Raw genomic sequence first — 288,358 nt, forward strand, 5'->3', positions numbered from 1 at the left:
TTTATCACAGGATATTGAATATAGTTCCCTGTGCTTTACAGTAGGACCTTGATGTTTATCCGTTCTATAGGTAATAGTCTGCATCTGCTGATCCCGAGCTCCCAATCCATCCCTCCCCCTCCCCTTTTCCGCTTGGTAATCACAAGTCTGTTTCTGTGTCTCTGAGTCCGTTTCTGTTTCGTAGACAAGGTCATTTGTGTCACAGTTTAGATTCCGCATATAAGTGATATCATATGGTACTTGTCTTTCTCCATAAAGAGCAGTGGATGAAGGTGTGTGTGGTCTCTGCACTTGAGAAGATGTAACAGGGCACGGAGCTGTGTGCTGCAAATATGCCCCCAGTGACACGAGTGACGAATGTCAGCCAGAGGAATTCGCAGCATGTTGGTGACAGAAGTCTCAGTGAAGACGACCTTTGAAAGGGAGATGTGATGCTAATAGATGGACATTGGAGGAAAAGGTGGGAATTGCAGGCAAAGGGAGCTGTGTCGGGGAAGCCCTTGGATGAAAGGTTTGGAGGTGAGCAAATCTCCTGTTTTGTGGTGCGTAGGGCTTCCTTGATAGCTCAGTTGGTAAAGAATCTATGCACTCCATTATTCCTGGGCTTCCCTTATGGTTCAGCTGGTAAAGATCTGTCTGCAATGCTGGAGACCTGGGTTCAATCCCTGGGTTGGGAAGATCCCCTGGAGAAGGGAAAGGCTACCCACTCCAGTATTCTGGCCTGGATGGAGAACTCCATGGACTGTATATAGTCCATGCATGGGGTCACAAAGAGTAGGACACAACTGAGTGACTTTCACTTTGTGGTGTGTGGGTCACCTGGAGATCAGGCTGAAGGTAGTGCATTGACTACTGTGAAATCACTCTTGGCTGGATCTTCTCTAGGAAGAGAGTGGAGACTCTGGAGCAGGGAATAACTGCTTCAGAGTGGCACCTGGGCGCTGCGTTCAGCCATGGTGTGAGGGTGATGGATTCAGAAACGGTAGCCAAGACATCCTCTAGAAAATACTGCTAGCGTTCTGGGGAATGAATGAATGTGATGACAGTGGGAATGGAGAGGAAGTGGAATCCAGATCAGTTGGTATGTTCCCAGAAATACTTACCACGTTCACTCTTAGCTGAGACCAAGCATTTGGTGGTGTGTGTGTGTGTGTGTGTGTGTGTAAATTCACTACCGAAGTCATGCGGTACACGTTTAACAAAACCAAATCAGCTCTATCCGGGGTCCGACCCCATGTCATCTTCACTCATAGCAAATGCTGCTCTGTCTTCAACTGATAGGTTTATCTGGTTAGCTTAGACCTCTACTTTACTTAAACAAAATTACGCGACGTGTAAAACAAGTGATTTTCTTTGTTCTACCAAGGTTACTTATATTCCTTGCTGAAAATATTTTTAACTGATTTGGAATCCATTTTCTTTGCTCTTTAAATTGTTTTTTAAATGTTTAATTGTGAAATATTACAGAGAAAAATTTAAAATATACTTGTTTAATGGAAGCAAGCCAGGCGTTCATGGCAGGATAAATGGATAAAGAAAATGTGATATATACATACAGTAGATGATTATTTTCAGCCTTTTTTTATGTGGAGCATTTATTTTTGAAGTCTTTATTGAATTCGTTACAATATTGCTTCTATTTGATATTTTGGCTTTTTTTGGCTCTTAGCTCCCTGACCGGGATCGAATTCGCATTGGAAAGTGAAGTCTTAACCACTGGACTGCCAGGGAAGTCTCTCAACCTTAAATAAAGAAGGAAATCCTGACATAGATGACAATATGAATAAACCTGGAGGACATTATGCTAAGTTAAATAAGCCAGTCACAAAAGGACAAATACTGGATGATTCCACTTACACGAGGTATATAAAGTAATCATACTCACAGAAAAAACAAGTAGAATGGTGGTTACCAGGAGCTGGCGGGAGGCAGAATGGGGAATTATTGTTTACTGGGGACAGGGTTTTAGTTTTGCTAGATGAACAGTTTCTAGAGAGAGGCACTTCACAACAATGTACGATGTAGTTAATAATCTTAGATTTAATTCTCTTCTTTCTTTTATTATTATTTGCTATGACATCTGTTTTAACCCAATACCATCTTTGTAACCCCCATTTTCAAGTACTTGGAAAAAATAAGATAGATTTTAATGCAGTCTCAACTTTCAGTCTGCTTTTACCCCTTGGAGATAAAGTGTAATTCTTAGAGACAGCATACAGTTAAACATTAAAAAAAAAAAATCAGTAACCCTTCATAACTTTGCAGATAAATTTAATCCATTTGCATTTATAGTACATCTGAAGCAACGCTTCCAGTTATTTTGGGCATGTGCTTGTATTTAACAAATTTGTAGTTTTTTAAAGATCATCTTGCATTATTTTAATGTCAATTTATCTTCTTCAGCACGGTTTTTGATTTTCTCTTTCCACTTGCCTTGTTTTTGAAATAAACTTTAAGCCATGTCCCTTTAAAGCAAATCAGAAGACAATCTCAGAAAAGCGATCTGTTTGTCCTGGGTTCACTGTGGTCCACACGGTGAGTGTCAGGTCCGTGGAAGCCAGCCAAGTCTGGTCGGTACCGATCTAGTGGAAACAGCCCTACATCACAGGTCACACAGGTCATCACAGACTTCCTGTTTTCGTGTGGGTGCAAGTTCCCTTGTGTGAGCAAACTTTTAGAGAGTAGAAGTTATTTCAGCAGCAGCTCCCTGATCAGGTGCTGGATCAAACAATTTTAGACAGAAAGGCGGTGGTTCCATCCTGGTGAGAGAAACTGCCAGAAAAGCCTTGGGAGCTGGCCAGGCTGGGGTCCACAGCCTAGCTGTGTGCAAGCAGGTGTCTGGAGTAGAGGCTCAAGAAAAAGTTTCATCAAATAGACTGGTCACCCAGCTTGGGGGCCACAGGTAAACTTTAGTCTGAATTCACACCCGGAACCCCGATCCCAGGGAGGGAACCCAGGGCGCCTCTCCTGGCACCTACTGAATCTTCAATCTCGACCTTGAATCAAGTCCCCACTTGCTGACTGTGAGATGGGGAATCAATTACCTTCTTTTCCTCCTTTGCGAATGGAGATAAATGTAGTACACACCTGATATGGCTCTTTCATAGTTGAAAAGTAAAGGGCTAAATTTAATGCAAGTAAAAGAGATTGATTCCACAGGGAAGTTCACGAATCCTAGTTATCATTGTTAGTAGGATTCCTGACCGTGAGCAGGAAGGGATTCCAGGCTGGACTGTCCCTGGTTCTGGGACTAGGGGGAGCTGATTCTCCACTGACTTGAGTGAGACTGGCCGGAAGCAGTGGGAACAGACTCTGTTCTCTTCGTCAAAGATGTTCCCAAAGCTTCCTCCCTGAAGGGCGTGCCTCCCACACCGCTTCTCACCCAGTTCTTTCGTGAAATAGGTTCTCGCTTATCAAAGGGAGAGGGAAAAAAGCACTGCTCATGAATGCTTTGCTCAGAAACTCTGGGGTTTCTTCTCCTTTTCCTAAATTCCTCCTGCTTTCATTTAAACCAAAGGATGTTTCCAGAAACTTATTAACTTTAGGTTTTTCCCATCTGACTCAATTTCTTGGGAAAGTGCCTCACCTGGTCTTTCAAAGAGGATGACACTGACCTTTAGATCTCTTTGATTTTAAGATGAACACAAATCAGCAGAAGCGGGGAAAAAATACCGCACGTCCATCTGACCCTGACGTACTCTCACAGCCCAGGGACTGCCTCTGGCTTGGCTGTTTGAATAACCTCTGGGCATCCGATCCACCCCCAGAGCTTAAGTTTGAACTCCAGAACAAATATTTGTCCTATTTGGAGCAAAGTTTGAGAGCTCTCTTCTCTTTTCTTCTTTTTAAAAGCCCAACCGTACTGCCCTGCTGTCCCTCTGATCGTGGTTCAGGGGACACTGGGCTCCTCCCCAGACCCCCCGCCTGACAGCTGGGCAGAGGCACCCGGCATGATGAAGGGGCTCATGTGCTTTTTCCTCTGCTTCTTCCTTTCTGAATCGAGAGGCTTTGAAATCCCCACCAATGGACTTTCAGAAGTAAGTACTTCCAGAAAACTCTTTGCTGTAGGCCCCCTGTATGTTTGGTAAATAGAGTGTTGTGTTAGCCGCTTAGTCATGTCAGACTCTCAGCGACCCCATGGACCGTGGCCCACCAGTCTCCTCTGTCCATGGGGTTCTCCAGGCAAGAATCCTGGAGTGGGTAGCCATTCCCTTCTCCAGGGGATTTTCCCGACCCAGGGATTGAACCCGGGTCTCCTGCATTGCAGGTGAATTCTTTACCATCTGAGCCACCAGGGAAGCCTGTTACCTGTTGCTATTCAAGGACTGTATCCTGTGAGGGTTGAAAATCTATTATAAAGTTCATCTGAGTAGAAGTGTTCAGTGTTAAAATTACTTGGATGTGTATTTACCCTTTAAAGCATTAATGGGCTTTTCATGAGAATTGAGTTCATGGGCTGGCCCCATAGTGTAGCGTTTATGGAGCAGAGCCGCCCCTGCTTATCTCAGAAACTGGGGATGTTAATTGATCTGATCCAAAAGATGGTTATAAGGTTTAAGTGACATTCCTAAACTACCCAGCACAGTGTGAACCTGAGTAAGAACTTGATAATTATTAGCTCTCATAACTATTATTACGAAATACCATTATTACACTTTTACATAGAGTATAAGAAAAGTCATTTTCAAAGCACTCTGGTTGAGGGACTTCCCCGACTCACTGGAAAAGACCCTGATGCTGGGAAAGATTGAAGGCAAAAGGAGAAAGGGGCAGCAGAGGATGAGATGGTTGAATGGCACCACTGACTCAATGGACATAAATTTCAGCAAACTCTGGGAGATAGTGAAAGACAGGGAAGCCTGGCATGCTGCAGTCCATGTGGTCGCAGAGTCGGACATGACTTAGTGACTGAACAACAAACAGCTGATGATCCAGTGGCTAAGATTCCGAGCTCCCAATGCATGGGCCCTGGGTTCAACCCCTGGTCAAGGAACTAGATCTTTCATGCCGCAACTAAGACCCAGAACAGCCAAAAAATTAAAACGGACAGTTGTTTGTCATACCGAAGTGAACAATGATTTCCAAGTTAAGGGCATTTAATGTTCCTGTTAAAGGGGAAGATGGATGAGGCAGCGGGCAGAGTATAGGAGTTATTCCCAAGGAGCTCAAGGTCTTCCCTTCAGACCCTTGATCACCCTCAGCGTGATGAAAGTCTTGGACTGAAAGTCATAGAAGAGCTATTCTGATACTAGAAAAGCCACATGTATTCTGGGAATATCCTGGAAGATGCAGTGGCTTGTGATACTTACAGGGTGGATTATGTACACAAATGCCAAAGAACAAGATGGCATATTTGCAAGAAAAAAAAAAAATCACTCTGCCTGCCTAGAAATTATCATATTTTCCAACACTTTGGAAACCACCAGAGTGTGTTGGAAGCCTCACTGATGGAGCCAGGAATTGGAGGCAAGATTTCCAAAGGTGCTTGTGCTTTTTCAGCCACTTACTGGTACTCCTTTCATTTTGACATTTCTAACATCTTATTAGACACTTCTGATGCTGCCAAGATCTACGCAATACTTCCCCCAGGTACCTCACTGTCATCTTCAGGCAAAGTGAAAATCGAATTCCCGCATCCACCAAGTTTGAAGATACTAACTCCTAGTTACTCATCTCCGAGATATAACCGGCAAACAAATAGATGAAAGAAATCATTGCAACAGTCAGAGAAAACAACTTTGGCTACCAAAGGGAAAAGAGAAGAGGGATAAATTAGGGGTTTGGGATTAACAGATACACAGCACTATGTATCAAATACACAACAAGGACCTACTGTATAGCATAGGAACTATATTCAATATATTGTAATATTCAACCTATAATGGAAAAGAATCTGAAAAAGAGTAGATATATGTGTGTGTATATAACTGAATCACTTTGGTGCACACCTGAAACATTGTAAATCAGCTATCAATTTTTTTTAAAAAAGACATTATATGAAAAAATGAGATTGCACAGAAATATAGAAAACAAGACAAAATAAAATACTAAATACTTTTTGCCTGTCACCAGCGGCCTTTTTTTCATTGATGGAAATAAACATCCTGATTTGTTTTAAGTTTGCAGACTATGGAGACCATGTGGAGTTGGCTCCAGGCAAATTCCAGTTTGTGCCAGAGAATCGGAGGTATCAGGTACAGTAAACCTCAGTTCCAAAAGGGAAAAGAAGTGAAAGAGATCATGAATGAAAAAATAAGAAAAGGACTGAGATGCTTTTTGCTACATTTTCTCAAGAGCTTGTTTTTCTTAGAAGTAAAGAGCCCAGTAGTAGTGTACTCGGGAGAAACACGGTTCAGCTGAAATGGAGGGAAACCTCCACATGATTGTCCATCTCCAGATGCAGTGGTCATGTTGTTCGCTTAAACAATACGTGGCTGCGTGTTGTCTTCAAAGCTTAAGCTTATGGGATGGTTTCACTGTCATATATGGAAGAATTTCCTCCTAGGGGGACATTTTTGGTGGCTTCCTCGTGGGGCCACACATGCTCCCCCACTGGTCAAGGTCACTACTGTCTTGGGGAGCCGCTCAGAGAGCACAGGGAACCTAGCCACGCTGGAGGCCGTCTCCAGTTGTTAAGATTTCACCTTCCAGTGCAGGGCGTGTGGGTTCAATCCCTGGTCTGGGAGCTAAGACCCCACATGCCTTGTGGCCAAAAAACCTAAATATAATACAGAGGAATATTATAACAAATTCAATAAAGGCTTTAAAAGTGGTCCATATCAAAAAGATTTAAGAGAAAAAAAAGAAACCCCATAGGTAGACCCTCATGTCAGGGTCTTCATCTAGAAGACAAAACTTAAAGAGCTGTTGAGAATTGCATTCAAAGATCTGAAAAAGACCCACAGACATAGAAAACAAACTCATAGTCACCAAAGAGAAAAGGGGGAGAGGGATAAGTTAGGAGGTTGGGATTAACAGATACACACCACTGTATATAAAATAGATAACCAGGAATTCCCTGACTGTCTACTGGTTAGGACGCTCTTCTTCCACTGCAAGGGGCACGGGTTCAATCCCTTGTTGGGGAACTAAGATCCTGAAAGCCGTGCAGCATGGCCAAAAAAGAAAATAGATAACCAAGAACTTATATAGCACAGAGAAACATGCTCAGTGTTTTGTAATAACCTATAATGGAAAATAATCTGACAAAAGATAGATAATGTAGAAATAACTGAATCACTTTACTGTACATCCGAAACTAACACAACACTGTAAATCAACCATGCTTCCATTAGAAAAAAAAAAAGTCCAAAAGAGGGCAGCCGTTGGCCTTACTATGTCATATAACACCCCCTAAAATTTCAGCTCATTCCAAAGCAGGCAAGCTAAGCTCTACTAACCCACATCTCAGTTATTACTTTAAAATCCATCTGACATTAAATGCTCACCCATCGCTCTAAAGCCAGCCCACTTTCCATGCCACAGGACAGTCATTCATGTGGATAAATCTCTAAGCATGGCAGTTAGAATACAGAATTTTCCATCTGCCAATTACCATGTTTAACTCAGGGGCTACGCCAAGGAGAAGATGCACGCATTTCAGCTCCCGTGTGGCTGCGTCTAATGGAAGAGACAGACATGCTTTCCCACTGTCTGGGTTTGAAGGAAGGAATTCTGCTGCTATGAAAAGACTCAGACAAACATGTTTTTATTTGAATTAATGAGGTGGTTTTTACAGGATAAAGGTGATCTGTGCTACTCAGCATGAGCTCAATTGAATATTTTCATTTAAAAACATTGGTTTTAACATTGTATCAGAGAATGATGGGCATGCCACCAAAAGACAGCTGAGACACTTACTCACAGAAGCACACCAAGGGGAAACTAGCATTCAGGAATATTTGATAGTTATGTCTTGGTTCCAGTGAATGAATCAGAGCTCAGTATGGAAGGAGAAAATATTTCTTGACTGAGAGAAAACAGTTTTTGCCCTCAAGGTAATAAGCAACACGCTTCTGAAGAATGATTTTATCCAACTTCCTTTCACAGAGAAGTATTTCTGGACAATCTGGAGAAGGGATGGTAAGTGTACTTTGATTTTGTTAAAAATTGATGCCTGAATGACTTTTCTGTTACCTATTATCAAGAAATCAATACGGCTGCCTCCTTTGTCTTCGCACCAAGAGCGTTTACCTGACTTTCGAAATACCTGTTTGCCCAATTCTGTTTGGGAAGTGTGTCTAAAATTCAGCATGAGAGGGTGGAGTGTGTAAGCAACCAGGAGAGATGTCCCCAGGAGATGAAAATGTTCCTTTTCTTTACTTTGGCAAGTTTTGCCAACAGCACAGGTTTGTTTTTGGTTGTTTTTTTTTTTTTTTTTTGGAATAAAAGCTATATTTTGATTCCAACATAATGGTCTTGATTTAAAATAGGACACCTAACAGCTTTAGTGAGTGTGGAAAAGGCACTCTTGAACATGAAGTGGCCCAATTCCCTGAGCGGTTTGGTGTACTGTAAGTCCCCTACATACAAACAAGCCCCATTCCAAGAGTGAGTTTGTACGTCCAACAAAGTTAACCTAAGTACACAACCAACACAATCAGCTACATGTGGCTGTACTGTAATAGGTTTAGAATACTTTTCACACAAATAATACATTAAAAAAAACTGACACAAAAAATTAAGAACCTTTTTAATCGGACAGTACAGTACCTTGAGAAGTACAGTAGTACGGGACAACGGCTGGCATGCAGGGACTGGCATGGCGTGAGCAGGACAGAGGGGTTACTGATGGAGGAGGGAGAGGAGGTGGGAGATGGTACGGCTGGAGGGTCATCAGCCACAGTAGACAGAGGGAAGCTGCAGTTTCACTCATGTCTGGTATTGATGGCACACGTTCCGGTTCCTTGCTGGAACCAGATGCTCGTTCGCATCTTTGAAAGTTTGTAGCTGCACCTTGAAGGTCCGTATGTATGTAGGGGACTTACTGTAGTTCCTCCTGTGGCGGGAAGACATCAAAAGGAAAGTTGTTTCCTTGGCTTTGTGGTCTGAACAGTCAGCAGCTGTGAGAAGCTCTGGGTTAAGGGGGAGGACGGACAAACAGCTGAGCCTGGGTTTTAGCTTAGCTTGAGGTGAGCTGGATGTTAACAAGTTGGAAGATTTCATCTTGGATGATGAAGTTTGGGGAAGATGACACCTAGTATTGAAATAAGTAAAACGCTTCACTGCCACAATCCTGGCAGTTTAGAGCCACCTCCTAAAAGATGCGTGTTTTCAGTGCTTTGTCTTTGAGCATATGGATACTGGAACTGCCTTAAATCAGTAGAGAAGGGTTGGGAGCCGGGTCCAGAGTGCTGGACCAGTCACCGCATCAAAATGCCCTCTGCAAGATGTTCTGTTCTTTACTCACATCCATCAGCATTCTCATGGGTGCGTGCTAAGTCGCTTCAGTTGTGTCCAACTCTTTGCGACCCCATGGACTGTAGCCCATCAGGCTCCTCTGTCCACAGGTTTCTCCAGGCAAGAGTACTGGAGTGGGTAGCCATTCTCTTCTCCAGGAGATCTTCCCGACCCAGATGGAACCTGGGTCTCCCGAATTGCAGGCAGGTTCTTTACCATCTGAGCCACCAGGGAAGCCTAGCACTCCTGTTCAAACTATATGTCATGGTTTGTTTTAATTTGGGAAACAACAGGACGACTGGGAAAAGGTGAAATTGCAGTAGATGAGGTTCAAGAAGGTAGGTAGCAGCATGGGGCTTTGGGGACCACCTGTGTGTTCCGCCCCACTGTACCCCTGGAAATGCCTGGGTCCCCCTTCTACACTGCACACCGGCATCCTTTCCTGCCCTCTGGCCCTGTATTCAGAGTTATTTCCTGCACTTTCATAATCCAGTCTTGCTTCCCCACAACCATTTCCTCCTCATATTCTAACTTGCAGAATCATTGTTAATAGACTCACAGCACTAGAGAGGCATCTCAAGATTTCTTAAAATAAGAGCAAGCTTCTGCCTGCAGGATATCCCAAGAACTTAGGAGAATGCCTAGTAAAAGCTGAGTTATATACTTAATGATGCCTTAGAATTTTTTGTACTGTTATCATCAAATATGCAATGAAGTTCTATCATTTTTCTCCAAGTACAGTTGTCTTTTCTTGCCGATTTCAGGAAGATGTTGATCAAGTGACTCTTTATAGTTATAAAGTCCAGTCTACTATTACTTCTCGAGTGGCCAATACTGTTATCCAGACCAAAGTGGTGAACCACTCTCCACAGCCTCAAAATGTCGTGTTTGATGTGCAGATTCCCAAAGGAGCCTTCATCTCCAACTTCTCCATGTGAGTAACTCCCACTCAGAACCAGAAACTGGATATGCTCTGCTCACAGAATCAAACCCCTCCCATAGTGGACCTTTAGTGCCTCAATGCCTCGTGGCTCCATACCCAGCATCTTTATTGTTTAATTGCTAAGTTTTATCTGACTCTCTGCTACCCTATAGACTGTAGCCCACCAGGCTCATTTGTCCATGGGATTTCCCAGGCAAGAATACTGGAGCAGGTTGCCATTTCCTCCTCCAGGGGATCTTCCTGAACTAAGGACTGAACCCAAGTTTCCTGCATTGGCAAGCGAATTCTTTACCACGTAAATCACCAGGGAAGCCCAGAGAGGACCCTGGTGGTCAGCAATTCCAGGGGTTCTCGCTTTCAGAGCTGTGGACCCACTGGACATTGAGTCATCTTGGGTGGGACCCAATAATTTGCTTCTGTTCAGAGTAACAGAATATGCAAAGGATTTTCTTTTCTTTTCTTTTTTTTTTTCAATTATTTTTATTAGTTGGAGGCTAATTACTTCGCAACATTGCAGTGGGTTTTGTCATACATTGACATCAATCAGCCATGGAGTTACATGTATTCCCCATCCCGATCCCCCCTCCCACCTCCCCCCCCCACCCGATTCCCCTGGGTCCTCCCAGTGCACCTGGCCCGAGCACCTGTCTCATGCATCCCACCCTCGCCTTCTCCCACAGAGTCCAAAAGTCTGTTCTGTACATCTGTGTCTCTTTTTCTGTTTTGCATATAGGGTTATCATTACCATCTTTCTAAATTCCATATATATGTGTTAGTATGCTGTAATGATCTTTATCTTTCTGGCTTACTTCACTCTGTATAATGGGCTCCAGTTTCATCCATCTCATTAGAACTGATTCAAATGAATTCTTTTTAACGGCTGAGTAATATTCCATGGTGTATATGTACCACAGCTTCCTTATCCATTCATCTGCTGATGGGCATCTAGGTTGCTTCCATGTCTTGGCTATTATAAATAGTGCTTCGATGAACATTGGGGTGCACATGTCTCTTTCAGATCTGGTTTCCTCAGTGTGTATGCCCAAGAGTGGGATTGCTGGGTCATATGGCAGTTCTGTTTCCAGTTTTTTAAGAAATCTCCACACTGTTCTCCATAGTGGCTGTACTAGTTTGCATTCCCACCAACAGGGTAAGAGGGTTCCCTTTTCTCCACACCCTCTCCAGCATTTATTGCTTGTAGACTTTTGGATAGCAGCCATCCTGACTGGCGTGTAATGGTACCTCATTGTGGTTTTGATTTGCATTTCTCTGATAATGAGTGATGTGGAGCATCTTTTCATGTGTTTGTTAGCCATCTGTATGTCTTCTTTGGAGAAATGTCTGTTTAGTTCTTTGGCCCATTTTTTGATTGGGTCATTTATTTTTCTGGAATTGAGCTTCAAGAGTTGCTTGTATATTTTTGAGATTAATCCTTTGTCTGTTGCTTCATTTGCTATTATTTTCTCCCAATCTGAGGGGTGTCTTTTCACCTTACTTATAGTTTCCTTTGTTGTGCAAATTGCTTTTCTTTTCTAATGAGTGAAAGCATTCTTGAGCCTGTCTCTATGGCAGTAATCTCCCACTTCCTTAGGGAGAGGCCATATGTTCTATTTTGCTTCAAAAACTCTAATCAGACTGCTCTGACTAATCATTGTTGGGACAGATTAGGTGACAGCAAGCGAAGAGTAAGGTAGTAGAGACAGAGATGACAAGAGAGGACAGAGGTCCCCCGGGGAGATGTTAGAAAGAGAAACACAAACTTGGCATGGGTCGATCAGCACTTTTCTCTTTCTTTCTTGGCTCTTTTCCACCCTCAAAGGATCCTTAATACATGGAAGAATGGTCTTACAAACCATGTCAGCCAGAGAGCTAGTGGTTTATCAATCATAGCCCCAGGCGCATTTGTCATTCCAAAGGGCTGCACCGAACAACCCTTAATCCAAAGAATAAACCTGGAAAATGAAAAAACATTTTTAAACATTTTGCCTTGGTGTATAGTTGACCTACAATGTTGTGTTAGTTTCAGGTGTATAGCAAAGTGATCCAGTTACACGGCTACATATGTCCATGCTTTTGCAGATCCTTTCCCCATGTAGGTTATTAAAGAATATTGAGTAGAGTTCCCTGTGCTATACAGTAGGTCCTTGTTGCTTATTTTATATATAGTGGTGTGTGTGTGTGTGTGTTAATCCCAAACTCCTAATGTATCACTTCCCCTTCACATTTCCCCTTTGGTTAACCATATGTTTGTTTTCGAAGTCCCGTTTCTATTTTGTAAATAAGTTCATTTGTATCAATTTGGGGGGGATTCCACATATTATGTGATGTTTGTCTTTCTCTGACTTACTTCACTTAGTTTGCTAATTTCTGAGTCCATCCAAATTGCTGCACATGGCATTGTTTCATTCTTTTTTATGGCTGAGTAGTATTCCAGTGTGTGTATGCACCACATCATCTTTATCCATTCCTCTGTTGGTGGACACTTAGGTTGCTTCCGTGTCTTGGCTGTTGTAAATAGCGCTACTGTGAACACTGGGGAAGAAGCATCTTAAACACAAGTAACAATATGGGAGAGAAAGCTTCTAGTACAGGAGCCTACCTCATCTATCTTAAATCACACTGTCAGATAAAGGAACTCCGTTTATGAAACATGCAAATGTCTCTCTACTTGAAGGTTCTTTCCAGGTGCAAAATGATAAATAATTCATTATGTCCACCAGGTTGGGCTGTTGGCTCGTTTGTTTGTTGTGCTTTTATTCAGACCATCTGTGGCCCCTGTGTCATTTTTTAGGACTGTGGATGGCACCACTTTTACTAGTTCTATTAAGGAGAAAACCGTGGGCCGAGCCCTCTACGCTCAGGCAAGAGCGAAAGGCAAGACAGCAGGACTGGTGAGGTAAGGGCAGGGTCCCCATCCATTGCTGCCTGTGCTCAAGCCCATTCCCTCCATGGCAGGCCAGCCCCCAGGAAGGCAGAGAAGCTCATCCTTCTCTGCTAGGTCACTTCTTTGCGGTACTTCCCTGATCCCACACGATCCAATTACCCACAATCTCACCTTGCTTGTTTACCATTTAAATTTTTTAAAAATCACTGACTGTTTCTCCTAAGGCTCAAATCACCCTCATTTGACAGCCCTGCTGTTTTCTCTTTAAAACCATAAACACTTCAAGTTGAATGATCACATTGGACTTGGTGCATACGGGAATAAATAAGGTATTAGTGCTGGAAATACATATTCAATTTGAAATAATAGATGTCTTCTTTATGAAGACTTTTAAAAATGTAAAGAATCCCTAGAATGAGTCTTACCAGCAGTAGGGGAAAGGTGTGCTGTCCTTTGGATCATCTAAACTGGGATTGAGTTCTGACCGTACAGCTGACTCGCATGTGATCTCAAGTGGGTTCCTTACCCTTTATGAACCTCATTTGTCATCACTTGCTAAATGAAGGTCTTGGTGTCAAGTTGACACACAATGATATGTGTCAAGTTCCTGGCATGTAATAGAGGATCAATAACCAGTAGCTCTTTGCAGATGATACTCAGATCTGTAAGAAGCTCTGCAGGAAAAAAGATCAGGTAGGAGAGGGGAGGGGAATTCCAGGCTACTGGAAGGAAATTGACCTAGAAGTTGCTGTTATCTCTACTGGACCTACCGTTCGTTCTCCTAAGCAATGAGCAGGTGGCTAGCCCAGGGCATCCTGGACACCCTCTGCGTAGATTCTACATGTGCTGACTTACGTGGGCGGGCTCGCATCTTTAGGAGCAGAGCTCTCGACATGGAGGACTTCAAGACTGAAGTAAGCGTCGCCCCCGGAGCAAAGGTGCAGTTTGAACTTCATTACCAGGAAGTAAAGTGGAGGAAGCTGGGGTCGTACGAGCACAGACTCCACCTGCAGCCAGGACGACTGGCCAAGCATCTGGAGGTGAGCTGGGTCCCCATCTGTGCTTTCTGTTTGTCTTCTCTTCGTGGTGTTCCATGCCACTTGACACTGCAGGACAGGGCGGTGTACGGAAATTGACTCTGGGTTTGGAGTAAGGAAGTGCCGCTTCCTTACACGTTTCAAGGCTAGCTCATCTCCTTATTTGCTGAGTCAATTTCCTGTAGCTGCTGTAGCAGATGATTGCACACAGGGGCCTTATGACAACAGAGATGTCTTCTTACACAGTTCTTGGGGCGGGGACTGCAGTCAAGGTGTTGGCCGGGCTCTTGGGGAGGGTCTGTCCCTTGCAGCTTCTGTGGTCTGGAAGCTGCTGGCATTCCTTGGCTTGTGGCCTCGTGGCCCGTCATTCTGACCTGTGCCTCCCTGGTCACATCGCCTTCCCCTCTGAGTGTCTCAAATCTCCCTCTGCTCCTATAAGAACATTTGTCATTGGATTTCGGGCCCACCGGGTGGTTCAGGATGATCACATCTCAAGATCCTTTACTGTATCCGCAAAGATTCTTTTCCCAAATCAGGTAGCAGTTTCAGCTTCCAAAGATTTAATGCAGACATGCCTCTGTTGGGGGTTGGGGGTGGGGGACCATTCAACCCTCTACACTGACCTTCCAACTAATGCCTATCCTCAATTTTCTCATCTGTGAAAAGAGTCCCATAACATTTCTTAGATTCCTTGGTTCCAAGTGTGATGAGCTTTTGGAAATAGGTGGCCAATAATAGGAGGTCAGCGAAGGTTGAGTTCACTGTCTTTGTCTGCTCCACAGTCCCCCCATTGCATCCCAACTGTCATCACCTGGAGAGCAGGGCCTGTGTAGGGCAGCTTGAACTCACTTCTGCTGTAGTCTTCACCTCTTGCCTTGAGAACTGAGCTGCTCTTTTCTTGGCTCGAAATTTGTTAACATCATGTGAACGTTTGTGTAAGAGGCAGAGGAGGGCTGGCTGGAAGAAACCCAGGGAAGAACACAATTCACCTGGTCTCTGTTTGACACAGACGAGGGTGAAGCAGACACGTTGTAGATTGTCCATAGACGAAGAAGATTCAAGGGGATGAATGGATCATGTAAAATTTTCTTATAAATAAGAGTGGAACAGCATGGGATGGAGTAGAAGAAGGAGAATTAAATTCCAGAGAAATAAAGCAATAGAAAGGGAGCCCTGACTTACCCAGAGGGTCTTTAAGCCTCCCTGGTGAGATGCATCATATCACACAGGATTTAAACAACTTGCTGAAGGGATGGTGGAGCCATGCTAGATCATCTTTGGGAGATCCTGGAGATGAAAAGAGCAGAGGACTTAGAATTGATAATCGTACTTCTTGCTCAAAGTCTTGAAAGATGTTTTAATGCTTTAGGTAACTTTTCCACTTCTAGGTAGATGTGTGGATTATTGAACCTCAAGGACTAAGATCTCTTCATGTTCTGGACACATTTGATGGGCATTTTGACGGCGTTCCCATTGTATCTAAAGGACACCAGAAGGTACCACAAGCAGTGATGTGATGGAGTCTGAGTGGCCACTGGTTCACGGGTTTTCCTCCCCTTCTCGGCTCTAGCGGATGGAAAAGTTGTCAGGTGTTGAGCTCAAGGAACTGTGATCCCTGAGCAAAGTCTAGGGCCCCCCACAGGACATACAGAACAAAACCAATTGTTTAATTGCATTGTCACCAGTGTCTGTCCATTTTGAAGCCCATTTCCCCCAAGTCATCCACTGAACCGGTAGCTAAAAGACAGTTTTCACATAATATATAGAGAATTTTCCTTTATCACTGCAAGAGATACTCAGCTTAATTTTCTCTGCCTTAATGGCCAATAGTAACCACCTTTGGAGGAGTCAAAGTCCTTTAAGAACTTTTTGCCAACTCTTTCTAGAGCTGATGGCCATTTCTTCCATGGGGTGGGGGTGAGGGGGAGGGAGGAATTCTTCGAATCTCTTGTAAAGGACTGAAGCCTGGCCCACAGCACTGAAGGCTGCTAGATGCCCCTCTGATAGGACCACTGATGCTGCTTGGGTGCAGAGTGGCCCTGGACCTTCACCTGTGTGTGTGGGAAGGTGTTCCCCCCGGACAGGGAGCGGGCAGAGACCGGGCTCTGACACCATTGCTCTTTCCAGGCACACGTTGCCTTCAGGCCCACAGTAGCACAACAGAGAAAATGCCTCAACTGCTCAGAGACGATGGTCGATGGTGACCTGGTGGTGATGTATGATGTGAACAGAGAGGAGAAGGTTGGGGAGCTTCAGGTGGGTGCAAACAACTCTCAGGGGCCAGCCCTGCCTGAGCCAAAGATCTGTTTCTTGTTGAATAAACCCCAAAGGAAATGCCATGGGAGGTAAACTGTGGAAAGGCTGGGCCCTTTCAGAAAAGGACGGAGCGGGCACAGGAAGAAAGGAGAGATGGACGTAGCCAAGCTTCTGTTCTTTACGGCCGTCCTGCCTCCTGCTCGCCGTGGTCTCCGCTCCCCTCTCAGTCCCCAGACCCCCATCCTCCTCCATGCCAAACACTGGTAATGGTTCGGCTCACACATATGTCCTGTTTTTCAGGTATTTAATGGATATTTTGTCCACTTCTTTGCTCCTGAGAACATGGACCCAATTCCCAAAAACATCCTGTTTGTCATCGACGTTAGTGGCTCAATGTGGGGGATTAAAATGAAACAAGTGAGTAGCCCTGGGTTGCACTGGTACCCAGGACACCCTGCCTTCTCTGATCTCCTCATGATGGTGCAGTTGTTTGAGGCCCCTTCCCCCTAGAGCTAGTCTTAGTTCAGGCTGCTCAGAAAGTAACACAGGCTGGGTGACCTCTAAACAGGAGAAATTTATCTCAAAACCCGCCTTTTTGCAAAATTTCGCTGCCGTATAACCTCTTCTCACTCTGCTTAGGCTTCTGCTTCATATTCCTTTGGTTCTCCTGCATGACATTTTAGACTAATATCTTGCCATTGTGCATGAATAACTTTGAAAACGTTTAATGCACAGTTTTTCTAATTATGTTGTAATTCCTTGAGGGAGATCATTCCATCTCACGTCTTCCAGTTTGGAGTTCCGCATAGGCTCCTTCAGTGTTAATGGTGTAGGTGCAATTGTGATCAAGGACATCCTTTATTTTCCTCATCAGTCCACCCATTCAACCAGTTTGAACCAACCAATGACTCTCCATTCATTCAACAATCATTTATGACCACCCAAGTGTTCACTACTGTTCTAGGATCCTAAAGACGGAAAAGACTTGGCCCTGCCTACCTATCACCAGGTTCTCAGCAGTGGCACTTGTGACATTCAGGGCTGATGAATCCTGTGTCGTGGGGACCACACTGAAGATTGTAGGATGTTTAGCAACATCTATTCACTAGATGCCATGGAACTCACCCTCCTGGTCATGACAATCAAAGATGTCTACAGAGGGCTTCACTGGTGGTCCAGTGGCTAAGAATGGCTAAGAATCGGAGATGTACCAATAGAGTGAAGTGTATGATGCAGGAGAGGCAGGGGACAGACGCCAGAGCCACGCCTTTCAGTAGATAAGAGAGAGCCCAACCTAGCTCACCAGCAGATGGATTTGCATTAGGCAGAAATGCTTCTCCTAGTTCTTCTGCATTACCAGACATCAGGGAAAAGTGTATGGGCACAGATCCTGGCAGGGGGTGAGGTTTATGGTGACAGGGGTTGTAGAAATCTTCTGATGACTTCCATTTCTCAGTGAAATAAGATTCCAGGTCATCAGCTGAGACAGGAAGAGGGAGGTGGTGGTGGTTTGAAGAGGAAGCAGATGAGAAGCAGGAATTAATGCGTGAGAAGCCTGAGTAGAGGGATTTGAGAAATACATTTGATTTTCAGGCACCACAAAGGGGACATCTGAGGCTCAGGATTCTCAGTATAAAGTCAGGCGGGTGAGACTGGTCACACATGACAAAACAAGACGGTAAAACTTTCAGTATCAAAATGCAGACAATACATTTTCGGACGGACTAGAAGACTGTTAGATCTGTGTTGACAGAGGCGGATTTATGAGGTTTGTGGGAGAACCATAGCTCGAGCCAGTGCTTAAAATGATGAATGATTGGGCTTCCTCATTTCTTCTTAGGTTTAGAGAGTATGTAGTAAGACCCTTCTCCATTCTCTCTCGAAATAGACGGTGGAAGCAATGAAGACCATTTTGGATGACCTGCGAACTGAAGACCATTTCTCCGTGGTTGATTTCAACCACAATGTTCGAACCTGGAGAAACGATTTAGTCTCAGCTACTAAAACACAGGTTGCAGATGCCAAGAATTACATTGAGAAAATCCAGCCCAGTGGAGGTGAGTGGGTTTAGCCTAAAGCCCAGTGAGAAACTCCCACAGGATTCAGTGGAGTCCTGAGAAATATGAGAATCAGTTGAGAAATATGATTCCTTACCCCAGTGGCCTTTGCCTTAATAATACATTTATTATTAAACAATGCATACTAAGTGCATGGTGAAAGCATAATGCATACCCCATCCCCCACACATTTTTAACCATTCTGTCCTCAGAAAACGGTGTCAATAAGTGACACTAGCTTTCCTATGACTCACACAGTAAGAGAAAGACAAATACTATGTGATATCACTAAAATATGACATAAATGAACTTATCTAAGAAACGGACTCAGACATACAGAAGAGACTTGTGATTGCCAACGGGAAGCAGGGTGGGGCAGGGATGGATTGCGAGTTTGGCATTAACAGATGCTAACTGTTATCTATAGAATGAATAAACAACAAGGCCTACTACTGTATGGCACAGGGAACTATCTTCAACATCCTGTGATAAGCCATAATGGAAAAGAACACAAAAAGAATGTATATTATATATATATGTATAACTGAATTACTTTGCTGTACAGCAGAAATTAACACAACATTGTATGTCAGCTAAACTTCAATTTAAAAAAGGGGGAAAAACACATAGAATAACACATAATTGTCTGCAGAACAGTATCCAAATATGTCAAGGGCTGAATAAGTAACTTCACATTGGTGGTTAACAAAATGACTGGTGCTTTGAAAACGTTACTTCATCTCTAAAGGAACTGTTCACTATTAATACAAAGTGAATATTTTACTCCACTGGGGGATCTGGACCAGTCTGGGCAAAATTTGGAAAGCAGTTGAATGATTTGGATACTGAATGAACTACATGTAAGTCATCACCAGACAGATGAACCTGGGCTCAAGGCAAGAGGTGGTTGTTTCTGTGGAAACTCAGAGTATATAACAGACCAGCACATTCTCTGGCTTTCCCAGGCACAAATATCAACGAAGCCCTGTTGCGGGCCATCTTTATTTTGAATGAAGCCAATAACTTGGGAATGTTGGACCCCAACTCTGTCTCGCTGATCATCTTGGTATCTGATGGGGATCCAACAGTAGGTAAGTACCCCTTCCATTTTAGTGATACATATTTTTCCTGTTGTTTCTTGGGAACGTGATTGGCTTAAAATGGGAACTCGAATGGCATTTGCCTGAGTGTCTACACCAGCTTGGGCTTCCCAAATGGCATAGTGGTATAGAATCCGCCTGTCAATTCAGGAGATGCAAGAGACACAAGTTCAATGTCTGGGTCGGGAAGATCCCCTGGACCAGGAAATGGCAAACCCACTCTAGTATTCTTGCCTGGGAAATCACATGGACAGAGGAGGCTGGCGGGCTGCAGTCCGGGGGTTTGCAAAGAGTCGGACGCAACTTAACAACTGAGCATACAGACAGCACTAAACCAGTTTAAACCCATGCTTCCTAAAAGAAGAGTTCGTTTGACCCTGAAACACTCACCCCACTTAAAACAGCCTCTAGATGTTTGGGAGGGGGATGCTGAATGCCTCAGCTTCACCTCCACAATCTGGGAAAACTTGAATTTGAATTTGAGGCTATGCTAGGAGGATTGCTGATAGATACATACTAGTGCAGTGTCTTATCTCCTCAATGTAGCTACGTCGAAGCGTAAGTGCATTTTTAATTTGGACGAATTTTGCCAAACTGCCTTCCATGGATGTTCCCAAAATTTTGTGCCATTGCCTCCTCATTCCTTTCCTTCCTGTCCACATCAACTTTAGGTGAACTGAAACTGTCAAAAATCCAGAAGAATGTGAAGCAGAACATACAAGACAACATCTCCTTGTTCAGTTTGGGGATAGGATTTGATGTGGACTATGACTTTTTGAAGAGACTCTCCAATGACAACCGTGGGATCGCACAAAGGATTTACGGAAACCAGGACACTTCTGTCCAACTCAAGGTGACTTTGTTTTCTGTTCCTTTTTTGGTCATTGTTCACTCGAAATCATTCAGCTAGCAATATCTGATGCCTAAAAGAAGATGGCTGAATTCAAGTAAAAATTGTCATTATTTCAGCTGTGTTAGTTCCTTTCTCATGCACCCCACCCCGACTTGTATATCTGCTGTAACAGTGAGATGAGAGGCAGTTGATGGGTACCAAGGTCCCTAGTCCCTGAACACGTCTTGGGAAGCACCATCAAAGTTTCTTGAATCTCTCCAGTCCTGCTACTTGTCAAGAGAACTGTTCTTCCTTGAAAGTACATTGGCATTGGGACTTCCCTGGTAGTCCAGGGGTTAAGACTGTACTTTCAATGAAAGGGGTGCAAGTTCAATCCCTAGGTTGGGCAACTAACCTACATGCCAAGAAAATTTTTTTTAAAAAAAGGAAAAGTATATTGGCATCTTGGAAATCAACGTTTTATAATGCAACACAAAGCCAACTATAGCCTGTTTGTTTCCTTAAATATAAAGGATATGTATGCATCACTTGTTTATTTTGACTAAATGGACCAAAAAAAGATTAAGGAGAGGAGGAATGTATTTTACTCTACCCTCTGTTGGTACCAAGTACCATGTATCAATAGAAGGTACTGTATATAAACCTGGGGACAGGTAAGAGACAGGTTCTAATTTAGGGATGTCCACCCAGATGACTTATCTTATTATGAGTGTCCATGAGCTTTTCATGCTCGTCATAACAGAAAGAAAAAGTGCTGGGCCCTTGAACCAAGAGTAATCTTCTTCACAAGCCCTGGTCGTCTCTATTTCAGATCATGTAATAACTATGAGAATTTTCCATAGCTTTCCACAGAGATCTTGGAAGAATACTAAGCACTTGAAGAATCTCAGAGAAAAATGCTTCAGATTTGTAATGTGGTGTGAAAATAATGATTTCTCTGTCTTTTTTCTTTTTTTTTTTTTAATGAATTGTAGAAATTCTACAACCAGGTCTCAACTCCCTTGCTCCGGAATGTTCAGTTTAACTATCCCCAAACGTCAGTCACAGACGTCACTCAGAACAGTTTCCATAACTATTTTGGAGGCTCAGAGATTGTGGTGGCTGGAAAAGTGGACCCTAAGAAATTGGGGCAGTTACAGAGCATTATCACGGCAACTTCGGTACTTTTGCTTGTCTGCTAATTCTAAAAATATTAATTATCTCCTGGGTACATCTTGTATATTAACAGGCTGATAGCAGAATTCCAAGAATCACTTAGGTAGAATAAAAGCAAAAAGTGAAAAGGAACTTCCTGAGAACACCTGTGCCATCTTCCCAACTATGGTGTAAATCCTTACCTTTTTCTTCTGAAACCCAAGCCCAGACCCCAGAGGTTGGCACTTACTTCCTCTTGTGTGTTCTTTTGGATCATTTTGCATCCCCCTGCAAGTTGCCTGCTACCCTGACTCACTCACAGTATGTCCTTTAGGAAATGTGAATTGTTTAACTACAGTTCCATTCCCCTGGTGTCCTTCCATCGTCTAGGCCAACGCAGAGTTAGTCTTGGAAACCCTGGCTGAGATGGATGGCTTGGAGGATTTTCTATCCAAGGACAAGCATGCAGATCCTGATTTCACCAGGAAATTGTGGGCCTATCTGACCATCAACCAACTTTTAGCTGAACGGTAAGAAGACCATATGCCACAGGGATTTGCAAAAGGTTAGCCGAGGTTACTTGACGTCACAGACAAAAAAGAGTTTGGAACCAAGAAAGGCAGCAAATTATTTCAGGGTTTGGAGTATTCATTTCCACTGGTTTCAAGCACTTTTGGGGCTTCCCGGATGGCACTAGTTGTAGGGAACTCACGTGCAAATGCAGGAGACATAAGAGACGTGGGTTTGATCTCTGGGTTGGCAACCCACTCCAGTATTTTTGCCTGGAGAGTCCCACGGACAGAGGAGCCTGGCAGGCTACAGTCCGTAGAGTCACAAAGAATCAGACATGACTGAAGTAATTTGGCATGCATGCATGCAAGCACTTTTAACTAAAGCGGGGTTCACTCTCTTTTTTCTTGATGGATGTGATGTGCATTCATTTTAAATGTACAGTTTAATGAATTTTAACTATGTCACCCATGTCATCAGTACTGGATCCAGTTTCAGAGCACTTCTTTCATCTCTGAATCTCCTTCATTCTTCTTCACACTCAACACGTACCTCTTGCCTTGAGTAGGAGTCACTCTTCTGACATCTGTCACTATTAGTTGTCTATGACAAAATTTCTTACAGTGATACAAACTGTATTCTTTTGTTTCTGGCTTCTTGCACTCCATATGATGTCTGTGAGGTTCATCCATCTCATTGCAGTGGGTATCATGAATTCATTTGCATTCACTCCTGAAAATAGTTAAATGTCCAAAGAGAAATTTAAGGTTATTGCAATTCTGATATCACCTAAGGACTTCCTATAGATACTGTTTCATCTCTGGCTTCTCAGCTGACTGGTGTTTAAATGCTCCAATACAAAAACTATGTTTCTAGAGCAATGTATGTTTCTTTGACCACCATCAGGATTATGGGGTGGGGTTGGGGTCGGTCTTTGGTGAGGGAAGTGACTGCTCCTCAGCCCCTCCACCTATTTGATCAGATTCTTGGGGAGGGGGAGCAGACTGGTCTGAATGAATTTGGGAAAAATGAAATATAGAGGTATAACTATACTCAAAAAATCCGTGATGTCAATAAGATTATAAAACAGACACAAGATTGTAAACTGTGGCTTTAGAGTGAGTGAGCAATGTCTCCTCCCCTTTAGAAAGGCAACTGGGTAATTTAAAGGGATATAGCAAATTGGTGCTGAAGTTAAACATTGATTTAAAAAAAAAAAAAAACAATCCCTTAAACAAATCAGTGGTTGCCAGCACTTGGGGAGCAGGAAGGATGCATGGGGGGTGGGGGTTAGGACCGTGAAACTACTCTGCTTGACACTGTAATGATGGATACCTGTTGTGATACATTGGTCCAAGCCCACTGAATGTACAGCACAAGCATGACCCCTGATGTCGGCTGTGGACTTTGGGTGATGATGACGTGTAGATGTAGATGTATTGATTTGACACGTGTACCACTTCTCATGGGAGACGCTGAGAAGGGGGAGGCTATCACGTGGGGGAGGGGCAGGGAGTAGATATAAAATCTCTACGTTCTGCTCAGTTTCACTGTGAGTATGAAACTGCTCTGAAAAATAGTCTGGATGTGTGGTCACCAAGGGGGATTGAGTGGGGTGGGGAACGGAGGAGGAGTTTGGGAGGTGGGGGCTAGCAAATGTAACCTGTTCCATGTAGAATGTATAAACAACAAGGGCCTACTGTCTGGCACAGAGAACTATATTCAGTATCCTATAATAAACCATCATGGAAAAGAATACTTTAAAAAAGAATGTAAATGTATATATATGTGTGTATATATGTATGTGTAACTGAGTCACTTTCCTGTACAGCAGAAATTAACACAACATTGTAAAGCAATTATACTCCAGTTAAAAAGTACATTAAAAAAGAGTAAAAATGACTAATTTCCAGAAAACTCAAAAAAAAAAAAAAAAGACTCTCCTAAGGACAACAAAAAACATATATTTTTGTTGTTATTGCTAATTTAATGAGGAACATTCATAAAAATAAATTTCAGATCCATCAAAAAAAAGAAAATAACAATGTAAATCAACTGTACTTCATTAAAAAGAAAATAATAATCATAATCTGTTTAAAAAGTTCCAAGAGAGAGGCTCAAAAGGGAGGGGATATATATATATTAATATCATTATGACTGATTCTCATTGCTGTACGCAGTAACAAACACAGCATAGTAAAGCAATTTTTCACCAATTAAAAAATAAAAGAAGAAATAAAAAAAATTCCTTCCTTCAGGGTACATAACCAGGTAAAGCACTAAGCTTCACGAAGCCAGCTCGTTCTGTTTTCCCTCGTGGCCCCCAGAGTCCTGGTTGACCCCAGAAGTATCGGAATTCGGTCTTGTGATGCTATCCAATGTCTCTGTTTCCCGAACATAGGAGCCTGGCTCCTACAGCTGCTGTGAAAAGGGAAATTACAAAGATGATCCTGCAGATGTCTCTGGATCACCACATAGTGACCCCCCTCACGGCGATGGTGATTGAGAATGAGGCCGGGGATGAACGCATGCTAGCAGACTCCCCTCCGCAGGACCATTCCTGCTGTTCAGGTGAGTCTCCCTACCTGGAGAAGAAGTATTTCGGTCGGTTTTCTTATCCTGCAACAAAGTCCTCCATCCCCTCCTCTCTCCATCGCTAGCCCGTCTCCTCGTCCCAATCCTGTGTCCTTCAATTGGGTGTCCTCCACCCAATCCAGGTGACCCTCCTGCCAGTTGACTTCGGTGACAGTTCATCGCTGCCATCTTCGAACATGTTTGCTCACTTGTCCTCCAAAGAAATTCTGAAAATCTGTGTACTCCCCTCACACATTATTTAAATCAACATTAAAAAATCCTCACCTTCTTTAAATAGTTACAACAAATTTCATTCATGATGACACATGGAGCTGAAAGAGAGAGGACCCAGAAATAAAAATAATTCTAGAAAAATCTAGCTGAGAACCGCTGGCGTTGGTCTGCATAAATCCAGTTCTTAAAATTATAAGCAGCTTCTATGGAAAAGTAACCCCAGAAATGAATGGATACAGTTTTCTCCACGCAGGTGCCCTGTATCATGGCAGCAAAGTGACCCCAAATTCAGTCCCATCGTGGGTCAACCCTTCGCCAGCGCCAAAGGTCCCAATGCCTGCTGTCAGTGCTCAGGTGCTTGAGTCAACCCCTCCACCACATGTGATGAGAGGTAAGAGGATAAACGCTCTGGGATGGAAGAGATGCACCTCTCATGTGGGGAGGGCCAACGGGTATCCGTGGAAAGGACATTCTCTTTGGAGATTGTTCACGACACTCACGTGAACTTGCATTACTTAACAGTCAACACTTCATGTCCTTTATTGTGAAAACAGGCATCATGATTCTATACATGACTGGGTTGTTGATGAAATGTGAAACCATCTTTAAAGAGCTAGCATGTAATAGTCACTCAATAAACAGGTGAAGCTATCCATCTTAGGATCAAAAATATTTGAATGTTATTTCCTGTAGAATTGCACTGTTGTTATTGTTTAGTGGCTAAATCGTGTCCCACTGTTTGCAACCCCATGTAGTATAACCCACCAGGCTCCTCTGTCTATGGGATTTCCCAGGCAAGAATACTGGAGTGGGTTGCTATTTCCCTCTCCAGGGGATCTTCTTGACTGTGGGATGGAACCTGCATCTCCTGCCTCTCCTCCATTGGCAGGCACATTCTTTACCACTGAGCCACCTGTTCAGTTCAGTTGCTCAGTCATGTCCAACTCTTTGTGACCACATGGACCACAGCATGCCAGGCCTCCCTGTCCATCACCAACTCCCGGAGTCCACCCAAACTCATGTCCATTGAGTCGGTGATGCCATCCAACCATCTCATCCTCTGTCGTCCCCTTCTCCTCCTGCCCTCAATCTTTCCCAGCATCAGGGTCCTTTCAAATGAGTCAACTCTTTGCATGAGGTGGCCAAAGTACTGGAGTTTCAGCTTCAGCATCAGTTCTTTCAATGAACACTCAGGACTGATCTCCTTTAGGATGGATTGGTTGGATCTCCTTGCAGTCCAAGGGACTCTCAAGAGTCTTCTCCAACACCACAGTTCAAAAGCATCAATTCTTCGGCACTCAGCTTTCTTTATAGTCCAACTCTCACACTCATACATGACCACTGGAAGCCACCTGAGGAGCCTGTAAAACTGCATTATCATCACATTATTTGCAGGACTATTTGTTAATTTGCTTGCTTGGTTTTAACAGTGTATTTGAAAATCCTAGTTTTGCTCAGTGTTTAAAAATCTAGAGCTAGAGACCTTGGTTCTGTGTTTTAATGAGGCCCTCTTGTGCCCAGCTCCTACACAAAATCAATTAACCAAGTATTTACTGATGACAGAGCATGGGCTTGATGGTGTGAGGAGTGCAGAGCAGGCCAAGACTCTGTTTGTGCTCTGCTTGAGTTGACCCTGCATGTCTTGCTCCCACACACACTTGAAGGAGCACATCAGGATGGTTGGGAGAATCAGTTTGTAATCAGACAGTGCGACTTTAAGTCATGGCTGTGCCACTTACTAACTCTGTGATGTGACCTTGGGCAAGTCACTGGTCCTCTGCAGAACTGCAGTGAGACTTAGTTAATGTTTGCAGAGAGCTTAGTGACAGTATCTGGAAAACAGCAACCTTGCACTGGACGGTACCCTGCTCTTTTGATTTTATTCTGGAGAACACAACCACTGCAGCTCCTAATTCAGGTCTTTCTCTTCAGTCCCTCCAGTTCTGAGGCTCAAAGCCTGACAGTGTGAAATTACTCCTCTCGACCCGGTCACCAGATACTGTGGCTTCCACCAGATGTCTCTTGAATTTCTCTCCCCATCCCTCCCCAAACCAAGTCACCATGCTAGTTCCTGCATTTAACATTTCTTGCTCTAATGACTGCTCTCTTAGCTACTAAATGGTCTTCCTGTGTGTACTTTCTGATACTTAATTCATACTGAGACCAGTAATTGTAACATTGGGTCGGCCAAAAAGTTCGTTTGGGTTTTCCTGTAATGTCGTACAAAAAACCTAAATGAACTTTTGGGCCAACCCACTAAAATGGGGTCAAATCATATTACATTTATTCTCTAAAACCTTTAAAAGTTCCCCGACAGAATAAAGGTCTGTTCTGTAGCAGGGTGGTCCATGTTCTCTAAGACCTACATTCTTGGTCTTATCAAAAACCCATTCTCCAGGTACCTTGAGTTACTATCCAGACAAATCTTCAACTTCTCTCCCTCCCTCCATACCTTTACCCATTCTGTCCACTCAAGGATAGAATCTCTCTCTCTCTCGTGTCTTTTACCTACCAGTCTTCTCCTACCTTCAAGGCTTCATTCAAAAGCCAACTCTTTCAATTGTTTTCTCTTTTTGGCCACACCATGGTATGCAGGATCTTAGTATCCCTTGCCCCCTGCCACCAACCAGGGATCAAACCCATGCCCGCTGCAGTGGAAGTGCAGACTCTCAACCACTCACCCACCAGGGAAGTCTCCGCTCACCCTTTCATAAGGTCCTTCTCCACTTGCCTGAGTGGAATTGATCCTCCTTTCATCTTCATTCCCAGAGCGTTGTGCTTTGGTCATTTGTCTATCGTTTACTTTATTCCATCTCATATGAGTGCTTGGGTCTGCCTTCATGAAAGAAAAAAGGATATTCTGTTAAAGGAAAAAGATTAGTCATGACATCTGTGAAGGCACAGTAAGGAAGATTTTATTCAAGGGGATGTAGGTACGACTACATTGGGGTATTGCAGTGGGGTACAGAGATTGGACTCATTCTGAACACACCATGGGAAACTGGGCGTTTATAGACAAAAACAGGGTCAGTGGATGGAAGATTACTAAGAGGAAGCATCAGTGGGTAAAGGGGGTCCGGTTAAACTGACCTAACAGGGCTTCCCTGATAGCTCAGTTGGTAAAGAATCTGCCTGCAATGCAGGAGACCCCGGTTCAATTTCCTGGGTCAGGAAGATCTGCTAGAGAAGGGATAGGCTACCCACTCCAGTATTCTTGGGCTTCCCTTGTGGCTCAGCTGGTAAAGAATCTGCCTGCAATGCGGGAGACCTTGGTTCGATCCCTGGGTTGAGAAGATAACCTGGAGAAGGGAAAGGCTACCCACTCTAGTATTCTGGCCTAGAGAATTCTATGGACTGTATAGTCCACGGGGTTGCAAAGAGTCAGACACGACTGAGCAACTTTCACTTCACTTCAACAGGATTCTTGCTGAAGGTAGGCTGAGGGATCAGACCTCACCTAGTGGGGGGCCGGGGCGGGGGAGGAACCTGATTAAGATACAAAGGTGATCAGATATGGAGGGTGGAGGATTCTAGCTAAACCTCCTGAGTAGGATTTTTGCTAAAATTGGACAATGCAGAGATGAACACAGAGGTCCTGAATTTTAGGTTGAACTTGAAGAGTTCAGGGAAAGCTGAGTTTATTCAAAGACAGAATCTTTGTCATGCCATTAAATTGCTCCTATCTTGAAGGTAGGGACCATGACTTTTATAGCTACACCAAACACTGCCTAATTCAAAGCTTTGCACATAATTTGTTTTTTTCTCACTAAATATTTGTTGAATGGTTAAACAAACAAACAAAAAAGATCAGCCAAAATAATGGTGTCTAGTAACAAAAGAGTACTTTCTTGGGAACAGTTTGATCCTTGATTGCTCTTGGAATTGATCGATACTAATTTGTAAGCCAACAGGTAATATGTCTTTTTTATTTTTATGCAGCGTGTTAGATACAGGTACTTTGTCTATATAAACATTCACTGTATACACATATATGTTGTTGTTCAGTTGCTAAATCATGTCCAACTCTTTGTGACCCTATGGACTATAGCCTGCCAGGATCCTCTGTCCTTCACTCTCTCCTGGAGTTTGCTCAAATTCATGTCTGTTGAGTCGGTGATGCTATCTAACCATCTCGTCCTCTGCCACCTCCTTCTGCTATGCATATGTATATGTAGTGCATATGTAGTATGTGTATAGTGTGTGTGTGTGTGCGCTTGTGTTTCTTCTTCCTTATGTCTTTCTTTTTTAAATATTTTATTTATTATTTATTTATTTGGCTGTACAGGGTCTTAGCTGCAGCAAGTGGAATCTAGTTTCCTGACCAAGGATAAAACCCAGGTCCCCTGCATTGGGAGGGCAGAGTCTTAGTCACTGGATCACCAGGAAAGTCCCCCTTATTCATTTTTCTCTCTAGCCAAGAACATATGGCGTGGCTACAGAATGAGTATCCACTCTGTACAATAACCTAGAACTTGATGGCAGCTCCATGAAGAGGGGACAGTGCTTGGACCCTGGGTCCCTGGTGCCTAGAAGAGTACCTGGCATATAATAGGAGCCCAATAAACATTTGTTCTTGTGAAATTGAAGATGTTCGGCAATAAAATACTGTTCAAAATAATCTTCTTTTCTATGATTTTGCTTAGTTTCATTTTCTTTGTATATTTTCCAGTTGAAAATGACCCACACTTCATCATCTACCTACCAAAGAGCCAAAAGAATATTTGTTTCAATATTGACTCAGAACCTGGAAAAATCCTCAACCTTGTTTCTGATCCAGAATTAGGTAAGATAAAAATATACTATATTTGAATTCGACTACTAGGTCACAGTCATTCTTTGCTATTGTTTTTATCTGGATTTCTTTCTTTCCCACCTTAATAAAAGTGTTTTATATATTATATATAGGACTTCCTAGGGGGTGCAGTGGTAAAGAACCCGCCTGCCAATGCAGGAGACTTGGGTTTGATCCCTGGGTCAGGGAGATCCCCTGGAGGAGGAAATGGCAACCCACTCCAGTATTCTTGCCTGGAGAATTCCACGGACAGAGGATCCTGGAGTGCTATAGTCCATAGGGTTGCAGAGAGTTGGACATGACTGAGTACAGCACAGCATATTTTTCAAGCTATATTCTTCAAGCTCTAATAGTAAGAAATTAATTATAAATATATTCTTGTTTGAACTATTATAGATACAGTACTCTGAGTATAAACTAGCAGAACTTGTGATATAATTCATTTAAACCATAAAAAATTATAAAATGAAAATTACAAAGGAAAAAATGATGTGTAAATCCTGAAGCAAAATAAAACAATAATTTCCCATATTGTCGTGTTTTATAAGTTTGAGTTATCGTGCCCACATGTGCCAAAAAAAAAAAAAAAAATAGCACATGGGACAAAAAAAAACTTGTTTCTTTCCCTGCAGGGATTTTGGTCAATGGACAGCTCGTTGGTGCCAAGAAGCCCAAGAATAAAAAACTCAGCACCTATTTTGGGAAACTGGGATTTTATTTCCAGCGTGAAGATGTGAAGGTAGAAATCAGCACGGAGACCATCTCCCTTACCGGGGGGTCCCGGACATCCGTCTTGTCCTGGTCTGACACGGCCCACGTGCTCAATCAGAGGCAAGTACTGTTACATCCGGACTCAGATGCGACCTCGACCCATGATCCCATCAACCAACCCAGACGTCCGTGACACAGAGAACTCAAAATCCTCATTTTAAATGTGAGGAAGTCGAGGTTCAGAAAAGATTGTGTTCCTTCCTTGCCCTGCTCTTGGCAGTAGAGTTTGTGTGTTTTGGTCACGGTGCGTCTCAGCATATCCTAGCACCCGGCGTACAGTAGGGACTCAGTAAGGACGCGTTGGACAAGTGAATGAAGCCGTCAGCTGAAAGCCAGGCAGCTGTGTCAGGGCGTGCTCAGAAACCCTGGGACGTTGTCTTATGAATAATATCTTCTCATGAGTATCTGTTCATTGTTGATACAGAAATGTATACACTGACAGAATTCCAGTGCTAGGAGATACATCAACATTCTGTGATGAAAACATTTTAAAGCTCTTAGAAAACTGGGGTAGGGTGGGGAGGTTTGTACTGGGCAGGGTGAAGTCATGTTCGGGGTGGGAGAGGAATGATTTGCTAAGTGAGTCAGTTCTAGGGACTTCACACTTCCAGTGCAGGGGCCGTGAGTTCGATCCCTGGTCGGGGAGCTAGAGGCTACATGCTGCAACTAAGAGATTCCATATACTGCAATGGAGATCTCAGATCCTGCAAGCTGTAACTAAGACCCAGTGCAGCCAAATATATATTAAATTAGTGTTTAAAAAAAAAAACAATAAAAAATAAAGCAAGTCAGTTCTAGAAACATTCATTCCTCTTTTATAATTTTTGAGTGAGGTGAAAGTAGCTCAGTTGCGTCTGACTCTTTACCTCTAGCTGGCAATCTAGCTCACGCAGGAGCTTCAGTAGACCTATTTTTTCTCTACACCTGGCAGGTGTCTCATTCAGGCGACTGCATGGACTATAGCCCACAAGGGTCCTCTGTCCATGGAATTCTCCAGGCAAGAATACTGGAGTGGGTGGCCATTTCCTTTTCCAGGGATCTTCCCGACCCAGGATGGAACCAGGAATTGGAGGATAATTGTTTTACAATGTTGTGTCATTAATTCCTTTCTGCCTTCCCACTAGGGTGCTTGTTTCTGTGAAGAAAGAGAAAACTGTGACTATCACCCTGGATAAAGAGATATTCTTCTCTGTTTTACTTCATCGCGTTTGGAAGAAGCACCCAATCAATGTCGACTTTTTGGGAATCTACATCCCGCCTACAAACAAGTTTTCTCCTAATGTGCATGGGCTGATAGGTAAAGTGTCCCTGGACCATCTGGCTGGTGTGGGACTGGCCACCCAGTCTTGAGCAACTTTGCCTCAAGGTTAGAATGTTTGGTTAGAATGTGGAAAAGTGACAGGATGGAGTGGAGGCTTCAGGAGGACCCACACTCTGCACCTGGGTCTTAATTTATGAAAGTGCCTGAGTGACACAGAGAGTTCAGTGTCATTGACAGAGTGTAATATTTGTCACTGTTCACAGTTTCCATAGAAACATGAAGTGCATCTTGCCATGCAGGGCCATGGGGAGAAAGCCAGATTTGGGTCAGGAACCAGAAGCAGAAACAAGGTCTAGGCTAGAACCTTTACTCTGTGGCAGAGACAAGACAGAGCAGGTGGTGTGGGGTTGGTTGGCTTGGTAATTGCAGCAGGCGTTAGGTTACAGGATGTCTTTCCTTGCATGGTAGCCGGCTCAGGAATGATGCCTCTGGGTCTCACAGGCCAGAGAGAAGAGGCCTGGCTCTGGCTTGGTTCATTTGAAGATTCCAGCTGGGCTCCTGGCTGAGTCCTTTGCTATCTTTCATATTTGGCTTTCCCAGGGAGGGGTAGATGGAGTGTTTAAGATATCAAACATCATAAGATACAGAGAATAAAACACAAGATTCCTCTAACAAAGCAGTGCAGGGTGACTCAGTCATGCTAGAGCCAGGACTGTTTGCTGCTCCAGACAAGGTTTTCCCAGGGCTGGGCTTTCATCACCAACTGGGCAGATAAAGAGACCGGATGAACACACTTTAAATTTTATGCTGAAGATTTTTTTTTTCACTGAAGAGAAGTGAACTGGCTTAGGAAGTCTGTGATAATGAACAGGGTGTCCACGTAAACCTTCCCTACTTTGTAAAGATCTATGGCAATTTAAGTGTACACTAGCATCAATACTTTGGCCACCTGATGTGAGCTGACTTATTGGAAAAGACCCTGATGCTGGGAAGGACTGAGGGCAAGAGGAGAAGGGGGCGACAGAGGAGATGGTTGGAGGACATCAGCGGCTCCATGGACATGAGCAAACTCCAGGAGATGATGAGGGACAGGGAGGCCTGGCGTGCTGCAGTCCATGGGGTCACAAAGAGTCAGACACGACTGAGCAACTGAACAACAAATAGCATCATGAACCAACTTTGGTTTTTCGGTTTGAGCAGTGCTGTCAGGTGCTGACCTTCAGGGCATTCGCATTTACGTAGGGTCCAGCTGATCAGCCTCATTGTCTAATGACCGCAAGGTTTGCAGCATGGCTCTGCCCTCAGGAAGGACCCACACCTTTCCATCTGAATCTTTTTCCTCTCAACACATCTTTCTATCCCAGAAAGTCTGAGAGGGACCCAAATGCAGCTCGGATCACGTGACCAGCTTGCCCTTTTGTCACCCCTTGAGTTGCATTAAACAAACATCTCGACCTTGTCTCATAGGCCAGTTCATGAATGAGCCAAAGATCCATGTCTTCAACGAGCGACCGGGAAAGGACCCTGAGAAGCCAGAGGCAAGCATGGAGGTGAAGGGACAAAAGCTGGTTGTCACCAGGTAGGTCTCAGATGGGTAAGACGGGAACAGAAGGGGCTCCTGTGAGGATTGGACTCACAGGGCAAAATAGAAGAAGTAAGCCCACTAGTTGTGTTTATCTGAAGTTCAAATTTAACTGGCATCCTGTTTTTATTTATCCCCCTTTTTTTTTCTTTTGGCCATGCCCCACAGCACGTGGGGTCTTAATTCCCTCACCAGGGACAGAAACTGTGCCCCCTGTGTTAGGGTGCGAGGGAAGTCCCGACATCCTCTGTTCTTATTTGCTGAATCTGGCAGCTTCTTCCTTGCTGTGAGCTAATCTGGAGACTATACCAGCCCTAGCTGACCTTGAGAACACAGCCGCCAGCCAGTTCTCGCTGCTTCCTTGCCCTTTGCGTGCCCCATGACCAGAAAGAGGACTGGCCCTGAATCCTTGGGCCTCCCCTCTGCCAAAGTAGAAGGTGAAAAACAAGAAAAAAAGAAAGTGAATTTGCACTCCTTACCTTCCTGGGACTATATTGGTCAATCTCTATACAGGTTATTTGAATTTCTAAGGACACCCTGCTTATTCTCTGTCCTTCTAAACCAAGTCTCAGACTGTTATTTCCTATGACTCAGGGAAATGGAGAGGGGAGGGGTGTTAGCAGATACAGTGTTGCATGTGCACTCAGGCGTGTGTGACTCCTTGGACCTCATGGATGTAGCCAGACAGGCTCCTCTGTCCATGGAATTTTCCAGGCAGGGATATTGGAGTGGGTTACCATTTCCTTGGGATCTTGCCGACTGAGGGATGGAACCTGAGTCTCAGGTATCGCCTGCATTGGCAGGTGGATTCTTTACACCAAGCCAACTGGGAAGCCTAGAGATGGTGCTAGAAGGGGGCAGAATAGAGAGAGGGAGAGCGTGTGTGTCTTTTCCGGACACGCAGGCTGGCCCCGCCCTGGTCTGTTTCCTAACCTTGCTCACGCTCTCTTGCAGGGGTCTGCAGAAGGATTACCGGACGGACAGAGTGTTTGGAACGGATGTTCCCTGCTGGTTTGTGCACAACAGCGGGAAAGGCTTCATCGACGGGCACTACAAGGATTACTTTGTGCCTCAGCTCTATAGCTTCCTCAGACGGCCTTAAAAGTTTATAGCTGGGGAAATTCTCAGTAAAAAATATAGTTTTTTTTCCCCTGCCACCTTTGTAGTCATTCTTGAGTTTCAATAATCAAAACCTAACCAGACATCAAGGTGGTTGATAAAACCTATTAACACAGCTGAAGAAAATACTTTGCCAAGAAGTTTTAGGATGTTGTTGTTTGCAGATGCGAAGTTGTGTTAATTGAGGTGCAGAGGAAAGCCGCTTTGGCGAGTCAAGCCATCATCTGGACAGAGTCCTGGGTTTGGCATTTACTGGGAGGACTTCACTATGGTTGAGTGTCAGGTCCTCGGCTTTACAACTGAATATATTTTTAGGTTGTCAGTTACACAGGAAGTTAAATTATGAGGTTATCTGGTGAACTTTGAATAAGAATAGGGGAAGTCACTTATATATATATATATAAATCTGTCACCCAACCTTGCTAAGACACCTATGATGGTCCATCATGCTTAATCAAAATTCCCTCCTTGGAACTGGCCTCAAAGACCCTTTTTAGTCCAGGAAGACTGTATTAGTTAGGGTTCTCCTAAGAGAACTAGTGGGATGGCTGTATCATATATACATATATACACACACTACACACACGCATACATATACAGTTGGCCCTTGAACAATGTGGGGCTTGGGGCTGCCAAAATCCCACAAAACCCTACAGACTTTTATCTCTGTCTCAAAAACAAAGGAATTGACATCCTATGACTCACCCAAGGGCAGGAGATGGACACAGTTTGGAAAGAACCAGGACTCAAACACTAGTTCTTTTGATTCCATGTAGTGTGATCTCTAATCTGACACAAACTTCTCCCCACACTTAGTTCATTTAAAGATCTGTAAATTGAAAATATAAGTACTATATTTGGTTTTTAAAAAATCCATGCAGTTCATACCCGAGATGCTCAAGGCTCAGCTTGAAGAGCTGTTATAAGGAATTGGCTCATGTGATTATGGAGGCTGGTCCAAGTCTGATTTATTGTCATTCTGTACTTTCCTTTGCTTATAATCTTCCTTTAAATCTATTCTGAAAATGGGTATGTGTTCAAAGGCCAAAGCAATAAAATTGCACTTTAGAAAAAAATTTAAATCTACATTTTTATGAAGCTTTCTCTGCATAATTTGGCAAAAACCAGTTTTCATTTTAGAAAGTAGACAAAGCTACCTTTTTGGAGATACTCAACCAGTATTTGAGAAAGCAGGTGATTATCTTTGGACATAATTGCAAAATATGAAATGTATGTGATTATTTCTGTAACCTAAAGATAACCTCAGTGCTGAAGAGGTAAACAGTATTGCCTTTTAGTTTCATTCATCTATAAAAACTGGTCACCTATGCCACCTATGATTTTTTTTAAAAAATCTACTACATATTTTCCATTCCATTTCAAAAATATGAATCTTAAAATGCTAATATTCAACACAGACTTCAAAAGTGGGTTCTTATCATGGCTACTTTGTAAAAAATTTTTGCTCTAAAACCACTACTTTAGCTATATAAGGTTACTTCTAGCCCTAGTATTTTACATGTGCTCAGTAGTTTTAAAAATAATTATGAAAATCTTGGGGTGTAAATTTACATGCAGTGTATTTAGCAACAGAGTCCTAGCAAGAGAAAATAGATTTAAAATTGAACCCGTCATAAAAACTTTTAAAACTTATCAAAACTTCTATTAATAGCTGGTATTTTAAAATTAATTGCCTATAAAAATAATATTATTAATACTATTCATGTGACCCTCTTGAGACTAGAAAAATGCCTTCTCTATATAATTAATTTTGAATAATCAATTTTTTATTTCAAATGAAGAAACCAAATAAATGAGAATCTTTGGAAAGAAAGGAATTATGCCACTACCTCTTGACTAGTGTCTGAAAGTATATTGTGTATATTTATGAAGAAAAGCAACTTGGTAATTATCTATGTTTGTTTATTCGCTGAAGCACCTTGGAACCCATTGGTAACTGGTCAATATTTAATTTTGTATGAGGCTTGGTGGTAAAGAATCTTCCTGCCAATGCAGGTGATCCAGGAGATGCAGGTTTGATCCCTGGGTCAGGAAGATCCCCTGGAGAAGGAAATGGCAACCCGTTTCAGAACTCTTGCCTGGGAAATCCCATGGACAGAGGAGCCTGGCGGGCTACAGCCTATGGGTTCACAAATGTTGGACACAACTTAGCAACTAAACAACCACAACAGAGCTGGGGGATGACAGGGCTGTGTGTGTGCACGCTAATTTGCTTCAGTCATTCCACCTCTTTGTGACCTCATGAACTGCAGCCCACCAGGCTCCTCTGTCCATGAGATTCTCCAGGCAAGAATACTGGAGTGGGTTGCCATGCTCTCCTCCAGGGGATCTTCCCAACCCAGGGATTGAACCTGTGTCTCTTGCATCTCCTGCATCGGCAGGCAGGTTTGTTACCACTAGTGCCGCCTGAAAAGCCCAGTACAGGGCTAGTATTTGTCAGATGTATTCATCTTTCAGACAAGGTAGCCTGTCTTCAATGCTTTTCCTAAGTATCAACCTAGTTACCATTAAACCAATTAGATACCTATGTCTTATTGTCAGAACTGGAACCCTCTGAGAAAAAGCGGACACTGGGTTCAGATTATACCTGTCAAAAGTTTGTGTTGTTTAATTATTGAAAATTAAACAAGGTTTCTTAGGGTTGGAATATCAGTAATCCAAAGAAACAACTTTTTTAAAGGGGGGGAGGGGAATGAAAGTGTCTCAGTATGTAGTAAAAATGAACAATGAATCAGTAAGTTATTTTAGTACCTAAGGATATGAGGTCTTATGCAAATCCTTCTATTTCCTTTAAAGGATCACTTAATACCATAAGGGGCATCTTCTTTCCAGCCTTATCCCAACTGAAAGACATATAAATGACCCCAAAGGCCCCGTAAGAGCAAAGTAGAAGTTTACCTGGCTGCCTAGATACATAAAAATGCCTATATGCTGTAATAGTATTTTTTACTCTTTCCCTAACACTTTTTCAGGGAATTCCCTGGCGGTCCAGTAGTTTAGACTTGGCTCCTGGGGCCTGGGTTTGATTCCTGGTCAGACAAACAAAAAAACACCAAAAAAACCCACATTTTTTCACACTGACAAAATCTACATGGGTGACTTTTCCTGAAATAACCACTGTAAGAGGAAGGAAAATCAAGGATGCTTCCTTTTAATGGCATAATGATTCGATTACTCAGTTAACATTTCAGGGGCACTTCAGTCTACCTAATGGAGACCTTACAGTGAAAGCTGCCCCACATTTGAATCCTGGAACCCCATTTTACCAGAGTAGGAACCGAGGTGTATCCTGTTCTCACTGAGGGACAGCAAAGTCAGGGTGGGTTTTTAAGGAGCTATTCCAGATTAGCTCATTTCTATCAGCCAATCATTTCATTTGAGTATCAATTCATTGAACATGGTCAGTTCCTATGCTACACCCACTTTGGGCCTAATACCTGCTTCTCACCCTTTTATCTCCAGCACTCATTGCAATGGTTTACTTCTATAGGCACTTAGTAAATGTTTGTTGAATAAATGTACTCAAAGATGTCAGCAAAAACTGACAGGCAGTTAGAAGCGCATAAGGGGAGGAAACTCCCTCAGCGGCCCGGTGGTTAGGACTCAGCTCTTCCAATGCAGCAGGTTCCATCTCTGGTTGGGGAACTGAGATCCCACAAGCCACGGGGCACAGCCAAAAAAGCAAAATAAAGAAGTAATAAAATAAAAGAGGTACATAAGGGGAAATGAGCAAATAGAGCAGTGGGACCCAATGGCATTCCTAATGAAGAAACTTCAAGGAATTAAGTTTCCTAAGATACCAATAATTTGATATGACCTCAAGTTAGATTGTGAAAAAGAGTAACTTTCCAAAAACTGAGAAGCCACAAACTGAGAGAAAAATACTTTCAAAAGACCTATTTGGAATAAGACTATCATCCAAAATATATAAAAAAAACTCTTGAAACTCAACAGTAAGGAAGTGAATGATCCAACTTAAAAATGGCAGAAGACTTCACTAGACAACTCACCAAAGGAGACATACAGATGGCAAATAAACATATAGAAAAATGCTCAACATCGTACGTCATTAGGGATTGCAAATTAAAACAATGAACTACTACTACACACCTATTAGAATGGCCAAAATCATGACAATACCAAATGCACGTGAGGCTGTGGAGCAACACAGGAGCTCTCATTCATTGCCTGCAGGAATGCAGAACGGAACAGCGACTTTGGAAGTCACTCTTACCATTCAACCCAGTAACCACGCTCCTTGGTATTTATCCAAATGAGCTGAAAAGTTAACACAAAAATCTACACATGGAGGTTTACAGCATCTTTATTCAGAGTTGAGAAAAATGGAAGCAACCTAGATGTCCTTCAGTAGGTGAACAGCTAAGTAAACTGTGGTGTATCCGGATATTGTGATATTATTCAGCACTAAACAGAAATGAGCCATCATGTCGTGAGAGGATGCACAGAGGACACTTAAACGCATGTTACTAAGTAAAAGCAGCCAGTCTGCAAAGGCTTACATACTGTATGAGTCCAACTATGACATTTTGGAGAGATCAAAACTATGTAGACAGTAACATCAGTGGCTAACGGAGGTGGGGAGGGAGGGAAATGAGGTGGATTTTTAGACAACGAAACTATTTTGAACGATACCATAATGGTGGATACACGCCATCATACGTTTGTCTAAGCCCACAGAATGTACACCAAGAGGGAACAACAATGTAAACCATGGACTTTGATGATGACAGGTCAGTGGAGGTTCATCAATTCTGCTTAGTTTTGTGCAAACCTGAAACTGCTCTAAAGAATAAAGTCTATTTTTTAAAAAGAATAATAACTTAGAATGTTTTAAAAAGAAAAGTCAGGGAATTCCCTGGTGGTCCAGTGGTCAGGACTCTACTTCTACTGCAGGGGGGCTGGGGTTCAATTTCTGGTCGGGGAACTAAGATTTTGCAAGCTGTCTGGTGCAGCCAAAAAAAAAAGAAAGAAAAAAGGTCAATATAAGACTTGATTTTAGGTGTCTGCGGTTACTCTGCTTAATATAACCATATTGGCCTCTAAAACCTTATAGGGAAAACAATTCTACAGTATAGAATCATATTTTTATGCTTGATTTTTAAAAAATTAAACAACCTCAATAACTACTTTGTGATAATTTCAGGAAGATGTTGGAGAAAAGAATGTGAGATGTAGGGATAAAACTTTCTTCTGTGAAGAAAACTACAGAGTTGATTCCAAACTTACAGATTTGGGGGAGGCCTGTGAAAAGCATCATGTTTTATTTCTGCACCATAATCAGGGCAAGCCATTCCTTATGGAAATGGCTCTTCAAATGTTAGACACGGCATAACATGAGTGAGTTACAGTGTGACAGTGACTCCAATCCCAGGATCTGAAAATGTATGACCACAAAAAGTCTTGTACACGCATGTTCACAGCAGTGTTATTCCTAACAGCCTCAAAGCGGAAGCAATCCAATTCCAATTGATGAATAGTTTTTAAAAAATGTGGTATATATCCATACAAAAGACTACCGTTGAATGAAAATGAGGTAGTGACCCATGCTACAACATGGATAACCCTTGAAAACACTACACTTTGTGTAAGAAGCTGGTTATAAAAGACCATATACTGTATGATTCCACTTCTATGAAATGTCCAAGACAGGCAAATTCACAGAGATGGAAAGCAGATTAGTGGCTGCCAGTAGTCTGGAGTGACTATAGATCCAGGGTTACTTTTGGGGAGATGAAAATTCCCAAATTAGACAATGGTGATTTTCAAACAACTTTGTAAATATTCTAAAAACCACTGAAATGTCCACTTTTCAGTTCAGTTCAGTTCAGTTGCTCAGTCGTGTCCGACTCTTTGCGATCCCATGAATCGCAGCACACCAGGCCTCCCTGTCCATCACCAACTCCCGGAGTTTACTCAAACTCATGTCCATCGAGTCGGTGATGCCATCCAGCCATCTCATCCTCTGTCATCCCCTTCTCTTCCTGCCCCCAATCCCTCCCAGCATCAGGGTCTTTTCCAATGAGTCAACTCTTCACATGAGGTGGCCAAAGTATTGGAGTTTCAGCTTCAGCATCAGTCCTGCCAATGAACACCCAGGACTGAAATGGGTGAAACTGTACAGTGTGTGAATTACATCTCAATAAAGCTATTCTATTTATAGTTTGACTCTTAAAAATGTAATTATATTACATCCAACTTTACTACTTTACTGATGAAAATATAAATTTAGAGTATATGAAAGATTTGCTCTACAATAGTTCTACATTATCCTATTTACAACACTTTACAATAATATTCTTTTAATGTAGATTAAAAAATCAAGGAAATACTACAAAGGCAACAAAAACAACAAGGACAAAATTACATAATTTTGATACTTCACAAGACATAATTAGATTTTTCTATAAGTTAGGCTAAACAACTACAGTAATATTTAAATAAATCCATTTGTTTTATAAAAAGAAACACCCTAACACAGTAGAGTCTTGTAATGTCTTGGTGAACACCAATTTGATGCTTTAAGATTTTAATGTGATGTTAATAAATTTTCAAACTCAGGCAAGTTTAGAAATGTCTTCGTATTGAATTCCTTCAACTCTGCGTCCTTTTAAAGGGCCCTACAAATTAAAATAATTGAAGAAGTAGTTAAAAACACACATGCACTTACAAGACAAGAAAAGGACATATGCTTCTGGATGCCAATGTGCCTTTTTCACACCCCTAAGACACCATTAAGGTAGCTAACAGATCTTCATGACTCTGAATTTTTAAAAAATACCCTATGGTGTCCTTGTCAGGAACTGGTCGTGTTTTCTTCATGCTGGGTGGGATGCGTTACCACTAGATACTGTGGCGGAGACCTGCTGGCTAGTCAGTACCTCCTGTCCCCCTTCCTGGCCCCCCCTGGTCAGGCGTGGTGTGAGACGGCGCTCCGGCCCACGGAACGGACCAGGAGTGACATGGGGCTCACCCAGGCCACGCACCCTCCACACGCAGGCCGTGGACCAGAAGTGACATGGGGCTCGCCCAGGCCACGCACCCCCCACACGCAGCCCACGGAATGGACAGGGGTGACACGGGGCTCGCCCAGGCCACGCACCACCCACACGCAGCCCGTCACGCTCCCCGTGATGGAGATGACACAGTGCAGCAATGCAGGGCTCTAAAACCCCCGTCTCAGATCCTTCCTTTGAAGACAGGTCAGGTCTCACTCTTGTGAGCAGAGCTCTCAGTGGGGCAATTCTAAATGAACCAGCAATTCTACTTAAATGTCAGATTCCTGTGAGTGAATTACTTTATCGATCTCGCCTACCTTAAATCCCTTATGAAAGAAGGAAGAACACTGAAAAATTACTGATCTCTGTGGCTTTCCTCCATTAATCATGATTATACATTCCTCACTAATTACACTCTGGCAGATAAAGTTTATATTAGATATGAGGGGGAAAAAACTGGGATACAAAACTATACATATTATACACAATTTTATAAAATACAAAGATGGGGGAAAAACAGGCTAAAATATTAATGGAGGTTATCATTTGCCTGGAGGCGTATGGGCAATTTTTTTAAAGTATTTATATTAAATTGTAATTTTCAGCTTTTATACAAGAGTATTGCTGCAGACTGAAGTTTGTGTCCCGCCCAAAACTGATTCAATACATTAAAATGTGATGGTGTTAGGCGGTGGTGAGGTCATAAGGGCAGAGCCCGTGAAGATGGGATTAGTGGCCCTGCAAAGGGACCCCAGAGATTCCCACCCCCCAGCAGTGAGAGAACATGAACCAGGATACGGACCCTCAGCAGACACCCAGCACTGCCTGCGCCTTGGTGTGACACTTCAGCCTCCAGAATGTTTCTAAAGTCATCCTGGTCTACGGTAGTTTGTTATAGGAGTGTGAACAGATTAAGACAAGCAAGTATGGTATTTCTTTTGTAATCGGAAGATAAATTGCTTCAGCAATGTCAGTTATTAAAGAAACCAGGCTTATACAGGGACTTCCCTGGTGGCCCAGTGGTTTAGAAACCCTCTTCCAAGGCAGGGGTGGTGGGTTCAATCCCTGGTTGGGGAGCTTAGACCCCACATGAAGTGAAATTCATTCAGTCACGTCTGACTCTCTGAGACCCCATGGACTAGTCCATGGAATTCTCCAGGCCAGAATACTGGAATGGCTAGCCTTTCCCTTCTCCAGGGGATCTTCTCAACTCAGGGATCAAACTCAGGTCTCCGACACTGCAGGCGGATTCTTTACCAGCTGAGCCACAAGGGAAGCGCAAGAATAATGGAGTGGGTAGCCTATCCCTTCTCTAGGGGATCTTTCCAACCCAGGAATTGAGCTGGGGTCTCCTGCATTGCAGGTGGATTCTTTACCAACTGAGATATCAGGGAAGCCCAGATCCCACAGGCCTTGTAGCCAAAAAAACCAAAACATAAACATAACCAAAAAAACCAAAACATAAGTAAAGACTTTTAAAAATGTTCCATGTCAAAAAAACTCTTAAAAATAAGGGGTGGGGTGGCAGGGTCGGGGCGGGGGAACCTTACAGATTTCCAAACAGGAGAGAATACAAACAGAACACCCAAACTCACAAATCACCAATTCAATGACAAAAACCATGGCACATTTTAAAAGCACTTTGAAATTTGTCTTTCTGTAAATATACTTACAGTTTCAATGACTATAGTAGCAGAAAAAGTCTTCTCATTGATGGATTCTAGGGTGCCTTCATTTCCTCTGTAGCCTCCATTTAAAACAAGGATTCTTTTTCCTGCAACAGAAAAAGTTAACACTTAATACAAAGAAGAGCCACTTTCTTCTACTTTCTTACAGCCAAATATAATTGCACTGCATCAACACAATGCAAGTTCTTAATCATTTATTATCTGTATGATTCTAAAGTACAGTTTGTAGATACTTCGATCACCATCACATTATAACACTCCTCATTTTTTCCACTTATTTGTTAAGGGATGTTTTAATTTAAGACCAAAGAGCATAAGGTTCTTGGAGGGGATGCCCAGAGCCCATAAATAACCAGAAAAAATTCAGCTTACTTTGCCTATTTTTAAAATCACAGGATGCTTGTTAGTTTCATAAAAATGTAAACATATGCCTACTGAACCATTCTATCTCTAAAATTGTCTCAGAAAAGATATATCTGTATAAAGATCTGTACATGAATGTTCATATAGCAGTTTTATTTGTAATGGCCAAGAACTTTAAACAATCCCAATGTCCATCAGTAGGTGACTGGATAGAGATTGGTATGTCCACATAATGAAATACTCAGCAGTAAAAAGGGATAGGGTACAGAGGCACACAACATTATTCTAGATTCATCCAGAATAATGGATGAATGTGCTTACTGAGAGAAGCCAGACACACACAGGACACGTGGTATGATTTTATTTCTATAAAATTCTAGAAAAGTAGGAGCTAATGGTGGAATGCAGACTAGTGGCTGCCTGAGGGAGAGGGGAGGCAGAGTGGGGAGCAAAGGGCTATAAAGGAAATGGGGAACTTTGCGGGGGGTGATGGTACATTCACTAACGTGATGGTAGCGAGGGTTTTCACGGGAGCAGGTATGTGCTATAACTTATCAAATTATGTACCTTATACACAGATGCAGTTTATGTCAGTTACACTTCACTAAAGTTTTTGAAAAAAAAAGTCCACAATTCCTAATCCATAAAATGAATTTTGTTTTAGGGAGAAAGAATAACGGGATCTGATCTGATAAACCAAGTCTGAGAGACTAACATCACTGTGCCAGCAATGATAATACCATGAAGGGTTCTGGGTCAGAGGCAGACAACCTAACCACAGTGGCATTTACACTAGAAATGTATAAGATGATTAAGGAACAGAAAAAGCAAAATAATACTAACTTTTACTTTACTATCTCAAATGGCTAAACAAATGCATTAAGAATCATCCTAACATGACTGATTTTATCCAGACATGTCTATGATTTGCTTCTGGGGGGAAAAAAAAAAAACAGATTCTAGGAAGGGAAAATTTATTCATGCCACAGAATAGCTTCCTTAGAGGACGGGTAAACAACCGCATCACCAAGTCAAACAGGCTGGTTACAACAGGCGATTACATGTTTCTCAAGAGGAAACTCACATCTGGAGCTATTGAATAATATCCAGTAGGAATGGACTCACTTCTTCCCATGGTATATGTACTAAAGGGTCTGCAGAGTGATTTACCTGGTGCTGGAATGACTGTCTCTAAATGAGTCTGGTCAAGTTTCAGCTTGTCTCCAGAGTCAATCATCTTTACGACAGCTGTGTATTTGTCAATTACTTCCTGTCATGTAAAACCAACACTTTTATAACAGAAGAGAGATGCCAATATGAAGTCCAAGGATAGAAATAAATAAATGAAAACAAATGAAATTCTAATCAAAGGGTAAGACCAACTTGTTTTAAGAGTAACTCCTTCTATTAATATCAATGGAGTTTATTTTCTAGAAGCCATATATGATCAGGCTATGGTCCTTAAAGAATTCAATTCAAAGTTTAGTTGAGGTTTTCACTTGGAAGGAAAAGGCTGGAGATCTTAGAATAAGTCTTTAAGACATATAGGGAGAGGAACAATTCTGCCTTGTTTAAATACATTAGGAGGGCAATTTATGCAGGCACAAGGGCTGGCTGCTAGCATGAAACTATACTTAGGAAAAGCAGAAGAAAGAAAAAGACTAGAGAGCTGATTTTTAAATTTTAAAATCCTAGGGCAATCAAGATAAGCCTCTCAGGTTAAACACAAGGAAGTCCTCCTTAGAACTCTGGGGCATCATTACATTGCCTGTCAACAACGATGGGAATGCATAAGGTGTACTCGCTGAATTTTTTTAAGACATGGCCATGGGCACCTATACTATTTGCTCCAGTAAGAAAGCAAACCACAGTTTATACTATGGCTGGAAACAGAATATTTCTCCAACCATTGTGCAGTCAGCCATCAAAAACCTTAGACACACTGCTTTTGCTACTAGGACTTGGTTTTTGAGGAGTATCACGAAGGCTTTACCCAGCCCCCCACCAGCTCCTTTCCCAAATTCCATCCATAACTTCACAGTCTTACCTTTACGATACCCTTCTTCTTATGATACTTCTCTCCAAGTTTTTTGGTTATAATTTTCACTATGATTTCCTAGGGGGAAAAAAAAAAGATGGAAGGAACAATTTAAATTACCTTTTCTCTCTTGATCCTACATTTTAAACCATTTCACCAAAAAATCATAGTAAAATGTTAACTGTTGTTTAAATAAGACCCTTTGGAGTTGGAAGCCTTCCTGGCACAATGGCAAGACATTTTCTTAGTAATCTTTCATTTCTTCTTTCTCTTTTTAACTCAACACAGTTGGTTACCAAGAGGAAAAAATGCATATTTCATGGCTGATTTCCACAGTGAAGGTTCCCTGAAATCTAGCCCTTCTACCTAGCAATCTCAACTAGTCTAGGTCTTTCACAGATAGCAAAACCAGAAAATAATTCTAGGCTTAAATTCAAGGGGCCCTTACAAAAATTTGGCATTAAACTCAAGGAACATTACTGGTTCAAGAACAGGAAGCCACCCTCCAACAAAGGTACAACCAGGACTTTACAGAGCAGATGCACAGATGAGTCATTAAATGTATCTCCAGAAGTGACGGATATTTAAGAAATTTAGCCATTTATATCAAAGACCATTTAAATCATCCACTTAAGAGCACTAGGCCCTGCGGTAAAGAATCCACCCGCAATTCAGGAGACACAGGAGACGTGGGTTTGACCCCTGGGTTGGGAAGATCCCCTGGAGGAGGGCATGGCAACCCACTCCAGTATTCTTGCCTGGAGAATCCCATGGGCAGAGAAGCCTGGCAGGCTGCCATCCATGGGGTCACAAAGAGTTGGACACAACTGTATCAACTTAGCACACACATAAAAGCACACTTAGATATAAGAAGGCCCAGTGGGATACGTACAGGCTGCAGCCAGTAATCTGTCCGTGCAGTTCTTTTCTTCTCCTCTTCAATCTGAAGGACACGCGAGACATTCAAACAGTTACCTCTTTAAAATATTCAGTTTATTTCTAATAACATTCTATTTAGCAAAAGAACTCCATAAAACACACTTCACAGAAGATTGATATAATGTGCAAGCTCTGATAAACATTTTATGCAATTTATTTTTGAATGAAAAAAAGCAACTCTAAAAAAATAAGCAACAGGCAAATCAACTGACCAAGAAGATAAAACACAAACAGCCTCTATCAAGTCAATTGCGAGGCTGCCTGCCAGCATCACACAGTCCCACACCTCCTTCCTTCCCCAGACAGCAAACAGGTGATGTTTTCAGGGGTAAAAATGTAACTCTTATGGACCAACCTAGCACAGTGCGCTTGGGTATAGTTTGATGGCAAAAAGGAGCTTCCCTGTTTGACAAGAATGATAAAGATGTCGAGTGAAGGAGAAGGAAACACAACCAGGAGACACGTACACAGAAGGGTGACCGAAAGGAAACATGCTGACCACAGCAGAACTGCACCTCACACCCTTTCCTTTCTCAGCTGCTCAGTTAGACCCAAGTACCAACTTTCAAAGGGAATGAACAGTGCCATTCTTTGGTTGATCTGAAATTTCATTTTAATTCCACCAACTTCCCAATATGAACAAAGAATACTCTATAAACTTGGCATGTTATATTCTAAGCAGGTAGATCTAGCTTTCTGCTTCACTTAATTAAATTCAAAATGGGCTCTAAGACTTCTGCAGGGCTGCCCCTGCTCTCTCTAACGTTAGATGCCGCCACTCCAGTGCTCACTGGGCTCCAGCCACGTGGATCTTCCCTTCAGAGGTTGAAGTAGCGATCTACCCCGCCTCATCCAAGGAACAATCTCCCCACTCCCTGCCTTCAGACCTCCTTAGGGCTTCCCATTTTGTAATTATTCATCTACTGATTCACTTGGTCTGGGATGTCTCCTTCGCTAGAGCAAAAGCTCCATGACACGCAGGGTCCATGTTTTTCTCCCTACTCCACACACGCAGGCCCTCGCATGATGCCCGGCACATAATAGCAACTCCATGTGGGCTGAACGCTAGAATGAACACATGTCACAGTGTACATGCAATATGTTATACTTTAAGCTGTTCTGACTGCCCTGCATTTTCTGTTTTTCTAACAATAGGGAAGACCAAACAGTTTCCTCCTATCCCTTTCTAAATGAAGGAAAGGGTGAGGAGCCCAGAGGAAAAGATGTTAAGAGGGAAAAAAGTCAGTCTCTTGTACCCATTTATTCTTTCTCTTCATAAATTATGTGAAAATTTCATAAATTTATTGATCAGGGAAGGTGGTGGGGTGAAACGGAGAAACGTGATATTTAGGGATATATTAAGAACCTTCTGCAGAATGACTCCAGAATTTCAAGTAAATTTAAAGCAGAAGTATAGCTTTAAGTCAGATAATCACAGTCACATAAACTGACTATCTGGTTTAATCAAATTAAAAATATGTCTGAACATTCTCTTCCCAGCTAGGAGGTGTTAAGTGGAAGTTAAGAGGCAGCAGAAGAGATCCCTGGAGGATGCCAATTTTCTGAGCCACCAAAAAGGTGTGCAGAGCTTTCATTTCTGGCGTCAATCACCACGATGGTCCTTCTAAACGAAATCTACTGACCACAATCTCAGGAAGAGTTCTGCAGACAGCAGTTGAGGCACCTGTCTAGGGAGGTTCTGGCTCCACTCAGATGGAACTGCATCTGGGCTCTTCACCCCCAATTTGGCCTCAGCACATTTTCCTCTTTGTATTAATCTCATAATTGGTTAAATTGTTTAACTCTCCTTGGCTGGAATCACATGGCTCACCGAATAGCTAGAGTGGACATGCAGTTCATAAAGCTCACCTCCATGATTTCATCGAGGGCAGACTTCTTCTTCTTCTTCTCTTTTGACGGAGCCGAGCTCTGGGAGGACTCCTTCCGCTTCACTGATGCCGTGGTTCCAATCGTGTTCAGGGCACTTGGTCCCAAAGAACTGAGGGGAAGAGGAGTGTGCTGTTAACAAAAACCGTGCAAAGGTACAGGCTTTATAATGGGTGAAGGGAGCAACGCAGAAGCAGCCTGTTAAACACGGTTAACTACAGATCAGTCAAAACAATGACGGGCACATCCCTCACTTACAGGACTGGGAGCACCCTGAGAACACGGGGCCATTCCTATCCCCACCCCCAAGCCAGCGCCACCTTACCCGCGTGCCCGAGCCACGGACAACAGCATCAGCCTTAAGGCCGGGGCCACAAGGGTTTCTTTCTACTTCTGCTAGGACCCTGAGCAATTTTCCCTACGTCCCAGTTCCCCAGCTATAAACAGGGATTATAATGTGGCCCAACTCTAGTTGGACCGCATGGATCAACCAGGTGAGAGGTTTGTAAAACGGCCAGCAGAAGTCCAGCACATTGCTGTTGGTTCCACTTCTTTAAAACAAAGATTTCAACATTCAGCATGAAAGTTTTTATTACTCCTGACTGCCTGAAGTCTGAAGTCTTCCCAGCGCACATTCTCAACTTTTGAGTGCTACTATACAACCGTCACCACTGGCCCCAGGATGCTACCCCCGATTTACTCTGTACACTTGTCATTCTGAACAGTCTGCTACTGACTGAGCCTTGCCTGTGCTTCAAGCCTCTGTAATTCTGCACAGGCCTCTTTGTGCCCAAAACAGTCTTTCCATTTTCTCCACTTGTTGAAATTCTTTAAGATCCATTCTTCATGAGATTTCTTGGAGTGTATCCTTTTTTGAACTGCCAGAGCACTCTGGGGCAGGCACCCCACTCCACCTCACATAAAGCCCTTTGTATATGACTCTTCTCTCACAGGAGGGCAGAAACTACATATATCCATATATATATGTATGTATGTATGTATGTATGTATATATACGTATGTATTTTTTTCTTTTCCCCCTGTAAAGTAGCAGTAACCATCTTGTGACCCAAATATATGCTCTATTAATATTTGCTGACTCACTGAACCTTACCAGTCTAATTGTCAAATTTACAAAATACGAAACTGAGTTGTACTAAAGATGTTACTTTTTCTTAAAATTAAGCTGAATAATAAATAAACCTGGTTAAAAAATGGGCAATAAGTGATTCTCCAGAGATTATAAATGGCCAAAAAGCACATGGAAAGATCCTTACCATCACTAATCATTAGGGAAATGCAAATCAAAACCAAAATGAAACACCCTCATTAGGCTGCTACTATTAAAAAAAAAACACACAAAAATAACAAATGTTTGCAAGAATATGGAGAAACTGGAGCCTTCTGTGCAAATGTTGGAATGTAAAATGGTACAGCTGTTGTGGAAAACCTTTTAAAAATTAAATACAGAATGACCATATAATCCAGCAAGTCCACTTCTGGATAAACACCCAAAGGAACTGAAAGCAGGAATGTGAACAGATATTTGTAAACCGATGTTCATAAGAGCATGAATCACAAGAGCCAAAAGGTGAAAACAACTCAAACGCTCACAATAGATGACTGGATAAACAAAACGTGGTCTACATGTACAAGGGGACATTACCATCGAGACTAAAGAAAGAAATGCTGATCCATGCCTAGACACAGATACACCTTGAAGACGCTGTGCTAAGTGAAAGAAGCCAGACACAAACAGACAAATACTATGTGATTCTGCTCAGATTCATAGAGACAGACGAGCAGAACAGAGGCAACCAGGGGCTGAGGGGAGGGGCAGTGGGGAGTTATCTTTGAGAGTGCAGAGTTTGCTTGGGGGGATGAAAAGTCATGCAGATGATGGTTGTACCACAGTGTGAATCTACTTAATGCCACTGAATTATATACCACTGTGATTAACTAAACAACAATAACAACAACAAACCCTCCCCCGAAACAAAAAATTGAGTTAGGTTAAATAAGCATTGGGCTTCCCTGGTGCTTAGCTGGGAAAGAATCTGCCTGCAATGTGGGAAACCTGGGTTCGACCCCTGGGTTGGGAAAATCCCCTGGAGAAGGAAATGGCAACCCACTGCAGTATTCTTGTCTGGAGAATCCCCATGGACAGAGGAGCCTGGGGACAACAGTCGATTGGGTCACAAAGAGTCAGACACAATTGACTGACTAAGCACAGAAATAAGCATCATGTAGAATATGAAGGAAAATAGCAAATATGACCCAGCTCAAAAGATAAATTCCACCAGATACTGGTGTCCCCCTGAATACCCTCTCCATCTTTAAACCTCCATGACTAAAACCGAGTGCACCGCACATGACAAGTAGCACGTGCATCTGGTGGAAGAACACGAGGCCCTCGAGAAAAGAGAACACCAAGGGTGGATACAAATACCTGACCGTGGGCCATCCCGGGGCTTGACACACTACAGCCTGAGGGCCAGACCCAGTCTACTGCCTGCCTTCATAAATGAGATCGAACTGGAACACAGCCGGGCTCATTCGCTTACGTATTGTCTGTGGCTGCTTCCTCAGTCCGACAGCACAGTTAAGCGAAGTGGTGACAGACACATGGCCCACAAAGCCTAAAATACTCACTATGTGGCCCTTTATAGAAAAGGCTGGTCAGCTCCTGCTCGGTACCACAGCCTTTAGAAGGGAAGGCGATTGCTACTGAGTGTCTACTGACACATTTACACTTTACCAGATGCTAAGGAGATAGGTGGAGAAGGCAATGGCACCCCACTCCAGTACTCTTGCCTGGAAAGTCCCACGGACGGAGGAGCCTGGTAGGCTACAGTCCATGGGGTCGCAAAGAATCAGACACGACTGAGTGACTTCACCTCACTCACTTCATACTTTGTCGCTGAAGAAGGAAGTGGCAACCCACTCCAGTGTTTTTGCCTGGAGAATCCCATGGACAGAGGAGCCTGGCGGGCCATGGTCCACAGGGTCGCAGAGAGACGGACATGACTGAAGTGACTGAGCACGCACACAGCAAGGAGGCAGCTGAATAAGTCTCATCTCTATTCTCAGAAAATCATAATACAGCAGGTAAGACAAAAAGTATATAACCCAGTGAACACAGTGGGCTATGATAGAAAAACAAACACTACTGCCATAGCACATAAAGAACCACTGAGTGGAGAAGGAGTCAGGGAGAAGTTAATGTTTATCATGTGAAGCATTTCAGTAAAAAATCAGCCTTTCCTCAAAAAACAGAATCAGCTCATCACAGGCAAATAAGAAAAAAAGTTTCTAAGAAAAAAATCAACCATTAAACAAAAAAAAGAGATGAAAATGACAACTAGAAAAAATAACTCACAATCCTGCACCTTTTAAGATAGTCATCGACATTCCACCCAAACTCTCAAGTTCTAAGATACCTGTCCACGTGGCTCACCTTGATTTGGAAGATGCTGCTCCTGAACTACAGGCTCCTTTATTCAGATTAAACGTAACTGGAAGAAAAGAACTGGTATTCGATATATATTTGGGGAAAATTCTAGTAAAACATCAGGTAAATACCACAAAGAAGTCACACAGAAATTCATGGACATTTTGAATAAATGAGACCTGGAATGCTCCTACCCAGAGATCATAAACGCCTGTAAAATATAATGAAGTGGTGCTTACAGAGCAGGGAGAGACCTTCACTGGATGCAGCATGTGGCCTTGGCCCCTTCCCCACTCCGCCTCCCCTCTCCCCTTGATAACAGGAATCCCATTTTGTTTCCGTGTCTGTAGGCCTCACACATAGCTTGGGGGATGCTATGGTCTGAAGGGGTGTGTCCCCTCCCAAATCCAAAGGTTAAAAACCTAACACCCAAGGGGATGGGACTAAGAGGTGGGACCTGTGGGAGGGGATAAATACAGTTCTTTGGTCTAAACCAATCAAAATCATTCCATTTCCTTTCCCAGTGACTGATTTTGAGGTGGACACGAGATACAGTCTGGCCAATGACATTCAAAACGAAGTCTGCTGCTAAGAAGAAGGTCTTCTAGGAAAAGCTTACTTGCTCATAGGGGACTCCAGAAGAGAAACAGGCGCTCTGTTCTCCTCTGGACACGCTGGGTCTGCATATGATGGCTGGAGTGCTGGCAGCCACCTTGTGTCCAGCTGCTGAGAGTGTGACATCCGGAACCACCCTATCTCTGGGAGTCGGAGTCTTGGTATGGCAAAGGATTTCCTTACTGTTTAGGCTACTTTTACTCAGTCTGGTTATTTGCTGCTGAAGGCATTCCATCTAATTCACTGTTATCACCTTTTCATTTTACTAATGAGAATAAAGCAGTCCAGGTAGACAATATGTCCTGTTCCCAAACATGTTGCTAGTTTTTGGCAGGGCCAGGATAAAAGCATCTATTTTCAAACAGGAAGAAAAGTACCTTTTTCTTCGTCATTTTCTCTGCTTAATTCCGTAAAAACAGGGACTTCCTTAAAAAAAAAAAAAGAATTTGAAGGTTCGGTTCACAGTGCATTTACTAACACTATTCAATAGCCGTAAATTATAACTTGCTACCTAAAACAGTTAAGGTACTAAATAAGAGATTACATGTATTGTAAACATCTTCCAATAAAGACACTGTATGGGGGATGGGCGAGGAGCTGGAAACAAGCCACATGCTTCTCAACAGGAGAATGGATAAACAGACTTATATTCATAAAATGAAATGTTATACATCAGTCAAGAAGAGGAAAGGACACTAACAGGAAAGGACACGGTGGACGACACACACAGAACGTTATGCTGAGCTAGGAAAGCCAGACACAAAGAGAACATGCCATCAATAAAAATAAATGAATGCATGAATACATAGATAAAAGACAACACACTCATGATTCCATCCTTCCAGAGTTCAAAGACAGGTTAAACCAACCAACAATTAATAACAGTGTGTTGGAACAGTGCTTCCTTCTCTGGGGACAAGGGGTGCTGGTTAGGAATGGGCATGAGGGATCCTTCTAGGATACTGGAAATGCTTAATATTTCATCTGGGTGGCACATGGACTATCTACTTATCTATAGGTCGATCAACCCATCCATTCATCTAAAGACACATACATAAGTAAAAGTTGATGGAAGTGTAACCTTAAGATTCACGCATGCCATACACTTTATGTATGCTACATCACAATAAGAAGCTTTTAACAATACTCAATGGCTAGTGGTTTCACATACACACTAGGCTATATTTTCCTGCTCTCACACATGTCTAGTATACAAGCTCCTTGAAGGCAGGGATTTTCATCTTCTCTCCACTACTGTATCCCCAGTGCCTGTAAGAATGCCTGGCACACAGAGGTGACCAATAACTATCTGCTAAAATAAACGCCTTGATCTAGTTACTCTAACACCTGAAACAATTTTACAATGCCTTCCCTCCCCTGTTCACCTGGGTTTGACCCAGTGACTCCTCAAGACTCCTCAGCCTGGGGGCTGTATCTACCTTTAAATATTCTTGTGTCGCCCCAGGCTGGAACAAGTGCCGGCCCTCTGTGTTCCCACACACTGTGGTCTTCCCCAGCACTGCAATGGCTATAATTGGTTGCACTGACCTGTTCATGTCTTCACCTTTAGGTGCTGACTCTATTTTAGGGGTGAGGAAACAGGTTTAGAAGATTACACTATTACATAAGCATGTGAAGGCAGGAAGTCCGCAAGTGACCCAGGTTTGTTTCTACTTCACAATCTGGGCTTTTATACCAGGCCACGCGCTTTATCCTACAAAATGCGGTTCAAGGCCTAAACAAATAAGTGACTGTGCTTCTTCAGACCTTTGTCTGTTGCATCTCTGGATGATGCCCACCTGCTCTTTCCCTTCCAGACCTCTTCTCACTTGTTCTTGAATAAATCTGGCTGTTTTTTCTTCATCATCGAGGTCCTGCTTCTTCTTTTTCTCTAGTTCCAGCTGCCGGCGGATTGTTTCAGGGTCCCTATCTATATACTGAATATACCAGCCTTTTGGTGTCTCATCCACTTTGCACAAACCTTAAAAAAAGTAATGGATACTCTTAATTTTGTACACAATCAAAGCTGAAAGAAAATATAAATGTGATCTGTCTGCAGTAATTACTCATTCATTCAAGTACACTCATTCAAACATGTTCAAATACACAAATTCATACAGTATGTGAATTTTCCATATTTACAGTTACGACATTTAGATTTTAATTGGAATACTTTTAATATTTTTAAATAGAAAAAATATTATTTTGGTTTCTGATTAGGTTGTGCCAACACATTTAAACAAGGGAAACATTAAAAAACGATTATCCTGCTTAGTATTTATTCAACTGTGTCTAAGCATTTAATATCCACTGAGTACATGATATTCCTCCTGACTTCACTAGCAGAAAACTTCCCCAGAAAATGGAATAAAGAAACACACTGAATAAGTAATACAATGACAAAAAAAATTTCTTCTTCTTTTCTTTTCCCGAATGTTCTATCCTATTAGAAATGGGAAAAGAGGCAGCAAATTTAAAATTTGCCTCAACAAGAGTTTGTGAAAGTGAAATGAATGTGGGGGAAAAAACTGGAAGAGGACAGGTACTGATATTCAACCTAGCGAGTGGATGCTTCAGTGATAAATCTTGGCATGATCAAGGGAACAGCTCCAGACGCCCTTACACACCCGCAGCGCACAAAAGCAACCCTGGAGGAGGCACTCCTCTCCACTAGCTTCTAACTGCCCTACTCAACCTCTTTTCCGTAAATTTACACAGAAAGTGGACAGAGAGGTCTGGCGGGCTACCATCCACAGGGTCACAAACAGTCAGACACAACTGAGCGCCTGGCACATAGAATACAGGACCATCTTCTCCCTGCCCACAATGCAGCCATGTAACAACCGCTCACATCACCTCTTGTTCTCACCTTCTCTGCCCAGCCACTTGGTAAAATCCGTCAGTGTCTCCCACTGCGTGGCATTCATGTGGATGTGCTCCCGGTGGCTGATGTACTCATTGTAAACAATGTTGTTGTGAACCCTCTTGGTGCCTGAGAACAAAATACAACAGGGCAGACCCTGAGCAGATTATAAGACTACAAAGTCACTGTGTGCACAAGACTTAAGGTGCTTACCAAAGCGTCTCCTGAGAAGTTCTAGGAAGTCATTTCGGAATTCCCTAATAAAGCAAGAAGGGAAAGCATTAAGGTAATTTCTACAAATATACAGCATCATCTTCCTGAAATTTAAGCCACCATACAGTTTGCATGAGCAAATGATATATGGAATATCTACGTGAACATCTGTTATGAACCTTTAAACACTGAACAAGGGAAGAATCCTGAAAGATTATAGCTTTCAAGAATTCAAGTTAAAAGCTGGTTTGGAGCTGAAACTTTGTCTTGGTGAAGCAAGCACAAAGTGACCATGGGTCTCTGGAGAGGGTTCTTCATGAAGTTTCACTGCTTCATGAAGTCTCAGTGAATGTGTGTAGTAACCCCATTCTATCAATAACAAAACTGCCCTTTCCATGTGAAGTTGCCACTTAACGTGCCCCTCTGAGCTAAGCACAATGTTAGGTGCCAGACAAACAAGGTGAGTAAGATACAAATCCTCACTGAGGTCACAACCTAGCAGAACCATCATAACCACAACAGAAGTGAAACTGTTGCTTGGCTAAGCTAACCTGAAAAAGAGATGTAATAAGATATCACAGGAAGCCATGAGGGAGATGCCAGGAGGCAGAGGCAATCTTTAATCTGGGTGGTGAAGGACAAACAGAATTTTTACAGATGAAAAGGAAAAGAAGGCTGTTCCCAACCCCTACCAGCACAAAAACATGAAAGCATCACTTGGTATTAGAGAAATGACAGACAGGTAGACAACAGTTATTTCAAATGAAGTATTCAGTATATATTCTTCTCAAAAATAAACAAAATGAGCCTGTTACATCAAGGAAAACAAGTGACAATATTTGTTGCCAATATAAAATCTGAGCTTCCAAGCAAAAAGGGAAACTTGGTAAGTTAGTATCCACCACCATGAATTTGACACATTTCCTAATACTTAAAGGTGTTTCTGACAGCACTGACTGGCATTAATGAGTATGATGTTATGACATTGCATAGTAGAACGTATCACTGTTCAGAATATCAGAATACCTGTGTACTGAAATAATAATAATAACTAACAGCTAATATTAATCAAGTAATGGGCACTCTTTTAAACACTTTAAAAATATTAATTCATTTAATCTTCACATATGTGAGAATTGGACCATAAAGGAAGCTGAGCACTGAAGAATTAATTCTTTTGAAAAAGACTCTGATGCTGGGAAAGACTGAAGGCAGGAGGAGAAGGTGACGCCAGAGGATGAGATGGTTGGATGCCATCACCGACTCGATGGACATGAGTTTGAGCAAGCTTAGGGAGTTGGTGAAGGACAGGGAAGCTTGGCATGCTGCAGTCCATGGGGTCGCAAAGAGTTGGACATGACTAAGCAACTGAACTGAACTGAATCTTCACATAAACCCTATGAAGGAAAGACAATACTTGAGAAGATACAATATCTATAGACAAACTCCAGAAGTTCAGCCAAAGTCACTCAGCTCCTGAGTGGAGAGGCCAGGTCTGAAGGACTGAAAAGTCAGGCAGTCTGATTCCAGAGCTATGCTCTCAGCCACAGCTGTTTTAGAATAAAAGACAGTTTTTCATTATGTTTGATGTGGAAGGAAGGAAAGACTGAATAATGAGAAATACTTTTTTTTTTTTTTAACAATTCCACACAATGATAAGTTGTCAAAAGAAGACAAAAATGGAGCATAAAGTTAATGCAGCTATCACATTAATTTGTAAGGAATAATCAGAGCCTCCAATATATACAATATTAAGCATCTCCTTAATGTCCAACTGAATAAAGCTTATGAGATAAGGATGGTGTTGAGTTACTTACTCTGAAAAATAATCCATAAATTGCTGTGGATTTTCTGAAGCCAGTAACAGCTGTCTCTGATGAGATTCAGACATACAGTGACACTTAAAGCCATTCTATAAAAATGCAAAGGCAGTAGTTAAATTCTGATTTAGGTCATTAAAAGTATTTAATTAAATTAATAATAAATAACAATAATTTAATAGAAAATAACAATTTAATAAGTAACATTAATAACACTTATTAATAAATTAATAAGCAATTAAACCATAAATAACTGCTCTTTGATGATAAATTATAAAAAATAATTAAGTCACTGGCTGTAGCACCCTGTTGTTTAAAAAAAAAAAACTTTATAAAGCTGAGTTTTGCAACCTTGCTAATCAAAGAAGAATCCCAGAAGATTAAACAGACAGAAAAATGGCGCTTTAGAAAACAGACATTAGTAAGAAATATTACAGGGCACAGAAACAAAGAGTGATTTCATGTTTTGACTCTAACAAATTGCTACTGGGCACCTACTTCATACAAAGTGTTAAGCAAGCATTTCGAGGCATATAATGAAGTAAAATGGGTCAGTAGTGAATTTCCATTAGGAAAAGTATTACATTGTCACTCACGTTCCTATACTTTACTCCTATACTTTAGCTCATTACCCAAAAGACACTATTTCCTAATATATATAATCTTTATCACACTAAATCTATATATTCTTCAGATGATTAAAAAAAAATACAAGTTTTGACTTTGCATCTATGCTGCTTAACATCTGAACCTAATTCTTCACTAGTAAGAGACATGAGAAAGTGCCTCTCCTCTGCCTCCCCACCATGGGAACAGCGCCGTCCCGACCTGCACCCAGTCCAGGACGCAGGACGGCCGCACCCCAGAGGCCTCCACCTCCACAGCGCTGTGTCTGCTCAGCCCTCCTAACGACTCACCGGGTCCCTCTGCTCAACCCCCTTCCCACTGTCCTGAGTCCAACCTCAACCTTGCTCAGAGCAGCTTCCTAATCTTTTGTCATCCACACAAGCCTACACAATTTTTGCCAGGACCCAGTTTATAGAAACTACAAGGGTTAGAGAAAGAAGACAAAAGACAACCGCAAGAAAACGTAATGGTTAAAACGGAATCCTCCAGGATCACTACTGGCCTAGTCTCTTCAAGTCAATGTCAAGAAAAACAAACAGGGGGAAGGAAAGGTGCTATGTCTCAAATTTAAAACTGAGAGAGAATTAAAACTCCTAATATACCACACCACTGAGACTTTTAGGGCAGTGAAACTATTCTGTATGACAGTATAATGGTGGATATTAGTCACTACACATTTGTCCAAACCCACAGAATGCTCAACACCAAGAGTGAACTCTAATACAAAATATGCACTTTGGTGCTAATGATGCACGAATCGCCTCACTGACTGTCACAGAAGTACCATTCTGTTGCACCACGCTGACGATCTGCAAGGCTATACATATTGAGGGCAGGGTGGGTAAGAGAGATCTTTGTACCTTTCAAAAAATGTACTTCATTTTTGCTGTGAACCTGAAAAATTAGTCTACTTTTTAAAAAAGTTCTAATAACTAAATCCAATGTATTGCTTTTGACTGGATCTTGGTTTGAAAAATAACTGGGTTTTGTTTTTTTTTTTTGCTTTTACTTTTATTTTATTTTGGTATAGTTGATTTACAATGTGTTAATTTCCACTGTGTAGCAAAGTAATTCAGTTATACACCCACTTACATTCTTTTCCATTATGGTTTATCACAGTACACTGAATGCAGTTCCTTATGCCAAAAAAAAAAGTTTTACACAGCATTCATGGGAATAATTGAGAAAGTGTGACTATGTAGTATATACCAGGTGATACGAAGAAATTATTTATTTGACTGCATTGGGTCTTAGAGTTGCGGCATAAGGGATCTATTTTTCCATGTGGCTCATGGAGTCTCTAATCACAGGCACGTGGACTCCAGGGCTTGGGGGCTCAGTGATTGTGCTTCATGGGTTTAGCTGCTCCGTGGCACGTGGGATCTTAGTCCCCCAACCAGGGACTGAACCTGCGTCCCCTGCATTGAAAGGAGGATCCCCTACCACTGGGCTACCAGAGAAGTCTTGAAGAAATTTTTATTAATTTGGTTATGTGTCATGACATATATTGTGACTATGTAGAAAAATCTCCTAATATTTTAGAGGAGCATATTTAAACATTTCTGGAGTTTAAATGAATGAAGCACAAACTGGAATCAAGACTGTCGGGAGAAATATCAAAACCTCAGATATGCAGATGACACCAGCCTTATGCAGATGACATCACCCTTCACAGAAATCGAAGAACTAAAGAGCCCCTTGATGAAAGTGAAAGAGGAGAGTGAAAAAGCTGACTTAAAAACTCAACATTCAAAAAAACAAAGATCATGGCATCTGGTCCCATCATGTCATGGCACATAGATGGGCAAACAGTGGAAAGAGTGGCTGACTTTATTTTTCTGGGCTCTAAAATCACTGCAGATGGTGACTGCAGCCATGAAATTAAAAGATGCTTACTCCTTGGAAGAAAAGTTATGACCAACCTAGGCAGCATATTAAAAAGCAGAGACATTACTTTGCCAACAAAGGTCTGTCTAGTCAAAGCTATTCTTTTTCCAGTAGTCGTGTATGGATGTGAGAGTTGGACTATAAAGAAAGCTGAGCGCCGAAGAATTGATGCTTTTGAACTGTGGTGTTGGAGAAGACTCTTGAGAGTCCCTTGGACTGCAAGGAGATCCAACCAGTCCATCCTAAGGGAAATCAGTTCGGAATATTCATTGGAAGGACTGATGCTGAAGCTGAAACTCCAATACTCTGGCCACCTAATGCGAAGATCTGACTCACTGGAAAAGACCCTGATGCTGGGAAAGATTGAAGGCGGGAGAAGGAGACAACAGAGGATGAGATGGTTGGATGGTATCACCGACTCAATGGACATGAGTTCAAGTAAACTCTGGGAGTTGGCGATGGACAGGGAGGCCTGGCATGCTGCAGTCCATGGGGCCGCAAAGAGTTGGACATGACTTAGCAACTGAACTGAACTGATTTAAACATTTAGAAGTGAAATATCCTGATGTCTGTAATTTACTTTAAAATATTTCAAAGAAAAGGACACAGCAAAATACTTAAAATGTTAAATCTGGGTAAAGGGTATATGGATTTCCCTGTACTAGTTTTCTGTGTGAGAATTTTACCATGAGTAGTAGTAAAGAGAACTAAAGAGAAATGAAAGAGAAAAACTGTTATCAGTGTCATTCAATGTGAGTGCCACCTAAAGTATTTCATCCCTCACTTGCAGAAACACTGGATTACATTATTCCAAGTGTCCAGTGTTCTTCCTTTCTTACCCAATTCAACATTCAGAGAAAAATAGGATCCCGTCACTAGCCTGCTGTCAATTTTTCCAGGTGCTTTTATCATCCACCTAAATAATGGGAAAAAAGTGCTCCACAGCACAGTCTACAAAGCTTCTCAATATCTGCCCCTCAGCCACTTTGCAGATAATTCACTCATTTAAAACTCAAACAGTCTCACAAGAACGGACAATTACTAGTCCGTTTTCAAATATGTTTTCAAATATGTAAACAGGTGGAGAGAAAGCAAGTAACTTGTAAGGGAACATAGCTCCGCCTCCTGGTTCTGACTCCAGAGTCTACATCTCACCCGCAGAAAACATCCCAGACCTGGCACGTCGCAGGCGCTCGACAAAGGCTTGTTAGGTGACTAGCTTGCAAGGGCTTAGTTCTGGTCTGTACCCTGATTATGTCTAAAAGCCAAGCCAAGTCTGAGACGGGTGTTGTTATTCCAGGGCGTCCAGCGCCGCAAGGCTCATCCCGTGTTTCATGACAGCCTGACTGACGTCCTTTCTCAGGGAGGGCTGGAAAACCTTTTCATTCTTTATTCCTTTTGGGGTTATAACCTTTTTATTCTTTATTCCTTTTGGGGTTATAACCTTTTCATTCTTTACTCCTTTTGGGGTGATTGGACTGGGGAGGAAGGAGGTGTCCAAAGCCGGCTTCCCCGCCAGGACGGGGGATTGAAGGGAAGGATAGCCCTATTGAGTGGAGTCCCCGGCTCGCCCTGCGCAGCCCTCACGCCTGGGGTCGGGAGACCCAGGCCGTCGCCGCGGCGTCGGGCACCTCAGCCTGCATCCCCAGTGGGGTCCCGCCGGAGAGGCGCGGGGGTGCGCGCGGGGCCAACCCGCGCCCGCTTACCTCGTCCCGGCACTGCTTCTGGCACATCTGGCAATACCAGCGCAGCTTCTGAAGCCCCTTGGACTTGATCCTGTTGGCGATAGCCTTCGGGGTGAGAAAATCTGACTTTCCCATCGCGACCACCACGACAACAACCTTCCGGGGCCAGCGCCCAGACGACCGGAAGCGGAACAGGGCGGGCGGGAGTGGGCGGGACAAATACCACCCGCCAGTCGGAAGGAGGTGGGGCCTCGGGAAGCCGGCCCTGGACGCTCGCGAGGCTTTCCTCAGTCCGGCGGGAAGAAGCGAGACTCAGGGAGACCGCAGGGTGGGCGGGGCGCGTAACGCAGCTTCCGCGCACGCGCGGCGAGGCCTGTCTGACCGACCTTCAGCAGGGCCGGCGCCACCATGTTCTCTCGGGCGGGCGTCGCTGGCCTCTCGGCCTGGACTGTGCAGCCACAATGGTAATGGCAGGTCGCAGCGGGAACGAGAGGGTTGCGAGGGATGGGAGAGCGCGGGTAGGGCAAGCGAGCGGGGAGGCGAGTGGGATGGAACCAGGGTCTCAGGCCTGGACAGGCCCCGGTCCCGCGGAGACCCGGGCAGCCCGGCTGCAAGAATCGCTCGGAACCGAGAAGGGCGCGCGAGGGGCAGCGGAGACTGCGAGGTGGCGCCTCGTCTCCTGAGACGGGCCGGGGTGGGGTGAGGGCCGAGAGGACTGGTCGTCAGGCACCTCGGGAGTGGACCTTGGGCCCAGTCAATTGCAGAGCGGCCTTGGATCCCCTCAGCGACTAATTAGCTTATTAGGAAGACTCTGCTGCTCGCCAGGCGACGGGCCTCGGGCTGGGGAGGGCCCCAGGGAAGGTCCCGCGGAAGGTTAAGGTGTGCTTTTGTCCTTGACGCCGTTTGAAATCCTGCGGTGCAGAGGGCAGTGACTCCCAACCCGTGTTGAGCACCGATTCTGCAGCAGGCGCTTTGCTGCGCACTGGTGAATGAAATAAGTGCCCTCCTCGCCTTAAAAATATTAAGGCGAGGAAGGGAAAGATACCTTCACGATCTCGAAACCGTTGTGCCGAAACAGTAGCCCTGCAAGGTCATGACATCATCGTAAGGTCCCCACTAGGAGGATAGACGGATTTGTAAGCGTCATCTGTTCATTGCTATGCAAGTTTGGGGGATTTTAATAAACGTTGATTTCTCCTCCACCCCCAGAAAAAGGCATGTTAGAAGGCCTGGCAATAGGCAGATAAACGTTGGTTTGTGGTGGTGCTCTGGAGTAGGATGAAATGTTTTGAAGCTAGGCAGTCTGGAAGGATTGCATATAGGGTGCTAAGGGGATTGTTAGCTGTCGGCTGTGTGTTTTAGCAATTACTTGGTTTTACAGTATAGAATTATAAGAAGCCACAGCACTAGATATTTATCCTAATTTATGAGAAGGGACTCTAATGCATTAATTAAAATAGGTATGTTTTCATTAAGCGAATAATTGATAAAAGATTTTCAGGGTAATGAAGTAATTAAATTTGATATGAAAAACCTACACACAGATGTTAGTGCGTTTGCCGTGGAAGTCAAATTTTCTTTCCCCTAGTGTTGAAGAGTATTCATGGGGATTAAGGAGTCACCTTAGTTGGAGTCTCGCTCATAGGTTGTCCCATTTCTTCATCACTCAGCACACATTTGTTGGGTGCTTGCCCAGCACCAAGTTGACACTGGGCAAAGTGCTAAGATGTGGTGAAGAACAAACAGACATGGCCCTGATGAAGCTTGTAGGACCGTGTGTCTGACATGCAGCAGTGGTCCGCAAATGTCAACTCTACTTCCTTCCTTCCTTCCTTCCCATCTTGCTGTGCAGGAATGTAACCTGTAAATATTTTTAGAACTTTAAGTCAGCAAAGTTGATCTTTTAAAAATGGACAGTTTCTGAAATGAGTACAAAATATCTTACCTTTAACTGTACAAAATCAGAAGAGAAAGCAATGGCAACCCACTCCAGTACTCTTGCCTGGAGAATCCCAGGGACAGTGGAGCCTGGTGGGCTGCCGTCTATGGGGTCACACAGAGTCAGACATGACTGAAGCAACTTAGCAGCAGCAGCAGTACAAAATCACTTTTTAAAAACCTATAAGGTCATTTGAGGATCCTTTAGTAAAGGATCATTTGAGTGTGCTCTCTGAGATGGAGAAGGAAATGGCAACCCACTCCAGTACTCTTGCCTGGAACACCCCATGGACCTAGGGGTCGAAGAGTCAGATAGGACTGAGTGACTTCACTTTCACTTTCTGTCTAAGGTAACTACTGTGGGGGGCAGGGAGCTTAATCTGGAACCTCAATCAGCAAATACATGTGCAAGTCCTGACCTTCATCAAGTTGGTAGGTTGTGAATATTCATCAGATATCAGTGTTCCACCTTGGAGAGCAGACTCTGTCCTCTTCCTTTTTTTGGTTGGACATATTCCATCACTCTGGGTGCCTGGTGTCTGTTTTGCTCCTGCCATTTCTTAGTCACTGTAACCACCTTTTGAATTCAGCAATTAAAGCCATTTTAATGTTTCACACTCCACAGAATTAATCTGAAAAGGAAGTACACCTTTGCCTTTATAGAATCAGGAAGAGGCATGTCCTTGGTTCTGTTTTGGTTAATGTGCAGTTTATCATTGTTCCAGAGATGTTAGCATGAATATCACAAAGGAAATGGCAACCCACTCCAATGTTCTTGCTGGGAGAATCCCAGGGACGGGGGAGCCTGGTGGGCTGCCGTCTATGGGGTTGCACAGAGTCAGACACGACTGAAGCGACTTAGCAGCAGCAGCAAGTTAAAAATTATTTTTAATTGCTTAGGGTGTCAGTAAAATACCAACTAAATTTTTGAAAATTAAACCTTTTTTCAGAAGCTCATTTAAGAAAATGGAAATAGAAATTTGGTGGGGAGGGAGTTTCTGATTTTTCCGTGTCAGAGGGAAAATACGTTTCTATTTCTCAGTGTTCCACATTCTCTAAGATGGAACTATTTTATAATAAGAAACCAGTGGCCATAAGTGGAAATGTAGATGTTGAAAAGGAAGGGAGAAGGCGTTTCAGGGGAGAGAAGAAGGCAGGCCTTCATCTGAAACTGAGATAGCAGATATTTACTTTTAAATGTAAAAAGCATGAGGCAGCAGTGTGTAGTATACCAGATGGAGTGGTGCCAAACTGCCCGGGTTTGAATCTTGACTACCCTCAGGTTTGAATCCTGACTACCTCGCTGTGTGGCCTTGTGCAGGTTACTCAATGTCTCTACCATTTCCTCATCTGTTAAATGGGGGTAATGTAGTGCCCCATTAATTGGATTGGTGTGAGGATTAAACGAGTCAGTATTTGTAAAGAAGTGAGGGGAGAGGGAGAAATGCTTCTGGGGATCCAGATGTATCCACTGAAAAATGAAAATGAATTTATACATACATTTTCTATCTATATAAACTAATGTGAGAAGGTAGAAGCCTAACGAGGATGGATCGTGGATGGTGGTAAAGTTCTGGAAGTCATTTGGTGGAGAGCCAAGGGTTGGACTTTAACCCTGGTATTCAGTATTCAAATTGCAGATACTTCATAATTTGTTAGTCAGCATTATACGCTCCTTAAAATTCTTCCAAGCTGTCTGCAGTGAATCTCGCAGACCCCATCCTGTACTGACTGGCTCCTTCAGTTTTTCTCACACTGCTGTGTGATCATAGGAGATCATGGCAGTTCCCTGTCTGCCTGTGCAATTTGCCCTCCATTGTACTGGATAAGTTTCTGGTCTCTTGGTTAATCTCCCGACGATTTCTCAAGACATGAGACAATTTTCTGGGACACACAGCTGATTCAGAACTTCCTTTATCTTTTCATTTGCAAAAACTATATTCAGTGGAGCAAGCTCTCCCTAAAGAGAGCTCAGATCAGCTCTTTTTATTTTGTTTCTCTAATTTTTTTTTTCGGGGGGGGGGCATCAACCATCATGTCTGTGGATAGTTCCAAATCTGTCTCTAATCTCAAAATATCTCATATTTTCCCCAGATCTGGAGCACATTTCCAGCTGGTCCCGTAGTATTTTGTGCAATATCGCATTCAAAACTCATTATCACAAATGAGAATCCCCTCTACCTAGCTTTTCTGTTTTGGTTAAAAGACAACACTGTCCACTCAGGTCATTAAATTAGAAACCTTTGGGTCAGCTTGCTCTCAGATCTAGTCTCCCATTGCTTTGCCAACCTCTCGGTCCAGGTTCTTGCCTTCTTGTGTCTGGAAACTGCAAGCAGCTGCCTCTGTGGCCTCTGTGTCATCAAGATTCAATATCATTTTGTGCATTTCATTGCCATCTGAGGTACTTGACTGAACAACTAAAGTTTCATCATTTCCCCACTACCTATAAAATAGTATTTAAACGTACTAACCCAAGCCGTGTCTCCAGTTTCAAAACTGGAGTTCCTTGGAATGCCCTAAGGCCTTCCTTTATGCACAATGTATAGATTCCTCAGTTCTCCCTTGGTGCTTTCCAGGCCAACAGGTGCTTGATGGATTTAAGAGCTGAAAGATGATGTATGTTCGATAACATGTTGTCTTCACCAGTAAGGGGAAGATCCTCTCATATTCATATTTAACTGTTACTATTTTTGACTTTTATGTGTTAGTGCTTTAAAGACTAGAAAAATATTTAATGTAAATTTTATATCAGTCTTAAAGTTTGCATGAATCTTGTTTATGAGATAATAGTATGCTTCTTGTGATCAGAGACCAAGTTGGGGAGCAGAGTATCTGCTCCATAAAAGCTCACTGGATTGAGTTGGAACAGTTAAGAATTGGTTTAAATTCTACTTTGACATATGTGGTCATGTTAGAATGTATGATTCACCCTAAAGTGTTTTGTTATTTATTGGTGAAATGAGGAAGTCAGGAACTTGCTTGGGAACTGAGCAGTGCTTTTTAGAAGTGGTTCACCTTGAGTTTAAGAATAACTGGATAGCCTGACAAGGGGAAGGCCTTGTCTGTCATGGAAACAATATAGACTAAGACATAGAGTCGGAAATAGAGCCTGTGTGAATGCCATGTGACCTCAGTGGAAGCTTTATGTTAGGGCAACTAGAATGAGACCTTTGAAACAGGCTTGGTATCCTTATTAGGGGGTTTATATATATCCATATATATTCAGAATCTTATATTTGATAGATTGTTTCTTTATGGGCCACTCTGTAAGTCCTTATATTAACTTTGGAAGTTTCTGGAGCTTTTTTCCCAAAAAATGGAGCTTTTTCCCAAAAAACTAAAAAAAATTTTTTTGCCATCTTTATTTTCAGGATCCAAGTTCGAAACATGGCAACTTTGAAAGACAGTAAGTACTTTATCTCAATATGTGAATTAAGAAAAGCTAAATTTTGCCAAATAAAAATACTTTTGAAAGTGTGCTGCTTTAGTCCATTTACATATTTGGTTAAAATGGGCAGTGAATCTATGTGTCTGTGTCTTTGTCTTGTGTCTGTGGCTTTGAAAAAAACCACTGTGAGGTGACACATGGTGGTTGTGCTTCTGTTGTCTGTAGAATGATGATAATTAGAAAACAATGTACTCTGTGTGGTGTGTAAAATGTTACGGAACTTGTTTTTGGTGAAAGCCATTTTCAATACCATTTAATGTTTTACATGCATAATTTACTGTTACATTGCTGTTTTTGCTTGCTGTCCAGATAGCGCAAGGTGTGACTTTCTGGTACTCTATTGTTAATTCTAATATTAAGCCTAGTTTGGCAGATGGTCTAACTGCTAGTTATTCTGCCTTGCAGTTTAGGAAAATATTTCCATAAATTCACAAGTGAAATTATAACTCCTTTATCTTAACACAGCACTTCTGATTTTCAGTTACCAGGCGACTAAAATCAATCAAAAACATCCAGAAGATTACCAAGTCTATGAAAATGGTAGCAGCAGCGAAATATGCCCGAGCTGAGAGGGAGCTGAAACCAGCCCGAGTGTATGGAGTGGGGTCCTTGGGTAAGAGGGGCGTGCAGTCAGATTACAAAACCTTTTAAGCTAGAGATCGCTGTCCTGAGTACTTACAGCACTCATCTGTCATGGCAGCCCTGTGCAGGCGGGCACTGTTGGAGTCCCCGCTTTGCAGAGGAGAAAACCCCAGTCCAGTACAGTCGTAACTACCTGCGTGGCTTGGCATCCGAGCCTGTCTCTGTGTTCATCACCGTATGTGTTCATCTCCCTTTTAAAGTACTCTGAGAGAGTGTTCCTAGATTATTAAATATGCCGTCAGAAGAACGCGCGGTTTAGTGCATCAGACTCATGCTTGATTTTATCCTGTTACAGTGTGATGTGATCTTTTAGGACTGCAGGGTAGAGTGGGGGTACCCTGCAGTGGAATTTGACTGAGCAGTCATAGGTATGACTGAGTACATGGACAGAGTGTTGAAAGATCAGCTATAAAGGAGGAAAAAAGATATATCTGTATTATCTGTGTATTACACAGATCATTAATAATACACAGATTAATTAATTAATCTATGTTAGATAGAAATTACTTTCTGCAGTAGTTTTCTTGTGTTCATATTTCTTGAGCATGCATTCATACTGCTAATGAAAATTTTGTATGAGAAAATGATAGCGCACCATGCTTCAGTTGAAAAAAGACTCGTTGGTTTGAAAATGCCATATTGGGACCTCCCTGGCAGTCCAGTGGTTAAGACTTCACCTTCTGTGCAAGGGGTGCATGTTCAACCCCTGGTTAGGGAGCTTAGATCCCACATGCCCCATGGCCAAGAAACCAAAACACTGGACAGAAACAATATTGTAACAAAATCAATAAAGACTTGTTAAAAAATAAAAATACTGTATTTAGTTTCACTTAGCATGTAAAGCAGAGACTTGTTCCGTTAGGTTTTAGCCATCTTTAACAACGCCAGCTGTTTCTCTTCCGGGTTTAATGAAGAAATTGACTTGGATATCTGATTAGAATACTTGTAGTAAAATATTAAAAATTCAAGTCATGGCTGCCAGCTAACTTCTAAGTCCTTCAAACTGAAAAAATACTAACTGCTGGATATTAAATGGCTAATCTTTAAAATACTTAAGAACTTTAAATAGGAATTTTATTTTTGTGTTTTACAATATAAAACATAAAAAGAGACTTAAAAGGAATATTCTCTTCACTTCCCTGAACTTTGGAGTTGAGTATGTACCTCTCTCCGCCTTTCATGGAGGGTTCTCAGGTATTGAAATTTGAGAGTCCCTGCTCTGACTGAAGAAGGTTAATAGGAATTTCGTTGAGGTGGGGGAATGTGGCAGCCACGAGGATGCAGTTTGCAACTAGAGAGCACAGCTGCTGAAACCATGCTGTGTTTGCACGTGAGACATGCTTCCCACGAGCTCCTCCTGACAGGTGGGGTGCTCGGGCTGCGTGTTCTGTGGAGACCTGGGGCTCCCTGGCAGCCTCGCTGGGCTTCCCCTCAACTGCTCTGTAGGCCAGGAAGCTGCCGCCTCACCTTTTTTCCCACTGGTCAGACAGACATCATGGTGTGATGGCTCTCCTGACCTGCTTCCTGTGTCTTCTCTCAGGCATTTTCCCAGTAAAATCCATGTGTATTAAACCCTACTTGAATCCCTCTTGGCTTCTGCTGCTTTGAAGACCAGACCGACAGAGTGAGACTGTTAAAAGTAACACCCAGAATAAAATGGCCTCCATTATTTTAATGTCAGTAGTTTTCATAAAAGCTTGCTGTGCAGGTTATAGGAACAGTTCAGTAAATATTTACTTTCTGCTTTCTTGGTTGTACTCTGAAGATTTTAATTATTTAAAAATTTGGTAAGTTGTCACTTCTCTAAGTCTGGCCTCTTTACAAGCTCTTTGATTGTACTAGTGATTTCTTTTAGTCAGTCCTTAAGATAATTTGGTGTTTAGGGACCTCTTAACAGAGATTTAGACCTTTATGGTTTTCAGCCTCTTTGTAAATAAGTGCAAAGATACTTGATAAGTTAAGGCATCATTTTGTAAATGAGGGGTTATTACTGTATTTAGTGTAATTACACCTTTTTTTTTTTTTAAGCTCTTTATGAAAAGGCTGATATTAAGACTCCTGAAGACAAGAAGAAGCACCTCATTATCGGTGTGTCCTCAGACCGAGGGCTCTGTGGTGCTATTCACTCCTCGGTTGCTAAACAGATAAAAAGTGAGGCGGCCAACCTTGCAGCAGCTGGGAAAGAAGTTAAGATTATTGGAGTTGGTGATAAAATCAGGAGTATACTTCACAGGTAGTATAAATATATACTGTTTATGTAGAAGGCTGCAGGCGTTGAGTAAAGGGCAGTTTCTTTGATAGTTTATTTAAGTAAGGTGTCTTTTTGGTTGCCATTTTATACACACGGAGAAGCTTTGTTTTGTTTGGAGTTTTGTTCCAAGATATCTTAGAATGTGTAGACTTCCCTTGTTTTTTACTTGTCATTTGCTTCTTCCAAACCATAAATGGAATACAATAGGAGTGTCAGAAGCTAAGGGCTTTTTTTTTTTTTTTTTAATGAGGACTCTGAGGAGTTGTCACGGCCTGGAAATGCCAGAAATGAAAAGCAGTTAATTAGAATTGGCAGGAGAGGAATAAAGGGCAGAGAGAGATGTAAGGTGAGAAAGGGTGATTGTGAGTCCTCAGTTCTAGGCAGGCACTGAAGAAGGGGTGATCATAATAAGGTAGGGGGCACCTTAGTTCAGTGAACACCGTGTTCTCCACTCAAAAAGCACTTGATTCATAGAGTATTTTTGCCTTGTTCCCTGTGCAGAAGTATTCCGCTCAGCCATTACATGTGATTTCTTCGTTTCCTCATAGGACTCATTCTGACCAGTTTCTGGTGACATTCAAAGAAGTGGGGAGGAGACCCCCTACCTTTGCGGATGCATCGGTCATTGCCCTTGAGCTGTTAAATTCTGGATATGAGTTTGATGAAGGGTCTATCATCTTTAACCGATTCAGGCAAGAAAACTGTTGAAATACAAGCTTTTTTATGTTCAGATTTTTTTCAATTGAGTAAATGTCTCCTTAATAGTGTGAAATTATAATCTTGGAATTTACATTCGTTTTTGCCATTTCTAGGTCTGTCATCTCCTACAAGACAGAAGAAAAGCCCATCTTTTCCCTTGACACCATTTCAAGTGCTGGTAAGTATATTTTGTATGATGAGTATTTTTCCTATGAAACAAGAGATTTACACATTGAGGAACAGTATTTGTCAGGGTGGCTTTTTTTCAGCAGTAGCAAAAATGTTGAGCTGTTTCTATCACCATTTATTAGCAGCTTCCATGAAACCATAAAACATTCATTGTATAAATAAATACCCATTGGGGGCCAACCTTATATATGAAAGTCATCATTGCTCGGTGAAGCATTCTGGAAATAATACTCAGGAACCAATTTCATTTTCTCCTCCTACATATATTTCTTCTGTTCTAAGAGGTACACTTTTTTTAATGTCTCTAAAATTGAGGTGCTTCTACCAGTCGGTAGCACGTCATTTTTAATTGGCTGTGTTACTTTATTTGTTCATGGTATATAAAATAGGAGTTATGCAATCCTCTGCATTTTAAGTCAGTGAAATGCAGCCCTGTCTCACTTTATACCCTAGTGAAGACTTTTTGAATGTGCTGCTAAATTTCTGCTAATTGCTGAAATGCAAAGCAGCCTCTGACTCTTTGACTCGTATTCTCAGTAAAACTTGCCCTCCCTCATTGTCCTGACACTTTCAGATTTCTCCAACAACCACATGGTTGAGTTGGGATTTTTATATCACACTATACAAGTCTCATTTCTTTCCTTAATTTCTTTATTGAAAAACACGGTCCCTGACTGTCCGATGACTTAGTCCAGGGCACTCTGCTAGATGCTCTCCAGAGGCCTTATACCCGTGAAATGTAGAGCTTTTACTTTAAATGTCAGCCTCTTGGGTTTTATGAAGTTAAGCATTTGAAGTAGAATACCAAGTGCTTTGTTTACACATCATGTTTTACTGAAAATCTGCTATAATCTATAGTATGGAAATAGATGAAGCTTTTAGAACTGTGTCTTTTAACCAGTCTCACATTGACTTCTCTGTGATTATAAAGGAGTTTTGCACCAGGAAGCTTCTTGATTAAATCAGTCTTTGCATTTCAGAGAGCATGAGTATCTACGATGACATTGATGCTGATGTGTTGCGGAATTACCAGGAATACAGCCTGGCCAACATCATCTACTACTCCCTGAAGGAGTCCACCACCAGTGAGCAGAGCGCCAGGATGACGGCCATGGACAACGCCAGCAAGAACGCGTGTAAGCGCCAGCACAGCCCTCAGGCCGTTCCCTTGCTGAGGCTGCACGGAGGCCCTCGCTCATGTCAGGGTGGTAGCAATTCTGGAGGAGGAGCAGGAGAGCTGGGGTCTGGTCCTGGGCTCTGCCACTGATCCTGTGAGGATATATCTCCATAGCATTTTTCAAGAGGCCAGTTATAGTACCTCAGAGGAGACAGAATCTTATTTTTGAATTAAACAGCTTACATCTCATGAATGACTTAGTGAGCAAGGTATTCTTTTCTGGTTTTAGATCTTGTTGTCTAATCTTCTGTTTTTTGTTTGTAGCCGAAATGATTGACAAATTGACTTTGACATTCAATCGCACCCGCCAAGCTGTCATCACCAAGGAGCTGATAGAAATCATCTCTGGTGCTGCGGCTCTGTAAGTAACTGAGCGTTGCCTTCAGCATTCCTGTCTCATAGTGCCTGCTCGTTTAACCTTGGCATGTTTATGTCCCCTTCTCCCCTCCAATTTTTTGGTCTGTTACAGGAAAAAAAAATGATCCATTGCTTAATCTTGTTTCCTTAATCTTAGAATATAAAGATTTGATGAAGATGAGATCTCTAGAGTATTTTTGATTGTTTTAGTTGAAACATTCAGGCTTAGTTTATGAGTTACTGGTTTTCGGTTTGATTTTATATAAATCTGTAAATTATTGAAGGGTGGTAGGGTCAGGAAGTTTTTAACTAAGTTTTCTGTATCAGTACTGTCCTTTGATAGTTCTTAAAATACCGCTTTCCTCAAGAAAATGTCTTAGATTTTTAGCTCAGGTTGTTTAGCTAGATATGTTAATGTTTGTAACCACTGTCACAGTAGTGGGAAATCTATAAAAAATGATTACATTGAACACCCATTACATGCCTCATACAGTGCTAAAGGATGGGACCCTTTGTCCCAAGGCATTTACATCCTAATAGGATAAGAAAACATGTAGACAATTGTGCCAAAAGATAAAACGTGTAGTGAGTTATCTTTGACTTATTCTCTGTCCTCCTGCTAGTTGGTCACCAGGTTCTCTAAATCTTACTCTCTTCTAAATATCCCTTGACTCTCTCCCCTTTATGCCCTCTGAATGCCTCTTTGTCAATTCTTTCCCAAATTAGAAAATATATTTTTTAAGTGGCACATACTTTTTCCTGAAATGTCATTCTTTTTTCCCCTGCACCCTTAATTCTCCACCTGACTAACTTCTGTTTGTCCTTCATAACGAAGCTGGGGGACTCCTTTCCTCCAGAAAACCCTCCTTCGTGGTGTGAGTGGGGCTATTTCCTGTGATTCCCTCCATCACAGTGCTTATACCATTTTATTAGGAACTGCTCTTAGGTTTGTCTGTGTCTTGTGGCTTGAGAGGGGCCGTGTCTCATTTACTTTTGTAGCTTCATCACCTGGCATGCACTTCCTCAGTAAATATTTGTGGAGTGAATAAATGATGTGCCATGAATGTATTAAGAACTGGAATTTTAGAAGAGACAGAACACTTTACTGAATATATGAATATGTGGGTCCAGGGTTAAGACTCGGGGAAAGGTTCATCACTAAGGTGACATAGAAGTTGGTCCTTTTCATCTCTGGAGGATGGAAATGGGCAGGATTCCAGAGACACACATAAATTGTTGAGACCATTCTGTCAGTGTTGGTTGGATCCATCAGCTCTGCTGTCCTAAACAGTCTTCTCTTGTTTTGCTTTCAAGCCTGCGTTTTAAGCCATCTGTCCTCCTGGTCACTACTGCTCTGTTAGCATCAGCATCCAGGCACTGATGAGTGGTCCTGCCACTTACCAGCTTGATAGACGTGGTTAAGATGCTCTCCCTGCGACACAGTTGTTGTCTATGACATGGGAGCTAGTATGGGGTTAAGCGGGTGTGTTATTCACGTCCTCCTTGCTGTACATTCTACCGCTTCTCCAGTGGCAAGTGTGCCGAGGCCTGGGGAAAGAACTGCACTCTGAAGGTCTGGGGGCTGTGAGATGCAGAGAGCCAGGGGAAAGAAGAATGGATGCTCAGAATAAATGGAGGCTACAGCCTCTGCAGCGTAGAGGACACGGCTCTTGATTAGGAATGTGGGGACCTGACTGAAAGTAGCAAATGCAGAGAAATGAGGAGGAGATTGGGACATGAAGACTGAGAATTTTAATTAAAACAGTTCAAATAACTGGAAATTGACTATTCAGTTTTCACTTTCTAGAAAGGCAGGCTAAATCCTTTATTAAAGGTTAGCTATGCTAACCTTAATAATCCTCACAATGGATTATTTATATGAAATGAACTTGCATGCTCTGTAACCTATCAGCTCTTCTGCTTAAAGACTAGTATTTAATACACATTTGGCTATTTGGTAATAAAAGGCATGAGTAAACCATATTTGAGGTGCCAAGTGTTAGCTGCTAGCTTAAATTAAAAAAAAAAAAAATTATACTATGTATAGCAAAGTTGTGGTTTAAAGTATGCTTTCATAGTCCTGCCTACTTGCATGAACATGGTTTTATTATTTTAACCAGATTCAGATCTGTAATGTTTCCTAACAATTAGTGACTCTGTTTCAAGTATTGGTAAGTATTTATGTGATATACTCAAGGTAGTCAATGAGGAAATGGGCTTTTCTAGTTGGAAATTGTACATGATTAACCAGCATGGATTGCTTCCTGACCTGCTTGTTTTCTGTTTGTGTTTTTCTTCTAATATAATAACCCAGGGACTAATGAAAATCAAGTTTCATCCTCAGACAAGAGGTAAAGTGGTAATATTTCATACCCTCCCCCGTCCCATCAGAAAAGAAACGCAGTCAGAGAGAATTGAAACTAATTCAGCAACAGGGAAACTGATTTCTTGGGAGATGAGACTGGCCGGCCATTAGAGCATCAGTCAGCTTGTGGGAGCACGTGGCTGATGCAAGGGGTCTTTTTTTTTCCTTCTTAAATATATTAAATAAACTACAAGGATAAAGAATCAGCATTCCTTTGCAGTACTAAAAACAGGCTGGTGAAGAACAGTGGTTCTCAGACTTCCTGGTCTCAGAACCCCTTGATGTCTGACTCCACAGAAGACCGCTCAGTTCTCTCCATTTCTGTATTCATTCTGTTCTGACATTGCACGTCATGTAGGTTCTGGAAAACTGCACCGTGTACTCTTGAGAATGAGAATAAAACAGGCAAGCAGCATTGTTATAGAAATTAGTTTTGCCCTCACAGACCCCATGAAAGGGTCCCTAGACAAAAACTTGAGTAACAGTTTATCATGTAGAGTCAGTTCTTCAAGTCCCACTTTAGATACATATTATCTCTTGACATGTTTAATTTCCACACACACAAAAAATTGTTTGATTTTTATTTGTTGTATACTTTTATTTTTCAGGTAAAGAAGAATTCAGCAAGCTGATTTTGTTTTTAGCTTACTGCTGTCCTTGTCAGAAGAATTTGTTGGTCCATTGTTCAGATTACTAAAGACAGCAAGATATTTGTAAATTATCTTACAATAAATGACTCAACATAAAATCACTGTTGTTTTTTTATTATTATATAAGAAAAACCATTTTCAAAATGAGATCTAAAAACACTTCAAAATATTAACATTCTTGTATTAAAATTTCTTAGCAAGAAGCTAGTTGAAGAGGCTCTTGTGATTTTTTGGTTTCCTAACAGCCATGGAAAGCCTGGCTTCTGAGGGGTCGGAGTGGAAGGAGGAGATGCCAGCCACACCGCCAGCCCAGGCCTCCCTGCCTGTCGCCCTCGGAGACCACCAGTCCTTGAACCACCGGTGCAAGGAGCAGTGCCGTGTCCGAGAGGGCGGACAGTTCCAGGGACATACTGACTCTAAGTAAATGTTTAAATCTTTACCAAGGACTGAGAAACATTTCAGCAGGATTCTCACTTCACATTCACACTTACATAGCCATTAACTTTGGGCACCTGAGCTATTGTACAGAACGAGCTGGCCCTGCCAAAATGTTGGGATTTTTTTTTTCCTATTTAAGAGGATTTATGGCTACAGTCCATGGGGTTGCAGAGTCAGACATGACTGAGCGACTAACACTTTAACTTTTTTAGGGGTTTTTTATTGCAAAAGTAATACAGGAATTACAAAAGATGACATAACTATAAAAAATATACATAAAGCCCATCGTCAACACTTTAATGTATATTACTCTTTTAAAACTATTAAGAAGAAGGTTGCCAGAGGAAGATAAACTGAACAGAATCTCAGTGTCATTTTCTAGCTTCCCTGAAATGTTTTAAGAGCCATTTTGATTTCTGAGTTTTTGTGATACTTGTTTTCCTCTGAAAATCTGTGTTGCTCTGAAATGTTGCCACGATGATTGTTAATAAGCATCTTTCGGCAGGTCTCTGCACATTTGGATGAATACTTTTGGGCACTTAATTGGAAGTGGGATCAATGACTCAGACTGTGTATTGGGTTGGCCAAAAAAGTTCATTTGGGTTTTTCCATAAGCTCTTAACATGGAGCATAATAAACTTGGGGGCAAATTGGGTTAGAATCCTAGTTCAGCCCTTACCAGCTGTGTGACCTTGGGTGAGTTAATAATCTTTCAGTTTTATCATCTGTAAAATGATTAAAATAGGACTTAGCTCATAGGGTTGTTATGAGGACTACATGAATCAATATTGGCAAAATAGAATCTGACGTGGGATGAGTGCTGTAGCTGTTTAAATGTTACCTGATACACTTAAGTGATCATCATGTTTACTGATGTTCTGTGTGTTGGCACTCTTAAATTCTGAAGATATGATAATTATACTCCTCTATAGGAGCTTACAGTCTGGAGCAAAGACAGATAATGAAAAAAAAAGGTTTTGGGTATAGTGAAAGTGTTTGTCGCCCAGTCCTGTCCAACTCTTTGTGACCCCATGGACTGTAGCCTGCCAGGCTCCTCTGTCCATGGAATTCTCTGGGCAAGAATACTGGAGTGGGTTGCCATTCCCTTCTCCAGGGGATCTTCCTGACCTGGGGATCAAACCCACGTCTCCTGCATTGCAGGCAGATTCTTTATCATCTGAGGCACCAGGTAAAAAAAATCCCCCAATGAGGACTTCCCTGGCGATCCAGAGGTTAAGACTACATGGTTCCACTGCAGGGGACCAGGGTTCCATCTCTGGTTGGGGAACAAAGATCCCATGTGTCTCGTGGCCAAAAAAAAAAAAAAAAAAGACAATCGGGCTTTATTAAAATTATGAAAATACTGAGAATATTTGCAGTACACATAAAACTTGAATATAGTGTGTATTTTTTTTAAACATCCACAAATCAGTAAGGCAAAACCCACTTTTAAAAAAGTGAGTTGAAAAAGCTCATTTTAAAACATGAATTTCCAGGGAATCATGGTGAGAATTCTGAAAGGTTATATACTATATGATTCCATGTATATACCATTTTTTATATAACAAAATTTTAGAAATGGAGAATAGTAGTTGTCAGATTAGAGATGGAGTAATAGGAAGGCTGGGATGGGTATTAAAGGGCAGTGAGGAAGATCCGTGTATTAGACAAATAAAAGACTGGGACATCCTATAAAGATAACTGTCCTGGACTTTGCAAAAAAAGTAGATGTAATGAAAGACCAAACAAAAAACCAACAAGCAAAAGACATAAACAACTGGTGGGATTGGCCTTACCAAGAGAGCAAAACGAATTTGGTGGTGCTCCAGTGGTTAGGGCCCCAGTGGCTTTCACTGCCTCGGAACTGGGTTCGATCCTGGTTGGGACTGACTAACCTGTAAGCTGCTTGGCACGACAGAAAAAAAGAACTAAGTGCAATGAATGAGTCTTGAATAGACCAGAGATTAAAGAGAAAAAAAAAAAAGGCTATAAAAGACATTTGGGAACAATGGTAAAATTTGAGTATGCATTTCACATTGGGTCAGGTTACTGTATCAATCTTGTGTTTGTTGTATGTGATAGTTGGATGGTGGGGTAATGGAAGTTGAGATACACGTCAAGGATCCCCCACTTCAGCTGGACTGAAGGAAGTATTCCCTTAGCTTCGGAGAATTCAGGCAGCACACAGCCTTCAGCTGTCAAACCTCATTGGAACTGCCTCAGCTGGAGACCACCTTGCCCACAGTCATGGCCCCACTCCTGGGCAGCCTACACCCATGGCCTGATCACTGTAGGAGTAAAGCCACGCCCCCTTGCCTGAGCTCAGGACAGTTTTAAAGCTCTCTGTGGAGTTTGCTGAGGTCCTTCCCGAGGATGGGCTGCAGCTCAGCATCTCCCTCCCCAGCTGAACTCCTCTTCATCCAGGCAGTGAGCTCAACAGCACCCCTAGTCTCCATCTCAGACCCTGCTTCGGAGATCTGTCTCAGAACACACCTCGGGGGTGGGGGCGGGTCTGACTTGGGACTGTGCTCACAGGAAGGGTTTGAAGGAGCGGATACTAGGACAGGACTTGGGAGCTGGTTCAGCCCCTTGGCCACCACAAAGACTGCCTTGGGAGTGGGAAATGGAACACAAAGAGCCCCAGGCCTGAGGTGGATCCCGAACGTGCAGGTTGGTACAACCCCCACGCTGGTTCCCTGGCTTCTGGGTAAACTATGGCAGTGGGAAGGCAGAGGACAAATTTTTCAGACTGGTAAAACTGACGTAACAGGGCTTCCCTGATAGCTCAGCTGGTCAAGAATCTGCCTGCAGTACAGGAGACTCCAGTTTGATTCCTGGGTTGAGAAGATCCACTGGAGAAGGGAAAGGCTACCCATTCCAGTATTCTGGCCTGGAGAATTCCATGGACTGTATAGTCCGTGGGGTTGCAAGGAGTCAGACATGACTGAGCGACTTTCACTTCCATTGGGGGTCGGGGGAGGCAGAAGTCAGTGGTACACTTAAAGACTTAAAGAAGTTGGTGTGTGTGCACACTCAGTCGTCAGTAGCTCAGTTGCATCCAACTGCCATCCCTTGGACAGTAGCCTGCCAGGCTCCTCCACCCATTGCATTTCCTAGGCAAGAATACAGAAGTGGGTTGCCATTTCCTTCTCCAGGAAGAAAATTCAATCCCAACCCAGTGACTGAATGTGTCCCTTGCGTCTCCTGTATCGGCAGGTCGGTTCTTTATCACTGAGCCCTGGGAAGCCGAGGGGTTGGGGGAGGGACAAAATAGGGGAAAGGGATTCAGGGGGACAAACTGCCAACTATGAAGTAAAACACAAACATGTAATACAAAGCACAGAGAATGCAGTCGATATTTTACAATAACTGATGCCCAACGTGATGGTGTTGTAAGGTGGGGACTTTGGGAAGGTCAGGAGAGTGGAGCCCTCATTAATGAGATTAATGCTGTAATAAAAGAGATCCAACAGAGCTCCCCGGCTCCTCCTACCTTGTGAGGATACAGCCTGAGAATTCTGTGCCCCAGGAGAGGGCCCTCACCCGACCATGCTGCACCCTGATCTCAGACTTCCAGCCTCCAGAACTGTGAGAAATAAATGTTTGTTGATAAGTGACCCAGTCTAAATTACGGCAGCCAGAAGGGACAAATACTGTACAGACTATCTTAATGCACTGCCCACTCCCCGAAGGACTGAAGGATTCCATTTCCCTGGAATTGTCCCATATCACATGCTCTCCTCAGGTAATCATTTGCTAAAATGGGAATATAAAGGTCCAGTCCCTTTGTTCCAACTCAGGACAGAGGCGAAGGGTCAATCCCAAGTTAGACTTCCTTATGGGATTGCCCGAGGTCCTTCTGAAAAGTGCATTGGAAACCCCTTTCCTTGTACAGGTGTAGACCCTAGGAGCACTCCGTAAACCTGCAGGTCAATCTCCACCCCAGAACTGGAGAACTGAATCCATGACACGGTTATAGAGGGGAATGTCCGTCTCTGGGGAGATACATGCTGGAGTATTTCCGGGTTAAATGTCAAGATGTTTGCAATTTATTTTCAAACTATTCTGGAAAAAAAAAAGAGCTCTATATGTGTGCATGTATGGATATATATAGTAAATGTGGCAAAATATTTACAATTGGTGAATCTAGATGATGTGTGTACCTGTGTTTGTACTTCTGTCTCAGTGTTTCTGTAGGTTTGAAAATGTCCAAAATAAAAGATTAAGGGGTTAAAACACACAGAGAGGCGATATAAGAGATGTAAAAGGAGTTTCCAGAAGTATTAAAGGAACAGAAGAGAGTAGGGTGTCATGAGATCCAAGAGTTTCAAAATTAAGATAGTGTTCAACATTATCAAATGGCTACAAAATGGTCAAGCAAGGATAGGACTGAAAAGTGTCCCAGAGATTTAGCATCCAGAAGGTCCTTGATAATCCTGGGGATAGAACTGTCGGTGGAGAAAAATAAAGGCACCCTGCCGCCTACTATATAGCTCATTGTCTGCAGGTTGTCATTTAGCTGCAGTATCATATTTTCCATTCTGTTGGTTTTCTGGGACTTCAAAAAAATGAATATTATGTTCAAAGTTCTGGAATGGTCCCTATAAGGAGAAGGTAGAGTCACGGAGCAACTCACAGTTTATTGGAGAGGCACATGAACTCAAATACTAAATGCACTGTGATAGGTGCAAGAACAGAGGAACACAGCCTAGGGAGGAGGGGAGGGGAGGAAGGAACACTCTAGAAGCTTTTACAAGAAAAAAGCAAAAATGAGTAAAGACTGAGTAGGTGAGTCAGTACAGCCCGGCTTCCTACAGGCTGAATCTAGCTTAAATGTGGGATTAGTCTGGCTTGCGAATGTATTCCCAGGACTTCCCTGGTGGCATGTACAGCGAATAACAATTTGCCTGCCAATGCAGGGGACAGGGGTTTGATCCCTGGTTCGGGAAGATTCCAGATGCCAAAAAGCAACTGAGCCCATGAGCCACAAGTACTGAGCCCACTCTCTAGAGCCCTAGAGTCACAACTACTGAAGCCCGGGCACCTAGAGCCTGCGCTTTGCAACAGGAGAAGCCACCCCAACGAGAAGCCCACACGTCACAGTCAGGACCCAGCTCAGCCAAATAAATGAACAGAATAAAAGATTTTTTAAAATGTATTCTCAATAGTTAAAAATATTGATCGAGCTGCTGCTGCTGCTAAGTCACTTCAGTCATGTCCAACTCTGTGTGACTCCATCCCTGGGATTCTCCAGGCAAGAACACTGGAGTGGGTTGCCATTTCCTTCTCTGCATAAAAGTGAAAAGTGGAAGTGAAGTCGCTCAGTTGTGTCCGACTCTTCGCGACCCCATGGACTGCAGCCCACCAGGCTCTTCCGTCCATGGGATTTTCCAGGCAAGAGTACTGGAGCGGGGTGCCATTGCCTTCTCCATTGATCGAGCTACTGATCACAAAACCCTGATTTCCTGCAGCTCCTTAAGATCTGGTAGCCCTTACCTGGAGCGGAGAGAGAATTTAGGGCAGGCAACAGTTCTTCATACACCCAGCTTGATTTAAGGACTTTGACCTCCGTAGGCAACTGAGTCCTCTCTTCCTTTGACAGATCCTAGACGCTGGTGAAGGGCACACTGGCAAACTCTCGCCCACCAGCATGCCACCCGTTTTTGTAAATAAAATTTCATTGGGACCAGGGCTGCGATTAGAAAGAGGTGACCCGAGACAGGAAAGGGGCAGGGTAGTAGTTCGGATTTTTAAGTAACTGTGTTAAAATACTAGTAATTTTCTTTACATTTTCTGCTGGCCGCTTAAATTGTATCCGGTGGTCAGTGCCACACAGGCCACACCTTACACCCCGCCCTATTGTAAAGGGCTTCGAATGACATGATTAACAGCTTGGACCTGATTTAATCTATACAACGGTAAACAGATTTTCTTTTTTTTTTTAACAGAGGCGGGATTAGATCCGCGACTGGAAGTTTCCACGCCCCTAAATCCCACCCTTGCACTCACAGCCTCTCGGGTTCTCACTTCTCTCTAACACCCACATCCTGGCTCCTTCTTCGGCCCCCGAGCCGCTGACGGTCCCCTCCCGGGTCCCCTCCGAGCGAGTAGCCCGAGGATGCCCCAGGCACCTGCCTCCTCTGGCCCATCCTTCACCTGCGCCCCGCGCCACGGTTTCCTGCATCTTTCCAGACCCGAGAGTCAACACCGGGACCATCGCTCTGCTACAACGGGGCGGAGCTTCCGCATCGGCCCGCTCAGCACTCGGCTAGTGCTGCCTCGCCCCGGCGACCATCCAGCGGGAGGCGGAGCGAGTCCAAAATGGCGGCTCTCAGGCTGGCGCGCTCCGTGCTGCTGAGGCTTTGAGGTGGTCGCCGGGGGTCGGGGGGGGACGATTTCCCCGCCGCGGAGGCCCTGGAGGATGAATCGGGGGCCCTGCTAAGGCTAGGCGGCGGAGGTGGAGAGAAGTGGCGGCACGGACTGCGGTGGAGTCCACGGAGCGGGATGTGCGAGAGTTACTCCAGGTCGTTGTTGAGGGTCTCGGTGGCGCAGATCTGCCAGGCGCTGGGCTGGGACTCGGTGCAACTGAGCGCCTGCCACCTTCTCACGGACGTGCTGCAGCGCTACCTGCAGCAGCTGGGACGGGGCTGCCACCGGTACTCGGAGCTGTGTGAGTACCGGGCTGGGTACGGGAGGCTGTCTGGCCGGTCACGAGTGACACCTCCGCGCTCCCCTGTGCTCTCCCGGCGTCCGGGAGGTGTTGGTCCTTCGCTCTCACCCCGCGATCGGGTGTCTTCTCGGCCCCTGACGCTCCTTCGCTCCCACTGCTCCTGGAAACTCGAGTCATCCCTCTGCTGCCTCTTCGCCTGCCGCTAACTTATCCCGCGTGCAGCAGGAGCCGGGTCCCCGCTCCCAGCTCCACACCCTCTGCCCTCCTCTCTGATCTGATCATCGGCCTTAATCATCGTCTCCTTTGGCAGCGTGCAGAACCCCCTCCAAAACGCCTTACAGCCTCTGTTTGGTCCTTTCCCTCCCCTTGCCCGCAAACTACTACAACTAGTTGTCACAGGCGCTCCGTCTACCGGCCGTTTCTTACAAGCCTGGCCGTTCTTCAGCTCCTGACAACACAGACTCGTTGACAGCTCTGCTCCGTTAGGGACACTGCCTCTTCTTTCTGTTTCTGTTCGTTTCACGGACAGCATCTCTGCCAACTTGGTCAGTTTCACTTATGTTCACTTTCATGTACATCTCAATTGATTTCCTCCTCTGTATTTTTATGTCAGTGGTTATCAAGAGTGTGGTAGAGAGATCATAGGCAGTTTACAAGGTTCCCCAGGTAGTCTGGGCTACAGCAGATGGTTTTTAAGTGAATTATCTGGTAGTATCTGTTCTTTCGTGGCTCAGTCGTGTCTGACTCTGTTGCGACTCCGTGGGCTGCATCCCACCAAACTCCCCTGTCCATGGGGTTTCCCAGGCAAGAAGACTGAAGTGGTTTTCCATTTCCTTCTCCAGGGGATCTTCCCCCGCCCAGTGACCAAACTGGCAGTCTCCTGCCTTAGCTGGCTGATTGTTTACCATGGGGCCACCAGGGAAGCCCCAGGAGTATCTATAGCTGGTGGCATTTATGAAGTTGGGGTGCAACACATCATCTCATTTATGGGAAGTCTGTGTGTGGAGAGGGAACTGACTCTCATTGACGTTTCAGGGACTTATTTTTCAGGTGGTAAGCTGGAGAACTGGGTAAAATGTTTCATTGAACATTTTGTTTTGTTAAGGTGGTTACTCCTCTGAAAAATTGACACACATGGATACACTTTACTTCTTAGGTACCAAGTTCCATTCCAACTTCCATAGTGCTATCAGAATAACCTGTTAGTCACTCCATAACACAACTCTGATTGTGTCATTCTTAAAAATATTCCACTTAGTTACAGACTGGAAATCTAAGCTCTCTAGCAGCACATGCTTTCCTTTGTGAGCTCACATTTTCTTATCTTCTCCTGTACTGTCATCCTCAATCTGCAGCCATGCTACTTGCCTTTCCTGAAAACTTTAAGCCCACCATTCCTGCCTGCGTGCTGTTTCCTAGCGCGTCTTTTGCCCCCAGAAGTATGACTTCTGTTTTGAGATCCACTTATCATTTGCTTTAGGAAACTCATCATATCTCTTCTTATAATTCTGTGCATATTTCTGCCATGTTAACTGAACATCTTGTTTGTTTTTTAAATATATTTATTTATCTGGCTGTGCTGAGTCTTAGTGGCGGCACACAGGATCTTGGATCTTCATTGAGGCTTTTGGGACCTAGTTCCCTAATCAAGGATGGAACCTGGGCCCCCTGCATTAGAAGCTCGGAGCCTTAGTCACTGGACCACCAGGGAAGTCCCTGAATACCTTGTTTTGTAATCATCTGTGTATGTCTCTCACCCTCTCCTCTTCCCTCCCCAGGAGACAAATTTATTATATTTGTATTCAGTAACCTAGTACAATGCCATAATATAATAGGCAGCCAGGAGATACTTGTTGAATAAATATCTGAACTGATAAGCCACTACCATAATAACTATTTAGTCGTTTAACATTTTGTGTTTTAAAAATGTGTATTTTTGGACCGCTTGTTTTCACAGCTGTGTCAGATCTGAACTTGAAGCTGCCGAGTGGCTCTCATTCACTCTTGTCTTCCACGTGCACCGCCAGCACACTGCTCTCTGCTTTTGCTTCATTTTCCTCCCTCCTCCCTTCCTGGCCCTTGAGTGAGTTTACTGGTACGGTATGCGTGGTCCCGGTTATATTTTTTGCTCCCAAATTCCCTAAATGAGGACGGATGTTCTGTTCCTTTAGGTCAAAATATCCCCAGAATACATAGTTCCCTTTCCTGATTGACACAGAACCAGCTAGGTACTGGCACTGCCAGCAACCAGGTATTCTAGAGTCATTGGGTGAGCCTTGTTGATAATTACCCAGTCTCTGTAATGATTGTCTTACTTTTAGTGAGAATAGGATGATCAGGTTCATTACTCCCCATTGTGATTTGGTGACTTTTCAAAAATGCTACTTCCTGGTATACTTAACTGGTTACAGACTTTTCTAGGTTCCTTTTTCTCCACTATTCTTACTTCAGACTGGAATTCTGTAACATCAGGTCCCCACTATGCAATCTTGTCTTCTGTTTCTTTTATTTCTTTTGTCTTTCTGACACAACGTTTATTGAGCACCACTTATGTATGTGCTACCTGATGGAGACGTGGGATTACTTAGGCATAATCCCTGCCCATAAGCTGTGTACAAGGGTGTCGAAATGTCAGTAAAAACAAAATGATGGTATTTGTTCCTTTTTAAAAAGATGCTCTTTCAGAAAGGAAGTATCGGAAGTTACTATTAATTCAACAAATAGTACATTTAAAAACTTCCCAAAGGGAACGGTTTACCAAAGCACTCAGGAGCAGAAGTTTCCGTCTGCACTTTATTATACATTAAACAATGTGTGTGTACGCTGAAAGTAGCGCACGGTGTCGGCAGGAACTGCAGGAGAAAGACAGAGACGGAGAGACGCATGCGCACTCTGCGTTCCAGGGCCGGCTTCACAGAGAAGGCGAGACTTATGTTGAGGCGTGACGCACAGTGGTGCGAGGTGGGGAGCACGCCAGGTAGAAGAAAAGCATAAGCTGAGATAACCAAGTGGGATTCAGTGAGGCGGCCAGCTTGGCATATGTAACCAGTTCATTTAGAAGGTGCTAGGGAAAAGTGTTAAATGGAGAGAAATCAGGTGAGGGCGGGACTTCACAGATAGAGGCGGGAGACACTGCAGACTTCGAACCAGGGGCTAGGGGCCGCAGGTGATGCTTGAAGACAGCTGCACTGTCGGTGAAATGCACTAGAGATGCACTGGGGAGGGCTTGGAGCTGTGCCGAGACGGGGAGAGTGGGAACCCAGCGAAAGAAGAAGTGCTGAAAACCAGGGCCAACAAGAATGGTGCAGGCGGAAGGACTGGAAGGTCTTGGGCTGAAACTGCACAAATGTGGAGGAATTCAAGAGGATCACACTTTTTTAGAGTGAGAAAAGAATAGTGCTTTTAATGAGGATCAAAGAGTTGAAAATGCCTGCCTGTCATTAAGGGGAAGAACAGGTATTCATTTTATGTATTCTCTCTTTCTTATACATCATAGAAGTAACCTATACTTGTATAGAAATTCAGAGTACAAAATTCTTGAAGTTAGATGTGAGTCTCATGCCTCACTTTTTCCCTTCCCCTGTCTGCTGCTTTCAGCCCCGTAAACTGTTAAAGTTGAATGTGTATCTTTGCAGAAGTTTTCTGAATGAGTGTTAGCAAGCATGTCTCGTTTTTGCAAACTGGGTATTATTCTTTTCTATTATACATCATGATTTAATTTCAGGCAAACTGAATTTGATATGATTATAGGAGATTACAGTAAAAAAAAAAAAAAAGAAAGAAAGAAATAGGCTATCGGAAATCTGGAACTGGAATTTTCATAGAAGTTTTAAAAGGTGTAGAGACCTTAAGTTCTGCTAAGGGCAGGCAGAGAAGGAACTTCCTTTTCTAAAGAGAATCTCACTATATATAATGCTTTATCATTTTATCTCTACCCATTTTATATAGTATCTTCTAAATACATTTAAAATGTGTATTTTAATTGCCTATATGATCTAAGTCCAGTCAACACATTTTCTTAGATTTACAAAAATTTGATTCAGTGGTATAATTCATTGATCAGATGTTTATGGAAGGCAGCTGTATGCCAACCACTGATGTAGTCTCCAGCACTGTATCAGTAACAGAGAAAATGGAATGGATGTTTACCTAGCTCAGCATTCTGCATATATGATAAAAAAATAATAATAAACATTTACTTTGTGTCAGCCACTTTACAGGTGCCGTTGACCATCCTTGAGTTACTATTGACATTAGTTTTGTACTGGCTGGTTGTCAGTGTGAATTGTCTGTGCTGTTCTGGCTGGTCATCAGATTGTATTTAAATCAACTTTCAGAGTCAGCTTTCTAATATTTAAACAGTACGACATTCTGTTGAAACTCTATTCAACTCTTTCCAATAACTGAGTCCTAAGTATATACTATATTTGTTTCTGAGTTGCATATTTACCTAATACTTTTTCTCTTAATGCTTTCAAAGATATTCATGGAATTTTCTTAAAATAATTTGCTCTGCTTTTGACTTTGTTTCAGATGGCCGGACAGACCCAATTTTGGATGATGTTGGTGAAGCTTTCCAACTCATGGGGGTTAGTCTTCACGAACTAGAAGACTACATCCACAATATTGAACCCGTCACTTTCCCACATCAGATCCCTTCGTTTCCTGTTAGCAAGAACAACGTTCTTCAGTTTCCTCAACCCGGAAGTAAAGATGCCGAGGAAAGAAAAGAGTACATCCCCGATTACATGCCACCCATTGTGTCTTCTCAAGAAGGTTTGTGGGAGTTTTTGTTTCTTGCTCATGTATTTGTAACTTATTTAATGGGTTTTTAATCTGCTTAGGTTTTCTAACTGAATTTAGAAAACGTTATGCTAACATATAAATTTTGGAAATGCAATAAAAATATTTTAATATTACTTACAAATTGTTCTAACCTTTAAGGCAACAAACTTGCAGCCAGCCTAAGCAGGCAGAGCCCTGGAATCATCAAGGCATTAATCTCCTTTGTAAATTTTAAGTAGGGGAGAACCGAAGGTGACTTCAGAGAGAAGCCTGTCAGGAGACGTAGTAAATGAGAATGGGATATTCAGTAAATGAGAAAGGCTTTGAAGCATAAAATTGGGGTGGTTCTCCCCATTTACTGTAGATGTGAGTTGGATGATACTGGAAACAGTGGGTGAACATTCACTAATATTATGTAGATTTATCTGTATCTTTATGATGAGTAGAAATATTTATGTTTGGTCATACAGAATTTTTATTGCAAAATAATACCTTCTCAGGCATAGTCAGTCCTTGAAGAGTTCCTTTTTTCCTGCATGATTTTACATGTTCATCTTTTAGGTTCACTAAGATTCTAAAGAAATACATATGTAATTTGTGGTCTCTAATGCAGGTACAGAACATTTTTTGTTAAAAAACAGAAAAGTTACAATATCTTTCTTTTTTAAAATTCTAAAACCATAGATGTGCTTCAGGATAATGCAAATGATGGCAGAAATAACTTTATAACTTTTTTATTACTGTGCGGTTCAGTGGCTTTAAGTGCATTGACACTGTTACGCTACCAGTACCCCTGTTCATCTGCAGAACATTTTCGTCTCTAACTCTGTAACCATTGAACAATAACTGCTCATTGCCCCCTCCCCTCAACCCCTGGCAGCCATCATTCTATTTTCTGTCTACAAATTTCACTGCTCTAGGTATTTCTTAGAAGTGGAATTTTACTTATCTTTTATCTGGCTTTCTTCACTTGGCATAATGTCTTCAAGATTCATCCATGTTGTAGCAAGTGTCAAACTTTCCCTCCTTTTAAAGGCTGAACTATACCTCGTACATATTAAGCCACATTTGGTTTGCCATCCATTTTTTGATGGCTACTTGGGTTGTTTCTCCTGCCTTCTGGCTCTTGTGGATAGTACTGCTGTGAATGTTGCAAACACTTGATGCCCTGCTTTTCAGTTCTTTGGGGTCTCTACTCAGAAGAGGAATTGCTGGATCGTATGGTAATTCTGTATTGTTTGAGGAACAGTTTAGACATGGAAAACTGTCGTAGCTGTCTGGTTTGGGTCCCTTGGAAAAAGACGCTACTTGACAGCTTAGCACTTTTCTACTTAAAAGTTCTTAGAGGTTTAATCCTGACTGAAGGCAGCAGTCAGTTTCACCAGTAAATGTGATACAAAGCATGCCTTCAGTAGGTGTTCTTGAATCGAGTTTAGTTAAGCGTTGTTTGTAGGGTCTTGCCTATAGAAGTTCCTTGTTTCTCCTCCTTTCCTGACTAATGGTACATTAACAGCACAGCTTGGAAATCTTCACACTTGGATATCAGTCATTCCCAGTGTTCCTCAGTAGCTGCTAAGAATCTGTCTCCTCCCCACCTTTGAATTTATTTGTATTTGTAACCTTTATTACCTTGGAGGAAGTCTTGCTATTTGTAACCCCTTGTGTAAAGGCATTCTGCTTAAACCCCTCATTCCCTAATGTCTGTGTTCTTGATCTTAGAAACTTATATTTGTTACAGCTTCTCTAAGCATATATTTACTTTAATAACAAGTGAATTTCAACATTAACATCATCAAAGGAGGGTTCCTTGGGCTGAGACCTGGTACTAACTGTGTTGAAAAGAACTCCTCTTCATGAAAGTAGCATTAAGTTAGCCTTGATGTGTCCTCTTGTACTTTAAGAATACCCTTTGTATGGCTCTGAAATTTTTTTTAGATGAAATGCCACTTAGAAGTATACAAGTACCTTTAAAATGCTATTTGGAAGTACACAAAATTTTAAATTGTGCTAAGAAAACATGAATGGTCATCAAATGCTGGGAGAGAAGGGAAGGCATTACGTAGGAGGAAACTGAAGGAAAGACACTGTTGTAAGGAACTGGCACATTAGTGACTCTCAGAGTGATATGTGTATCATTTCAGCGAGTTAGACCCTGGTAAAGTGTAACAGCGAGACTATGTGTGTTATCAATTGGCATGTGTTTGAGCTGGAACTACTGTCTTCTCCATATAAAGAGTTATATAGTCCACTTTCTCTGTGTACTTTGGAGCTTTCTAAATCTATTTTGTAGTTTTCATATCATTTTGCCTCCCATTTAACCTCCTGTTTAGTAGTTAGATTGTTTAAATTTTTTTATGTTTTTTTTTTTTTTTTTAATTTGAATTCAAGTTCAATTAATCTCACTTCCTGGTTCACACACAGGTTCCTCTCTGGTCATTGCATGGCCTGCATTTATTAATTTAGAGAGTGAGTTATTTTTAATAATTTAGAGGGTTAATTATTTTTAATATTTAAACCCTGATGAGCTTACTACTCAGAACCAAAGCTAGGACTTTGATTATAATCTATGCTTACCTTCTTGTTTCGTTTTTATGGCACGCAAATTATACACAATGAAATTCTCTCAAAGTGATATGGTTATCATGTTTAAATACTGCCAAGGAAATGTAGCTAAGATAGCAGATTTGTACTGGGTAGTGAAGGAGAGTGAAAAATGATTCAGTGATTTTAGCTACTGACTGCTCTCTGAAATTACGATAGTAAATTTTTGAATTTCTCTTCTGGATTATTTGAAGCAAAAGAAGAATCTTATGTTATTTGAAGTTTCTGAAATAGAAATTATAAACATTCTAGGAGGAAAATAATGTAAGCCTTGACCACTTCTTTTTCCAGCTAACACTTGTCGATTTTCTAAGGAGCAGAAATACTGCTGATTCATATGATGTGCATATTGTTCATAAGGATATAGTAATGATAGGCAGTACAATAAGATGCTTATTAAAACCTTTTATTCAGGGAAAAGAACATAAAATACAGTCCTGTGGTTACCCGGTTTTTAATACAGCCACACAAGTCAACTTAGTAAGTCATTTACAACCTGAAGTCTTTTCTTCCACTGGCACAGCACATTAGAAGGTATCTGGTATTCTGGTTAGTGGTGCAGTGTGGTACAGATGTGAACAACTTTGATAGTAACATCTGTTCACCAAGTTTCTTGTTTTATTTTCCTAAGAGCCACAGGCATGATCAGACTTTGGTCATAAAATCTTACTAGCAAAGTTCTGTCATGGGGCTACCCTTTTATCAATCTTTCAACTTGGTTTATGTCGAAAGAAGCATGTGGGGACTCCGTCTGGTGGTCCAGTGGTTAAGACTTTGCCTTCCAATGCAGGGGGTGTGGGTTCAGTCCCTTGTTGAACTGTAGAAGCAGCAGCCTGGGCTTCATGGAGCCATTCAGATGTGACTCAGTTAGTTACTGAGTTCACAGTCTCACGAAGTCACTTTACCTTTCCCAGTGTCATTTCCATCGTATATAATACCTGCCAGGAGAGTGATGGGAGGACTGAGGGAGAGCTTCTGTGAGACATTTATATAAAATAGGACAGTGCTTAACACATAATAACGCATGTTGGTCCCCTTCCCATCTTGCGGCTTCACTCTTGAGGAATTTCCTTTTCCCTTGAAGGACAATATACATTTGAGGAAGTAATTCAACAATAAGAATAAATCTAAAACAGTGTTAATCACATGCTTAGGGGCTAAGGAGACACAGACTTAATAGCTGGGCTGGAGTGTGTGTGCTTGATGGAAGAGCTCTCTGATTGTCAGCTGTGTGAAGATGGGGTGGGAGAAGATGAGAGATGATTTCCTACCTGTTATAACTGATTATGTGTTTACAAGTGAAACCTCTTTGAAAGGATATTATAAATGCATATCCTGTGTAGACTGTTACAGTTCTGATGGCCAGTACCCGGTGTGTTTTAGCCAAGAACACTACCCACCCGCCAGCCCGCCATATGTATTTTCAGATTCACACCAGTAACATATATTTCTTTCCTGTTTTGTTGTACCAAGGAATGTGTGAAAAATAGTATTCTCTTCCAGAGTCATTGTTTGGTTCTCAAAAGTATGGTCAGTAGATCACTGGTATTCTAGGTGATCTGTCCATAATATTTGAGAAGGAAAAAAGAAATAGAAACCATTTACTCTGCTTTACTTATTGCAGGAAACTTAGCAACCTAGCAAACTTGGTTAGGATACTGTGATGTTGCTACTTTTAGGGTTTTATAAAATAAGTTAACTTTCTTTGAATAGATTTAGATTTATAGGAAAATCCTGTACCCAGTTTCATGTAATATTAATATATTACTATGGGATGTTTGTTATGGTTAATGAACCAACGTTGATACATTATTATTATGCATTATTAATGTCCATTATCTTTAGTTTTTACCTAATAACCTTTTTCTGTTCCATCCGTATGCCCATAACTCTAGTAATCATGTCTTCTTAGGCTCTTGTTGGCTCTGACAGTTTTCAAACTTTCTGTTGCTGATTACTGTGACAGTTCTGAGGGGTATTGGTCAGAGGTATATAGATGCCCCTCTGTTGGAATTTGTCAGGCTTTTCTCATGATTGCACTGGAATGACAGGTTTTGGGGGAGGAAGACCACTTCACCACTTCACAGTTGTGAAGTGCCATTTTCATCGTATCTTATTAAAGGTACATCCTATTAATGTGATCGATCACTGTTGATGCTGACCGTGGTCACGTGGCAGAGGTGGTCTGTCTTGGTATATCCACTCTGAAGGTACCCTCTTTTCCCTCTTCCCACACTGTCACCTGTGGAAAGAATCCTCTATGCGTAGACCACTGTTAAGGAGTAGGGAGTTATACTTCCCCCCCCTTTAAAGGTGGAGTATTTCCGTAAATTAAACTCTTCTGCAGAAATTATTTGGAATTCTTCTCCATTTGTCTCTTCTCTCCCAGGGCTTATTTTATGAAGCACTTTCAAAAATAAACATTTATAGGTTCAAAATAATTTTAAAAAGTAACACAAACATGTTGGGGAAAAAAAAATACTGTCCAAGTACATTCAGCATAAAATGAAAGGTCTTCCTCATTTTCCTCATACTCTCGTTCTCCAAGAGTAATGTGTTTAAGGTGTGAATCTTTCTAGGTGTTTTAATGGGAAGTGTTTTGACTCGGGATGTGTGTCCACTTCAGTTCCTATCATTTGTCTCTCGAGCTGCTGCTGTCTGACTTCCTCCATCCTTCTCTTGAAGTCGCTCTCATTGAGATCACCAAGTACCACCTGACTGGTTGACTTAAAGGCAGTGTTTATCCTTATTTACTGATCTATTTTTTTGGAGGAGTGGTTATAGCTTAGTGAATTATTACAAAGCAAATACCTTTATAAAGGGCTTCCCTGGTGGCTCAGTGCTAAAGAATCTGCCTGCCAATTCAGGAGATGCAGGTTCGATTGCTGGGTTGGGAAGATCCCCTGGAGAAGGGAGTGGCTACCCACTCTAATATTCTTGCCTGGAGAATCCCGTGGACAGAGGAGCCTGGCAGGCTATAGTCCATGGGGTCGCAAAGAGTTGGCTTAGTTGGCTTAGCGACTAAACAACAAGCAAATACCTTATAACCACCTCCCATTTCAGTACCCAGAACTTTACCAACCACTCCAGAGCCCCGCCTTGTGCCCACCCCTCTCTTTTCCACTCTTCTCGCTTTATTATAGGGAATACTGCTTTGTTTTTCTTAATAGTATTATTAGTCAAATGTGTATCCCTAGATACTTTAATTTCTTTTCACATCCACCAGGTTTTTTTTTTTTTTCACTTCTCGTATCTTTTAAGTTTCTTTTAATCTACAGGCCGCACTTCTGATTCCCTGCCCCGCCTACTCCCTTTCCCCCTTACAATGCATTGTGTTTGTTGAGGAGCCTGGGCTGTTGGACTTTTAGGGTTTCCCACAGTCTGGATTTGCTATGTACTCTGTACTGTCAAAGGTGCAGTTCAGTATGCTTCTTTGAAATCGGCAGCACGGATCTATAAGGACTGATCAGACTTCATTTCCCTGCCTCTGGCAAGACAGATGTGGGTTTGTACCTATAGTGTAAGTTTTTGAGTTAGAGTTTTAAAATATATGGGTGTCTCCAGCTTTGCATTCAGCCCTTAAGCAGAGGTGCATATATTTCAGAGTGGTGAGTAGAGGTTCCAGCGCACACAGCTGTGATGGACTCCACTTTACAGTGGACCAGGCCAGAATTCTCCTCTGGTTGAAATGTTTTTCCTTTAATCTGTCTGGATTTATAAAAATAAGAGCTCACTTGCAATGTTATAATAAAGTAGTTTGTATGCTTCTAAATAAGCAAAGTATTAATAGTATCTAATGCCTTAGGAAAGTTCAGCATTTGGTATTTTATATACCTCAACCGCTACATTTGTCTGTTTCTCCCTTCCATGATAGAAAAAGTATTTTGTTGGTTTTAATAAAATTTTAGAAATTTCAGAAATTTCTAATATCCACAGTTAGATTTCTTGGAAAGTTTCCTATGTAGCGGAGGGAGAGCTTGAGAGGTGAATAGGGCAATAGATGTTACATGGCTGACTTAGACTACGACCCCAGTGTGAGTGCTTTTGTCGTAAATTAGGATTTATTCTCTCTTGCTGAATTTGAATCTTATCTGGGACAGTGCAGTAATTGCATTTTATTTAACTAATTAGCTGCTATGGCTGCATGGAGCTTTTCTGTTTCAGATAGAATAATACCAAGTTATTGGCTTCACTTACAATGGTGGTATATCGATCTTGTACCATTGGTGCTAAAAAAAATTCAGAATCGTATTTTCATTTATTTATAACTGCTTAATTCGGGAGATACAGGGGTGTGTCTCCAGAAAGGGCCAATTTTTGCCTTCCTAGAGTTTCTAATCTAAGAGGGGGTGGCAGAAAGACTAGACTAATATTTATGTATGATTTCAAATTATGCTGTAAGGAATGAAGGACTTGATGACTGTGTTTTAAGTGGCCAGGATACGGTGACGGTGAGGGCGGAGGGTGGCTTTGAGAGAGAAGAGTCTGGGTGGAACTTGGTCATCCAAGGGGGAGGTGATGGGGCCTGGATTCTGACTGGTGACACCATTGGAGGAAGGACCGTTTTATTCCTGGTGCAGACTTTAAACTCTGCAGTCTAAATAAGAATATTGATTTCTTTTTTCCTGTGGAAGGGATTACAGTTCAGTAGGTGGCACTCTTTCCTTTTCTGTTAGTGTTTGATATCCAGTTAAATGCCCCCCAAAGTTTTTAAAGTCTTAAGAAAAAGCATATAACTTAAACCATAGGTGGCTTGTTTTAGAAAGAAAGACAGCAGCATTGCTAATAATTTATTGTCTCTGGAACTTTGTTAGAGCAGTTACACATGAATATATTTACTATTTGTTTTAAGGAAACTTTTGTATCTAGCCAAGATTTCTTTTTATCATTTAGCAAAGACCTATATTATCCTTCCTGAAACTCTAGCTTTTCTTTTCAAAAATTTTAAATTACCTGTAACTACCTTTCCCTCTGTTTTGATTTTTGAACATCTTCAAAGTCCCATTAGAAGATACTTTTAATGTGGGCATATTTTCCCCATTTTCACTTTCCCCTTATGTATCCACCCATTTTTCATTTATGAAGAGAAGTTTTGGTTAATTGACATAGTTAATACAATTTGTGTCCTACTGTTGTTTGAAAATTTTATAAATCTTAATTATGTTGAATTTTTTCACAGTGCTTTTCAGGTTTACTATATCCTTCTACTTCTTTGTATATTCATTCTGTTAATTTTTGAAAGTTTGATATTAAAACTCCAACTAAAAATCTTAAATTGTCTACTTAAAAAATAATTGTAATATAGAGTGGAACTATATGTAACCTTGTTCTGTATTTTCCAAGTCTCCTGTAAATGTGTTATCATACCTTCATAATTTAAAAAAATAAAAATTAAAACTCTCTGATAGAGACCTGAAAAAAAACTCTTCTTAATTCAACATTATTTATATTCTGCTTTTAAAACTTAACATTCTATCATCTTTTTTTCCTAGTTCCTATTTTTATATTTACTTTTTTTTTAAAGAATGTACCATAATTTACTCAACCAATCTCTTTAATTTTAGAGACTTTTACTGTTTTTAAGTATTATAATTTTGTCTCAAGTGTCTTTGTACATATTTATCTTTTATATTATTTTTTATGATAAATTCCCAAGGGAGGAGTTCTTAGATCAAAGGTATGCACACATGTATGGCTTTTGATATTACACACTGCTTTCCAAAAGAAGTTACCATTTTATGATGCTTTTATGATCATCATTTTATGATGATTTTTATGGTCAAAAATAAGTTTTTGACCATACCAGTATGCTAGAGGTCTCACCGGCATTGAATTTCAAAGTCTGTTTTTTAAAATTTAGATTAAAATACATTTGTATTAATGTATTTAAAATGGTGGGGAACACTTTTGTTTTTGGGTAAAAATTGGGAACTAAAAAAAAAATAATCTCCAACTGGAACATGTAACAACTGTTACTATGATGTAGTCCTCAAAGTGTGTGTGTTTACCTGTGCCCATTTAACATAGTTTAATTACAGCATAAATTTTTATATGCTGTACTTTTTCATTTAATTAATTCACCTACTATGTGCTAGCCATCAAATAGTTTTTATTTGGAGACGGTGGCAGATGTCGGCGTGAACAGGAAATGTATACGATAGATTCAGAGGATTTGGTGTGGGTTTGTCGTTCTGTCCTTGTGTTAGTAGGATGGGGGTGTGGAGATGCTGCAGGTTTGTTAGAGATTTTGATTTGTGGTGCTTACTTAGTGAATATCTTTGAGTATCTGCCCTGTAGCAGTTAGCTGTTCAGCTATAGAGGTTGATGGTTGAGAGGTCTGGTCTGAGATGAAAGATGAAGAGTATTACTTATTCCATGTTGCTGGATAGTCTTTATAACCATCGCTTTATTTTATTTATAAATTTTTTTGACTGCACCACAGGCTTGTGGGATTTTTAGTTCCCCAACCATGGATCGAACCCAGGCTCTACTCAGTAAGGGCGTGAAGCCTTAACCTCTGGCCCCCCTGGTAATTCCCTTTAACTGTCATTTTAAGTGACTGTGTGATGGGACACCCCTTAGTCTTGAAGATTTAGGCCTCTTCTAAGTTTTAACTTACACGAATATCACTGTAATACATGCTTTTATTCATACAGTTTTCTTAGTATTTCAGATTATTTCTGATTGACTTTTGAAAATTTGATTACTGAGTTAAGACTATGAAGTTAAATGAATTTTAATTTTAATGAAATTCCTCTAAAAATATTGTATTAATTTATAGTACTAGTAATATAAAATATCCATTTTATTTCATTTTTCATTTAAAACAGTGTTTCTAACTTAATAGGTGATATTATTTACATTTAACATTTTAATTATTCTGGTATTAACATTTAACACAATTTGAGAAAATGTGTTCTTAACCTTTAGGGTATTGTTAGACTTGATTAGTTCCAATTTTTGGTTTTGAGTTTTGAGCAGTTCTTTTTGTTTGGAAGGATTGGCATTTCATGGTTTTTATTCTTTCTTAGAGATTGTCAAAAGCACAAAGAGAAAATTTATTTAATTTTTTAGTTGAATAAAACTCCTTCTGCCTTGCCATTACCATATGGGTCCATTGCACCTTTATATAAATTTAAGTTACAATATGGGATCTTATGGATCATATTTTCTCTATCTTGAAACATTTTGCTGTTTAATCATCATAGGTATTATTTTATTATGACTCATCATTACTCATCAATTATTCCCAAATATGCTTAAAAATGGAAGAATATGAAATGCAAATATGCTAATAAAATGGAAGAATGATGAAATCACCTAGATAAGGATGATCCAATAATGAAATAAATTGCCACCTTTCATTTTTCTAATTTTGGGCCCATTTTCTAATTCTGTATTCTGTTTCAAGAATGTAATTAAGAAGACTGAAAGCATCGTTCTAGCCAACTTTTAGGTTTAATTGAACATAGTGGAAAGTGCAAAATTTTTCATTTTCCACTTGGAAAAGAGAAAAAACTAACATTTCATAGTTATTAGACAAATCAGAAATTAAACGCAGAGCTAGCAACATTTTTTGCCTTGTTTTTACTCTCCTTTTACTTATTTTTCTGCAAATTATGTATAAAATGGCTTAAAAATATGAAGGTTCCACTGAGCCAAGATGTCAAATGGTAATAGTTATTTTTCCTGCTATCCTGAGGGTGAAAGTTAGAAACATTTGTCGGATTTAATGACGCTATTACATTTGAACACTTCTCTTTAGTCTGCAGCCCTCATTATGTCTTGACAGACACAATTGGGAATAGTTAGAAGGAAGCAGTAGTTCTGGGCCAGTCAGCAGTGGAACGGAAACCTCAGGAAGTCCCAGGGCACGGTGGAGGAGAAAAACTCCCTTTTCATTTCCTCTCCTGTACGGCGTGCTCAGGTTAACTTTGAAGGGGCCTGAGCTGTCGGTGGGAAGACGCTGTCCGCAGTCGAGTGTTACCTGTGTGCTGGGGCCCATCTCAGCAGGCATCGGGTTGTCAGTGCCCAGACCTTGCCAGGTCCCCTGAGAACTGCTCCATATCCTATTGCACATTCAATATGAAACAGGGATACACTTAGTTTTGCATTTAAAGGGTTTCTGAAAGTTCAGCCTCCAGTGAAGCCCGGCAGTGAATTCATTATTATTAAAGCTGCTTTGTTGGGAAGGAAAGGATTGTTTAGAACTGTCCTCTTTGGTGTTACCAGAAATGCTCTGGGAAATTTTTTTTTAATGGCAAAGAATTCTGTATCTTTACTTGTCTGTGTGGTACACATCGTAAGTCTTCTTGCAAATACTGTACAATTATTGCACCCGCCAAAGTGGTGTTTAACCCACCGTGGCCCCGGAGCCTATCAGTATATGTGTGTTTATAGTTTAACAAATGTTAAGGTTTCCACAGATGTTCATGGCAGAGTTTGTTTTTTCTTAAGACCTTTCTTTTCAACCTTGTCTTTCTAAATTTTAGTAGCAAAAAGGTATAACACATGGCGAGTTTATATCAGACTTTGAGCGACAAGGGCCTGAACGCTGGATGTGATGGGATTTGGTGAGAAGCAGCAGCACTTAGATGCCCTGACTGAGGTGCCACACACGCCTCTGAGGGCCTTCCACGTGCTGCCGCGTTTCATCCTCATCACAGCCCTCCTGAGGATGAAGAGCCAGTGCTGGTCCTTCTGTAGACGAGCAAACTGCAGTGTGGGGCGGCAGGTAACTTTAACGATCACAGACTAATAACTGGGGGATCCAAAGGCTGACTCCAAATGACTCATTTTTTTGTTTGTTTTTTTAAGTTACTTGAGCTCATTTTTTATGCTTAAATTGTATTACTGTGATGGTCCCATTTATAAGGTTCAAATATCCACAATGAAGCTTTTGGTTACTTTATGCCACTGATTTAACCCTGTTGATCATGGACTTCTGGGAAGACTTGAGGGTATCGCCTGAGTCGTGTGAAGCATCCTATGTAGGCTAAGTAAAAGAACTTACATGAACGTATAATGTAACTATATTTTTAGTGTGTAGAACAACTGTTGTGGTTAATAACATACAATTTCATTTAGTTCATAGTCTTTTGTTATTACGTATTTCCCTAAGTGGGTTCTCCAGGTGGCTCAGTGGTATAGAATCCACCTGCAGTGCAGGAGATGTAGGAGATGTAGGTTCAATCCCTGGATTGGGAAGATGCCCTGGAGAAGGAAATGGCAACCCACTCCAGTATTCTAACCTGGAGAATCCCATGGACAGAGGAGCCTGGTGGGCTACAGTCCATGGGGTCGCAAAGAGGCAGACACGGCTGAGCATGTACACATGCATTTCCCTAGTTAGTGTATACTAACATTACAGCTATGTTGTTGTAGGCATTCATGATATCTTTTGTTGTTACGAAGGAGGGCATTATTTAGAAATGATTGGGAACCGTCAAGCGACTGACTTTAGGATCCCCATCTCCTGATGAGTCCTGTCTGGGCCGGGGTGAATTGCTCAGCTGACAGTGAAACCCGGTGTTATTTTCTGTTAGCAGGGATGTACCTGTAGATTACATCTTTATGATGTTTTAGTTGAGAAGCACAATTGATGGTTATTACTCCTTTCATTGATTTGCTCTCATGAATGAGAGCATTCATTATATTTTGGAATTGTAGGACAAGTCATACTATTAATTTGGGGAAGTCACATTGGAGGCAAAATCCATACCAGACATTAATTTAAAGTTAGAAATGGATACTATTTAAAATATTGACCTCGTAATACATATTCACTTATTGAATTCATTCAGCATGTACTCAGTGATTGTGTGTGCCAGTTAACACAGAAAATACATATGAGCAGAACAGACAGTAGTTTTCATCCTTGTGGATTTTATACTTGCAGTTCAGTTCAGTTCAGTTCAGTCGCTCAGTCGTGTCCGACTCTTTGTGACCCCATGGACTGCAGCACGCCAGGCCTCCCTGTCCATCACCAACTCCCAGAGTTTACTCAAACTCATGTCCATTGAGTCAGTGATGCCATCCAACCATCTCATCCTCTGTTGTCCCCTTCTCCTCCCGCTTTCAATCTTTCCCAGCATCAGGGTCTTTTCAAATGAGTCAGTTCTTCACATCAGGTGGCCAAAGTACTGGAATTTTAGCTTCAACATCAGTCCTTCCAATGAATATTCAGGACTGATTTCCTTTAGGGTTGACTGGTTTGATCTTTTTGCAGTCCTAGGGATTCTCAAGAGTCTTCTCCAAAACCACAGTTCAAAAGCATCAATTCTTCGGCGCTCAGCTTTCTTCACAGTCCAACTGTCTTGTCCATTCATGGCTATTGGAAAAACCATAGCCTTAACTAGATGGACCTTTGTTGGCAAAGTAATGTCTCTGCTTTTTAGTATGCTGCCTAGGTTGGTCATGACTTTTCTCCCAAGGAGTAAGCGTCTTTTAATTTCATGGCTGCAGTCACCATCTGCAGTGATTTGGGAGCCCAAAAAAATAAATAAAGTCTGTCACTGTTTCCACTGTTTCACCATCTATTTGCCATGAAGTGATGAGACCAGATACCGTGATCTTAGTTTTCTAAATGTTGAGCTTTAAGCCAAGTTTTTCACTCTTCCTCTTTTTCCATCAAGAGGCTCTTTAGTTCTTTGCTTTCTGCCATGAGGGTGGTGTCATCTGCGTATCTGAGGTTATTGATATATTTTCTGGCCATCTTGATTCCAGCTTGTGCTTCATCCAACTCAGCATTTCTCATGATGTACTGTGCATATAAGTTAAATAAGCAGGGTGACAGTGTACAGCCTGGACGCATTCATTTCACTGTTTGGAACCAATCTGTTGTTCCATGTCCAGTTCTAACTGTTGCTTCCTGATCTGCATGCAGATTTCTCAAGAGGCAGATCAGGTGGTCTGGTATTCCCATCTCTTTAAGAATTTTCCACAGTTTGGGGTGATCCACACAGTCAAAGTCTTTGGCATAGTCAATAAAGCAGAAATAGATGTTCTGTTCTTCTGGAACTCTCTTGCTTTTTTAATGATCCAGCGGATGTTGGAAATTTGATCTCTGGTTCCTTAGCCTTTTCTAAATCCAGTTTGAACATCTGGAAGTTCATGGTTCATGTACTGTTGAAGCCTGGCTTGGAGAATTTTGAGCTTTACTTTACTAGCATTAGAGATGAGTGCAATTGTGTGGTAGTTTGAGCATTCTTTGGCATTGCCTTTCTTTGGGATTGGAATGAAAACTGACCTTTTCCAGTCCTTTGGCCACTGCTGAGTTTTCCAAATTTGCTGACATATTGAGTGCAGCACTTTCACAGCATCATCTTTAGGATTTGAAATAGCTCAACTGGAATTCCATCACCTCCACTAGCTTTGTCCGTAGTGATGCTTCCTAAGGCCCACTTGACTTCACATTCCAGGATGTCTGGCTCTAGGTGAGTGATCATACCATCATGATTATCTGGGTCGTGAAGATCTTTTTTGTACAGTTCTTCTGTGTATTCTTGCCACCTCTTCTTAATATCTTCTGCTTCTGTCCTTTATTGAGCCCATCTTTGCATGAAATGTTCCCTTGGTATCTCTGATTTTCTTGAAGAGATCTCTAGTCTTTCCCATTCTGTTGTTTTCCTCTACTTCTTTGCACTGATCCCTAAGGAAGGCTTTCTTATCTCTCCTTGCCTTTCTTTGGACCTCTGCATTCAGATGGGTGTATCTTTCCTTTTCTCCTTTGCTTCTCACTTCTCTTCTTTTCACAGCTATTTGCAAGGCTTCGTCAGACAGCCATATTTGGTTTTTTGCATTTCTTTTTCTTGGGAATGGTCTTGATCCCTGTCTCCTGTACAATGTCACGAACCTTCGTCCATAGTTCATCAGACACTCTATCATATCTAATCCCTTGAATCTATTTCTCACTTCCACTGTATAATTGTAAGGGATTTGTTTTTATACTTTAGTGAGTAGAATAGGGAGGAAATAAGAAAAACAAATTATATAGTATTCTTGAAAGGGGATAAGTAGTATGAGGAAAAAAATAGGGCATTATGAGTAATGCTAGGGCTGGGAAGACAGTTGCAATTAAAACTATGGTAGCCAGGTAGACATGACTGAGAAAGGGATGTCGGAGCAAAGATGTTAAGGAAGCGAGGGAGGTAGCTGTGCAGGACATCTGGGGAAAGAGCCTTCAGCAGAGAAATAGTGCAAAGCCCTCTCCAGGGTGCATGTCTGGTGGGTTTGCCCTGGCGGTGAGCATGACTTGGTATGGAGTGGTGATGGAGGGGTGGAGGCAGGGCGAGGAGGTAGGGTGCTCTGGAAAGGCGCATCCTGGAGGCTTCCGGCGGAGTCTGAAAGCCAGGGTGCCTCGGGAAAATGGCTGTTTCCGAGTCTGGGGCAGTAAGTCCACAGAGCAGCCCGGAACATCTACATAGTCGGCAGCAAGTTCTCAAAGACGGGTGGGTAGAATCAGAAGGGCTCAGAGGCCAGCTTAGAGACAGTCCCACTGACTGGTGTTCTGGTAGATGTTTCATAACCTCTTCCAAAAAAAGGAAGGAAGGAAGAGAAAAGAAAAGAAAAGAATGCATATGTATGCATTCACAGATTTATCATACATTTTCCTAATATAAAAATGGGTAGTACACCATTTGCAAATAATAATAAAAAATAAGACTTTAAAAAAATGTTTTTTTTTCCATTTAGTTTTATTAGTTGGAGGCTAATTACTTTACAATATTGTAGTGGTTTTTTGCCATACATTTACATGAATCAGCCATGGATTTACATGTGTTCCCCATCCCGATCCCCCCTCCCACCTCCCTCTCCATCCCATCCCTCTGGGTCTTCCCAGTGTACCAGCCCTGAGCACTTGTCTCATGCGTCCAACCTGGGCTGGTGATCTGTTTTACTATAAAAAATAAGACTCTTAATTGTAAGTTCTATAGTCATCTAGTTTTTACAGAATGCTCTTGTTGATTTTTGCTTAACTTTCATATCTGTAACCAAACTACAGATGCAGCTGCCCAGTGGGTATAGTTCCAACATGCATGGTGGTTGATGTTTTCCCTTGTATTAACAAGGAAGACAAAAGTAAAGCAAAGAATTTGTGTTGAAACTTGTCTCATTTGTTAGTAACAGGAAAGATTCCTTTGCTGCCTTAGATACTGGTCTTTGAATGCTGGAAGAATATGTTCCCATTTGTTTGTGCTAATCTACATTTTCAGCACTTTCTCCATCATCTTCTTAAGTCTAGACAATTAACAAAAATCCTTCTGTGTTTTATGATGTTTACCCATTTCCATGATGGAGACCTGGGCTCAATCCCTCATTTAGGAAGATCCCCTGGAGAAGGGAATACTGGCTGCCCACTCCAGTATTCTTGCCTGGAGAATTCCATGAACAGAGAAGCCTGGCAGGCTACAGTCCATGGGGTTGCAAAGAGTCAGACACGACTGAGCAACTTTCACTTTCACACATGATGTAAATACTCCCACTGTGGCTGGTTTCAAGCACTAAAGCCATGTGATGTTGGGAAGAGAGCTGGTGACTAATGTTATTAATAATGTTTTCACCACGCAGGTGCAGTAGATGTAAATAACTCAAAGAACAGCATGATTCGGAGTGATGCATTTTAAGTCATTCATTACTTTTGTTTTTATATAATTTAATTACTTGCAAGTTTATATGATCTGATTTTAATTTAATTTTCTCCCTTTTCCCAAGAAATGCATATCTGAAAAAAAAAGTCACTCAAATTTTTAAAAATAGAATTTAAAATAAAGCCAGACTGTTCCCTACTTAAAGGATACTTGTCCCTAATCCCTTGTAAAGTGATCAATCCTTCTGAAAACCAAATGGCCATCTCACTCTCAGACTGAGGAACATCCATCTATCTGTCTATCTAGCTAGCTATATATAATTAAGGCCATAAAACCCAAAAGAACTCTACTGAACTTTTAGCTCCCTGGAAGGAAGATAGATCCTGCTTTGTATTTAGCATATTATGATAACGATATTACAGTTCCATCCCAAAAGGACTATGAGAACTAGAAATTCCCCTGTTAATGTTCTAAAATTTCTTTTGAATTTACTTCTTAATGGAATCAGATCCGCTTCTCTTTCTGTTTGAGTCACAATCAGAGCAAGTAGGCACTTTATTTCTAAGGCGGTATTATTTGGGTGGTCATGCTGGTGCCTAAAATAAGTAAATGTGAAAGAAAGGAAGATAAAGAAAAAAAAAACAAGGATTAATGAAAATGCAGGCTCTTCAGCAAGCCGCCTAAACTCCCTTCTGATATGGTGTCTCTCCTATCATGGGTACTTCGTTTTATCCCATTCGCAGACTTGAGCTGCTTCTCACCGCCGCTCTCACAGGCAGTCTGTCAGGGAGCAAGCTCTCTGGAACTGGAGGAGAAGCTGGCAGCGTGCCTTCAGGGCAGCACCGGGTACTCCCAGAGAGTCAGCGCCTTGGTGCCGGCGAGTCTTCGGGACGTCGGAGTGGACACTGGATAGGGTATCATTTGGGGAACCGTCACAGGACTCCACTCAGACTAGTTCTGGAGTTTTAAAAGGCATTTTGATTTTATGTTGCTTGAATTCTTCATCCTATTTGTGAGTTATTTCATGAAAGGGGAATTGTATTTTGATTTGAGGGGAATAATGACTTTTTTTTCCTTTCACACGGGTATAAATATCATCCAAGGAAAGCTCTGAACTTTCTCATAGCTTTTTTACACGACTGTTTACCTCAGCACCTTAAGCCATGTTTTGTTAAGGTTAAGAAAGAAAACCCAAGCGAAAATTAGAGAAATTATGAAACTGCTATTAGCTTTCTAAATTCATTAGGGGAATACTCTGATTTTCAGCCATACTGCACCCTCAGGGCCTTTTCAACATTTCTGAAATACGTTGTTGTTTTTTTCCTACCAACCTTAGGGATTTTTCAGAAACTTTATCTACTTGTCAGTTGAATTATTTGAGGGGGGAGGTGGGAGTAGGGAAGAGTGGAATTTGAGGATTTATGGGGTTGACACGTTACGAATAGGTTTAAATGGCCTCAGTAGCATATTAACTGTTGAGCTCTATTTTATTACAAATGGGGATGTGAGATTATATAACTGCCTTATATCCTGTCACCTCATAGAACAACTCCTCTTTCAATAGTAACTGACCTGGATGTTAAAAACAGTCTTTCCCCAAAGAATTTTAATGGTAGAATCATGAACTCTTTATCTTTATCCTAAAGGTGCTGGTTTACAAATCATCAAAGAAATGAGCGGTATTACTAGAGATTTCCAGTAATTTTGTATAATTTGGACTTGGATTCTAGTTCTTTCACTGAATTAACATTCAGTTTTTCTTCTTGGCACTTGGTACCTTAAAACCTCCTGCACGACCTAATCATTTATGTCGGATTTTCTGAGGACTTAAACCCAGAAAACAGCTTCTCAGGTTGCTCTGAGCAACCTTTCCTAAGAGGTAAGGGAGAATCCAAGATATGTAGGTAGTGTGAACATCAAAAGATGTCAATTAAAGAAAACCAGACATCTCGAGTTAATAAATTTAGCGCTTTTCTGAGTACGGGAAGATGCGAGAGTCTGGGCTCCTTGAAATCATTCCTTTGAAGGTGGACCTTGACTGTCTAGGGCCAGCATCCTGCTTTTCTCCATCCTGAAGGATCACCTCAGGGTGCACGGTCAGGCTGCCACAGTGGCTGATGGCTTGACAGCTGCAGCATCCTTTGTTTTGCTGATATGGCAGGTGACATTTTTTCTCCCACATCAGCTGGGCTACAGTTAATATCATTAATAACATTGATTTATTCTTGGATATATACTTAACTAGTTTTTCACGAGCTCTGGTCGTTCCTGACTATTTAGGAAAACTCCAGACTTCTTTTTCCAATGTCTTGCAGGCTGGAATATGGAACTAGGAGTCTGAAGATTCTCACATGGGCTCCTTAGTTCCTCACTGCATTATGTTGAAAAGTCTTAGCTTACTAACTGAGTTCTGTCTTTTTGTTTCTTTTGACTCAGATACATCTTTTGTTAATAGAAGTTACTGTAGGGTTATTGTGAGTGTAATGTGTGTAACATAATGGGAATAGTGCTTAGAACCTTGTCAAGCACCCAGCTCTTTAGTTGTGTTTTAATATCAACATCATCATCGTCATCCTCCTCAGATGCGCTGATACATTACAGCATTTCTTCTTCATTTTTGTCTGTTGGCTTGATTAGATCATCCAAGATACAGCTTTGCTTGTAGGACAGAAAGTGGGAAAGTGTATGCGGAGTTACGGCCCTGGCTCTGCTTCTTATCTGGAAGCAGTTCTTTTCAGGATGGAGAGAGTTGGAAAGCTGGGTGTCCTCAGATAGAAAGGGGTGAGCTCTGAGCAGCCTCTTCTCTGCCCCCCCAAACAACGAAAATAGGCTGTAGTTACTGACTTCACAGAGAAGCAGATTTACCCCCTCTCTTCCCTGTGTCTTCTGCTGAAAACACCGTCTGATCGACAGTAGCTGAAGCCTTGTAGCCCACTTGTTTCAGTAAAGATGACAGCAGAATACCAGCCGTCACAGGGACTTCACATAGTCGCTTCTGGTTTGTTATAATAAGACTGACTCTGACCTGCTGTACCTTCAGGCACTTGATCTTGAGGTGTGACCTGTCGGTTTCGGACCCAGGCAGCGTCACCTTGTAGCTGCAGCACTTCGTGTGTCTGCTTTGTGAGCGGAGCCGGAAGGCGAGTTTCTATTCGACAGTTAGGAACCAGCCAGCTTGTTCTGAGCATCCACCATGTGTTCATGGGGCTCATCCCCTTAAATACAGCATCTACTTAATCCTCAGAGCCTCACTGTAAGGTAGGTCTCCAGTCCTCATTTTAGATAAAAAACTGAGGCTCAGAGAGGTTAGATCCTTTCTCAACTGGCAGAGCCAAGTCTGAAAGCTGGGACTTGTAGGACTCACCGTGTGTCTGTTTTTAATCGTCTCTTAATTAATCTCGTATCAAACAAGTGTACGTGATCAGTCAGGGATGCATAGAGATTCTGAAAGTTACCATGCTTTCTCTCCTGTCTAAGGTCAGTGACCTGAGGCTTGTCGGTGGGGATGACACCAGAGCCTTCGCTATGTGTGTGTATGTGAGTGTGTGTGACTTGTGTGTGTATATGCTACTGTGAATGTGTGTCCTACTTGCGTCCTCACCTTCTTCAGGTCTTCAGTCACATGGCATCTCCTCAAGACTTTCTGGAACACCTCGTGGAAAATCAGAGCCCTTTTCCATCCATACACATCCTGTCTTCAGGTCCTGCCATGTGGTTTCTGGGTTCCGGGAGGGCAGCCGTGATTATGGGCTTTTCCTGCAGCCCATCCCAGATTGGGCTGTGAGAATAACAGGACCCATATTCCGACTTCCCCACTTCCTGATACCACGTCTGTGGTGAGACTGCCTGCTCTTCACCTCCTTCATTCACTCATTCATTCCTCCTGCCATGCCTTTGCCCTTGAGAGAGACAGGAACCTGAGGCCATCCTCAGTTGAGAATGAGGTAAGGAGACCGAAGGAAATTCATTTGCACTCGTGTTTCATTCCATTTTTTAAATTTTTCTTGATTGAAAGTAGAGTAGCATTTCAGAGGCTTTATAAGTACTTGACACTAGATTTTTTTCATTCCCATATGAAATTTAGGACCACCCTATAAATTTCTACATGAAACACTGCTGGAATTTGTGTTGGGACTGCATCAGATCTGTAGACCAGTTTGGAGAGAATTGGAATCCTAACCCTGTTGAGCCTTCTGATAAATGGACATGGGTTAGCTCTCCATTATTTAGACCCTCTTTAGTTTTTCTCAGCCGTGTTCTGTAGTTTTCAGTGCACAGCTCTTACACATGTTTTGAAAACTTGTGTTTATAAAAGTGATTAAGTATTTCACATATTTGATGCTGTTTACATGGCATTAAAAAAAAAAAAAGACTTTGTTTTTTAAAAGAGTTTTAGGTTCACAGTGAAATTGAGCAGAAAATACAGAGTCCCCAGTTGTTACCTGGGGAAGTCTTGTCTGGCTCATGCTGTTCTGCCATTCCTGGAAGTTGAACTCCAATCAGCAGTTTTTCTCTTTGGAAATGATATTTCAGAACCACAGTCTGGGCACTGGAGTGCTCCTTGCTCTTGGGTTAGCCTGTCAATTCTGATCATGTATTTTCCTTTTCAAAAGTATTTTGTTCTTTTTACTTAGACACTCAAAGGATTTTTTTTTTTTTTTTCTCATTTTTCTAAGAAGCCTACTGATTTTATCACAATATCTTGGCATTGGGTGTTCTGGTTGATGTTCTCAGGTACATTTTGTCCTCTATAAAAATGTAGGTAGAATCTTCAGGAGATTTTTCTTGAAGTATTCCCTTTGTGTTGGTTCTGTTCCTTTCGTTTGGTTTTCTTTTTCAGGGCTTACTGTTAGCTGTATGTTGGGGCTTTTTTGCCTTTCACCATTATTTGTTTTTTCTTCTTGATTCATTCTAACCTTTTAACTACTTGATTTATAGAATTTTCCTTTTCTCTTTCTCTTCAGACATCAGAGTTTATTTGCTCTTTTTTCTTGTCTTTTTTTCTCAAATTAAAAAAATTTTTTGAAGTATCTTGCTTCTGTCATCTCGTTTCTGAATTTTTCTAATTCTCCTTTATGTTTTTATTTTCATAGCTTATATAATTTTCCAAACGTTCCTTAGCTTGTTTTTAAATAGCATGTTTCGGTGCTGAACTGTTTGTCGTTTTTCCATATGTTTTCCAGTTTTTCTTTCATTTTCAGTGGAGTGTTAATCTGTTTCTCCCTTTTCTGCCATAGTAGCTTTGCGTGGGTTTTGACCTTGGCACGTCTTGGATGCTCATTTTTGTTGAGGTTCGTTTTCTTAGGAGAAGGCTTGGTTCAGATGGCTTTTCTATCTTCCCAGGGTGCCCCCTTTTGGTGTCTGCATGTAGTGTTCAGAAATACTGCAGCTTGATTTCTGAGCTCCCCTTGCTCTTCTCCTTGTCCACTTTGTCTGACTTCGCCTGCCTTTCATCTCTATTGTCCTTGTTCTGTTCCAGTTCTGGTACCAGTCCCAGGAGGTTCTCCTGATTTCAGGGCCCTGTGCTCGGAGGGTGCCCTGACCTTCGCCAGCGCCCGCGGACTTCACCGCAGGGCTTGGGGACTGGTCTGGTCTGGAGTGACCAGCACCCCTGCAGTTTTAGCCGCCGTTCTCAGCGTGGCCCCTGTACTTTCCCGTGAATGTCTGTTGGTTATTTCTCAGGATAAGTCCAAGGCTCTGTGGCTTGCTTCTACTTTTTCCATAACATGCTGATGATAAATAGGTCTTGTGCTTTTTGTGTTCTTGTCCACATCTGCTTGTATTTTGGAATTGTCAGGGATACCCCTTAGTTTTCTTGTAAATATTATTCATGGGTTTCTGATTTTGCTATCTCATGGTTCTGCTGTTTTCATGTGGAGATTCAGAGAGATTCCAAAATTATGCTGCTACTGCGTACAACCATTTCCCCAGAATTTTCAAGATAATTTTTTAAAAAATGCAAATCATCCCAGTAAGTTTCTCGTATCACTTTGTAATTTCCTCCCGTCCTTCCAGACCCCACCCTGGCATCCCTCCCTCCCGTCACTGCCCTGGGTCCTAGCCCTGTGGTTTTTCCTTTTTTAGAACATCGTACGTGGAATAGTGCACCGTGTAACCTTTTGGGTCTGTCTTCTTTTACTTAGCATAATGCTGTTGTGATTCATCCCTTTTATATTTGCCAGTAGTCATATTTTTGTTGCTGAGTTGTATTCCTTATGATGAACATGCCACCATTTATTTATCCATTCACCAGTTGACCGACCCTTTAGAAAAGGTTTTGGCAGGTATGAATAGAGCTGTTATGAACACCCATGTGTAGTTTTTGTGTAGGGGCATGAACATTTTGGAGGGCAAATATTTTCTCTCAGCCTCTGTTTTCTCTTTTCATTTTATTAACCTTGTCTGTCAGGGAAGAGGCATTTCAAATTTTGATGTTTCCTTCTACACGTTTTATAGATTTAGGTTTTGCTTTTAGGTTTATGATCCATTTTGAGTTAATTTTTGTGTGTAGAGTGAAAATAGGTTGAGATGGTTTTGTTTTGCTTTGTTTTGTGGGTTTTTCCCCCCTGGGGTATATGGATATCCTGTTTTATTGCATCATTTGTTGAAAAGTAACCCATTCTTTATTGAATTGCCTTGAGTGCTTTGTTGAAAATCAGCTGACCATGGATGTGTGGAGATAAGACCTTTGATAAGACTTTCCTCCCCTGTTACGGGAGAGTCTAGTAGAAACACAGGAAGATTTCTAGGTTTGGAGAGGGGTTGGTGGGCGGGAGTCCCCAGTCATGAGCTTCTGAGTGATGAGCAGAGACTGGAGGGTTGGAAGCGAGAGTCGGAAGGCGGAGCAGGGTGGAGGAGGTATGACCAGTGGTTCAGAGAGAAGGAGAGCAGGCCGACCAGAAGGGCACGGCCCGACGGCTGAGCCGGCGCCAGGCCTGGTTGGAGACTGGCAGTGGCCCAGGCCTGCCTGCGCTGTTTCACTTGCCCTGTGTCTCACGGTTCTGTTGCAGGCCCGTGGAAAGTGGCGACGGGGTTCACCTCGACTGAGGGCTTTTCACAGGCAAGAGTGAAAAACAAATAGAAAGGTCAGCAAAGGTGTTTGTCTTGACCAGGCGATACTCTCACTTAGCTCCACAATCAGAGCAATGTAAGAGCACACGCTGAGCCGGGTTCTCCTGGCTTCCCCTCTCCATCTCATTCCCTTCTCTCCCCACAGGCCCTCACTTGCACGTCTCTGTTCACGCCGTTTGTTTATGCAGATAAAAGAGACTGTGATGCTATTTTGCCGTCCCCCCATTTCCTGCAGGTGCTGCATTCAGCGCCCACCACCCCCCGCCCCGCCTCGCCTTTCCCTCACAGCACAGCCTCCTGCTCTTTCCCAAGTACTAGCTCCGAACTCCTGAGTCCTCCTTGAGATGGACATCCCAAAACAGCAGTACAGTTCTGTTTGGAATGTAAAGTCACTTTTAAAATGTCCGTCTGCGTTTTCTCAGTTCTGCAGTGTGCATGCTGCTGCCGCCGAGTCACTCAGTCGTGTCCGACTCTCGGCCACCCTGTGGGCTGCAGCCTGCCAGGCTCCTCTGTCCATGGGCTTCTCCAGGCAAGAGAGCTTCCAGGGGATCTTCCCGACCCAGGGATCGAGCCCCAGTCTCCTGCATTGCAGGCAGTTTCTTTATCACTGAGCCACCAGGGAAGCCCACAGTGTGTATGTGTCACGTTTCTGATTAGTGAACTTGGAAAACTAAACATAGTTCTTTCACCAGACGTCTCCTCTGTGCCATCAGCATGCTGAACACTAAGCATGTGGCAGCAAGTAGAACAGGCGGAGGGTCCCACGTCCTGGCGCTGGGGTTCCGCCTCATGTGTGCTGACAGTCAGCACAGGAAAAAAGAGGAGGCGCGATGCACATGTTCTCTGTGCAGAGAGTTAGAAGGAGAGGTGTGACCGTGGCCCGCCCTGGGGTGTCGGGGCGGCTTCCTCCACATGGGGCGCATCTCGGCTCATGGCTCCCTGGTGACAGTCAGGGAAGAGGGTGCAGGTAGGAGTGAGCTGCTACCAGAGGGCGGAAGTGAGACTGTGGTTGTTTTCCAGACCCAGGAATGAGGCCTGTACCTCTGAGGGGGAGCAGGCTAGAACATGCAGCCAGGGTCAGTCCCGATGTGGTATGCGGGGAGAAGAAGCAGGACTTAAAGTGCAATGGGAACCCATCGAAGAGTTTCAAGTTATTAGAAAGAAAGCAGTGCTATAGAGAAGGCTGGAGTTGACAGATGAGTCGGAGGAGAACCTGGAAAGCCCATTTGGAAGCGATTTTGAAGAAAACCCTGCAGTGTTCAAGGCAGCAGGCTGATGCCGAGGAGGAGGGCCAGAAAGAGTTATTAATTGTGCGCTCTGAGATGTAATCTGCCCAAGATGGGAACTCCAGATCTCAGAGATAAATTCGGGTTTAGATCAATATGCAGTCTAAATCCCAAAGAGAGGAATGCAGTTTAGAGATATGATTTCAAGTGTGCATTTAAAAGCTGTTTTATATTTTAGGCTAAGGAACTAGTTCTTAGTCCCTTCTTCGAGAATTAGTCTGCTGATGCAAAGGCTGAAATCCAGTGTTTAAATTTGAGCTTAAAAACAAGTATTTCCTGACTCATTTAAAAATCACACCCTTGTTCTAAATCAGGCGGGAAATGGGTTTACCATTACTAGATCCATGGTGTTGGAGAATATTTAGAGAATTTGAATAACATGCTCATTCCACGTGGAGGAGGAAGGGTGGCTACTAGAAGTTTAAAGGTCAGGGGTATAGTCTTACACAGCTCTGAACGGGGGAGTTTGGTGTGTTAGTCACAACAAAGAGTTGGATTTTTATTATATTGTTTGACAAGTGAAATATTCTGAAATAAAAGAATAGAAAATGTCAGTCCAGCGGAAGGAATAAAAACAACAGTAGCTTAGCTGGTGTGACCATTGAGGGGTGGAGGCGTACAACACAGTAGTTAAAAGCATAAGCTTTGTAGGCACGCAGTCTTAGGTTCAAATTCTAGAGCAGCTCTTCATAGCCATTTCATTGGATGAGTTGCTTTAATGTTCCAGGTCTCATTTCCTCATATGTGAAATACACATCACAAATAGTTCCTACCTCATGGGAAGTGGAGAAGATGAAATGATGTAGTCTGTGTACAGGTCTTAGTGCCCTGTCTTCTGGGCCCTAGACAGTACTGAGTAATCAACAATAATGTAATTAATAATCATGATAATTTTGTTATCTGTTTACTCATAATCCATAGTGTTAGTTGCTCAGTCATGTCCAACTCTATGTGATCCCATGGACTATAGTCCTCCAGGCTCCTCTGTCCAGAGGATTCTTGCCAGAATTCTCTAGGCAAGACTACTGGAGCGGGTAGCCATTCCCTTCTCCAGGGGATCTTCCCAACTCAGGGATCAAACTCAGGTCTCCTGCATCTCAGGCAGATTCTTTACCTTTTGAACTACCAGGAAAGCCATAATAATAAAATCCATAAGGCAGGTATTAATATTCTTATTTTTCAGATGAAAAATCAACTTTGAGAACCTTAAGAAATTGTCCTAAGATCACACAGTTAGGAAATGCAAAGGTAGGATTTAAATAGAAGAAGATCCGACTTCAGAATTCATGCATTTTAATCATAACCCCGTGTCATCTTCTAAAAAGATCCTTCCAAGATTAGAATTCAGATCACTGGTTTTAGAGTTCAGAGTATAAACCAGCACATCGTAGAATGACTCCCCTATTTTGTTTGTTAATCTGAAGATTTCACACTCTATTCTAATGTCCTACTTCTATTTTAAAAATACGAACTTTATTATATAAGAAAGACACTAATTTGGAAAAAGTTTAAAATCCATATAAGAAAAAGAGGCATCACTTATAGTCACATTTCATGATGGCACCTACCTGGCTTTCCCCCCTGGGTGTGTGTGTATGTGTGTAGTCCTTACTGGTTCCGCTTTCCCTAGAGTAAGACCACACCACGTGTCCTGTGTTCTGATTTGCTTTCCCTCCCACTCTCTCCCTGTACTAAGCGTGTCTTTCCATGTCTGTAGCTGATTTCTGGTGGCAGCTGACCTTCTTGCAGTATTGCCCTGTATAGGTGTGCCATCAGTCCTTGTGGTAACCTTTAGGTTATTTAGGATTTTTCACCATCTTAACAGTGCTTTCAAGAACATCTTTGGTCACATATCTATCTGCACTTTCTAATAATTTCCTGAAGAGAAATTTCTAGAGCAGCATCGCTGGATCAGTTAAAGGATTGCCACACTTTCAAGGATACATGTTCCAAATTGCCCTCCAGCAAGGTAACCCCAGTGTCTTCTCCTAGCACGGGTCCACTTCTTCCCTGTCACTTGGCCTCCATCGTGGGAGTTATTTTTGCTCTTTGCCAGAGTGGTGAAAAATGGCTATATCTTACATACCTTTGATTAACAGTGGGTGTGTTTATGAACTGTTTGTCTTCTTTTCATTGTAAATTGCCTCTTCTTATCATTGTAAATTGCCTCTTCTTATCCATGCCTGACTTCAGAGTTTTGGTCAGCCCAAAGAAATAATTTTCAGGAATTTAAATTCTTGGGTAGACGGTGTTTGACTCCACTTTACAAATGTTTAAATTTGGGGATTTCATATACACATCCTTTTTTCTTTTTTAAAGATCATGGGGGAAAATGGCAGATGGTCTGTAGTATTATACCCATAGTAATACAGGTATCAGAAAAGGGCAACTTGCTCTGTTCTCCTGCATGTTAAATGAGGCATAACTTTGAACTCAGGAGTAGGAACTGTAAAACTCTGATCCCAAGAATGATCCACTGGGTCCTTTCCTTTTTGTAATCCATAACTCTTTCTTTAATTGTGAAGGTCTTAATAGTCATCATTGTACTGTTGTGCTTTAAGGACACACCAGTTCTGAGTCTTTCAGGAAGTATATCCTTAAAAAAAAATCCTCAGATCCTTCAGGATATACTCCCTCCATTTTCATGTCTAATGTAAGTCTCTGCTGCTTTCATAATTATTTCTGTTTCTTCTTTTCCAGTGGTCAGTTTGAATATAGTTTCTTTCCTAATTGAACATACTTTCTGGTAGTTGATTATAAAAGTGATGCTTATAAAGTAAATTGTATTTTTTCTGTTGACGTCCATTATAAAATTGAAAATTAACTGCTGCTGAGACATGCGGATCTTTTATTGAAGAAGAGTCAGGATGGTAACTAGTTAAACCACCAACCAAACCCTTCCACTTGCGAGTTTTAACTCCTGTCCAGCAGCAGAACTTGACACATTTCTGCCTTTTCCTCCTTTCCTCCAAGTCTGTTTCTTGGACCACTCAACAACCCTCCCTGTCGCCCCCATCAAAAACTTTACCCCCCACCTGCCAGTTTCCTGAGTGTAGCTGCCTCATTCTGACCTTTCCTGTGTCCCGTCCCGACTCCTGACTGATTTTAAGTTGCTGAAAGACTGTATGCTGGGCATCACCTTTCTTGAAGCTCGGAGTTTCACGTTATGTAAAACAAGTCAGTTTCCTATACAGTTAGAAGTTCTTGAACTGTTTTTTAAAGTACAGTTTCCACAACTTAGATTGTATGTATCTGTGATAGAAACAAAATGTTTAAAAGGAAAGACAACAGGAGCGTTTCTTCAGTTCTAGACCAAAGGAATAGTTTATTTTTGCTAGAGATTAAAGTTGTAGTATTAATACACTGAGGTAAGTTGAATGTGCTTGTCCTTAAACTTTATTTTTTAAGGTTTTCTATCTTCCAAATGTAAGATTTATAAAATCTTACATCTTGTAAAATGTAAGATTCAAAAATTTTAAAGAACCGTGTAACTTTAAGTCTCATAATGTGCTTTCTTGGAAATCAGATTTCATACATGGTTGAGTTTTTACTTCAAACACAAGAACTGTAATAGTAATGATATTTTGTTATTGACATCCATGTGCTAAGTAAACATAGATTGTTAATTGTTGCTGAAACCAAGGGTATTCTTACAGAAATAGTAGCTAGTTAAAAGAAATAAGTACAAGAAATAAATATTCTCTGACTATAAGTTTATTACAAATAACTTATAAGTTTATTACAAGTAAATATTACAAATAACTACTGTTATCTTGATATTGTGACATTTTATGCTTGATGGACAGAGGTAAAATTTATACAGTTAATGAGTGAAAATTTAGTTTCTTTTACTAAATATGCAAGTTTTACATTAAGAAATACTATTTATAAATGATCCAAATATTTTGTTTCGTTTTTTACTTTTACTTGGCTATGCTGGTTCTTACTTCCCCTGGCATGTGGAATCTAGTGCCCTGATCAGGGGTTGAACCCAGACCCCTACATTGGGAGAGCAGTCTTAATCACTGGATCAACAGGGAAGTCCCCACATATTTTTAATATTTATTCATCATTTTTTTAAAAAAACTGTCTTTTACTCAGATGGTATCATTGTAAGCCATACTTCTTAAATTTAGTCATTTAAAAACTCTAAATTTCATGAATAAGCATTTAAAATACAAAGTTAAATATTGATGTGGCACAAATTGAATTTACTTCTGTTAAAGCAGCAAAATTTTCAGTAATTAGTCTGTTCTCTCATGGCTTTAGTTTTTGAGTGACGTGTTTTTTTCTTTGCAAAGTTCAACACCTACCAGTAGAGGGCACTGTTGTACTGCAGTAGAGGTGTTTTATTGATCCACTAACTCCCCCATCTGCTTTTGCAGTTTGGAAAGTGTTTTTAAAAGCAATGTTCTCTGTATAATTAAAATCAGTTCCCTGTATAATTAGCAATGGAGCCTTATTCTTTGTGGCAGAGTTTGTGGATGGTGGTTTTCTTTTTTTTAAGTCTGTACTGTTCTATGGCCAGTGCCAAAAACTGTCGCCTATTAAAACACAGAAAGTTGTATTATGGTTTATCAGCGCCAAGCAATATTGTAGATGGAAATATATAAAATCACAGTGCTGTGTTTAGGTGCTCGGAGCAAATTGTTCGATAGGGAACGTTTAAAATTCCTGGTTCTGTCTTGAGAAATAGCAGAGTTAATGTGCCATAGTAATAAAGTCTTAGGTTCAGGTGATCTGAATAATAATAGAGGACAAGGAATTCTTGCAGGGTTTTAAAAAATGTATCAGCATTACTGTACTGCTTTAAGAAACCACTGATCTACTTAGCCAATTCTCTATGTAATTTCTTTTTCGTTCCTCCTTAAAATTAAACACTATTGATGTAGATATTTAGCTGGTAAAATAGTGAATATTAAAGCACAATTAAAGTTACTCCTCTCTTTCTTAAAGGAACATAAGTGTTACATAAAATGATAGTAACTGTGCATTTGCTGCCTGGCTGCCTGTGGGGGCAGGGAGGTTAGAGAAAACCCAAGACTGAATTTGAAGTTGTGTCAGGGCTGTGATTTATAAAATCATAATTTATCCATAAATCCTAAAGTTGCTTAAAACAAACAGGGACCTCACTTGAAATCAAAATGTAGATTACTAGGGGTATATTTTTCAGGAACTTAAAAAAGTAGTAAAAATTTCATGTGCTTGAAATTAATTTCATTCTATACTTTAATGTTTGTAAAAGGAAAGCATTTGAGAATTAGAAATCTTAACGGTTTAGTTTATTTTTAAGTCTCTATCTGGCAGCCATGTGATATTCTGGAATTAACTAGAATTTTCTTCAAGAAGTTTTTTTGTATTTTTTTAAACTTTATGTAATGCTCTAGTTAAGGGTGTAATCGACTATTGAAATTGTGTTTATCTCAAAACAGGCCTCTATTTTAAAAGGTGAAAAAGGACTTGCATTGGCTTACTTTGTGTATCACAGACTTCGAAAAACTGAATAGGTGATTTAATGTTGACTTAGCCATTCACCCTAACAGTAAAATTGCAGGGGTAGAATTTGAGAGAGGAGGAAGATGGTTGAGGGGAGCTACCATGTAATTAAAAAAAAAAAATTAGAAATACGTTTTATTCATTGGTCACTGCATTAGAATTTTAGAATATTTTGGTGGAATTGGAATCAAGTGTGAGCTGAAAATTGAAATGCACCTTGAGCAGGCTCTCTGTCATTTCCCCTAGATTTTTCGGCAAAGGAGGGCTTTGTAGTTTTCTCCCTTCCTCCCATGGGTCCCAAGCTCTGCGCTTTAGGTGCGTCATGAGGCAGACTGGACCAGGTATTTTGAAAAAGCAGTCACATGACAGAAGAATATATAGAAACTGTACTAGATTCTTGCTAGGAAACGAAAATATGTCAAGTCAATTAAAGAAAGTAACTCGGTGCTTAATTATTTGTAGATACAGAGCTATTGTTTTCTCATTTCTTACGACCACAGGGAGAGTAAAGCAAGTTTGCATTTTGTGGACGTGTTTGTGTGGCCTGCCCGCAGTTCCTGTATCCTCTCGGTAATGATCATCGCTGTGTTTTCCCCCAGAGAGGCCATCACAGGTTTTAGTCAAGGCTGTTTGTATTCAGCAAGGTCAAGATAAGTTTTATCTCTCCAGATAAGTCAAGTGCATTAGGATCGATATGTAATAGTAAAATGCTCTGAAAATATTATTGCCAAGCTCTTAATGAATTTTTAAAACTTGTGAGCTTGTCATATAAAATATACCTCTTAGTATTTTTATTTATTTGTATGGAGCTCAGGAGTGCAATTAATTTTATAGGCATTTTAAAGAAAAGAAACTGAGAACAGATTAATGTTTTTGGAAGTCCTTAATTGCCCTACATTTAAATACTGATGGAGTTTTAGAGGCTAATTTTTTTTAAGAAATGCAGAAGAATAAATATTACAATCCATTTATAAACTACGAGTATTAATTGGGTTTACCTGTTAAGGTAATCATTTTTATGAAGTTATATGTACCTTACCCCTGGGCTTACCTATATACATCAGATGTCGGGTTGCTTGGTGGTAGGAAAAAAAAAACCTTACCCTTATCAAGAGGTGATGGTATTTCATGATTTTGACACTTCTTTTCACACCTGGATATGAGCTCATATGTTGAAAGACAAAAAGTCTTTTTTTGTTTTCTGTATTACTCAGAGGAATAGTTTTATGACACGTGTTCATGAATATATTAGAAAATGTAGGGTCTAAAAGGATATGTTTTGTCTTGATGCTTTTTTCAATTAATTTTCTGTGGAAACAGCACCACAGTATTAGGAGAAATACTGATTGAGGTAATTTTCTCCCAAGGTGCAGATTTCTCAAAAATGTTCCCCAGATTGCTTGCCTACAAATACCCTATAACTACTGAGGACACACATGCTAAAGAAGCTATATAGACTGAACTCTAGTTCCCTTCCCTCTTCAGTAACTGCTTGGGTTTTATAGGTTGGAATTACCCCTGTCCCTGCTCATGTTTACATTTCTTAATTCTCCAAAATGCACTGTTTTTCCTTTAGCCCTCAATTAAAGGTACTGATTTGTAAGTATTCCTTGTTTTAAATGACGCTTGCTTATCTGAGCCGTTAATTGAAATAAGGAGACTGAAAACAGTCTTCCCACTGGTTTTAGGTATTATTTATCCATCGGTATTTACACGGTAGTAAATAAAAACGCTCCTGCTGTCATAATCGGCCCCTCTTCCCTTTTCCCCCTTCTCCGTACTTCACACACTGTTTATTTATTTAACCATTTAAATTGAAGGTAATATAAACATCTGGCACCGTTTCTGGAAACTGTAACCGTTTTCTTTGAAAGTTCCTATAAATGATGGTCTTGGAGCCTCACGTGTATTAATCTTCTAATATGGGTCTACATTTCCACCTACTTAGCCGTTTCTCTTTCTGGCTGAAGAATGACACGTTTCCATCAACGGCAGGTCGATTTATTTTATTGCCGGCTGATGCAGATTGTGTTAGAGAGAAGACCCAGCCGAGTGGCGGAAGCTTTGGCCATCTCCACCGAGGCAGACGGCCCGTTGGAGGCTCAGTGGAACCCACACACTGCCGGCGTTGGGGCGGGGGCGGGGGCGGCCATGTGAAATACAAGTTGATGGTCTCCTCAACAGTTACCTTTGTAGGGTGGTCCGAATGCATTATTAACAAAGTCAGAGCCTTAAGAAATAGAACAATGGCCCTTTTTAAATATATCTAATTTAGTGAATTTGCCCACTCTCCCCCCACCTCTGGTGTCTAATTACTCCAAACAGAAGAGAGAAAAGAAGAAATCCTTATCTGCCGACAGAAAAGTGCACTGCAAAAACTACAGGTTTTTGCTTCTCTTCGTGGAGAACCCTGTGTGTATTCTGCTTTAATCAGGAGGCAGTAAAAGCAAACTTGGTTTCCAAAGCAAATAAATTCCCCTCCCCCATAGGACTGTTTTAGGGACAGAATATAATCAAACTCCAAACAAGCAATAGTAATCTCGTATTCCTCTTAAACTTTCAAATCTGTATTTACAAAAAGAAAGTATTCTTTCTTTTCCTTTCTTCTTATTTATGGTTTGTGTCTTCTGTATCACGAAGGGAGACCCCTAATGATTAAAAGGTAAATGTTACACGTGTATAAGTTGGTGAAATGATTGATAGTTTTCTTTTCTTTGTTCCCTTATAGTCAAAACAGAAAATTTCAACAAGAGAAAGACAAGACTGTTGCTCAGGGTTAATTTTCCAAAATAATGTAAAGTGCTTTATTTCTAAATCAAAAAGATTGTTACCAAAAAAATGTGCCTTACCTGCAGTGTTCAGGGGTCTGCATATTCCTGACTGTGGACTTTGTCGTCTGTAAATTTAATCATGAACTGTCACCTAGAGGTATTTTATTGCTGAGTGAAATGGGTATTTTAAAGTGCAAATCACTTTCGGAAAGTTTTCCTGTTTCGTAAGGATTATGTTTGAAGGAACAGCTTATTAATGGTCACGGTAGCTACTGAGATGCTGTTGTCAGAAGTGCGTTTATTGTGCACATGGGAGAGAGAAGCCAGTGAGGTCTCACACGTTCATGTGTGTGTGGTCTGTGCACACAGTCATGGGCATTATTAACTGGTAGGTCACATTCCGTGCAGTTAGTTTTAATTAGCTCATTTGTAAATATCAGTGTATTGTCTTAAAAGACATAGAGCTTGTTGGTTACTTTCTTTACCTTTGAAATATAGAGCCAAAATCAGTTATTTTACTGAAATCTTTATCCGCGTTTTAACTTTTCTGCCACCTATTAAAACTATTTTTCTCACCTCCCTCATAGATGCTTAAACTTCAGAATGTACCCAGTTCTTCCTCCACTTTTTCTGGTGCTAGAAATAGGACAGTGTGGCTCACCTATCACTTCTGCTTTGGCTTGCTTCCTTTATCTTTAGCAAATCTAAATAAAACTGTCACCCTGATTTTCAAATCTCTCTTTGAACTTCCTTTACCCAAATTGCTCACTTTCCTATCTGCTCACTATGTTTTTTTTTTTTAATGGAGACTCCACATCTGATGTTTATTTTCTCCTCTTTTTTTTTTTTCTTTTTACAGTTTACTGCTTGTTACTCCCTTTTTGTAACTGCAAACTTTGTTGAGAATCTTGTAGAAAAATGAGAAAGTTGTCAGTCTTTAAGAGTCTTTAGGAGTAATCAATACTGAATTTATAAATTTTTTAAAGATACCTGAATTTGTAACTTTAGAATTCATCAGTAGGGATTGAGTGGGTAGTAAGGGTATAGATACCTAGGAGGTCTTTTTCTTTTTTTTTTCCACCTTGGACTGTTTTTTACATGATTAATTTCTTGGTTTAAAAAACTTTCAGTACAGTTGGTAGACACACTTACTAGCCCAGAATTGTCAGCAAAAGTTTTTAAGTTGGAATTTCTTGCTCCGTTCTTTAGACACATAGAAAAAAATTAAACTACTTGTTTACTTAATTCCTAAATATTCAGAATATGAATGAGAATACAATATTATACCATAATTTATCATTCAGTTCAGTTCAGTCACTCAGTCGTGTCTGACTCTTTGCGACCCCATGAACCGCAGCACGCCAGGCCTCCCTATCCATCACCAACTCCCGGAGTCCACCCAAACCCGTGTCCATTGAGTTGGTGATGCCATCCAACCATCTCATCCTCTGTCGTCCCCTTCTCCTCAATCTTTATTAGAATTTTCAAATACTCTTTTAATAAAAAAAAAAGAAATATATTTCATTTATTCTTATTATCTTACAGTGAGAGTGTCTAAGAATCATAGAGCTGAACAGACTCTGAGATTACAGTCCTTCAATGTAAAAAAGTAAGGTCGTTCAGGCCCATAGTAATGAAATCTTAAAAGCTAGTGACAAATAGAGATAATAGAATGAGGTTTCTTGGTTCTTACTTCACTTTTTAAAACTACCTGATAAATTCAGTGCCCCCTCCCCGCTGCAAGTGCCTCGTGTACACCGGGTATGTTGTTTGAGAAGGGACAGGCTAGAGAGGTAGCTAGTGTGATGACAGTTCAAATGTGAAATGTATCTGAGCTAATGTTTCTGTCATCTCACTTGTCACGGTTTCCCTTTAGTGACTTTTACTGTACTTTGCAATGTGGCATTTCTTCAGTAGACATGAGTACATACTATGTGCCACTGGACTGCAAAACGGTAGGTCCTAGGTATCATGCTTCTGACTTTCCCAGGCTATCTGTTACTCTAACACATTACTTTTAGAAACAATGTAAGACATTTCATCATGTGGATATACCCAGGAGCAGATCTTGGTTTTGTGAAGCATAGGGCTTCTAAAACTCTAGGAGTCTTCTATAAGAAAGTAATATAAAAACAAATACAAAAAAGCAGATTCGAAGTCCTCCTGACAGTGGAATGGATAAATATACTGTGGAATATTATATAGCAATGAAAATGATCTCTAACTGTACACAGTGTAGAAAGCTCTCTCAAACAGAGGTAGTGAAGGAAGCCAGACCAAACACAAGACTGCTTCTGCTCTTAGAAGAGTGTGTGGTGGTGCCTCGTGGAGGCTGGGAGGAACTGAAGTGCAGGAAGCTGGTGATGCCCTTCTCTTGATCTGAGTGTTGTGAAAATCCATCAAGGTGTATGCTATAATATATGTATTTTGTGTATGCTTGTTACATTTTAATAAAACGTTTTTTAAAATTAGATATAGAAGCCTTAAAGTGAAAGTGAAGTACGACTCTTTGTGACCCCATGGACTGTAGCCTAACCAGGGTCCTCTGTCCATGGGATTTTCCAGGCAAGGATACTGGAGTGGGCTGCCATTCCCTTCTCCAGGGAATCTTCCCAACCCAGGGATTGAACCCAGGTCTCCTGCATTGCGGTCAGATTCTTTACCACCTGAGTCACCAAGGAAGCCCATAGAAGCCTTAGAGAAATCCCAAATATTTTTTTTTTTTTTTTTAATTATCGCAGTAAGTTTATTTATTTATTGAAGGTCAGGTTTAAATTTGCTAAGACTTAAAATCTTCCGGTTCAGTTGTGACTCCAGACAGGATCCAAAGAAGAGTTCTAAAAATCTCTTCTCTGGGTTTTATGGAGACTTTCTTTACCCTCCTGTGTTAGCCTCTTATGGCACTGCGTCAGCCTTAAAAGGGCACTGGAAAGGGTGCAAATATTTTTATATACAAATTGATTAGAAAATACTTAGTGATAAAGCTTGAACTTTACATCTTTTGTATCAGATGTTTGTTTATACATTTTATAAATACAACGCCCAGTTTCTAGAGAGGTCCTTAGCATTATAGACTAACAACTGGGTGTTTAAATGTAAATGAAAAACTTATCCTCAAGGAAGCATTCCAGGGTCAAGTTGGCAGAGAGATGAGATACGGCAGAAGGAACTCTGACGGGGGCGCCTTAGGCTTGAGTTCTAGTTCGAGCTTTAAATCTAATTCACTGTGTAACTCCTCTGCCCTAGTTGACTATTTTTTTTGTTTTTAATTACAGAATAACATTTTGTGATTCTTAAGCAGAAATACCATCACTAGGGACTGTATATATTAGGTGTTGATCGTCTTCCCTATGGGCTGTTCCTGTAACTTCACAGGTGTGCCATGGGTTGAATAATGGAAAGAAATAGTGAGGTCAGTTGAACAGCCATCGATTGGGTAATTACAGTCTGCTCAAAACTGGAAATCAAGCAGGTTGATTAATCCACAAGTTTTCACAGACACAGCTGTTTCCTAAAGTGGTTGTTTTTCAGTCGCTAAGTCATGTCCAGCTATTGTGACCCCATGGACTGCAGCACACCAGGCTTCCCTGTCTTTCGCTGTCTCCTGGAGTTTGCTCAAACTTATTGAGTCAGTCCACTGAGTCGGTGATGCTGTCCAACCATCTCATCCTCTGTTGCCGCCTCCTCTTGCCCTCAGTTTCTCCCAGCAAATCCTAAAGTGGTGGGTGCATTATATATTTTACTGGGTTTCAGGGAAGCAGTTAAACATTTAAAGCTGTTTTTGTATTCAGCTTTTGAAGAATTAGATACAGTTGGCATTGTGCAGAGATCTGCTTACTGGAGCCTGTCAACCAACTATTGGTCTTAGCGTGTTGGGTTTGATGGTTTGCCTGGTCCAACACATGCATTCACACTTAGCACATGTCATTGCCAGGCACACTGCACTGCCCTTGCTCTAAGAAATTCGCAGTCTTGTGATCGGATTTGACAGGCCATCTAGTCTATCTACTTCATTTTGTAGTAGAAGAAATAATAATTTAAGAGACTGAGAAAAAAATCTTCAGAAGCAAGAAAATGAGAGTAAGAAGTTTGGTCTTTAAAAAAGAATATGGTGCCATTAAACCTACAGATGGTAGAAAGCCCCCTGAAAATGATTTAGGGGGATAAGATTGTAACCACAAGGAAAGGCAGGGAGGTTTGAGGGGTGAAAAATACCCGGGGCATAGACTGTGCCTCAGTGTAAGAAGGAATTGTCTAACAGGTACAGTTGTCTGAAGAGGCAGTGGTTCACATCCCAGGCTGGTAGGAGGAGCGGGGGCCACTGGTGGGTTTAGGAACTGCCCAAGAGAGCACTTGAGGTTCTCGCAAAAGTATTAAGCAATAGCTGGTTTAATATGCGAGATGATTTTGTTTTACTTTCTACTTGGAGATCATTTCAGACTTATAGAGAGTTGTAAGAACAGCACAAAGAATCCCCTGTATTCTTCATTCATATTCCCCAAACATTCGCATCTTAGCTCCTTTACTCTGTCATTCTATTTGTGTGTACACACACACACACACACACACACACACACACACACACACACATACACACACACACACACACACGTTTTCTTTTGTCTTTTCCTGAAACATTTGAAAGTAAGGTGCCAACAAGATGCCCTTTCACTATTAAATATTTCAGTGTGTATTTCCTAAAAACAAGGGGTTTCTGATATGTAACCACAGTACAGTCATCAGAATTGGGAAATTAACATTGATATAATGCTATCATCTGGTTTATAGGCCATATTCAATTATATCACTTGTTCCAACAGTATCCTCTGTAGCAAAAGGAAAGGAGAATGTCTGGTCCAGCATCCAGTTAGGAAGATGTGTTTTTGTCCAGAACCCCATGGAAGTGGTGCTGTGTTCTTGTGGGCCATGTGAAGAGCCCAGAGGTGTTGATTGCATTTTGACTTTCCTTGGTTAAGATGGTGTCAGCCAGGTCTCTCCACTGTCAAGTTATTACTTTTTTCTCTGTCATTGCTAACACTCTTGTGGGGAGATGCTTTGAGATGATGCAGATATTCTGTCCAGCACTTTTAATGCCCACTGATGATTTTCACCCGGACCAGTTATTACCATCAGAGTTGCTAGATAGTAAATTTCTAATCCATTCTTCTACATTTATTAGTTGGCATTCTATGCTAAGGGAGGTTTTTTCCTTCTTTACCACTTATTTATTCATGTATTTATATCAGTATACAATTGTGAATTTCTATTTTAGTCAGTGGTCCTTTATTTTGGTGCTTAAATCCTCCCTGGTTTGGCCCACGTGAGCCTCTCAAGCTGCCTTGGTGTTCTTTAACATGTTCCCACCATTCTCGGAGGACTTCCCTCAGAGCTCAGTTGGTAAAGAATCTGCCTGCAGTGCAGGAGACCTGGGTTCCATTCTTGGGTCGGGAAGATCCCCTGGAGGAGGAAATGCAACCCACTCCAATATTCTTGCCTGGAAAATCCCATGGACGGGGGAGCCCAGCAGGCTACAGTCCATGGGGTCGTAAGAATCAGACACAACTTAGTGACTAAATCACAGCCACCACCATCATTCTCGGAGCACTTCCTTACTCTCTGGCCCAATACCATGATCCATCTCTTCTGTACTTCCCAGCTCTAGCTCAGGAGCCAGCTCTTTCTCCAGAGTCCTGCACACACATCTGTATCTGGTTCCATATTTCTCTCTTCATAGGTAGTTAGAGCAGTTTATACTCCCAACTCCAAGTTGGCTCCAGAACCGAGTTTATTCTCTTGTTTGTTTAACTCTGACGTATGCAATATGGGCCTCCCAGGTGGTACAGTGGAAGAATCCACCTGCCAATGCAGGAGACAAGGGGTCTATCCCTGACTCAGGAAAATCCTCTGGAGGAGGAAGTAGCCACCCATTCCAGTATTCTTGCCTGGAAAATCCCATGGACAGAGGAGCCTGGCGGGCTACAGTCCATGGGGTGGCGAAGAGTCAGATGCAACTGAGCGATTTAGCACAGCTATATGAAAAACAGTCCTCCTAGCTAGATTTCAGTTTTTATTCACAGTTACTTCACTTGTTTAATATTTCATTTGAAGGTATATAGTCAAGAGTTTGTGTTCAGAAGTTCCTTCTTGGAAGGGCTGGAGGGTTATTGCTTAGCAGCCATGGGGAGGCTCTTTGAGCTGAGCGCTTTCATGGGTGCTGCCCTGGGTGATTGTTTTTGATGACCTGTCATCCGGGTTTTAGATTTGAAGAATCCCTCTTAGGCCAGATCTTCTGCACATTGGTGCCTGGGGACAAGTCGGCCACTTTCCACGTGACCAACCATCCCCCCCTCCCAGCGCTGTCCTCTTCCCTCCCCAGGTCTGGGGGTCTCAGCGTCACCTATAGCTCCGGCCCCTCTTCTGTTTCTCTAGTGGATTCTTTTCTTTCTGCTGCCTCTTTCCTTTATCACATCCTTCCATAGAATCCTATTAATTTTTTTAATCCTGAAAATAAATATTTCCTCACCATATGTCATAACCAAAGAAAAGTATGAGCTTGGCCCTTGGAGAGGTCTACGAGAATCCTGACCTGGCCCCTCAGTAGCTGGATGACTCTCAACCCCTGTGAACTCGCTCCCTTATCAGCAAGATGAGGGTCATCGGGTCTCACAGGGTGGTCGTAAAAGCGAGGCCTCACGTATCCACCGTAGCACACAGCAGACGGCCAATAAGTGTTCATCCCCATCTTACCCCCAGCATTCTCTGTACTTCCAACACTTACAATCTGCTCTCTGCTCTCGAGTAACTTCTGTCAGCCTTAATCAGGAAGCGAAACTTACATTCCTGACATGAATGGGAAAATAATATACAGACCGCAGTCATCTCACATTGAAATTATTTTAAATACCTTCTTTAGGAGTATCTTTTAATTTTACCCGAAACGTTCTCTTTCGTGTCAGGAAGACAAGCTGGTGGAGGAGATGGTTAGGGGAACAGGATCTAAAGCCATTTCCGGACAGCTCCCGCTGTGAAAGGGGTGCTGGAAAATGAAGGTCCCCTGGGACGTGCAGTGCTGTCTCAGACAGCGCAGCTCCGAGGCCGGCGTGGAACTGCGCTTAAAAATTGTGGCGGGTGTGGAGAGAACTTTTTGTGATCGCGCAGAGTCAAGAAAGGCTTTCTCCTCACAGTGAAAAGACTGCGTGTATAGCCCTTCTCCCTGTTCCTCTCTCTCTCTCTCCTTTTTTCTTTCCCCACTTCTGCTGCTCATAGGGAAGGGAAGCAGGAGGATCAGAGAGCAGAGTAGATGAAAATGCAACCTAAGACTTTTCCCGGCGATGACTGTGAACTGTTTAGGAAGATGAATTGACTGCCTGGGACTGAAACAGATAAGAACCCCGGGAGTGTTTTGATGCTGAATCATCTGAAGTCTGAGAACAAACCTCAAGAAAGGCTTTTCAGTCCACGCTAGAATTGGGGGTGATAAACGCAGAGTTAAGGATTAGAGAGGAAGATACCTGATTGTACCCTTAGGTTATTAAGATTCTTTATAATTTTAATTGGCCATTTAAAACAGAGTGCCAGAGGAAATGATAGAGTTGAAAAGAGAGCGTTGAAGTCTTTCATGCAAGTGCTGGGCCAGTGGTTCCAGCTCCATTCCACAGAGCAACAATAGAATAACTTGGGGGGTTTTTTAAACTAGAGGTTTCTAGGCCCCCGAGTCCATATTGTAGAATGCCTCTGCCGTCGCAGTGAACTGGCCCACCTGGCCAGCATTCGGTCCATTGCTCTGCATCTCATCACTTCGTGTTTCCAACTCCTTCTCTCCCCGCTTCCCCTGCCTGCAGACAGGCTCAGATCTCTCCCATTTTAAGGCAAACATTTAAAGCCCTCCTTTAACTTCCTCCAGGCTAAGGAGCACACCCCCTTCTTTCTGGGTCTCCCCCCATGTCCATGTTTCAAGGGCCACCATCTTCTATCTCGTTTCCCTGGTAGATGCCTGTGGGGTCCTCTGACAACTTTTCTTTCTCACTGTTCTCATCCCCTCTCTCTCTTGAATTCTTATCAGTTCTGCCTCCTCAACATTAAGTCCACACTCTTCTCTGACCCCAAGGGCCCACTTCTGATTTCGCCGTTACCCTTCCTGCTTCCTCTGTCCACCATACTGGGCCCGAGCAGTATTTCTGTAACAGAGATCTAGTTACTGCTTTACTTACAGTTCTTCAGATTATTTTGCCTTCCTGATAAAAATCACAGGCTTGTCCATGGCAGGTAGGACCAGCCTCGCTCTCTGCACCCCTCCTCTGCCCTTTACTTGCCAGCCTGCAGTGCTCGGGGGTCTCTCACCTGCCCGCCTTGGTTTCCTCTGCTTCAGAGACCTCCTCCTCTGCCTATCTGCCTGATGAACTTCTATGTCCTTTTTAGGATTTAACCCCTTTCAAGTTCTCTTTGACCTCTCCTTGCCGGCCAGGCCTGCCTGGGAGCTGGGAGCATCCTGTCCCCGTGTCTGTGCTGGTCCCTTATCGCCTGCCAGCGAGCTTCTGCGTCTGCGCGCCAGGTCCCAGCTGAGCCTGGAGAAGCTCTTATCAGACCTCAGTTGGTCAGTTCATCACAGAAAAGAAGTCAAAGCGGAGAATTGTTTAAAAGACAAGATTGACATGTGAGAACCTTAGCACTCGATATTCAGCTGAGACATATAAATGTCCTTCCACCTGTCTCTCTCAGTGGGGGTCAAGGCTCATCCAGTGTTGGTTTTCTGGTTGGAATTTAACATGGCTTTTGTGCATCAAACCCCCTCTGGTACATCATCTGTGATCTCCAGTGTCCCTTTCTTTAAACTGACGTTAGAACTTGAAAAACTTACAAAGTAATCAGTACAGAACCCCTCTAGATTTTTAACTTCTAATCCTTCTAGTTTATTTTTTAAATCCCTGCCTACACTTATATCAACAGACATTTCCCCTCCAGTGATGAATCTATATTGAGTCTTTCTGAACTGTTTTGATTTAATTTTCATTAGAAACAAGTCACTTTTTTGCATTCATATCTCCTTGGTTAATATTTAATTAAGTAACCTAGCTGCAATAACAAGTATAAGTGGCAGGCACTAGTTTGAGAACAGCACAACTGATTGTGGTAAACACATAGGTCAACTAGTGGGGACTAATATTTGTAAATATTGTAAGTGACTGGTGGAGAGTAGCTCCAGGCTTCACTCGCTACGTGCTCTCTGCAGACTGGGAGTGTCGGCGGATATGGTTTAGAGAAAAAAATGAAGAGCATTAGTTACTCTAGTGAGTTACCTAAATGAAGGTTGCAGACTTTTGATATAGATGAAGTGATCTTTCTTTGGTTGGTTGCTGGTCATAATTTATGTTTTTTTAGCTGCTTTTATGGTTTTTGCCCATTTTGATACATGGGAGTAATTTTTTGAATGAATTTTAAGCTTTCATCATTTATTTATTATTTGTACAACAAGTTACTTTCAGCAAAGATTGGAAGATGCTTACTGTAAAAGACACAGATACAAATTACATTTTGTACATGTAACCATTAAAAAATCAAATTATATCAATTTCAAAAAACTGAGTATAAGTTTAGTTATTTCTGAGTATTTGTGAGCTAACTGGCCCCCTGCTGTGAACTAACCAGTAAATATATTGAAAGGCATTGTTGATTCTTATGGTATACTACTTACAGAAGTAGTTAGAAAAACAGTTTTTCCCCCTAAAAATAGCAGTTAGCTTAAAAAAATATTTTCTTTCCCCTCTTTTTTTTCTCTTCACCCTCTTCTCTGTATTTTTGTCAGAAAGTTTTCTCCTTAAGATATTTGATTATGGTATATGGCAGCTAATTCAAGCATCTGTTTATCACTGCCTGGCTAGACTGAATGTAAAATTTCAATTGAATTACCTCCCAAGAGGGCTTTGAGCTCTAAGGGTAAAACACATCATTTTCTCTTTTCTCCCTGGGGACTGTCAGCAGAAAGAATTCATCTAAATAGTTTACATGCATTTTGAAAATGTTGTATCTCCTGGACTTAGCTCTGTTGTTTGTGGAACATTGCCAATATAAATGGAGTAGCTCTTTTGCTTGTTAACGCAAGCACAGTGGTGTTATATGGCCTTACAGTATGCGTATAAATTGTAGCAGTGAATGACTTTTGCTGATGGTTAACTTATAACCAATTTTCATGTTAACAAAGAAGAGATTTCCCTCTTTTAACAATTTAGCTTCAGAACCTGGATGTTTAATCATTCAGTCATTAAATATTTATTAAGCAATTTCCATGTATACAACTTTATTTATTACAAAATTAAGATACACATTGTAAATGCTTATTTTACCCCTTTTCTCTGGAAGAGTTTTGCGTTTTCTGTGCACCCTAATCTATTTTGTAAGGGCTTGCTTGGCTAAGAACTAATTAATTGAGCTGAACTAAATATATCAATGATCAAATTCAGCATATTCTGTCTGTAAGTGTCTGTAGTACAGACAGTGTGTTTCAGCTCCTGAGTTTTCAACTTGGGGGACTTTTCACTCATTTTTCAGATACCACTTTTATAAGAAAACACCATTAATTTTCTTTTCTTTATTCTGCTTGATTGCAAAAAATTTACAAATATAAAAGAAGGTGAAAAAAGCAGAAGAAAACTTAATTGCTTTACTTTTTCTTCAGCTACAATCAAAAGTGATGATTTTTTTAAAAGCAGCACAAAATATTTCATAAATTTTAAAACTATGTTAAAATATTAAATCTTACCATGGTAAAATATATTGTCAGATTATTAAAACAAAAAAATTTTCACTGGTAATTATCAGTTCTGCGATAAAATTTAGGTTCTTTTGAGAAGAATCCCAACAGCCTATGTGTCTGTTGGGTGATCTTTCAGTTGGTCAGTTACCCATCTTTTCTTTGAAATGTCTAAGAAGCTAAAATGGAAATAATTCTTCATTATATTATTTCAATAAATTAAAATTTATTTCATGAATAAGCTTTAAAATATAGTCTTGGAGCACTTGAGATGTATATTGAGAAAGTTGCTAATTACTTTAAGGCCTAAATTACAGAAAGAAAGCTTTGTTACTTAACAGTGAAGGTGGCTCAGATAGTAAAGAATCTGCCTGCAATGCAGGAGACCCGACCCCTGGGCCAGGAAGATTCCCTTGGAGAAGGAAATGAAAACCCACTCCAGTATTCTTGCCTGGAGAATTCCATGGACAGAGGAGCCTGGAGGACTACAGTCCACGGGGTCGCAAAGAGTTGGACATGACTGAGCAGTAACACTTCACTTCCATGGGAGAAATGTCTTATCTGTGGTTTTGAATTTGTCTCTTGGAAGGTCTGTGCTCTTTAAGACCCGATAAACATGTGAGAAGTAGGGAGGAGCCACACGGTGTGTGGGTTGTCGCAGGTTGTCCTGTGAGGTGACCCATCAGAACCGCTACAGAGCCAGGGGCTGCCTTTCCTAGCCCGAACTTCGGCCTTCTCAGGTACCTTCCTCTGCGCTTCAGTGTCTCATCTGGCTTTTGTGCCTCAGCGGCTCGTTTCCCTTCGTGTCATTGATTGCATCTGTCACTCTTTCTCACTCCTGTGGCCACCTCTTTCCTGGTCATCTTCTGCTCCGACTGCTGCCATTTCCTTCTCATTGATGCCCTGACTTCCAGCACCGTCCTAGCCTATCTGATGTGTGTATACAAGGTTATCTCCACCTCCTCCTCATCCAGCTTCAGCTTCCTACCTCTCTTTTGCTCAGGTCAACCTTTTATCAGATATTGTTAATCCTTAATAGGAGTTGTCTCATATAAATTCATTCTCATAATTAAAATATCACCTCTTTTAATATTTCTGTATACCGCATATCTCTTTAACCCTCCTTCTCAAAGGAACCCTTGAAGAAAAACAGAAGGAAGCAAGAGTTAGTCGTCTTCTATCTTTAACTGAATGCTGTTGCCAACAGAGTAGGTACTAAGCTCAAAATACATATCTTCTCTCCAACCATAATCTCCTGCCCTGTATTACCAAAAGAATTGCACATTTAATTTTACTAGGCCTAAAATCATCCTTTCCCTTTTTCGTTTTTATGTTGTCTTGTAAACTCTCAATTGATGATTAGCTGTTCTAATGAAGGCAGTGGAATGCAGTCCACAACTGTGGTTACTCTCGATATTTGACTTGGGAATGTTGCATATTTCATAAACTTCACCTAACCAGTATACACTGTTCAGTGTTATAAACACTGTCCCTGCTGTCCTTAGCGGGCCTTCACCCTCCAGGAATGCATTTGATCATAAGAGCAAAGAAGAAGAAAACGGCCACATAAGGTAGAAAATGACAAGACAGGAAAACAGAAACAACCAGGTCGTCGTTGCCTGTGTGTTGCATCTCAGTGCTGCCTCATGTTGGGTGGCGGGGCGGCGGGGGGGGGTCCCTTCTCCCTGGCAAGAGCGGTGTGCTGGTCCCTGGATGGCCAGTGAACACTGACCTGGTGGACATGGAGACACGGTTTGCAGTTGCTCAGTGTTTTACATTGGAGTTTATTTCCTGGAAACCTGTTTTCTATTCAGTCAGTTAATGTTTATTGAGCCTAATGAGCATCGCTTGGACAGCAAGGAGATCAAACCAATCAATCCTAAAGGAAATCAACCCTGAATATTCACTGGAAGGACTGGTGCTGAAGCTCTAGTACTTTGGCCACCTAATGCTAAGAATCGACTCTCTGGAAAAAACCCTGAAGCTGGGAAAGATTGAGGGCAGGAGGAAGAGGGGACAGAGGATGAGATGGTTGCATCACCGACTCAATGGACATGAGTTTGAGCAAACTCTGGGAGATAGAGGAGGACAGAGGAGCCTGGTGTACTGCAGTCCATGGGGTTGGAAAGAGTTGGACACAACTTAGAGGCTGAACAACAACAACAATTAGTATAAATGTCAAGTTCATCTATGCTTTTAATACCTTTGGTGGGGGCAGGAGAATTGGATATGGACAGAAATTAATCCCTCTTTAATTTTTCCATCTTGATTCAGAGATTCTGCCTTTGATTGTTCAATCATGAGTGTTGATCTTGCTTCCACTATAAAGCTCAGTTTTTCATCACAGAGGACCAGGTTACAGCGTGGTTCCTTTCTAAGCCAACAAACATAAATGTCTGTTCTGTGTGCAGTAATGTGCTAACGCTGGGGAGCCAGACTGGAGGGGCAGTCTGTGGCCTCAGGACGCTCCCCAGTTCTGTTGATATTAAACACTAAGAAACAGAGAGAAAAAATGGAGGAAAAACTAAACATCTAGCAGTAGGAACATGCTTTGGGCTGTAATGTTAAGTAAAAATAGGGTGCGAACTCATATGATTTCAGTTAAATATGTGTAGAAAATTGTAAAATGAAAACCCTAATTATATTAACAGTGATTCCCCCCCTCCCCCGGCAGATTGTGGAATTTTGGTTATTTTATTTTTAACTTTTAATTTTGTATTGGAGTATAGCTGTTTAACAATGTTGTGATAGTTTCACGCGGACAGCTAAGGCACCGAGCCATACATACACGTATATCCATTCTCCCCTAAGCTCCCCTCCCACCCAGGCTGCCACGTAACACTGGGCAGGGTTCCCTGTGCCTCACAAGAGGTCCTTGTTGGTTTTCCATTTTAAAGGTAGGAGTATGTACATGTCCATCCCAAACTCCCTAACTGTCCTTTCCCTCCATCCCTTCCCACTCCCCAGCAACCATAAGCTCATTCTTTAAGTCTGCGATTCTGTTTCTGTTTGTAGGTAAGCTCATTTGTATCATTTCTTTTTAGATGGAGTTTTAGTAACCTTACAAGAAAAGTACCTATAATTAGGGTTGCCTTCTCCATTCATTTTTTTCAATTGCCATAAAAACTAGCATCTACTTATAGCACTGCTTCTTTGTTTGCTTCCCCACTAATTGTTTGTTGGAATATTTTGGAGAGGAGTAGATGGTATTTGCATAATGTTAAGTTTGTTGTTGTTTCGTCACTAAGTCGTTCCAACTCTTTGTGACCCTATGGACTGTAGTCCACCAGGCTCCTCTGTCTATGGGGATTCTCCAGGCAAGAATACTGGAGTGGGTTGCCATTTCCTTCTCAGGGGATCTTCCCGACCCAGGAATCTGCCCCACATCTCCTGCGCTGGTAGACAGATTCTTTACTCCTGAGCCACTGGGGATGGCAGAGTGAAAAATCCACTGATGGGGTAACTTGGCTAATCATCTCTGCGCTCCTGCCTTTACCTAAGGGTTTTAATCTAGCCACTGCTTCCCATTCCCCCCATTATTTCTAGTGGCTAAAGTAAGCCTTCTAATCTTTAAAAGAAAAAAATTTAAAAAGCCCAGAAAACATGAAGAGTCCCATAGCTTCATATACAGGTGTTGATGGATTACACTTTCAATAGAGGTGTTTGTCTCACAGTCATGTGAGTGACGAAATACCTAGAATACTGCATCATTTCTAGGGATTTTGATTGATTTGGGGAGCTAGGATGTTACAGATGAGATGGATGACTGTTTTACATGCAGCCACCTGGATGACTGAACAGCGAGGTGGTCAGCCAGCTGCTCCTGTGTGACTCTTAAGAGGAACCAGGAACCAGGCACAAACATTACAACGCTGGCACCTTGAAAACGTGTGCTGTGTCGACTGAGATTCAGCCTCAGAGAAGAGAAAGTTATGAAATGGCTCAGGTTCTTTGAGTTACTACAACAGAAAAACATTTTTGTAGAAATGGTCACGCATAGGATGTATTTAAGAAGCAGTGACCCCAATTTTTAGGGATTTTGTAAGGAAGGTACACCTACTTGTCCTAGGGTCTTGTTTGTTTTTAGCTTATTCTGTTTTACAGAAGTTCTTCTCTTCAGAATTAATATTAACAAAATAAGATTTTGATTGGGAGCATGTGAATTTTATTCTCAGAAAGAAATCATAATTTTTTTAAATCATAGCAAATTCATCACAAAATAATTCACATTTAGGATGCCTTGTTAATCTTTAAAATGATTTCTTAAAGTCATGCTTCATAAAGTAGTAGTGTATATAAATATTTATAATTTCTTTCAGCAGGCTTATGGAAACTTTCCAGATGTTCAGATTTTTTTTTTTTAAGACCCAGACCAGTCACCCCCAAATGAATTTTTGGCTTGCACGTTTACAGTCACTAAGATCGTTACATTTGATTGTAATTTACTTAAGAATGCCTCATACTCTAAAACCTGTTTTCTTTATGGGGATTTACTTAGGCGTGTACTGTCAGTGATATTATTAAAGCTATTTGTAGTGGAGTCTGAATACTACACTAAATATATAGCCTTAAGGTAAGGGAAAAAAATACTAGAAGACGCAAATTTTGAAACAAAACCATGCTTGGAGTGTTTCCACTCCGAGGCGCAGCCCATGCCACAAAAGTAAGAAGTCTGTTTGAGTGAAGTTAATTACCCACGGGGTGCATGTTGGTCACTCTTTAAAATTCTTATAAAAACAAAGAAATTAATTATCCAGCATAAAAAACGAGCCATACTCTTTCTGGCAAACATTCAATTAACTTTTTAGTGCTTGCTACTTAATGTTGTTTTTGACCAGCCAACCATTGAGAACGACTTTCCTTTGAAATCGGGCTTGAGTGGAAAACAGCGTTGCATGTAGCTGTTCAGATGGCGGGTATCATTGGATCGTCAGCTTCTTTCCCGTAATCTGTGCATTTGGGGGCTAAGGTTATATGCTAGACTCACTGTGCCGTGTGCCTGGAGCCCAGTTATTTTGAGTGTTTAGTGTTTAACAGAGTTAACTTGTCAAATCTATTGGGAATAATCAGAAAAATTCCTAAATTAGTATTTCACATTAGAACATTCCAAACATGTCATAGCATGAAAAAATTTTCCACCTGATCAACTAAGGCCAGTAACAGTTACATTGATTTTTTTTTTTTTTTTGGAAGGTAAATACTTGCATTGCCTTTCTTCTTTTGTCTAATTCCTCTCTCCACTCAATTCTCCTTTAACTTTTCCTTCTGAAGTTACTGTTTCACAGCGTCTTGTCTTTAATTTGAATATTGGATGGTAACATTCCTCTCTAACCCAGAGGTAGAACACACACAACTTCTAATAATGCCCACGTTTAAAGAGAGCAGGCCTGGTTCAGTCAATATCCTTTCTGACAGAGCTGTCAGAGACAGGTTTAACCACAGCTACATGATTCCTGGTCAGTGGGAGAACTTGATGTTTGCCCATTAAGATTACCACTCTGAAGCTCCCTTCTCCTCTCAGAGGTAAAGTTTGAAAAAACCAGTAAAATGTTGAAGGATTTAGGAAGGTGGCTGTTTTGGGAAAACCTAAAGATTTCTGCTGCATTGCTGTTTATTTGCCGTGTGGAACCAGGGTGGCACTGACAAGGACATCATATTCTTTTGTTGATCTCTTGTAGCTGTTTGCACCCCCAGCCTGACAGCATGTTTGAATCTGACACTGCTCATGTGCGGTCCAGCCTTTCTGCAACTCTGGGCTTTTCTCCCATGCATCTTGGGCTGGAATTTAGGTGACTGTCTCTGGGCAGAAAAGTGCTCCTTGGGCCAAGCGGCTTAGCCTTCTGTAGACTTGAATAGCTTGAATAGCTGTTAGCAGGCTTTGTGCTCTGAACCCAGGCTCTGGCACATGCGGGTACCAGCGCACGTGAAAGCTCTGGGGATAAAGCGGAGGAGGGAGGCGCGTCCACATCTCTGGCTGTTGTGCTGTCGCCTCAGTGCTCGGGACACCAGGAGGCCCGGGGTCCTTCCAGGGGTCTGTTGCTGGGACCCCACTTAGAGGACAGTTACCATGCTCCTGAGATTGTCCGAGTCCAGTGCTTCAGAGTGTGTGTGTACATCCCTGCTGGCAAGCGGGGTGATGTCAGGTGACGAATGTTTAGGTTTAGTTTTTGTATTTTAACGTATACTACAAAAATATAACTAACACAGGACTGGGTGATTTCACAGGTGTTATTGTTTATAACAGGATAAAATGGGTACATAAGTTCGGCACTACCAGTAAGGAACCTGCATGCCAATGCAGGAGACATAAGAGATGAAGGTTCGCTCCCTGGGTCAGAAGATCTGCTGAAGAAGGCAATGACAGTCCACTCAGGTATTCTGGCCTGGAGAATCCCGTGGACAGAAGAGCCTGGTGGGTTACAGTCCGTGGGGTCACAAAGAGTCGGACATGACTGAGCACACACACAAGTCAAAAATCAGCCAAATTTTGAGAGAAATAAAGGGATAGTAACTCACGTGTCATACCGATACTATAAAAAAATTATAAAGGTATTGTACAAGTACCAGAAGTTTGGGAAATACTGACTCAGCTGAACCACAGGAAAAAAGCAAAAGTGAAATGGTTTTCCCCAAGTTAGGTGGACAGTTTATAGTATAACCCTGTAGTGTCTTATCCTGTGTGTTGGCTTTTATGAACTGATTACACCTCAGGGGGAAGTGCAGTAAGTTCCTATTACTGCCCGCTTTCTTCCAGAGAGGTGCTGTTTCAGGCGGCCGCCAGGTCTCCCTCTGCCTCTCTTCAGGGAGGGAGTCCTACTTTTTTGTTCCCGTCAGTTTCTCCATGTTGTTGGATTCTGCTTTGCTTTACATTTTAAATTAGAAAACAAATCGCAGTCAGCCTAACCCCTAACTGGGAGGGAAACCCTGTGAGTATCTTTCTTCTACCAACTCCTTTTCTTTTTCCAGAATATTCAGCAGATTAATTATTTTTGTAAGTTTGGGTATACGGGTGGGTTGTATTAGTGTTTTCTAACTTTGGGGATCATAGAATATTTTTTTAGAACCTAGGACCTTTAAGTTTATCATTGACTTGTTTTCTAAAAGGGTTGAAAGTCTACATTAGGGGGAAAAAAACACATATCAAATTCTATTCATTAAGGATAAGGTTAAGCTGCAGTCATAAGAAGGCCAAATAAACAGTGGCTTAAATAAGACAGGAGTTCAGTTCCCCTGCTCCCAGTGTGGCTAGTCTAGGCCTGGAGGACAGCTGTCTTCCCCGAAGTCTTTTGGGAACTTGGGTTCTTGCCACCGTGTCACTGGGCCATCTCCTAGAAGAAGTGCCCCAGTCTACAAGGGGGGAAGCTGGGTCACTGCCAGCTGGGTGTCCCCGAGTCCGGGGGGCTGCTTTGACTCAGCCGTGACCCTGCCGGTACCTCCCCGCCATTCACAACACTCGGCCCTCCCCTCCGCCCAGCTTCCCTAGAGGCTGCGAGGAGGCATCTCCCGCTGGACCGCTCCAGGTGCCCGGGAGGAAGGTGAGAATGAAGTTGTAAGGGACAGTTAGAGCTGCTCCACATGCATCCTTTTGACACATTTATCTCCCGGTACACTTTCTCATCACGGAGGCGATTCCCGTCTTAGTGTGAAAGCGGGTGTTACAACAACCTGGACCCATGAAGGGTTTTGGGCAAGGAGGCAAAGTGATGAGAGTTGGGTTTTAGAAAGAGCGCTCTGAAGGCAGAGTGGAGGTTGAACTGAAGCTAGAAAAGATTCAGGGCGGGAGCCAGTGAAGTGAGCTCTGCCGTAATCAGAAGCTGGAGGAGTGCGCGAGCTGCTGGAAGGCGGGGGCTCAGCAGATGGTTGGGGCTCAGCAATGCCAGTGAGCCGGCGTCATCTGGGGTTTGCCCTGTGCCCGCATGCCTAGGTGAGTCCCTGTCAGCCTTGCCCCGTTTCCGGCCCTGACTGCACTCTTCCCTCTGCTTCACCATCCCAATCCCCTCTACGTAGCAATTATACCTTTTCCCCCCAAAGCAGGTGCCACAGACTCCTGCCTTTCCGGACCAGGAGTTGAGGACCGTGAGGAAGGAGCCTGCGGGTGGGGGCAGGACCCTTGAACCCGAGGGCGCCTTTCCTGTCAAAGCCGTGGGCGGCCACTGCTCAGCCCAGCTGATTATCCTCAGGCAGGAACACAGGCCCTGCATCGCCAAGTTTTTCACTTTTAAAACCAGAAACCAGAAACGTCCTGGTTTTTAAGTGTTGGTAGCTTTCAATACTCTAAATTCTCACAATAGCTATTTCATGGGGTGGCCATGAAGATTAAATGGGTTCATAAAGGAAAAGGTCTTGTAGAGTAGTACCTGAGAAATGTCATCTGTGCACCACCATCGTCTTCATCCCCAAATTCACGTCGACCTTCTCTTCTACTTCTGTATTGCCAAGAGCTGCCATGGAAGCTAGCCATGAAGCATCCAGGCCACTGTGTGCTTCCAGAGTCATGGAGCACGGAACGAGACAGAAGTGAATATCAAACGTTGTTCAAATCACAGGACCCTTTCTTCAGCAAACGCTGACATGGAAACCTGAAGTGTAAGAAGGATGAACTTGGAAGTGTTCTGTTGGAAGTGGTTATGGGGAACTGAATAGAGAGAGGTTCTTCCACTTTAGCTTAGGTCAGAATCACTTAGAAGGCCTATTAAGCTCAGATTTCTGGGGACTAACCCCAGAGTTTATGAGTGGCTCTGGGATGGGCCCAAGAAATTTTGTTTTTAACGAGTTCCCAAGTGCTACTGGTGGTGGGGTTGGGGGAACCACAGCTGAGAACTGTGTTTCGAGATTACATTTTTACATCACTTGCCTTGCCTTGAACAGAATCTGAGCAGATGTGTTACTTCTTAGCCATGGCTGTGGCCTCCCCTCTTCCTCAGATGCCTGTTGTCTGGAATGTTCGGTGGTCTAGACAGAGCCTGGTCCACCTGCCAGCAATAGCAGCGTCACCTGGAGCTTTCTAGAAGTTCAAGTTCAAGGGCCTCCTTCCAGACCTGTTGAACCAGAATCTCCTGGGAGCCCCAGATCTGTGCTTTTTAAAAGCGTTCTGGTTACATGCCGAGGTTTGAGAATTGCTGGTCCTACTCAGGAGTTGAGGGTAGCTTACAAAAAGTCCGTGGGTAGAACTGTGTCCCCCACTCTCAGGACTTGGCCCGCATTACTCCCCATCCCTTGGAGCCGCATTGGTGCTAAATGAACAGCTCTGGTTCCACCAGGTTCTGTGTTCTTTGTCATTGGATAAATGCTGCATTGGCTAACAAATGAATTTCAAAAAATGATTAAAATTATGGGAAATGAGATGGGATGACAATCCAGTTATATAGAGAGGATGATGAATTAAATTTTAGAAATATTTGTGCTTGATGACTGCAAATTTAGGGTAAAAGGAAACTAGTATGATTTAATCCTCTAACATATGCCGGGTGCTTTATTGGGTCACATTTAATTATCTTAACAGTGAAGAGAATTGCCACTGCAAAGCAGGTGAAGATGTCCTCATTTGGGAAGAGGCATCAACTGGGAATTGGCAGAGGCAGGATTTGAACCCAGGTCTTTATGACACTGGGCTTCCCTGGTGGATCAGTGGTAAAGAATCCGCCTGCCAATGCAGGAGACGGGGTTCGATCCTTGAATCAGAAAGATCCCCTGGAGAAGGAAGTGCAGCCCACTCCAGTGTTCTTGCCTGGGAAATCCCGTGGACAGAGGAGCCTGGCGGGCTACAGTCCATGGGGTCTTGAGAGTCAGACACAACTGAGTGACTAAATCACAGCACCTCTAGGACACGAGAGCCTATGCTCACTGCACCCTGTGATGGTAATCATTCCATTGAGCCCCCAGGGCCCTAGTCTCCTCCTGATGCTGAGCATCTACAGTTTGTACCCACTGAATTTTTTCTGCTTTACTTGGCAGAATGTATCTAATAAAAAATATGTATTGCATAGTATGACGTGTTGCAAGTAGGTAGTAGTAACTATTGCAGCATAAAATTCCTAAATATCAGGAATTTTGAAATTACTGCCATACTTTGTGAATTTTAAGCATGTTTCTGAGTATAATAACTGAGTATTAAGTTAAAATGACTTTTCAGGAACAGTAACCTAACTACTAACCAAGAGCTAGAAATAATTTGGTGGATTCTGACCTGAATTTAAATATCTGCTTGTATGTGGAATCATGAGCGAGGTCAGAATTTTAAAAATATACCATCTATAAGTTCAAACCAGGAATAATGTGTACTTTCTTAGGTGGGGCATAATTTTCATTCACCCCACAGATGTGTTTAGGTGGACTTACACATATGTTTAAAAAATGTTTAGAAGTTCTTTTCTTTTGTTGCCAACATTTTTAAATTGGATAATTTTTTCTGCACCACATAAGCCTTTTTTAGATCTTTCCTTGAAGACTGGGCGATCAGCGGGCGCTGAGCTGCCGTCCCAGGAAAGGCCACAGTTGCCCGAACTGTCACCCGTGAGTTCCTGTTAGGGTTTAGGACGCCGACTTTCTAGGCTCCCGAAGATCTGGGTCTCCCCGAGTTTATGAATGCGGTGTAGCTTTTAAAGCCCCGGTCTCATTGAGCGTCTGTCTGAGCAGTCCTCTGTGCCTGCTGTGTCAGAGTGAGCGACTGGTTCGTAAATCGTCCCAGTGTGGTCCTTTCACTTAACCCCAAAGTGTTTGGTTTGGACACTCCCCAGGAGTTACTCGTTAAGGCACCACACAAAATAGAAACCTGGCTCTCAGTCACGTGGCTATTAAAGTTTCCTTTGTTGATGGATTATTCCATGATGTCTTTTTCTTCAGGTAATTAAAGTAGATATTCCAGTCTTGACCATGTTTTTAAGTCACCTACACACAGAAACTAAGTGTGGAATATTCAGAAACTTTAAAAAGGTTTTCGTTATGGGAAGTTTCAAGTAGAATAGTGTAATTGATTAACTTCATGGAACCGTCACTCAGCTTCAGCCCATCAGTTTCATATGTGGACCGTAGCTATAAAATGTAATAAATAGAAGACGTTAGTTAATTTTAAGAGTATAAGAACTGGACTAATTCTGAAAACCTTCGTATATCTGTCAATGTATCTACATGTATCTCAGTTTAGGTAGTTTGTTTTAATAATGAACACCACATCTGTTGCATAATTTCCTATTTAAAGTAACCTCTAAGCCAGCTGAGCTGGTGAAAGGCATGTCTTTCATATCAGGTGAGATTTTGCAGTATGCTAATTTAGCTTGTGAGTCTAAGTCTAACTGCAGATAAAGGAACTTTTTACAAATTCAGTTTTACTCTCGTGTTTATAGATTCGAACTGTCACGTATCTCGTAGCTTTAAACCACCCCACGGGTGTATGTAGTTTTCTTCCTTCAAAACTCCTGTTTTTCCATTTTGTTTACTATGTGAGACATATCCTGTATCTTAATACATAGTTTTGAAGTAAGTTGATTGACAAAAAGTAAGTGAATTGGGTTTATATATTTGTCTAATTTTCTGGAGAAATGCAGGCAGTATGTTGTATCCTAGAAAGCTCTTAGGCTTCTGAATGACAGGAACCTGGGCTCTCAGCCCCCACACTGCTTACCAAGTGCACTGATGCAGCGGATGCTCGCTGCACCCCGCCATGTGCTCCCCGCGGAGAAGGGCCTCAGCAAACAAAACACATGAGGTTCGTGCGCTAGTTCTGCCGGCAGTTTAGCTGGAGAGACGAACTATACTAAAGTAGCTAAACAGACATTTGACAGATTTTCAGATAGTAGTATGGAGGAGGAAAACGGCAACCCGCTCCAGTATTCTTGCCTGGGAAGTCCCATGGACGGAGGAGCCTGGTTGGCTACAGTCCATGGGGTTGCAGAGAGTTGGACACGACTGAGGGACTAAACACCACCACCACATAGTAGTAAGTACTGTGAACAGAATGAAGCAAGGAAGCAAAGAGGGTGAGGCGGGGAATCCGGAGAGGCGGCACTTTGAGTGGAGCCAGCGGGGTGGCATCAGAGCAAACCTGAGCAAGAAGTCCAGGAGGATGTCTCCCCTCCCACCGCGTGTGCACTTGAGGTATAACGTTTCAAGCAGAGGGTGCAGCTCGGGTTCTTGCTGTGGCCTCACAGGAGACAGACTTCACCCTTCTAGAATGATGCAGTAGCCTGTGGCAGTGCAGGGTGGGAGGAGCTGAGCGTGGAGAGGCGGGAGTGGAGAGGCTGGTAAGCCGCCATCTAGAAGGGTTAACCCACGTGCTGAGTTGCAGCTGACTCTTTGCAGCCCCATGGACTGTAGCCAACCAGACTCCTCTGTCCATGGGATTTTCCAAGCAAGAATACTGGAGTGAGTCGCCATTTCCTCCTCCAAGGGAGCTACCTGAGACGGGGATCGAAACCTCATCTCCCGAGTCTAGTTGCAGGGACAGGGGGATTCTTTACCACTGAGCCGCCTGGGAAGCTCACTGAGTAGCATAGTTACATGATATACATTTGTTATCTTCTAATGCAGTTTTCCCTACATGAGACAGTTTTCTAGTAAAACTCAAAATGTAATTGCATATATTCCAAGTACATTGTCACGTATTATTATATAGAAATATCGAGAATAGGAACCTTGAGATCTAGTTCCTTTGTACCCTTTGTGTGTGTGCTTAGTTGCTCAGTCCTGTCTGACTCTTTGCGACTCCATGGACTGTAGCCCACCAGGCTCCTCTGTCCATGGGATTCTCCAGGCAAGGATGCTGGAGTGGATTGCCAGGCCTTCCTGCAGAGGGTTTTCCTGACCCAGGATCGAACCCGAGTCTCCTGCAACTCCTGCATTGCAGGCGAATTCTCTACCACTGAGGCACTGGGGAAGCCCCATTGGAAGAGTCTGGATCTCTTTTAATCGAAAGGCAGTTTTGATCAAGAGAAGGGCATCATCTCATTTGCTCTTTGGTGAGATCAATCTGGCTGCTGTTAGGAGACTAGCAGGTGGGGTCAGATTAGGAGGGTGTTAGCAGGCAGCGGGAGAAGCAGTTGGAGGTGGTGGAGTGGCCCGCTCATGGACTGGGTGACGGTGTGAGGAGAAGAGTTGGACGCCAATGAGGAAAAAGGCATTTGGAAAGGAAATACTTCTGAGAAATTAGCTAAGGTGAAAACTGAAAGTGGATCATTGGATTTGGCAGAACAGAGGCCATTGTTGGCCTTGACTAGAGTGGTTTGGGGGGAGGGGTGGGGATGAAAGTCTGATTGGAGAAGCTTGAAGAGCAGATGGGAGGTGAGTCATAGAGACAGCCAGCCGGGGGACTTCAAAGGGTGTAGACAGGACAGCAGACACACGGGAGGGTGGCAGGCCCAAGGAAGGTCCTTCTGTTAGTTTTATTCTATTTTTCCAATGGGAGATGGCATAGTGTTTGCTCCTAGGAAAGATCTGCTGGAGAGGAGTCGGTTGGTGGTGGCAAGGGAGTATAAATGGAGGAGGGGAGTCTGGAGCACATCTGGCTGGGGAGGAGGCGGCGCCGGTTGCCCCCCTGGTGACACAGCAGAGTGAGGGGCAGTTACGGCCGAGAGCTGGGGAGAGAGAAGGGGGACGGGGCAGCGTGAAGAAACAGGCCCAGGCGTGGCATGCTCTCCAAGGCAGATGGGAGAGAGGAAGAGCCGGAGGAGTGCAGGAACGCCAGGCAGTGCTGGGGGCCCAGTTGCCATGAATGGCTCCATGGCCTGAGCGTGCAGATGGAGCTGGCTGGGTAGAGGCTGGGGGTGAGTGAGGAGCTGGATGTAAGCAGGGATGGCGTTTGGCCAGGTGAGTGTGATGATGACAGCAGCGAGCGGGGGAGTCAAGAGCCTGCAAGTGCGGTTCAGATGTGCTCTGAGGAGGCTGGCCTGGGAAAGGAGGACGGAGAACCTTGGTGGGGGTTACTAGTGAATCTCTAGTGGGTCAGACTCCGCCCTCGTCCTCCGGTTACAGACGAGGCTCCACAAAGTCGGGCATCAGCCCACCGGGATGGGGCGCACGGGGTGCCGCTCTTGTCATTCAGCCTTTAAGCCGTTACGTGGATGTTGCTTGGGTCACTTGAATAGAGGTGGAGATAATACAGTGGGGATGAGACTTGCCCCAAAATGCAGAGGACTAACTCCTTGGGCCAGAGATGAGCACTCTAGAAAGCGGTCATGATGCTGCCTGATGATGTCACTTCACAGGGAGCGTGGCAGAGGGGGAGGATGGTGGGGAAGCAAGATGAGGAGAAGGGACCCAGGTCACTGGGGACAGCTGGCATGCGGTCCAGGGAGAGAAGACGGCGCCAGTTGAAGCGGCCGTCATGGGCGTGGTGTCCCCTGAGATTCCACAGAAAGCTCAGGGAAGCCCTGGCAGAAGACCCCGGCCCCACAGGGGGCTCTGCTCATGATGGGGTGTGAGCCTCGGAGGCGCAGAGTCCGGGCAGATGGGGTGGAGAGCCACACAGGAGCGAGCGGCCAGGTGACGATGGACGGACATCTGGGGGGCTCAGCCTCAGAGGTGAAAGGCTGAGGTAACGGGGGTGTCCTGTGAGGTGTCAGCCATGCCTCCATCTGGGGCTGGGGAGCCGATCGGCTTGCTTTGCAACGGGCTCCTTGTGGGGTCTGTCTCTTCGGCGCCCGGCCCCAGCGAGGTGGATGGCATTGAGCGGAGGGGGGTGGGCCCACCGGGAACTCAGCAGTCCTGCTTCTGTCCCACAGAGTACGTGGACCTGCTGTTTCTTGGATTAATTGTACACGTGAGAAAGTCATAGGGCCTTCCCCAGCCTCAGTGTTTTCACCTGTAAAATGGAGACAAGTCCAGGCTTGCCTGTACTTAAGATTTAGAGATGATGCATGTGTAGAACCCAGTAGGGTTTGGAGTTAGAGCAGTGCTGCATGACATTTCCCCCTACATGTACAGAGAAAGGTGTTTTAAGCATTTCTAGTCCTTGTTTGTACTTGATAATGGTTTGTTCATTTATTAACATTATCCTAAATATATATACATATTTAAAACATGTATATGCTTATATTCATATATATTTATATATATATACACTCACATATGTATCTGCATAATACTTGGGTCATTTGTTGGGTTTGCTCCCCCACCAGATGAATGCTGTGGGAATTGTATGATCCCAATCTCTGTTTACAATGTTGAGGTTTTCATGCTGTCCATTTTGTTCCGAGATATAAATGATAAAATGCATTCCTAGCCATCTTATCCCCAATAAAGTCATATTGATTTTTGTGTAGCGTATAATGAAATAGAAAATAATCTCCTGGTGTCTACTCTGTATTATTCACAGAAACAATTTCTAAAGAACAAGTCTGCATTTGTACAATATAAATGCCTTATCTTGTTTACTTGACATAAACTGGCGTTTTTGAAGGCAGAAGGGAGATAAAAATCACAGTTAATTGTTGTCCTTCTTTAACATAATATGGCTCAACCTGAAAAGCCTTTTGATTTGCAGGTAAAACATTTTTGGAATAAAGCTTATCTTTTCACCATATATTTTAAGGAAACATGGTAGCACTGAAATAGAGTGCAACTGTTTTTGTCAATTTAGAAACTTAATAATTTTGTTAACAGTGATTTATACTGTAGCTAAAAAGCTCTTGGTGGTTTCCCAAATCTTAAAGCTAACTGACCTTGCATTTGAACCCAGCTGTAATGTAAACATTTTCTGGAGATGGCAAGGGCTTGGGCCAGACAATCTGGAGGATATTAGTGGTATTCTGTTTGAGGGAAGTTGGAATCCCCAGATAATTCTCAGGAGCTCTTTTTTAGGTCAGAAGCTATCTTGGACATTCTACATTTCTTCATTCTTTCTTGGTCTTGTTAATGATGCACACTGTTCCTCTTGGAAATCTAAACTAATAAAAGACATACCTAATTGAAGCAGGACAGTAAGGGTAGTTTTATTTATAAGGTAGTTTTTCTATCCTTTCCACACTATTTAGTTGCTAAAAATTAAGAGTATTCAGACTACCACGCTTGAGGTTGCTGCCCTACTGGCTTTAAAAATTCCTACTTAGTATTCTGTTACTTACCCAAAATATTCTGTTCAAAGCTCAAACCTACATCAGTTCCCTTAGACACCTCCCCCCTTTTAAAAAACCTTCCTGAGACGAACTGAGCAGTTTTTCCAGCTTTAGGTCATGACTCATTAATGATTGTTAAGTCAGTTTAGTGGGTTGAAAATGCATTAAAATTTTTTATAGAATTCTGCAATCACAGTGAGGGCAAGTATTATCTCACGACACTTTTGATGTACTTATACATAGATGTGTGTGTATAAGTGTGAAGATATAGAGTATTTTTTACTGTGGCTTGCCGTCAAAAAGCTTGGAAACTTAGTACCAAGAAGATTTCAGGTAAAGGTTTTATAGGCCTTTTTTTGTGTGTAAGTTTACATTTCAAGATGAAAACATCTTGAGTTTTCAGCTCCATGGCCAATACTGTTGTTAGTTGAATATTTTAGAAGTTTAAAAAAGAAATTTTCGATTTTTTTGAAAGTGATATTTATTTTCTAATTTGGACATTATCCTATGGATCAAGAACTGAAATGCCAGAGCTAAGCAAAAACCATGCTTCTCTTAATTCAAGAAACATTTAAAGATCTCATGCCAGGTCATAGATGTACTCAACTGTGTAAGGTACGGTTTTCCATCTCCCAGGAAATCACAGTCACATTTTTGTCAAGCCTAAGTTGGTGTTCATATATGTTTTATTTTTTTCTCTTTAAAAATGGTGATCTGTTTACTTAGTAAGTTCAACTCTTCGTTCAAACGCAAAGGAATTTTTACAAGGAATGTTTGTCCCTGGAACCTTGTCAGATTTCTCCAGGCTATAATTGAGTATTGATACTTCTTCCTGCTTGAATTTTTTTTCTGCTTATTAAATAAACTGTCATTGAACTAATGTTAATTATTGAATGGTTTTGGACTAGGTCTGAATTGGGGTCCCAATATGATGGATACATTTACTGCTTTTTCTGGAATCAGGTGAGGACCGATTTGTGAGTTTTAAACGTGCAGTTTTTCAAGTGTGATAATTGTACTGTTCAATCTCATCTCTTAATTTCTCCAGACATTTCTTTCCTCTTTAGGAGACCATAGATGATAACCAAGTAGTACTCCAGATATCAAACAGATGCCTCAGTATCTAATTTAAAATAATATAATATGCAAATCTCCAAGACATTATTAAATGACAGTGTAGTGATTAGTAATAGCTGGCTTGGTGTTTTTATGTTAAGTACTTTTTGGATAAAAGTACAGCATAACTGAGATAATGACTGTGCCAGGCAAATAAGACTCGTTGATTCAAAGCGATTGTTCTCTATCCTCACTTAATTGCCTTTTAAAGCAGATGACTAGCAATCCCCTGATCATGGTTTATTACTTAGTTATTCCTGTTTCAGTGTATATTTTGATTACTTACTGTCCATAGTGAAGGACAGGGAAGGCTGGCTTGCTGCAGTCCATGGGGTCGCAGAGTTGGACACAACCTAGTGACTGAGTAACTGCCAGTTTTATATATTGGTGCATAAGAAAAGTGTTCTATTTTAAAGCAGCATTCTAGAATAATACTACTACTCCTTGAAACATTAAGAAACCAGTTCATTTTATCTCAGTTCAAATATATTACTTTAGAGAAAACAAAAGCAGATTACAATTCATAATTGGAGCAGTGTATTGTTTTGTCATAAATAATAGGTTTATTAGGAAACTTGTATCTCCTAGCATATACATTTAAACCACTTAGTAACATTGGGTTCTTTTAATATGTGTAAATCTTCCATATAAGATTTCTGGTCAGCCTGTCCAACAGTTATTTCCTCATACTACCTTTATTAAAAGTTTTTTCTTTCTATGTGAGTAAACCGAAATCATTAAAATGAGCATCTTTATCTAAATCCTATTATGATTATGACAGAAATCTCTAACAGCAAAACAGTTCAGGTTGAAGGCTGACATTTTATATCCTTGATTCACGCTGTATGAACCAAAATAAAGAGTCTGCAAGAGCAGACTATCAGATGTAATTGAAAATTGCTTTGTGTCACATCTTAAGTAATAATATATGGTTTATGTGTCTGTTTATTAACCTCTTTGTCATGGATTCTGTGTGTGTATGTCATGAAAACGGACTCCTGTGTACTTTGGAGGAGGGTTTTATTTATTACTGTAATCTGTAATATTACTTGCATGAAAACTACTTTTAATTTTTCTGGTGTTTACCACATCTTTATGTTTAAAGCAGTCTGAATGAGCTTCATTATTTTCTTCTGACTTTCTTCTTATTTTTGGAGTTAGTATTACTGTGTTTTCTGTGTAGTAAAAACAAATCTTGTCTTTTTCCTTCCACCTCTAGTTGTCACATTAGTCCCTTGTTGACTTAATGTTCATCCTGAATTAAATACAGTAGTTGATGCATGATAATATTTTTAAGGAGTACCTTCTTACTTTAAATATAAACAAAATGTGGACCCTCTTCCCCAGTTTTTTGGATTCACTATGCAAATACTACTAAAGTTGATAGTTCATTGTATTTGAATAATTGGGAGGAGAAATAAATTTTTGCACATGTGTTTGGTTCTTTATACAAAAACCAAGGTTAGATATCTCAAACAGGACATCTATAAAGCTAACATTTGATGTGATGTAATAACAAAACTGTTTATTTTCATTTTAAAAATAAAGGACCAATCCAAGATATAAAGTATGTTTCATACTTGAAGTTTATGAAATTTGATAGAAACATTAAAACTAGGACAGTTGAACCATACAGTTCACAATACTTAGGCCATAATTTTGTTTAAAAAATTCCTTTTTCTGTCAGTGTGATGAAGTTTGAGTAGCTCATGCTTACTGTTTATTAATTACTATTTTGTATTTCGTGCAAGGGTGTTTGAGAGACGAGGAGAGAGAGAGAAGCCAAAGCTGGTTTTCTTGTACATGAAATGTGTTTCATTTTGTGCTGACTTGATGAGAAAATATATTGGTATAAAAACACCGAAGAAAGTGACACTTTCCTGCTAGCGTGTTCTGATTTTAAAGTACATCCAAGCAGTCTTGAGCACTTTGTCCTGTCAGGAAACTGGTCTGCCTTAGTGTCTGTGCTTCATTTATCGTTCAGGAATTTGAAATTCCCTGCAAGCCTCGGTCGTTAAGCCCAGTGACCTGCCTATCAAACCATAACAAACATAGAAGTCAAGCATGTAGGTCATTCACACATCTTCATGGGACTGTGTCTACTTCCTTTTTCTTTAACCTTTTTCAACACCAAAGTCATTTGTTTTGGTAAAGGTGAAGAGTGTACTCTCTTGGTGGTGACCCTGTAAGTGGTGAAGTATTGTTTAAAAATCTATTCAGGTTATTTTTTTCTCTTTAAATATGCACAGCATTAAAGAAAGATTGGAAAGTATAAAAGAAAAACACCCATAACCTTGTATCCCAGTGCAACTGTTTATGCTTTTGGGCAGCAAAGGGTGAAGAGGAGGGAAATCAGAATTAAAACTCTGAGAAGTCCTAGTTTTCTAGTTGTCTTGTTAGTTTCATTCTATCAGAGGACACAGGTATGTCCAAATCTCACTGAAAAGGTAGGCCATTGAGAAATCATAGCTTGCTAAAGATTCTGCTTTTTGAGTAATCATGTCGATTTAGTTTCCTGCTGCTTATCTTACTGCTGTTTCACTCAAACTTGATAAATAACTTTTTTCAAAATTAACTTGTTTGAACGCATAGGGCACCCGGTTGTACCCCAGAGGAGACCACTGAGGTGTGAACTAATACTGGCAACCTAGCAAGCTTCCTGTGAACCTTGGGGTAAAGCAGTTCTTATGTTGATTCGTTTTAACTTCATAAATGTATAATTAATTGCCGAGAATTGTAGTTCTTTATTGATCTTTGGAGCAGTTGTGTTCGGCTTTCAAAGTTGAACAGAGAATTTCATGTTTCCTCATGTGTGTGACCACTTGATTTCCCAGCCAGTCGAGTCCACGTGTATACTTGACTTCTTCACAGGGTCCCCAACGCCTACAACAGTGCCCGCCCAGGGTACAGGAAGCACTCAGTAGTTGTCAAATGAGCTAATTAAAATAGTTATACACAACAGAATTACCCTTGACCTGAATCTTAGGTATTGGTGGGGGGGGGGTCCATAAATGGATTTTCCATGAAATTTTACTTTGTGTCAGAAATGCCATTTGAATGCATCATGGACATTTCCAAATTGTATTATGCACTGTATTAATTTCTTAATACTGGAGTATTCCATCCAAACATACTTCACCTGCTGGCTCAAGGATGTCATTATGAATAATAATTGGTGTAATTCCTATGTGGGCAAGCAAAGCTTGTGTGACTGCCTTTATGTTAATAACTGCAACTTAGAAAAGATAAAAACTAATATTCTAATGGCTTTTGTAGACCTGCCTACCCACAGTTATCTGGGTGATAGCCCCAGACTGGCTCCCTTTCTCTTATCAGGAAATGCAAATGAAATTATCTTTTTGGCAGGTAGTTACTATTTAGTAGCTTTTGTTTTCAGGTTCAGAGAACTGTCTGGAAAATCAGAATTTTTCTTGTTTTTTTTTTGGATGCTTGACCTCTAGAGAAGTAGGCATATTGTAAAACAGGTTACACCATGTAGTTGAAGGCATGTGCTTATGATAAAATTTTCATCTCAAAAGGAGAATTGTTTTTTAGAGTTTCCCATTTGTTTGCTCTGTTTGAAATGTTTAGTTATCATAAGCAGTCTTTAGTTACCATAAGCAAAATTCTCATAAGCTTGAATTTAATGTAATAAAACTACATTTGTTCTACAGTGCATAGTTAAGGAAGGCTTTTTGGGGTTTTATTGGCCTTTCAAATTTTTCTCTTTCTGCATTTTATTCAACTCAGAAGGAATTAATTTCTAAACATTAGAAAATGTTTTATACCAAGATAGGTCTTCCTGTAACTAGAACTACAAAAATGTCTTCATTTTCATTAATTGAGAGATGTAAATTTTTTTCTCTGTTTTCGATCGCGTTCTTCCACAATCTGTTATTGATTGGAAAATGTTTTATGTTGAGACAGGTCTTCCTGTACCTAGAATTGTAAGAATCTCTTCATTTTCATTAATTAAGAGATGTAAATTTCTTCTCTATTTTTGATCACATTCTTCCACAGTCTCTATTATTGTTATCAACTCCCTCCTTTCCAGTTAAGGATGACTGTGTGAATTAAGACGAGCACGGGAAAGTGGTTCCTCTGGGATTTCGGATTATGTGTGGCATTTTGTTTTGCTTTGTTTTGTTTTGATGTTCCACATTGCTTATCTGTGTTTTCTACTTTTCTGAAATAATAAGCCTGTATTATTTAAACAATACATTACCAATAAATAAGAGTATAGAATACTGTTTATATTCATTTAAGAGTTGGGCTTAATTTCATAGTGGTCTAAAATAATAAGATGCAAAAAAAAAAAAATGACCAGAAAAGGGAAAAATAAACCCAATGTAAAAATATCACCCACAGTGATAAACCCAAGTAAGAAATTGAATTTCTATGTAAATATAAAGGATATAGCTTAAGAGAAATCCTAAAAGGCTAAGAGTTACATAGGTTAGATTTTTAGGTAGGAGTCAGTAAATAGAAAAGGAAAAAAATAGGCAAATGTGTACCTACTTGAATTATGTGTAACTGATTGTTGACCATCAATGAATGGGTTATGAAGGTCACATATTCCCTAAAAAACAAAGTTCGTCTAGAAAAGTAATTTTGAATAATTAATTTTGTAGGTAATAATACTATAAATGTGTATAATGCTGATATCTGTTTTCTTAATACTGTACAATTAGCATAGGAAAATATGGGGGTTGTATTTTTGTAGCACATGTAATATGTTAATATCTCTACCGGGGAAAGAGGTCTTTATCTTTAGAAATCCCACAACTTTGCCTTTCCAGAACTGTGTCTCCCAAACCCGTGGCAGCACTACAGATATATTAATAGCATGGAGAGCCTGATGTGTCCATCACCAGCTCATACTAACAGTAGCATTGTCTGGCTCTTCTGGTTGTGTTTGGTTTTTTTCATTTTCTTTTTATAATTTAGACATTATGCTTGATTAATTCACCTAGTAACTCATGTAAGTTAAAATGTATCGAGCATTTATTATGCATCATGCATTGTCTCATTTATTTTGCTTCTCACAGTAACTCATAGTTGGTTTTATTATCATTCCCATTTTACTGATGATGAACCAGAGCATGAAGACGTCCGGTGCTGCTTCTAATCCATGGCAGACTTGGGCCTCAAACCCTAAAAATTCTGTTCTTAATCACTATGGTGTTTCTGTTTCTGTTGACTCTAAAGTTCATTTACGACAAAGTCCCCTTTCTCACCCTGGAAGAGAGCTTCCGTGGATACTTGAAACTGTGATTCACTGTGGGCTTGGGTCCAGGGAATTTCAGCTCCCATTCTAAGTTCTTATAGACCATCAGAACATACCCTCCCGCATTTCTGATTACAAGAAGACTTTGTAAATAAACAGAACATGGATTATCATGGTGGTTCTAAAACGCAAGATGGTAAGTATAACTTGAAGTCTTCAAAATGCAAGATTAAGAGCCCATGTTTTCAAATCTTAGATGATGACAACATTGTACATCGTGCAGTTTAATTTTGCCAATTGATCCTAGACTGTCAGGCAACAAGTACTGCCACTGGGTACTTATTTCCTTTGTTAACAAACCTTCACAGGCAGTTCCAGGTACAAGATACAGAGAGATTACTAGTTAGTCCCCACCTTCTCAAAGAGACTACCAGATATAAATTAGTATTTGTTAAACTGAAGTTGAACTGAATATAGCAAAAGAGAATTTCAGTAAAATGGAAGCGTAATCAGCCTTTACTCATCTAGAGGGCGGGCAGGAAGAGGATTCTTTGTAGTGAGAGGTGAGGAAGTTACAAGGAACCAGCGGAGGGCATTTCAGGCAAGTGGTTGGGGCACTTAGCAAAGAGTTGAAGAGTAAATAAGTGGCGAACTGGAACAATCAGGGGAAAACTCCTTTTTCGGAGCGATTTGACGAAGGATTGAGCACCCTCTTCTGTACTCTGATGGTTCCCTAGCTTCCCTGAGCTCTCATTTTCTTGTGTGTCTTCCCAGCTCGACTGAATTTCTTGGGGTTGGGAAATGCCTGTTGTCTGAGTTTTTAAAATCTTGGGTGTTTCGTGATCGAGGATTGTGAACGTATTTGTAAGCAGTGAAGAAGAAAGACAACAGTATGGGAGGAACATGGCACTGTGTTCCTGCTTTCTTAAATAACATTTAACTTTAGAACATACTTTGTTTTTAATAGGTCCATTTCAGTTGCATCTTGTCACTTCCCCCAAAGTGTCACACTGAGTACAGCTTCAAGGAGTTGGGGGCGTTTGTTCTGAGGTCAGTTTCTTCACAAATGGGGTTGTTGTCATATGACTACTCTTCAGTTATATTTCAAAAGGTGGCAGGTTGACATTTTTATTAAGTTCTATAGTGTTCTATTAGTTATGTTCTTCTAACTCATAATTCCGATTTGGAAGCAATCCCTTTGAGAGTCAGAGAAAAGGAGTCAGCCTCAGACATCCATGGGGATACATACATTGCCTTTTATAGTTCTCTGTAGGGCTTCCCATATACAGTGAGTCAACAAATATTCGTTATCTGAAGAGGTACTTTAAGGTAAACATTTTACTATCAAATATATTTTTAATCCATTTGCTTTAATTGGATTTCATTGGCATATTTATAAGACTCATCTCTGGGAGTTCAGGGATTTTTTTCAGCCTAAAATTATAGCACTTATTTTTCAGCCAGAAACATTTTTTTACTGTGTTTACATATTTGTATGATGTTGCTTCACACAGGTAACAGGAAACCGTGTTGATGTGAACAGGATGTTTGTGTTGATGTGCCTATAAACCCTAAGCTTTGTCTTTCTTTAGTTTAAACCGGGTTCTAGAGAAAACTTCAAGGATTCTAACGAAGTCCTAGGTTATGCCAACCGAGACTATCTTGGGGGCCAGTGTGTTCCAGGCTTCCCAGTGGGGGCTGCAGGTGGAGATCCCGAGAGGAGCTGGGGATACGGTGACCATGAAGTGGCCCCATGAGGATGAGGTTATAGTGGGTGATAGCCTCACAGGGATGAGGCTATGGGGTTCTAGATTTGATGTTTTTGGAAAGGCAGAACATTTAGGTCTCTAGGTTTTTATTTTCTTGGCATTTCTGGATTCTCAAATCCTGGCAGCTAACTGAAAATGTTTAGAAACATTATATACCCCCTCCTGTTCGCTGCCTCCCTCAAAAGACACTTCTAGAATCTTCTTCTCTCAACAGGACTGTGACCGCCTGTAATGGTCTCCATCAGCTGACTCAGGCCCCAGTCATTCCCCCACCCCCGGGCCACCACACTTGCCACCCAGCTTTTCTCTGTGACCCTGTTTCTCCCCGTCCCTGCCAAGTCTCTTCTCAACACAGTGGCTCTTGGGGTTCTGCTGAGACCATGTGTCAGTTCGGTTTTGTTCTTCTTGTCCCGTGAGCCTGCTAAGTACTGCGCCCAGGCTCTGGACTGTGGCTTTTCCAGGCTCCTGGAGCCAAAAACCAACTGTCAGGCTCACCTCCTGGTTCTTCTTCTGGATCGCAGTCTGACAAGTACAGGCTTCCAAGTAACTCTCTGATGGCTTCAGAGAGATGGACAGAGTGGGAGGTGGGAGAGGCGGGGCTGGCAGGCAGGTCTTCTGTGCTCGGGCTCACCAGCTGCCCCCTCGGTGGCCACTGCCCGAAGCAGACCTCCTCCCTCTGCTCCGCTCACATTCACTTTCTGTTGGTGGGTGCTGCGCTTACTGTTTGCTTCTGAGAGCCTTAGCACTCTGCTTATTGTCTATCATTGCAGACTGTCTTGTTTTAAATGATACATGTGGTTCTCAGCTTGTAACTTTCCCATAAATGAGCATGTTGAAGGTCTTTACTTGAGTCCTTAGCACTGGTGCCCAGCAAACTGGCGAATGGAAGCGCCCCTTTTGCTGACCTTTTCCACGTGGCTTCCAGACCTTATACCAGTCTTCATGTCACCCACCACCCTGCTAGCTTCCGGGGGCATCTCTGAGCTGCCAAACTCAGACACTTTCCAGTTTTCTCTGAGCTCAAAGCTTGCAGATGGTAGGTACTTGGTAAATTTAAACGCATGATTTGTGCCTCTTGGGTTTTTTGTTTGTTTTTTTCCCTGGTGCCTACTAGAGTTCTAGAAGAAACTAAAGGTAAGCAAACATGAGCTCTTTGGGTTTTCAGTTTTCTTCAGGATGCATTCCAAAGCAGTTTCTAGTGAATTTGGAATCACTGTCTCTATCATTCCCATCTGTTAGTAAGGGTAATCAAGAGCTGACATAACTGATGTGCTTTATTTGGAGGATAAGCAATGAAAAAAGACACATTCCCCCATTGTAGACTACATTTGAGTCTGTTGACCATCCTCGGGTTCTTTGTATTTTGAAAATTGGGTGGATTTTCTTGTTCTGTCTGCATTTGGTACTAAGGGGAGAACACAAGACTGTGAATCCATTCATGAAATATGCTTTTAAAGTTATTCACTTTTTTTTAAAAATGTTGGTGTGTGTGAGAGAAAACAGAGGTAAAGAGAGAAACTAACTTATTTAGGCATGATTGTTAATTTTCTTTTATTTTCTGTTTACTTATCGCTTTGGATAAATATACTGGAATACTGCCAAAAATTCAGGTGGCTGAATACTAATTTTGTTGAAATTGGATGGAACAGCCATCCCCTGCCAATTTTCTGTCTAAATTATGCAGAAATCTGACTCTTGCAAGACAGAAATCTGGTAAAAAATAGAGTCCTAATTTTCTAGTTAGTCAGTAAGACCTTCAGCAGACTAATTATTCTTGTTTCAGCTTTTCTTTTTCAGGTAGCGAAAGAAATCCAAGAAAAGGGAAATCCAGTCCAAGTTGCTAGCCATTTTTCTCCTGTGACCCAAATGTAGATTTGTGGGGTTAAAGAACATGACATTCACAATTTGTCTGGTGCAGAGCAGCACTGAGCCTCAGAAAACAATTAGTGCATCTTTCAGACGTATGGTAGTTACTGAATAATTACTCAAATAATGGTCAGTAATGGAATACAAAGGGTTATCTCTTAGCTAATCCTTGAGTAATGGAATTGGTGTATCTCTGATTTTTCTCTCGGCCTTCCAGGGTTCAGAAGAATGAGACAAAAGTGATTATGGGAACTAGAGGGAGCCACTGGAGGCCAGCGACGAAAAGGAGACCTTATCTGAAGCAATTAATCAAGAAACTCATATTGTGGGACAATTATTCAGAGCTAATTCTAAAATAGCTTCAGAGCCCCAGGTCTTGGGATATTTCTTCCAGAGTTTTGTCAAGGTCATTTACAGCACAGGAGCAACCCTGCATTAGAATAAAGGTTTGGTTAAGAGCATGTATACTCCGTACCTAGAAGCCTGTGCAGTGTAAAGGCATAGCGTCAGTCATCAACTACTTAATGTAGTTGTTAGTTCTTACTTTGTTTTTATGGTAGCAAACTGTGAAAAATAGAATGAGGTATCATCCCAAGGATAAACGGCCTTTCTTGATCCACTTTCTTTATTAAGTACGTTGGCCTCTGGCACGTGCCTGTTTGCTTCACTATGTAAACTGGGAAAGCAGTGCTGCTATGCAAGCTCAGTGACTTTTTACATGTGTGTATTTTCATATAATAATTGATCTTCTATTGAGTGTGGTTGTGTTCAATCTGACTAGTCCTTTAGCATTTTTCCCCCTGAGTGGCTAGAGAACTGTTATTTTCTCAGGAATCTGGTCTCCGCCAATATGTCACTTCCTCAGTGAATGTTCTGTCTAAAATAGCCCTTTCCCTCCCCAGACATGTGATCCTGTTTTATGAACTTCTGAGCACTTAATCACTATGGAATATTGTTTATAGTTATTAGTTGCCTATCCACTCTACCGACATGTAAAGTCTCTGGGAAGGGAAACCTTGTCTTTTGTTTACTTAGGTCCGTGTGGCCTGCTGTACACTGATCATAATAAACATTTGCTGGGTAAAGAAAGGAATGAATGAATGAAATGGTCTTTATCTTGTGACACTCTTCTTACCCTTCTGCCCTCCCACTTCCACCTCCACCACCACTGTTTCTTCGGTGTTTCGAAAAAAAACCACCACTGTTTTTTCGGTGCATGGCTGACAGGACACTTGGATTGTGCATGTTTCTAACTGAGTCCAAACATGGCGACACCCTGCCTTCTTATTTCAGCTCAGACTGTCGATGGGTGTGCTTTCTATTTGTTGCCATGCTTCTCGCATTTTTGGCTTGCTGTTGGTGATTCTGCTCTCCAGAGTGGCCCCCAGGCAGGATGCTGACTGGCGCTCCCAAATGCAAGAGGGCTGTGATGCGCTAATGGTGAGAGCAGAGTGCTCCATGCAGCCGTGGTTATAGAGCCGTCGGCAGGGAGCTCACTGTGAGGGAGTCCACATGTGTGTTAAATGAGATGCCTTTAGACAGAAACACACATGAAGCGAGATTACATATGGATCTGCTGTCAGAGATGTGACCAGGGCCTCTGAGGAACCTAACCTTGTATTTCCTCTGGGAACAGTGGTTCAGTCTTCACTAATTTAGTATTTGCAGCCCCTTTGTAGAATGTAACCACCACAGATCACACAAATCTACTGTTCATGTGAACATATAATTAATATGTGGCTATGTGGCAAGCCACCTCAGAGATTAGTGGCTTAAAATTACTGTTGATACTCTCATAATCCTGCAAGTTGGCATTTGGGGTTGGCTCAGCAGTGCGGTTCTTCTGCTGGGTGTGGATATACTTTTTCCATCAGTTAGTATGGTCCATGGGGTTGCAAAGAGTCGGACACGACTGAGAGACTTCACTCACTCAGTGATCAGTGGCCTCCCTTGTATGTCTGATGGGTGTGACCAGGGCTCTGAGCGATGCATTTCTCACCTCCCAGAGTCTAACCCAGGCTCATTCACACTAGGGGGGTTGCAGGTCTCCCAGGAGCAGCAGGAGGGCAAGCCCCAGTCTGCAAGTGGTTTTCAGTCCTCTGCCGTCACTGTTGGCAACTCTGATCCATCAGCCACGGCAAGTCACGCAACCACCCAGATCAAGTAGGCTCCACCTCCTGCCGAGACCTAGAGTCACCCATAGAAAGGGCATTGGGGCATTGGGGCAGGGAGGAAGGGATCCCTCTGATACTCAGAAGCCAAAGAGGCAGTGCTGACTATTACCTGGAATGGGCATGAAAGGAAACAGAAATTCAGAAAGACTAAGCAACCACACCACCAGTGGTGGGCAAAGGCAAGTCACACACGACTGCATGATGGCAGAGTTTCTCTTCTCCGTCTTTTCCCTTCTGATAGACCACTGGCTGATTTAACTTGTTTGACTAGTTCTGGGGATGGAGAATCCACAGTAAGATTAGCCTCATTGCTACAGGAGAGCAACAACTGCCGTCATCTCTCTCGGAAAGGATTCCATACCCTGTGCATAGTCTTAACTGTCGTGAGTGTAAGAACGTCCTGGTGGAAGTGACTTGTGAATGTGTGGGGCTCGATTGTGGATTTGATCTGCACGAAAGGCTTACATCCTAGGATATGGAATCTTAGTTGTAATAGAATTTATTCTGAAAGACTTAAAGGCAGATGATTAAAATATTAGAGATATTGACATTGTCTGGAGAGATCTCCTTGTATTTATTTCTTTCAAAAAAAAAAAAACAAAACACAGTATTACCATAGCTGGGCCCTATTATGCTGTTGTAATCATAGTTGCACCAAGAAGGGTGATTAACGATAGCAATTTATTGTATCTGAGGAGGAGAGAAAATAGGAGATGTTGTTGTTATCATAAATCATATCATAAATAACCCAGAAGAAGCACTCAGAGCGCCCGTGTGGTGTCAGCAGCCAGCCCTCTCAGGCGCGCTCGCCCAGGGTGTAGCCATAGAAACCCCAAAGTCATACTGTTATCTTGGCCTCGCTGCAGTTATGTGATACAACACTATTAACATATAGATTAGGCCATTTATAATACCAGGTGTCATTTCAGGTTGGCCTGCTTATATAGCATTTTAGTTTTTTATTGTGCCAAATGTTAGTGAAAAAAGGGCTTTTCTGCAGGTCAGTGTATATATAGGTATTTGTAATGCATCAGCTTCACTCTGCTATTAATTTATTGTGTTATTGATTGGTTGTACCGTATGAATTGTCATGGCCTAATTGTCTTGTCTTTGTTAGTAATTTCATTTCTTTTTCAGGAAAATAGCTTGGTTTTGATAATACCTACGCACTCATACATGTTGAGCTGTGTTTTAAAGGGTCTAATTTCAGTCACATCATAGACAGGACAATTTTTAAAGTATCTTATGAAGAGACAGATGGGCTGCAAAAAATTGTTTTGTCCTCATTTGGAACTAAGAGAGAAAATGTTGGCTGGACTGGGTGGTTTTAATGCTGCTGCTCTTCCTGCATTTCCAAGGTGTCCCTTGTCTGCCTGACATTCTCCAGCTGCCCAAGGTCTTTGTCCTCGCCCCATAGCATCCCGCTAGAGCCTGGCCCTCCTCAGAGCAGCACCCTGGGTACCAGACCCTCTCCATCCTCAGCATTCCATCAAATTGCTTCACTGAAGTTTCACTTATTCAGAGTCTCCTCACCTCAAAAAGTAGGGTAGACTCAATCATTTGTCAGGCTTACAGTCTTAAAAATATTCCGGCAACAGTATTTTAAAAAATACAGCCCTTATCCAAGACATGAATCAAGTGGTCAGAATGCCAAGCTCTGAGGCGTATGATCAGAGAGATATTTAGGGGCAAAAGGGCTCTGTCCTGCCCTGTAGAGCACCCCCCTGCATGTGGAGATGGCCCTAATATTAGAAATCTTCAGTTCTTTGAAGCAGGAGTCAGATGTCAATCTTATATTTTGCAGATGGGGAGACTCAGGTCTGAGAAAGTAAGTGGGCTGTCCTGGGTCGAGTTGCGGCTCTGGAAACAGGCCCCAGAGTTCATTTCCATCAAGCTTCCTCTATGATCGACCTTGGGGTTTCTGTTCCCATGTCCCTGGATGTGACAGCTTGGGTACCGTATGCCAGTGACTGCCACAGAACTTGAATCAGTGGCCACACAGTGTGGTGGCTTCTTCAGGATAGGAAGTCGTGTCTTATTTGTATGTTCCTAGGACCTAACAAGGTGCTTGCTCTGCTGGTGTTTACAAGGCTCTTGGAAGGTGAACCAATAAATGAGTGATGAGTAAGGAGTAAATGAATGAATGTAAGTAGTATTGAGTCACTCCAACTGGTTGTAATAAACATACCTAATATATAGAAAGATGTGTTCTGAAAAGCATCCATTTTAAATGAATCTTTTCATATCTATTATGAAAACATTAGTATGCATAATTTAATTAGACAGTGGGAAAGTTTGTGTCATTGTTGCTAGAAATTAATTTCTGCATGTACATTTCTAAAAAATTACAAGAAATCTAGTTTTAAGTACATTTAGTTTTTGGTGAGATGTATAGGTAGCATTTTATTGTCCTTATAAAGTTCAGAAGCACAAGTATATTTTCTGCTTGAGATCATGCATCTGTATAGTTAATGAGATAAAAACCTTTCATGCCCATGCAAACAATTTCCTAACATCCATCAGCTTTTAAGATTATAGTATTTCTTTAAAGGCATTTATTATTCTGGTTTAAAAGATTTTTCTTAAAAAAGATGTTCTGAACCAATATTTTTAATAACTTAGAAGTGTGTTAGTCATTCAGTCGTGTCTGACTCTTGTAATTCTGTGGACTGTAGTCTGCCAGGCTCCTCTGTCCATGGAATTTCCCAGGCAAGAATACTGAAGTGGGTAACCATTCCCTACTCTAGGGCATCTTCCCAACCCAGTGACTGGTCTCCTGCATTGGCAGGCGGGTTCTTTACCATTGAGCCACCTGAGGAGCAGGCACACGTGCATACGTTAGACCAAAAAGGTGGCCGTAGAGAAGTTTGGGGAAGAAACATGTTTTGCTTGTTACTTCCCTGGGAAATGTAGGAAGTGTGGATTATTTATTTGTGTCATCAATGAAGGAAGTTGGAGTGGTGTTTGTAGTGTCTCCCCGACTCCGCTTAATATCTGTGGAGTTTTTAAAACAATGGACAGCAATATAGATCCATTTGTTTTCTTACATATCATTAAAAGAATCTGACAATTGTTCTGCACTAGCAAAATATTGATTTGGTAAATATGGGTAAAAGCTATTTGTGAGTAATTTGTAGCACTTAGAACTTTTCTGTAAGTTTGAAATTATTTCAAGTTGAAAAATTTTCACAATCAGATGTTGACTTGAGATCATTGATTGTTTAAAGAGAGATTAACTCCATCTTTTTCTGCATGTTGTAATATTCTGCTACCAATTAAATATATTTTAAATGATATTTCTAACTGTGCCGATAAATTTGTGCTGAATCATTCATATTATTGCCTATTGTTCCCTTTTTGACAAATGAAAAAGTATTGTTATATATGGACAGCGTTTGACAGAATGAGAAGTTACTTCTTAATATGTCAGGTTTTTACTTAGATTGGATTATAGTGTTCACACATTTTAGTGAATTTATATGAAGAGTAAGGTTCTTGGTAGTGGACATGAATCTCTCCCAGTAATTTAACATTAAAAAAAAAATAATAGGGGTTCCTACCCTGGTTTTTATGTTGTTCTTCATATGTCATTTTTTATGGCCTTTTTTTTCTCTTAGAAGTGTAGGACTTAATCATAATTTATGGTAGTCTTTGATGAATGACAGTGCTAGTAGTCAGTTATAACACATATCAACATTTTGAGTAAACCCTCTCACAGAGAATAATAAGATCAAAAGTCATCTGTTACCTTTAGCCAAATCTTAGCATGAGCAGGAAGGGAAACACCAGTTTTGTAAATAATTCCTTACCCTACCTTTGGCAGCATGACCGTAACACTTCCAGAGAACTAGCCTCCTTGAGTAAAATTTCTGTTATCCTTCCAGAGTCTCCCCAACAGCTCCAGACTGCTCTCACTGCTGGATGGAGTTATTAGGGCAGATGACCGCAGTGATTGTTCACTTGACCTGGAGACGCTAACTCCGGACTTGCCCTGTTGTTACGTGGTCTTAGAGAGATTATAGTGAGGAGAGCTGTTTTTTTTTTTTTTTTTTTTTTTTATCTTCTCAAAAAGGATTGTAAAGTCAATTTTAAAAGGTATATCTCTATTATTGTTCAGTGTTTTTATTTAGTGGTTTGAATACTTACCCAACTCTAATTAGCAATTACTTTTCACTGTTCTCACAAGATAAGCAATACTAGGGTGTCCCCATCTTCTCGATCAAGAACCTGAAGCACTGAGAAGTCAAAAAGAACTTATTTTAAATGTCACAGTAGTTTTCCTTGAACTAGTTTTTTTTTCCCCAATATTTGTTTGTCACATGGATGCAGAAGAGTCTTTCCCTCTAGTTTAAACATTTTTAAACAGTAGAAAGTGAGTTCTTAGTTCTCTGGAAATAAAAAAATCTTTAAAATACTTCTCATATCAAGTAACATCACCTATTTGACTTTGGAGCACAGCTTCTGTTCTTGTATCTATATTTGTGTTAAATTAGAAAGAGTTGTGACTCAAATTTTTTATACTATTTTTTATACCTTTGTGTAGTAACATGTCAAAAGATCAGGTATCTTGTAATATTAAACTTCTGTTAACCGAATTATATGCTATTTTATAATAAAGCTGTTTTCATGGATAAGTATAGGAAAATGCTAAAAACCACTTTTAGGGCACTTTCCAGATTTTTTGTGAATTGTGCTCATTATACACATACACACAATGAGCACTTCCTTGCCATTCACCTGTAATCAAGCTGAAATTAACCTACAGGGGGGAGTTTGGGTGACAGTTGAGAATAAACCATTCAGTAGCTATTACATATTTATCTTATTCCAGACTCTTAGACCACAGGATTAAAATAACTCATGTAATAGAAAACCAGACACTAATTATGCAGAATCATCAATTAAGTCTGTGTTTGAACAAGCATAAGCTAGATCAGTTGTATTCATTTGTTTGCATTTTGTAATATTTTAAAAATAAAATATACTTGCTTAAGTGGAAAACTTTCAATACCAGGAGAATGGATAAATAAGCGTGGTACATTTTTATAATGGTGAAAATGAACCTGCATGGACATAGGAGATGCCCAGAAACATATTGTTAGGGGGGAAAAAGAGCTGAAAGATATTATAGTATGATACCACTTACATAAAGTTCAAAAACAAGTCACTGCATACAAATGTGGTAAAACTGTACAGGAAACAAGGGAAGGACAGTAAAAAGAAGAGGAGTTACCTGGAATGGGGTGGAGTGGAGAGAGGAGAGCATCCATCAGAAAGTGACCAAGGGGCGTCTTGATGGTGCTGCTAGGGTGGTCTTAAAGTTGGGTGGTGGTTTTACAGGTACCCATTCATCGTTATGCTTTATGCCTTGCATGCAGTCACACTCTGTTATGTATCTGTTTCTAATTCAGAAAACTGTTATAAATATTTTCACACTTTTCCTGTTCTTATTAAAGCTTAAGTCTTTCTCTTCCAGCAAAATTCCCTCTTCCATTTTGATTAATTTTGATGCCACCATTGAAGCTTTCTTATAAAATCTTTAAGTGTAAAATATTTGTAAATTAAATTAATTTTTAAGCATTTTTATAATTCACTTATATTCCTCTAAACGACATAAAGCTTCTAGATGCATATAAGTTAATAGGGACTGGAAATAAAAACATGAAAATTAAACATTAAAAATAACAGAAATGGAATAATCCTCCCTAGCTGGTGGAGACCCACTTTGAATCAAGCATTATGTTAAAAAATTTTTTTCACTTAAATGTAAGCAGCCATCATAAATTTTTTAGTACTTTCTGAGTTTCTTATACAGTTTTCTTGTGGCCCCCTCCATCTCTGCGTCATCTGTTCCTTCATCCTGTACTTCTTCATTCCCAGTCTATCCAAAACACTACCTCATTTGTCAGGTCTTTTCCCGGTCTTGACACAGAGGTAATCTGTTTCTCCTTTGAGCTGCTTTGACACTTGGTCTGTCTCATGGTCCTGATCACTTCCCACATGCTGTCCACCTATGCGGTGTCTCCTGCTGAGCTGTAAGGTCTTTTAGGTTGTGGTTTATTCCTGACTTCCTCCAGTAGCCCTTTCAGCCTTTATCATCGTGCATGGTAGATGCAGCGTAGTTAATATTGTGCGGGAGGAAAGAATATGACCCCACAACAACTTGGTCAGGTTGGCAGGGCAAGTAACATTAGCCCCTTTTGAGAGGTCAGAAAACAGCCTCCGAGAGGTTGAGAGACTGCCTCGGGCCCATTGCTCTGCGATGCCTACACGCCTGTGGAAACACCGCATCTCTAAGGCCACGCTGAGTGTCTTTCATGTCACCACACCACTTCTCAAAGTGGCTGTCCTCAAGTCAGCAGACGGGAGAAAGAAGTAGCATATGAACTATTAAAAAGTATTCTTTTCTGTCATTTCTGAGGTTAGTAGTTTACATGCTAACCCATCTCTCGGTTTTGAGAGGGGTGTGTGTGCACGCATGTACACAAGAGGAAGAGAAGAAGAGAAAGGCAGTATTTAGTCAAGTTAGGAAAAGAATTAAGGAAGCAGAGGGCAAAGAGGAAATCCTTAGCAGACTTCAGATCCTGCATTTAGGGCCACGTCGCTCAGAAGGAAAACAGTTCATGTGTCTCCTGTCACTGGTCGCCATTCCTCAAACAAAGACGGCACACGTATTTGGAAGGTCCTAGAAAACTTAACCACTCTACTCTCTAACAACTGTCAATAATTTCCTTTCTTTCCTAGAAATCATGTCTTGAAGTGTTGTTGTTTTTTTTTATCCTTAGGGTATTTTTTTAATATATATATTCTAATAACACTTCTTTTTTCTTCCTTCCTCAGAAGAAGAAGAGGAGCAGGTACCCACAGATGGAGGCACGTCAGCAGAAGCCATGCAGGTTCCCTTGGAAGAAGACGACGAGCTGGAGGATGAGGAGATTATTAATGATGAGAACTTCTTGGGTAAGAGACCTCTGGACAGTCCGGAAGCTGAAGAAATGCCTGCGATGAAGCGGCCACGCCTGCTGAGCACCAAGGGGGACGCCCTGGACGTGGTGGTACTGGAGGCTCGAGAGCCGCTCAGCTCGCTGAACCCCCAGAAGATCCCTCCCATGCTGTCCCCCGTCCACACCCAGGACAGCACAGACCCAGCTCCTCCATCACCAGAGCCGCCAATGTTAGCTCCAGTGGCAAAATCACAGATGCCAACTGCAAAACCATTGGAAGCAAAGTCGTTTACACCCAAAACAAAGACTAAAACCAGTTCTCCAGGACAGAAGACGAAATCACCCAAAATGATTCCGTCACCAGCCATGGTCGGAAGTCCCATTCGGTCTCCAAAAACCATATCCAAAGAAAAGAAATCTCCTGGACGTTCCAAGAGCCCCAAGAGCCCCAAGAGCCCCAAGGTCATGACTCACATTCCCCAAGTACCTGTCAGACCTGACACACCCAACAGGACTCCTTCAGCCACAATAAGTGAGAAAATCAGTAAAGAGGCTATTCAGGTGAAACAGATACAAGCACTGCCTGATGCTGGGCGACTGAACAATGAGAGTCAGCTCAGAAAGGCTGTCATCACTGACAAGACCATCGACGACTCCATCGATGCTGTGATCGCACGGGCTTGCGCGGAACGTGAGCCCGATCCTTTTGAGTTCTCTTCTGGGTCCGAATCAGAAGGAGACATTTTTACCAGCCCTAAGAGAATTTCAGGTTCAGAATCTGCTACCCCCAAAGCCTCCACCTCCTCCAATAATTTCCCCAAGTCCGGGTCCACCCCTCTGCCTCTTTCAGGTGGAACTTCAAGTTCGGACAATTCGTGGACAATGGACGCATCCATCGACGAGGTGGTTCGGAAGGCCAAGATGGGGACCCCTCCTAGCATGCCCCCCAGCTTCCCTTACATTTCCTCCCCTTCGGTCTCTCCTCCCACCCCCGAGCCCTCGCACAAGGTGTACGAGGAGAAACCCAAACCACCCGCCTCCTTGGACGTCAAAAAGAAGTTGAAAAAGGAACTGAAGACGAAGATGAAGAAGAAAGAGAAGCAGCGAGATAAGGAGAGGGACCGGGACAAAAGCAAGGAGAAAAGCAAAGAGAAGGAGAAAGGGAAGGAGAAGGAGAAAGACAGGGAGGCCAGCAAGGAAGCCAAGTATCCCTGGAAGGATTTTCTCAAAGACGAAGAGGCCGATCCCTACAAGTTTAAGATAAAAGAGTTTGAAGATGTGGATCCAAAAGCCAGGTTGAAAGATGGGATGGTGAGGAAGGAAAAGGAGAAGCACAAAGACAAGAAAAAAGACCGAGAAAAGGGCAAAAAGGACAAAGAGAAGCGGGACAAAGAGAAAGCGAAAGAGAAAGGCCGCGAGGAGAAGCTGAAGGCCACCCCGGCCCCGCTGGTCCTGCCCCCCAAGGACGTGGCGCTGCCCCTGTTCAGCCCCGCCGCCGCCATGCGCATCACGGCCGTGCTGCCCTCCCTGACGCCCGTGCTCCCCGAGAAGCTCTTCGAGGAGAAGGAGAAGCCCAAGGAGAAGGAGAGGAAGAAGGACAAAAAGGAGAAGAAGAAAAAGAAGGAGAAAGAAAAGGAGAAGGAGAAGAAGGAGAAGGAGAGGGAGAAGGAGAAGCGCGAGAGAGAGAAGCGGGAGAAGGAGAAGGAGAGACACAAGCACGAGAAAGTAAGCGCCTTACCTTCGGGGCCCTTTGAACCCTGTCCCGGTGGGAGACGCAGGCAGAGCCAGCAGCGGTCTGTCCGACCAGATGTAGATCACCCGCGGCTTCACCGGAAGCTGGCCTGTAATGTGTTTACAAAACTTAATTTTAATTTTCAAACCCATGAACCTGTCATCAGCCTCCCCCTCCCCCTGCCCTGCCCCACCCCCGTACACCAGAAAACATTCAAAATTCATAGCCTGAGAGGAATCCAATCCACAGGCCATCATATCTCTGTTAGCCGCACTAATCTCTGGCTAGTTTAAAAAGATCTGTAATCTCTTCAATTGTAAGTAGTATTTTTTTTTAAATTATCAAGTCTGCTGCATACCGATGTGTACCCAAATAGCAGATACCTGGAAAAGGCAGCACCTCGTTTTCTCAGAGCAGGCAAAACCATGGCCCTGCCCTCCTAAGAGGACAGCAAGGTCCACGGGTCCTCGCTCCCTCATGTGGCTCTCTGCTTGGTGAGCCGTTTTGCAAGTATTTAAGGTCATGCCTGTCTTCTACTTTCTGTAACACGGCTTATCCTTCTGTTTTCTGCTTTAATAAGATGAGGACACGTCTTTTGAGTATCTAGCTCATCTGATAGCCTGGTTAGTGGGGAGAAACTAATGCTGAATATTTTCCATGTAAGTAGCTCAGGCTTCCATAGAACACAGTCTAAGAAACCGATGAATTGATACATCCTGCGGGAAGGACCTTGAGCCCTGGGGCACAGGGTGGGACCTCTGCCTTGAGAGCTTTGCTCTCTCCCCACCATTCTTTGGATTACAGTGGTTCACTGGTTGATCAGACAATTTCTTTTAAACTTTCTTAAAAAGTGTCCAAGTATTCCTGCTGCCATACACACAGACCCTCAAAGAGCCTCTCCCTGCCCTCTGGGAGCATCCCTCTTTGAGGCTGGCCACAAAATCATACCCAGTAATTTTTCCCACATGGTAAAGTGTGCTGTATTTGACCTACAGCAGCTCCATAATCCATACTTTTGCACTGATTTTCATTTCAGACTTAACTGGGAAAATTAGTTTAGCTGATGAGCTCACCAGGATAATCTCACATTTTCCTGCCTAACTTTATTCTTTCTCTGTTCCCCTTAGCTATTATTCTAAAACAGAAGGAAGTAGAGTGGAAATTCTGAAATTAATAACTGAACATCAGCAGGTTAACAAGACACAGAAATCCAACTCTTTTTTGTCCATTTTTGAAATCGCTTTATTATTGCATTATTTTTCCGTGGTACCTGGAAGATTTTAAAGCACCTCCACATGCCTTAGTTTCTCCCCTGACACCCATGTGACATGGGTCCCATGGGTATTGTTACCAACATTTATGGATGAGACATAAAGATGCCTCATGTTTATGGATGTTTATGTTTATGGATGAGAAACAGCCTGAGCGACTTGTCCAGGATTGAGGTCACAGCCAGCAAGAGCCAGGTCCTTTACACACAAAATTGACTTCCCGTTTTGAAATGTTTACGGTAGTTAGCCGCTTGTCCATTAGGTACATAGTAACTTGGCAGAGGAGCCCTTAGCAAATCAAGAGTATGCTTGCTTTCATCACCATCTCAGGCCTGGAAAGTCCATGGTGGGGGACCTAACACGTCAGGTTAGCTGGTAAAACGACCCCTGCCTTTGGGAAGGACCGGTCCCTCAGACCATCGTCGTTGGAGGCTCAGTTACAAGCCACACAGATTTCACCTAACAGAGGTAATCAGGTCCTTGTATCAGTTTTAATGGTTATGGAGCAGTTTTTAAAGATAAAAACTTACCAAAATCAGGGCTTTACAATTAATAAACATTGCTGTCTTTGGAGTTAAGCCCGAGTTCCCACCCTGACCTTTCCAGCCTGTGAGCTTGAGCGCCTGGGCAACTTGGGTGACTGTAGCCCTCCTCACCATGTTCCCTGGGGCAGCCTGCTGCGCTCACTTTAGTCTTACTTCTCTTCATGTATGTAAGACTTAAGTGGGGTTGAAGAGTGGTCTCCTCGGTTCGAACCTCTTGACAAAAGGTCCCCGGCATCTTACCTTTCTGTTGTAAGTATACTGTTGACTCATTTCCATCGTGTTCTCATCAGCTTCCATGATACAGTAGTGAAATGAGGGGCTTTTAGTAAATAAAATCTAACCTCAGTAAGAAGGAGGGTGGGGGGGGGGGGGCGGGAAATAGGCCCTTCCTGTTTCTTATAACTGTCTGTTCCACAAGGAAACTAGTAACTTCATGTTAAATGAGTCTGTTTGCGTTTATAGACGCTTCCTCAAGCCCACACCCAGGGCTATGGAGGCATGAACTGAACTCTTTTACCAAGAGCCCGAATGCTGTTTCATTGTCCCCACTGGATCCCACTTGTGGTCCCCACTGGACCACAACTGCAGATCGTCTGTCCATCTGTTTAATTTTTAAACAGGTTATCAGTGTTAAGACTATGTTTCTGAATGGAAATAATGTAAAGACCTTCATTGTTAAGAAAGACAGCAGAGTAGTTACCAGTTGACATAGTTGAGCATCTAAAATGTTAGGTTATTAAATTCAGCTTTCCACCAATACTATTTTGGGGTGTTTTTCTGATATATTACCATAGATAGCTATCTGAACCAGTGCTGGCTGAACTTGCTGCCAGTGGCACACATATTTAGGTTTGTGTGTGTGTGTGTATGTTTAATGAAAGAAGTTTAACATTAAAAAAATAGAAAGTAAAAACTTGGCCAGATTATATTGACAAAGCTGCCCATTACCTTTGCAGAAAGTCCCTGTCAGAAGATAAACTTTAAAGCTGGAATGCATGAAAGAGTTCCAAGATAGAATTTAAATTTAAACTGATTCTTTATAGATAAGCTTTTAAAAAATCCACCTCTTTGCTTCAAGTCAGGATTTTAAAAATAAATTTCCCCTTTAAATCTCTTGAGCGATTTTCATTTTTTGCAAGGCCGCACTGCTGGTGTCCTGGAAAAATGGAGAGTTAGAGCTTTATCAGTTGGTGCCCTGAGGTATGTGGCAAAGAAGCTAAATCCTTGAAGATTAGCAAAAAAAATGCAGCACATGGCAATAAGGGGCTTATATGACTACTAGTATTAGTTCAGGTGAAAGAAGTATTGCTTATACATAAAACTGGACAAATCCACTGACAATGTATTTTTAGTTAGCTACAAAGGAGTCTTATATTACTGGACTTTGCTTCTTTAGTGAATTGGGAAGCTTAGTAATCCACTGTAAATGCTCTTCCACGCGCCCCAATTCTCAGCATCACTCTAAAGTACTCTTCTTTTATTTTAACCCTTACAAGCTCCTCTTTCCCCTGGATTTTGGCTTCATGCCATTAAAAGATGGTGTCAGTCTTACTGTTCAAGAAATCGAAGCCATTGTCATCCAGTGTGTTGACTGCCATGGCATGGGCACATGAGAAGTCATTGCACGATTATAGGAAACGTCCCTGTGTTTTCATCTGGGCGGCCGCTCAGATAAAGTCAGTGTGAACAAAAGTCTGGAGAGAAATTTTTATTTAGAAACTGTGCTTTCTCTATCGACATTGTTAGCATCCTTATTAGTCTTTTTCTATGCTTGCTTGAGTTTTATCTTTCAGTTAAATCTGCTTTGACCTCTTTAAGAATGAAATGAAAGTATTTAACTATTTTTCAGTAGGGTTGCCATATGTCCTGGCTTGCCTGGGACAATCCAGTTTACACCTGTTCCGTGGTATAAATAACAGCTCCTACTTTCGCTGTCAAAGTTCTTTCTGGACGGGGTAGTCACCCTAATTACAGGGAAAACTTTGAGCTGAGGTAACAGGTTCTGAGTCGTTCATTAATTCAGCAGTTCTACTAAATATCTGTTGTCCTCAGGGCACATTTATACCATTTTTAATCTGACTCTTAAAATAGCTCTGCATTTTTGTTTTCTTTTGCTTTTACATATTGTATCATTTAATTTTTTTTAAATAGTAGGTTGTAAATAGACCAGCCTTGATTCTTTTTGTCCTGCCAAGTCATTGCAGTCAGCCTCAAAAAGCCAGCAAGTTTAGTTGAATGGAGGTGAGTCCGACATTGATCTCAATTTCCATATAAGCTAGTTAGTTTCCCATAGGAGGAAAAACTGTATTTTACACTCGACCCTAGCCATCTCACAAGTATGTGTCACTCATCATAAAAGACATTGACAAAGAAACTGAATAGTTCCGTGCAGGACATCAGCATTACCATAAAAAAAGACCCAAAATATGTGGCAAAGAGTCACAAATAGTGTGGTGTAACAGAGTATGAATTTGGGAGCAGAGAACTGAATTTCAGTCATTTACTAGCTCTGTAACTCTGGCCAAACCACTCAGTCTTTCTGAGCCCTCAGTTACATGTGAGTAATGATTCCTTCCACACTTAGCTTAGAGAGTTATGGAGATCACACGGGATTGTGTGTAGTATGGGACAGACTTTGTGAAGTGCAATGCGAGTAAGTTGTAATTATTGTGCAGTGTGGTCATAGGAATGGACCAGAGTAAAGTGAGAAGCGTAATGATACTAAAGAAGATTTTTTTAAAGATAGGGCAAGCAGCTTTAATTTTTTAATAAAGCTTAAGGGGTTTCAATAATAGTATTGTGGGTTGAAGGAATATGGAATATTACTTCTAATACTCGCATCACTTATGAGTGTATGTGTGAGACCCTAAAATATTTTAGAATTGAAGAAATTTAGGAACTTTATATAATTTTTCATTAAAAATTATAAATTTCATATATAAATTTTCATTAAAAAACTGTATTCAGTCCTAGTTTTGCTACTTTTGTGACCTTAAAACAGAAAAGGAAAAGGAAACAGAAAGAAAGGAAAAATGGTTGTTTCGTGTATGATCATTCTCTCTGTAAAATGGAAACCATAATACCTACCCCACCTGTTTGTTAAAGAACCTGAATGAGAACATCTGAAAAATAACCAAATGCAATGCCTGGCAAGAATTAAGTGTTTTATAAATGTTTCTTTGCTTGGGACATATTTATTTTCCCACAGGTAACCCAGAATGGTGAGAAAAATACAGAAACCTTAGTTGTTTACAAAATAGGCTAGACCATTGGTCCTCAGGTTTGTGTTAGATATAGACCTCGGTGTTCAAAGAATCAGAGAAAGTGAATACAGAGGTTTTGCCATGGGTCTCTCTCTGCCTCCACCCCAATGACCCTTGGTCCCTGAAGCTTCATGGAAACCACTGGATTAAGAATCGGGCAAAAGTGAGACCATTTAGAGGAGCCGATTTTTGTGGGGGAACTGATAAGATTTAGATGTGGTACAATCTTTCTAGAGTATTTAGTTGAAAATGTCCAGTAGACAGCATTATATTCTGGTGTTACTTCCAGTCAGTGCTGGTGAAGAGAGGGTGATTTTGAAGACATGACATATTGAAAACTTTTACAATTGAATCCGTGAATGTGAATGAAGTCGGTGTCGGGTGACGAGAGGAGAGGACCCAGAGAGGTCAGGCCAAAGAAGAGGACTTTGTTAGGGTCAGGGAAGGAGCATGGTGAAGATCTCAGTGGAGAAATAGACAGGAACATTAGGGAAGAGTGAGTGTCTAGAAAGAATGACTTTATTGGGGCCAGAAAGTAGAGTGAAGTTGGGTGAGGAGTGAATGAGAAATGGAGAAGATGAAGTAAAGACTAGAACGTGTCATCAGTGAGAGGGTAAAGGGGAGGTAAGTTTTTTAAATGAGAGTTGAGCGCGTTAGAACGCTGGAGGAAAATAATGAACTGTGAAGGTGAAGATGCCACAAATAAGGAGGAAGTTTCTTTCAAAGGCTGGAGGTGATGGACTCTAGTGTAATCGTGGGTGCAGACATTTGTAGGGAATTGGAGGAGTTGTGTGCCCAGTGGTTTCAGCATTTTTTCCTGTGGGGTTTGTGAGCAGAAGGGGAAGGAAATCATGGGATGGGTCTTAAAAGCTGTAAATGTCTGAAATCATTGCTTCCGATTAATTCTTAAAATATACCTTAAGCACTTATGTGTCAGACCCTACAACAGGCATTGGGAAATAGCAATGCAAAGAGTGGTCTCCACTCTTACCTAGTTTAGCAGAGAATCCAAATAGGCAGACAGTCTTAAAGGCACAGATGAAATTGGAGTTTTGATGGCAGAAGCTGGAGCCGTTTTAAATTTTTTCTTTGGAATTAGTGCTCTGGGGAATGATTTCAGATTGGTCCTGGACAGATGGTGAAATGACCGAGAGGCAGGGAGTTGAGGGTGCTTGCAGGATGAGTGGTTCATTCAACAGATGTTGGTTGAGTACCACCTGTGTGTCATGCACTGCTCAAGAGAATGAATGAAGTCATAGATCTTGATGTGACCGTGGATTTAAAAAAAAAAAAAAAAAACTCAAGAAGGGGTCAGGTTAAAACATATAAAAAAAAAGGTCGGTTTGATCAATGTGCAATGTATTGTTTCTCTGAGATACTATTGGATTGACCCGGAAGTTCCTTTGGGTTTTTCCTCAACATCATAGGAAAAAACCATGATGAACTTTTTGGCCAATGGCAATGTTTTGAGCACTGTGTTATAAACTCCTTCCCCTTGAGAACCACTGCACTGCTTCTTTTCTAACTTCTCTTGAGGTTGAAATACATAAATCAGAGGCTGGCACCAGTTGTCGCAGTGACTAGCAGCGTCCTCCTGCCGAGCCAGGGATGTTGACACGTAGCTGAGTGGGTCACCCACTCAGCAGCAAACCACCCCACCGAGAACGCCCGTAAAACCTGCTGAAAAACTGTGCTGCAGATGATTCTCGTTTTGTTCAGTTAAAATACTGATTTTACCACAGAGGATCTTCAAGTCAGAAATCGTGACAAAGTCCTTTCAACACCATAGTTCATGTGTATGTTCCCTCTTGATTATTAGCTCAGCTATTCGAGCTGGTATCTTCAACTTACTCAGCAGTCACTGCCTTCACCGTGAATGCTTTCTAAGTAAATATGTTTTGTCGCTTACACTATTTTAGATCACTTTTCTATTAGTCAAAAAATGAAGCAGTTCAGTGCTGTAGTTACACTGGGTGTGTCGGTTTTCCTATGTGGCATGATAAACGTAAGGTGAGTTTAACATTTTTCAAGACCCATAAATTTTATCTTATAATGGAGCCCCTGCTGCAGTTTTTTCCTGTTATATATTAAATCTGACAGTCACGTAATTTTTCCACTGAATGACCGAAGCAACAATTCTTGTTTAAAAATTCTGACAATAAAATCTGAGAAATTAATCAAAACTAAGCAAATACAGAAATAGCTCCCATATTTAAAGTGTTTAAAATTTGGGGAATTTCTCATGATGCCTGAGTCTTTGAGAAATGAAAACGAAAGAGCCCCAGGTTAGCTTTACCTCTAGCACCTCAGCCACATTTGAAATTCAAAAGCCGTCAAGTTTGTGGGGATGAGGGTGTAGGAGAAAACGAAGGTAGTATTTCTGTTGAGAAAAGTGTAGTTGACTCTAATGTACTGTCTTCAACAGATCAAAGTGGAGCCCGTGGTCCCAGCCCCAAGCCCGGTTATCCCCAGACTGACTCTCAGAGTTGGAGCCGGCCAAGACAAGATGTAAGTATTGACGTTCGGTATAGCGGGCAAGAGATTGAACGTACCTTTTACTCCTCTTCCCTAGCGGGTTAGAACTCGAGGATCTTTCCAATGTGGACGTGTGCAGTCAGGCTCTATTCCGAGAAGGCTTCATTCTAAAATGTTTATTGGTTTCTTTCTCAGAGTAAATGCTTACTGCTTTATTCAGCACATAGGAGCCTTTCTGCCCAACCCCAGCCCTCTCGCCCCCGTTCTTCTCTTTTAAAGACTAATACAGGACATTGTTTCTGCTTAGTTTGTGAGGCCCCAGTTATCTGAAAAATAAGAAACTGTATTGAATGGACTGACTGCCCACATTACACCCAGGTGGACGTAGTATTAAACCTCCTCAAGCGTGTGTTCTCTGTCAGCAGGACAAAGAATGAAGATTCTCTTCTTGCTCAGATGGCACGTGGTTTTATTCTGTGCATGTAGAACAAGGATAATGCCAAAAGCTTGGTCAAGCACTGTATCAGTGACAACTGAAGTCTGGATTATCCACCCCTTTTTTTTAAGTGAGAGCTGGAAATGTAGACATGGTGTTTACTGTTTATTTTCTTTATTTCATGGAATCATCACATCTGCCTATCCTTCTTCAAAGTAAATTTGTTGGCTGTGTTTCTTTATTCATTTTTGTGATATGAATTAAGGCTTACAATGCTCTTATGTGATCCTAATAAGGTGATGAACACTGATCTTTTTTTTTGGCAAATCATGTTGAAAATCATTCATCTAAAAATCATACTATGCATCATTTCAGTGAATTTTGTAAGCTCAGAGTACAAATTTACAACTGTATTTTTACCAGTAAAGCCTAAAGATGGATTAGTGTATTTACATCACAAGCAATCAAATGTTATATAGAAAATAGGTTCACAAGGCATTTAACTTTCATTCCGTTTTTAACCATAAAGATCAAAGTAGGAGCCATGAACTTGTTTCTTTAGTAGGTAGAGTAGACAACAGGAAGTTTGCTTTGCATTCTCATCGTTCATTCCATCTTAGAGTTTGTAGTGTGTATTTTATGCAGCCACTGCTTCTGTTAGTTCCAAACGTAATACTGAGAAAAAGTCCAGCATCATTCCGATGAATGATGGTGTAGGGCAAACATGGCCTTCTAGGAGAGTGTGTATTCTGATGATTGAAAGAAGAAAATCTGGTTAGTGCTTTTCTTGTCTAAATTATCTACGTAATTTCCACATTGCTTGTTCTGGTTGTGCCAAGAGAGACCCAGACAGTAGGCTGTAGTATTACTGACAAGCTCAGAAAATGGAACAAAAATACCATAGATTGAGCTCTTTTTAAACCAAATACTGTGCTGATGCCCTTCTACCTTCCCTACAAAAATTTTAATCATGTCCTTATTATTAGAGAGCAGAGAGCTAGTTAGCACAGGGACCCAACCAAAGCACCTGTACCTGCCATCTCCTTAGAATTCCTGTCCTTGGGTTCATTTCTCTGAAGGAAAGATACTCTTACCTATCTCTGGACAAATACTTTTCTCCTACTCATTCATATTTTATTCTAGTTTTGTCCTAACTCACCATTACTTCACCTTTCCTTACACATACAAGTTCGGCTTGCTTATTCCTTTAGAGGAATAAGATTTTTAGAAAGGCATTGATAGTAGTATTCATCACATCTGCCTTTAAGCATCTTTCAGTTATTTGGTTGACTAATTCCTTTTCCTCTCAATGAATCACTCATATACCTAAGATATTGGAAGTTGTGAGAAATAGATCCTATGACTCTGGAACAGAATGTCCAGTATTAGGGAAATTATAGTACCCAGACAGTCTAGACAAATTGTCCTTGAAAGTATAACGTTATATAACGTGAACTTTCTGATATTTAGGGAAATAACTCCCATATCATATGAATAATCAATCATTTGACCAAAGTCAGAAACAAGGGAATATATATTTATAATGAACAAAGGAGTAAACTAAGTGAAATATATTACATTTTAAACTTGAAAGAAAAAGAGGTCCAAGTCACATGTTGTTGTTGTTTAGTCGCTAAGTCCTATCTGACTCTTTGCAACCCCGTGGACTGCAGCACGCCAGGCTCCTCTGTCCTCCACTGTCTCCTGGAGTTTGCTCAGATTCCTGTCCATTGAGTCAGTGATACAATCCAACCATCTCATCCTTTGCTTACTCCTTCTCCTTTTGCCTTCAATCTTTCCCAGCATCAGGGTCTTCCAGAGAGTCGATTCTATGCATCAGGTGGCCAAAGTTTTAGAGCTTCAGCTTCAGCATCAGTCCTTCCAGTGAATATTCAGGGTTGATCTGCTTGCAATCCAAAGGACTCTTAGGAGTCTTCTCCAACTCTGCAATTCAAAAGCATCGATTCTTTAGCACTCAGCCTTCTTTATGGTCCAGCTCGCACATCCATACATGACTCCAGGAAAAACCATACTTTTGACTCTATGAACCTTTGTCAGCAAAGTGATGTTTCTGCTTTTAAACATGCTGTCTAGGTTTGTCACAGCTTTCCTTTCAGGGAGCAAGTGTCTTTTAATTTTGTGGCTGCATTGACTGTCTGCAGTAATTTTGGAGCCCAAGAAAAGAAAATCTGTCACTGCTTCTATTTTTTCCCCTTCTCTTTGCCCTGAAGTGATGGGATTGGATGCCGTGATCTTAGTATTTTAAATGTTGAGTTTCAAGACATCTTTTTCACTGTCCTCTTTCGCCCTCATCAAGAGGCTCTTTAGTTCCTCTTTGCTTTCTGCCATTAAAGTGGTATTATCTGCATATCTTATGTTGTTGATATTTCTGCCAGCAGTCTTAATTCCAGCTTGTGGTTCATCCAGCCCAGCATTTCGTATGATATACTCTGCATATAAGTTAAATAAGCAGGGTGATAGTATACAGCCTTGATATACTCCTTTCCCAATTGTGAACCAGTTCATTGTCCCATGTAAGGTTTTAACTATTGTTTCCTGACCCACATGCAAGTTTTTCATGAGACTGGTAAGGTTTTCTGATATTTTCTTTTCTTTAAGAATTTCTGCAGTTTTTTTTGATCCACACAGTCAAGGCTTTAGCAGAGTCAGTGAAGTGTAGTCAATTAAGCTAAAGTAGATGTTTTCCTGGAATCCCCTTGCTTTCTCCATGATCCAAAGAATGTTGAAAATTTGATCTCTGGTTCCTCTGCCTTTTCTTTTTTGTGTTTGTTTTTTTTTTTTTTTTTTTTCATTTTTGTCATTTAATTCAGAAGAAATTCAAAGAACTGAGTGTCCCTACTATAACAAATCACTTTTCATTTCTGTTTGAGTATTTATGTGAACAAGATTTCTCAGTGTTTCCATTCACCAGTATTAGAAATATAAATTGATATTGATAACACCACATTGTAAATCAACTATACCCTAATAAAAAAATTTTGGGGTGGATTTTTATCTTTTTTTAAAATTAATTTAATTGGAGGCTAATTACTTTACAATATTTTAGTGGTTTTTGCCATACGTTGACGTGAATCAGCCATGGGTATACATATGTCCCCCATCCTGAACCCACCTCCCACCTCCCACCCCATCCCATCCCTCTGGGTCTTCCCAGTGCACCAGCCCCGAGCACCCTGTCTCATGCATCCAACCTGGACTGGTGATCTCTCACAATGGTAATATACATGTTTCAATGCTATTCTCTCAAATCATCCCACCCTCGCCTTCTCCCACAGAGTCCAAAAATCTGTTCTTTATCTCTGTGTCTCTTTTGCTGTCTGGCATATAGGGTCATCATTACCATCTTTCTAAATTCCATATATATGCGTTAATATAACTGTATTGGTGTTTTTCTTTCTGACTTATAATAGGCTCCAGTTTCATCCACCTCATTAGAACTGATTCAAATGCATTCTTTTTAATAGCTGAGTAATATTCCAGCTATTACTGGAACATTAATTCCAGTAATTATACAGCTATTCCTGGATAATTCATTATCCATTTGTCTGCCTATGGACATCTAGGTTGCTTCCATGTCCTAACTATTGTAAATAGTGCTGCGATGAACATTGGGGAAGATGTGTCTCATTCAGTTCTGGTTTCCTTTGTGTGTATGCCCAGCAGTGGGATTGCTGGGTCGTACGGCAGTTCTATTTCCAGTTTTTTAAGGAATCTCCACACTGTTCTCCATAGTGGCTGTACTAGTTTGCATTCCCACCAACAGGGTAAGGGGTTTCTCTTTTCTCCACATCCTCTCCAGCATTTATTGTTTGTAGACTTTTTGATAGCGGCCATTCTGATGAGTGTGAGATGGTACCTCATTATGGTTTTGATTTACATTTCTCTGACAATGAGTGATGTTGAACAGCTTTTCATATGTTTGATAGCCATCTGTATGTCTTCTTTGGAGAAATGTCTGTTTAGTTCTTTGGCCCATTTTTTTGATTGGGTCGTTTATTTTTCTGGTATTGAGCTGCGTGAGCTGCTTATATATTTTTGAGATTAATTCTTTGTCAGTTGCTTTGCTTGCTTCTTTTGCCTTTTCTAAACCCGGCTTGTACACCTGGAAGGTCTCAGTTCACATACTGCTGAAGCATTGCTTGAAGGATTTTGAGCGTTACGTTGTGAAATGTGAAATTAGCATGTGAAATGAGTGCAGTTGTATGGTAGTTTGTATGTTCCTTGGCATTGCCCTTCTTTGGGATTGGAATGAAAACTGACCTTTTCCAGGCTTGTGAGCACTGATGAGTTTTCCAAATTTGCGCACATATTGAGGGCAACACCTAACAACTTCAGCTTTTAGGATTGAAATAGCTCATCTGGAATTCTGTCACCTCCATTAACTTTGTTTGTTGTAATGCTTCCTGAGGCCCACTTGACTTCACACTCCAGGATGTCCGGCTCTAGGTGAGTGACCACACAATCATAGTTATCTTGGTCATTAAAATATATTTTTTGTATAGTTCTTCTGTGTATTCTTGCCACCTCTTCTTAATCTCTTCTGTTTCTTGAAGAGCTCTCTAGTCTTTCCCACCTTATTGTTTTCCTCTATTTCTTTGCATTGTTCATTGAAGGCCTCTTATCTCTCCTTGCTGTTCTCTGGAACTATGTATCCAGTTGGTTGGCGCTTTCCCTTTCTCCCTTGCTCTTCACTTCTCTTCTTTGCTCAGCTATTTGTGAAGCTTCCTCAGACAGTCACTTTGCCTTCTTGCATTTCTTTTTATTTGGGAAGGTATTGATCACTAGCTCCTATACAGTGTTACAAACCTCCGCCCATAGTTCTTCAGGCACTCTCTACCAGATCTAATCTCTTGAATCTATCTGTCACCTCCACTATATAATCTTAAGGGATTTGATTTACGTCATACCTGAATGGCCTAGTGGTTTTCCCTGCATTCTTCAATTTAAGCCTGTATTTTGCAATAAGGAGCTCATGATCTGAGCCACAGTCAGCCTCAGGTCTTATTTTTGCTAGCTGTATAGAGCTTCCCCATCTTTGGCTGCAAAGATGCAAAATAATCCAGGAGTTGGTGATGGGACAGGGAAGCCTGGTGTGCTGCAGTCCGTGGGGTTGCAAAGAGTCGGACACAATTGAGTGACTGAACTGAACTGAATACTGATGCAAAATGATCAGTCTGCTTTCAGTATTGACCATCTGATGATGTCCATGTGTAAAGTTGTCTCTTGTGTTGTTGGAAGTTGTTTGCTATGACCAGGGTGTTCTCTTGGCAAAATTGTTAGCCTTCTCTCTTCTTCATTTTGTACTCCAGTGCCAGACTTGCCTGTTATTCCAGTTATCTCTTAACTTTCTACTTTTGCATTCCAGTCCCCTATGATGAAAAGGACATCTTTTTTTTGGTGTTAGTTCTAGAAGATCTTGTAGGTCTTCAGAGAACCAGTCTACTTGAGATTCTTCAGCATCACAGGTTGGGGCACAGACTTGGATTACTGTGTTGAATGATTTGCCCTGGAAACAAATCAAATCATTCTGTCACTTTTGAAATTGTACCCAGATACTGTATTTCGGACTCTTTGATTGACTATGGGGGCTACTCCATTTCTTTTAAGGGATTCTTGCCCACAGTAGTAGATATAATGGTCATCTGAATTAAATTCGCCCGTTCCAGTCCATTTTAGTTCACAGATTCCTAAGGTATCGATGTTCATTCTTGCTATCTCTTGCTTGACCATATCCAGCTTACCTTGATTCATGGGCCTAACTTCCAGGTTCCTATGCAATATTGCTCTTTACAGCATCGGACTTTACTTTCACCACCAGGCACATCCACACCTGGGCGTTGCTTCTGCTTTGGCCCAGCCTCTTCATTCTTTCTGGAGCTATTAGTAATCGCCCTCCACTCTTTCCCATAGCATATTGAACACCTTCCCACCTGGGGGGGGGGTTCATCTTCTGGTGTCATACTTTTTTACTGTTTTATACTGTCCACGGGATCCTGGAGGCAAGAATACTGGAGCCGTTTGCCATTCCCTCCTCCACTGGACCACGTTTTGTCAGAACTCTCCACTGTGACCTGTTTTGGGTGGCCCTACATGTCATGGCTCATAGCTTCGTTGAGTTATACAAGCCCCTTTGCCATGAGCAATGGGATTTTATATAAAATAAAACATAATCAGTAAAGAGGGGTCTTTCTGTTTGTTTTTTGTTTTTTTAAATCTGAGTCGGTGGTCAACAAGCTAAGGCCATGGGCCAATCCATCCCACTGTGTGTTTTTTATGGCTCAGCTGAAAGAAATTAAAAGAAGGATAATACTTTATGACACTTGAAAATTATGTGAAGTTAAAAGTAATCTTTTATTGTTGTAGCATAGGGATCATGGCTTATTCCTTGGCAGTAATGATGGAAAAGAGACGGTAGGTTCATATAAACATGCCTTTATGTAGTTTGTATTCACCTGGGGCTGTAATGATCCTCTTTTGAAGTAGAATTAATGAGTAGACTAGGACTCAAAGTGGGGGGTTGGATAGTCTAGGAGGAGGAGTTGTTTATTTCTGAAGAACAGGCAGAGAGTAGAGTCTTTTGAAACCATAGGAAAAAGAAAACACTTTACAGGGTTCAAATTATACCCTCTTGTTGGAAGATCTCTAGGACAATATTTAGTTTCTAAATCTTATATAAAGAAATGATGCCTCTGACCCATGATCCAGGAAAGTGCTTTGAGGTTAGACTATTTCCTCTCTTCTCTGTTATTGTTCCTGGAAGCCAGACAGAGGGCCCTTGTCTCCCTTGATTGAACACTCCTGCCGAGTGTGGTGTGAAGGGTCTGTGGGGACCCAGTGCCACCTCCTGATTGTGTTAAAGTTCAAGGTCACTCTCCAGGCACCTCAGATTCCTTTAACAGGTATCCCAGGAATGAGGACCCAGAGTTCCCCTTAGTCTGTATTGAAGAGGAAACTAAGATACTGATCCTGAAGTTATAGTCTCAGCATCTGTAGCTTGTAGGGGTGGTGTGAAGGGGAAGAAGCAATGCATTCAAGTAAATCAATGAATAACTGAGTCTGGCCTAACGGCCAAGCTTTGCCTTGATGCCGAGAGAGCAGGTGGGTTTAGCTGGCCTGGGAGCAGCGCCTGACGTCTTACCGGTCAGGTCAGTGTGTTGCTGCTGAGGCCCCCCAGACTTGGTGCCGGGAGGGACGGCGAGTGTCCCTGGGGACCAGAGGCGCTATGGGCTGGCCAGGTGGCAGCACAGTCGCCGTGTTACCTGTTGCCCCGGCCTTGTCATTTACTGAGTCAGTTCATTTTGAGTAAGCCTAGCAAAGCTGGGCTAACTTGTGGCATCCGTGCGTTTAGTCATTTCTATGAAGGACATAAACAGAACACAGTGGTGTAAGCAAGGGAGCATCTGAGGGGTGGGACTGCTTAGACAGGATTGTCAGAAGAGACATGCAGAGCATTAAATGTGTGGTTATATTTATAAAGCTCAAAATTCTATTAAAGGAGCATCTCATTTAAAAAGGTAACTTAAAGTATTGGTAAAGTATTAAGAGGAAAGGCCCTTGTATGTAAAGATTTGAGGGTAACAGTGGCGGTTAGGGGTTACACAGTCTTCCCCGCCTCACGTTTCTCCGTGTCTCTTTAGGCTCTCCTCTCGATGGCGCTGGGGAGGTGGGTCTGTCCTTTTCTCCGTTTGTCCTGTGGCTCTTTTAGGGGCGCAGGGCCGAGTGGCTGTCCTGCCAGCAGTATCATTTGGTCTGGTTGATGGGGCTGCTATACTGGAGAAGTTTGGAGCTGGTCCTGCTCTCAGGGCACTGCTGCCCTGGTTCAGAGCGCTCACCAGGGACAGGTAATGAATTGGGCCCCTCCACACATCCTGCCGGCGTCCCAAGTGGCGCTAGTGGTAAAAAACCCATCTGCCATTGCAGAAGACATAAGAGCTGAGGGTTCAATCCCTGGGTCAGGAAGATCCCTTGCAGGAGGAAATGGCAACCCACTGTAGTACTCTTGCTCAGAGAATCCCAAGGACAGAGGAGCCTGGTGGACTACAGTCCAAAGGGTCACAAGGCGTCAGACACGACTGAGCGGCTTGGCGTACACACATCCATCAGTCATTGCTCCAGGTAACACCTGATACTGTATTTGGTCAAGTGACCCAGAATCGTTCTGTGTCACTTTCATGAAAACAGTATCATTACCATTAATAAGTCTAAATTTTCTTTTGGCTAGAGGACACAATAGATACTCTCTGTTACAAGTTTAATCCTGTTCCCCAAATGTGCACAATTTGCGAAACTATTTTTCAGTGACTACTTTACTGCTGGCAACTAGAGTTTTCCTTCTGCTAACACTTTGTCACCAAGGCCATGAGTATTATCAGATTTCTTAAAATCCAGGAAATTCTTTCATTAATCAGACCTCTCTTAGCAGAAGTGCTGAAAATTGAATGCTTTCCTTTTCCTGTAAGTAATCCATTTTTTTGTTGCAGTTTATAGAGTTTAGTTTATGCCTAGGAGGAGGCTTCTTTTTTTTAAAATGTATTTATTTTAAATTAAAGGATAATTGCTTTATAATATTGTGTTGGTTTCTGCCAAACATCAACATAAATCAGCCAAAGGTATACATATGTCCCCTTCCTCTTGAACCGAGGCTGCTTAATAGTTTTAAATTCTAAATTATCTGTATGTACCATAAAAATGGAAGCTAAAACTTTTTGCTCATTAATCCTGAAAAATAAATGGTTAACCTTTAAAAATGTAAAGTAAGTATAAATATTTGCTGTCTTTTCTGTGATCCAAACTTTTCTGATTAACTCTTTTTGACAGTACAACCAGAAATAGAGGATAACTATGCACAATTACAAAAGTAACCATTTAAAATATTTTTAAAGAAAGTAAGCATTTTATGTTCTTATGTAACCAGATTTAACTGAAAGACCCTTAATAGATAAAATGTGTATAGTGGTATTTTAGTGGCAAGTTCTTTAGAAAAATAATAGCAAATTATTTTTATTTCACTTTCTGCATATTTTCCTACACTTAAAATGTTGTTTATTCATATGTAGCTTTTTTCTAGTTTAAATAAATTTAAGAGTGACTTAGAGAACATAAAATAAAGATACTGGAAAATACTAGGAAACCAAGAACAAGGTGAGGAAAAAAGAAAATTTATACATCAGATATGATCACAACTTCCTAGCAATAAGAGCAGAGTGAGATACATTTTTTAAAGAGAAGGTACCCCTTAGTTTCTCAGGAGAGACAATGTTTTTCAGGATGCTAAATTTGAAACTTTATTTCCATAGGAACCTGATAGCAAAATAGCCATCTTCCATAGCAGCTTTTACAGCAGATAAAAGGCATTTTTTTCTTTGACTCTTTCTTACACCAACCCCTAGTCCAAGGGTGTAGCCTTGGAGCACGCGCAGTGCGGGTGCTTCATAAAGAGTCCTCCCTTCTCCAGTTGAAACACTTCTATTATTTTCTCCCAATCTGAGGGCTGTCTTTTCACCTTGCTTATAGTTTCCTTTGTTGTGCAAAAGCTTTTAAGTTTCATTAGGTCCCATTTGTTTATTTTTGCTTTTATTTCCAATATTCTGGGAGGTGGGTCATAGAGGATCTTGCTGTGATTTATGTCAGAGAGTGTTTTGCCTATGTTCTCCTCTAGGAGTTTTATAGTTTCTGGTCTTACATTTAGATCTTTAATCCATTTTGAGTTTATTTTTGTGTATGATGTTAGAAAGTGTTCTAGTTTCATTCTTTTACAAGTGGTTGACCAGTTTCCTCAGCACCACTTGTTAAAGAGGTTGTCTTTTTTCCATTGTATATTCTTGCCTCCTTTGTCGAAGATAAGGTGTCCATAGGTTCGTGGATTTATCTCCAGGCTTTCTATTCTGTTCCACTGATCGATATTTCTGTCTTTGTGCCAGTACCATACTGTTCATTTGAATCAGTTCTAATGAGATGGATGAAACTGGAGCCCATTATACAGAGTGAAGTAAGCCACAAAGATAAAGACCAATACAGTATACTAATGCATATATATGGAATTTAGAAAGATGGTAACGGTAACCCTATATGCAAAACAAAAAGAGACACAGATGTACAGAACAGAATTTTGGACTCTGTGGGAGAAGGTGAGGGTGGGATGTTTTGAGAGAACAGCATCGAAACATGTATATTATCTAGGGTGAAACAGATCACCAGCCCAGGCTGGATGCATGAGACAAGTGCTCGGGCCTGGTGCACTGGGAAGACCCAGAGGGATCGGATGGGGAGGGAGGTGGGAGGGGGGATTGGGATGGGGAATACATGTAAATCCATGGCTGATTCATGTCAATGTATGACAAAACCACTACAATATTGTAAAGTAATTAGCCTCCAACTAATAAAAATAAATGAAAAAAAAAAAATAAACTAGTAGAGATACTAAAAAAAAAAAAAGAAAGAAACACTTCTCATGCTTTCTATTAGTCAGGACTCTGGGCGCAAGTAACAGAAACCCTAATCAAACTAGCTCAAACCGTGGTTAAGGCAGTTTATTTGACTTTAGGCAAGGTGACTTTAGCCAAGGTTCAAAGTGTCATTAAGACTCTGCTCGCTTTCTTTTTCTCCGCCTGGCCTCTGTGTGGAGGCAGCGATGGTCCTGGTTGCTCTTGGCCAGTGTGGTTCTTTCTGTGCTCATAGGCTGAACCCCCCCACCCCCCCAGCCCCCCACTTGACAGCACCCTTTGCTGGCTCCCATCCTGAAGCCAGCCCCAGTGGGAGGGTGCGGAGCCCTGTTGGCAAGGGCTGGTAGGTTCCAGCAGAGAAGGGTGCACCCACTGGGATGGGGGGGGCGCGCAGGCAGAAACGATTGATATGCTTTTCTTTTATGTAGAGAAAGGCAGTCAAGTTCATGTTTTTATAAAAGCATGCTGAAAAGGCAGAGCAAGGGAGCTTGTTGTTTAAAAAAAAAAAAAGATGATCCTTTAGAAATAAAGTTCAAGAACATTTCAGACCATCCTCCCATCAGACTTGGAAGGCCTTTTGTTCTTCTATTTTTAATTTGTTTCTCTTGCAGTAAAACTGTCTGCTTTGATTAAAAAAAAAAAAAGATTGAAAAGTGTTGATAGTTTTCTTTGTTTTGCCCTGGTTAACTTGCCGCTGACACAGAAACATTTCAGAGGTATTTTGCCTGTATGAGAAACTATCTAACAAGAACAGTGACCCCCCAAAAAATTAATAAATAAGAATAAAAAACTTAAGAATGACTGTATTTAAAATCTATGGCAAATAACTTATTTTTAATGCTAGTGAAATATGGTACTGTGACACGTGAAATTTCCTAGCAGCTGAACAATGAGAACACAAATTGTGGGTGGTATCCATTATTCTTGCTACTTTTTGTACTTATATTGATAAATTCAGCAGACCCAAACCCATATATCTCAGTTATAATTCCAAGAGGAAGCAGGTCGTTAACATTTTTCTTGCTTGGGTCTTCAGACCTTTTCTGATATTTTCCAGACTGGGAGGATCTTGACCTTCTTAGAGCACTCTCTCTTTTTTACCCAGCTAAAGTTTAGATGAAATCCCCGAGTTTTATTTCTTCCCCTGACGCATGGTAGTTTGTCGACTATTGCCAAAGATACAGTGTATCCAAGAGGAAAAAAAAAAAAAAAATAGTATGCTGTCAGAAAAACTGGCTTCAGGTTTTGGGAAATGTTTTTACTACCCAGTAAAACAAGTGGAAAGATTATAATCAAAGCATTTCCATCTTACTTGTAAACAATTACAGCGGTCCTTACACTGATGCCACATTAGAAGACTGGGGAAAATTTACTGGATTCCATTCTAATGCAATTAGAGCTAATTTTGTTCTTTAAATGAATAAAAGGTCAGCTAGTAAATCTAGCTTATCTTGCGTCCAGACTTCAATAAATTGTTTTATTTAATTTGTTGTAAAAGATCTTATCCTTAATGGGTCTAGGTCTTATTTAGTTGACTTAGGTTTTAAAATATTTATGACCACCTTTGTAGATATGATTTGAATGATAGTTGGCAAGTTCCTCCCTGCTGGTTATCAAGGCCCTGGATCACTCATTGAGTGAATATAGGAAGGCATTTAAGATTTGTTATCTAGAAAAAGCTGATGTGAACTTCCAGCATTTAAATGTTCTTTAACCTGTGACAGGCAGAGGTAATTTAGCTATATCATGGTAACCTTTTGGATACTGTCTTACCTATAATTTCCCCTAAAGATCAAACTAGTTGCACTTCTAGTGTTTAAAGAGAATGTGTACCTCCTGATGAGAACAGGAGGTATGTTATTATTACTGACAACAACAAAGAAAATTTAAATCCTTCGCGTCCTATCCTTCCTGTCATTTTATAGGGCTGGCTTATGGTAAAAAATCTGCCTGCCATACAGGTGAGTTTTGATCTGGGTTTGATCCCTGGGTTGGGAAAATCCCCCTGGAGAAGGGAGTGGCAACCCACTCCAGGATTCTTGCCTGGAGAATCCCATGGACAGAGGAGCCCTGGCAGGCTGCAGTCATGGAGTTGCAAAGAGTCGGACACGACTGAGCAACTGACACTTTCACTTCAATATTAAAATATTTCCGGAGGGACTTTAGAGACACAGTGTGATGCTTGTTCCTCTCTGTCCCCGCTCCGGCCTCCTTGTGAGATGAACACTCAGGTCCCTGCCCGAGCTCTGTGATGGAGAACCCACACGGGTTGGGTTCAGGGACTCATCGCTGCAGGGACTGACTGGCCGCATCACCCCTGTTTGGATTCACTCTTCGGGGTTCCAGAGATGCACCTGTCCTCACGGCTTGTCCTTCAGGCTGGTCCAGGAGGGAGCCCAGCATCCCTCCTGACCTTCAGGACCCGTTCCTTCTCCATCCCCACCCGTTCCATCTCCATCTGCCCTCCCCCCCACCTCCTTTGTTACTTCCTCCCATCTGTATCTTCTCTTCCCTTCTCGTATCTTCCCTTGGGTTCTGCCATCCTAATCCTCACACACACGCCCACCAGCCTCCCCTCCAGGTGAGGGAAAGGTCACGTAGATGCCTCTTCTCATTTTCACTTTTCAAAACATATTCCTTATATGGATTTTCTTCCAATTTCCACACCCCCCCCCCCCCATTTTATTCCTAAACTCACTACATCCTGGTTTCTGCTCTGGAAACTTTCCTGAAGCTTCTCATTAAGATGATTAAATGCATCCCGAGACAATGCCGCAGCCCTGAGTCTTCATCCTTCCTGTTCAATACATTCTTCCCCCCAAGCCCTTTTTGAAAACCTCTAGTCCTCGTTTTTCATGACACGGTGCTCTCTTTCTCCATCATTGCGTCTGTTTTTCTTTGATCACTTTCTCTTCTTGCCCTTGATCCACCACTCTGTTCTTTCTCCCTAAATTTTCTTTTTTGTTCTTTTCAAAGTTAGGTAAGTGATGATGATTCCCAAATCTTTCCTTCCAGCTCAGATTTCTCCCCAAGATACAGCCTAGTCTGCCCAGTTACCTGCTAGAAAGCCCAAGTGGGAGGACCAGAGAGGCATTTCAAACATGTGCTTAGAATTTTAATCAGTTACTTCTGCTTCTTTAGCCCACAAAGGTGGAAGTACATATTTATGTGTGTGTGATTTCTCTCTCTGGGCTTCCCTGCTGGCTCAGGGTAAAGAATCTGCCTGCCAAGCAAGAGATGCAGGTTTGATCCCTTGGTCAGAATGATCCCCTGGAAGAGGAAATGGCAACCCACTCCAGTATTCTTACTGGGATAGTCCCATGGACAGAGGAGCCTGGTGGGCTACAGTCCATGGAGTCACAAAAGAGACATGACTTAGCGACTAAAACAACAACAACAACAACATACATCTACATATGTAGCACAGACTATAAATATATATTGTTTCCATGCTGTTTACAGAGGAAGGTAAAAGTTCATGTAAAGCATGATCATTTTGGATAAAAACACAACAGCTACTATCAAATTTTAGTATATTTTAAAGTAGTAATGTTGGGTTCTCCAAGCACAACCTCAGTCATAACAATATTACAACACTACAGTGAGACACAGATCTTAATCAGACTCTTGTTCATTTTTTTAGTTCACTGAATATCCTCTTCCTGCTTTTAATGTTTTCATATAACTGGGATGTTATTTAACCCTACAGTGAATGAATGAACGAACGAATGAGTGCTTACTCATCTTTTATAGTTGACTTGCGTACTTTTCACGTAAAAGCATCTCATCCTCTTCTGTAGACTCCAGGCCCAGAAAGTGATAAAGGTGAGCTTTCATCAGTGCTGACTCTTCAGTTTCATTTGGTTTGGCTTTTTTTATTGAAGGCACCCTTTCTTTGCTGGAGAGAAGCAGAAGCTTTACTAACATCACAAAATCTTTTACAAGTTCTGACTACGGGGAATTTGGTTTTTTCCCAAGAGAACCCTGGCCTTGTCCTGGACAACACCTTCTTGGTTTTACATGTTTTAAAAATTATTTTGCATTTGAAAAATACTAATTTTGATTATATACATAGTAAAACTGTCAGAAATACACTTGTGCAAGTGACAAATTTGGATCAGATGTTGTGTCTTCTCTCAGGAACATAGATACAAACAATCATAACAGAAGATAGAAAGTGTGAAAGTCTATAAGAGATACATCTCAACTGATCCAAATGTTCAAGTTGATTACTTCCAGCCCAAAAGAATCAGAAAAGACTTGGGTGGAGCTGAATTTGAGGAGAGTCTCAAATGCTGTCCTCCTGAAGTCATTGTGTGTGTGTGTGTGTGTGTGTGGCTGGTTGTGTCACCAACAAGATATACATTGAGGTTCATTCTTTTCTGCTTATTTTTACTCGTAGGCAGTTTTATAACTTAAAATTTCTGAATATGTAAGACATTTCCTTGCCTCCAAAGTTGAGACTGTATAATAAGATGTATTCAGAGAAGTCTTGCTCTCCATCCTATCCTTCCATTTTTATCCTCATGGCCCTACACCTTACCATTTTTGTTGCTTTTTAAAATTATCTTTTTGTCTATCTTTCTGAAAATACTGTTAAGAAATATACATTTTTATTTATCTAAGCACTCTTGTCCTTCTAGACCATTTTACAGATTTTACAGATTTTGAACATCTTCTATTGAAGTCTAATCACTTGGTGATCTCCTTTGGAAAGGAACACTCTACAGTGGCTATATTTTCCTCTAATTACTTCATGCAATCTGTTTCATTTTTCAAATAGGTCATGCCTGAATTAAAAGATAAAATGTTTGCCACTTGGTATGTACTTGGGCTATGACAAGATAAGATGATGTAGTATTCAGGAGGCAAGCCACGAGCTTGAGGAGTTAGCTCCGTTCCATTTGCAGCTGCGTGCTAATTATATGAGCACTCAGAGCTGAGCTGTAAGGATCAAGAAGAAGAAGGGTAATGACTGATTTGAAGAATCAACATAACACCAATTCCCATAATTGTCTTTAGGTGTTTGTTCCTTTTGATCACATGTGAAATATGGAAATAACTGTGTTACAGTTTGTTCTTTTAAGTCCTGATGCTCGCAAATATAATTTCTCCTAAATTCTAGGTATTTATTTTTGTTCCTAATTGAGATTAATTAAATACTTGGTATATTAATTTTCTATTTCCACATAACTAATGACCCCAAAACTTAACAGCTAAAGCCATAAACAGGTATTATTTCCCAGTTTCCTGTGGGTCAGGAATTTGGGGTGGTTTTGACTCCAGTCTCCATCAAGCCACTGCCCTGGGCCTCGGCCACTGGAAGGCCTCCCCAGGGCTGGAGAATGGCCTGTGGGCTCACACGTGACTATGGGCTGGAGGCCCCACTGGCCGGTCATGTGGGCGTCTTTCTAAGGCAGATTCAGCATCCTCATGACTTAGCCTCTGGCTTCCCCAGAGCTCTCGATCCGAAAGAGAGCAAGGCAGGAGCTGCAGTGTCTCTCATGACCTCGCCGGCCGTCATGTGTAGTTGTTTTCACAATAGCCCGTTAGCAGCCACCCAAGTCAGACCCGAGTCAGACCCACTCAGGCTGCGAGGAGACTGCCCCAGGGTGGCGGGTGCTGCTGGAGGCCACTCTTGGGCCCAGTATTTCTGGGACTTTTAAAAGAAAAGTAAGAAAGCAGAGCTGTGATGTCTGACAACCACTGATGCAGCAGTGCTAGGACGACAACCACCCTAATACATAGTGAAAGCTCAGTGGTCTCTTTTTGGTAAGGAGGGGCTAGTTTACAGTACACCATGGAAGTGTGCTTCATGTGTGTCTCAAAAGATGCACAGAGTTGCTGAGATTGATCAGAGGTTTAAATCTGAAGGAGAAAAGCAAGTTGCATCTTTATCAAAGTGAGTTTTCTCCAAGACATCAAACAAGTTCCCTGTTGAAAAATTGATGTAAAAAATTCATGGAGGCACTTACAGTAGGTTTTACTTATGGCATCATTTTGTTGCCATTTAAAAAATGGCTCTTGGCCTTTAAGGGCGAGTAAGTGAGCTATTGTGAGGGAACTTGTGAACTTCGAGCACTGAGTAGCCTGCCATTTGGACTTTGATGATTCTGATGGCCGGCCTCACAGTGTTTGCACACAGCTGCTGACTAGTGAGGGTCTTTAAACTCCCCCTGGTAGAGTTCTGGGGGTGGGAAGAACAGAGAAGGCAGTCTGAAAGTAGGAAACAACAAAGGTTAACAGCGAAGACCATTGGGGACCCAAAATTATTTTTACGATGATCAAATTAGGTTGAAGGATGACAGTTTGTCTTACAACTGAGGAGGAATTATATCATGTGATACCGTTATCTATTTTTTCAATAATGTTCAAAATTAAAGAGATAATAAAAAAGTTGTTCTTAAAACTCGACCTCCAATTACCTCAAAAGTAACGGAGCAGCTGGAACCAACAATAGCTTCCAAATTCTCATCAGTTTTCTTGTGGATTTCAAAAGAGTCGGGAAAGGCAAGTCCCTTTAGAGCCTACATAACACCAGTCTGTATGCAGGTCAGGAAGCAACAGTTAGAACTGGACATGGAACAACAGACTGGTTCCAAATAGGAAAAGGAGTATGTCAAGGCTGTATATTGTCACCGTGCTTATTTAACTTACATGCAGAGTACATCATGAGAAACGCTGGGCTGGATGAAGCACAAGCTGGAATCAAGATTGCTGGGAGAAATATCAGTAACCTCAGATATGCAGATGACACCACCTTTATGGCAGAAAGCAAGGAAGAACTAAAGAGCCTCTTGATGAAAGTAAAAGAGGAGAGTGAAAAAGTTGGCTTAAAACTCAACATTCAGAAAACTAAGATCATAGCATCTGGTCCCATCACTTCATGGCAAATAGATGGATAACAGTGGAAAAAGTGAGAGACTTTATTTTCTTGGGCGCTAAAATCACTGCAGATGGTGACTGCAGCCATTAAATTAAAAGGTGCTTGCTCCTTGGAAGGAAAGTTATGACCAACCTAGACAGCATATTAAAAAGCAGAGACATTACTTTGCCAACAAAGGTCTATCTAGTCAAAGCTATGGTTTTTCCAGTAGTCATGTATGGATGTGAGAGTTGGACTATAAAGAAAGCTGAGCATCGAAGAATTGATGCTTTTCAACTGAGGTGTTGGAGAAGACTCTTGAGAGTCTCTTGGACTGCAAGGAGATCCAACCAGTCCATCCTAAAGGAAATCAGTCCTGAATATTCATTGGAAGGACTGATGTTGAAGCTGAAACTCCAATACTTTGGTCACCTGATGTGAAGAACTGACTCATTTGAAAAGATCCTGATGCTGGGAAAGATTGAAGGTGGGCGGAGAAGGGGACGACAGAGGATGAGATGGTTGGATGGCATCACTGACTCAATGGACATGAGTTTGAGTAAACTCATGTTTACTCAACATGAGTTGGTGATGGACAGGGAGGCCTGGTGTGCTGCAGCCCATGGGGTTGCAAAGAGTTGGACACGACTGAGTGACTGAACTGAACTGAACTCCAGTCTGATCTCCTAGAAGCAAAAAGTAGTACATATTTTGTCTCATCAACACTGAGTACCCACTTTAGTGTTTTTTCTTTTGCTACTCAGAAAATTTGAATGAGAAATATATATATAAATATATATATATATATATATCTCAATATGTACCATATTTAAAGGAGTAATTAATTGAACTAGAGTAATTCAATTGAATTGGAGGAATACGCATTTGGAAGGATTATCTTTATAATAGTTATTTTCATGAAAGTGCCATTTCTCTAAATTGGTAAATAAGCAGATTTGTTCAGGTAGGTGTTTCTGAGACCTCAGGTATTGCCCCATAAACTGATCAGCAGTCTGTTTACATCCATTGGCTTCACTGCTAATGCTAAACCATTTTCATGGGTACCATTCACAAGCCTTGAAGGTAAGGGAGACACTAGATCCAAACGGTCCTCTTTAGAAAAAAGAAATGATAATCACGTGACATGATGTTTTAAAGGTATTAGCTGAAGCCACGGCAGTAATCAGACTGGAGTGTACGAATGTGTCAAACCGACGCATTGTGCGGTCAGACAGACACAAGGCTACCTGTTGGTTATATCTCAGTTGCAAAAACTAAGTGAGGAAAGCTTGTTGCCAACGATAAATATAATGTGAATTGTTTGTATACTTGAAATGCCTAAAACAGCAGTGGGATGCACTGTTTATGGGTATCTGCAGAAAAAATTCAAAGAACAAAAATATGGAAACACACCTGCTAGCCAGAGGACCGTGGATCCTTCTGGAGGAGGGAAGGAGAGAGACCGGAAATAAATACATTTTCTCTGTACTTGAAATGATATATATGGCCCCCTGCCAAATCTAGGAACTTCGTATTAAAAAAAAAAAGAAAGAAAGAGTTTGAGGACCAAATAGGCAGGTCTCAGTTCAAAGCCTGCCACTCATTTACCCAAACCCCTTTCTCTCTCTACTCCTGTTCCCTTGTTTATAAAACAAGGGTCACTGCAGCTTCTTTGACGTTGCCCTGAGGACTGAATGAGGTAATGTGTGGGAAGTACCTAGTATAACACCTACCTGCTTAGAGGTGCTCAGCAACTAGTGCTTCCCAGCCTGTGGAAGACGTAGGGTTTGACCTCCGACCTCCTGGTTCTGAGACGAGTTCTTCTTCCCTGGCTTGGGTTCTGTGAGGAAGGCAGTGTTGATGGAGAAGCAGAGCAGCAGGCAGCTCTGACCATGGAAGGGAGCTGGAGCCCCTGCCTGTTTCCGGCTGCCCAGCCTCTCTCCCTGCCCTGGTCGTGGAGAAGCAGCTTGGGCAAGAGCCTTGCAGCCTGAGCTCTGCCTCTCTCTGCTCTCTCCAAAAAGTCTCTCGCTGCTAGAAGAACCAAGCGATTGTGCCATCGTGTTTGTAGCTACCTGGCTTGACTCAACTATGTGTTTTGATTTTTCCTTTTCTCTCCTTTGTTGACAGCGTCATCAGCAAAGTGGTCCCAGCCCCCGAGGCTAAGCCGGCGCCTTCTCTGAACAGACCCAAGACACCTCCACCCACCCCGGCCCCCGCCCCGGCCCCCATGCACGTCACCCCTGCCCCGGTGCCTTTGCCCCTCCTGGCCCCGGCCAGCGCACCCCTCGCTGGGATGCCCGCCCCGGCCCCTGCTGCTTCGGGAGCCACCAGCTCCAAAGCCCCGGTCCGCAGTGTGGTCACGGAGACGGTCAGCACCTACGTGGTGAGCAGCTTTCTGTTTTGGGGAGTATTTAAGAGAAAGTCACTTAAGAGCTCACTCTTTGCTCATGAAAATGTTTCCAATTAAAAAAGCAGTGTCAGATGGATCATCATTGAATTTCAGAAGCGATTCTTCAGGACTGAAAAGGCATATTCATTGCATTTTCAAGCTTTTGGCTGGAAAGTATTGTGTTAGGATGTCTGCATAGTTAGTCTCCATAAACAATGCTAGAGCATTGTTTTTGTTACGCATCATTGTTTTGGAATATAACTATACACACACACACACACACACACACACATAAACATATATACAGCACAATCGTATAAATATAGAGGTGAATAGTGACAGTCAAGCTCCTCATTGACTTTCTTGATCAAGCACTTCAGAGAATAATTAGCATGACTTACATGTAACATCTTACAGGCCAGCCGCTGTTTCTGAGCAGGAGTACTAATTGTAGTATCTCACTGGCTGAGGTCCAGAACATATCTGGGCCTGCAGAATGAATGGAAATGAACCCGTAAACCACAGAACTTCCTGAGTCCAAGCCTGTCTTCAGGTGGAAAAACTCACCTTGACAACATGTGTTCACATGGTTGTCATGAGACCATTTTCTTATGTTTGTGCCCTGCTTACTAGTATCAGGTCTAACTGAAGCCCTGAATTCAGTTAAGTAACAAATAGGCTCTTTGGGCTCTGTAGTGTGACTCACGAGCTACATGACAAAAAGATTTCAGGCACATAGAGGTCCTCAGTGAGCTGACACTGTGAGACCACCGAGTGTGTAGACTGAGATGTGTCAGCCTGGTGGCGGCTAGGATCTTTCAGAATAGATGTGCCTGGGAGGTGACAGACTCGGACCCCTGCCGTTGTCGTTAAAATCATGCAAGTATTACTTTTCTATACGGGCATTTGAAAGGAAATTTCAGTGAATCATTAAGTATTTGAGGCACTGTCATGATACAGAGGATAAGAAGAAAGTCTCAGAAGTCTTCAGAGAGGATATAAAGACATGAACTATTAATGAGAAAATATTAAATTGGCAATTCAAGACAACAATGGAAGACATGGTACAAAGATCTGTGGTATTAAATCAGTGCATTCAAGGACCAGTTGCCACAGGTGTTTAATTGAGGCCATGTCACTCCAAGATGGGTAATCGGGTCAAGGATCTCCTTGACCTCCATTTCTTCAGCTGTAACCAGGGATTGTTAGACTAAGTGATCCCTGTGGTGCGTTCTAGCTCTAAAATCTGATTCTCCAGTGGATTTTTGAGTCAACTCCCTGAAGATAGATCAGACTTGCATAGATGAAAAGCCTCTGTCCCCTCAGAGACATTTTGTAGACAGAAGACAAAATGTGTGATTTGAAGGAAGGACACAGGCTGATTCTGTTGCTGCCCGATCTATGACACTGGAACTGTCACTGACATTCCTTCAGCTCCAGTCTCCCCATTTCTAACCTACCCAAGCACTGTTTTAGGAGGATGAAACCAAGTCAGGTGTTTTCGAAAGAGCTTAGTAAACTGCGAGGGGCTGGGCGCTGTAGCAGATTTCTCATGTCGCAGGGTCACGGCCTCCTAATTTCAAGAATCAGCAGCAGGACAGGGCATGCATGGCAGCTTTGGGGCGCAGGTTACTGGGCTGGCCTTCACCCCAAACAGCTGGCACAGGCCGACTGGTGGTCTCTGCTTGAAACTGGAGACTAGGACCGAGTCGGGGATGTGGCTGCCCACAGAATTTTTCAGGAAGCCTTCACAGCCTGTCTGCTCTTACAGAGACTTTCCAGAATGGCAGACCTTAAAGTAGTTAGAATTCCGTGAGTTGGAATGAACCGTCTCTGCCCCCCGTACACCCATCACACACGCAAAAAACCGTTTCTCTCCTGCACATCCAGGCAATGTTGTATCTGAACGCACCAGGAGAGACTACAGCTTGCAAAATCAACAGAATGAAATTATATGCTGTGTGGTCAGCAAAACTTTAAAAATTAACTCTTAGTTATTGCTGGCTTTGAAAGCCTGTCAGAGAATTGTCTCTTCCAGATTGGTCTTGTTCATGTGGAATTTGAGGAGGTGGTTCAGTTAGGACTGCTTCTTATTTGGAACTGCTAAGTCAAATCCAGAGCACAGCATATTTGTTGCAAAATAACGTGAAAACGCGTGGCTCTTTGGCCTCCTGCATCCCTTATTTCATTTGCCCTTTAGTTGATTGTACTTTGCTAAAAATGTCATAAAGGGAATGGAAAGTTACTTAGTAACAACTCTTTTATATCCTTGATCTTATCAGCCAGTTCAGGAGGAGGGTTTGGCTAATAAGTAATAAGGCGATATATGCACATAGGCTGTACTTATTGATTCCAGACCTGTAAATGCAATGGAGGGAACAACGCAGAGTTGAACTAGGTAGCTTTCAGAAGTATCAGGCGTTACTAGTCATTCAGAACCTGTGTGTTTCAGTATTTCTTTAGATGAAGGTGACTGTAGGTCACATTGCTCACAGAAATGATTGTCAAAGGTTTTGTTTTTATGACTTTGAAAAGACAGTTTAAAATAGTCATTAGAAACGTCTTGGGAGTTCCCCGATGGCATAGTAATTAGGACTCGGCACTCCCAATGCCAGGGCCCAGGTTCAATCCCTGGTCAAGGAGTTAAGATCTTGCAAGCCATGCAACATGGCCAAAAAAAGAGGTAGAAGAAAGGTCTTATCATTGAACTCTAAGGAGCATTTTTTTTCCATATGATCCCAGGATAGTGAGGACCATGATCACAGCTTTAATAAATTATTAGCTCCTGGGTTTTTCTGTCTGATCATTTAGTCTGTCAGTTTATTAGCTCCACAGTGTGTAGTAATCCTTATCATGCCCTTTTGGGGATTTCTTTTTTCTCAATGCCTCTCTCGTTTCGCCCACCCCAGATCCGAGACGAGTGGGGAAACCAGATCTGGATCTGTCCCGGCTGCAACAAGCCCGACGATGGGAGCCCCATGATCGGCTGTGACGAATGTGATGACTGGTACCACTGGTGAGTCCCCTGTGGGGCACTGGGAGAGAGGCTCAGGACACGTGTGGCCCTGGCCCATGCAGGCTCATCTCCCAGAGCAGCTCATTTCCTGGGAGGAGCGTCTAGAGCAGAATCCCTGTGCCAAGAGCATGGCATTCGTATTATTTGCCAAAAATTAGTCTTTAGACTGTGGCTCTTCAGCCTAAATTCTGAATGGGTCACTTAGCTCACGTATTCTTTAGAAAGGGAAAAGGAGATACAGCGGGTTGGTTCCCTTGCCTTTCTTGTCAGTCATTTTCTGTAGCAGCTGTGGAAACACGGAGGGAACCCCGTAAACACCGCCTTAAAGTGCAGAAGTAAAGGGGCAGCTCGAGTGGTCTCTACAGCTTCCCCAAACGGAAGGAGCAGCATCAGGATGCATGGGAACAGTCCTGCTGTTCTATCTTGAAAATATCGGATATGAAAAGATAGGAATCTGCTTAGTCAGGTGCTGTGGGATATCTCTGAGATAAAAACAAAGCCTGGCTCAGAGGAATTAGACTGTTTCTGGCTGAAGGGATGGATGAGCTCATTAAGGCCCCCAGCAGACCTGGGGAAGGGGCTCGTGTAAGGTGATCGCCCACTGGCCCAGCGCAGGTGCAGCCGCATCCTCCGCCAGGGCTGGTGACTTGGGTGTCTGGTAAATGCGCCTTGGAAGTGAAAGTCGCTCAGTCGTGTCCGACTCTTTGCGACCCCATGGACTATACAGTCCGTGGAATTCTAGGCCAGAATATTGGAGTGGGTGGTAGCCTTTCCCTCCTCCAGGAGATCTTCCCAACCCAGGGATCGAACCCATAAACATAACAGATTATTGAATGATGTCCTGAAAAACGTAGGACAAGAAGATGTGTGTGTCTGAAGCCGGTTTGTCTGACGTTCCTCTCGCTTGGTTCCCGTGTAGGCCCTGCGTGGGCATCATGGCCGCGCCCCCGGAAGAGATGCAGTGGTTCTGCCCCAAGTGCTCCAACAGGAAGAAGGATAAAAAGCACAAGAAGCGGAAGCACCGGGCGCACTGATGCCTGGAGCGGGGCTGCCCCCGCCCGCCGCCACCGCGTCGCCCGCCCGGACACTGAGCCCGGCCAGACTGAGGACAGAACACACGCCCCCACCCCCGGGGGCTTTGCCAGGGCCCACGGCGAGGGCCACGTGGTCGCCCCTGCAGAAGAACTCTCACGCGGGGGGGCCTCGCCTCCGTTTCCTATTACCAGTGACAAGTATTATTAATAAAAAGACTATACTCTCTCCTTTCGATTTTCCTCAATTCTCTCCAGGGCCTTTTCCTTAAGGTGTTAGCTGAGAAGATGGCGTGTGGCCCGCCCTGACCGTGCCCGAGGGTGACGTGGGTCGGCTGTATGTGTCTCCAGCCTCCTCCCCTCTGTAGTCAGATAATCGTAATCACATGAAAGAAAACTCGAGGGGGAGTGTCAGTAAATATTTTTGTGATGAAAAATATATGAAGCTTCCCCCACCCCACCCCCTGTTTTTAGTACTAACATGTAAAATGTTCAGGCTTTTTGTGAAATACCTTATATTTTTTAAGAAAAAGGTTTCTATCATGTCCTGTTGGCTCTCGTGCAAGTTGTTTTTGTTGACTCTCTCACCTGTCCTCTCTCTCTCTCTCTCTCTCTCTCTCTCTCCTCTCTCTCCTCTCTCTCTCTCTCTCTCTCTCGTCCGCAGACTTTGCCCGTTCCTCCAAACTGCTGGTGGTCTTCTCATGGCTTACCCATCTCATCAGCTTGTATGAAAACTCTGCACACAAGGAGATCTCCCCTAATGTAAATAATAAATATTTATGAAGTAGTTATTTTTAAAAATTTTTTATCGTGTTTAATTCTGGCTTTCTGTGAAACGCGCTGCGGTTTCAGCCACGTCTGTAATTACTGCTGTACATAAGCAAAGAAGGCTGGAAAAAAAAGAGCCATACTAAGTTCAGTTACCTACCTTGAGCTGAACCCTCGCAGAACACTGGGGGGAGGACCTGAGCAGTTGGAAGGAAAACAAGGCAATTTAAATCTATGGCTTATGATTTGAAACTGTTCTCTCTTCTATTTCTGTAAATTTCTTTGACTTCCTTTTGTTTCAAAGGACATGTAGATTGCCCAAAAGTAAAAAAAAAGAAAAAATACTGTAGCATTTTGTGTTTATATTGTTTTATTTCTGCAAATCTGTTCATTGATATTGTGGTTTAAGGCTGAAATGAAGTATATTATGCAATTTTTTTTTAAAGAAAACTCATCAAATTTCAGGGTATCACAAAACTTTATTATATTACTATACTGCCCACTATTTATTATATGTTAATAGATGTCTGAGAGATAAACCAAATATTTTATTTTTAATGTAAAACATCAAATTTAATTTTATTAGCATATTTTAGCAACTTTGGAATAAATATGGACTTTTACTTGATTTTGAAATAATCCCAAGTTGGGCCAGTGTAATGGATATCTTGAATGCTAGACTATGGGCTTTGAACCTAATACAAATATATTAATAGAAATTGTGATTTTTTTTTTTTTTAAATGCCAAGTAAATTGATATTAGTGTATGAATTAATCATATTGAGGTTTTCTGCCGTGAATGTTAAATTGCAGATCAGTGTCACCCTCTCGAGTGCAGTATTTCATTGCCCTCCTTGTTCTAGAAGCCAACATTTTTCTATGCCTACAAAGAAAGCATCTATGTTGAGATACGTGGTTTTGTTCTGTTAATTTCAGATCATCCTAAATACTTTATACGATATTTTCACATGCACAGAATCTTCCCCATTAGTGCTTTTTGGAGAGGGATGAGGGTGGGGAAGTGCAAAATAAAGGATTATTGGCTATTTCATAGTTTGCTTTTCCATTTTCTTTACTTAGGATTTAGTTCCTCAAGGCATGGTCAGTGGATCTGACCTTGCCACATCTAAGTGAGCTGGTCACGCCACTGAAATCAGAATGCAGTGCCCATATAGAACTTTGCCCTAGTCCCGCTGTCTGAGAGACCTCAGCCCACAGGACACTGAAGGAATTTCAATCAGTTCGTTGTCTTTTGCTATTTCATGGTTGCTTTCCTAAATCCAGTTCATGATTTTATAAATGGCCTTTGCAATAATAAAACCAAAGAATCATTTTCAGGGGGCCGAAGAGCTCAGGGGATTAGTAATGGAATACAGAGCCTTTCACCTCTGGGTCAGTGAGCTGAATCCAGCCCAGGTCACCAGAGACTCGGAGTTGTTACCATCTTCTGACTGTTCAGCGGCCTGTGTGAAATGGGCTGGTGGTCTCCGTCTCTACAGGGTGGCTAGCTGTACACCAACCAAAAGGGGTCCAAGAAACTGCAAAAGGAAATGTGGATTAGAGAATAAAACCCCGGTGTTCCGAAGCAGAGTTAGAAAGCTGGGCTGAATCACCCCACATAAAGTTGCGCTGAAGAAAAAGAGTTTCACAGATGTCACGAAGAGGATGGAGATGAATTCAGTCACCCCAATGCAGTCGAACTAAATAGGGAAATGAAAAGCCTGTGTTGGACGAGAGAAGGAAGGGTTATGTTGGGAAAGATGATGGTTTTAATCAGCAGAAAACCTTGAGGGGACCCATGCAATAGAAAGAGAGTGGGTTTGGGGGAGTTTTTTTGACTGGAAAATTCAAGGCATTTTTTGGTCTTGTTTTAAAACCTTTTTATTTTGTATTGGGGCCTAGCTGATTAACAGTGTTGCGGTAGTTTCAGGTGGACAGCAAAGGGACTCAGCCACACGTGCACAGGTATCCATTCTCCCCCAGGCTTCCTCCCGTCCGGGCAGCCACGTAACATTGAGCAGAGTCCCCTGCGCTATACTGTAAGTCCTTGTTGGTTATTCACTTTCAATGCAGCAGTGTGTGCATGTCCGTCCCAAACACCCGAACTGGCCCTTCTTCCCCCGCCCTCCACATCATAAGTTCGTTCTCCAAGTCTGTGTGTCTCTTTCTGTTTTGTAAGTTCATTTGTATCATTTCTTTTTACAGTCCACATATAAGGGATGTCATATGATATTTCTCCCTCTCTGTTTGACTTACTTGACTCAGTATGACACTCTCTAGGTCCATGCATGTTGCTGCAAATGACATTATTTCATTCTTTTTAATGGCTGAGTAGTATTCCATTTCCATATATACATGAAATATATATATATATGTATATATATATATATATACACACCACATCTTCTTTATCCATTCATTTATTGATGGACATTTAGGTTGCTTCCATGTCTTGGCTATTGTAAACAGTGCTGCATTGAACATTGGGGTGCACGTATCCTTTCGGATCATGTTTTTCTCTGGATGTGTGCCCAGGAGTGGGATTGCAGTGTCATATGGAGGCTCTATTTTTAGTGTTTTAAGGAACCTCCCTACCGTTCTCCACAGTGACTGTGCCAATTTACATTTCCACCCACAGTGGAGGAGGGTTGAAAGAGAGTGGGTTTTGACTTTTGAGGGAGAAAAAGGTCACAGAGCAGCAAGCATTGGAAAGACTCCCGGGACTGAGAAAACGTGATGTAAAGGCATAGAGGGTGTTTCCGGTGGGAGTGGGACACGTTCCCCTCTGACCGCCAAGCTGCTTGTCTTCTGAAGGTGTCTGCACTGAAGCGCAGCCAGGAGCCCTACCCTCCAGATGATTTGCGGCTCCAAACGTCCTGCAGAAAATCAGAGGGCATCGGAGCACTCTGGCCCTGTCGGGCTTTTCGCAAAGATAAAACATAGTGCCTCACTCCGCGGTATCACCTCACCCGCCTTTGTTCTCCCTTGAATAGGACGATTCAACAAAGACCCTGGTAACCAAATTAAAGTATAAAAGGAACACTGAGATATGGAAACCCAGCCGGTGAGAATGCTAATGAATGAAGGCCACTAAAGGCGCGCGGGCTAAGTTCTCAATACAGAAAGTTTTATGGCCAATCTCTCCAGATCATAGCAGTCTCCTTTAGAAGTCCAAGTCTAGGAGTAGATAGTCGTCCCAAGTGAAGAATGAAACAGATAATGCCCTGAATAACGTCTCTCCACAATAGTATAGGTCATTCTCTTCGGAAACTCTTTATTTGAGAATCCTGCGTTTGTCGCGGCCTAAAATATCTAAAGAAACTATTAATCCCCAAGTGCCGGCCAGGAGGTGACACTGGGAATCAGATATTCCGGCGGACAGCTGAGCCTTTTCTTCTTCCTATCAGGGAAACACAACATTTAGTTTACACATGAGGTAGTCAACCAACCACTGGTTAACTTTTTTCCTTCCAGACCACTCAGCTTTTAGGTTAGTTTCTAGAAGGACAGTTGGAAACACTTGGATTTGTTTGTTCAACGTTAGCTGGACACACTTCATGGAAACGGCAGAAAGTGGCAAATGTGCGTTACACCCAAGTTCAATTTTCCTCCACCATCAGGCCTCCACCGCTTTGTACTTGTTCCCACAATATTCTGTGTATTAACTTGCATCTCACTGACTCCTGAAGCCCCTTCTGTACGAGTTCTTTGTCCACTTCTCTCCACATCACCTCTCTATTCACCTTAGACTGCAGTAGCTTTTCATACGGATACAGCATTATACTTTGAAATGTTTATATTTAGAACAAAATATTGAAAAGTTTAGCAAACAGTTACATTAACTATTCTGGGAACTAGCAGAGTTGACAATATATGAAAAAATGCATTTCTTTGTAAAGAGATGGATGCCACAAGACATAAAGGTGTGGGGTTTTCAGAACGGAATCATTTTAAATATTTTGCCCTTAGCAATTATCTCCTACCTATATCCTTGGAACCTAGTCAAGATTTTGTTAACCTTTTGAAGTTTTTGCGGAGTTTTTTTTTTTTTTCTTTTTTGGCTTCGTCTTATTTTTGATTAGTGAAACATTTAGAATGGAACCATCTTACACAAAACTACACAAAACTGAAGACTCTCATTGGCCTTAATGAGTTAACTGCTGCCAAATTCAATGGTTGGAAGAAAATGTTTGTTCTGCTTCTAGGGCCTCATTTAAATCTATAATAAAAGTAGTCATCAGTAGTAATTCAGTTACAGATCTAAACACAATTTGAAAAAAGACACATAAAGCAGAAAATATGAATTTAATGCATGCAGCTCATCAACCATCCTATATGCACTCCAACGGAGGGCCATGGATCTGGCCAATTCTATTCAATTTCTAAATTCAATTCCGGTTTCTAAACATTGGTAAAAATACAATAAGTCAAAAATATTGTTATGATACCTCCCACAAAATTTGGCTTAGATTGTTCTTCCTGGAAGTGAGCTTGATTCCTAGGAGTCAGGAAGGTAACCTGCCCATATCACGAGGAAGGTCACCGTGTGGTCTGCCTAAATATTTCCAGAGTCAGATTTTCACAGTTCTGTGCTATGCTCTGCCCAAAGCGAAACCGAAATACTAATAACTTCACCCGTGGCCTGTTTCCACGTGAGGTGTTTATGGAGAATGGCATTGGAGAGCTTGTGAGCTGAGCTTTGGGAAAGTTGCATTCTGCACGTTCTGCGGCAGCTTCCTTGGGAAGCTCTGATTGCCTCCCTGAGCGTTCAAAGTTCAGGAAAAAAAGCTTTTCCTCATACTTTAAAAAAGCTATACAGGTGTTCGTACATGTTTTTTCCTCTCTTTTCATACTTCATTGGTGAGACCACATTGCTGCTGCTGCTACTGCTAAGTCGCTTCAGTTGTGTCCGACTGTGTGACCCCATAGACGGCAGCCCACCAGGCTCCCCCGTCCCTGGGATTCTCCAGGCAAGAACACTGGAGTGGGTTGCCATTTCCTTCTCCAATGCATGAAAATGAAAAGTGAAAGTGAAGTCACTCAGTTGTGTCCAACTCTTCATGACCCCATGGACCTACCAGGCTCCTCCGTCCATGGGATATCCCAGGCAAGAATGCTGGAGTGGGTAGCCATTCCCTTCTCCAGGGGATCTTCCTGACCCAGGGATTGACCCACGTCTCCTGCATTGGCAGGCAGGTTCTCTACTACTGAGCCACCAGGGAAGCCTGGATGTTGTAAATAGCCATGTCAAAAGTAACAGAATGGAGAAAAGAGGAATTGATCATTCAGGAACATCCTTTGAGATGTTCCTGAGAACATCTCAGGAACATAGAGAACATAGAGAAATCACTTTCTAAAAGCTAACAAAAAAACAAAACAAAAAAAATTAGTCAACATTCCAAACAGTGTAAGAAAAAAAAAAATAATCAAAATATAACCTGATGAAATTTTTGGATGATTTGAACTCCTTCCACACGGTGACCTTCCTTGTGATATGGGCAGGTTACTTCCCTGACTCCTAGGAATCAAGCTCACTTCCAGGAAGAACAATCCAAGTCAAATTTTGTTGGAGGTATGATAACAATATTTTTGACTTACTGTATTTTTACCAATGTTTAGAAATGAAATTGAATTTAGAAACTGAATATAATTGGCCAGACCTATGTACCCCCATTGGAGTGCTTACAGAATGGTTGATGAGCTGCATGCATTAAATTCATATTTTCTGCTTTATGTGTCTTTTTTCAAATTGTGTTTAGACCTTTAACTGAATTTTAAGGAATCTAGGCAGCATGATAGTAGCCAAGAGCACACATTTTTTTTGTCAGAACCTGGATTTGAATCCTGGCTGTCTTGCTCAACTACTGAATGAACTAGAAGAAAATGTTTAATTTATCTAAATCTCAGCTTCCTTCTCTGTCAAGGAGAATAAGAATGTCTTCTTTGGATAATTGCAAAACTTGAATGAGATCTGATGTAAAGCATTTAACACATTGAAAGAGCTCAACAAATGGGAGCCATAGTATCTATTGTAGGAATTGTTTTTTAATCTATTAGTAGGTAACAGATTATCTTGCTCTTCCAATAATTTTTCAGTGCTCTATAAATTCTGGATTTACTATGAGACTCAGATTCTGGATTTTGATATCCCATCAAAAGAGCGGTCTTGGCCAGTAGCCCCACTCCTGGGCATATACCCTGAAAATATGAAGGCTTTAATTAAAAAAGATACATACACCCCTATGTTCCCAGGAGTGCTATTCACAATAGCCAAGACACGGAAGCAACCTAAATATCCATCAAGAGAGGAATGGATAAAGATGTGGTACATATATATATCAGTTCAGTCCAGTTGCTTAGTCATGTCTGACTCTTTGCGACCCCATGGACTGTAGCACACTAGGCTTCCCTGTCCACCATCTCCTGGCGCTTGCTCAAACTCATGTCCATTGAGTCGGTGATGCCATCCAACCATCTCATCCTCTGTCGTCCCCTCCTCTTCCCACCTTCAATCTTTCCCAGCATCAGGGTCTTTTCCAGTAAGTCAGTTCTTCGAATCAGGTGGCTAAAATGTTGAAGCTTCAGTGTTAGCATCAGTCCTTCCAATGAATATTCAGGACTGACTTCCTTTAGAATGGACTGGTTGGATCTCCTTGCAGTCCAAGGGACTCTCAAGAGTCTTCTCTAACACCACAGTTCAAAAGCATCAATTCTTCGGTGCTCAGCTTTCTTTATAGTCCAACTCTCACATCCATACATGACAACTGGAAAAACTTTATAGTCCAACTCTCACATCCATACATGACTACTGGAAAAACCATAGCTTTGACTAGATGGGCCTTTGTCCAAGTAATGTCTCTGCTTTTTAATATGCTATCTAGGTTGGTCATAGTTTTTCTTCCAAGGAGTAAGCATCTTTTAATTTTATGGCTGCAGTTACCATCTGCAGTGATTTTGGAGCCCAGGAAAATAAAGTCTGTCACTGTTTCCATTGTTTCCCCATCTATTTGCCATGAAGTGATGGGAACAGATGCCATGATCTTCATTTTTTGAAAGTTGAATTTTAAGCCAACTTTTTCACTCTTCTTTCACTTTCATCAAGAGGCTCTTTAGTTCCTCTTCACTTTCTGCCAGAAGCACGGTGTCACCTGCATATACAATGCAATATTACTCAGCCATAAAAGAAGGAATGAATAATGCCATTTCCAGCAACATGGTTGGACCCAGAGATGATCATATTAAGTGAAGTAAGTCAGAGAAAGACAAGTATTATATGATATCACTTATATGTGGAATCTAAAAATAGTACAAATGAACTTCTTTACAAAACAGAATCAGACTCACAGATAGAAAACAAACATGGTTACCAAAGGGGAGGAAAGGGAAGACTAAAACAGGAATCTGGGACTAACATGTACACACAGTACTATATAAAAATAGATAAACAGCAAGAACCGACTGTATAGCAGAGGGAATTCTACTCAATATCTTCTGATAAACTATATTGGAAAGAATCAAATATATATATATATATGTATATATAACTGAATCTCTTTACTGTATAACTGAAACTAACACTGTGTTGTAAGCCAACTATACTTCAATTAAATTTTTTTTAATATTAAAAAGGCAATCTTGGTTTACAATCAAGGTTTGAAGGTTGGACAGGCATTATTTGATTTTATTGTCCAATGATTTGATTTCTGGATACAGAAGGTCACTTGCAGAGAGACTTCATCCCAGGACCCGTTTCTCCAGCTCACCTTTATACCCATCTGTATGGTACCCAGAGGTGGGCAGTGGAGGGAGAGGTGTGCTGCCATCAGCAGGCCTAGACAACTGATATTAATACACAGCAAGTCAAAATGCAATGGATTTGGCATTGGCACTTTCTAACGTTGAACAATCTCAGAGAACTAAAACTAAAACTCTATGACACTGCAATCCCACTCCTGGGCATATATCTGGAGGAAAACATGATCTGAAAAGATTCATGCACCCCAATATTCATTGCAACAATATTTAAATAGCCAAGACATGGAAGCAACCTAAATGTCCATCAACAGATGAATGGATAAAGAAGATGTGGTACACATGTACAATGGAATATTACTCATCCATTAAAAATGAAATAATGCTATTTATGTCAACATGGATGGACCTAGAGAGAATCACACAGAGTGAAGTAAGTCAGACAGAGAAGGAGAAATATCATATGACATCCCGTATATGTGGAATCTAAAAAGAAATGATACAAATGAACTTACAAAGCAGAGACTCACAGACTTAGAGAATGAACTTATGGTTGCCTGGGGGAAGGGATAGTTAGGGAGTTTAGGAAGGTCATGTACACACTGCTGTAGTCAAAATGGATAACCAACAAAGACCTACTGTATAGCACAGGGAACTCTGCTCAATGTTATGTGTCAACCCGGATGGGAGGGTGATTTGGGGGAGAATGGATCCAGGTATATGTATGGCTGAGTCCCTTCACTGTTTACCTGAAACTACCACAGCATTGTTAATGGCTATACCCCAATACAAAATAAAAAGTTTAAAGTTTGAAAAAAATGAAATAGTAAATCACACAAGACAAGCACTTTCTAGACTTCACCCATACTCAGCACGCACATGGTTTTACCTGTCCATTCTTGCACAGCCTCAGGCCTCAGTGCAGGAAATGGATCAGAACTACCGCACAGTTGCACTCATCTCTCACGCTAGCAAAGTACTATGCAAAATTCTCCAAGCCAGGCTTCAACAGTATGTGAACCGTGAATGTCCAGATGTTCAAGCTGGATTTAGAAAAGGTAGAAGAACCAGAGATCAAATTGCCAACATCTGTTGGATCATCAAAAAAGCAAGAGAGTTCCAGAAAAACATCTACTTTTGCTTTATTGACTACACCAAAGCCTTTGACTGTGTGGATCACAATAAACTGTGGAAAATCCTTCAAGAGATGGGAATACCAGACCACCTGACCTGACTCCTGAGAAATCTGTATGCAGGTCAGGAAGCAACAGTTAGAACTGGACATGGAACAGACTGGTTTCAAATTGGGAAAGGAGTACGTCAAGGCTGTATATTGTCACCCTGCTTATTTAACTTACATGCAGAGTACATCATGAGAAACGCTGGACTGGATGAAGCACAAGCAGGGAATCAAGACTGCTGGGAGAAATATCAATAACCTCAGATACTCAGATGACACCACCCTTATGTCAGAAAGTGAAGAAATACTAAAGAGCCTCTTGATGAAAGTGAAAGAGGAGAGTGAAAAAGCTGGCTTAAAAACTCAACATTCAAAAAACGAAGGTCATGGCATCCAGTCCCATCATTTCATGGCAAATAGATGGGAAAACAATGAAAACAGTGAGAGACTTTGTATTTGGGGGCAGACGGTGACAGCAGCCTCAAAATTAAAAGACGCTTACTCCTTGGAAGAAAAGCTATGACCAACCTAGACAGCATATTAAAAAGCAGAGACATTACTTTACCAACAAAGTCCATCTAGTCAAAGCTATGGTTTTCCCAGTAGTCATGTATGGATGTGAGGGCTGAACCATAAAGCTGAGTGCTGAATTGATGCTTTTGAACTGTGGTATTGGAGAAGACTCTTGAGAGTCCTTTGGACTGCAAGGAGATCTAACCAGTTAATCCTAAAGGAAATCAGCCCTGAATATTCATCAGAAGGACTGATGCTAACACTGAAGCTCCAACACTTTGGCCACCTGATTGGATGAAGTGACTCACTGGAAAAGACCCTGGTGCTGGGAAAGAATGAAGGCAGGAGGAGAAGGGGACGACAGAGGATGAGATGGTTGGATGGCATCACCGACGTGATGGACATGAGTTTTGAGTAGGTTCCGGGAGTTGGTGATGGACAGGGAGGCCTGGCATGCTGCAGTCCATGGGGTCGCAAAGAATCGGACAGGACTGAGCGACTGAACTGAACTGAAAGGAAGGAAACCCAACTTTCTCTTAACCAACAGGAATTTCTCAGCACCCTCTGAATGTGATCCAGCCGAAGGGTGCACTGGTGTCTAGAGCACCCCCTAGTGGAGGATCTGCCATTGCACCCTTTCCCCATGTGGTTAGAAATCTCTCCCACACAGAAGCGTTTGTGTTCTGGGGTCACTGCATTCATCTCCCGGCTCAGACAGTGAAGATGGATACGTCTTTCTTTTCACATCTGCTCTGTCCAATATAGGGGCCATGGCCACATGGGTTGTGGAGCATTTGAGATGCAGCTACTGCAGCTAATAAACTGAATGTTTAATTTTGCTTGATTTTAAAATAATATTTATTTAGTAAAAAATTTGTTTATTTATTTGTCTGAGCTGAGTCTTAGTTGTGGTGTGTGGGATCTTTAGTTGAGGCATGGCACTTGGAATCTAGTTCCCAACCAGGGATCAAACCTAGACCCCCTGCTCTGAGAACACAAAGTCTTAGCCACTGGACCACCAGGGAATCCCTAGTTTTGTTTAATTCTAACTAATTGAAATAAAAAAGACATATTAATTTTAACAAAAAAATGTTACAGTAATTTTTAAAGTAACATTTAAATTTTAAAGTAATTTTAACCAGTTGAAATGTAGGTGAGCACAGGCGGCCAGTCTCTAGCATATCACTGCAGCTTTGGGACACGCATGACTGTGGACGTTCCTTGCTCCTTCAACAGAGCTCTGACCTTGTATACGGCCAGGAAGCTCTGACATCATAGCCTCATTTTCTGAGCGTGTGCCCAACTCTCCCCAGGGCCTCAGCCCCGTCATATTGAAACAAAGAGGTCCCATGAGATCTACCGGCTCCTTGTAGCTCTCTCATTGGGCTTGAGACTTGAAATATTAGAAATAAATTAGTTCCGTTTCAGAGGTAGTGACACATCAAATCTATCCAGTGTCTGTTACGATGTCAGGTCTGTGGGTGAAGTAGTCTATGTGTTGTATGCAAGGAACCCCGTCAGAAATGACTTGTCCTCAGCATTTAAAAAAAAAAAAGTATTTATTTATTTATTTGACTGCACCGGGTCTTAGTTGCAGCACGTGGGACCCAGTACCCTCAGCATTTTTAAGGTGTGGATTTATTCTAAAATAACATTAAAAAATATAGGCTTACAGTTAAAGAATTGAAATAAAACCAGGATACAAAAAATAAGCACTTTCTTCCAATTAAAAATAAATTTAAAAAAAAGTAAAGCAATGATCCTCTAATTAAAAATAAGTTTAAAAAAATAGGCACATCGTGTTCAGGCTGTTTACCTCTCACAAGAGCACATTTTTAGGAGGAACAGCAGAAAAGCATGTCTTTAGCAGGCACAGTGGCTGTATAGTGGTGGGGTGGCAGACAGCTACTGCCCAGGTGGGTATATTCCCTAACATTTGCTGCACGGGAGGATATTCTTAAAGGCATATAGAGGCATTTATGTAGCTTTATTGTCAATAGACGGGGAAAGGCAAGAAAACATAAAGAGTTTAATGTTTTCAACTTACTAACAATTTCTCATTAAGTCCATACTTTATGTATCCAGGAGTCTTCTATGTACAAAATACCAGTTCTCAGTGCTTTGGATAAGATTGTAGTGAACTTTTTCTACCACACTGATTCAACCATTAACAGGAACACACTTGTTCATATGCATACACTGAATCCATGGACGTGTGAACTGCTTCCAAGCTGCTTCTAGCATCTTGAAGATAATACAGACCCTTTCAACAGCTACCTTATTTGTTGGATGGTTAGTTATTTGTTCGAATGTTTTTACAGACAAATCATTGTCACTGAATTTTGTTTCAAATCAGTAAAAACAACAGAGAAGTTTTGCTTATCGATTACAAAATACTCAGCCCTCTTGGAGGGCTTCAAATTACCCAGACTGCCCAAACCAAACTAGCCCATGTTTCAGTTCGTGGTCACAGACAATACAGCAATTTAATGCAGCAGAAATCCTGACCGAATTCAAAAGACAGTATTTTGCCGTAAGAAGTTTATTCACCTCCTTTCCCAAAGAACTGGTTAATGCTGAGAGCAGCCCACTTTGTCTCTCAGAGGTCTATGGATACAGACTCATCTGAAGGATGTTTATATAAAGACACATGGTGTGATTACAACCTATAGCTCACAACACTTCCTACATAACTCTCCTGTGTAATTTTCGAAACTGTGCAGTTTACAGACACAAAAGTCACATCACATGGCCATCATTTTGCATATGCATCATGCAGCTGGAAATAAGAATCTGGCTTCACTAAGCTGTTACTCCTGTTTTGTTGGTGCTCAAAGGTCAGAAGGAAAAGCAATAATTTGGGGAAATAGTAAGCGAAGGCCCAGGAGAGCCGTCTGGTCCAGTCACTGCTCAGGTGCTATGACAGCTCAGGAACCTAAAACAAACCTCAGCCCAACCATTTGATGGTCTTGGCTGGCACTGTCTGATTTTTTTTTCCCCCACAAGAAAAGCTGGTCTTTCATATTAAGTAGAGTCGTGTCAGAAATTGTGCAAACAATCTATTCAAAGCTCAAGTGGAGACGGTGCCCCTTAGGTAAAGAAGTTTAAAAAAATGTGCCATGGCTTCAGTGACTTGACTGTTGAAACTCAGGTGAGGGCACCGTCACTTTGAGCCAGAGAGAAAGGAAGAAAGATTAATCATGTTGTGCCTAAGCCAACCCGCTAATCACAAATACAAAATAGAGTGCTAAGATACGAAGGCACTATAGACCTGCCACTGAAAGCTGGATGTACCGGTAAACATTCAGAATTCCCTCCCCCTGTCTCACACCTAATCTGATGGAGCCACCCAATGGCTTCACACCAGGGTAAAGGGAGCCGGCTGCCTCCGAGTCTAGGCAGGCTTTGAACCGGCCTTCTGTTAGAAACCCACGAGAAGTATCTCCTGGGATCGCTGGGGCGCTTAGCTGCTTCGGGACGGTTGCTTGCAGCCACCCTGCAGTGAACCCCATGGTAATGGAAAGCAGCACGTGACCGCTCAGGTCCACCCCGTCTCTGTTTTCAAGGTCTTTCCTGAAAGTTGGCCACACAGATAACCTGGTTTCCATGCTATTTATTGCCCAGGAAGGAGGAAGGGTTGAGCCCAAGCCCTTGGGGATGTGAACTCGCGGTTCCAGGGAGTCTAGGGCATCAAATCTGATGCTTTCAGGACCGAGCTGCCCCAGAGAGGGAGCCCAAAAACGGACCTGAATTACAATAGCTCTTTCTTATTTGTGACACATCAGAAAAAAAAAAAAAAAAGACAGAAAGCTTTCCCTAGCACTTTAGGACATATTTAACCTGTGACTTTTGCAATCATTTTTCTACATTAGAACAAATTCCACTTCATATTCTTTTTATTACCAGAAACATCATTTCATCTGAGATCTCCGTTTACTGGTGGCAAATTTGGGTCACTTTAGAGACCCAGAGTCACTTCTTCCATCAAATTTGTTTAGTCTGCAAGTTACAGAAGATTATTCCATCAGGTTAGATGCCTCACTCCTCCTAGCATTTTAGCAAAGATAAAATTCAAATGATGCTTTTAGTAAAAAAAAAAAAAAAAATTTCAAGAAAGATAACAGTGGGATGATCATTTTTTCCAATAGCACACAAGTTTGGTCTCTTTGGAAGCAGATTTATGAAATAGCTGCCTTCCACGCACTTGCAGGATTTCATTTGGCGTGAGTTCTGGACACAGCCTGATTTGAGGACTCATCAGTCTCTGGGTCAGGAAGATCCCCTGGAGGAAGAAATGGTAACCCACTCCAGTATTCCTGCCTGGAGAATCCCTTGGACAGAGGAGCCTGGCAGGCTACAGTCCATGGGGTCGCAAAGAGTCGGACACTAGGTAAAGCATGATGTATCAAGACACCGTTTAAGACAGTGAGAAACTTACCTCTTTAGCTTTGAAAAATAAATCTTTATGCAGCCATCAGTTTTGGAGAAGACTTTGCAACTTCCAATATGTTGACAGATGGGCCATCTCTGGCCACCATATTCCTAACAAATACTGAGGAATATTTTTCAAAATATTGAAGCATTTTTACCCGTTTGTAGCTGCTCCAAAAACATTTGTGTTGATTTCCCAAGATTCTGCCACTTTTTTGGACTAGATTTCACTCTGTAAAACCCAGTTCCTCCCTCAGATCTGCTCCACTTCCGTGAGGTTGAAACACAGCAAACCCTCAAAAAAGTACCAAAGGTCAACTTGGTTCAGGGGTTCAGCTGATGGCTTAAATCATTTAGTGAAAATTGGGCACGGGTGTACTATCACATAGGCGTGCTCACACTCAGAAAATACTTCCTCCTAATTCAAAAGAGCTAAAAATGTAGGTCCCATTTCTGGCACTTTAAATAAAGTTCCCCGTCGCAGGATTATTTATCATGGTTAGCGGTTGCCATCAGTCATGAAAAGTTAACGAAGACCTATTGGGTTTATCTATAGGCAGCTAAACAAACATATCTTGCTCTCCTGTTATCTTCTTGTTAACAAAGCCCTATCAGGGTGTTCTCAACATCAGCATTTACTGCACAGGGGCCCTTTATCTAGGATGATATATAGGGAGCCCATCAATTAGCGTGAGGGTTTGTAGATACCTGCCATATATTCATGAGGGCAGCGGCTTCCCCGTCTCTTGCCATCACAGTCACGGTGCCGTGTGGTGTTCTAGGTGGTGTCACCGCTTGCCTTCTGGGTTTTAGTTGATTTCTGTCACGGCCGTGAAACTGTCAGAGTGCCTTTGGTCCAGGCAGGGATGTGCCTGCATCATAGCCAGCGACCAGGGCTTCTGCCCTCAGCACACTCACAAGAGCCCGGGGGACCAGGGTCCCTAGCAGCCATCGAGAGAAAATGCACAGAGACCCAGGAGCCTCGGTGTAAGTGTTGCTTTTGCCTAAGCATTTGGGGGGGGGGGGGCGCAGAGTATTTCTCAGTTGCTGTATACAACTAGAAATTATTGAGGCAAACACTTTAGTTCTGGGCATGTGACTGGGTGGGGGGCAGGCAGGGGGAGACCTGTCATCAGAATGGCATGTGGAATCTCTAACTTCATTCATTCTGATGCTGCTGCTCCTCTGCATGAACCATCACTGGTTCCCCAGTGCCCACCAGATAAAGCCACTTAGCTGGACTCCACAGTTCACTGCCCTCAGTCTTGACCCCTCCCACTCCTCCCCTGCTCACGTGTGTTAAGCTGATTCAGTTGTGTCTGACTCTTTGCGTCCCTATGGACTGTAGCCCACCAGGCTCCTCTGAACATGGGATTCTCCAGACAAGAATACTGGAGTGGGTTGTCATATCCTCCTACAGGGGATCTTCCCGATCCCGGAATCAAACCCGATCTCTTATGTCTCCTGCATTGACAGGAAGGTGTTTTACCACTAGCGTCACCTGAGAACACCCCCCCAACATCTTTCTCATCCTTTCTCCAACCCTCCAGGCCCTTTCCCCATCCACCCCCCACCCCATCCCAGTGCTATTGAACTTGCCTCTTTACTTCTGGAAAATCTCTTCCTTGCCCGCCCTGCACTGTGAGCACCCCAAGAGCCAGATCCAGCTTCCCAATTTGGTGGACATTCGAGGACACGCCCAAGCCTTCTGTCCTCTGTTCTCACAGAGCAGGCTTTTTACAGGCTGTTTATTGCATCTCAAGTGATCCATTTGCTTGTCCTTCCACGCCCCCCCCCCCACTCTACCTGGGCACGGGGGACAGTTTCCTGTCTCAGAGCTTAGCAGGGTGCCCATCAGGCAAACACAAGGTTACAGGAAGGAAGGATGAAGACACAGAAATACGCCGGTAACCCCATGGACATTCCCCAGCATACACTGAGGTCTCCTGGAAGCAGTGAAGCCCCAGGAGCAGTAATGAGGGCTGGCGTCGTGACCAGCCAGGCTGGGTCACCTGTGAAACGGGGATAAACCTATCTTACAAGGGGTTCGGGCTTTAATAAGCAGTATTTCATAACCGATGTATTTTATAATGGATGCAGATGCTGTCGTAACATCTCCCGACTGCTGTGGCCTCTGGTGTAAGTGGCCCGGCTTCCTGTAACCTGGACGGCCCTTTCCTTAGAACAGAGTTTTTTCAGTTTGGTTTCCCCCGAAATAACTCAGGTGGGTGATGAGTTTGTGTGACGTGTGGTGCCTTCCAACTCGCAGAGATCAGATGGCCAGACCTAAAGCCAACCCTCAGCAAAGACCCCCAGGGCCACCGAGTGCGCTAGTACTATTGTCACCTCCACTGACCAGCCTGATGGCACTGGCAGCTGGCCCCCGAACATGCAGTCTTTCTCCTCCCCTTCCTCAGGTGCCTCGAACCCAAGCCAACCCTTGCCCAGACTCAGGCTTCTGCCACCCTCCCGCCAACACCAGGCACAGATCAGAGGGGGGCGTGTGGCCTGGCTGTGACCCTTGGAGCTCCCTGCGGAGCAGTCAGGACAGGAACTCTTTCTGCTTCCTCCTGGCTCTGCTCCCAGCCCCCCAGAACTGCATTCTCAGTGGCTGGGGTCTCCTCCTTAAAAGTGAGACAAGCTGCCTACACACAGCCCACTTCCTGACGGCTCCGCTGGGCCACTGCTGCCCACCCAGCCGGCTCCTGACTCAGTTCCCCAGCCTGGCACCCTCCACCCGGGACTCTAGATTCTGGGACCCCCACAATCCCTGGGAAGGCTGTGGCTGAAATTCCTCTCTCCAGATGCCTTTCCGGGAGAGGTCTGTGGATGTGGCAAGGGGAGGGCCCAGGATGAGCTGGCTGACCCCCTGGGGAAGGGTCCCTCCTCGCCCCTTCCCCAGCACCCCTGCCCTGCCAGATCACAGGCTCTTCGGGCGCCTCCCACCCCAGCCGGCTGCATTCCCCATGGGACAGGTGATGTCACCTCCGAGGCTGAACAAAGCAACCCCTCTCTCTGGGGACAGAATGGAGTGGGAGGGGGCACCCGTGCAAATGGCATCCCCTCTGGCCTTCAGTATCACCTGTGGGACCTCGACAGAAGGTGGGCAACCCGGGGCTTGGGGAGGTTGACCCCCGCGGCCCTCTGGTGGACCCGCCACATGCTGACCTGGGAACTGACCCCCCAACACCTTTGCCTGCCTCCACCTCTGTGCTCTCTGCTGGTGCCTTCAGGGCAGTGAGCCAGCTCCCAGCCAGCCGGTCCTGGCGGGGGGGTGGGGGGGGTGGAGAAGGGTAGGGACAGGCTCCAGGGGACAACCCTGGCTGTGGGTGAGGCAGGTGCATCCTCTGGGGGACCTCAGGGAGCTGGGGTTCAGGTGGGGAAGGCAGTGAGGGGGCCTGGGGCTGGTGGAGGCCTGTCTCCTCCCATCAGCTAGAGACCCACACCCTAGGGCCCCTGTGGGTCTACTCCCATAAAAAACAGAGGCTGGGAGGGACCAAAGGGGGGCAAAAGAAAGGGAGGGAGGAAGTGGGAGAAGATGCAAGTAGTGGCCGGGGATGCCGGGCCCTCTCAGCTGCCCTGTGGCTCTGGGGAGCTCCCGCGCAGGGAAGACAGGTGTTTGCTGTGTTTGCCTTAACCCAGAAGGGTCTGGGGTAATAATGCTCTTGACTGACCGCCCCAGACAGTCCGGTTCTTCCACCCCGCTCCCGCCAGCCCCAACCCTCGGCCAGAAGTCTGGGGACCCAGCCCATCCGTTTCCCGGCGCCCCCGACGTGCGGGGCCAGGCCGGAGCCTGGGCGCCTCGCCGGCCCTTTTCATGACCAGAATGGGAACAGAAACCCACGATCCGAGCGCTACGGGCAGGTAGCTTTTCCGATGCCAGGGCGGCCAGCGCAGCAGGAGGCCCCCGGCGAGCCCAGGTCTCCAGGCGGGGAGGAGAAAGGGGATGTCGGCGAGGGGGAACTCGGAGAAACAGGGGCGCCCGCATCGGAAGGCAGGCGAAGTCCCGGCCTCCCGGGCGGAGGTCGTGCGGCCGGAGAGGCCGGTTCCCGGCTGCACTGAGACGCTGCCCCTGCCTCTTCTCATCCCAAGGTCCCAGAGGTGGCGTCAGAGAAGACTCAAAGGGCAGATGGAGAAGTGGAGGGACCTTTGACCCCCGCGCGGCGGAGGCGGGTGCTGAGTGTCCGCGAGGGGCCCGCGCCCTCAAGAGCAGTGGCTGCCAACCCGGGGTAGGACAATGATCCCTCACTCCCCCGTACAAGGGCAAACTAGTTTCTGTGTTGGGGGGAAAAAAGAGAATAAAAGTTTAATAAACGTGTGTGCTGTGTTGTGAATGACTTTGCGACGACCTCTGTTGCAAATGGCCTATGCATGCGGAATAATGGTCTCCTTGCAGAGAGGGAAATAGCTTAGCGCTATCGTGGTTGCCTCGGTAACCATCAGAGTCCCCATCTAGCGAGAGAGAAATGAGTTATGAAAAGGCTTGAGTGAAGAAGGGATTAACACATGATCCCAGGGACAGTGTGTCAATCAAAATCAACTGAGAAATTACACTGCTCTATTGGAGAATTTCTCTCCACAACCCGAACGCTAGTGGAGTTGGGTGCGCTTCTCTCTCTCTCTCTCTCTCTCTCTCTCTCTCTCTCTCTTTTAATTTGAGAAAGAAGGGGGAAAGTAGCATCGCGATTAGTCTTCATGACTATCGCTGAGAATTACAGCGAGAAGAGGGACTCACCAAGAGAAGGGTTATTTAAGTAGACAGCGCCACCCCGCCCCTGCCAGCCCACCCCGCCCCTGCCGGCCCACCCCGCACGTCTCGGAACCTCGCTCGTGGGTAGCTCCCCCCCTCGCCTGCACAGACCCCCACTCCTCAGGCACCGTACTGGACGGCCAGGGTCCAGGCGCTCGGCCTCGGACAGACCCCGAACTGCGCCCGAGGGGTGGGAGGTAGGGGTCTGGCCGAGTTGATGGGGGCGGGGGGCGAGGCCGAAAGGATAATGGAGACCTGGGTGCCAGTCCTGGAGCCTGACTAGCCTCCGAAGCAACGGCTTGCCACCTGCCTACTGCCTCCACCCGATATTCCACTCAGGGTTCGGGGAAATAAATCATCAAATCACCAAGTCTGGTGCTAACACTCCCCACCCCACCCCAGCCGCGGTCTCCTCCCCGCTCCCACTTCCCAGCTCCAGAGCACAGGCTCCGACGCCGGAGCAGGCAGATCGGCGCACGTGCAAACGTCCTCCCTCCCCCGCTCGCGCACAGAAACCCGGGTTTCAAAACTAAAGGGGGAAAAAAAAGACACCGTGAAATCCTAAGGAGCGGGCTTGGGTTAATCGGTTACTAACCCGGCGCGCGGTGCAGCTGAAGGCTGCGTCCGCTTGGACTTCCGCTCTGACTCTGGAGTTGGGAACTTTGAAAGAAATCTCAATCCGCACCGCACCCCCCCCCCCCGCCTCCGCCTTTCCTCCCCCAAAGAGGATGCTCTCTTGCAGACACTTAGGAGGCACAAGACTGCGCAGAGCGCGCCTAAGGAGTCTTGGTGGGCCGAGGCAGGACGAGCCGGACTTCCCTAGACGGCGAGCCCGAGAATAATCGAATAATCGAGAACAAGTGCTGTTGCTCCGGGAGGCCGAGCTTGGGGTGGGAGTGGGGTGTAGAGGGGGGACCCTGCAGTTGCACTGGGGGAGTTTGAAGCTCTCGCTGCTGGAACTCTGTCTGGTCAGCGCCCGTGGCCCAGACTGGGTCGGAGGCAGTGCTGGGGTCTCCAGGGCGCATTGGGGTTGCGGACCTGGTCTCCTCCGCGCCCCCCCCCCACCCGCCCCTTCCTTCCCATTGACCTCCCTGGGCCCGCAGCCTGCTTTTTCAAAGCAGGAAGAAGGGACCTTGACCATCCTCTGGTCTTGCCCCATCAATTTGGCAGATTGGGACCCTGAGGCCTTGAGGCAATACAATGATAAAAGGTACACGATGAAGGGCCGGACAAGGGCCCAATGGCTTGACTTCACTTTAGAAAACTGGCTTCATGATATAAAAAAAAAACTAAAGTTTTTTTAAGGAACTTTTCTCCAACCTAGAGCGTTGCTTTTTGCCCTGCGGGGGAGAGGAAGTGCATGGAGGCGCTCTCAGCCCCACGAGTGCCTGGGTGTCCTCTCCACTAATTCATTCATCAGTTCATCATCATTCATTCATTCACCAGCCCTCCCTCCGCCTGCTTTACTCCTTCCGGAGTCCCACACAAGTTTCAAGTCCCGAGCGCCCCGCGCGGTTAACTAAATCGCCTTGACCCCGGCGCTATTTGATATTCGCCTCCTTGACACTCATTTGGGGGCTCGGAGCAGCGACGCAGACATTGGACAAGTCCAGCCTGAAACCGAAGCCTCGCGGAAGGGGGGACGGGGAGAACCTGATAGCTGGAAACTCGTTTTCTCCAAAGGCTTTCGGGACATTTTAGCTCGGCTCCAGGTCCTCGGAGCGCCAGGGCGCCGCCAGTGCGGGTGTAAACGTTAAATGTTAGCTATTTGTTCCGATGATTGGCATGGAAATCGACTCTTTCTTGTCTTCTTTTTTTCCCCTCCTTCTGCCTCTTTCCTTTCCTTTCTCCCTCTCCCCTCCGGATTCCCACAAATACTAATTCAACCAGTGGCTCCTCTAATCCTCCTGCCCTCCCACCCTGCCGCCACCCAAGTCAGAAGACTCCTGGTTTGGGGAAAAAGAACACAACAATGACAACCCAGGCAAGGGGTCGCTTTTCTGGTTTTGCTCCACTTATGGAGTCGAGGCTATTCAGTGCGACCGACTCCCCTCTCCTTGTATTTAGTCCCTTGTATCTTTTTCTTTTCATTTTTCCCCTTTTCTTAAATTTTTTTTTTTTTTTGGCTGGGCTTTCATTTCTTTTAAACAGCGCTGGAGGGAATGAAGTGTTAGTGGTGTATTAGAAATTCAGGAGTGCCCTGGTCTCTATTAACAGAGACAAACAGATGAGCAGATAAAGGTGTCGCCTGGTTTCAAAAGCTCCAGTTTCTGCTTGAAGGGAGCAACCCACCAGAGCGTCCTACTCGGACTCTGGATGGGCAGAGACTGGTTCCCCAGAAATGGAGTAAGGGCCATACCCTTTGAGGCTGGATGCCAACCACACTCCCCTACCTATCTGTGTTCCAGATCTCAGCCCAGCCCCCAAACCGCACTCCTGCGTTCTCTAAATAAACCTATTCATTCCAGACTCACCCATTTCCAGAGGCTCATCCTAACCCTCCCATCCCCCTCATGGTTCTCCATTTCTCTCATTTGTTCTGTCACTACCTACACCTTCTGCCATCATAACCTTTTCCAACTGTGATTAGTGAGGCTTCATTTGCCCCACTCAGCCTTCTCCCTACACTCTCCCCCCCCGCCCCCCCCCCCCCCCCCCCCCCCGCCATCCTTCTTAAAAGATTTTGGAGCCCTGGAGATAAGATATGCGGTCCTCTATCGGGAATCCTATAATACTAAAGATCAAACGTAGCATCAATGGAAGACCAAATGCAGAGAGAAACAAAAGGAGGAGGCTAGGAGATGCTCATCAGCTAATTACAGCTGCAAATATTATGCAAATTTATCTTGGCACAGAAACGGAGAAAGCGAGTTTAAGTGCGGAGATAATGCCGGAAAATTGAATGTTCATCTGGCCATGGGAATCGGCCCAGCAGGCTCCACTGGTCTGTTTCATCTAGGGAAGCACCGTTTTTATACTCCTATCAGATCATCTGCTCTTCACTGGTTGGGGCCAAGAAATTAATATTACTTATAATTGATACTTGAAATTCTTGGAGTGATGTGTCCTAAAGAGAGGGAAAAGAGAGCAAAAGGAAGAGGGGAAGGGATGAAGAGGGGGTCGGGAGGGAGAGAGGGGGAAGGAGAGGCAATCCCAAAGCACTGGATACAGAATAAGACCTAGAGGTCTAGGTCCACTGAACTGAGGCCGAGGTGGAGGGAAAGAGAAAATATCAGAAAGTCAGGTCTCTCTCTGGGACCACCTGCCTAAAACCTGAAATATCTTTATAATCAAGCTTCAAGCTTTTAATGATTTGGTGCCTACTCGGCTTGAGTGTGTGGGGTCACGGTCAGGAATGGAGACTTGACTTCAGGGTAGCTGAGAACCTAGCGTGACGTGAAGGAGTGACAGAGGTGGACACTGCAGATCTGAGCAGAGAGAGAAGTGGTTCTGGCTCCACGGACCCTCACCCCTGCTTCTGCCCCAACTGTATCCCCATTTCCTCCGTCTTTACCAGCCTGTCTTCAACTCTCTTCAATCTACTCAAGAACTGCCTGGGAAATCGTTTTCGCAAGAAACAAATCCCATATCCTCACACTTTAAAAGCAAATATTCTTAAGTGTAGGCGAGGAAGGGAGGCAGTAGGAACTACAGTGCACAGAAAAGAATTCTTAAAAAAAAAAAAACAAAAAAACACAGTTCCTCCTCCCTGCCCCACCCCCCACTCCCAGTACAAAATCTAGTACAACCCAGAGCAAACGTGGAGAGTGTCAGATGCACATTATTCGGGTGCAAGCCATCCAATTACCAAGAAATTATGATCTGACGTCAGGAGGAACAATTGGAGAGCGAATATGTATGAATCGCCTTTCAGTGGTTTGCATATTTGCAACGATTGTTTAATCCAAGCGACCAGAAAGTAATCAACAGGCACAAAAAGCTTAAAGAGCAAATTACTAGTGACTCCTGCCCCTTCTTACTTCCTGAAGCCAGGAGGTGGCTAGGGCGGTCTGGGGTAAGGAGGGGACCCGGGTATAGCTTTGGATTCTGAAATCGGTCCTGAAGAAGCACAGAGGAAAGCCTGTTGCATTCGGATGGCTTTTGTTCCTTCCGCGTTAGGGCAAAAGACAAAAGAAACAAAAATGCCAATTATTGTAACTAATTAACCATTAAATGAGATGTGTGTCCTCCTCTCTCTAACTCTAAAATGGAAGGAAGATGATGAGGGTAGGTGGAAGAGAGAGCAGGCGATCCACCCACCCCACTGCTCTGAGGAGGGAAGGAAACCTGTAAAATTCTGCATGTGTTAACAGACAAAGCCAGTGGAGCTGACAATATATAAAAATACATACCCTTAAAAGAAAGATCAGTGAATACCAAAGAGGAAACTGGAGTTGATTTTTTTTTTTTTCTTGTTTACTAGGAATGAGGCTGGAGTGGGCAGCAGTCAGGGTGGGAGCTGAGTGGGGGCAGGAGATGGCGAGGAGTGAAGAAATCTCTGAAAAATTAACATTATTGGTATCTTTCTATATAAAGATGCAAATGGCATTTTACTCAACTTGGCTCTGTGCTTTCCTCAATGTTTATGATTAATTATCTCCTTTTTCATAAAAATAAATCATGTTAAAAATTAGGATCTAGGTGCTGGGGAGAAACTAAGCCCGGGTTTCAGGTCGATCTTGTTAATTTCAGCCTGAAATTGACACACTAATTAAAGAGCAGCGTTAACGCAGGAGCAGGCAAGATTATACCCAGCTCTTTTTTTTTTTTTTTTTTTATCAGATCTACCTTATATTTTCCCAATTAAAAACTGCAAAAAGCAGTTTCATTGCCCCGGGATAAAAAATAAGGGCCCCCTTTCACAACGTCGGCCATCACTTTCTACCATCAGATTCATTGTGATGTATTAGATGCAATAAATTATCCCATGTAACAAAACATTGGGAGCTGAAAGGCAGATAATCTGGAAAGCAGAGATAAGGATTCATTATTCCAAATCATTATGAATCCAACGTTGCCTCTGACTTCTTTCTTAATCAGCTCCTCTGATCCTGGATATGTGAGCAGTACAGATAAGGAAAGAGTCGTTTATAATTCTCCACCTCGTCTAATATTTTAAAATAAAGTCAGAGGCAAGAAAACGCCATAAAACACTGGTGAGCAGGCAAGCGCCGAATGAAAAATCACTTCCATGTTATTATATCCACAGTAAGATTTAATTAAAATTCTCCACGTTCACGTGCTTTATTTTCAGATAGGATTTTTTCCCATCACGTAATAATTGATAGGAATTTGCAAACGGGGCTATTTATTTAGGGCGCCTGGGTGGAATAGTTCTGTTTTTTTTTTTTTTTTTAAAGATTTCCAGTCATTGCTTTGTGAAACTTTCATTTGAGACATCCCTGGTTCTATACCATCCAGATCCCCATCACCCACTCACCCCCCCAACCAGGCTGCAGTTTTGGTCAAAGAACTTAGGCAAAGTACCAGATCAGAAAGTTGAGTTTAATAAAAATGTTCTGTTGGAAAAGGAAAATGAAAGAACTAACTGTCCTCACGCTAGACATCTGTTTACTTCCTCCCAACACCCCACCGTACACATTTATAATAAAATAAATCTCAATGAATGGGCTTGAAAGAGTGGAACTTTTAAACCAAGGCTAATATTGAGTGTGTGTTTTCATCTGGCAGAGAGTGAACTTAGGTGAACTAAGTCAATCTAAGGGTATTCACAGGAAGGTAGACTAATGGAGAAGGGGAATGATGCTGTAGGCTGATAGGCAGGAGGAGAAAAGATTACCTATGTTTTAGGGAAAAGAAATGGGATGTGGGAAACCTGGAAGAATAAATACATGGTTCCCCCAGCCCTGCTTGGAACAACTCTAAGTGGCGGCACATTCTTAGAAAGACTGGAGATTCTGCCAGCGATTTTTTCTTCCTACGGGGTCTCCTTTTTCTTCATCCAACAGGTGAAATTCCTATCTGTGTTGCCATCGCTGAGATCCGGGGACACAGGGTTTCCATTATCTGTTAGTCATTCACTGATCCATTTTCCACCGCCACATGCCCAGCGACTTCCCTTTATGTTTAAAATCCAATCAAATGCCTTAGCTTGTGGGGTTGTGGTCCAACCCACCACAGAATTGAAAGCAGTTGATGCTGCCAATTAGGATGGCGTGGTTGCCTCCAGGAAGAACCCCAGACCCAGCGCAGTCCCCAGGCCCTGGAGCCACACAGAACACTTCTCCTGGTTCAGCCTCTAAATCCAGCTCCAGGAAGGAGGATCACCTGCCCTGGGTTAAGGGGCTAAAAGGCCGGTGGTGTGTGCTGGGGGTGCGTTGGGGTGCAGGCACAGGTGAGCTGCCCCTGAGTGCCCTCTGTATGTGCCAGGGTTCCTGCCTTCCGGTCCTGGTGCTCCGGGTACTCACCAAGCAAGGACATGTCAATAAAAAGGCTCACTTGTGCGTTCTGAAACCTTGGGAGAGAAGTCACCCTCTCCCCTTGGACTTGTTAAAATGGAGCCTCTCCCAGCACGTGGGGATCTGAGGCCCCTCAGCTTTTAACACTGGCAGTTACCCCCTGAGTAAGGGAGGGTCTTTTTTCTCTCCCTCATGAGCACAAGTACACACACACACACACACACACACACACGCACGCATGCACGCACACACAGAGACCTGAACCACAAATCAGCAAGCCACGGTGGCAGCTTTTAAAATTCAGAAAGTGACTTGTAGCTTCATTAAAGTCACATCTTTACCGTGTGCAGGGGTGGGTGTCCTCAAATCCCAAATAAATCTTTAGCCCCTCTGGATAAATGACCAGTGTCTTTTCTTCACTTTGTTTACTTCTCAGGATAAATTCTGTCCTTTCTTCATCCTGCTGCCCACCCCACCCCAACATCAAATCTCCCCCAACCATCCTGGAATAATTCTCTTCTGGATTCCTAATTAGCAGCAATTTCCATTGCTAAGTCCATCAAGATGACAAGAAATGCCCAGCTGGCATTTCTTCTTAGAATCTTGCCCTTTACTGGGCATTGGATTCAAAATCAGTTATGTTTTAATTAAGTCCCTTGGATTTTTTTTTTTTAATTTTTAAGCCCCCGTGTTTTTGGCAGTCGAGTTTCCTTAAATTAAACCTTCTTTCGCTAAAGGTAGAACTGGGGCGATGGGGGTGCTGTGTGCAAGCGATCAGGTTTCTCAGTCCCCGAACCAGAGAGTCACTTTAGACCCGAGACAAGCAAGTGCCCGCGTCAGCAGAAAAGGAACGCGGGCAGGGATCGCCAGACCGGCCGGAACCGGGCGGAGGGTCGCAGGCGCGCCCCGGGGACAGGGTGACGACGAGGGTGTGGGTCGAGGGACGACGGAGAGCGCGCGAGCCTGGGGTCCCAGGGCGGGGTGCAGGGCGGGATCCAGATGCGAAAGGTAAAAGGCTTGCGGGTTGGAGGTGACTCTGTGATGGGGAAGGGAGGAGATGGAGGGAGGAGACCCTCGAAAGGGCGCAGAAGTTGGGGAGCTGCAGAAACAGGCGAGTGGCCCCTGGTGGAAGGAGAGGTGGGGGGCACAGCTGACATCCAAGTTAAGGAGACAGCTGTCGCCATCTGGGTGGCCGACGACCCTCCGGCGCCCGGGGGTCTTGTTCACCACAAGGCAGGGGTGAGGAGGAGCCAGTGACCGGGGAACCCTGAAGGGCTCCACCCTCGGGCGCCCTCCGGGCACAGCCCACGGCACCTCGACTCGCTCGGGGCAACAGGTTGCGGGAAGGAGTGACCTCTCCCTGACGCCCTCGAAAGGCGCAGCCTTGCCGACTCCGCGCCTCGGCGCCGGAGAACGTGGCTCTGCCGCTGGGTGGCGGCAGGCGGGAGGGCCAGGGCCGCCGGCGGGGGAGGGGCTGAGCCGTGACGCGAGGCGGACCTCGGGGCTTCCTCGGGGGCAGGGGGGCTCCCGGCTCGTCTCCTGGCCATCTGGGCAAAGGATAAGACGCCCCGCGCCCATCCCGCCTGTGGCTTAAACCTGGACCCCGGAGGATGCTGAGCGAGGCGCAAAGCGGGGCGTGCTGTGTCCAGGTCCGGGGGCCTTGAGCGGCTGCAGGCAAGCTGGGATCCGAGGCGCAGGCAGCTGCCCTTCCCGGATCGGGCCGCCGGCCGCCGGGGCAGCGCTGGGCACCTGCCCGCCTCGGCGCCGCCCCACCTCTGCCCACTCACTCTGGCCCCGCTGACCAATGGCCTCATCCTCCCCGCCGGGGACAGCCACCCCTGAACGCTTGGAACCCTCAGATCATGCCACTCCCTCCTACCGAACTGGTTCCAGCCCAAGAAACTTCTTGACTTCCTGGTCCAGAGGTGGACACATTTTCTTTTTTATTTCTCCCCAAAGATTGATTTATTTTTAAAGTCAGTCTCCATATTCCTATTGTATAAATATTGTGAAGGGAAAACTCTGCCTGTCAAAACAAATGGACGCTGACCTTTCTACCCCAATGTTTATGGAGTTTCATTTTACTCTTGCAGAAATTTTATTCATGGCAGGCTCCCTCTGTGGATTATTTTGATCTCCAACGACCCCCCTCTCCATGAAGAAGTAGGGATGGTACAGGAGAGGGAGCTTGTGAGGCTGAGGGCAGGAGTTTGTTCCCTCTGGTGCATAGACCAATAAGATCATTTTCCTTCTGACATTTTATCTTTAGAGTGACCTCTGATTCTTGCTCCTTTATCTCACTTTCCTAGAAGGTTAATTTCTCCCAGAAGTCTTCTTGGAAAGAGTTGGGACCCCTAGAGAGACTCTCCCCAAACTTCTACTTAGTGGGTGCACAAATGTCGCTACTTCACATGTTTTTAGGGCCGCCACGAAGAGCTAAGTTGTAGCCAGCAAGCCCAGATCGAAGTCACTGACCTTCCTGCTTTCCCTAACTTTCACTGACTAGCTGTGGCTGAAGGTACTTGAAAGTGGATTGTATTCATTTTTGAAGCGTCAGCATATACAGACCCGGTGGAACAGTCAGATGGAGGGGATGGGGGGTAGGATCTGGGAGGCTGAGACCATGGCCTAAATGTGGCCATGAGGTTTACCTGTACATGCTTTCACTGGGTCTCCACTTCCAAAGTGGGAGGGAAACTCTGAAAGCTTTTCTATCTATGGTTGCTGGTGACCCAGGCAACACTACTAGTGACATTTACAGTGTTAATTCCAGCCCTGCCAGAGACAGTGGACTTTGTAGGCACCAGGGGGCTGGTCACATTTCAAACAGTCTTTCCTCATTCCCCCAACTCTGCTGGTGTCACTTACTTCTGATGTGCGGCGTGCCTGTTTGCAGAAGGGGGTGAAATTCATTCCTCCCTCAGCCTCCCTCCCTCCCTCCCTTTCCCTCTTCGCAACCCGGAAGAGCTCTGCTCTCTACGGTGAGCAGGAGGTGGGGGAGGGGGGTTCCTAGGAAGGATGCACATCACCCTGGTTTTAGTTCTCGCTGGAAGCCTGCGTGAGATGCCGTAAGCCGCTGGGGCGGCGAGGACCGCAGCAGCGACAAGAGTGGCCAGGTCTGCCTGCCATTTCTGCCTTCAGATCTCCAGCAAGTCAGGAAAAAAATAAAAAATAAAAAACAGCTGGCTGCCGAGAGCAAGCTACCCAGGTCAGTGAATATCACTATCTTCTGTCTCTCACTCTGCATGGGCTTTCCCTGCTCCACGTGGAGAGAATTAACAGGCGGTCTCTGCTCCAGAAGGACAGCTGCCCCTGGAAGAAAATGAACTAGACCCCAGTCCTTGTTGTTCTTTCTGGTCCCTGGAAATCTTTGACTTTCTGCAATGACCTTGGGCGAGTGTGGTGTGTGCATGTGTGCCTGTCCATGTTTGGAGGAAAGAGCCAGTAGAACTAGGCATGTGGAGAAAAAATTAAAAATAGGAGAGGATGGTAAGGCTGGGGAAGGGCTGGATACATGTTTTCCTCTTCAGGGAGGGCAGAGAGTTGGGGAAAGAACCAGTCTGAATGAGCAGTTCAGCCTTCTCCCCAAGGTGGCTGCAGAGTGTCAATTTCATGTTTATTTCCCTCTGCCCACAAGTGCCTGATTAGGCTCATTGTCTCTGAATACAATTAAAAGAAACAGCTGTGGCTGTGGGTTGAAAGTTGGAGCCCAGATGTGTGAGCATCTGCCATCCCCTGGGGAGCTAGTGGCTGGTAGGCACCTTTGATTCCAGAAGCACCCTAAAGTGGGTGAGAAAACCGCAGCCTGGGAGAGGGTGCTGGGGAAGTGGGGAGTGGCAGGGGCAGAGGGAACTAGGATTCTACTTTCTTCAGGGACGTTGGACCAGCAGACCTCCAAGAAGTCACTCGTTGGGAAGCAGTTCCCAATGAAAACAGATAATGTTAAAATGCAAGGAAGTTGCATTCTCAGAAAGTATCTGAACAGGAGAGTATCTGAGAGTTGCTTTTATTCACCTTTCCTTCCTCTCAGACACTGGGGGGTGCTTGGGAAGTGGACATGGGTAAGTCTGTCCAGGGCAGGGATGGAGAGGAGTCTAACCTTCAGGATCTTCGCTCCGCTGGGTTCCCAGTTCCTCTGTGCTTTTTTTCTTCTTTTGTCACTCACATTCACCAGAGTGCTGGGGTTCTGGGGGGGTTGAGGAACTTTAAAGGAACAAATAATAATAAAGTAACATTTGTAGCCCTTTCATCCCTTAGCGCTTGTGGCAGAAAAGGTGCCCGGAGGGCGGCTGTCGGTTGCATGACAGGCTTGAGGCAGGGGGGTACCAGCCAGGCTGGTAGAGTCAACCCAGGAAGAGTCCTGGTTAGGAGATGCTTGCAGGACCAAATGGCTGGTCGTGGGGAGCAGGCTCACCATTAAACCTTTAAAATGTGTGATCCTGAGGAAATGAATTGTTTGCTGCCCATCCAAATCTGGGGTGGGATATGGCACCCAGAGCAGACAAATCAAGACCCAGGTGGGTGTAGGGTTTTCGGGGCCCCCATACCAATTTCCTGGGACCAGGCAGGAGGCCCAGCCCTCAGCGTTGTCCCGCCAGGCCTAAGGTTCCTAGCTGGAGAAGTCAGCTGGGGTCTGAGAATCGGGCTGAGTGGTTCTCTGGACACAAGCTCCGCACGGCACCCCGCCCCTCCATGCGCATCCTCCCATCTACACTAGAATCTCCTCCAGTCCCGGGGAATCAGAATTGGGGTTGGTCTTTTCCTGCCAAAAGCCGGAGACTGGGAAGCTGCCTTTTGCTTAATTTGATGTGGCCATCCTGCCTTTTGCCAACGATACATGAGGTGTGGGTGAGTCCGGGGGTGCAGTGAAGAAAGGGGAGTGGGCGCCTCTAGGGCGCATCAGCGGAGCCTCTCCTAAGGTGACGCCCAGCAGCGCAGGGCCACCCAGAGAGGCCGGGAATGCGGCAGGTACGCAGGGAGCTGGGTGGCTGAGAGCCGCTTTCTTCGGGGGGCTGAGTCCGAAGTACATGCCGGAAACCGCGCGGGAGGTCCTGAGAAGGCCGTGGGGCTGAGTCCGAAGGCCCAGGACTCTCCCGCAGCCGGCTATTCTAACCATTTCTGGGCTGCGCTCAGGTGTGGACTCCTCCCAGTCTGGAGCCTTTCACACAGAAAAGTGCATTCCTTCCATGGTACGTCTTTGTATGCGGACCAAATATTTCTGATCAATTCTTTCTTAACGGTGGGAGTAACTAGAAAGTGCTTTACCCACCGCAGGGAGCGGGGCCAAGGGAGCCCCAGATTTGAAGTCCGAACCTCCCTTTCTGCTTCAGGCAGCTGGGACTAGAGGTGGTGGCAGGGATGAGGCTGTTGGAAGGACCAGAAAGAAACGTGGCCCAAGGCGCTGGAGCAGAGCTCTCCCTGGGTGTCCCGTCACTGCGGGTGTGCTGGTACACGTGTGTGGTGGCTGTTTTGTTTTATATAACAAATTGCTTGGGGTCTGCGAGGTGGCAGGCAGCGGAGAGCCCAGCGCGAGCCGGGCCGGCGGGGAGAGGCGGCGGCTGGGCGAAGTGTGAACCTCTGAGAGCCGGGGAGCCCCCCAGACTTTACCTGGCTGTCTCCAGCGTGTCTAAGGAAGACTTGGTGCTTTTAGAAGCTGGCCTCTGGTCGGCACGGATTACCTTTCTCCATTTCCCCGTCCCGGTCATGATGTTCCCAGCCCTCAAAGCGCACTATCATTGTTCAGCAGCCGACACCCCAGTTTTCCGGCTACCCTAAAAAGTAAAAAACACAGTAGCCCCAAGAGAAAGCCCTCCTCTTCCTGAAATGTCAAAATGAAGCGGTCGGAGGAGAGTCGGCGGCGGCTAGTGCTGGGTTCAGGGCTGGCCCGGGGCTTCTAGAGGGTCGGGGCGGTGAGGCAGCCACGACAAAGCCGGGACCCTGGGAGGCGAAGGGAGATGGAGCCGGTGCCCCCCAAATGCGAGGACCTGGAGTTCACGTGGGTGGATCTGTCACCGCTGACTCCTTTATCGCCTGCGGTGGCTGCTCCCTTCCCTGGGTGTCTCGAAGGCTTCAGCCCTGACCTGAGGACGCCAACTACATCGTGAGAGCTTGGGTCTGGGCGCTGCGGGCCGCTTCTTAAGTCACTGGTGTTGCTGGGCGGGACAAGCGGCCTCTGACGGCGGAGACACCACGGGGACCTGCTGGAGTGCCCCCCATCCCTTCCCTTCTCTCCTGGTTCCACCTGTCTCCTAGGCCCCTAAAGCCAGGAGGGAGGGAGAGGTCGGAGGTGCCCCCTTCCTGCAGGGTGACTCGCAGTCATTTCGATCCACCCCATCAAGGGGAAATCTTTCTCACCCATCCAGCCCCGGGGCTCCCCCCGTGGCCAACCCCTCTGACATGTGCATTGGTAAACTCGAAAAGAGAAATCCCCTCTCCTCTCCCTCCCCCCTCCAACCTTTCCGCTACACCCCTACCCACCCAATTTTTATCTTGCTACCATCAGGGTTTTTCTCAACCCAGGAGAAAAGGGTAGCTGCACATGAAGGGCCAGGATCCCTCGAAGCTGGAGGGCCCGGCCAGGCGCTGGGGGCGGGTTCGGGGGGGGGGGGGTGGGGGCGGTAATCTCCTGGCTCATCTCCTCTCCACTTCTCTGGTAGCCCGTCCTGGCCCAGGCGGGTTTTCTTCGAGTTTTAAAAGCTGATAGATGAATAAGCGAGAGAGAGAGAGAAAAAAAAAAAAAAAGTAAATCAAACCACATAGCATCCCCAAAGCGCTGGCTCATTTTCCAGGGATTCCTGGGCCTGAGCGGGTGGGCGTGGGAGCCGGGAGTAGCGGTGCGCGCCCGCGAGCGCTTTGCGCCTGTGTTCCCGCGGGTTTCCCCCTTGCTGTTTCTACCTCGAACATCTTTCCTTTGCCAGTCTAATTTGGGATCCCCTTTATTCTGCGTCCCTGGTCGCTAGTTGTATTTCATTTGAACAGCACCATCAGCACTGCCCACCGCCTGCTTCTCTCCATCATCCTGTGATTCCACTGTCCAGTTTCTGCATTTCAGTTCATGGGGGAAAGAGAAAGGGGGCTTGAGAGGCGGGGGAGCTGCAGAGATGTCGTGTAATATGTGTTTAGCCTGCGCTGTCTCGGTCGCGGCGCCCGAGCGGGCTCCCCCGCCGCTTCGCTCGCGCAGCCGGGCCTGGCGGTGGCGCCTTGAGCCGTGTCCCCCGCGTAACCCTCTCGCCCGGCAGCCGGCGAGCTGTTTATACAGCTTTACCTGTGCTACTCTCGTATCCAGTAGAAATCCTCGCTCGGCCACGGTAACCTAATCCGAGGGCCGAGGCAGGGAAGGGGGTGGCGAGGCGTGCCTGGTGAAGGGCGAGGTGTGTACGCGTAAGAAGGGGGTTCTCTCCTTTGCCCCTCCTCCCCTGATGGCGAAGGAAACTGGGCTGGTTCGGGTGATCGAGGTGAGGGTCCGAGGGCTAAGAAGAAAGGAGGCCGTTTTCCACGTCCCTCTCCTCTTTGCTTTTCTCCCTCTAACAGGTAATCGAGGACCCGAGCCGGACGCGTGCTGCCTGTGGACGCGCCGGTTCCGGGGGCGCCCCGCGGGGCTAGCGAGACCCGGGACAGGATCCTCCCAGTCCAGGACTTGGGTGAAAGCTCTCACTCCGCTTTCAACTTGCCCCTGGAGAACTCCCACATCTAAGACTAGACTGGCAAGGCAGGGAGCCGACACTTAACCAGATCTTCCCTCCAGGGCCAGCCACTTCTTCCAGAGCGCCGCAGCCGGCGCACGGAATCGAATTAAACGCCTCTTGGCGCTTATTGTCTCTCGCTAATTGCTCCAACAATGGCCACTATAAAAATGGAGACACCCAATTAAAGGCCTCGCCGGACCGCGCTGGGCTCCCGGCGACGAACTGGCCACCGGCCTGGGGCTTGCAGACCGCCTGGGCGCGAACGGGACTGGTGCGGGGCGCTGGCGCCAGCTTCGGCACCTCTGGCCTCCACTTCCTCCCCAGACGCACAACGATCGCGGTCGGTTCACACCATTTTTATTGACCGATCGCAGCCCAGGAAGATTGATCGAGCTGGAAAGGACTTCTCCTCTCCCAGCCCCAGCTCGCCAGGGCCTAGGGGCCGTACTGCAGTTTTTGGTCTTTGCTGCGGCTCTGCGCCCTCCCTGCCCCCCAGCCCCGCAGGTTCCCAAGCTTCATTTCTGTCTTCTACGGCGCGGCCGGGTCCGCCCAAGCCGGCGCCGCGGCTCCGGGGGGAGGGACGCGGCGGCGCTGCCGGGCTCCGCTTCTTTCTCTCGCTTGCAAATATTTGCTGCCTCGCTGGAAATCCGACTATTTCGCGCGCGCTCCGCTTGCAAAGTCCTTAAGTAAACACGCTCAAATGACCGCCCCAGGCGGCCCGAGGCACGCTCACTCCCCCTGCACGGGATTAGTAACTTTATGACTTCGACCCCGAGGCTCGGCTTTTCTGGTTACCCTCGGCGGGCCGCGGGCGGGCGCCCGGGGCCGCTCTCCAGACACCTCGGCCCCGCGGAGCTCGCCTGAACGCGCCTGTCGCCAGGCTCGGGTGGGTGACGCTGGCCGCGTGGATCTCCACTCTCTGGGTCCTGCGACCCCAGGGGTGAGCCTGGGGCGGGGGGCGGGGGGGCACGCTCCTCCTCTCTACACCACGGGCTCTGGCTCCTTTGCGGGATTGGGTTCCCCACTTGCATCCGTGGAGAGCGTCTGAGCTCCCGGGAGGGCGGGTGGGAGGGACCTCAGCTGGGGGGCATGTGTTTGGGAGTGTGTGTATGTGTGTGTGTGTTGTGTGTGTGTGTCCCCGCTTACCCCGACCGAGGAGAGAAAGGAAGGCTCCATTTCTTACCCTTTCCCCAAGAGGGCACACACACCCCGCTCAACTTGACGCCTGAAGCAGCCGCCTCGAGGCCTGGCGTTTCAGATAGGCCAACCGGCTCCCGCCGCCCCACGCTCAGCCCGGGTACCGGTTCCGGGCGACCGGGGGTGGGCGGTAGCCGCGCCGTTGCCTCCTCGGATCCGGGATGCTCGCCCCAGGGGTCCCAGGCGTCCAGACCTCGGCCAGACCCTTGCCCTGGAGAGGGAGGCCTAGCGCTCTGCGGGAGCCCAGGGCCCTGCTGCGGCGGCGGCGGCGGCGACAGCATCCTTTTAGGTCTCCACCTCGCTTCCCTGACCCGAGCTCCGCCGGCCGCTCCCGGGGAGGAGAGGAGGGACGGGGGCTCTCTAGACCGGCCCGGGTCGGGGTCCTGGGTGGGAGCCCGGGGCGGGGGGGGGGGGGGGCGCTTCAGATCTGCAGGAGGGCGCGGAGGCGTTCCCGCAGGAGGCTGGGATTAGCTTTGCGGGCCAGGGCAGAGGGGGGCTCAGTGCCACCTTTTCTTCCCTTCACCCGGCCTCGAGCCCCCACGCTCCCCCCGCCCGCCCTCAGAGGAGGAAGCCCGGCCTGCATTTGCCCGCCAGGCGGGTCAGGCAGGCGCCCGGCCTGGCCTAGACTCCCGCAGCCCGGCTCTCCGCCTCAGGCCACGCGCCGCAGCCTCTCTCTGGCCTGGCTCCCTTCCCCCTTCCTTCCGCGTGGGTCCCGGGGCCGACCTCGGCGCTCCCTGCTCGGTAGCCCCCTCCTCTCCTTTTCCCTCCCCCCAGCTCTGTGCTCCTGGCTCTGGGGTTGGGCCCGTGACGTCAAACCCAGTGTGGCGTCGGCGAGACTGGCCGGCGCGGGCCATCAAAAGAGCAACGTCCTCTTTCCCAATTACCCACTGTCAGTCCGGGAACAGGGGCGGACCGGCTGGGAATTAAATGTTAAATACCCCCTACAGGCTGGCTCCATTACACCGGGCACCCAGCCGCAGCCCCGCACCCCTCTCTGCCAGCTCCAAACCACCCAGACCAAGAAGGGGCCTTCGAGATCTTTTATTTTTCCAAGGGTTGGGGGTGGTTCTTCAGGTCAGTGCAGCCAGACTTGGTGCTCATGATTTAATTAAAATGAATAATGCCTCCCCCCAAAGTTTGAGCGTTATCAGAGGCGCCACTACACCGGAAGGCCTCCTTCTCAGGGATATTTTCTCTTTGTCTTTTAAAATCGGCTTTAGCCTCTGAAGTTAACGTTTTCAAGTCCTGGCGTCAGCAGCGTCTCTTTCCGAGGATGGGTCCCTTTTATTTCCTGGACTTTCAGGTCTCGGCGCAGAGGACCAAAGAGCTCCGTTTGGTATTTTCCGCGTGGCTTTGAACTGGGGTCGGGTTAGTGTCGGCGGGTCCTAGACCAACGCGCAAAGATGCGCTTTTCATTTTTTTTTTTTTCCCCCAGCCTCTGCAACCATCCTTAAGCTGAATCTCGGGACTTTTAGCAACAATGTGTATGCGTCCGTCTGTCCTTGTTTATGGAGCGGTTTCCGGTGCATGTTAGACAGAAACTAAATAATTAAAAGGTTTAGAGAGCGCAGTGAGCAGGAGAGGCTGGCAGCTTGACTGGCCCTAGAGAGACGTGGTCAAAATGAAGGAAAATCGATGCTCCTTTACTGGGCCGCCCTAATAAGCAGGGACTAAGTGGGCTCAGGAGAAACATGGGGAGGGGGTTAATTTAGGGACTTTCTTACCGTTCCGTGTCTAGAAACTCAAGCTGATGTTTCTAACAAACACCTAACAAACATCAGATTTGAGAAAACGGAGACTCAAGAAAACTTCCACCTCAGGAAGACCCGTGTTTCCACTGTTTCTTCCAAATGAAGTTTGTTAGTCTTTCTACGAGGATTGTGTATTAAAGCAGGACACCCCGCACCCCCGTCTCCCACACCAAGTTAAGGCTGAGTATGGATGGTTTTCTTTCACCGCAAGGAAGGAATCCTCTAGCACCTACTTTCAGGGACGGTCTCATCTATGTTGACTTTTTTGGGGTGTATTTGTAGGGAATTGTTACGGGGTAGAGAAGCGAAGAGGGAATAATGCCTTCCAGTTGAGCCCCAAATCAAACTGTCAGTACCGTCCGTGGGAAAGCCTGCGGGAGAACCCACGCTCTCTCCTTGCACACATTGCCCTGAGGAGAGCCGCGGGTGGAACCTTGAGACTTCGCTTCCCGCCCGACGCTAGCACACCCGGGCTGCGCTTTGGGGCCGGACGGCTGCAGCAGCCCGAGCGCCGCTAGGGGATGCAGTGGCTCAAAGCACCGAGACCCGCCCGGGAGGTTGCAGCCCGCGGGGCCGGCCAATCGCGGCCGCGCCGCAGCCTCGCGCGCTGATTGGCCACTTTCCGGCCCCGCCCCGGGCGCCCCGCCCCTTCACCGGGCTGTCTCTGATCTCCACTGCCTCCGCCCGAGGCTGCGAGGCCGGACCCAGCGAGTCCCGCGAGCTGCGGGGCCCCGGGGAGGTCGCCGCAGTCCTGCCCGGCGGCCCGGGTGGGGGCCGCAGGAGGGGGCTGGGGAAAAACGCCGGGAGCGGGAGTAAATAGGGCTCTGGGCGGGGAGGAGGGAACAAGTTGGGTAACCGGAGCAAAGACCCGAGTGCTTGGGGAGCCAAAGATTCTCGCCTCCCCCACTTTCATCCATCAGTATTGTCACTCTGGTCAAAAGCACGCATTGATTACGAATATTAGGTCTGGAAGGGACAGCTGCAACAGCTGAGACATTCTTGCCAGAGGCTTGTGAACGCCAGAGGCTGGGAGAATGTTGACCGCGACCACCAAAAAGTTGCCACCGACATTTCAATCAAAGGCACATTCCGCCCCCCCAACCCTCCCTCGCCCCCCTCCCCAGTTCCTCAATTTCTTAGGCAGTTCTCAAGAGACGCATATCTCCATGTACTCTGATATTACACTTTTTTTTTTCCTGACCACTTTTACTTGCAGAGACCCCACATCCATAAACGACCCAATACCTTGGAATGAATGCCAAAAAAATTTGCTCATTTAAAAAGTCTGAAAAAGAACGGCTGTCTGTAGAAATAAACTTCATGAATGGGGCAGACCGGTGTCCCCGGCACGGAATAATCCATCGAGCCGGAATGAATTGGCAGGAGCCGGAGCCACATTTAAAGGGCCAGAGCGCGTATTCCCTCCTGCCCGCCCCCTCCGCCCCGAAGCCCCTGGCGCGCCTCGCCCACCCTCTCCGCCGCCCCTCCGCCCGGGCAGCCCTCCGCGGCGCCCCTTTCCGGTCAGTGGAGGGGCGGGAGGAGAGGTGGGGGGTGGGGGTGAAGTCCTGAGCGGGTTTGGGTTGCAGTTTCCTTGTGCTGGGATCCTGTCCCCTCCTCGCCAGCGCCAGGCTCCTCCCCCGGCGGCGCGGATGACACTAGAACCTCCTTAAGTTCCGTCGCGCCACAGCTGTCTGCGAACACTGAGCTGCCTGGCGCCGTCTTGATACTTTCAGAAAGAATGCATTCCCTGTAAAAAAAAAAAAAAAAAAAATAGAGAGGGAGAGAGAGAGAGGAAAAGAGAGAGAGAGGGCCGGCGAGCGCGCGAGGCAGAGCGAGCCACGCAATCTGCCCGGGCAGTTTCTGCTCTCCTGGTCGCACGCCTCCTCCTCCCCTCTGCTCCTTGCTACCCAGGTTGGTACTGGCGACTTTTTTTTTTTTTTTTTAGAAACTTTGATTTGTTTTCTGTCTCCATTTGGGAGGACTTTAAAACACGGAAAACGCAACCCTCCTCTTTCGGAGAGTTTCTGGAGGCTGGAAAGTCGGTCCTGGGACCTCGGTCCCCGGAGGGAGGGAGCTGTCGTTCAAGTGGGAACCGCTCAGTCAGTCCCGGGATCCTGGAAGAGCCAGGCAGCTGGGGATGCGCTCGGGTCCTTCGCCGCCTCCCGGTTTTCCGAGCTCCGGAGGGGGCGTGCGCGAGTGCGCGCGTGTTAGCGTGTCCCGGGGGCGCGGGCGCGGGGCAGGACGGCTCGGGGGGGAGGAGGTGCTACTTCATACTCAGGTGCTAAGTACTTAGGATCTCATCCAGGTCTCCCCTTCTCTCCTTTGCAGGTGGCCCAGGAAAGGCTCAGTCTTGGAGCCGCCGAGGAGCCCCGGGTGCACAGGAGCCTCACTTGCAAAATTCTAGCCAGTCCTCGGCCCCCTTTTACAATTTGGTCCTTTTTTGTCCTCCCGTACCTAATTTTGGGAATTTTTTTTCCTTCCTCTTCTCTTTGCTAAACTACCCCGCAAAGATTTATTAAAAAAAAAAAAAAAATCTCACTTGCTCACCTTTCCTTCCCAGCTTTCCCATTCCCCCACTGAAAACAAATCCTTAAACGACCCCCGCCCCTCCGACGGCAGGAGCACCTGCGGAGCCTCGGAGCCCCCGACCGCCCTCTCTCTCCGCGCGCGGGTTCCGGGCCCGGCGAGAGGGCGCGAGCGCAGCCGGGGCCATGGAGGTGACGGCGGACCAGCCGCGCTGGGTGAGCCATCACCACCCCGCGGTCCTCAACGGGCAGCACCCGGACACTCACCACCCGGGCCTCGGCCACTCCTACATGGACCCGGCGCAGTACCCTCTGCCCGAGGAGGTGGATGTACTTTTTAACATCGACGGTCAAGGCAACCACGTCCCGTCCTACTACGGAAACTCGGTGAGGGCCACGGTGCAGAGGTACCCTCCGACCCACCACGGTGAGTGCGCCCCGGGTGCGAGGACCCCCCCCCCCCCCTCCCCCGGCCGGCAGTCCCGGCTCCCCGGGTTGGGGAGGCAGGGAGGGACCAGGGGGTGGGGAGAGCCGGCCAAAGCCCCCCCAAGTGCAGCTGCTGCTCCATTTAAAAAACTGGGGCCCGGAAATGGGCGAGGAAGGCGTCTCGAACGTCGCTAGAGTCTGTTTTTCAAAACAGTCGCAGCAGGCGCCTTTGCGCGGCTGCGGCCCGGGGGCCTGGCGCTCACCTGGCGGGCGCCGCTCGGCAGCCCTTTCTCCCCGCGCGGCCGCGGCTTCGGGGGCCTCGGAGGTCCAGGGCGCGGGGAGAGCCGAACCTCCGCCTCCGCCGGTCACCGCTCCCAGGCTGGGCATCCGGCGCGGGCCAAACTTGGCTGGGGCTTGGTTCTTGGGGCGTCGCTCCCCCATTTATCCCGTGGTTCTCTCTCGGGGGCTGCTGCCGGCGTGCCTCGGTGTGTTTCTCCAGCACATTCCCAGAAGGGCCCAAGGAATGTATTTATTCTCCTCGCTGTGTTTCGGCCTTTGCCTAAAACTAGTGCATTTGGTTTTTAGGCATATCTCCTAACTCTAGGCTCCGAGGAAGGGAAGTCTGGTGCTTGACCAGGTTTTGGTGGAAAGACTACCATTTTAAGTTTGAGACATTTGGGGTTTCCTAGATTCCCGCCTGCACAGAATTTTCCTGCGTCTATGCTTTTTGGTTGCCTCCTTGCCTGCTCCAGGCAACTCTTGACTTTCTCTTTCCTCCTGCCTGCAACTGACCCATAGGGTCCCAAAGAAGATTTAGGATCCTTCAGGGTTTCCTTCTATGAATGCGATTCCAGTATTTTCTTTTTTCTTTCTCTTTTCATTTTGGGAAGTTCGGGAGACTTCTGAAATGGTAAAGAGAACCCCAGCGCTATGAAGTTGAGGGGGAAAGCTCTCAAACCTTCCATCTGTAAGCGGGTTCCCAGAGGAAAAGTAGGAGCAACGTTTTAGGTGGAGGAGCTGTGAGTTGCTCTCCTGGAGATCTGCCCTGGTTCCCCTGCTTCCATCGCAGGGTTGGGGCTGATGACAGAGGCCCTGCGGGAGCCGCGTTCTCACTCTGCTGTCACCAGGTTTTAAACAATTGTTTCTGCAGAGGGGGTGCTCTTTGCCCTCGTTCTGTGCAGATCAGCAGTTAAGTGGAAATGAGGTAAATGCAGCCTTAATATTATTTACTATACGACTTCCTGCATAATGTGAAGCGTGACCCTCCGTGTTCAGAGAACTCTCCTTCCCCCTTGTCTCCCCTCCCCTTCCTCTCTCTGAAGATTTTAGTTTCAGTATTGTTCTTAATGGTTAAATAGAATGTCAAACGCTGAGACAGGTACTGGATTAAAAGATCAATAAGTGTGTGGATTTGCACTTGCCGTTTAGACTTACCCCTCTCAGAGTGTCTTTTGGTCTGAGTTAGGGCTGCCTTATGGCTCTGTATTTTAAAGGAGGGCTCAGTTTACTGTGTGTGAGCGAAATAGACACAGAAACTGGAATTTTGTGTCTCTGGGGCTCAGGTGAAAATTCATATATTACACTGGTGGAATCACAACCCTGGGGTTGAGATGGGCCTGATTTTTTTTTTTTTTTTTTGGTAGGATTTGGGAGGGTGACAAAGGCAGACAAAAGTGCCATCCCAGGGTCTAGCCTTGGTAACTTTCTCCAAAAGCCTGAGCAATTAATTTTCCTGCAAATCTCATTTCAGGCCTGGTCATTTATAAGCCAGCAGTGAAGTAGGGGTACATGGAAATCACCCTAAAATGGCCCTTCTCCTCTCTTCCAAGACTTATCCTTCCTGCTCTGGGCCTGGGCCGCTGGGTCCGTGTGTTCTTCTGGTTTTGAGTGGTCCTGCAGCCGGGCTAACCCCTTTAGGCCTCATCCTTCACAGCCCACCCTCTTATCAGGCTGCCTGGGATTAGGTCTGGGCTGGGGGCTGCTGGGTCATTGAAAGAAACCAATAAATCAAGTCAGGTTCCAGAGAGGGACTTCGGGCCTGTGATTTAGAAAGTGTATCTGGAGAGGCCAGGAAAGCCAGGGCCTCTTCTTGCTCCATCGCAGCAGGTCTCGAGGGTCAGACGCAGGCCCTTGATTCCCTGGATCTGGTGGGACCTTGGGATGGGAGACAGGGGGTGTGCTGGCCCAGGTACCGCTGGGGCCAGTCTGTGTTGAGGTTGTCCTGATGCTGGGGAGGCAGGGGTGGAGGGCGCGAACGCCCCGGCGCCTTTGGGGGCTGCTCTCACCTGCCCGTATCTCTCTTTGGCCCCTTCCTTCTCCAACAGGGAGCCAGGTGTGCCGGCCACCTCTGCTGCACGGATCCCTGCCCTGGCTGGACGGTGGCAAGGCCCTGGGCAGCCATCACACCGCTTCGCCCTGGAACCTCAGCCCCTTCTCCAAGACGTCCATCCACCACGGCTCCCCGGGGCCCCTGTCGGTCTACCCGCCAGCCTCATCCTCCTCCCTGTCGGCGGGGCACTCCAGCCCGCACCTCTTCACCTTCCCACCCACCCCGCCGAAGGACGTCTCCCCAGACCCATCCCTGTCCACCCCGGGCTCGGCCGGCTCGGGCCGCCAGGACGAGAAGGAGTGCATCAAGTACCAGGTGCCGCTGCCCGACGGCATGAAGCTGGAGTCGGCGCACCCCCGCGGCAGCATGGCTACCCTGGGAGGGGCGGCGGCCTCGGCCCACCACCCCATCACCACCTACCCGCCCTACGTCCCTGAGTACAGCTCCGGACTCTTCCCGCCCAGCAGCCTCCTCGGGGGCTCCCCCACTGGCTTCGGATGCAAGTCGAGGCCCAAGGCGAGATCCAGCACAGGTAGGAACCGTCTCTCCTCCAGAGACCCTTCCCCCTTGCCCCCCAGCCCCCTCCCCAGTCTGAAATCCCAGGCAGGGACGAGAGAGCCCGCCTTCCCGGTGCTTCCGAGGGGGGAGGATGTGGTGTCTTGTCTCGGTCCTGTCTTCAGAGCAGAGGGCAAGTGGGATCTGGTTGAAAAGGCCCCTTAGAGCTGGACTAGGAACAAGATAAACAAAAACAAACCCCCATCTCCTGCTTGTCCTGCGGGGGTGCTGGAGGGTGCTGGCGGTAACCTTTAGTCAGTTTGCAAGCCCAAATGGAAGGCGAGGGGATAAATCTTTGGTGTTTAATGCTAAAACGAAACCTCCTGAAACCCAAACAAAACAGGTCCCTCCTCTGATCCCTGGGCCTCTGTGTCCTGGCTCTCCCCCTCCGCTCAGCTCAGAGGGGGTCAGGCAATCACCGGAGGACAGCCCTTGACACAGACATGTATAAATAAAGTATGTGTATATTTTTCGTCGGGGGCGGGACCCAGGCAAAAGCAGGACACACGTTCTCTGCGTGGCAAAAGGGGGCTCGAATCCTGACTTCTGGGTAGAGAGGGGAGCTCCGCCCTGGGGAAGCAGCTCAGTGAAGATCAAAAGGGCTTGTTACCTGCAGTATCTTTGGGTACTGGGAGCCCAGTACTAGGCAGGGGCAGGAAGGTGTCTGACGACCTACTCCCGGATTGATCTGAAGCCAGAGGGGTTAGGAAGGACGGAAAAAGATTCCCCAGGTGCCTGCCTCTGCTTCCTCTGCTCATTGCTCCTAGAAGAGCACCCTGCCCCCCTAAAATTGAGCTGCATGTGTATTCTCTTGGTGTAGAGGCTGGCATGAAAAGAAATGCAAAGCCCACACAAAATATTTTTTTTTGCTTTAAAAATAAAATAATCCACTACCCATGTCGAAGCGGCTGAATCAGAGTCAGGGGTTCTTTGAGATGCCTTTTCACTGTAATTTTTTTTTTTCTTCGAGGTGGTTTTGGGAAGATTGGCATGTCTCCTTGGGAAGTAGCCTTTTCAGGGTGGGTGTCTCAGTCCTGGTCTGTCCTAACTGCTACTCCCCCCAGCCAGTCTCTCTACAGACTCTGTAGACACTGAAGTGGTGGAAATCGCTTGTCTTTTCTGGATGAGACAACCAGTCTTGAAACAGAGCTTGCAAAACCCGGGTTTAGAAAACTTCCGAGAGAGGGCTCTGGGCGCCCCAGTGACCATGAGATCAGTTTCCAGGGTTTTTTTTCCAGGGTGACATTCACTCCGACTGCCTGGGCAGGACTGTCTCTATTTAGTTGATATGTTTCAGCTAATCCAATTATTTTCAGACTGCTGCACGCGACAGTTGCATTGTTTATCCCGAGCCAGGAACTTCACTAGAGCCCGGATGCGGTTAGGCTGACAGAAAAACTCAGACCTGCATGTTCAGTACATGAAAGTCGGCCGAGGGAGAGGGAGGCGGCGGGAGGAAGGGAGGACAGGCAGGAAAGCGGGGAGCGGAGGGTCCCCGCCAAAGCGGGGAGGGGGAGGTTGTTGATCAAGGCTGGATGGCTGCTGGCAATAAGAGCAAAACCTGTGCAGTTTTGAGGTCAGGGTGGGATTTTTTTTTTTTTAAAGTTCTCTTTTCTGGTAGGGCTGAAAAGTTGGGGGAAAGATCGTGGTCTCTGAGGCTGGGGTGGTGGTTTGTGGGGGGGGAGGGGACACAGTGACTTTCCCAAATGCCTTTGGTCCTCTGCCCTCATTTCAGAGTTTGATTCCCCGCGACCCCTGTCGTGCGCACCTTCTGCCTTTTTGGGTTTGCCTGTCTCTGTCACTTTCCTGGAGACTCAGGACATTGGGGAGGGGTGGGGGAGAGGGTTGCGGTTTCCCTAAACCAGAACCAGGGGCACCTATATACCTATTTTCTTTTTTGGGGTTGGGGAGAGAGGAGAGGAGCCGATTTAAATTTGGCTTTTGACTTCCTCCTCCTTATTCCTTTCTCACAGTTTGAAAAAAAAAAAAAGTCCTGGGCCGCACACCTGGGCAGCAAGGGAGTTGGGACTTCTGGGAGTGTGGAGCGTGCAGGGGAAGTTTCCAGACTCCTAGGGAGGGTGGAAGGGGTGGGAATTCCTGAGAAGGGGACTCTCTTGGTTTTAGTGGTTGCTTTTTTTTTTTTTTTAATTTAACCTCTTCTTCGCAATCGCCTGAAGGAGGAGCCCAGAGAAGAGAGGGCTGTCGCATTTTGGAGAAACGGTTGAGCTGTGGTTTAGAGCACCTATTGCTTTTCTAACGCCCGGGCTGTTGGGCTGGGATGTGTCTTTGCAAACAAGAGACTATAAGCCGTTTTTCTTCAGCAGGGGAGGGGGGCACCAACTCTTAGCTTCCCGCCGCCCCCCCCCCCGGGCTCCCCTCTGTGGTGGGGCATTCAACTGCCCCCTTTTTCTTCTGCAATTTCCGTACCCCTTTCTATCTAACTCCAGGCTCAGGCTTACAGTCAGAGGCAGAGGGGTGTCTGAAAATGGCTGTTGAATGCTAAGAGGCCTGCGGTTGTCACCTTAGCGTGAGGTGTCTGTCTGAGCAGCTCACACCAGGCTGTGAGCGCGGAGAAAGAGAGCAGGAGACAGTCAGGGCCTCCCTAAGGAAAACTGGTTGTTTGCTGAAGTCACAGATTAGAGGCAACAAGGAGAGAAAGGGAAAGAAAAAAAAAGAGAGAAAACCAATGCGAGGCAATCTCGAACTTGCCGAGTGAATCAAGACAGAAAATTGCTCTAGTGTGCAGAGCCTCGCTGGAGAGGCAACCGTTGCTGGCTTTCAAAGTCCCTCAGAAAAGGAAGCTGTCATCCTCCCTGCCGCCTGACAAAGGAAAGGAAATCAGACTGATGGTGTCAGGCGGGGACACCCTCAGCCCAGGTGGCCCAGGTGCCCAGGAGCGGGGCGGTCCAGCCCGAGCTGCTAGTGATGGAGGAGGCTTGGGGTCCAGGAGACACCCCCAAAGGTCTGGGGAGTGAAGCAGCATGGGGCCCGAGGCCCCTGTCTCTGCAGGTGGGAGAGTGGGCGTGGGCTGGCTGCCCCCAGGAGAGGCTGGGCCCGTCCCACGGAGGGCAGAAGGGCTGGGGGCCCCCGGCTGCCTGTGGCCACTCCTCGCCCACTCGCCCTTCCCTCCTTCCTCTGCGCCTCCGCACCTTCAGCGGCCGCATCCCTCCGGCTTTTGACCCCAGAGCAGAGGCCTCTGCTTGTGACTCAGCCCAGAGCCTGCTGGGTGCCTTGGAAGCCCTCCTGGCCCTCTTAGGGCCATGCTCGTGTGGATCATCGCGGGGCTTCTTGGAAGGCTCTCTGTAGACCCCAGGTTAAGAATCTTTTTGGAACTGAGCAAGGAAAATGAAATCTCGTAACTCCTTCACATTTGGTTTTTTTTTTTTTTTTTTTTTTTTGAGAAAAGCGAAGTGGACAAAACTCAGCGTGCCTCCAATTTGTAAAAGGAGGCCACAGCCACTTTCATTTCCAAAAGTCCGTTTCCTTCCTCAGAGCCCGCTCCTGGAGAAGAGCCCAGGCTCTGGGGGTGTCCATTCCCTGCCACCCCTCATACTGGGTCTGGGGCTTTCCTAAACCTGAGCAGGGCCCGGGCCCTGGGCTGGCCTTGCCCTCCAGGGGCAGTCGGTTCCCTCCCCCACCCCCATCCCGTCTTCCTGGTAGTTTGGGGTCAGCTGATTAATCTTTAAAAACAACTGTTAGGGGCTCATTTTTTCCCCCACCATCCCCAAGCCTCCCCCCAGCACCTGGGAGATCCTCCGGTTCTTGGAGGACCGGCTCCCAGTTGGGTCCCTCTGGGTGGGCTGTGAAGCTGGTGTGTCTTCCTCAGGAGACTGAGCCCCCCAGGAGTGGGGCACGTTCTCCCAGAAACCTTCCTCCTCTTCCTCCCCCTGCAGAAGTTCAGAAGAGCTGGCAGGCAGTTCCTACAATAGCATCTGGAGGGCTTCCCCCTGGGGGCTTCCCCTCTGGGGGCTTCCCCTCCGAAGGTGGGCCCGGTCTGGTCACTCTCCAGCCCCTAGAGTGAGCATTGTTCCAACCCGGCCTGGCCGGTTTTCTTGTTGATTTTGTTTGTTTGTTTTTTTGGAAAAAGAGCAACTGCAGGCAGGCCTTGGTTAATGAGCCGACCGAAGGGCCTCCCAGGGCCTCCCTTCCCCCTCCCCAAAGTGGCCCATCCTCCTGATCTGCTCCTCACCTCTTAACACTTCCCCTGATTCTGTCTCCCTCCCCCCATCTCCAGCTCCCTAGCCTTCAAGATGCCTCCGTGTGTCCCTCCAACCCTTCAGACTGGAGTCTCAGGGGCTAGGGACCCGCAGAAAACCTGGGCCTTTTCTAGAGAGTAAGAGAGATGGTGGGAAAGCAGTGGGCCCTACGGGATCTTCATCTTTTCCTTGCTAGCCAGGGACGTTTACAGTTTTATTGGAAGTAAAACCTAAAGGCCTCGCTGCTAAAAATCAGTCAGCCAATTGATCCATCTGTTCATCTGTTTATTATCTGTTTTCTCGATCTAGCCATTGATGAATCTTTCCTTTGGCCTCATCCTGATCGTCATTATTTAATCAATCTGTATAGACAGACCTGGTGACGAGAATGGATCATCTTTGTTTTCCTCTGAGGGAAATGCAAGGAGTGTTTAGCTTTTGCCATTGTCCGGGGCTCAGGATTTTCTCAGGGAACTGTTTCAAGTTGAAATTTGCCTTCTTCCTGGGCTCTGCTTCATCTTCCCCATCGAGTGGGGCCGCCCTGGACAGGTGTCTGTTGCTTCTGATTCCTGTGTCACTTCTTGAACCAGGAAGCTCTGTGTGTGTGTGTGTGTGTGTGTGTGTGTGCATGTGCATGTGTGGGTGTGTACCTGTGTGTGCCTGTGTGTACATGCATGTATGTGTACATGGGGAATCGTCAGGCCATGAGAGGGCTGTACATTCTTTTTCAAGGGAGCTGGAGGTGAGAAAGTTCCGCAAAGGAAGAAAAAGAGAGGAAAAAAAAAAAGTTGTCTCTTTAGCTTTCATTCCCTAATTCTGCTGGCAGCTTTTTCATGTGTCTTCCTTCCATAAGTGACTTATGTGTGATGTTGTTTTCAGAAGGCCGGGAGTGTGTGAACTGCGGGGCGACATCCACCCCTCTCTGGCGACGAGACGGAACGGGGCATTACCTGTGTAATGCCTGTGGCCTCTACCACAAGATGAACGGACAGAACCGACCCCTCATCAAGCCCAAGCGAAGACTGGTGAGTTGTCCCTGGGGCAGCCCTGACCTGGCACTCTCCATTTTGTGTCTTTAATTTCCCCTCTTCAGAAAGGAGAGCTTTCTGCAGGAAATTGGCAAGACAGCTCAAAATCGTGTCAGCTGGCTTGGGGAAGCTTTCCCCTCATCTTTGTTTTTTCTTTTTTTCAAATTAGATATACAGGGAAGTGTACTCTCTCTCTCTCTTTATCGCCCCCTCCATGATTCTTAAGTCACCACATTTTTAAGGATGCTGACTTCTGGTTTATCAAATCTTAAATATCTTCGCTGGTAGAATGATTGCTTTAATGGGACTGGGGTGACTGATTTGAAGTGTGTCGATAGCCACCGTTTCACAGAGAAGGTTAGTGGGGGGATGGAGGCTCCCGGGTGCCACCCAGAACTTGTTTCTGGAGTCGTAGCAGGGGTCTCCCAGGAAGTCATGATGGCCTCAGTGCTGCCTTTGTGCCCCGGATGAGATCTCATGTGGCCGGGGCTGTAAGATGAATGGGGCTCATTAATTGCATTGCACAAGCAGCAGCCGGTGGCCTTGTGGAGTTTTTCTTCTTCCGTGGTCTGTGGAGTTGAGGAGTTGCCACAGGTCAACGCAGGGGAAAACTGATTTCTGTCCCGCTCCCTGGTCTCTCCTAGCGTCTAGTCCGATTTCCCCTTTGAACTCCCGCCAGCCCGTGACCGCTTCCTCTCTCCCCCTCTTTTTTCCCTTTCTTAAACCTCTTGACCCCTAGGAATACTTGAGAAAACCTGGCACAAGCAAGCACGGGTAAGGAAAACTAGCCGGAGAGGTTCGTTTGCAAACTTGTCTCTGGAACCTCAGGCCAGACTGAATAGCAAGTGTATGTAACAGACAAATAAAAGCAGGCTTGGCAAATGATAACTCTAACCACAGTCAAGAGATCAAAATGCTTTTTGTGGTGATGACATTCACCAGGTGGAGAGGGGAGGAGGGGAATTTCCCCGTTCTGATGAATGGATGAAGTAGCATCCCTCAGATTGTAAGGTGGACCCCTCCAAATCCTCTGCATCCTTTTTAAAGAATTGTTTGTTTTCCTCATCAGATTTTAGTGCATATGACAACCTTTCACATCCTCTTCAGAAAAAGGAAAATCTTTCTAGGGATGGCCATGCCCACGTGACTTTAATTTTTGGCCATCCTAGGTCTCCAGGCTTTATTCTTTCTGATCTTTGCCCCCGTCTCCAGCTTTCACAACCTTCCCCGGACTTGTCCCCATGCTCTTTGGTACTTTTTTTTTTTTCCTTTCTCTCATGTGCAAAGCTAACTTCCCAGGAAAAAGCTGCCGGATATCTGAGCTCTGGAGATAACTCATAAACAACAACTCAGCTTCCCCAACCTAAACATCAAGATGTTTGAACGTATCAGAACAAGACGTTGTTTGAAAAAAAAAAAATGACTGGAGGTGTTAGTGCAGAATGAATATGATCACACCACAAAAGAATGTTCTGAATCACTCCAAACCTGGCCTTAGGAAAAAAAGAGAGAAGGGGGGGAAAAAGAAAAGAAAAAAAGGAAAGAAAACAAACAACAAAAACTTTCTTTTTGAAGTAAATCATGATATCATGATAATCGGGCTCTTTTTAAAAGGTAAAGAAGAAATAAGAGCAGTAAAGTCTCAGACCCCGTGGTTGTTTGGTTGATGAGCAAGAATGCATTTGACATTTTCTCGGGGTTTCTTCTGTCTGGGGTGAATTGCCTAGGAGGGCTAGACTTGCATTTTATATAGTTTTGTCTTCATTCACCTTTCGTAAGCAATCTCTAGAACTCTGAGTAATAATCGCTTTTAATTGTAGAGTTCCTTTGCTGTCACATGTGAAGCTGTCTTTTCTTTCTTACTCATCTCTTCTGGGTGGTTTTATATTTTTAGTTCCATAGAATTCATATGCTCCAGAGAGACACTGGGGGCCCATTCAGGATGTATATGCATATATTTTCAGCACTTAGGTGTATTTGACTTTTGAGTATCTAGAACTTCTTTTTTTCTTTCCTATATTTCCCTGTCTCTCCTTCCCGCCTCTGTCTCTCCAGTTTGCAGTTTCTGCTTTGCGCATTTTCAGAGGCGCTGAAGACCGCTCCACCCCTTGGTAGATGCATATCTAACACTAAATAAACTCAGGCCATGCCGAGGCCATGCTGGAAACAGGAGAAGGGAAGACCCATAGAAATTTTTTCCTAGTGGTGGAGGATTTTCATAAATCTCTAGGTTGCTTTATTAATATACTTTGTCTTCTGCGAGTGAACCAAACAGTGTGACTTTCAGAGCTTCTGTATAAATTCACTGAAAGTCTGAGCTTGCTCAGGTTCATGATACCTTCAAGACCCTGCAAAGGGCTATACCACGAGCCTCGTTACTCCAAACTCTTATTTTGTTGGCTGGTGTTTTGTGCTTGAACCATCCCTTCCCAGTTGTTGGGCTGAGAAATCCAGTGCTTGAGTCTTAGTCTGTTAGTCTGTTATATCCAAGTATTTCTTTTAAAGTGGAGAAAACCAGTCCAGGATGATAATAATCATCGCATGACATTAGATAATTGTCAAAATCCTTAAGCATCAATTTCATAACTTCATTTTCTTCCCAAAAGTATACAAGAACACCAGTTAAGTCTTAAACGATCATGTTTCATAAAGGCAGATGGACAGAGGTTTGTGGAATGAGAGACAGTACTCCTGGACTGCGGTGAATTATTTTCCAAATGGACTACTCAAAAGTAGAACCTTCTCATTTACGAGGGAGAAGGGCTGTGTTTCTAGTTCCACAGAACACAAAAACTAAGAATTACTGGGGGAAAAAAAGTGCCATAGCTCTGGTATTTAAACCTGTAGAAAAGGGGAGCATCTCTGGGACAATTTAGTAGCTTTGAAAGGAGAGGAGTCAGCCTGGTTCATTCAGAATTGCCTCCGGGTTTTCCATATCTGGCCACTTTGAGTGTTTGGCTCAACTTCTTGCCGGATAAAATATTGATGGAAAATCTCACCCTGATCCTTGTCATTTTGTTCCATGCTCTCATAACCATGCCAGAATTTTCTTGATCACAGATAAGGAACAGCTAAATTCTTTCTCTTTCTCTTGCCTTTGATAATGTTTTTGAGTCCAGGGACAGAAATAATTTTGTAGTTGAAAATTTCTTTTCATGTTACAGGAAGTAGTGAGGAGATGAGAGGGGTTACCAGGGACCCACCTTTATTTTCTTTCAAAAGTTTTTGAGCTTAAGTTTTTTTTTTTTTTTCCAAGTATGGATGCAGGGAATAGTTCCCTAATGCATTTAAGTACATCAAAAAGTGAAAGAAAAATCTCCCTTTTAAAGGAAATGAAGGCCGTGACACAATCAAATAATTAAAATTCAGCTTGGGACTGGCATCTGACCTGTGACCATTTGGCTCTGTGAAGAGTTTACAGGAAACTTTCCAGGGAGTCAGATGAATTGAAGGCAGAAGTGGGGCCTGTGTTCCTGGTGGATTGCGGAAGTCCTTGTTCTTCTCAGTTTGTCTCATTAACCTAAAACCACTTAAAGAGGATGAAGATGGCTCTCACCACAAGTTGACCGAATCTGAAAGCCTGGGCCGTGCACATTTAGGATGGCTGCAGATGGGCTGGGTCTGGTTCACGTAGGACGTTCTGGTTTGGTGCTTTCTCTGTGGCCCACGCTGTGTGTGTCAGCCACATATGCACAGACATTCTCTCATAGTGTCAGCAGCCTGCTCTTCTTATCACCTAGCATTTCTTTATTTGGGATCTAGAAGGCACTTCTGATGCTTGGGCTTCCTCTTCCTTGGCTGTTAGTCTGTTGTGATGACCTGTATCTTTGTTGAGAGCTGTTATTCTGGGGAGTCGCTCTGCAAAAGGACCTCCTGGAGGCCCGGTGAAGAAAGCCACAGAGAGCCTGGTAGCCAAACATGTCTGGTTAATTCCAAAAATTATTGCAACCCATAAAAATGAAACATCTGGTAGACTCTGTAGGAGGGGGGGTAGCTTGTGATTTAGAGAGATGGGATCAGCTTTCTGATCCTCCCAAATTCCTCACCCCGGGGGACAGCAGGCTACCTGCTGACCACCGGACCACGGTCTGATCTACTCCTAGGCCAGTGGGTCAGCTGTAATTTTCTTCCTGATGCAGCTTTTGGGGATCTTTATTACTTTCATGTGGGCCACTTGCTAGTTTTGATTTCAGTGATAATTTTTTTTTTTTTTAAAGTTGGTCTCCGTGGTTCTGCAAACCCATTTAACATTTGTTTTGATTTTTATCCTCCCCTGTCTACCCCCTCCCCAGTCGGCAGCAAGAAGGGCAGGTACGTCCTGTGCAAACTGTCAAACCACAACTACGACTCTGTGGAGAAGAAATGCCAATGGAGACCCTGTCTGCAATGCCTGCGGGCTCTACTACAAGCTGCACAATGTAAGCGTCCCGGGGTCCTGCCCCCCAGATAGCCTCGGGCGGGTGATGCACAGTGCATGGCATTCCCCTTCCCTGGTCCCCTTCTTGATTTCTTTTAAAAAAATGTTATTGGCATGTAGTTGATGTGCAATGTTGTCTTAGTTTCAGGTATTCAGGAAAGTGATTCAGTTTTACCTATACAGGTATCCATTCTTTTTCAGATCCTTTACCTGTATAGGTTATTACAGAGTATTGAGTAGAGTGCCCTGGGCTCTACAATAGGTCCTTGTTGATGATCCATTTGAATCACCCAGTGAGGAGCCTCAGAAAAATCATTGCAGTAGGATTCAGCGTGGGAAAGGACTGGGCACAGTGAAGCCTTGTCAAGACTCAAGGGTTTAAAATAGGTCGATCCCCCTCTCCGGGCAATAAAAGCCGTCTCCCTCGAAAAAATAAATAAATAAATAAATAAAATAAAATAGGTCGATCCAACCTCTTAGTTTGTATTGGAAACAGAATGCGTGGTGGACCCGGTCTGGGTTTTTAAGGGGGAAAAAAAAATCTTCCCCTTAGCAAACTGAAAAAAGTTGCCAGTCATATTTTGATGTTTTCTTGCATTTTAAACTTTTTGCAAAAAAAGAAAGAGTGTGCCAGAGAGTGGAAGAGAAGGGTAAATAGGATTGTAATGCATGATGCAGGAGTTCAGGGCAATTCAGTTACTGAGGGGTAGAGAGCTTGGCATAACCTGTGCTGTGAATTTTAAACGGATTCTCTGTATAAAAGATACGAGATGAAATGGCTGAGATATTTCATCTGTTGAGTTTGTCCTCCCTGGGAGAACTCCCGCAAGGCAGCCTGTGGAGGTTATCCTTTCCAGGGAAAATAATGCCTTTTTCCTTATAGATCATATTAGCAGAATGGTAATTGTCAGTTAGTCTCATGGGTTTGGCTGTGTCAGTTTTGATCTTTCAATTTGGGGATCCTCCCATCTTGTATTATCTCTACCTTTAAAAAAAATTCAGCTATTTTTTTTTTTCCCTCGTACAACTCTGGCTGACAGGCTGTGACCGTAATGAGGCCTGATGTTTATGTTAATCCCAGAGAAGGAATTTGTTCTCTCTTTCTGTCTCTGTCTGTCTCTCCCTGTCTCATATCATGTCTCTGGTTCCGTCTGGTTTTCCTGAAGTCTCTTGGCCAGTCTGACTGGCAGAGTCTGGGAGTGAACTGGGGACACGCAGAGGGGTTTGCTCAGAGCCATCCTGGCAGTCAGCGAGTCTTACCCAGAGACGCGAATTGCGGAGGAAGATTTGCTGGTTAGAGTTTTTGAATCACAGGAGAACTTCCCAGGGTCACCTTAGCAATCTAGTCCTTTGGTACCTCTTGGGACCCTCCCTGCCAGCGTGTCATCTCTGCTTGATACTCAGGGCTTGTTGCTGACGGAACGAGGGTCTTATTACAGTCCATCATTTCTCTCTCTCGCATCCCTAGACTGTGGTCTGTGTACATTTATCAGCGATGAAACCCCAGGCCCGTTTTTGCTTTGGGGAATTTCCTTGCTCACTGCCATGGAGAGAAGCAGATTTGTGATTAGAATCTGGAAAGTTTGGGGCTATAGAGTTCTTGTGCTCACCCCATGGTAGTCAACAAAATGATTTTGGGGGTGTGATGTATGGTTTGTAAAGGACTTTTATGTTGTTTGACAACATTTGAGCCTCAGAGAGTCCCATGATGTAGACAGGACAGAAATTATTCTGATTTTGTTTTACTTGAAAAAATGATGACTCAGAGAAACAAGGATGAGGCTGATGAATTAGAAGGGCCCAGATGGATTTCTGAATAGCGACCGACCTTCCAGGGAGATCAGGAGCTCAGGACTATTGGGGACCAGGGAAGAGTGAGCCCCTTCTTATTGTAGAATATGCCAGAGACCTGTTCGGAGTAATGGATTGTGTGTGTGTATGTACTTCTTTCTGATTTCCACAGAAGTATAGGAATTATGAGAAATGAACCAGAAATAAATTTCTTTGACTGCTCAGCCACAGTGAGATGTGATCTCAGTTGTATCCAATTGAAAAGCCATCTATTTCTGAAAGATATGCTTTTCTCATTAAATCCAAGAGAAGTCAAGGGCCCTTCTTCATTGCTTACCCCCACTCTATTCTTTTTCTCTTTTAAATATTTGCTCATTTATGTGGCTGCCTTGGGTCCTAGTTGCATCGTGGGAGATCACTCATTGTGGCTCACAGGTTGAGTCGGTTAGTTCTCCAGCCAGATCTCAAACCTGCCTTGCGAGGTGGATTCTTAACCACTGGACTACCGTGGCAGTGCCCCTCAGCCTGTCCTGGGCCCCAGTGTCAGATAGGTGCGTGCTCATCCCCCAGAGTGGTTTTTCTGCCTTCTCTGGTCTAGTAAGACTTCACAGAAGGAGGCGGATTTGTTGTGTATTTAACAATAAGAGATACTAATCTATGAACATTCTCGTCTTGTTTTGTTTTGTTTTGCCCATCGAGATACCAGGCATGCCCTAAGTTAGTTCCTGTCTCCTTATCTAGGTGTGTAGATAACTACCTATCTCAGTATCAGTGCTGGGACTAGTTATCTGGCTTTGTGTGGCTATCTGTGTAACTAGATATTATATTTAGATACCTGGCCCTGTATATCTAGATATCAGCATGAAGAGCATGTGTCTAGGTGATATCTCAGGGGAGATTTGATGTGACAGTAGATTCCTATCGCCTCTGTAGGCAGCATCTTTATCTTGATTATAACTTTGAGGAAGAAACCCTGAGATGTTCTCTGAGCAGCAACCTTTGAGGTCCTCTGCCGTCACTCACTCGGCCTTCCTATGCGAGGGTCAGAGCTGAGGTCAGCCCGCCCCCAGCGGGTCTGCACTCCTGCCCAGGTGACCAGCTCAGCCCCTGGAAGCCGTGAGTTTGTTTCTCCCAGAAGTGTTATCAGCAGCCTGACCCTCTTGACTTCTGGGTTCCCACTTCCTTCACTATCTCCTTCTAGCTTTTGGAGCAAACAGGCAGATCTTTGAGTCACGAAACCTTCTCTTCCTCCACCTTTGAGGACCCTGGAGGAAGAAGTGGTTTCTTCTCCAAGGAGTCAGGAGTGACTAAGGCCCTGACCTTCCCCCCTTGCCCGTTTCCCTGGAAATGGGGCTGAATGTGTGGTTGGTTTGCTGTGCGGGGCAGGTGGCTGCCGTTGAGGTCGATCTGATTCTGACTCCTCGAGGGGAATGATTAGTTTGCTTTGTCAAGTTCCCCCACCCCTACCTTAAGCAAATGTGTATTCAAAACAAAACACATGAGGCTTATCAGGAAGAGAGTGATGCTATGCTGCCCTGAAGACGAAGAGCAGTGATCAGGAGAGTAGGTGCTTGCCTTGGTCTTTTTCCTCAACTTCATGCTTGGGCTTTTTTTTTCGTAATCTTTTGTTTACCCTGGAATTGTATTTGTTTTATTTTTTTTTATTTTTTATTTTTTGGCCACCTGAAGTATGGGACATGCTCCCTGCCCAGGGATCTAACTCTTGCCCCCAGAATTGGAAGCTCGGAGTCCTAACCGGTTACTGGACTGCCAGGGAAGTCCCTCATGCCTTGGCTTTGCTTTTTAGGAGGAGAGTGCTTTCAGGCTAGCACAGGGCTTTGCACCCCCTAAGTGAATATTAAATTCTTGTGGATTGGTTGTTTTGCTGCTCATCTAGTTAGAAGTGAGTCGTCAGGACCAGGTAGAAATTGCAACTTCATCATCACAGTTGCTGTGGCCGGGGCAAGAGGTTACATTTTTGCAAAGACGCATTATATTAAATTCCGACCCCAGAATGTACAAATTTTAGGGGGAGATTTTTTTTCCCTGTGTTTAAAATGACTTAAAATTTTTTTTTTTATGTCTAATGGGAGGATAATTGCTTTACAGTGTTGTGTTGGTTTCTGCCATGTAGCGCCGTGAATCAGCCATAAGTATATACGTATGTCCCCTCCCTCTTGAACTGCTCTCCCACCTTCCATCCTACTCGGGGTGGACACAGAGCACTGACCTGGGTTCTGCAGCAACTTCCCACCAACTGTCTATGTAGGGGGAGGTTTTACAGCACCTCTTGTTTCAACAGGCCATTAGAAGAGAGGCAAGCAAAAATTACTTTGAAGCAGTCCGGGCTTCTCAAGGCAGAGAGACAAAGCCCTTAAGATCGATTGCCTCGTAGTGCCAAAGTTCTAAGTCACATTTTGTACCAGTAGACCAGATATATTTCCCTCTTGAAAATCCCTCCCTTGCCTCTCTTCTCCTGAAATCGTGTAAGGTAATTCTAGGAAGAAGACAAGTTATTAGATTTTAGTGAAGCAGAGAAATACAGCCATCTTGGGTGGCTCAAGAATATGGTCCTTGGGGACAGAAAGTTGCCTGAGACCAACTTTCCCCCCAATGATTGGTGCAAATGAACAAAACGAATAAGCCCTGCTTGGAACACCTTACCTGGGGCCTCTTGGTTTCTGAAATTGATAGAGGCTGAGACCCTCCCCCCCGCCCCCATCGCAGAACCCTCACTTGCAGATCTCTGGGGTCTCTGGGAAGGAGTCAGGGGGTGTGGGTAGGAAGGGGCCCCCTGAAAGCAGATCCCTGATCTGGGGTGGTCAGAGGAACCCATGCCTGGCTGTGGAAGTCTGCCCTCTGTCAGAGCCAGCCAAAAAAAAGTAAAAAAAAAAAAAAAAATTGATCTCTGTTTAGATTAACAGACCCCTGACTATGAAGAAGGAAGGGATCCAGACCAGAAACCGAAAAATGTCTAGCAAATCCAAAAAGTGCAAAAAGGTGCACGATGCGCTGGAGGACTTCCCCAAGAGCAGCTCGTTCAACCCCGCCGCCCTCTCCAGACACATGTCTTCGCTCAGTCACATCTCGCCCTTCAGCCACTCCAGCCACATGCTCACCACGCCCACGCCGATGCACCCGCCGTCCAGCCTCTCCTTCGGACCTCACCACCCTTCCAGCATGGTCACCGCCATGGGCTAGGGCCCCTGCGTGAGCCGCGCTCACCGGCCTCCCGGCGAGAGTCCCTCCGGCCCCCTTCTACGTGCATTTTCGCAGGAGCAGTATCATGAAACCGAAACCCGATGGATCTGTGTTTTTGCAGGCATCAAGCAACCCAATGTTGTGGCCACTCGGACAATGCAGCCTACCGTGGTGTCTGTGTTCTCACTCCCCGAATCTGGATCCCATTTGTGAATAAGCCATTCAGACTCACATTCCCTATTGAACAGGGTCTCTCTAGTGCTGTGAAAAAAAAAAAAAAAAAGTCACCGAACATTGCATATAACTTATATTATAAGAAATACTGTACATTGAAAGAAGACTTGATTGCCTCTCGGTTGCTGTCAGGAAGGCACGGAGGACGCCATGCCTTTTAAGGACGATGGGGGGAAAATAAAGAGTGGAGATTAAGAAGAAACTAGGTCAGATATCCAAATGGACAAACTGCCAGTTTTGTTTCCTTTTCCTGGTTACAGTCGTTTGATGCATTAAAGGAAAAAAAAAAGGAAAAAAAAAAAAAAGAAAAAATGTGTAGGCAAATCATTTGTTCAAAGCTGTGGGCCTCTGCGTAGGAAATTCTATTACTCCGGGCAACATATTCCATTCTCAGGTTGCCCTGGAGGGTTCAGCTAGACTTTCCTGGGCCTTGATGCTTTGTGAACATGTCCCTGTAATTGTTGTTTGTATGTATAATTCAAAGCACCAAAATAAGAAAAGTTGTAGATTTATTTCATCATATTATACAGACTGAATTGTTGTATAAATTTATTTCCTGCTAGTGTTAAGTACTGCTTTTTTTTGTTTTGTTTCTATTTTAATATTTTCTTTCTCTCTCCATTTTTGGTTGAAAAAACTAGGTGATGTTCAGTTGACCTAAGGTGGTTGTGCTCCACGGGGCTGATTTTTTTTTTTTTTTTTTCCATTTTGTTTCTTGATGATATTTATTAAATAGCTTCTAAGGGTACAAGAGCATATGTCCTTTGTCACTTCTTCCGCAGCCTGTGCTATGAGGGTAGCAGTGTATGAGCTACCCGCGTGCATGTCAGCGGCTCAGGCCCGCCAGCCCTGGGTCCTGAGAGCAGCCTGGCTGAATGTTAGCGCCTGTTGTGTTCTGTGTTAGTGATCACTGCCTTTCATGCAGTCTGTTGGAATAATAATATAAAGAGATAATAAAGTTAAAATATTTAAGAAACAACCAAATAACATCGTATTGAGAGTGGTGGCCAAGCTCTTCTAGAATCTGGATGGAAAGCAAATGGAGTTTAAACAAAGTAACAGCCCAGTGGTGTTCAGTCACACCCTGGGAGAGAATGCAAACCCCAGACAGGAACATCGATGTGTTTGGGAAACTGGGCATCTTTGGAGCTCGCGATGCAGCCCAGAGGAAGGCATCCCCGGGGCTGGAGGAAGTTCTGTGGTCTGCTCTGAGTTGCTCTTCCCTTGCTCCTGGTCTGGCCTCGAGGAGATCTTCTCACCAGAGAAATGGGAGGGTTTCCTTGTTGAGATTCTCAGGCGGGCGGGTTGCAGTTGAGAATTCCTCTTGGTTCTCTACAAGATGGAAAGGAGCTGGGCTGGGTCTTGAGTTTATGTCTGTTTTGCTTTTCTACTGTTGAATCACACCACAGTGAAGGGTGGATTGGAATGTTTGCGAAACATGAAATAACCGTTTTGTAACTTACGCTGTATAGTTTCCTTTGACTTTGTTGACAGAATGTGTAACCCTGGCACACATTTGAAAAATCTCTGTTAATTGCCTCTCTGCTTTCTTAGCAAATATTTCAAAGCTGAAGCTCAATGTTGAAATAAAGAAGTAGAGAATTACTGACATGCACGTGAGGCTCTGCCTGGCTCCTAATTCGGACGTGGTTTCTGGGGACTCCTGAAGCACCCAAGGCCACGGGCCGTGGCCGTCTGTTGCCGTCGTAAACTTGGGAGCAGTTGTTGCTGGAGAGTTCCCGTGTCTCAGGGTTTACCTCTTTTCCCCTCCGTACAGATTTGAGCTGATGCCCTTTCACCTTAAGAACAGGGAGTTCAAATTCTTGACATTCTTGGGGGTGGGAGAAGGGCAGGCGGGAGTTGGGGGCACACATAGAAAATTCCCAAACTCAACAATCAAGTTACATTTTGTCTTAGGTGCTATAGCCATAAAGGCACATTGGATTCTATTCCTTCTTCAGAGAAACGTCATTTTATCATTCAATACCTGGATTTAACATTCTAAGATATTTCTGGAAGATGATGCAGAAGATTTTAAAAAAACTACGTATTCTCCAGTTTCTTGATCAGAATGTTATAGGTTTTCATAGGTTTCAATCATTTTGCTCTTTCTTTTTTTTTCTTCACTTAAAAAAGACACACTAGAACCGTGACCCTGAGAGGGGGTTTCCTTTAGAAAAACAGAACAAGGTTGTGGATCTAAAATGCTACTCCAATATTCTTGAGTAAATTGTGCCCCAATTAATTTTCCATCTGTTTTTCCCTCTCTTTTGAAATAGTTGCTCTCAGCTCATTCATGGGAATATATGGGCATGTTTGGATTATTTCTTGAAAACATTTTCAGAGCCAACACAATACAAAAAAGAAACTGCATAGTTATTGAAAGCTTTTGCTATGTATGAACTCTTCAAACACTGGACGTTCATGATGTAAACATTTTGAATGGAAGTACTTCTTTCATTGATTCAGCAAATACCTATTGAAGATCTAGGTTGAAGTCCATTTAAGAGCAACTCAAAAAAAAAAAAAAAAAAGCAGTGTAGGAAATAGAGAAACCAAGGCTCCAGTGTCTCAGTCTTATGACATTTACAGGTTATTCCCCTTTGAAAGGAACGACGTGAGCTGCGGTGAGGTTCCTGGTTGGGCCTCTGTGTTGGTCGCCAGGCAGGTAGAAGGTGTGACGCAGTGGGGACACCCAGAGTCTGCCTGCTGAGAGCAGTGTCTGTTTTCTAAACCTTTGAAATTAGAATTATTTTTAGTTTAAAAATATTTTTAAAGCTAACTCCTCATCAGGGGTTCATTTTAGGATTTCTTAACTCTAGAAACAGTTTAAAAGCAGTCAATTCTCCCCAGGTAGTAATGGACATCGAACCCAAGTTCAGGAAAACACCTGTTCCTTAAACTGAAACTCAGAAACAGTGCCATCCATTCCCGGCTGTGATATCTTCCTCACAGTGGTGAACTGTCCAGTTTACCTTCCAAAGATTTAGAAGCATCACGACTCCACATTCTCCTGCATTCCATCCTCCATCCTTGGTCCCGAATCCATCCCCAAATCCTTGAACCATTTTTGTGATCCTTCCCAGACAAGCAGGCATTAATAATCCCCCTTCCATTTCCAAGCTGAGCAGAGATTAAAGTCATTTTTTTTTAAATAAAATTTTTAAAATCATGGAAAGGTGCAAAGAAAACATCTGCACGGGAGCATTTTGTGTTAGAGTTTTATCTGGAGAGCAGAAATGTTAACCAGGATCCAGAATAGCTGAGTAATAATACACCAACCCCTTCCTGCACTTTCAGATGAAATGAGCTTCTGAAAAGCATTTTCATTTTCACTTATTCCAGCTTACTCAACCGGTGTGAACACACCCTCAGATTGGGACTTGTCTGCTCTTCTTTGCAAAAACCCAGTAAAAGGAAAACCTCAGAATTCAGAGAAATTCATTGATCATTTGAGACATGTGATCACCACAGTCTTAGGAGTCTGGGAACTTGGGTTTCATTCCTGGCTGTGCCACTAATGATCAGGGTGACCTGAGGCTATTTGCTTGATTTCTTTGAAGCTGGGCTGTTTGTCTGCATCATTAGGAGAGATGCTAAGACTCATATGAGAAGAAAAATGCCATGATTCCATTGGATTTTTAAAAATATTTTGGAGAACATCCTTTACTAGGAAAGATGTAGTTACACCCCCAGTTAAAATCTTGAGCAGACTATCCTAAGAGCCTGCAGCAGTGGTGGTTTGTAAAAGTCCAGTTGGGTTGGGGGTCATTCCACTCCCATCTGTCCTTACTACTATCTCTCGAAACACAAATTAACTTGTATTTCCTGACTGTCACTCTGGGACAGGAGTTAGTGTCCCAGCCTGCAGATTCCCGGCTCTTTCTGAAATGTGTTCTGGCCCCTCTTGAGCGGAATACACAGGACTTGCTTGTCCAGCTGATGTTGGCAGCATGGTTCAGATTTCAGTCAATCCATTGTGTAAAGAAATTCTGCCTGAATAGCTTACAGCCTATTCTAGGGAGATAGCCAGCGCCTAGCCTTTTTTTCCCTTGTACTCTCTCTCTCTCCCTGTCTCTCTCTCTCTCTTCGGGGAAGAGGATCAGCAGAGGAAATAGGTCAATATTCCCCCAAAGCGGCTCCTTTCGGGGTGCTCCATCCGGATTCTGCTTTCTCTGAGCTGTTCCTCCCTCACCCTTGACCTTCTTTGCAGGGGATCCTGGTACATTAGCCACATTGTTTGGGGTGTGTTTGCACAATCCCCTGTCATGTCTGTGTGCACAGTTCGGCAGTGGGGATTTGGAGAGCAGCCCCCTCCCCCCTGCCCTCCCCCCTGCCCTCCCCCCTGCCCTCCCCCACACGGCCCCACCCCCTCGGTCTCAGGCTAAACAAAAGACGTGCAGTAGGAAGCCCTGGGCCTCGCTGCCTGCTGGAGTCCTGCACCCACCTCGAGGGAGGTGCAGGTTCTGAACGGAGCGGCTCTGTGCCCGGCCTTGTGCAGTTTAGGAACGTGGCGTGAAGACACACAGGGCAGCCGGCTCCTGGCCCCGGCTCCTATTTCGGCGTTGTCCTGAAGGGGACCCCACTGCAGAAGGATGGTGTCAGCTCCATGCCAGACTACCAGGTTGTTGTCATGTCTGACTCTTTGTGACCCCATGGAGTGCAGACAGCCAGGCTCCTCTGTCCATGAGATTCTCCAGGCCAGGATACTGGAGTGGGTTGCCATTTCCTTCTCCCGGCGATCTTCACGACCCAGGGATCGAACCTGCGTCTCCTGCATTGACAGGTGGCTTCTTTCCCACTGAGTCAATAGGGAAGCCCGAACTACTACCCCCTTTAAGAAATCAGCCAATTCGACTTGACTTTTTTTTGGAGGGGAGAGGACAGTGTGCATAAGGAAATTCCAGAAAATGAAAGTTGTTTTTTTTCCCCTGACTACAGAATTGACCAAACTTGTAAAATAACTCTCAAATTTTTTGAATTAATTTTTAAATTCCCCCCCTCCATTTTTTTTTTTAAAGCAGAAGACACAGGATTTGGGATGCGGCTGAATGGGCCATATGTGGTCTCGTCTTTTTAAGTTTATTTTCTTTGGCATGGACCAATTTTAAAGTCTTTTTAAAATTTGTTACAATATTACTTGTGTTTTATGTTTTGGTTTTTTGGCCTTGAGGCATGTAGGATCTTAGCTTCCAGACCAGGAATAGAACCTGCATTGGAAGGCGAAGTCTTAACCCCTGGATTGTCAGGGAAGTCCGTGATCTGGTCTTTTGAATAGTTGGTCAGGAATCTATGTCGGAATCCAATGGACTGGGAGATGGGGCTGGATGGGGAGGGGGCGTGGGTAGAACCTGTGCTTTTTGAGGGTCATTACAACTCCAGCCCATAAATTGGGAGGGGTTGTTGAGTAAAATCCACCTGGTTAATACAGCCAACTCCCTCCTCTCTGGAGGGCCCAGAGCAGACCTGTCTTCTATGAACTTGAGAGCCGAGTGCACGAAGCCCTCTGCCCTTCTCCTGGAACATTTCAGGGCTTCTTGGTGGCCTCAAGCTTAGCCTCCTCCAGAGAATTCCTCATATCCCCGTCGTCAACCCATGACATTCACGCTTCTAAAGACCCCAGGATCCCTGACAGTGGCCTGGAAGCATGGGGGCCTTCTAGACTGACAGGGGGCAGGTCACTGGTCCCCTCTGGCCCTCGTGGCTAGTGTAGACTGGATGATAAGAGGACTGAGAGTGACAGCGTGGCCTGGAGGCCGCCGTACTGTACATGTGGGCTCTCCGACAATTAGGACCCGCCAACTGCAGAGAGAAGATAGCCAAACTGTGAGTGAAGTCAACCCTCCTCTTAAGAGCTTTGCAGCCTCTTTGGAGAGTGGAGATGTGCCTGAGAACCATTACATTGTTTCGCTGGTGGAGCAGGTTCTAAGGCCCAATTCTCTGCCTGTAACTAGGAGAAGAGAGGACTTCCCGTGTTAGTTGGATCAGGGAGCCTGCAGCTGCCTCTCCGGCTCCTGCCCTGTGATGGATGGTGGCCTGAAGGCCTGGAACTCAGAGCTTAATTCCCTGCACCCCCCGATTCCCTCCGAGGTTGATTATCCAGTCTGGGGATCAATCAGGCCCTTTCTGCAACATTTCTTTAGAGATTGAAGAGCCAGCTTGTTCCTCAGCCCGCCCACTGGAAAATGGGGAAGAGAAGCTAAAACACCTCTCCCAGCCTGCCTGACACATCCCCAGCATCTCTGATGAAGGTACCAGTTTTCAGAGTCTAAGGTGAGGGCTGGGGATTAGGTGTCTGCTTTCTATTACCACAGATAGAAGAGCTGGCAGGATGTTCACCCTCAGAGCCAGCTGGCTGGACCGAGGTGAAAGGAGAGGAGGAAAGAAAGAGGCATGTATCAATCCACTTTTTCCATCTCTAAGGTCTTCAGAGATACAGAGTTGGCCCTGTTTCCTCGCGTCATGACCTGGGAAACTGAAGATGGAGGGACGTATCTGAGTTACCCAAAGACGCAGAGAAGCCTGTCCCCAGGGGCCAGTCCTGGGCTGTGGGGGTGCTGGTGTGTCTGTTGTCAGCCTTGACAGTAAATGACAGAAAAGCCTACACTCTTTAAGTCTTGACACGTCAGGGAAATGCTGCTTTGATTTGCTTACTGCTGAGAAAACAATGTTTGATATCTAGACAAAGATACCCCTGTAGAAAGATGTCACTTTGATTTCACATCCTTTTTTTTAAAAAAAATATAAATATCTACTTATTTATTTGGCTGCACTGGATCTTAGTTGCAGCATTGGGAATCTTTGCTATGGCATGTGGGTCTCTTAGTTGCTCCCAGTGGGATCTAGTTCCCTGACCAGGGATCAAACCCAGGCCCCCTGCACTGGGAGCGTGGAGTCTTACTGGACCACCAAGGAAGTCCTCTGACTTCACATCTTAAACAAAAAGTCCCATTCCTGTCCAGGAATGTCTTAGCCTCATGCTCTGCTCCCATCAGCCACTGAATTTAATGTCAGTGACATGTGACAAGAGGGAGTCCCGGTTTGATCCTTAGAATGTCCATGGAGTCTCACAGGAGACAGACAGCTGGAGTTCAGTGAGAAAAGATGCTCACTGTGGGCCCAAGTTTGCAAATCAATACAATGTGTTGGCTTGCTCGGAACTTCCCCATTTTGTTAAGGATTACATTTCTACATGGTTTGCAGACTAGATGTTAATCAGTGGCTGTTGGCCAGAGAGGGCCAACCCCACCAGCAAATAAATGCATTTAAGATGTTGAGAGTGACCGTTGAGGAATATGTGTGTGGAGACCCGGAGAATATGAAACCAGTTAAGAACTCAAAGGTCATTTTGTTCAGGGCAAAATTCTTGTGCATGTTGCTGACAGTTTGCCCTCTGGGTGTTTTCAGAGCTTAAAGGATCAAACTCGTCCACATGAAATATGGAATGTCTAATACAGAAGCCTCATGCACGCCTTCAGCCCAACCGCTTGGCCCTGTAATTAACATGGCTTCAGCTTCCTGGTGGGTACCAGCCTGCCTACAGCGCTGCGTAGGTATGGCCTCGTGGAACTCACGGGCTGGTGCCTCCAGAGGGGGTTTAGAGAAGGCTCAGTTCCTACAGCAACATGGCAAACTCCACCGTCTACAGCTTCCTTTGGGATACAGGCAGGGAAGGGCCTCTTTTTCCACGTCTGAGATCAGTTCCCAGAGATCAGGAGTCCCACCCAGGAGGGTCTGAGAATGGCACTATCAGATGGACTTGCGTGCTAAGAGAGAGAGATCTCCTTAAAACTTAAACCAAGTACAAGATTCCCATGGGAATTTTAGGTTCCAGGGATCACAGAATATTTTTGGGCAAAGGGGCTTTTTTGATGTCTTTCACCACGTCAGGGCTATCTGTCGAATAATCCTATCAGCTAATGCATAAAGTTGCCACCTCATCTGGAAAGGTAGCAATCATTTTAGCGCATAAGGAAATTGCCATCAATAAACCAATGATATATTCTTCCATGCCTCTCTATTTGGAGGCCGCCCTAAATGTTGAGCACTTACTATATGCTTGATATATGTGCATGTGTGTGTTAAGTTGCTTCAGTCCCGTGCAGCTCTGTGAACTATAGCCCGCCAGGCTCCTCTGTCCTTGAGATTCTCCAGGCAAGAATACTGGAGTGGGTTGTCACGCCCTCCTCCAGGGGATCTTCCACACTCAGGGATCAAACCTGCGTCTCTTACATCTACCTGCACTGGCAGGTGTGATCTTTACCACCAGTGCCACCCGGGAAGACTGCTTGACATATGCCCCTCACTTAATTATCCCAATGACCCTAGGCTGTAGGCTTACTCTTTATCATCCCCAGTTTACAGAGGAGGACAGAGCTCAGAGATGCTAAATAGGTCAGGAACACTCAGCTTGCCAGACTCCAGAGCTATTGCTGCTCTAGAGTCCCTGCTTCTCTGAGAGCCTCTCCTCCTCAACCGAAACCAGGAGTTGAAGAAAGGATGCTGTGCTCCCATGTCCTCAGGCTTCAGGATTGTGGGGGAAACATTTTCCATTGGTTCATTTCCCTGGTGGCTCAGCTGGTAAAGACTCTGCCAGCAATGCAGGAGGCCCGGGTTCAGTTCCTGGGTTGGGAAGATCCCCTGGAGAAGGGAATGGCAACCCACTCCAGTATTCTTGCCTGGAAAATCCTATGGACAGACGAGCCTGGTGGGCTATAGTCCATGGGGTCACAAAGAGTTGGACATGACTGAGTGACTTTCACTTCATTTTCCATTGGTTCTTTAGGCTGAGCGATCCATCTTGCAGTTTTTCCCTTAAAAGGCAGCCTAACCATTTACCCTGTCTGTCGAGAGGTTAAGTTACTTGCCCAACATCTCACAGTGGACAAAGGTCAAAATCCAGGTGAAAACTCACAGGCGAGCACAGGGCTGGTGTCCCTCGGGGAATGTTCTGAGCAGAGGTAGGTTCTGTTTAAGTCCAGTTGCTTGTGGTCACTGGGGGGGTCTTGGCAGGAGCCCAGCATAATCTCAGCGTGGAAGGTCTGGTTTTGAAATCAGTTTCAGAAGAGGAAAACTCGAACGGGGAAAGATAGGTGCACTCCAGGGTTTGTAGCAGCACTCTTACCAATAGTCAAGATATGGAAACAACCCAGGTGGCCATTGACAGATGAATGGATGAAGAAGATGTGGTATAAATAAATATACAGCAGAGAACTGCTCAGCCATAAAAAACGAAATAAGGCCGATTGCAGCAATGGGGATGGACCTAGAGATGATCGCACCAAGTTAAGTCAGACAAAGACAAGTATTACATGGTGTCACTTATATGTGGAATCTAAGACAGTGAGCTTATTTACAAAATAGACTTACATGGAAAACAAACCAAAGGGGAAACAGGAGATGGGGGATAAGTTAGGAGTATGGGATTAACAGATGAACACTACTATATATAAAACAGAGAAGCAAAAAGACATTCATTGTATAGTGCAGGGAACTATGGGGCTTCCCCAGTGGCTCAGAAGTAAAGAACCTGTCTGCAGTGCAGGAGACATGGGTTCGATCCTGGGTGGGGAAGATCCCCTGGAGGAGGGCATGGCATCCATTCCAGTTTTCTTGCCTGGAGAATCCCATAGACAGAGGAGCCTGGCAGGCTACAGTCCATGGGGTCACAAAGAGTCGGACAAGCCTGAAGCAACCGAGCATGCATACACACATGCACAGGGACCTATATTCAATACCTCGTCCTAACATAAAATGGAAAAGAATCTGAAAAAGAACGTACCTATATCTATATCTGAATCACATTGTTATACACCTGAAACTAACACGATATTGCCAATCAACTATACTTCTATTTTAAAAAACTCCCCTTCCATGACCGAAAAAGGATGTGATTTCCCATTGGATGACCTGCAAAGCATGGTCACTGCCTTCAAAATTGCTGGCTTGCCCATAGACTGAAGAGCGGGGTTTCAGTCCTCCTTGGAGACCTGCCGCTCTTAATTATGTCTTGGCGGTAAAATGTAACCCAACTAATCACAAAACCCTCAGTCCAATAAAAGAATCCACTTTCTACAATGGAGAAATTAACCAGTGTTGAGCGGTAGGGCTTAAGGAAACTGCCATAAAATATAATTATAATAGTAATAATATGAAGAGTGGCATACGGTGCATAACCTCCTGCCTTTCATCCCGGATTTGAGGGTGACTGGCTGATGTTAATTAATACGACTTGCCCAGTCAGAACCATGTGTGGGTCTGAAAAATAAAGCAGGACTTCTTGTTTGTTTGTTTGCTTTTATAAGTGGCACACTTTGGCTTGGCCAAAATGAAGATGGAAATGCAACATAGGAACCTCCGTCTGAGGACCTGAGCACCTTTTAAAGTCTTGTGTTGAAGCCTCTAGGACGGGGATCCCACACTCCCTGAGATTGTCAGGTCTTTTGTCACTGTATTCCTGTGACATCTGGGTCCTGAGGGGGATTGGAAGAGGGTGGGTTTAACATGGTTTCAGCTCCCTTTGGGGTTTGAACAGAATTATTTGAATGATATCTATCAGGGAATGGAAGAAAAAAAATAGAAGCATTCATGACAGACCCAAACTAGATAAGAGCCCAAATGACTGGCATTTCAAGAGGTGTCTACTGGCCTTTTCCAAAAGCAGTGATTGAGCAATGAAAAAACCTGCTGTCCCAAGGCAATGATAGGCATATAGAGGCTGCCAGTGGCCAGGAACTGGTCAAAAAAGTTGAACTTCTAAATGCCTGTCTGACACACCCTTTAATATTTTTTATTTATTTCTTATTTAAAAATCTTTTAAAAAAGCATTTTATTGGAGTTTGGCTTGTCTGAAACTCCTTGAAAAAAATCCCTAGAATTCTAAGGATTGGTGGAGCCGTAGTAAGTACAATTCAGATTTTCGTGTGTACATTTCTCTGTCAGTGTTGTAAAAAGGCAAGAACTAACATCATCAGGATGAAAAGAAATGAATATCTGCCCAGGGACTGGTTTGGATCCTTCAACTTCTCTTTTCTACCTCTTGGAACCATTTGGTTTATAACTGAAAGGGATGAAAAATGTCCAGAATTTTTGTTAGTGTTCTCAGCCTTGGTTGTAACTTTCACTTGTTACATGAGTCCAGACAAGGGGCTTATTTTCCTTGTGTTAGTTTCTTCATTTCAAGACCATGGAATATCATGGTAATTACAGCTTATGAGTCCTTAGGTGAAGGGTGTATCAGTGGGAAAGCGTTGGCAGCTCTGTCTTGGCCTATTTTGTTTTCCCCAAGGTTGTTAGTTTGGCCAAGGATGAGGTCAAGCTGTTGAACAATACTGAAAAATACTAGAGTGCTGTGTGACGCTATGCTTTAACCCAACGTATAAAATACTCTTGGCATCCAGAGTATGATACTGGCAGTGTGGATACTGGCCTGGACATCAGCCCTGAACATATTCAGGAGGAGCCTCAGAAAAATAAAAAGTGAATTAAAGTCAACATGATCAAGATATTGGCCTCCAATTATAGGATCAGGTTCAAGTTGTACAAAAGTAGGTGTTTGTGCTTGTGCCTCAGAGTGTGTGCTGACATGTTTGTCCATGGATGGGCAGGTGTTTGCATGTTTGTGTGCTTATCTTGACAGTCCCAAATACATAAATATAAATTTATGGAATTCTCCATGCAAGAAGACTGGAGTGGGTGGCCATTTTCTTCTCCAGGGGATCTTCCTGATCCAGGGATTGAACCTGAGTCTCCTGAATTGCAGGCAGATTCTTTACCATCTGAGCCACAAGGGAAACCCAAAATATAAATTAGTTTAGGTTTATTCATGATCTTGAACTGGCCATGTCTTTTTCCTCTTGCATCAGAGAAGCTATCAGAAGCCCAATATTTAGGTAGAAAAGAGAATGAATTTCAGGGCTGCCTTCTCCTGAAGCAGGGCTACATTTTCTGGAGGAAAAGGCTGGTGATGTCCGCTCTGATTTCTTGATGTTCGGATGGGGGCCAACATGTCAAGAACTCTAAGAGCTGATTCTATCTTGGGGAGACGGGCTTTGTTCTGGGTGTAGCTGCTGGCCTCGGGCTCCTGTGATGCTTCCTGTGGCCTCTGATGTGGCCTCCCCTGGAGTCCTTTAAGGGCTAGCCGATGATCTGACCTCTTACCTAAAGAGGTAAGAACTGGGGTCAGCCATCACATAGACCCAGGTCTCTGACTCCCAAATCTGAAAGAATCTCAGAGCCCTAGAGTGGATGAGGAGTAACATTCTTTCTCCTTTGCATGATGGGAAGATATGTTTCCATTTGAGCAAGGCAAACTTGTCTGATGACACATCACAGCTGGGCATTCAATCACATCCTAAAGGAAAAAAAAAATTCAGTGAAGGTATGAAGTACTCACTGTGTCGCAGACATTAGACTATGCCTTTAGTGGTGATCTGATGGTTTGTAAGATGCATAAAACTTCAAAACTGAAAACAAAATGATTCAGACACATTAAGACAAACAGGTTTGACTGCTTCTCCTGCCCCTGGTATCAGATTGTCTCGTGGCTGGAGCTGATTAATAGCAGTGGCAAGTTCCATATGAGTGGCTCTTCATAAAGAGAATGAGTGGCCTCACAAACTCAGATATTCTGAAAAATAGGCACTGAGGCTAAGTCCTGGGTCACTCCCAGAGCTTAAGTAGAACTCACAGGAGCAGAATTGCTGACTCATACATTTTTTTGATTGTAGAAAATTTATTTTTTCATTTGCAAAATGGGGATTTCTATGAAGATTAGATGAGATAACACAGGTAGAACATTTAGCTTGAAAAAGTGAAAGTGAAACTGTCACTCAGTGGTGTCCGACTCTTCTCGACCCTATGGACTGTAGCCTGGGGATTTCTATGGTGATCAGATGAGATAACACAGGCAGAACATTTTGCTTAGTGCATGGCTATTCAACAGATGGTGACTTCTTAGTGTCATTAGGGAGGCTCAACCATCCATATGTTTAATATGCTTCAAAATGATGTGAGAGATAACATGTGTTGGTGAGGATGTGGAGAAAATAGAAACTTCATACATCAAAAAATTAAAAATAGAATGACCATCTGAGCCACTTCTGGGTGGCTCAAAAGAAAGAAAGAAAATCAAGAAAGAAAAGAAAGAAAATCAAGATCTTGGAGAGATATTGCCTCTCCTATGTTCAGTGCATCACTATTCACAGTAGCTGAGATATGGGAACAAGCTACATGTCTATCAACAGATGAATGGATAAAGAAAATGTGCTCCATGCTTACAGTAGAATACTATTCAGCCCTGAAAAAGAGGAAAATTCTGTAATCTGTGAGAACAGGGATGAACCTGGAGGATGTTATGCTAAGTGAACTAAACCATCATAGAAGGACAAATACTGCATGGTTCTACTTATATATAAGGAATCTAATCAAATTCATGGAATTGAAAAGTAGAATGGTGGTTGTCATGGGCAGGGGAGGGGAGTTGGGGAGTTACTCATCTATGGGAATAAAGTTTCAGTTATTTGAGATGAATAAACTCTAGACATTGTACCTAGATTGTACAACATTGTACTAGAGTCCATAATCATATGATGTAAGGTTAAAAATGTGTAAGAGGGTAGATGTCATGTTAAGTGTTCTTATGACAACAAGATAAAAAAATCAGTGAGGACAGAGAAGTCAATGAAAAAAAGAAAAAGAAAATGATGCTGATCCTGCTATGTAGATGTCTGTCAAAACAAAGATGTCTATGACAGAGATGTCTGGGTCAAGAACTCTGTAGATTCAAGGAATGATCAGAACAATTTTTCCAGCTGTAGAACTGACAGATGCTTCCTGAGAGATGGCACCAGGCAAGACTCAATGCTCAAGAACTAAGACGTGGTCTTGAACCTTCAGGGGGCTTAGAATCTAGGAGGGAAGATGACTCATGTCATGAATAACCACACTTTTTTTTTTTTTTAATTCTGATAAGGAAGGTGCAAGGGAACAAAGAAAGATGGCAAGGAGTGGACCAAGGAAGCTTGTGGAGAGTAAGTGTCATTTGGACTGAGTTTGAGGGAGGGTAGGATCTTCCTGGGCAGAGTGAGGTGAAGGGCAGAGCACCGTGTGCAGAGCAAAGCTATGGGCGGAGGCAGGTAAGGAGGAGGGTCTTACCTGGAGTCGCCCTGGTTTCTAACTCTGTGGGGGACACGAGGAAGCTAAGAAGAGATGTCAGGGCCAGATTGTGAGTGGCAGGTCAGAGAGCAGGGGCTTTCTTTACTCCTCAACAGGGAGAAATGAAAGGTCTTTGGACAGAGATGTGGTCTGATCACAGCTGTATGTTTGATGACAGGAAGTGGATGGATTGGTGGGAGAAAGATGGAAGAAGAGACACGAGCTGGGGAGCCATGAGAGGTACTGGAGTAGATGGTAATAAGTGGCAGCTGACTCAGGACAACAGCTTGAGGAGATGGGGATGGACAGGAGAGATCTTCTGAAGGAACAATCAGTGGAATCTGGAAACTGGTGAGATGAGACAGGCTGAGGTAGAGTGAGTGTCTACACAGGTGTTTGTTCTCTGCTCTACTCATCTGTGTGGGACACCTGGCTTCTTTATGCTTCTGTTATAGGCGATGTGCAATCCTTGCTGTCAGGCATGGAAGGGCAGCCTTCAGCCGCCATGGCCTAGTGGGCATGGATAGCCCCTGGGCCATGTGTCCCAGAGTGACATTCAGAGCTGCGGTTCTATAAGGACACAGAGCTGGGCTGGCGAGACCATGAACCCAGATGATGGAGCCGGTCGATAATCTTGCATCAGTCTGGCAGAGTTGAACACTTGATGGAGGAGGACCCTCAGGCTCGGATTTAAAGCCATGGTCAGCATTGGGGGGCTCTTTGGAGTTAATCTCAGGAAGTTCAGCTGAAGCTTTGAAGAACCCCGTAAGAGAGAGAAAAAAGAGAGTCGTGACTGTGGATTGAAAGCATGGCGGCTGGACTCTGAGACCTGGGTTCAAATCCACGAGGGTCTGCCAGCCAACCCCGCAGCCTCTGCACCTCAGCCTCATCATGGGAAATATGGTCATACCTAGCTTAGAGCTTCACTGGGGAGATGGAAGAGATAGTCTGCAAAAGGATGGTCATAACACACACCTTATAGACATTATCATGTGATGTCTAGTTGTTTGTTTTGAACATTTGTCTCCCCCGCTGGGTGATGACTTGCTTGAAGGCAGAAGCCTTGTTATCAATAAATAGTTGTTGAATGAATGTGACCCTGGACAGAAAGAATGAGCTCTCGTGAAGGGCTCACGTACCAGGTTTGGTGCACACGCTATCCTATGAATCTTCACAGCGGCTTGACTGGGGACATACGACTATTATTTTACAGATGCTGTGGCCGAGGGAGGGTCAGTGAGCAGCAGCTGGCTGGTGGTGGAGTGACCTCTTAGCCCCTGTTCTGAACTGTCTCAGGAGAAACGCTCAGGAGAGGGATGAGGCTTCCACCAAGGAGGTGGATCTCAGGGGTGGACCAGCCACTGTGAACCCCAGATGGGAAGATACTGCATGGGGAGTGTCCCTGTCACAGTCTTCAAACTGTATCTCCCGGAGAATCACGGAAAGAGGGGAGGCCCCTCGGCCTGCCATGTATTAGGTCAAAAAATGTTTGCAAATAATGGCCCCTAGGAACCCCATCCATGAGGGTGGCAGGCGACTCCCCGCCCCAGGGGGTGGGGGAACGGAGCACTGTAGTGGGGCTAGGTGAGCCCGGGGCCTTGGAAAGCTGTTCGCTGTTTCCTGCTCCCAGGCTGTGTGATGAATGGGGCAGTGGAAAATTCCTCTCTTGGCTTATTTTTTTTCCCCCTGAACTGAGAACTCGATTTAGGAGCCGTCAGCGCCCCAGGGTGATCCTTTCCCATTTGTCAGGACTCGGAGTGCGCTCCACCCTCACCGGGATGGGTGTCTGCAGATGGGCCAGGTGGGGACTGGACCTGCTGGCGGCTCCCCAGGCTCAGGCTCACTTGCCCTGGGGTGGGGGGCGGGGGCGGGGTGGGGAAGGGGCCTGGGAACGTGAGGCTGCGGTGATCGTCCAGGCCCCTCGGCGTTCGGCATCTTGCTCCATGGAATGCAGTCCTACGGGGCAGGGACCAGAGCTGAGCATCACGGCTCCTTGGTGTGGGATGACAGTGTCCTGCCCTTTGAGTTGCCCTTCTGTGCCCTGTTTCAGAAAGCAAGATGATGTCTTCCTTTAAAGAACTCCAGAAATATGCCCTCAAATGAACAGCACTTAACAGTCTTGGTGAAAGTTCCTACTTCTTCGTACTTAACTTGCCACGGTCCCCGCAGGGATTCAAGAGAAGCTGCAATAGCTGGAGAACAGAAGGAAAACTCTGGCAGGATGTTAGCCTTCCTCTGAGCTCTCCCTTACTCCTGACTACATTTTTATGGGGAGAAGGAAAAGCTGGCCTCCCCCTTCTTCTCGATGGACCCCATCTGGGTTTACCCGTGAAGCAATCCTTGGTCCTTTAATTTTATAGCTTCATCTAAAAAAATCTCAACAAGGGGCCTCCTTGGCAGTCCATTGGTAAAGAATCCACTCTTCCAGCGCAGGGGATGCCATTCTGATCCCTGGTTGGGGAGCTCAGATCCCACATGCCTGGAGGCCAAAAAACAGAAACATCAAACAGAAGCAATATTGTACCAAACTAAAGACTTTAAAAATGGTCCACATCAAAAAAAAATCTTTTAAAAAGCCCCAGTAGATCTAAAAATATTAACTAGACTCTGGGGATGGGTTTTGTCTCAATCGATTTCTGACTTTCCCTTCCTCTTCATCAATCCAAGACACTCCCTCTCGGGCCTTCCCACTAGAATGGTGCTGCTGAGGATTAGAGAATATTTGTCTTTTGATACCATTTATTCTTCACCATTGGACAGGCTTCCTTGTCCATCCTGTTAATAAATGCTCTCCTTTCATGAGATTCCTCAGAAAACTTTATTTGGGGACATGATGGTTGGGGCTTCGCTCTGGTGAAGACGGAAGAAATTAGGAAAGAAGCGAATCCATCTGATTCATTTGCCCAGTCCACTCCTTCCCCAATGCTTCCTTCCCATCTCTCCTAAAGTAACGTCTTTTATGGAATCTGAGCTGTGCTTGGAGTAATGCGGGGATTAGCTTTCAGAACAGACAACACACTTCAGTTTACGTAAAACTGATTTAGGAACATTGGGAGGCATTATTATTTGCTTTGCAAAGAGATGCTTTGCTAATAGAAAGGATTCACTGTAGGATTACTTACTACTGCCAACTTCCTTGTCCATTCAAAGGGCATCACTATAAAAATTCAATATAAATACAATAGTGCAGAATTTGTGGGGAGTAAGGCATAGTTGCACTTTTCTGAATTATGATGAACCCCAACGTCACATTTCTTTCTTTTGAGACTCTGTGAACATGTTTTATCCCAAGGACGATATTGCTGACAGTATAACTCATACTGTAGTTAGCAGTGAGGTTAAATGCATAAGCTACATGCTTTACAGCAGTATTCTGTATGCACACTAGGACAGAAGGGCTGACTAATTATAATAAAGCTAATGTCAGTAAAGCTAATGTCTCCTTCTTAAGCTGTAATGCCAGTTTAGTCAATTCCTAGTATGTGTTCTTTTGTTTTTGTTTGTTTTGGACATTGTGTTTATACTTTATTGAAATATTTTGTAAAAATACCAGTAATTAAAATGATGTTTTCTATGCACACGTATTTATTTTATTGTAATAATAAAGAGGATATTATAGAAAATTTATAATACACAGACGTGTCTATACCCTTATTTGTTGTTGTTACAGTCATTAAGTTGTGTCTTAACGACACCATGGACTATAGCGTGCCATCTCCTCTGTCCATGGGATTTCCCAGGCTAGAATACTGGAGTGGGTTGCCATGCCCTCCTCCAGGGGATCTTCCCAACCCAAGAACTGAACCCACGTCTCTTCTGTCTCCTGCTTCGCAGGCGGGTTCTTTACCACTAACGCCACCTGGGAAGCCCTAATACCCTGATTCAGTTCAGTCCAGTTCAGTCGCTCAGTCATGTCCGACACTTTGCGACCCCATGGACTGCAGCGTGCCAGACATCCCTGTCCATCACCAACTCCTGGAGTTTATTAAAACTCATGTTCATTGAGTTGGTGATGCCATCCAACCATCTCATCCTCTGTCATTCCCTTCTCCTCCCACCTTCAATCCTTCCCAGCATCAGGGTCTTTTCAAATAAGTCAGTTTTTTTGCATCAGGTGGCCAAAGTATTGGAGTTTCAGCTTCAGACTCAGTTCTTCCAGTGAACACCCAGGACTGGTCTCCTCTAGGATGGACTGGTTGGATCTCCTTGCAGTCCAAGGGACTCTCAAGAGTCTTCTCCAACCCCACAGTTCAAAAGCATCAGTTCTTCATCACTCAGCTTTCTTTATAGTCCAACGCTCACATTTATACATGACTACTGGAAAAACCATAGCTTTGACTAGATAGAACTCTGTTGGCAAAGCAATGTCTCTGCTTTTTAATATGTCGTCTAGATTGGTCATAACTTTTCTTTCAAGGAGCAAGCGTCTTTTAATTTCATGGCTGCAGTCACCATCTGCAGTGATTTTGGAGCCCCCCCCCCCCCCCCCCCGCAAAATAAAGTCTCTCACTGTTTCTGTTGTTTCCCCATCTATTTGCCATGAAGTGATGGGACCAGATGCCATGATCTTAGTTTTCTGAATGTTGAGTTTTAAACCAGCTTTTTCACTCTCTTCTTTCACTTTCATCAAGAGGCTCTTTAGTTCTTCGCTTTCTGCCATAAGGGTGGTGTTATCTGCATATCTGAGGTTATTGATATTTCTCCCTGAAATCTTGATTCCAGCTTGTGCTTCATCCAGTCCAGCATTTCTCATGATGTACCCTGCATATAAGTTAAATATCCTGATTATGTGAGTACAAATTGATATACACTCATCAAATGTAATTTGAAAACGTTTCATAATTTATAATGTATCTGCTTTTTCACCCAATGAATCTGTTACCAGTGATTCATTTCAGAGACATGCTTCTTGTACATACAGACAAACCTAGTGTGTGTTCTTGAACAAGTCACATGGTCCTCGACACATGGTCCTCGACACCTCATTTTTCATCTAATCGGAGTATGGCCTGGATAGTCCCTGAAAGTCCTTCTAGACCTGATTTCTTTAGCCTTTGATCACATTCAGCTCTGTGGATGGGCAACAAAGGCTCTCTTGGGAGTTACTCAGCGATCTTGGAGTTCTCTTTCATCTCGTTTTAGTTCTTTTTTTTTTTTAAAGAAATTTCACAGGAGAATAGAAATAACCTTTCTAGAAGATGGTAGTGTTTTATTGTTATATCCTTTAAGGAAGGATTTTAGAAGCTTAGCCTAGGTTGACCCAACATTAGACATTCCCCTTCTCTCGGCAGGAAGGACAGGGACATACATTCTCAGCTTGTTTTATGGAACCTTGACGAGAAGACTGGTTATTAAGGTGGCTGGGCTGAGAAAGGTGGGTCAGATGGAGAGGAAGACCAAGGATGTTCCACCTCCATAATGCAAGACATCTCACCACATCACAGGCAGATCGTAGAAGAAGGGATGCAGCCTGGGGTTTAGTAATGAGGGATCGTCATTGGGAGGAACCCCCAAACCCTAGTTGACTGCTTCTGGGGAGATGTTCCCTTGACCCAAACATCTAGTAATATTTTCAGCGGAAAGAATTGGGGGCTGTCTGGCATTTCAGCTCCAGTTTAGACTAGAGGAGCAGGGTCTGAGCTCGTTCATGTCCAGGATACAAGGGTCACGAGTCCTAAGAGGGGCCCGAGGCACAAAGGATAGCATTTTGCCCATGTCTCTCCCTCACTGCCTGTTTCCCCCTTTCTCTTCTCCGTCGCATTTTCTGCCCAATCCTATCCTGCCGCTTCTTCTTGTTTCCTTTTCTGCTTCTCTGACTTTCCTTCTCTCTAAAATTAGAACCATCTTTGGTCTTTCAAAAATTATAATTATTTTTAAGTCTTTGGGTGGATTTTCTAGGCTGGGACACTTTTGTCATCACTACCGGCCACGTGTCACTTCCCTGTCCCCCTTGCTCCACCCAAACATCTCTGCCAGCTCCCAGGGGCCTTCCTCAGGCCGTTTTCTCCGCCATGCTTGCCTTTTATCTGGGAGATTCCTTCTGGAAGGTTTAGAGCTTCTGGGTTCCCTCTGTTTTCTTAGAACAGGGCTTCCATGAATCAACTACTCCCTCCCAGGGAAACGTGACCCTTCCCGGGTCACGAAGAAGCGGCCCTTCTCTGGAGTTGCTGGGGTGGACTGGAAGCGCGTCCTGTGCTGGGTTGATCTCAGTCTCCCTTGGATTCCGCTCCACAGCCCTGAACTCGTGAGGCCAGGAGGAGGGGGTCCATGGACACACACAGTAGCCGTTTCCAGGAAGGGCCCTCTGCATGTCTTTCATTCTCCTGATGCTACCCTTTCCAGATTAGCCGTACATGTCGATTCTGGATCTGAGGTTCTCCTCGAAGAACTTTTAGAACAGATCTGAAGGTTCTCCCCTACCCTTTACCTTGGAGAACCCTCCTTTCCTCTTCCTCCTCAGCCAGAGGACCAAACGTAGGGGAGAAGAGGGATGCTCTCCAGAGTCCTGTGTGGTCCAGGGTCAGATAAGATTCAGGAGCAGGGAGTCAGATTTGATGGAGCCAGAGCTTCAGGGTGGGTTGTAAACCTGAGGAACCAAATCGTGAGCTGTTAGGGCTCATTCATTCAGGAAGGCCCATGTGGGAGGTTTAGAGCTTCTGGGCTCCCTCTGTTTCCTTAGAACACGGCTTCCTTGAGGCCACAGCTGCCTCCTGCAGGGTACTGGCTGGCACCGGATTTGAGGAAGAGGGCTGGGGTCGTGGAGGAAGCAGAAGTTACCGGGAGCTCTGAAGCTCCTTGGAGCTGATGGGGCTGGTGGGGAAGGAGGGCGGGCGGGGGGGCTGGGGTTTAGGGCCCCAGCCTTCTCTCTGGGAGAACAGTTGGGAGGAAAGGGCCCTCCCTCGGCTACCAGCCCCGGGGGGCCCGTGGGCGCGGCTGGGACACCTCCCTCGCCACCCACTCCCACTGGGAGGAAAGCGGGAGTGGCAGGAGGCACCTGCACTTGCCTCTTGCCCCAGGACGAAAGGCGGGCCCAGGCACCTGCTGGGACGCGGCCCCAGCACCTCCCCGTCCCGCCCCAGCAGAGGAGGGGGTGCAGCTGCTGCTGGCCCGCCCGAGGCACTGGGGAGCTGGGTGCCGGGCTGGGGCTTGCAGGGTTTAAAGAACCAGAGATCTCTGGGTGTTGGGGGTCCCCTCCTCCAGAATGGTCCAGGCCATTGGCATGGTCCCTACGTCAGAAGGTTCAGAGTCTGAAAGAATGTGGTTCTGGAAGACTCCTTTGGGATTCAGACCTGCCAGAATTTGCCCCTGTGATCTAACTCTGCTCCCTTCCCACACCCACCATCTTCTTGTCCCATCTCACCCTTCAGATCGTTCTCAAGGCAGCCTCCTACCTCCTGGGAGACACCGGGTCACCAGATAGATGATGGCCCCTGGTTCGGTTGGAGCCCAGCCCGGAACTGCAGGTTGGCCTCCAAGCTGCTGTTCAATTCACCCTGTAACCCGCAGCCCCAGGCTCAACAGACCCTGGGACCTGATCTTGTTTTCCTATGCAATTTGTCCTGAGATGTATGTGTGGGTGGGTGTGTATGTGTGTGTATGAGAGAATTTGACTAATGAGAGAATGTTTTTCTGGTCCAGACATTGAGCACTTGGAACAAACCCCTTCCTACCCGACAGCAACACAAGGACCGCTGACCCTCAGGTACCACTCAGGGGGAGCTTCCGGAAGTCTGTTTCCTTCTTACAGTTTCCAATTCAGCCTGACAGTTTGGGGATTTTCAGTGACTCAACAAGCAAGATGACAGGCCAATAGGTGCAGCTCCCTGAGCTGGGGTTCAGCCCCACTACCATCAGTCTTCTTCCCCGGAGAGTTAAGCCGACCTTCAGTTATCTGCCAGAGAGAGACATGGAGACCTCCAGGCTGGTGGCTTATAAATATTTGTGGTCAAACGTGAAATAGAGTGAGACTTCCCTGGTGGCTCAGTGATAAAGAATCTGCCTGCCAGATGTAAGAGGTGCAAGAAATGTGAGTTCGATCCTGGGTCAGGAAGATCCCCCGGAGAAGGAAAAGGCAACCCACTCCAATATTCTTGCCTGGAGAATCCCATGGACAGAGAAGCCTGGTGTGTTAGAGTCTATGGGGTCCCCAAAGAGTCAGACAAGAGTTAGCAACTGAACAGGCATGCAGTGAAATAGCATATTGAGTTTAACCCCCAGGCTACATGTTACCCAACTAGTTAGTGAGACCCACACAGAAATTCTGTTCAGTGGGGACCTGCAGAATGTATGCAAGCCAAAATCTTAACATTTGACCCCTTTGGTTTCTTGAAACAGTGGGCTTCTATTGGGTGGCTGGAGACTTACATCCTTAGTGTAAAAAAAAAAAAGAAAATTTTGCTTGATGTTTGTTTTTTATTTTATGTATTTATTTATGGACACTCTGTGTGGCATGTGGGGTCTTAGCTCCTCGACTGGGGATCGAACTGACACCCCCTGCAGTGGGAGTGCAGAGTCTTAACCACTGAACTCTCAGGGAAGTCCCTGATGTTCGTTTTTAAAAAATGGTACTAGCAACTTCCATGCAGATAGGTCCTGGGAAACAGGTCCAGGATGGGAGGCCTCCTGGATGGAGTAATTCTCAAGGGCTGCAAGAAACAAAACTGAGTCAGGCCAGGAGACTGCAGTCACCTCCCTTATCCTCAGGAGAATCTCAGACATCAAAGAGACCTGCCATTACGAGGGATCAGATTCCTACTGGAATCAAATCCCAGAGGAGGCTCCAGCGCAGGGAGCTGAAACTTATCATCTTGGTCATTATCTGATGCTGGCAGAGGGGAGCCTTCGCTGGCTTCCCTGAGAAGGACTGGGGGGCATTCTCCACCTGTTCGGGGCAGTTACAATCCTGCTGAATGCACAGTTGGGCTTTCTGCAAACAGTAATCACAATAATGAACCATCCAGCCACCGTCGCCCCCTCACAGCACTTCTTTCTCTCGCCAACCCTGAATCTGGACCAACACGGAGGAAGAACTTTGACGATTCCCCCAGACTTAGATCTGGTGAGATAACCACATCTGTTCATCGTGTTCAGGCGTGGCTTGAAGGGAATCAAAGCTGAGAAGAAAGGTGTTAATTTGAGTGGCAGCTTTTATATGTCCTCCTTGTCTTCGTCTGCCTTAGGCTTGTTTGCTCTAGAAGCTTAAGCTTGAATACACACAGGCACAGAAGACAAGTCCCAGCCTTCTCTCCTGGCTCTGAACTGCATGCTGGTCTCGGAGGCGATGGACTGGTTTGGGAGGGCAGACCCTTCCTCACTCACGATAATGGTTGTGACTCCTCTCCCAGCCTCACCCCCCACCCCCCTACCCCCGCCGCTGCCCCTCTCCAGTGGGAAACAAGCAGGCACATGGGATGCTGTATCTTTCAGGGTAATTTCCCCCCAAGTTCCAGGCTTTCTGGAGGCATGTGTTGAGGTATCTCTCTGGGGGACACTTAGGTTCCTCCTTTATCCATTCCAGGAGGCACTCGGCATGGAAACTCCAGCTGGGAGGAGAGCCTTGTGGAAAAGCTACACTAATGAGCTTGTCTTCTGGGGTGAGGTTGCTGAAATGCTTGCATGTGTGCTCAGGCACTCAGTCCCATCCAACTCCTTGCAACCCCGTGGACTATAGCCCACAAGCCTCCTCAGTCCATGGGATTTTCCAAGCAAGAATACTGGAGTGGGTTGCCATTTCCTCCTCCAGGAGATCTTCCCAACCCAGGGACTGAAACCAAGTCTCCTGTGTCTCCTGCATTGGAAGGCAGATTCTTTACCACCTGGCCACCTTGGAAGCCCTGAGGTCATCAAATGACTATGAGACAAAGAGCACTACCTTAGTGTAATCATGTCCCATCCAACAGTTGGGATATACTGATCCAAAATTGTTGTTTATCTGAAATTCAAATTTAGTTAGGTGTTTTGTATTTTATCTGGCAACCCTAGGCATGAGGGATAGAATTTTAACTCTTACACAGCCAGCGTCCCTCTCATGATATGCTTCAGAGCAACTTTCTATAGCAGAGCATCCCAGGAACTCATGCTTGTGGTATATTTCTCTTCTGTGACATCCTCTCAAACTTCTGAACTCAAACCCTATTGTCTCTATTCGGGGGCTTTGGGATGAGAAAGGGTCAGGGTGGGGTCTGGGGCTCTCTGGGCTGAATCTTTCTTTGTTCCAAGTCACCCAGCACTTTTTAAAAAACATTTTGTATTTTATACTGGAGCCTAGCTGATTGACAATGTTGTGAGAGTTTCAGGTGGACGGCAAAGGGACTCAGCCACATACATTCGTGTGTCCATTCTCCCCCAGATTCCCCCTCCCATCCAGGCTGTCACGTAATTCTGAGCAGACTCCCCTGTGCTGTAGAGCGGGTCCTTGTTGCTTATCCATTCTAAATACAGCAGTGTGCACATGCGCAATGTGTCCATCCCAAACTCCCTGACTTCCCGTAGCCCTTATCCATCTCCTCTGGCAACCGTGAGATCATTCTTTAAGTCTATGAGTCCGTTTCTGTTTTGTAAACAAGTTCATTTGTATCATTTCCTTTTAGGTTTAGCATATAAGGGATGTCATACGCTATTTCTCCTTCTCCCTCTGACTTATGCAGTTACCCAGGCTTTATTTCTTAGCTCCTTTCACCTATGCAAGAAATGCAACAGTTCAAGGCCAAATATCCGTGGGATCTGAAATCCACCTTGAGTCTACCCGGTTCAAGCCTGGACTATTATAATAATCAAGAACTGTTAGGCTAATAGCATTTAATTACTTTAATTCCAATAGTTAATTCCATAAAAACAAAACAAACCCAGAACCCCTCTTCGATTCCTTATTAGGCGTGAACTCACCTCTTACTTACACGTGTAAGGAGGGAATCTGTGACTTAAACAAGAAGAATTTCATTTTTTCCCCTGGCCTTTGCTTTGGGAACCACATTGAACTAACTGATCCCTAATAGGAAGATCTTAATTTTATCCTAAAATATGATCTCTGATCCAAGTTTGCAGCCACGCTGCTAGTGAACATGGGATGAACTGGATGCACACCTCAGGGAGTTAGAAGTGGAAGTGTTTATAAGCTGAGAACCTTAAGGACTGTGCCCACTTTCACAAGTTTCCTGCAGCACAGAAAGCATTTTCTCTTTTGGAAGGACAAGAAATATGTACTTCACAGGCTTTGAGTAGGGGGCGGCCTACTGCCTCTCCCTCCAAGAAATCACCTGTGGAGGTTATTGTGATTTACAACAACAGAAAATTGTCTTATTTAAAGGTTAAGAAACATCCTTTTCTTCAACTCTGTGCTTTCTTTTCTTTAAATATTTATTTATTTATCTGGCTGTGACAGGCAGCACGTGGGATCTTTGATCTTCATTGCGGCAGGCAGGGTCTTTAGTTGTGGCATGTGAACACTCAGCTGCGGCTTGTGGGATCTAGTTCCCTGACCAGGGGTCGAACTCGGGCCCCCTGCATTGGGAGTGTGGAGTCTTAGCCACTGGACCACCAAAGAAGTCTCCAACTCTGCCCTTTCTTTGGGTTGGGTCCCCTGCCTGGCTCCTCTTTATCTTTGTGACATCATGTGTGCGAAGTGTGGCATGTCCTCTGAATATCCACCAATGCCTCCAAACCTCTAGTCCCTACAGATGTTGAGCAGACTGGGCCCCCCAGAAGGGGTCCCCCAGGATCCACCAGATCTTTCCTGTGCTCAGGATGCCCTTCGTTTTGGTATTTCATCTCTTTTCATAGGCCAGAGGGCCCAGAGACAGGTACTTTGCTTTCATGAGTCTCAAATATTCGTTTCTAGTTCTGGTATTAATAATAACTGCACCCCATCCCCCCTGCCCCCGCAAACTTGCCAAGTTGGATAAGGTGCATGGTTTTATTTTGTGCTAATAGTTGGAATCTGTACTCAGACATCAAGAGTCTCGGGGTTTTCTTTTGGATGGTTTGAGTCATTTAGTTTCCTGCCAAACTACTCCATCAAAATTTTCTACTTAGCATCTTAACATCTAAGAGCAGAAGTATTATCCTGATCGTTTGCCATGTTACATTAATGTCACTCAGCTGTGGCTAGTTATCATTATTTCCGTCACCAGCGGAGTGTTCTCAGAGCTTAAAGTTTCATTGCGTCTCCTTTCTCTTTCTCTCTCTTGCATCTTTTTCTCCTGAGAGGAAGCTGGTGAGTGGCCAGAAGTGGGGAACAATATTTAATTTGCTCTAAACTGCCATAGACTTTTCACATATGCTCAGAAATTATGTACAGTAGAAAACACCTATGGCAAACCCATTTGTTTCTTGTTTGTTTGTTAGTCATTCCCTTTGGAAGCTGAACTCAACTTCAGCCCAGAGAGTGACAGAAGTATTGAAGGAAGAATTACACTCATCCCTCAAAAGCTGTGGACACAGTTTCTGTGCAGAGGCCTGTCCACTCACTCACTCAGAAACTATTTATTTAGAATAAGAGAGGTGAGGGGTACAGCAGCTTCAACCCAGAAGTTGGTATCTGCAAACTGACTCTAGCCTGTGGCGATTCATCTAAACTCTGCCTCAGTTTCCCCATCTGTAAAGTGGGAATTATAACTGTAGTCACTAAGGCAGGGCTGTGCCTTAATTAGTTAATGATTGTAAAAGGCTTTGAAGAGGCTCGTAGAAGCGGCAGTTTAAGTGCTAAGTATTATTATTAAGTGGACCACACCATCCAGTAGCCAGCCCTCAGGTGACTAACTATGGGTTTGGAGTCACTTCTTGGCATTCGTAGAGGTTGAGCACCAGGGTCCCGGGGGAGTGACAGGGGATGGCCCTTGCTTAGACAGAGATCGACAGCATGCATTTCTCTCTCTAGAGCAACAAGAACTAGAGTTGCATGCTGGCAGGTGCAAAGGATACCAAGCAGGTGAGAAGGGGGCCAGGGGAATGGCAGGAGACATACAGGGAGCGCTCAGCATTAAACAAATACTGATGACATCTGTTCTTATTTACTTATTTTGCTCAGTCGTGTCTGACTCTTTGTGACCCCATGGTCTATACAGTCCATGGAATTCTCCAGGCCAGAATAGTGGAGTGGGTAGCCTTTCCCTTCTCCAGGGGATCTTCCCAACCTAGGGATCCAACTCAGGTCTCCCGCATTGCAGGCGGATTCTTTACCAACTGAGCTACTTGGGAAGCCCCGATGAAATCCCTTTCTACTTGCTAAATACCAAGGGTGCTTAAGATAGGAAGAAGACACAGTGTCTATTCTCAAGGAATTTACAGTCTGGTTTGATGTCACAAGCACAGATATCTATCCAAAAAAAAAAAAAAGACAGAGAAGGTAAGTTTTAGAGGCAATTCCTGAGGGTGTTTTGAAAAAAAACACAAAAACCCTGGGACTGTTCTGCAAATGCCTCAAGCTCTGGAGGGCTTTCAAGTAGTCAGAGGTAGGGGACAAGCTGACTGTATAAAGCCATAGAGACTATCTTCATCTGATGGGCAGTCCTGGTCCAGGACTTATCCTTGCTATGGATATGGTGGTTGATTTTGGAGAGCCAAATTTGGTTTGGTAGCCAGAGGTTTAAACTCTAAAGAAAAGTGTTTGTTTCTTATTATGAGTTGTTGTTTAGTTGCCAAGTTGTGTCTGACTGTTTGCAACCCCATGGACTGTAGCCTGCCAGGCTCCTCTGTCCATGGAATTTTCCAGGTAGGAATACAGGAATAAGTTGTCATTTCCTCCTTCAGGGGATCTTCCCCACCCAGGGATCAAACTTGTGTCTCTTGTATCTCCAGTATTGGCAGGTAGATTCTTTACCACTGAGCCACCTGGGAAGTCCTATTGTAAGAGGAATATAGGTATATCTTTACCCATTTAAAAATATGGAGAATATATGAAAATCACCCATAATTCTACTACCCGGATATCATGAGTGTTAAGACTTATTGCGTTTCAGTTTGCATTTTCCATTAGATCCTGACTGTTGAGTGTGGATAGATTTTGTCTCCCTTCCACAGTTGTGGGGACTTACTGTCCCAACCTTCTTAGCTTCAGTGGATGTCTTCTTCCAGTGGAAAACTCTCTCCCATGGTACATCGAGACCACAGGGGCCGTGGAGGGGGATGAGTGGTTTCAAGAAGGTCTGTCTGCCCCCCTGGGGCTGCTTTAACCTCCAGTCCTAAGGAGAGGCTGTGTTTTGTGCTAAAACACACCTAACATAACCATTTGAAACAATACTGAATGCATTCCTAATGTACAGCCATTACTGTCATCCATCTCCGGAACTCTTTTCCTTTTCTGCAAATGAAACTCTACACCCATGAAACAATAACTCTGCTCCTGCTCCCCCTCTTACTCTGAGCCCCTTTGCTCCTGGATGGCTCATCTCTGGGTGCCCTTCTCTCTCTCCCCATGTGCTCCAAGACCATCCACCAACAGCTGTACCCTGGCCTAGGAGGGGCCCGGGCCAGCCTGCGCTGCTCCTGGCTGGCGATACCAGTCCATCTGGGCTCCCTTCCTGGGGCCCAGAGAAGGACTCAGGGTGCTTTTTGGACAGGAGTCCAGGGAGACACTGCCCATCCTCTGGAGCTGGTCCTGGGAATGAAATCTATCTATCCTCCCGTTGACTGGCGTGTGTTTTCCACTCCAGCCAGGCAGACACATTTGCCTTCTCCCATCGCCTGCTGCTGTGTTTTGCTGCTTCAATTACCACCCCCGGCTCAGAAGTCTTTCTCCTCTTTTCTATTTCTTTTCCTTCTTGTCCCTTTGGGCTGGCACCATCTGTCCCCAAGCCTTATAATCTTTGCCTTTCTTAAACACCTAGCTCTGATGCACTCATCTCTGTACAGATTCTGACCCACTTATCTGAGGGGCCCATCATGTGTCAGAAGTTTGGGGATGAGCTTTCCTAGAACTATTAATGGTGATTTTTTTTTTTTTTTTTTTAGGTCATTGCAGCTATTATTAGTTAGGAATGATTCATGTAAAGAAATGGATCAACATAAGTCACATCGGTGCACAAGCCTATCTTATTCCTTTAATGCAGATTTTCTACTCAATGGACTCATGTTAGTTCCACTTACTGATTGAAAACCTGACGAAGACAGGAAACCCCTCTTTTCTTCCAGCTTGGTACTCACACAAGGCTTGGTGCATTAACTTATGGAATTTTCCCAAATCCTATGAGATAGATATTTTTGTTATCTCATTTTATAGACAATTGCCAAGGTCATACAGCTGTTAAGGGACAAAGCCAGGACTTGACTAGATTCAGGTCTAGAACTCTTTAGTCCATGACCTTGGCTATCACTAACTTTGGGATTTAAGGCAATTTTAGTATTGCCTTGACATTGTCAGATGAGCCAAACAGAGCCCTGAGAAATGAGTAGCTTTTCAAGTTTCATGGCAAATGTTCATTCTAGCTAGAGTCCAGGCCTCTTGACTCCTACTCTGGTGCATCTGGTGACAAAATAACCCATCTTGTTTGCCAGCCTTGGGTCTGTCTGACACCCTACAACATAGCTGTGTGTGCATGCTCAGTCACTTTGATCGTGTCTGACTCTTTGTAACCTTATGACTCCCCTGTCCATGGGAATCTCCAGGCAAGAATATTGGAGCAGGTTGCTATTCCCTCCTCCAGGGGATCTTCCCAACTGAGGGACTGAACCTGCATCTCTTATGTCTCCTGCATTGGCAAGTGGGTTCTTTACCACTAGAACCACCTGGAAAGCCCGCAACATAGCACAGTGTCTCCTATAGGTATGTCTGCAACAGCTGAGTCCCCTGCTTAATTACTTTAGTCATTGTGCCTTGTTCCAAGGATTCTCTTTAAAGTGAGATGGTGTAACGAATAATGACCTGTCTTTTCAACTTAATGATATGATCCTTTAATCCATTATCTTTAATGATAGACAGTCACACGGAGACGAGGTAGCACCAAAGTATAGGGAACGTTTGCTCTTCGAATTTTTCTTTCTTTTGGGTTCCCTACCAAAAGGTGAAGCCCCTGGAGACCCAGAGGGATGAGTTTTCAGTGGGACCCCATCTTGACGTCAACAGGAGGACAGTGGACATAGATCTTCCTTTTAGGATTTTTCTCCTCTCCTAAGGGTGCTGCTCAACCCAAGATGGAATCTGTTGTTTATGTTTATGGAGGTTAATGCTATTAATGAAAGGCCCTTCCAGGCATCACCTGTCTGGTTTGCGGGTTGGAAGGTGGCAGTTTCAGCATCAGTCCATGTGGTGCTGACAGTCCTGGAATCAGTTTTCAGTGTGGTTTCCCACCCTCCCCATTCTGCTTCTTCTTAAGCTGGAAGGCAAGTCCGTTCCTATGAAGAGAAGTCGGGGCCCTTGTGTTCTCTCAGTGGTCCCCAACCTTTTTGGCACCAGAGACTGGGACCCCAGTTTCAGCTGATCTGCCCCATCTTGTACAGACACTGACCCCTGGGATTTCTTGAACCTTATCTGCAAGCTCTTCTCCCCACCTCCCTTTCATTATCACCACACGGAAACTGCAGTGTCACTCCACGAGTTGATTCCCTTCATTCCCAAAGTTCTTCTGGGGCCATCCCTTCCCTCCAGCCAGAAGGAACAGGTCAGTTTCGACCCTTGACAAAGAGAACCTTGCTCTTTTCTCTTTCTTAAACTCCCCGGAGGAGGAGAAATTCCTCCCTACCCTCATAAAAAGGAGGCCGGTGAGATAAGCTAGATCTATCTCTGGCTGACACAAACTGGTTCCCTGCCAACCTTTTCTAAAGATTTGCATAAACCACTCCTGAGACCCCCCCAAGCCACTCTCTGAAATATTAATAGTTAGAATCTGTTGAGCACCTATGAGGCACGGTGTGTGGTGCTTTATTATTTCATTCAGACTTTATCATCGTTGTGAAAGGTAGCCATCAGGAACTACAAAAGGAAGCTCAGAGGTAGAGATTAAGACGTTGACCCAAAGTCACACCATAAGTGAAACACGAGGCTTCAAAACCAAGACGGCTGGCTTGAGAGCCAAGGTCTCTCCCATCACACCATGTCGCCGTGACAACGTGTGGCAAGGCTGATGGGGGACTCTTACCTGATCTGGGTTTGTGGGGAGGCCCTTATTTTGGTGAGCAGGGGTCCTCACCTCTGGATCTCTTGGGGGTGGTCTCAAGCCCTAGCCTGTTCCATTTGTTCCAACTCCAGTCTTGGTTTCAAAGAGCCAAGTTTTGACTCTGTTCGAAATGGAGAGAATTTAGATGCACATGAGCTTGGGTGTCCCAGTTTGAATGTCAGGGGTTTCAAGCCATTCACACCAGATTGACCTAAAAACCAACTTTCTTTTCCAGGGGATTTAGCCATGGAGACTTATTTAAGATCTTCTGATGGTCTGGATGGTTAGGGCAGTGTCCATGTAGAGGCTCATGGAGGATAAGCTTGAGTAAGATGTATTTTCTCTTGAAGGCATATAGAGAATCCCAGCTTGGAAGGGTCTTTGCTTTAATATGTTCATTTCACAGATTAGAGAATTAAGAGCCACGGAAGTGACATGACTTGCTCAAGTCCATAAGGGTCATAGCTGGTGAAGACAGGGGAGCTATATGGGCACCCAGGAAGCTGAGCTTTCTATCAGTCTCTGCTTTTTCCCTTTTTGTGCCTTTGATGGA

The 288,358-nt window shown here is 43.9% G+C and overlaps 5 protein-coding genes and 1 non-coding gene across 9 annotated transcripts; 4 read left to right on the forward strand and 2 right to left on the reverse strand.

Annotated features, from left to right (window-relative positions):
• Positions 1 to 1,784: 1,784 nt before the first annotated feature.
• ITIH2 (inter-alpha-trypsin inhibitor heavy chain 2) lies at positions 1,785 to 34,489 on the forward strand. The gene is made up of 22 exons (XM_061125642.1): positions 1,785 to 1,862; positions 3,853 to 4,037; positions 6,120 to 6,194; positions 8,050 to 8,082; positions 10,164 to 10,333; positions 13,134 to 13,238; positions 14,104 to 14,266; positions 15,652 to 15,759; positions 16,391 to 16,519; positions 16,820 to 16,936; positions 18,408 to 18,576; positions 19,542 to 19,667; positions 20,348 to 20,529; positions 21,504 to 21,689; positions 22,054 to 22,193; positions 24,575 to 24,744; positions 25,235 to 25,372; positions 29,651 to 29,764; positions 30,406 to 30,604; positions 31,669 to 31,841; positions 33,273 to 33,384; positions 34,342 to 34,489. Exons 1-22 carry the CDS (start codon positions 1,844 to 1,846, stop codon positions 34,487 to 34,489), a joined length of 2,961 nt encoding a protein of 986 aa, XP_060981625.1. The 5' UTR covers positions 1,785 to 1,843.
• Positions 34,490 to 38,835: 4,346 nt separating this feature from the next.
• Positions 38,836 to 61,809, reverse strand: KIN (Kin17 DNA and RNA binding protein). Its single transcript, XM_061126041.1, has 13 exons — positions 61,640 to 61,809; positions 57,417 to 57,511; positions 55,600 to 55,643; positions 55,393 to 55,515; positions 54,323 to 54,504; positions 52,901 to 52,949; positions 51,915 to 51,972; positions 48,441 to 48,570; positions 46,525 to 46,575; positions 45,642 to 45,710; positions 44,765 to 44,864; positions 43,217 to 43,317; positions 38,836 to 41,165 (listed from the first exon to the last, which is right to left on the reverse strand). The coding sequence occupies exons 1-13, from the start codon at positions 61,751 to 61,753 to the stop codon at positions 41,103 to 41,105; spliced, it is 1,179 nt and encodes a 392-aa protein (XP_060982024.1). The 5' UTR covers positions 61,754 to 61,809; the 3' UTR covers positions 38,836 to 41,102.
• Positions 61,810 to 61,942: 133 nt separating this feature from the next.
• On the forward strand, positions 61,943 to 75,432 carry ATP5F1C (ATP synthase F1 subunit gamma). Of its 3 annotated transcripts, XM_061126042.1 has the most exons (10): positions 61,943 to 62,082; positions 66,928 to 66,962; positions 67,486 to 67,617; positions 69,675 to 69,879; positions 70,446 to 70,589; positions 70,710 to 70,774; positions 71,766 to 71,921; positions 72,227 to 72,323; positions 74,634 to 74,670; positions 75,293 to 75,432. In XM_061126042.1, exons 1-9 carry the CDS (start codon positions 62,027 to 62,029, stop codon positions 74,638 to 74,640), a joined length of 897 nt encoding a protein of 298 aa, XP_060982025.1. In that variant the 5' UTR covers positions 61,943 to 62,026; the 3' UTR covers positions 74,641 to 74,670; positions 75,293 to 75,432. The 3 variants fall into 3 exon arrangements, with proteins under 3 accessions (XP_060982025.1, XP_060982026.1, XP_060982027.1); XM_061126043.1 differs by lacking the exon at positions 74,634 to 74,670; XM_061126044.1 differs by lacking the exons at positions 74,634 to 74,670; positions 75,293 to 75,432 and having other exon boundaries at positions 72,227 to 72,327.
• A 6,636-nt stretch (positions 75,433 to 82,068) lies between these two features.
• TAF3 (TATA-box binding protein associated factor 3) lies at positions 82,069 to 201,237 on the forward strand. Its single transcript, XM_061126045.1, has 7 exons — positions 82,069 to 82,442; positions 86,976 to 87,218; positions 165,827 to 167,655; positions 175,167 to 175,249; positions 195,108 to 195,363; positions 198,279 to 198,385; positions 199,305 to 201,237. Exons 1-7 carry the CDS (start codon positions 82,277 to 82,279, stop codon positions 199,417 to 199,419), a joined length of 2,799 nt encoding a protein of 932 aa, XP_060982028.1. The 5' UTR covers positions 82,069 to 82,276; the 3' UTR covers positions 199,420 to 201,237.
• LOC133045349 (small nucleolar RNA SNORA26) lies at positions 122,845 to 122,967 on the reverse strand. Its single transcript, XR_009690222.1, has one exon. It is a non-coding gene; the product is annotated as a small nucleolar RNA SNORA26 (small nucleolar RNA).
• A 36,370-nt stretch (positions 201,238 to 237,607) lies between the features above and the next one.
• Positions 237,608 to 256,622, forward strand: GATA3 (GATA binding protein 3). 2 transcript variants are annotated; one of them, XM_061126047.1, is made up of 6 exons: positions 237,608 to 237,773; positions 238,191 to 238,814; positions 241,138 to 241,674; positions 246,773 to 246,918; positions 251,214 to 251,339; positions 256,046 to 256,622. In XM_061126047.1, the coding sequence occupies exons 2-6, from the start codon at positions 238,574 to 238,576 to the stop codon at positions 256,328 to 256,330; spliced, it is 1,335 nt and encodes a 444-aa protein (XP_060982030.1). In that variant the 5' UTR covers positions 237,608 to 237,773; positions 238,191 to 238,573; the 3' UTR covers positions 256,331 to 256,622. The 2 variants fall into 2 exon arrangements, with proteins under 2 accessions (XP_060982030.1, XP_060982031.1); XM_061126048.1 differs by having other exon boundaries at positions 246,776 to 246,918.
• The last annotated feature ends 31,736 nt before the right edge of the window (positions 256,623 to 288,358 follow it).

Source organism: Dama dama, chromosome 23 (assembly GCF_033118175.1).
Source record: "Dama dama isolate Ldn47 chromosome 23, ASM3311817v1, whole genome shotgun sequence".
Classification (NCBI taxonomy): domain Eukaryota; kingdom Metazoa; phylum Chordata; class Mammalia; order Artiodactyla; family Cervidae; genus Dama; species Dama dama.

Coding starts and splice junctions, on each gene's coding strand:
- KIN (XM_061126041.1), bottom strand. CDS start 61,753: ATGGGAAAGTCAGATTTTCTCACCCCGAAGGCTATCGCCAACAGGATC. Junction 55,516..55,599: donor ACTTCTCAGGAGACGCTTTG/GTAAGCACCTTA, acceptor TTTTGTTCTCAG/GCACCAAGAGGGTTCACAAC. Junction 41,166..43,216: donor CTACTATAGTCATTGAAACT/GTAAGTATATTT, acceptor TTTAATTTGTAG/GGCCCTTTAAAAGGACGCAG.
- ATP5F1C (XM_061126042.1), top strand. CDS start 62,027: ATGTTCTCTCGGGCGGGCGTCGCTGGCCTCTCGGCCTGGACTGTGCAG. Junction 62,083..66,927: donor TGGACTGTGCAGCCACAATG/GTAATGGCAGGT, acceptor CTTTATTTTCAG/GATCCAAGTTCGAAACATGG. Junction 70,775..71,765: donor TGACACCATTTCAAGTGCTG/GTAAGTATATTT, acceptor TTTGCATTTCAG/AGAGCATGAGTATCTACGAT.
- TAF3 (XM_061126045.1), top strand. CDS start 82,277: ATGTGCGAGAGTTACTCCAGGTCGTTGTTGAGGGTCTCGGTGGCGCAG. Junction 167,656..175,166: donor AGAGACACAAGCACGAGAAA/GTAAGCGCCTTA, acceptor TGTCTTCAACAG/ATCAAAGTGGAGCCCGTGGT. Junction 195,364..198,278: donor AGACGGTCAGCACCTACGTG/GTGAGCAGCTTT, acceptor CGCCCACCCCAG/ATCCGAGACGAGTGGGGAAA.
- ITIH2 (XM_061125642.1), top strand. Junction 16,520..16,819: donor AGAAGGTTGGGGAGCTTCAG/GTGGGTGCAAAC, acceptor CCTGTTTTTCAG/GTATTTAATGGATATTTTGT. Junction 21,690..22,053: donor GCATTATCACGGCAACTTCG/GTACTTTTGCTT, acceptor TCCATCGTCTAG/GCCAACGCAGAGTTAGTCTT.
- GATA3 (XM_061126047.1), top strand. CDS start 238,574: ATGGAGGTGACGGCGGACCAGCCGCGCTGGGTGAGCCATCACCACCCC. Junction 246,919..251,213: donor TCAAGCCCAAGCGAAGACTG/GTGAGTTGTCCC, acceptor CCCCCTCCCCAG/TCGGCAGCAAGAAGGGCAGG. Junction 251,340..256,045: donor TCTACTACAAGCTGCACAAT/GTAAGCGTCCCG, acceptor ATCTCTGTTTAG/ATTAACAGACCCCTGACTAT.